The sequence below is a fragment of the Seriola dumerili genome, unplaced genomic scaffold (genome assembly GCF_002260705.1).
Source record: "Seriola dumerili isolate Sdu_G_001 unplaced genomic scaffold, Sdu_1.0 BDQW01000321.1, whole genome shotgun sequence".
In the NCBI taxonomy this organism is placed as follows: domain Eukaryota; kingdom Metazoa; phylum Chordata; class Actinopteri; order Carangiformes; family Carangidae; genus Seriola; species Seriola dumerili.
Window position 1 is genome coordinate 3,433,303 of NW_019174576.1, and position 210,000 is coordinate 3,643,302.

A 210,000-nucleotide genomic window follows, 5' to 3' on the forward strand; every position below is an offset into this window, starting at 1 on the left:
GCCTCGGGAGACGTTTTTTAACGAGGTATCCCTTCCGAAGGGAGCGACTCAAGAACTTAGAAGCCAATGGGGCTGACATATGTTACTCAGCGTGACGAGCCGAGTCCGTAGACACCAATTTGTGGACTTTTGAGAAAATTTTTTGGGAAATTATAAAACACAGAATTTAACCGTGTCCCCCGCGCAGCATATGAGAAACCGCCATGGCGGCCCTTCGGAAGGAGCGACTCAGAGGCTGGCTGACATATGTTACTCAGCGTGACGAGCCGAGTCCGTAGACACCAAACTTGTGGACTTTGGACAAACTTTTCCGTTGTGACATTCACACTAGTCTTAATGGTGTGGACCTCAGCATATGAGAGATGACCCATGGCGGCCCGCCGAGCGCCCCCCCCCCCCCCGGCACAGCATTGCGCCCAGCAAGCAGAGCTAGCCGCCGGCGGCCCAGCGGCGCCGCCGCGCCCCCCCCCGGCATTACCATCAGTTTGTGTTGTTATTTTCTACAAAATAAATGGAGTACTGTGGTACTTCAAATAAACACAATGTGAAGACTTTTTATTACTTTTTTTTGCAAATCAACAGGTGGTGCCAAAGCCAAACGAAGGGCAGCTACAACAAATTATCATTGTAATCTCCACAATAATACTGGTTGTCACCCTGGCCCATATCATTTCCTGTTATAGACTAACCTGGCCCCCCATCTCAGAAAGGAAAGTTGATGTGGCCCCCACTGAAAAAAGTTTGGGGAACCCCTGTGCTGTGGCACCTCAGCATTATGAGAGATGACCCACTGGCGGCCCTTCGGAAGGAGCGACTCAGAAGGCTGGGGCTAACTGACATATGTTACTCAGCGTGACGAGCCGAGTCCGTAGACACCAAAACTTGCTGCGACTGTTGGCAACAAACTTTTCCGTTCACTATGGTCCACACTCAGTCTGAATGTGTCGTGGCACTTTTTCAACACAGTGCCCACCTCATGGAGTTCTTGCCTCCAGATCGATGACACATGGCGTGGCCCTTCGGAAGGGAGCGAACTTCAAGGAAGGCTGGGGCGACAGAAGGGCTGGCGGCTGACATTATGCTTACTCAAGCGTGACGAGCCATAGTCCATCAAGACACCCAATTCGATCCCAATTTGTGGACTGCGAGCAAACTTTTCCGTCTGTGACATTCACACCTCAGTCTTATATCGTGTGGCACTCAGCATATGAGAGATGACCCATAAGCGGTTCCCGCCGCACCGCCCCCCAGCACGCCCCCCAGGCCACAGCATTGCACCCAGCGAAGCAGCGGAGCTCGCGCCGGCGGCCCGCGGTGCCCACCGGCGGGGCCCGCGCCGGCCCAGCGGCGCCCCCCCCCGGCATTACCATCAGTTTGTGTTGTTATTTTCTATAAAATAAATGGAGTATCTGTGGTACTTCAAATAAATACATGTGAAGACTTTTTATTACTTTTTTTTGCAAATCAACAGGTGGTGCCAAAGCCAAACGAAGGGCAGCTACAACAAATTATCATTGTAATCTCCACAATAATACTGGTTCTCACCCTGGCCCATATCATTTCCTGTTATAGACTAACCTCAGCCCCCCATCTCAGAAAGGAAAGTTGATGTGGCCCCCACTGAAAAAAGTTTGGGGACCGCTGCTATAGACCTTGGTAAGTCTGAGGAAAGCAATGCTGGTAAAGAAGAAGACACTTTCCATATTCAAACACTACAGAAGGCAGATAGGTAAATAAGTATTGTGATAAGATTGGAAGAAAATGGCTCTTTCATTCTCGATAAATAACAACCATGCAAAGACAGCAACAGCTCAGTGCTACACATGGAAAGATATGATATTATACACTTAGCATGATATGACCAGTCCAACAAACGATAGGCTATGTAAAACCTATAAATCAAACAATTTTTAAAATTACTATGAGTTGATTTTTTTTGTCAATTGTGGCTTCTTTCAAATTATTCGGATCACATGAGTTTTAGTTTTAAAAAAAATTAAATAATCTTAGTATACATACACTGTGGTGTGCAATTTTGATACGACCACCTGATCAGAAGGAATATCAATGAGCAGGACAGATAGTGGCTTTAAAGTTCTAAAATGCCATGATGTCCTTGTGCGTTACTTGGAGAACTTAAAACCAATGTCTATTAAGTCTGCATCATTATATGGTACCAATTATATGGTTATGTATAAATTTGAGCTTTAGATCTCATAGTTTCTTTATATATTAGCATTAAAGCTGCAATGACTGGTACTTTAAAAAATCTGATAGTACCACTCTTTTAAATGTGAAAATTTGCTGTATTTCTTGATTCTTACATTGTGGTAAAAATAATATTTTTGGGTTTTGGACAACTGGTTGGTCAAAACAAGAAAACTGATAAAGTCAGCTTGAGCTCCAGGGTATTGTCATGGTAATGTTCTACTGTTCAATTAACACAAAACCTAAACAAAACTTTAGTTGTTGTCACTTTACATGTAGAAACATACCTCATGCTTCTCTGTGGTCTGTAGGTAGGCATTTACCTAAATGGAAGAAGCGACCGTCCAGGGTACATGGCCCTCTACCTCCACCTGACCTCAGGCCCCAATGACCACAGCCTCAAGTGGCCATGTCCATGGCAGCAGGCAATCATGGCCTTGATGGATCAACAGTCTGACATCAGACAGCAAATGAACATGCACCGAATGGTCACGACTGACCCCAACAAGATGTCCTCTGATGGTAAGAGATGGGGGGGTTGTAGTGAAACGGGCTTGACTTCTAGCCGTATCAGCTGAGTGTCCCAAAGCCAGTGAGTTGTTGAGTTTGTCAAACAGAGAATTACAGTTCACCTGTTTCTCTCAGGTACTGAGTACTACTGGGACAATCCCAGGAAAGTGGGCTCTAAAGTGACTGAATCTGATGGCAGCTATTATTATCGAGGCCCAGGATCCGGAACAAGTTCCTTCCTCACCCACAGCAGACTGGGGAGCAACAAATTCATCAAAGGAGATGATGCCTTCTTCCTCTTAAGTCTGGAAGGTATGGAAGTCAGTCAGACACTAGTCCATTATACAGGACCAGGATATCACACACAAGCTATTCTTTATATCTAAGTTTCATCCTGTCTCTGAACCATCATGATTGTTGTCTATTTGTCCTCAGATATTTCCAGCCTGCTGGTACCTCAGCCTCTGCCTCACTCAGTCCAGGCTGCTGCCAGTCTAATGAGGGCTGGAGACCACGACACTCCACAGGGAGATGCTAATAACCTAACGGTGATCACAACTGTGGCAGCATCTGTGGGAGCAGTCGTGTTGGTGGTTTCCATGCTGACTGCCGTGAACGCCTGGAGGATGAGGAGAAAACAACACAAGAGCGACAAAGTGGTGATCATACAGGACATGTTTGGATTCATGGAATGAGCGTGAGTTGGAGTATTAAGAGTCAACACAAATTCACATCATTGCAATTTAGGCTAGCAATAATTTACTGTGCTTCATTAGCACCAATGTATCACACCTACCTGTCATGTGCCTTTTTTACAAGTATTTCAGAAGACTGCTACCTGAACCTATCTCATCTTTAATCTGAAGTTGCATGTTAAAAATAAAATTGGAAAAAATGTCTTCAAATCATTAGATTCAATCATCACAACTTTTCTGTTATCAGAGAGCAGGTGATTTATTGTGATCACTTTCAAAGTGATCTCAACCTCAAAAAGCTATAAGGGTATTAAGACATCTGGCTACTTTATAGTTGAAAACTTACTTGTGAAAAACTTACTTGTGAAAGACTCTTGTCACTTGTCATTGGATTTGTGGCAGAGCAGCAACTAAATTTTAAAATGGTATTTGGAAAGCATCATCCCAGTTTGAAGAGCTCTGTTCCCACCACAGCCTAAGACTTCCTGGGCCCCAGACCTTCAGAATAAATGCAGCACATTCAAAAGACATTGCATTTTTAGTGACTTGGAGTACATATTCACTTTTACAGGTAGAATGGGTGCCACATCTGAAACAGTTACAGACAAATTATCCATCATTGGAAACAGCTGGTTAACTAAGACTATTTATCTTTATGGTGACTTGGAGTGAAACCCTTGTCATAAAAATGTAGTCTTCTGCCCAAGGTCCTGAGGAAAAAAACTGGTGAGTGTAGTACCAACAGCAGCCACAGAGAGGCACCATAGTCAATATTATTATTCACTGTGAGTTCATGGTCATTGAACACCTGCACTCTATTCTCCTATTAAATTTAAAGTACAGGTTTTACAGTAGGTCAACAGTCAAGATGAAGTGATGCCTTTTGTCTTGGACCTTCTCATCATAAACATGTTCAATGCTTCATTGACTATTTGATATGATTTTGTTCCCAGGTTCTTCATACTTTTGTAGTTGTTGGATTTAGTTTGTGTGTAATCTTAAGGGTATGTTATTTCTTTTACTTACTTGCCATGCCTCATAATTCATATTGTCATCCAACATAACCCTTAAAACTTTGATGCGAAATAAATTGATTTTGAATAAACCGCAAATCCTCTTGTTGAGATTCAATTTGGTCTGACACCATTTCTATTAGTAGGTTATTATCTACAAGTGTAGTAAAATTAAACTGTTCCCATCACATACAACTTCACATCTTACAAGGCTTAAATGAATAAAATATCTACTTTCCTGTTTAGCATTACATCCATCAGTCACTTACCCCAAAACACGAGACAAACATCAGTTCAAGTCAAGCATCATTTTTAATATTATGAGATACTGAAACATTGTGAGTGCTATGATTCATTCTCAACTGGAAGGCATGGACTAATTCATACAGTTTCACACACGTTGTAAGTGTCTTGTACACAGTGACCTTCTCACATTGTGTTTTTGTCTTTAGGCAGAAGTTTAGAAACAAAAACTAAAAATCAGCCCAGTTTGGCCTGCAGAACATTTCATGAGGCAGGACCACTGACTGAGGATATGTTATCTGGAAATAGAAATTAACACGAACCCTTGACATTTTAGTGTTTCACTGAGAAAAACCAAAACAATTTATCTGATCCAATCATACATCGCACTTCTTCAAATATCCCGCTGTTCTCTGGATCAACATCGAGTGTTAAAATCCAACTTTTACACAACATTCAACAAACTAGTCCTCGATAAAACTGGTTGAAACCAAAAGGAAGACCGAAAAAGGCAAAAATTGTATTAAGGATTGTCTTTTGATATTTTCAAATACTACATTGAAGACCCAACATTTTGAAGGTTGTTGAGATTCAAAATGTCAATAATTGTGCAACTTCTCCCTCCTCATCAAATTGTTTTGTTTTGGTTGTCTGATTGTTCCATTAGGATTTTGGTATTTCTAGGCTCATAGAGCTTGTGCAGCTTTATTCTCAAACCTGATTTGACAACAGTAACAGGTCAGATTTGGTTTTAAATTATATTGAAAAAATGTCGGGAAAAAGTATATTATTTGTTTAGAATTCAGACTCATTTGATGCAAAAATGCCTTAATATTCAGACCTAACAGATATTTAAAGCTGTACTCATCAACATTTTCATATTAACAGCAGATCAAATCACAATGTGTAATATGGAAGTGGTCATTCATAGTGACAAACCCACAAAGAATCATCACCCAACTGCAGTTCATCTCATCTTTATGCAGCTTTTTCAGTTATATTGTTTTTATTTTGGCCTGTGAAATTAATTAACTATTGCAGCTTTAAGTTCTAATTAGAAAGAAAAACAACTTCTATCATTCACATGAAATCACGGTTATTTTTGTACCACTAGGAACACTTCTGTCATCACATTAACTGCGAAGGCAGCTCAAAAATTAACCAACCACAGTCAATTTCAAGGTTTAATCATTGTAGTAGTATTTTTTTAATTATCATTCACCTTTCGTTGACCTATTTCATTAACAAGCTGTCACTCTTGGTGAACTTGCGTTAAAGATTTATGTACCACCGCACTTCAGCTTTTATCTACTGTGCTGTAAAGAATTTCAAGGTAAGCCTGTGTGATGTGTGCTTGTTAATAGGAATGGATACTACAGACACACACAGCATATAAATGACTTGCTGTACTCTTGCATATTAACTAAGTTCTAAACTGACTCTAACTCATACTGTCCTTATGATTTCAGTTTATTTCAGATTGCCTCTTGCAAGCAAACAGGCATACGCTCCTTCAGCTATAACACTATACACACACACACACACACACACACACACACACACAGTTGGAGGAAAAATAGTCCCGACAGTGTTACACATCTGTCTCACACAGACATGTCATGGATTAAGGTAAACAGCTCTTGCAACTTATATATCGCTGTCCCCAAAAATTCTACCCTTCTCTACCTACACGTGCGCACACACACAAACCTTGTCCAAATTACCTAGACACACACTAATGCACAAATGTGCTGAGAGCTTATCAAAGTCAGGCCTAAAGGTCAGGTGCCATAAAATTAAAGCACAACCCTGAATCTGTCAGTGCACAATGGAGCCACGCTGAGCAGCAAAGACAAAAACAACACAGAAATATAATGTCTTAGATGACAGAAAATGGAAGGTAAACTGACTTAAAGGTGCACTTCAGCTAACTGGCAGACCGAAATGGCAGTGAAAAGTAAAGACATAAACATCCCGAAATCATGAAGTACATTTTTTGCTGCATTTGCAGAAAACTGTTTGGATTATTTCCTGTGGGCTGAGATTTCCCTTTGGTGTCCACACAAAAACCAGATTGACCTGAATTTAAACAGATGGGAATACTGGGAAAAAAAACAAATCTTGCCTATTACAGCTTTAACAGCCTGAGAAGTAACAACTGAAGGGTCGTCTGAGTTAGAGCCACAGAGATATGAAGAAAGATGAAAGTATGGAGGACTCAAAGGGAAGGTAGGAGAATGGAGGTATGCAGCAAAACAGAGCAATAAGCTTCATGCATACAAACTCAATCCTTACAGGACAGAGGCCTCTGTCCATCATGCTGACTTGAAGCCAGTGCAGGTCAAGGAAAGGCAGCTTCCACACATTCTCATCTCAATGTAAAGAAAATTTGCTGTCGAATCATCACTCAACGTGGCAGAGCTGAGATCTTAAGGCGTGTTCTTCACCCTGTGTCCTCTTTCTGTATCTGCTGACCAACACTGTGTGCTTATCATCAGGACTGCCCTCTATCACAATACACAAAAATACCACAACATTGGGTGGACCGAATGTCAGTATGTACAAAAGGAATGCCACAAAATTAGGTTCATTTCCATCAACTGGTTTGGAGCGAATTAACAAGGCTGCGTAGTGTCATCAGAGGGTGGTGGTATAGGCTACGTTACGCATGGCTGTAATGTACAGAGTAGAGGAAGTAGAGGTCAAAACAAGTTGTTTGTCAATGCTGAATCAATTAGTGAGCAATCTTATTCATTCATACACACACACACACACACACACACACACATATACATATATGTATATGTATATATATATATATATATATATATATATATATATGCTTTGCCCTTTTCTATGTAAACTAGAAACAGTACAAACCATAGCTCCAGACATAAACACTAACCTAATGTTAACATTAATACACGCCAAAAACACTTAGTGATTCAGAGTCAGTAACATCTTCCAGTCTGTGACACAAGATAACAAATGAACCAATGCATGAATTAATTATAAAGTGACCATGTTGCAGTGCATTTAACAATGGCAGTGAGGCTTTAAACAGTGGATTTAGTGGATGGTCATGTTAATAAAGTCATTAATGACGACGTAATAGTCACATTTGGTTCTGTCCTTGGTCAGTCATCTCCTAACTTTGTCTCTTTGCGTCTGTTTTATGACCTGCTGTGGCTTCACATTCATGCCGCCAAAGTGATTTATGACAACCATAAGCCATTCTTATCATCAATTTACAAGCGGGGAGCTGTTTAATTAAGACTGGAACAAGGCAGTTTAGGTGTGAAAGATAAAAACCCTTAATATGAAAGATAAGACAATTCCATGGGAGTTATTTGTGTCATTTTGTCATTTGTCAATTATTTGTCACTTGTTGCCCGAGCCGCAATTTTGTTGTTCTATGTTGCTGTCCGTCATCTTAGAAATTGTCCTGGAAACTTTTACAAAGATATGGCTCTCTCACTTTAAAGTGAACCCAACATGGGCAATGAGAAGAAGGGTGTCCTAGTGACCAAGTGGTTTACATATGTTTGTCTGAGGGACCAGCAGAATATTTTTATGGAATATCTTGACATTATTAATGATTCATTTTCTGTACCAGGTCCCTGACAAACTATGGGACAAGTGATGGAAAATTCTGGAAGAAAATTTGTTCATCGGTTTTTAGCCTGGTGTTACTATTTGAGGGCCACTGGTTACAGGTGACAACACTGACCATCTTGATTACGTACCACAGGCTGCTAATTTAAAAGTGCTTTATAATCATGTGGTTGGAGTCCGAGTCAAGTTTCAAATCAAGATTTTTTTGGCCAGTGGTCGACTCTAGCAGAAACTTCAGTCTACAAACTACAGTTTGTAGAAAAAGTAGTTTTTTGGAGTTCTTTAGATGAGACAATACTTTTCCTCCGAGTCTAATGTTGTTTGTTTTTTTTTTTTTTGCAGAATTTAGACGGGTCACAGTGTTTTTTAATACTGGAAGGAGCAACATTGTATTTAACAACACTTAGTATATATCAAAACCTAGTATATGTATGGACTATGTATAGTCTATGAGCAAAATTAAGAATGTAGCTGAAAACTGTTGTGGAACCACTGTAACATACTGGCATTATCGCTTTGTATTTGCATTCAGCCTAGTGTCAGCCATTTATCTGTTTCCCTCTCTCCCCTTCCCTGTGCTCACATATACAGTATTTTAAGCAAAATTTCCAATAATGCTGTTCTTAGTTCCAGGTTTTTCTGTTTATTGATTTTCTGCTACTCACTGAGTAGACACAGAGAGAAGTATTCCTCTCGCTCACAGGGCATTATGGGCAATTGTCTATGGTAAGAAGCTAAGGTGGCTAGATTTATCACTGGGTGCTTTTTTTTTTTTTTTTTTTTTTTTTAGCAAAAAGAAAAACTGTCCCTATATCTAGCGACAAATGCACTAAAATGGCAACACTGCAGGCTATAAACACCCCCCTAATAGAAAATCTTTATGCAAATACATTTTGAAAGAGCAATGGCCAATGGGGAAAGTCCAACACTCGGCCGGCCCACCAATAGTGTAACTTTATGACTCAGTCTCGTGGCATTCGGCTGACAAGTGATGTAACTTGATCACTCAACTCTATCAGTCAGTCAGTCAGTCAGTCTGTGACATTCGCATTTATAGGGCTGGCCCCACTGTTGCGGTCCAGCCAATAGAAATAAGTCTAAGACAGAGGAAGATTTGTAAGCTTCAAACATTTTCTTATTATACATGAATATTTAGGTTTTCTCACACTCAAATCACATTACCCATTTAGATGGAGCGGGACTCTATATTTGTGCTCTAAAACATTAGTGCAGTTCTTCACACACCAGACTTTAAAGCAAGATTATGTAACTTTCAGACACATTCTTCCTCTTACACATGAAACATTTAAATTCATAGCAATTCAAGACACTGGAGGTTTTGCTGCTACAGCCTTACTTGGTTTTGTTTAACCAGTAGTTTACGGTAGCTAATGTTGACTAATGTTAGTAACATGTAACATATAACATATTCAGTAATGTCAGTAACATTAATGAATCAATTCGCTGACTTCATGACTCATCTCCACTTATGTGAGTGTTACAATTACTTAGCATTAGCAATTAAATTAGCATTTAGTTAAATAGAAGTATTGCTAACTGCTAAACAGTAATTTAGCATTTAGTGTAGCATTTAGCTAATACCAGCATTAGCATAATACCATCATTTTCACTTGTAGCTGCAGTGACTGCTAGTCAATAAAAGTTGCAAAGTCTGGTTTTAACAAGAATACAGTGAAAAAGTGATTTCTGCTCCATTTTTATCATCCATAACAATCTGGGTTTTGCTAGTGGGCAGCACTACATCTGCCGGAAGAGAAATATTTTCTAAGGCATCTACAACGGCTTCAGCTATGTTAGGTGTTGCACGACCAGTTGTTAGAGTAGCATTTTGGTTAGTTAGCTAGCTAGCTTGTGAATATCATAGGGCACTTGTGTAGAAATCATCTGATGCTTCAGTGTGACAGAGCGGGCTTGATGAGCACTACATGTCCCCTGTTATCACAGTGGACTCAGTGGAACCAAGAGAATGAAAGAATTTCTGGCTCTACAACAAAAAGTACATTCCAATGGAAAAATATCAGGCTTGCCGACCGTCACTGCTTTTCAACATAATCGTGTACTCCATTAGTAAATCTCTGTCACTGCCCTGATATAACCAATATAACAAAAACAACAAAATTATATAATTGTATTGGCTCCAAGACTGCATATTTTATGACATTTCTGTCACATTTTTGATTGAGAAAATACAGAAGCATGAAACAATATTACTTCCTGTATTTTCGGTACTCAAACACCTTGGTGAAATATATTCCTACAGGACAGCAGTGCTACAATGTTGGGCTAGGAGTCTACCTTTCAACTTACTAGAGTTTATGCACAAACTAACTGAGAGCGTTATAGTATCAGGTGAAGCACTGGAAGGTTGTATAACATTGCACTGTATCTGTCTAGAGTAGCTACTGCACTCTCCCTTCACAATCCTTAAAGCCACCATGTGTAGGATTTGAACATTTTGGCATCAGAAAAACACAGAGTGCCATTAGAGTAATTTGATAGATGCTACAAAAAAACGCTACACACAGTGGCCTTGCATAACAGAGCAACAGTTGACTGTATATCTGCATTTTCTATTGTCTCACTGAGACACTGAACAGTGATAACACAGCGTGACACTTTGGCTCTAGGCTGGAATTCAAATTACACTACTCTATGAGGTAAAATTAAACTGTACTTGACTTTAGTTAGTTAGAAGACCACACTTTTCTACCACACTTGGAACTACTGCTCTTTTTGTTCACAGACTCATTTTCCAACTGGGAAAGGATTTGGATTTACATCATATTCATACATTAGTTGTCGCAAACCAGACAAATTCAGCACACTCTTAAAAACTTGTTCATATGCCCTTTCAGTGTTGCAGTCAAAACACAAAACCCAGTGTATGTTCTCTCAGACATCAGTACCTTAACTGATGCTAAAAATATTCTCCAAGTATGGAGACAAAGCATAAGGCTACAGGATAGGGAACAGGGAGCCCTTGGCTTACTCAGATAATGGCAGAAAATGAGTGAAATCCACCAACTGGTGGAAGGGTCACTCAAAACTATTTCTACCAGAAAAAATGCCTGAGGAACCAGAAAAGAATACCTGTATATCCCCTTGTACTACGCCGTTTCCACTCATGCACGTTTCCACTCACGCACGTTTCCACTAATGTTAAACATAACAAATATAAATAGGCAACAATAACATAATTCTTATTATCATAAATTTAACAACAGGATAGAATGCTAGTTTCACCACAGGACATTTTCAGTTGACAGGGATTTTTTTTTTGCTATCAGGATTTTTAAGTTTGAGACATAAAACTCTCAGTCATTACTACTGGGAGATCAATATTATCCCGCTACATGTTTCTAATCACATCCCTGACTCAACTGATGAGATAAAGTGTTAAGATCTAGAGAGTTGCACCTATTTAGATGTAATGTAGAGCACAGATTCTCAAACCCTTACATTGTCGATAAAGGCTTTTGCTCTACTAACCCACACCACAGATTTTTCTTGTCATAATTACACATTCTCTCAGCGTGGTCATTTCCATGAATGAAGTGTGAATTAATGAGTGTAATGGAAGCTAGAGCAGGAACTGCTTTTCCTCAGACCACAGATCTCTGGTCCAGAGTCATTAATTGAAACAGGTGCAGTTCACCTTGAACCACTACATGGATGTGTACTGATAAGAGCAGCGCACAGACTGGAGGCAGCAGAAATAAAGTGATGCTGTACACCCCTCACAGCTGAGTTCAATTTACACCTTGCATGAAAACACAGATTAAAAGTAGAAAACCACATGGCTAACATGCAGAACTTTATGCTACACTCCTTGATAACTGAATCAATTTTAACTGCAGGGTGGCCACTCATAACTCCGTGTGGTCTGGTTATTCTTAAAGAGAGAAAACGACGTCTCCTTTATGGTGCCCTGCGCAGTTGGGTTATTTTCATGCGAACAAAGCAGAGGTGTAAATTGAACTTCAGGACTTCACTGCACAGTTTGATACAGGTAACCTCTTTTATAAGCGCTGAGAGGGTAGAAGGTGGCCACAACAAATTTCCCATCGAAGGTGCGACCTGTCAGCAACCGCTGGGCCTCTTTGGAGTCACTGGAGTTGGCGTACTCTACAAACACCTGGTGGACACACAAAGGACGTGGAGGAATTAGTGGGTGAATGTGGGTGAGTTCAGCGGATGCCCATGCTCTGGTTGCGCTGTGGCTTCGTTGCAGTTCCAGTGTTCACTAAGAGTGTTTCAGAAACAGAACACTTTCAAGCAGTTTGTGCTTCAGCACAAACATTTCATATTGATTTTGAGTTTTCTGCTGATATTTTTCTATTTTACAAGCATACTGAGTATATGTTTGCACATTTGATGATCATTTGTGGCTTGTACTTAGTTTAATGGCTACTACCACACATTGGCTTGAATCTTTATCTCTTTCTTGTATCATCTCAAGAAGCCCTGACAGAGCTTGAAGGCGATGCAGCTCCACCCAGTGCACACGGGGAGTAAGTGAGTACAGAAAAGAACATCTGTAGCAGTGGAATAGAAGGACTTGAACCACTGAAATCAATAAACAGAACTGCACAGAATGAATCGGCTAAAAATCATCTGTATCTCTTACACCTTATTTTCTACTTATTTTATTGCACAATATTGTATTTAAAGTTTGATGTACTACTACTCAATGAAGTCTGCATGTCTGAAACATAACAGAGGCTTTCTATGATGAAATCCAAGCGAAATAAATGGTATTAAGGATTCCCTGTAGCTCCTTGGTTTTTAGTTAGATCTTGGTTGAAAAAACAGTCTCACCTGTCCTTTCCCTGGGTTCTCCTTGGGGATGAGCAGAGAAACCACTGAGCCGTACTTCTGGCACTCCTCTTTCATGTCCTCCAGGATGTCTGGGAAGAACAACAAGACATTTTTACTTACTTTAGACAAACATCCTGTAGAGCAAGCATGTTCCAAAACAAACACCTTCCACAGCTGCTGGATCAAAAATGACTCACTTACTTTAATCTCTATAAACTTGTAAGAAACTTGATATCAATTCAGAAATGAACAAATTTATTCATAATTTAAAGACAGAAAAAAGTGATGTTGTACCTTCATACTCTTCTTCATTGTGCAGATGACTGTCATCAATCAGGTTGAGCAGACGCAGAACAGGAGAGGGCAGCAGAACCAGGTCCTCAATGTGAGGAGCTGGCGCACACACACATACACACACTCATACATAAGTAAATGTGGCACACTGAGAAATACATTAATCTTGGTGGATGTCACAAATATTGACACATACCAAAGGGAATGCTGAAGAATGGGCTCAGCAGGGCAGTTTCAGCTGTGCATCTTTGCTTTGGGTCATTGAGAAGCATGCTACAGGCACAAAATAACCGAGGCTCAGTCAGTAACTGGAGACATTACACAGACCAAACTGTCCTTTGCTTTACACAGCAGGCAAGATTATGTCATTATACAATATAGCTCGTAGTATAGTAGATTGAGTTTACCTTTTGATAAGGTCTCTGAGGTGATAGACAGGGATTGCAGGGCACACCAAACTGTTGCTGGCAAAGATATGGTCAACAATGGCAGCACTGTTATCCTAAAGGAGAGGAAAACAGATTGCAGAATACTATTTTAGTGTTGCAACAAGATTTCTGCATTATTAGACTTTTTTATTGCTGAAAACTTCCAAATCTTGTAAAAGTGATTTTTTATTTTGGTCCCATATGTACTATATGATTTTTGGGGATTCATTTTTATTCCATAGTTTGTGTTTTGTAGATTTTTTATATATAATTACTTTCTTAAGCCTTAAAAAAAATCTTTTAAACACCTAATATTTGAAGTGATTCTTCTTCTTCTCTATTTATTCATTCTATATGAATTTGAACAGAGTTAGATCATGCTCAGGTAACCTCCCATGCTAGAGCACAACTTTCTGCCCACATGTTTATACACTCTGAGGCTTTCTGAGCCCATTAAATCTCATCAATCTACCCTGAGTTGAGCTTTGTCATACCTTCCACTCCTGCGAGCGGACAGTTTCTTTGAGTTTAATTCCTGAGAACATCTCCAACAGGATGATGCCCAGGCTCCACAGGTCCACAGCGGCTGTGCAGCCCGAGTCTCCCTCCACCTCCATCCCGGCCTGAGCAAGACTGTTCTGAAGCTCAGCCTCCGGAGCGCGATACCCGTCTGTCTGGATGTACTTGACATCCTGGAGTAGGCGAGCAAGAGTAGGAGTTAGAAATACAAAACTAAAGTTATCCCAGCTTCTCTTTTACTGGCTTTCAAATTCTCAAGACACACCCACCTGGTTTCCCTCTTTGAAGCTGAGGCCGAAGTCGATGACCTTGAAGCACTCGTCATCAGCGCTCCAGAGGATGTTGCGTGGCTTGAGGTCGGCATGAACATAGCCTTCCTTGTGAAGGAAGGCGAGAGCCTCCAGGATGTCTCTGGCACAGTGCTGAACAAGCCACATGGAGTGGCCCTGCTGAGGTCTGCCAAAAAATATCATACTATGAAGTTACACAAAAAGCTCAAGCTTTCCTAAATATATGAAGACCTTACAGGGACTGTGTCCACTGTTATTCATTATATTATCTTTCCAATAGTTTTGAAACAATTTCTATTCAAGGTCTTGTTTTTGGCATTTGTGAGCACCACATTAATCATGTACCGCACCACGTCCACAGTATCTGAATGCTTTCTGACACTGTAACATTCTGGGATGAATTTCTGGAAACCTGGTCAGTTCACCAACAATCATATACACAGAACTCACTGTCAACAGTTTTCACTGGAACAAGAAACATCCTGTGACAATTTTTATTGCATCAGAAGTGCCACTGGGCAAAAAAAGTTGATTAAATAATTAAAATTTGTTAAGATTACTGAAATGAGCCTCCCACTGTATGATGATTGACTTCTTGGTCTGTTATCAAAGTAAATGGTGTGGCTTTATATGTGATACAGGATATGATGGTGCAGGTTATTTGCAGCACATTTGTTTTACCAGTAGATGGCAATGTGCACAGTTTTGAATGAAGCTTTGAGTAATGAATTTATCACTGATAAAATATGCCAGTGCTTCATTACACCATCACTATTGAGTCATTTTTTGTGCTTTGAGGAGCACAAACAAAGTTCCACTCATCTCCATTGTATTGAGGAGGCAGTAGATGCTATAGTGAAGGATAAAAGGATAACACAGACCTGGGTAAGTAAGTACTGGCCTTTAGAAACCCATATCATCACCTATGTTTCCCCAGATGTATTTATGGGCACAGAGACTCCAGATATATTCCCCTCTTGCCCGTTTGGTTTAGCTGCAGTTCAACACCGAAAGATCTTATCAACCAAAATCAAGACCATGCGTTAAACATGTGCCTGTGCTTCACCTTAGACAGTGAATGCTGATTCAAACAGCACAAACAAGTGTGCAAATGCAACACATTCAGCACTTGTGTACAGAATGTAATACTATTTGTGGAATCTGTACATGGTGGAGCTAGTCTGATGAACTGGCAAACTGCCACAGTCAGGGTCAAATATCAGAAGAAATCACATTACTCACCTACCACCCTGGGTACCACTGCTGCCTCTCACCAACAGCTCAGACACACTGACATCCAAGAGCTCCAGCAGAAGACAGCGGGTCGAAACACCCATACAGCTGTGGTTGGTGAACACCCCGTACAGTGTCACTGAAAGGAGTATAAATCTGTCATTACGAACAGCAAGCCCTGTACTGGTGCATTCCTCTCATGCTGACAAGACAGCAAATATGACCTTCTAATGGACAGTAGCATTCACTCCAGAATAATGGCAGTGACACCTTACTGTAGTTTAGGAGGATCACATGATGCTATGTTCCTGAATGAAGACATATGTTGAACTGTCTACTCAAATATAACCCTATCTTGAAAGACTGACATACAGTGAAATCAGTTATTGCTTCATATGTGATCACATGCAGAATTAAAAAGCAGACCTTAACTATAAATAATTGGTCTTACAGCCTAATATACCACTGATGACAAGCAAGTTCCGGCTAAATTGATAGCTTTTCCAATGGAATTTGGCATTTGCTCCATTAGAACAAGACACCTCAGTGCTAGACTCCATGAAACCATGGACGCTTTATGTCTGTTATCAAAGGACTTTCCTGTTATAGAAAGGTTCATACTAAGTGACGACATTTCATTTTCATGTCAGCATAGCTCATTGTTGGTTTTGATGACTGACTTTAATGTTATGCGCCAGGAGGTTGCCTAAGCACATTCTCTGTCTGTAATGTTTTCACATAGTAAAATAATGTTGTTACCGATGTTTTTATGTCCCTGGATGTCCTCCAGCACGGACCTCTCCTTGTGATACCCGTAATCTCCTCCCTGAGTGTCGGCCTGAAACTCCTTAACAGCGGCGGTGGTGGCTCTGCCTGAGCTGACCCGGTACACCGAGGCCGAGACTCCCTGGCCAAGCCGCGACTGGACGGTCCATATCTCGCCGAAGATCTCGAACAGCACCGGCTTCATGCTCTGGTCTACGCTACCCTGCGACGGCATGATGCCGTCCGGACGCGGTGCCTGTACCTTTGCGCTCGACTCGGAGGAGCCGCAGTGGGCCATTGGGCAACGACAGAAGGGAGACAGGAGACGGGAGGAGAGGAACCAGCTAGTTGACAGGTGGGAGCAGCTGCAGGAGCATTGCGAGCGAACCGGGCTCTATCAGCGCCACATAAAACGACCAGGACGGGCAGCAAACAAACAACAGCAGCAAAGAGATAACCCTGCTACACCCACAACCTTGTTAAAACTAAGCACGTGGTAATATCCGAGCATATTAGACGACTGTTTGCTCGCTGGGGGTGTCCAAATGAGTTCACGCCAGCCAACTGACAAAAAAGTTAGCTAACTTAGCTCTCCTCCAAATGGCTAAACTAGCCACCGAGTTTGAGCGAAAAAACAAACCACTTCCACGACGTGCATTAACATACTTCCCCGTAACGTACTGGATTTCTTACGGCATTTCAACTGAACACAACAACGTGTTCAAATGTATCGGTTTCGGATGTAGTTAAGTTTTACTTGAGTTGTAAACTCAGTTTGTTGATATTAATCTCACTTCTGTTTCTGCTCTCCTCCTTGCACGTTTGCGGTCCATCTTTTCCTGCAGTCTGCCCCCTGCTGGTAGGGAGTGTAGCTGCACTGTTTTGTTTTCCCATGAAATCTTGTTTCCATCAAAACGTGAAAATGTTTTTGCATTTCAGACAATTACATATGAAATGTATGGTTGTCTTGAGTTCTAACCCTGTCTTTTCACTTGTTCTCTTCCACAGGAATGTACGAAAACACAAACTGCGGCACATATAAAATCCATTTATCACTGATAGGTTTGCTTTTTGGAAACATACCTTACACAGAACTCTAATAAACAAGTAAGACATTAAAGATATTAAAGCCTTATTTTGAGTATTTCAAGAGATACTTCTGCATTGCTCCATGGAGGTTTCCTGCCTCTGTCTTATCCATTGAGGCTCCTCCATGTACCTCTTCTCTATGGCCTCTGTGGGAAGCAGCAGAAGACAGACATTTATCATGTTGTGCTCTGACATCATCACCCTCCCCCCCCCCCCGTGCTTTGTGCTGCATAAGATGAACCAGTTACAGTTTTTTGGCCTTGTCATTCTTGTGGAATGACATTCCTGTGGAATGACAAGGAATAACACAAAAATAACACATTATGAACCATATCACAGCATCTTACTACTCTGACGTTAAGGGTGGGTAACAGAAAACACTGAAATATTTATCACAGCCTTATCTCTCCATTGATGTTGCACTCTTTACTGCTCATTTTTGTCTGTTTTTTTTATTTATTTAAGCTTTTAAGTGAAATATATTTCTCAGTATATCTGCCTCATGCTGTGGTAGATTTGGTAAATGCAGTGCATTTATGTATATTTTTTAAACATCTGGAACACAGTGCCTCCATTAAGCTTAACCATCTCCTAAACATTACACCTAAACATACAAGCTCTAACCTTTGATTACAATAATATAAAGGTTTCATCTTAGACTGCAGTAATACAAATATTAAATTTGATATTTGAAATTTATCTCATAGAATTATTTGTGAAAAACTTTATTAGAAGCAAAGGCAACTCCAGATTAGCCTTTAAAAACCAAAGGAGACTTTCTCAGCTGAGGCAGGTGTCTCCTCCTCTTCCTCACCGGAAACACAGGATTCATCATCCCGGAAAGGGAAATGTCAACAAAATGAGGTGGTGTTTTTGAACATTAAGCAGTAGACGACACTCTTGCATACTTGTCCTGCTTGGGAGGACTACAAGAAGAGGTCCTTGTTTGAGGTCTCAGGCTTTAAAATCTTGAAACAGTAAGTTTACGACTCAAACTGAGCACAGAGCCGCTGCCCACTGGCCAAGGTTATGTAATTTCAGAACTGAAGTGAACCGACCATGCAGCTATTCAAATGTCAGGTCCTAAAGCCGATATTCCGTCGTTTATGTTTTGACGCTGGCAAGAGGGTGAGTAAGTCGATAACTTTCACAGTGGTTAGCCCAGACCATTGTATGTGTGAACATAACACGGCCAGGAACATTAAGTGAAGTGGGAGTGTGTGTTTTTTTTTTTCAGAAGAAGCTAAAGCTAGCTAGCTGTTATTTCAACTGGAGCTCTAGCGGTAATTTGTTTTTAACGGGCAGTTTTTTTTTTCTACACGGAGAAACGAGTGATGTCGCAGATTGTAACCTTTGTCTTTATAAACTATAACGTCAGCCATTACTTTTGCATCTGCTGCGTCTTTTGCATCCATTGCCTCACCCCTTTGCGTGATAACGTTAGCTAATGTTTAATATTAATATATCCATTGGCTGGTTTTCACGTCTCGAGCTGTCAGAACTGCTGAGCTCGAGGTCACTGTCGCTGAGGCGTGGTTGTCGCGCGTGACTTTTCAGGAAATCAGCTGACAGACCTGGATTTTGGAAAGATCTGGAAAATATCTTTTTTTTTTCCTGAAGATATTTCAGAAACTATTGGTGCTTCACATAACTTTGGCATTCATTCGTCTCATTTTGTATCTAACTGTCTTCCATCCTGCTAGAGATAAAGACGTGCGTTTATTTTTCTTAAATCTTGTCTGGACACGATGACTTAAAATTTTTTGCAATTTGTCAAAGGCTGTTTTACTTATCGCCTTGATGTGAGCCCGTGGAAACAAAGATTACTGATTTGGTCTTTAGTTCTCATAGTAGGAGTCTGGAGTAATTATTTAATATTTTTTATTTGCCAGCTGCAATAGTATGTGGCTGATATTGTTTTCACCTTGAGTGTGTATGTGTGTCGCAGGAACTACCACAGAGGTGGTTTTGAGGACAGGTATTTAGACGTCTGTCTGTCTGTCTGTTGACAGATATTGTCACTGTGATAGTGTTACGAGTGTGCAAGATACAGTCATGAAACTTTACAGGTGTATAGCTGAGATTAAAATGAAGGCTGAGTTTGAAGATGAATGTTATCCCGCTCGTGAGTACCGAGTACTCATATAGTTATGCAGTAACGACTACTGAGTACTCATGGATTGAACATCAACATGTCAATGGGCCTTGTGGCTAGTGTGAACCCATTACAAGATGTCTAGATTCTTCTTGTTGCCAAATATTATGATTTCTTAATCTCTTAGAGCATCCCAGATAGTGTGCTCTGAGTTTACAGTATTTTTTAATAAAAAGTTAAATCTGGTGACTTCTTCTTTTTGGACAAGACCATGTTTTGTATCTTGACAGGACATTTTCAATGTTTGACCTTTATCTAGCCCTGGTATTGTTTTTTTTTTAAGGTGTTGGTTGTAAATCATACTGTGCATTGTTACACAAGTGAAGCTTATTATAGATTTCTCTGTTACAGTTTGTTGAACAGTGAATATCTCCTGTGTATCTCATGAAATTTTTGCTACTGCAACTTTAAGCACCCAAGGAAACCAAGCAGCTTTCCGTACTGACTGATGCTCTCCTCGTCCTTTTTAAGGTGATCCTGAGAGGCATGAATGACTTTGCAGTTCTCAACACGGGGCGGAAGATGCCCCTGCTTGGACTGGGAACTTGGAAGAGTGAGCCAGGAAAGGTAGAGGCTGCACTTTTATCTTGTTTTTAATAATAATATCTTTGATAAATTGTCCTCTTTTATGTAATTCATTTCCTAATAACAACCAGATAACATCTCTGCCTGTTCAGTTCCACCCTGTCCTTCTTCCAAATGCAGAAATATATCTGTAATGTCACACATTAAGGCTGCACATATCAACAGTTTTATATTAAGAACAGATCAAATTACTTTATGTAATGTGAAATGTATTGTTTGTACAGAATGACACCTCTTCAGTCTAGCTCTATGGTGCAGTTATGGTTTCATGACTCACAGCTTTACTGTTTTGGTTTAGTCAGACAGCTCTCAACATGTAGTCTCCAACGACAGCAGGCAGCTGTCTCCAGCAAAAAGCTCTAAAATCCCACTGTACACCATCCATTCAGCACCAAATAACAAAGGCAGAGAAAGACAAAGTCAGTGACTAACTGGTGAACAAAGTGGAGAATTTAGCAGAGCCAGATATTTCCCTTCAAGAGTTGATGGAGACCAAAACAGAGCTAAAAATAAGTTAATATTGGACCTACCCTTGCCAGGTGGACTGACGAGTTAATGCTAATGTTGCTGACTAACATGTTTACCATATCAACTTATTATACAATATTTTGATGTTGCATGTTATACTGCACCCACATGGCTGAAATATCATTTAATGCCACTGTAGATACACAGGTTTGACAGAGACCTAATTTCATTTGCCAACAAAACTTGAAAAATCTGTCATGTTTTTGTTTCTATGTTTCACCATACTTCCTCCTGTTCAAACACTGAATGTGAAAGATTGATTTACTCAGTGAACATAAGGTGTAGCAAGTTCCACACTGTAGCAGTTGATGGCCATGTCTGTAAATAATGTCTGTGTTTTCATTTTAACTGTTGTGCTATTTGACCTCCATCACAGGTGAAACAAGCAGTCATTTGGTCCTTGGAGGCTGGGTATCGCCACATTGACTGTGCAGCCATTTATGGCAATGAGGTTGAGATTGGAGAAGCCCTACAAGAGACTCTAGGCCCCGGCAAGGTAAAACAGCTTCAAGCAAATTAGAAGGTCAAAATTTCAGTAAAAATGGTCTCCGTTCCATAACACATAATGACAGTAATATGTCCATTGAGGGTGATCGATACCAGATACTGAGATCTCTGTCTTTCAGATTTCAGCTTTTACTTAATTATTTCTATTGTCTGACATATCTGTGCACCAGTCGCTGAGGCGAGAGGACGTGTTCATCACATCCAAGCTGTGGAACACCCGACATCACCCAGAAGACGTGGAGCCGGCCCTGCTGAAGACCCTGAAGGACCTGAAGCTGGAGTACCTGGACCTCTACCTCATCCACTGGCCCTATGCCTTCCAGTGAGCTCAACCCACTCTAAGGTCGAACTTGTTATCTTGAGAAAACCGCTTTTTGTTTTCTCAAGATAACAAGATAATGACAACGTAGTCATGAGAAACCATCTTTGTTATCCTGGGAGAACAAGGTCATTAAGTCATTATTCCAAGATAAAAAGATAATTAACTTCTTATTTTGAGACTTTGGGATTTTAAAAATGATTTTAGAAAGGGAAAAATTGTTAAAGTTTTGACACTACATTCATCTTCATACTATATAGACCTTAAAGTGAAACTTGCAATGGAGCCATATTTTAAGAAAATAAAAGGAAAAGAGAACTTGTTTACTTGTTTTCCACTTCAGCCTGTCCTTGGTTATTCTCTCCATTAAATGTGGCTCCCTCTTTGTATCCACCAGACGCGGAGATGTTACTTTCCCCAGAAAGGAGGATGGCACGTTGCTGTACGACGACATAGACTACAAGCTGACCTGGGCTGCCATGGAGAAGCTGGTGGGGAAGGGTCTCGTCCGATCCATCGGTCTGTCCAACTTCAACAGTCTACAGATAGATGACATCCTGTCTGTTGCCAGCATCAAACCAACTGTCCTACAGGTACAGGGACGTACAGGTATGGGTTAGGTGAGAATTTAGCTTAGTAATGTCTTAAGTCACCCTGGTATCCTTGTATTTTGTTTGGACAGGTAGAGAGCCACCCCTACCTGTCCCAGGTAGAGCTGCTGGCCCACTGTCGGGACCGGGGCCTGGTGATGACGGCCTACAGCCCTCTGGGCTCCCCTGACCGGGCCTGGAAACATCCAGATGAACCCGTTCTGCTTCAGGAGCCTGCGATAGCCTCCCTCGCAGAGAAATATAAAAAGACCCCAGCTCAGATTATTCTGAGGTGATTTCACTGTGCAGTTACTGGCAGGTGTTCTACATTTCTACCAACCAATACACTTTTCCTAACAGAGTGATTTTGAACTTAAAGACATTATATTTTTTTAATTATAAAAAGTCTTCAAATTTAAGCTCTTGAAGCAATTCTTAAATCCAGAGGTTTTCACAAGAAGCCTCCTAACCTCTTTACTAAATATCACGATAGCACTTAAAGTATACGTTTGTGTACATCAGCCAAATACTACCGCTTTTAAAAGGTTTGGTTCTAATTTAGCATTTTTAACATGATACTCTGATCGAGCAAAATAAAATAAAACCACAAACAGGATGAAAACATAACCTCCTTTGCAGAGGTAAAAAATGAGAAAACACAATCAAATACAAAAACAAGCTGCAAATTGAAGGTAATTTACAATCAGTGTCTCCATTACATTATTTGTCAGAAAGTAACGACAGGTTTATTCAATTCTCTATTTACCATATTTAGGGTTTTCTTTTTCTCCTTTTGTTTGTGTAAAAAAGTGAACATTGATGAGTAGGAGGCAATATGCACACCACTTGGTTTATCTCTTTTGTGGTCCAGGGAACCAGTGCAGAGGTGAAAAGTGTCTGTGGGGGCAGACACTTTTCACCTCTGCACTGTTTTCTTACTTCCTTTTAAAAAGATAATATTGACTGATGTAATGTTGCAAGATTTTTTAAACTCTTCACACAAACAAATGACACCTAGTTGCATGCTTTAAAAAAACTGTTTACAGCATTGTCAGGTATACTTGATTCGTAGTAACAGGGCTAAAATATGCAGTGGTAAGGTCAAGCAACTCTCCAGTAAATGTACAATTTTTAAAAAGTTTGTTCTATTTGCAGGTGGCAGACACAGAGAGGAGTGGTAACGATCCCCAAGAGTGTGACAGAGTCACGCATCAAAGAAAACATTCAGGTGACATAAAATCTTTAGTCACAGCCATTCATTTCTGTCATGAAGATTTTTATGGATGGTTTTCTTAATTGAGAATAAGCTGATTTCATTTGCTGTTGTCAGGTGTTTGACTTTACCCTTGAGGCAGAGGAAATAAAAAGCATCACTGCACTCAACAAAGGCTGGCGCTACATTGTACCAATGATTGAAGTAAGTGGGGTCTATTTCAGTTTGTATAGTTTCACTTTTTAGTATTTTTATAATATACAGGAGCCTGTGATTATCGCAGATTAAATATTGATCATCATTATCCACCAAGGTCTGAGTATGATCTTAATTGTATAGAGGTTGTAGTCTGTGATGATCTACATCATCTTTATTAGGCTTTTTATCCTGGTAATTGTTTAATGGAGAAAAATTCAATGTAAAGGATATTTTGGCATAAAATATTACCCCCAGTCTGGCTTTGAAAACCAATTTGTAGAGGTGAACCTAAATTCATTACTGAAGAGCAGAGGAAAATGTTTCAGCTTTGGTTTGGGTGTTACAGGTGGACGGGAAGCGTGTTCCCAGGGATGCAGGACATCCTCACTACCCTTTTAATGACCCCTACTGATGATTCACACTACAGCCCAAATTTGTGCCTTCAACAACCCCATCAACATCACGTTACCCTCCCAACATCACCAGTACATTTTTCTGTATCCTGGCATTGGAATTTGTCTTTAGATCATGTCAAATCCTGCACGTATCATTAGAATATTTCAAGTTACTGTTGGTGGTGAAGACTGGAAAGTCTGGTATGACTGTATACATACTGTATGTGTTATTTTTTAAATAAACATTTTGTTACTTCAGTCGGAAGTGTCTTTATTCGACCAGCTGACTCTTCATGAATGTTGGCCTGTGGAACAATGTGGGGTTTTGCAGTGTAGAAACTTTACTCAAACTATAAATGTACATCAGTCTGGATTTAAATACAGTATTGAAATGCAGATTAAGTTTGTTTTCTAGATTTGAAGTGGACATTTTCAGATTTTTTAAATACTATTTTAACCAATGCATTATAACAGAATGTCAGTCATGAAGGTGTAACATTGTTTATCACGATTTTCTAAGAATGTACAAGTGACAGCAGGGATGCTTTATATTATTTCACTAGCAAAGTGTGGGTGTGTCATTGCCTTTATGTCACACAATGAACCCATTAAAAAAATCTGATACATTCATATGTGACTATATCACATGACTTAAACTGACACAAATTAAAAAACTGAATGTATGATGTGATTTTCTGCATTATAGAGGCTCATGATCTTAGAGTGCACTTTACAGAAGAATCAGTCTCCATGGCATGTACGGTGACTGACTGACAACAAATATAATTCCATAGTAGAAAAATAGTACTTCATTATGTATAAATCTTATTAACTCATACAAGAAGAAATGGCAAATGCACATGGGAGTTCAGTATTCCAGTTCGACTGTGCATACACTGTCACACACAGTGGCAGTCTCTCATCTCCTGCAGCACCTCTTCTAAGGCTTCCTCCATTGTGAGTTTTGGAGGTCTGTGCTTGCGAATGTACTGTGGAAAGAATGATGAACGTGTGTGAGTTAACTACAGCTTTAAGAAAGCCACCTTTTAGTCTTGAATATAATACCTGACTGGTTTCAGTTCAATTTACTACTGTCTCATGACACTGACTGATCTTCCACTACAATGAGAGACCAGCTACAAACCAGTGATGACACAGTTTCCTGTGCTGAGCAAAATTTTTTAGTAAAATCTGTAAATCAGGATTATTCACAACTGAATACTAGAATGTCATTGTGTGCATCCTTAAGTAGCGTGCTTTACCTCCTTGGTGTCCTCCAAGGTGGTGTATCTGTAGTTTGGTGGTTCCAGGCCTTGCACCAGGCAGGAGTGAAGGTGTCGACTGCTCTCGATGAAGCGTCTTGTCATGGCGAGCTGCTGTTTCAGCATATCATTGAGTACAAATACAGCTGGATTGAAGCTGCTGAGAGCTGAGAAAGGGGGCACACAGAACAATAACATTTGTTTTGTACTGTTTTACTGTAACCAAAGTCTTGATGGCATGATATGAAGTCACCCTGCAAGGTTCAATTGCATTTCAACAACAGATGGTGCTACAGCACCATGATAAATGGAAATGGTCATGAGTCTGACTCATGATTTTGCATTATTCTTCTTGAACAAATCCCAGATATTCCTCAAAAAAATCATGGCTTCCATCAACAAATTGGCATTATTGTGTATCTCTACCATGTTTTTACTTTGATGTAGATCTGAACTCAGGTTCAGGTTTAAAACTATTCAACATTTTCAACCATAAATAGAACCAATTTAAAGGATTGTTTGGATCAAAGTAGATTTTCTGAGTGCTTTCAGGATTTCTAAGTGTATTTATGTTGCATCTTATTTTCTGTTTAATCCTCTGTTTAATTGGGTCCTACCTTCTACTGTTTCTGCACTGAGAGTATGAGCAGCCACAGGGGTGGGATTCATGTAGGTCATGCCCAGTGGAGGTTGAAATGAAGCCATACCTGGAGAGAAGAGAGTCACAGAGACAGACGTTGTTAAAGCCTTGGGTCATACTTACTGTATATGATACTTGTAGCACTATTACTATCAATATGTCATTGTCAAACTAATCCTGATAACTTGATGATTAATTTAAAGAAATGTGACCATGGTGGCCTCTACTACATCTTAAATACATCTTACATTTATATAACATATAGCAGACTTACCAGTTGACCATGTGTTTGCCATGGTATCAGGTTGGGTCTGTACTGCTGCCTCTTTTAAAACCTTTCTGGCTAAATCACGCCTATTCGACCTGTGACCTAAAGTCAGGCTGCCGTGTGATAGTGAGGATCTGGAGAGCCTGCTTCTGCTGAATGACTCTGATGTTTGACTGCGATCTAAGGTCCGCGAGGTTGTGTCCGAGAAAGTGCTCGAGTAATCATCTTCTGTCCTCTCACAAGATACGTCTGAATTTGAAGCCTCCTCTCTGATCTCCGACATTACGTCCAATTCATCTCCATCTCCTTGCAGGTGCTCTGAAACCTGGCTCGCACTATAATTTGGCTCTGTCCTGCTCTCACTCTCAAAGTCACTTTGGTAGTCCAGCACATCCTCCTCTTGCTGTTGTTCCTCTTCCTTCTCCTCCTCTCTCAGTCTTGGTGGCTGCTGATGTCTGATCAGGGATCCAGGAATGGGGGCGCTGTGTTTGGCTTCTCTCTGTTTATGCAGCAAAAAGAAAGCAAAAACCTCAGTCCTTCAGAGAATCCACAGAGATCCCCATCAAAAGGAAAATAGCTCAAACTTATTATAATTAATATGAGTCAGATAAGTCAGGTTTATTTATATAGCCCATTAAATCACAAATTTGCTTTTAGGGTCTTTACAGAATATGACAACATCTGTCGTTAGACCCTTGATTAAGATAAGGAAAATGTCTACAATTCAAAAATCAACAACAGTCTTAACAAATGCTTATTGGAGCTCAGGGAAACTAGTGATTTCGATGACAGTTTTCTGTAGGTTCGTCACTCTGACCATTATCTTTCACATTACACATAGTTATTGGAACCATTATTATATACATAAAAATATTCATTATATTCTTTAGTGCAGCTTTAAATTAATCTGGCTATCTTTTTAAGTCTGTCCAGTGCGTAAGTAGAAATTTTGGTCAAAATTCCAAAATTACATGAACAAGAACTAGTTAACAATTTATTTCATTACACTGCTCTGTCATTCCCCACCTCCTTTCTTGGCGTTTCCTCTGTAAATCCAAAGGTAGCAGGGACAAGATCGTCTAATGTCATCACATTTATCTTGAAGTCTGCAATAACATAAGATCACAACTGAATTTTATAAAATAACAGCATATATCCACACAACTGCCATGTGTATGACTACTAGTAATACATATTTGATATAAATTAAAAATAAAAACTGGAAAATGATGATGGCAGCTGTATCAGTGATTGACATAACATGGCTATATGTTTAAAAGTAGTACATGTCCGAATGTATTATAATGCATGCATCATTTATTCCTGAAAACAGGAATTTATGCCTAAACATTAAAAAAGGCTTGTCATAAACTTATAATACCTTGCAAAACAACTTTCTGTTAATACTTTGCAGAGGAAAGATTTATGTACCTTGTCTTCCATCTATGATGCATGAGATAAGAGTGAAGAAAAAAATGATTGATGAACAAAAGAACCATGTTACTTCTCTTGTATGCAAAACAAAATGGGGAGCTTTTTGACATCAGTAAATGATTAAAACAACAATATTGTGACACTGCTATAATTGGTATACACTGATTTTAAGTTCCACTGACTATTCCTTAACTAAGTGTGATCTGTCCTGATGAACCTGACGAACTTCTCTCACCTCCAGAAGAGGCGAAACTCATCTCACTGTGGGGATCTTCGGAGCCAGGCCCCACAGGAAAGAGCTCCTCCAGAGAGAGCACCTCACTGCGGCCTGACATAGAGGAGAGGGAACGCTGTGGACTGCCGGCCCTATGAGGAGAGTTCAGTCTCCTCGGAGGAGAGGGGGAGACACGGGGAGGAGAGGGGGATGGAGAGAGCACAGAGGGGCTGAAGTGGGCCTGAGCCTGGCCAGTGAATCGAAAAGGAGAACTACGGCGAGAGAGAGAGGCAGGGGAGCGAGGTGGTGCTTCGTTGGAGGGTGACGAAGGACAAACAGCAGCTGGAGGAGGTGTGGAGTGAACCTTCTGACTGCTTTTGCTCGATATCTGTAACAGAGGAAAGCATAGCATTGGTGCATAAATACATACACTGTAAACAACTACCATGAAAAATAAAAAAAATATTGAGTTTGTGAGTGCAGATATGCAAAAAAAGAGGAACATGGTTCAGATCACACCTAACCCCCTGGCTGTGTCCCAGTTCCATACTATACACTAACACTGAGTAGATTTTTGAATATGGAGTGTTTTCTCCTGCAACTATGACAAAATTAAATGAAATCTAAAAAGTCGGTGTACATACTAAAATAGGCTTGATTTTTGCCCCACAATCCACTGAACAAAGGCAATTGAGGAGCAATTCACAGTATTAAAATACAATGTACTGTAAATAGTGGATGGTGGTAAAACCCAAAAAACCAAACCAATAAAATTTTTTTAAAAATATTTAAAAATTCTGACTCATAATGCCATCAAAAAGCTGAAGTGACAGACAAGCATCTGCAAATGTATTGTTTCATTTCCTGTTAGTACAAAACAGTAAAGTACACTGATTTCTTGTGTACTGTGAAAATGAACATATAATACATTCTGTTCACAATTAGTATCTAGTATGGAATTGGGATACTTGGGCCTCCATAAATACATTACACTTTGCGTCACCTGAAGCATGATGGGACATGAAGTGCCAAACTCAAAACATTTACATATTTTATTTACACTAGCAACACAACCACTGACATGTGAACTGATTGCATTAACCTAACATACCCTGAAAATAACAATATATAGCGTGCCTATCTAAGACACGTGTTGTCTATGACATAAGACTGTAAATAAAAGGAGTGAAAACTAAACAAAAACAGCTCAGGGTGCAAATTTTATAAGTACCTTGTCCACTGTTCTCTTGGATGAAGGTCTCCCTGGTCTTAACAAGCTGTCGTCTGTTGAATCCCAAGAGTCTCCAAGCAGTTTCCTCATGTCCTCCTCATCACTTTCCAGACTCACGCCACTCATTACTCTCAATGACTTTATCTCCAAATCTGCTGAAGGGACTAAAGTACCAGAAGCTCTGGACCTGGACCTGACACCAACATCTGGGCCTTTTGGAGACCCAGAGGCAGCAGTGTTAGTACTGTCAAAATCTACAGTTGCCTTGTTCTTGAGGAAACGTTTTCCTGTCAGACTCTGGTCACTGTTGGTCTGTGCTGAGACTGGCATAATTGCCTCCAGGGACTTGGAAGCTTCTGGTTGTGGTGAGATTCCCCGTCTGGCCTGCTCCTGGGCCTGATGACGGCTCCGGATACGGCTCTCAATTTGAGCCAGTCTACTCATAGCAGCAGCCTGGGAGCCAAGCCGGGAAGATGACACATATCTGACCAGATGGGGGGAGAGGGACGCATAAAGAGAAAAAAATTTCCACACTGACTATTTGAACAGAAATTATTTTAGCTTGAGAAAATATTCATTATTTCCACTCATAGTCATTAATAATTCTGTTTCTTTTATATCTACAGAACCGTACCCTGGTTCAGGATTATGCTGCATTTGGCTCCTGCTGACAGGTGACTGGCTGCAGTTGGGTGCAGGTGGTGGAGCCTTCTTCAAGAATCTGCTTCCTCCACCTCCCAGAGAGCTCTGAAGTCTGAGGTCCTGCCAGAAGACAACAAGAAGAGCCACTGTGATGCTCTGATGTTCTGAGCGACACAGCATCAGGTAGGCTACAATAATTTCTAAAGTTGTTTACCTTGATAGAACCCCCCTCTCCTCCCAGACTCCTCACAGGAGCAACAGAGAGCACAGAGTCAGCTCCATTCTCAGGAGCTGAACTGGCCGAGGACAGGTCACTCAGATCTGAGTATACAGTCTGGGTATTTGGGGGAGCAGATCTGGTTTTCAGAGACCCACCCACAGCACCCTAAGGAGAAGGAGAGGAGTGACAATACAAGTTTCTGGTTTTAAAGAAACCCTAAGAGTTTGCTCTACTTGCCAATGTTGGAAAACAACATAATTACATTCAATCAAGTAGTGCTTTGATGTACTGTATATGACATTTACTTTCCACTTTGTGCTACATTATATTGTTCTTCTACTGACAGTAGACACTGACAGCCATTAGTAACTTTGTGAATTCAGATTTTACCAACAAAACATATGATCAGCTTATAAAATGTTACAGATTAAGCATATCAATTAAAAAGTAAACAGTTAAAACAACATCTATCTGCTGAAACATTCATATGCAGGGTTTATTCTGGACAGTACTGTTGGTTTTTATACTTAAGTACATTTAGGTGACAATACTTTTGCATTTTTATTGAAGTTTTATTTTGAATACAGGACCTTTAACCGTTTTATGCGATTGATTAAGGACCTCAACAATATGTTTTTGCTACTTTGCAAAACCATCTGAGTACTTCTTCCAGCACTGTTACCTAGTGTTAGTCTAGTGTTAAATGGTACAGTTAATTAATCGTGTTAAAGACTCACTGTATGTGTCCCTTGTGTGGACTCAGCGTCTCCTCTGCTGTTCTTCTTCGCGAAGAGCAGAGCCTGAGCTCGGTCCAGAGCAGAGCTTCGACCTCCTCGTTTCCACATCTTCAAACTGACGCTCTTCCCGAAAGCTGTTTGGCTAAGTGTCAACTAATACATTGTTTAGTTATTTTAACAGGAGCCAGCCAAGTTTGTTAAGTTTTCATCCTTCGTTCATGTTAGCTAGCTAGCGGCTAACTACACATAGTGTACTTGAATAAAAAGTCCGTAATATATTCTTTTGGAGACGCTTCATGACCCTCTATAGTTTAACGTAAAGTGGTGTACCAGCCTCTACCTATATACTTCCTACTTTGTAGATAGCAACTACTCTGGCGTCCCTTGTTTCCATGGAGGAGCTTCCTCCTTCTTCTTCTTCTTCTTATTCTTTCTCTTCTTCTTCTTCTTCTTCCTCCTTTTTTTTTTTTTTTTTAAATTTTGATTGGCGGTTGGCAACCAACTTGCAAGTGCATCAGCGCCACCTACCGGATTGGGGTGCGGAACATTAGATTGGCAAGAAAAAAACGACAAAAAAATAAAGTTAAATTTCTCTATCAATCGTGTTTCTTTGAGATACTTGATTAGATGACTATACATTCCCCCTAACGCATCTCCAAGGAGGTTCTCTATAGAAGAGCCTTCTTCTTCTTCTTCTTGAACATAGATGATATTTATTTTCAGAACAATAAGAAACAGTTATCTATTATTTATCTTTTTATTGGTCATATTCTTATGCCGGCTGTTTATGACACTGACATTACTTTGAAACACTTGCAACATGGGTCCTAGTCAGTTCTGCATATTTGACACCAAATTACACCTCAGGGCAAAGACAAAAATCAGCTGCTTCTCTGTGATAACCATGTTTTACAGCAGTTATTTTAAAGTGCTGTAAAAATAAATCTGAGAATGATATGTTGAGGTGAATATCAGAACTTTTTAGTTTCTTTAGTAATAACCTGCAGCCAGCTGCAGAGACATGCTCAAGTCCAGTTCTTCCTTTCTGTTTTCCATTTTTCCCGTGGTCGCTGACTGTGCCACTGCGTTTAAGTCAAACATTCCTCTGTTTTGAGGCATTCAGAATCGCCTAATGCTGTTTGCATCCTGCAGACTCAGGTGGTTCACAAAATGAGTATCTGAGTCTGCACCTATGTGTAATAACAATGATCTTATTTTATACTGTATGTACTATGCTGTCAACAATGTAAAGGAAAATGTCAGTACTGTTTGCACTTCTCTCAAAGAACTTCAGTCATTCAGGCAGTTCCATTAACATTCGTCACCTTGGCCTTGGCATAGTTCCTGTATTATTCAATGTACTGTATGTTATTATGATATTTTCTTGTGCCCTTGTGTATCCATGTATCAAAGTGCTGCCTCTACAATTACAAACAAAATCCCGCTAAATTTCATTTTAGTATCAGCAAGGACACCGCAGTCATACCCTTAACATATGAATTTGGTTGTTTTAGCTAAAGCTAACCTACAGCTGTAACCTCCAGATCAAAGCCCACAGACCTGAGCTGCTGCTTGAAAAATATAATAAATAAGAGACCTTGGATAACATCTTAAAATTAACATTCATTCATGTCTTAAAGCTTAAAATTTGTACATTCAAGTTTGAAACTTCAGTAAATTGTGAACTTGAAGAATTTGCTTGGAGGAAATTTGGGAATTTGAGGGTGCTACACCAAAACTAGGGAGTGAAGTGTAGCAGGATGCAGGTATGATTTGCATCTTTAAGATATTTTTCTCCTCTGTGACGTACTTGCTTGAAGTGATTAGTAAGTTAGGGTTAAGTGATGTGACATAAATGATCTGATGTCAAGGGAATAAATCTATGTGATTCGTTGGATGTTTTTCTGATTGAACTGACTGAAAACATCCAGCAAACAGAGAATAAATCACCTGCACAGCTCCAACAGCAGCTTTAGTGCTTGGAACTCATAAAAAATGCATTACGTAAGGTAAGAGAAAAATAAAATTCAAAGACATTTCTCAAGATACAGCAAGATAAAAGTAAAGCTAAGCATCAGGGGAAGAGGAAGAGAGAACACACAAACATGTAGTCATAACTTTAGTAACTTTGGAAAATACACATTAAGGCAAGAGGCACTTGAGCTGACAAATATTTTGCTCTAAGTACAAGCTTATGAACAGATACATGAATATTGTTAAAATGAGCTGAGAGGTCATGGCACACATGAGAATTTTTTAGCTACAACATGAGGCTATCAAAACAAACTGTTACAGGACAAGAGCGTCAGACTGACAGCTGAGATGTATCCAGACTGTCACCGCTCTTCATTTTTCACAAAGTACAGAATTGATGTATGCATATGTGACATGGTTTATCTAATTTTTGGTTGAACACAGGGAAATCAACAAGTCAACAACATTAATCCACCTATTATCATGCCAGTGGTTCCTGAACTTTATATGTCCACATTAGATGAAACACAATGACTTTTATAGCTCCATTTCAAAGACAAATGTGACCATAACAAGTTTCTTGATTAAATGCTCTTAAAAGCAGCTGTGTCACATTGTGGCTCCATTCATGGTGTCAGAGACAGCCTGTTGCCAGCATGCGCTGCTCTTGTTTTCTGCTCAATTATCTTTAAATGCAGCTTATTTTAACTGGGTAAGCTTCCTGTCAGCTTCTGTGTAGCATGAAATTCACTTGTGTGTGTTATAAAATGCTAGCCAGTTGACATGAATTAAATACTTGACTGTGCATTCAATTGTTATTGATTCTGTATTTATGTATAGCAAGACTATTTTTTCTTGTTTATGTCACACAAAGAAGACAGCTGGGGCTGATTGGAGCATGATTACTTTGTGCAGGTATCTGGTCATAAACCAAAGTTTTGGGACAAATCTTGAAAAAAATGACCTCATGATGGTGAAAAACAACAATTCACACCCAAAAGGATGTGTACCAAGTCTCATGGCATTTCATCCACTAGTAGACATCTCACTCTAAACCAAATGTGGACCTCATGGTGAAGTCAGAAGGATTCATCCTCTGTGTGATAGTGTCCAGAGGACCCCATTCCTATCCTCAGTAACCACGACGATCAAAGTCTTATAGATAAGGATACAGGGAAAGACATAATTAAGAGAGAACTGCCCAAATCCAGTTCCAGACAAAGATGACCTAGAAGTACAACAAAAGGCAAGACACACGTAACAATAGATAGGTAAGACAGGTGACTATGTTCAGGTTTAGAGTCTTCACACAGACAAGCATTATTTGGAAATGGTACAAAAAATGTGAGATGTAACCATGTGTTGCTGTGAGTTTTATACACCCTGTTAGAAAGGATTTCTTCAGGAACTGGTGTGGCAGTACTCCGGCACTACTTTTCTCCTTGATGCCTTGATGTTTTCAGTAAATACTTCTGCCAAAGACATCTGAATCTGAATCTCCTGGTGAACCCCTTCCTTCCATTCAGAAGAATTTCACACTCTGGAGACCTTGACTGAACAAAGTTTTATAAAAATCTTTCAAAATTGGTAGACTGACAGACTGACAGACTGACAGACGCTGCCATCCCTAGGCTAAAAATATTGGCAAAACAACTCTGAACTATGTTGTAAATATGGCTGCTGTAGAACAGGCTGCATGAAGATGCTCTACTTTAGAAACACTTCCAGTGGGCATCTGAAATGAGATATGATGCAACTGGAGCATGATGGAGCTGCATCCAGTGGAGATCTAGAGTTAGTATCACACTTGGGTTTGGGAGAGACAGATCAAAAGCAGAGAGGGAGATATCTTGACTTTAGTACAGGTCGAGCTCCAAAGACGCTTGAGCCTTCAATTTGCATAATGCATTCAATAGTGAAACACCCACACCTTTCATCTAAGTCCTAAATAATCCTAATTTGTAACATACATTTTCTGTTATTTGTTCTTCATCTAAAACAGTGTAAAAAGTGAGTTTGTGGCCATCAGGCTGTGGGTAAGCTCAATGCCCTCACAAATTTAGACACAGCTCTTCAGGCCACAACGTTTTTTTTCTTTGTTTTTCAGGTTTCTGAGTCTATGATGTCAATCATTACTCATCACTCAATATAGTAAAGTAATTTCTCATTCTAAAAATAACTAATGAAATTTAGTTAAACATAAAATGCAGGAACAGCAAACTCTCAAACAAACTTTTGGGGAATTGCTATGGAAATGGGCTCTAAAAAATGTATCACAACTCAGCCCTTCTCATCTATTCAAACCCGATTCAAACCATTTATTTTAAATGATCTGTATTCAATACTCTATATTTTGGACCTAGCCAACATCATTTTCCAAAGACCCGTTACTGCAGTCTTACCACCATGAAAATATTTGATTGTCAATCACAGTCTTTAAATGTTTTGTTGACTTTCCTTCAAGCTGCCTGTAATAAGGCAACAAAACAGTGGGAGCAATCAAACCAAACTCCAACAGTTTTCAATGAGAGTTTTGTGTTGTTCTGACTCTCTGCAAAAGACACGTTACAAAAGCACATTTAGAAACAAATAGTATACAAGACTCATTAAAGTATAACTTTATAACTTTTCTCAATTAATACATTTGAACTTTGAAACAATGACAGTTCCTCTTAGGATTGGTCCGATGATGTGGAATTCTACATTCAGCCCAACCTGTAGCCTTCTGAAGAAGAAGGATAGTATCGCAGAAAACAGGTAGGCAGCCAGCATAAAGGAATCAAAGTAAAAGTAACTGGTCAAAAAGTCAAATAGTCCCCATGTCTACGCTGGACCCTCAACGTTAATAGACGTCACAGTAGCCATGAAGCAACGCTGGAAAAGGCGGTCAGGATCTGGGGGCTGGTTGTCACAGTCCAGCTTCCCCCTCAGGAAGTGTTTCCTGAAACCTTGAGGACCAGCAGGTGCGCTGGCATGACTCTGCTCTGGTCCCTGTGGACTTGGTGTAGAACCTGTAAGGCAGAAAATCCACTTAGAAACTTGTGAGTAAAGAGCCTGACACACAACAAAGCAAGAACACCATCAGATGTAATGTTTTTTTTTAAAGATGTTATATGCCAGATCTTTTTTTTGAAAGCATGACTTAAACAATCAATCAATAGAAAGGTGTCACTTCTGACACTCCGATGTAGAACTAGACTTCCCCTCAGCTTTACGTAGCATTATAGCATATTTCAGCTTATTGTTTTGGGTTTCAAGCCCCCAGCTTTAATATTTTGGTTCACCCTCACCACTCTCTCCAACATCATGTCCAGACACAGCCACTAGCTGTTTTCAGCCAAAAAGCTCGACATGCCCAGCAACAAAAATCAGACCGACATGGTTAGCATCTAGCTGGTGCACATAGTGGATCATTTAGCTGCAGAAGAGCCAGATATTTCCCTCAGGGGTTGTGGAAACCAAAACAGAACTAACAGAAGTGCACCTCACACCCTGGGCAACTTCTGCAATGGAGAGAGTCCAGAGCATCCAGAGCTGTGCATGGATGTGAGTCCAACTATATCTAGTTGGTACTGCTCCACCTCCCACACCAACTCCTGCTCCTTCCTTGCCAGAGAGGTGACATTACATGTTCCTAGGACCAGTCTATGACACCAGAGATCAGCGTGCCTAGCTTGCCTGCCACCCGAGTCGCACTGCACTTACATGGCAGTCCTGATAGTTTAATAGTTTTGTCATTATTGTCAAAATAAATGAATAGGCACAAAAAAGATGGATCATCAACCATGTGAAGAGTGTTCAATATATGAGCAGTTTTAAGATAAGAAAATAACAAACTCACAAATCAGAGTAAAGTCTAGTAAGGTTCTTTCATTCACAATCTTAGGGTCAGACAGTTTATGTCACACGGTATCTCCTAAATAATTCAGTGTATTTTATTGATGTGTTAACAGAATTAGATGTAGTCAGTACCTGGTGCTCGGAGCGGCAGCCCATTGTCCAGACCTTTGGGTTTGGTGGTGATGAAGAGGTAGCAGAGGACACACACAGTGATGATGAAGGCAAGAAGAACCACAGCTGCTACAGAGAGACCCACCAGAGCTCCAAGACTAGAAGACACAGAACAAAGATGCAGAGGGAGCATCACCTTACTTATCCTCTCAGAATACTATTCAGTAGAAAGGAAATAGAGCAGATGATGCATCTATCTGCATCAGTTTGAAATGTTGGTATTGTTTAAACTTTATAAATGTGTTTCCTTTATTTATTTATTTTTATTTATCTATTTTTTTAAAAAGGAAAATTTAAACTAATTGTAAACCTGAATGTTTTGGTCCATAATGACTATTGGTCTTTTTCTTTTTTTTGAAATTTTTGTAAAAAATCTTGTTGTTCAGTGCAAATTCAGAAATATCCTAGCTTATCATAAAACAGCAATAGCTTTACATCTTGGTTTGTGTATGTGTTTAAAACAACACAATCTGTGGACGAGCGAGACTAGCTGTTTCCCCCTCAGTGGTTCCCATTCATTGATTTATTTGTGCCTGTCACAATATTGACATTGGGTGCTCTCAAGCCTTTTTTTCCACAGCCATGCCCAAAATATCAAGTTAATTAAATATCAGATATCAAGTTTCACCACTTCTGAGTTTGTAAGTACCCCTAGCAACCGCTAACCATGCTAAAAGTAATTCTGGGAGCTATAGAGCCGTACCAAGCCTATGCCCAATTACCATATCAAATCAATATAGTTTGAGTAGTTTAAACATGGATAACAAGTTGTAAGTAAGTTTTTATGCATCCTAAATGCCTGAGACAAAAAAAACTCAAAACAAGAATAACAGAACTGGAACTGAAGAATCCACTAAGATCACAACAATGAGAAAGCAGCAGATATGACAGCAAGCATCCAGCAGAGATGGGAAATCCTCAAGGAAATAGTAATGGTAATACCAAAAACAAAAAACAAAAAAAAGAAAATGGTTTAAAATCAGATTCCCTGATATTTCACTCCTAATTAAAGAGCACCCACACACTTATACTTCCTGTACTCTCAAAGGATGAAATATGCAAGATGTTAAAAATATGTTTACCATCCTTTGTTTCTGGTGTGCTTCAAATCTGCAGCAGCATGAGTGACATGTTCTGCATTCAAACCTGAAGAGTGTGTTTCAGTGGGATTCTTATTACACATAATAACAGAAAAAAAGATGCAAAAACACCAGGCATGAGCTGCCTCAAACATGGAGAAATAGAAACACAACAATCTGGATGACATATAAAGCTACAGGGAAAGTGAGGAAAGTCAAATATTGAAATTCAAAAAAAATAAGGAAGCAAATAAATGGAGGTTGATGCATGTAGAGAAACTGAATTATCATATAAAATATAGGGGAAAGTGATCTTCAATTGCTCCAGGAGCGTTCATGTAGATTCCTGCTCCCTGACATAAACAGTAGATTGTGTGCTTCTCAGGTCATACATATATATTTTCATTTTAACCTTACAGATCCTATTGCTAAAAAGTAGACCTACTGAATGTGATCTCCAGTTTTGAGCTGAACATCTGTCTGTCTGAAATCATGCCTGCTGTTGCACATCGCGCTCTGGAGATTTTATTCAGCATAATGAGAAGTTGCGAGTAGCCTTGACTCTCCACCACACATCTGACACCAATGGTTGGCATTAAAAAAAAAATCTGTGCAACACGTTAATTTCACTGCTTTTATTAGCCCCTCCTTACCTTAACCACCACATGTATCCATATTCGTAGGGGAAAAAGCTGTTGGGGTCATCACAACAGTACTTCAAGTCACTGAACCCGCAGCAGAAAAGTGCCGCGGTGTCATTGTCTGCTCTCGGACACGTGAAGCCCTCCACGTACACGTTTTCTTGGCTGTAGTAACTTTCGCAGTCCGAACCCATATCAGACGCAGACTGTCCGCACACACACAGTCGGTTGAGGTGAGGACATTAAAATCTCATCCCGTCCGTTTCCCATTGCTGCAACTTCTGATACAGGAGCTGCTGGACTGAGACTAATGCACCCCCCACCCATCTCTCTCTCTCTCTCTCTCTCTCTCTCTCTCTCTCTCTTTCTCTCTCTCTCTCACCTGAGATTCAACAAAGATCGAGAAATAATAAAATGAAGCCTGAGGTTCCTAAAACAGCTACGTTTGAAAAACTCCTGAATGTTTCCAAATGTACTGAATTACATAAAATATAAAATAATGTCTGTATGATCTAATGCAGTTTTTCTGATGCATTTGTCGCTTGTTTTCACCTCATAATTGTTCTGTTGAAGAAATCATTTTATGAAATGTGGCATTGCCAATCTTTTCTATTTTACTGCACTCCCAGGGTGTGTTTAGACAGGGTGTTACATGTTCAAATTTCATTATTTAAAGCAGTCATTAGAGGCAGTGAGACTGCACATCTGCATGAACAGATAGGAATCAGTTAACACTAACTTAGCATTCAGATACTTCACTTGTTTTTTCCACCTAAGTAAGATCATGGTGGCATACAAAGTTAATATGTGCTTGATGAAACCATAACAAGGGCTCAGCCTTCTCAATACAGAGATAAGGTAAACACATATGATTAAATAACGATGCACTGATTAAGTGAGCAGTCAGTCATAATGAAATTAATCAGGACTTACTGCAGCAGCAGTGCCTAATATAAGCCCAACTGCTTTAAGTGTCATTAAGGCTTGTTCATCAGGACAAAGTTTTAAGTATGAAATCTGCAAAGAAATGAACCATTATTAATGTATATATAGTGTGCTACGTAATGAGTTTAAATACATGTCATTATCTTATAAAGGTTAAGACGGTCTACAAACAAGGCAAAGAGAGCAACTTCCCTGGGGCCCCAGGCCTCGAGAGCCCCAAAGATACAGGTGAGTCAGCTGCTTTAGTAGTAGATAGTTTCATTTACACCAAAGAAGCACAATAGGTTTTTGAGGAAGAGGTGAGCATGCTAAGCCTAATAACAAGTTGGAAACTCAGTGGTGGTGACGCTGAAGTCATGTGACCGTGGTGTAGTTGGCTGCTGGCGGTTGTATTTAGGTGATGTTCATTTGTGAAAATCTTCCTCCTGAACACAACTTGTAAGTATCATAAACTTTTGTTTGTCACAGAGCTTCTTTTTTTTGCAATAATCAAAAAGCCAATGTAAAAATCCCATTGGCTTTTTGTTGAGGGAACCAGGGTGATGCTAACTTCCTGGTTAGCATACAAAAATAAAATAGTCCCTGCAGCGCTCTCTCATTGCATGATGTAGTGGAACTGTCTCACACAGAGGGCCTGAGTCAAAATCTATTTCTATCACCTTTAATATTGTTGTTTATTGTGTGCTCACATGTTGCATTTTTTCGAAATGGTTTATCAGATTACCACAAACTGTACTTGGTGGTTTCTGATGAAAATATAGTAGGCGCTGTACTTGATTGGAACTTAAGATGTATTACACATATACTCATAGAACTGAAGTTACGTCCAGGTAACTTATAACTCTATTTCGAGTTCTCATGTCCGGTCGCTGCGTCTACATTCATACAGAGCAGTGATTGCTGTGAACAGGAGGTCTGCAGTGTGATGCTTTTGCTAAATGTGTGTTACTGAAGAGGAGAAGACTTATGACAGTCTCTCTTCAACTACCTCCATGTTGTCCTCACTCTCAACAGTCTCCACTGTCATCAGAAAAACACAAGTGAGCAGTCACAGTTCTTGTGTACAGTGCACTGTAATGTAACACGGATTAGTGCAACTCAAGTACATATCACTAAAAGTTGCACAGCAAGGTGCAGAACTTTCTGACTTCATTGGTCTTGAGATTTATCAAGGCCCCTCTCCTTCGATTGCTCAGTTTTGCTGGGCGGTGAGCTCTAGGAAGAGTCCTGGTTGTTCCAAACTTTCTGCGATGTAATAATTATGGAGGCCACTGTACTCTTGTGAACCTTCAATGCAGCAGAAAGTTTTTGTAGCTTTTTCCAGACCCGTGCCTTGACACTCCTGTCTCTGTGCTCTGCAGGCAGGTTTCTTCCACCTCATGGCTTTGTTTTTGCTCTGATATGCACCGTCAGCTGTGACACGTTGTATAGACAGGTGTGTGCCTTTCCAAAGTGCAGTCTCAGATTTTACACAATCAGCTGATATCTGAGACGGCACTGATCTGAGTTTGTGCTCCAGTGTTTAATAACTGAACAACCCAAAGAGGAAGCTGATATTAAAGGTCAACATGTCTAACTCAAATGTAACATCCTAACTGTGACTTGTCAAATACCACATGTCCAAGCTGCGTTTTAGAACAGCATCACCTTCAGTATCACCGACATGACAAAGGTCACGCTATGCAAACAACAGTGCAGGACAGTTTAACAGTGTTGATTTTTCTGTGTGTGGCTTTTACGTTGGACGGACCTAACATTTCCTAACGAGGAAAAGAAAACAGATAGTGAGCGATCTTTCACCAAATAAAATCATTATTATTATTTTTTTATCCGATTACTGTCAAAATTTGACTTTATGATATCTGACATTCTGAGTGAAAATGTCACAAAATGAGTGACTTTTTTTTATCAAAAAGTACTTACATTACACAAAGCACAGGTGTATGTAATAAAATTAATGATCAATTTCACTTGGCTGCTTCAGTTTCAGGATCTAGGTGCAGTACACGCTGTCTCACTGTCACAGTGCCATGGCTTAAATAGAACAGACTAGACTAGACTAGACTAGACTAGAACAGAGGCCTCATTAGTGTTATTAGCGACACATGTGTCATCCTTCCATAGCGGGTCAAAATGTTTTCCATTAATAGGCTGCTGGTGATGTAAAGCTCTGAAAGGAGACATTCGGCATGAAGTCTACTTTTGCCTTTCAAACTTAAAGAACAGTGTGCAAACTTAATTGTATATTTCATTATTAAATTGATTAATTAATTGGAAATTGAACTGAATGAATTAAATGATGAAAGGGAAGGACAGAAACCTGGATACTTCAGCGCACACCTCCAGTACCAGTCTAGTTGTGAAACTACATGTGTTGGCGTAGCCAAATAAATGATGATATAAACAAACAAATCATAGTCTGTTGTTGCTTATTAGCTACTGTTCACTAATATGGTGCTTGCAGAACGGTTGTATACAAGCTATACCACACTTGATGCTGTGATCATATATACAGTATATATATGAATTTATGTTTTTACAAGTGGAGAACTCAAAATTTTTGCATGTAATAAAAAATTACTTTAAAAATTTGTTTTTCTCGACTGCCAAGACGCACTAAATGAAACTTTGATCCTCTTGATCTTCATTATCACTTTCTCAGCACAGAAGTACTCTCTTACAAATGTATTCAAATGTATTAACATGTTTTCCTTGGTTTCACACATTTTTACATCCATTTTCAAAACAGTGAGAATATAATAGAAAGATCCAAAACTCTGTAGGATGGCAGAACTAAAGAAAACATCTATTCACAGCTGAGAGAAATGAATGTGTAATTATGAATCTCTAATGCACCTGTGTGAAACTCCGTGGCACAACTCTTCACTCAGCAATCATTCCTCATTCATCCATGAAAGATGCTACCTTTGTATTGCTATTTGCAAGCATGAACCAAAGGGGCCAAAGACACGGAATGACAGGAAGAGGAGTCTAATCTAGAGGACAAAAGCTGCAAAGTCCTTGACTTTCAAATGAAATATAGGCAACAATTATTTACCTACACCAAGGAGGTTATGGTTTTAATTTTTGTTTGTTTGTCAGCAGGATTATGAGAAGGTACTGTAACAATTTGTAGCATACTTAGTGGAGGGATGGGGGATGGGCCTGGGAAGAATCATTAAATCATTAAATTTTGGTGCAGATCCAAGAATTTCTAAAAATCAATTTCCTTAACACTGCAAGATGGGGCATTTTTGGACAGTTTACTCAATTTCTCAGAAAATAATTCATGGATCTTGAAGCAAAAAACAGACATATTTATGGTTTGGAGCTCTATGAGCTTGTACAATTTGGTGCGGATCCAGATAATAATCTGGCCATTCTAAGCATGACATCAATCATGGCTTGTTCTTTAGAGAGGCTGGACAAAGGGTCCACCCCATTTCTGAGTATTTGCACTATAGCATCTATTGTCACAATTTTTCAGAATGAGAAAGTCACAATGTTACTGTGTATTTCAGCTTTACTGTACTGCCTTGTCGGCAGATCAGGCTGCTGTCGTAGATATGGTTGTGGCAAACAATGCGATCAGGCTGAATGAAATCCAGGCAGCGTACTTGCAGATCAGGGAGCATTTAGAAATATCAACATAGTGAGTTTGGTTCATATTGACTGAGTCCTCAGAGAAGCCATGTCTGAATGATTGAAACAGCTGCAAAGACTTTTTATTCCAAAGAAACTCTTGAATAATTGGAATAATTTACTTTATGAATTTGCTTTTTCCTCAGAGAATAATGGAGCTTGAAGCTGAAGGGAAACATCACATTAATGTGGACGAAGCTGCTTCAAACTCTCTAAAGTGAAGAGACATGAAAGGACCATCACTGTTACAGTTACAGGTCAACTAACATCACCATGTGTGATGCCATCTCCAATGATGTCCCTCCTGGAGGCAATGAATGCCGGTTGCCTGGCAATTGATGCAGAGGACTGCCAGGGATGGATACGCCATGCAGGGAGGTTTTTCCCCTCAGTCCACTGCAAGGGAAAACATCCAAATACAATGGTGATGAGAACCTGAGGCTTAATCATCAGGACCAAATGGACTAAATGAATCTGATGCAGTAGAATAAAACATTTTTGCTCTAGTATTTCTGGTTTAATTCTTCATCGGTTCTTTGGTGCAGAAAGAATGCAGAACAAAAGCTGTACCATACTGAATGTCTGAAGGCATAATCCTAACTGTGGCAGCCCGGGTTCGAGTCCAACCCATGGTTCTTCGCGCCACATCTCTCTCACTGACTTTCCTGTCTCTCTCTCACTCTCTCTCTCACTATTGGAATTAAGGCAACGAATATCTTAATAAGAAAGAAGTGATGAACCCGGCTGGTTGTAATTCAACACTTTTATTATTTTACACTTTTAAAGTCACAATTGGGCAACGAACAACAAGTCCCAGCCAGGTTCATCACTTATTTGTGTCCCCTGGAAACACTTCCGTTGTGTTGTGTGTATCTGCAGTGCATGTGTTGTCAAATTGATGATGTTTCCTGAATTTGCAGCGCGTTTGTGTATTTGCATGTGTTTTCTTAAGGTGCAGTGCGTTGAGCTCTCAGGGCCACCGTAGAATATATTAGTTTGACAACAGGTTGTGTTGCAGTAATACTTTCATTCTTCCATGGGACATTTCAATATCATATGTTGAAGGCAAATCAAGAATTACATCATATGAATGACCTTTGTTAAAACATTCCCAGTGATTTTAATCTCCTCCTCAACCCTTTCAAACTCGGTTTACAATCTGTGCAAGGATACTACTGAGAGTAATGCACAACAAAAATAAATAAATACAATGAAACATACAAATGTTCAATGATGGATTTTTAGTTTTAACAAAATATTTTACAGTGTGTTATTGAAACTTTGTGAAGGTTTCATTTCTTTCACCTTCCTCTTAATAGTCAAGACTTCGATGGACTGTGGCACTCAACCCCAAGTTCTGGTTCTGAAGACATAAATCCTTACAAACAGCTAAGAAATATATATCGTCTGTGCATTCGTTGGGGACTGTTTTCAGCGATGGATTAATCCACATTTGCTCTGCTGAGTCAAAATAAACTACAGTGTGTGTGTGTGTTCATAGTAATGAAGGAGTCTTACTCATGTTTTTGACAAACACAGTAGCTCTGTGGCACAGATTTAACAATATATATCAGGCCTTGGATACACAATTACTTGTTAGTCTGATCAAACAAAGGGTTAAGAAGTTATGAATATAAAATACGACCACTATCCTTCAATGAAAGAGTCCATATAGAGACATATTTTGATTACATGTACGTTAACACCTTCAACAATTTTTTGGCCTTGAATTGTATAAGTCTCAATGCATTCACATGCATTCACGTACATGGCTCCATTAGTGCTCAGCCTTTCACTGATGTCCCTGAACACCAATAGCTGTTCAGTTCCTCACAGAGATGTTTAGGAATTTACTACATTTTAATCCTATTGCACTTGCTCAGACACAGATACTAGACTACCTCCTTGTGAATGTCTTCTAAGTCACAATCACCATTTCCTACCAATTCTTAGCTCCACCGGTTCATTCTTGTCATCCAATCACAACCTGGCACGCTGGCCTTTAACCAATCAGTTGTAAGCTGTCAAACTTTAAAAAGGACTCTCTCTCTCTCTTCTGTCTTTCAGCTGTCCATGACCCACCTCCACCCCTTCACCACCTCAACCATGGATGCCTGACCATCTCCAATCAAACCATCCAATCAGAAGTTTCCCTGTCATGATGACGTTCCCATCCTCAAGCTCCATCCCTCATCACCACCACCACTGTCTAGGCTCCAGGGGAAGTTTCCTCTAATCGGAAGGACCTTAACCCTATGGATCGCTTTCCATAGTGATCCACTTCCTGCCGGACTCTAAGCACCAAAGTCTATTCCTTCTGTTCACGTTAAATTCCATTTCTCTACTAATTCAATGTTAATGTTATGATATGTTGAAAAACATATCAATTAGAATATTTTCAAGGACACTATGAGAGTACTACACAACAAGAACAGGAAATTACTTTGCCTGGAACTTAGGTTCTTTCCGATTACAAACAAGAAGTGAATTGTACCATCTGTTCCATAAACTGAAATGTCATCGTCTTTTCTGAAATGTCATTTTGTTTTTTGAAATGTCATTTTGTTTTTCTGAAATTTTTAAAGATTATATAAGTTTGATGACAAGTTTAATGACATAACACTTCTGTGGTTTTAAATTTGAATCCATTACCTATAATAGTGGAATTTTAAACTGTGGTACTTCTTCTGATTAAAGAATACGTATCCCATAACTGAGGGAACTGAAGTCTGCAGACACCAAATTATTGGCTCACTGGAGGGACGAAGATCATGTGTTACGGCATTTCAACAGTAACGCTGGTCAGCCTGATGGGGGCACCATACCTAAAGGGCAGAATTACAACATCACTGTGCTGACATTGTCAGCATCAGAGGGCATGGGCAGATGATGCAGCTTCACATGGTATTTTGGTTTAAAAGAAATCACCCCTGATAAAAACAACAATAACTCCATCGCACGTTACATTATGATATAACCTAAAGGGTGATACATCTTACTATACGTAAACTCAGAGCCTGCATCATTCACTCATCATTATCAACAGAGGGCAACATGTTTCTTTGCTCTGTCTTTCTTCTGCTTGTACTGCAACAATCAAATTCCACAGGGACCATCAACTGAATCTGACATTGGACACATTGCTGTTGTTTATGTAGCTCATACCATGATGAACTGTGTCTAGATTGAGGAGTTACAGAGCCAAGTTCGGCCAAAGAAAAACTGAAATATTGAAACGTTTCACCTCCAAATCGGAATTAAATTTTCTCTGTTATGTTTTTTTTTTTACTAGTAGAGAGGCCAGACGATTATTGCAGTCAGCCTCGACTCGAATGCATGTGAGACTTTTACAATTCAAGGTCAAAACCTTGTTGTTGAATGTGTAGAACATAGAAAAGCTTTGAATATATTTTGTTCCTCTTTTTCATAAAATTCCTGTGTTGTCCAAAAACTGTTAAAAACATGAGTGAGACTCTTTCATTACCATGAACACACACACACACTGTTTATTTTGACTTACATTCACTGTTCTGTTGCCGTGAACACTCATTAGAGAAAATGTGGATTAATCCATCGCTGAAAATAGTCCCCAACAAATGCACTTTTTCCCCCTGTTTGAGTTACATTTGCTAAAAACCTACTGAGCCCTTCTGTTTTGATTCTTATTTCCAAATGACAATATATATTTCTTACCTGTGTGTAAGGATTTATGTCTTCAGAACCAGAACTTGGGGTTGAATGCAACTGTGTATCAAAGTCTTGAAGTATTGAGACAACGCTGGTGAACGAACCTTCACTTAAGTAAAAGTATTAATAACACACAGTAAAAGTATTTCCTCAAAACAAAAATTCCTCTAATCCTTTACGTTAAAGATATGTTAAAGTATTAACAACAAAATATATGTAAACAATCAAAAGAAAAGAACTCATTATGCAGGAGAATTGCCTCTATTAGAGTTATTGTAGAGTATAACAGTTTAACAGATTATATTTATTCACAGGTTTACTATCTTGGCACCATGGTCCATTAGTGAGCTAAGGTGCAACATAGGTCACATCCTTGTTGGTCAGAGGGGAAGACATTAACTAGAAGCTAATGGTTTTGTTCACGGTGAGTGAATCTCTGTGAGTTAGTTTTTGCCCTTTCTCTCTCCTGTGTTTTCCTGTTGTTCCCTGTCGGTCTCCGCCTCCTTGGTCTGTCACCCACAGCTTAAGTACCCTCGTCTTCTTTCCACTCATCGCCAGATTGTTCAGCCGTCCATGTGGTAGAGTCACTCTCAGCCGTTCAGTATAATTAACTTCTATCATGTAAGATTTATTTTCCTCTTATTTCCTTGTGTGACCTGCTAACATTAACTTCTCTTTATGCTGCAGGAGACCAGCAGCCAGACTCTAACGCCACTTTCTCGACACACCAACCACGCACATCCACCATCAGCCCTTTGCTGGTCTCCCACCTCGCATAACCCACCTCTTCATACTCTTCGTCACTCACCACATCAAACGGCCCTCAACCAGCCTTCACTGCTCCAGCTCACCTGCCCCTGGCTCAGCCCCTACTTTACCAACCCCCCTGCCTCCCCACCTTTTTGCTCATTAAATCATTTATCAAACTGATCTGTTCTGTGTTCCCGTCTCTCTTCTTCTGGCTCCAGAAAATCACTCTTTTTGTGTTGAGTGGCTGTTTGATTTGCTAAAAGGTCAAAACACATTTCACAAAACACAACGTTTGAAAGGACACAACATTTCCACTACCTGTTTTTGCTGTGTACTACTCTAGGCAGTGTTAGAAAGGACTGAAGAGGAGATTGCAATGTGAATATTCTAACAAAGGTCATTCACATGATGTAATTCTCAATATGCTTTCAACATATTATGACATTAAAATGTCCCGTGGAACCATGAAAGCATCAGGACTGAGGCGTATCTTTTTCAATGAAGCCAAAGGCTTAAACAATGTGCCATTTATTGATACTTAACATGGTTTTGGTGTGTGCCAAAAAGGCAAGCAAATATAGCAAGATGATTCTATTAGAGATCACAAACCCTGCTGCACTCTGCGCCTGCACTTTTAACACTTATTTGAGATAAGGTTTTCTTCACTCATTTTATTTTTGTGTGCAGGTCTTTCCATGAACTGCCAGCGAGTTGTAAGACCTGGACTGAGCACCTATGGACTAAACACATTCAGACATTCAGTATGGAACAGCTTTTGTACAGAATTTTATTGTAAAGCAGAAATACTCAAGCAAAAACGTTTTATTGTGCTGCATCAGATTTTCACATTTAAATTCTTCTTTCCGAAATATCCAAAAACCAAAACGAGGAGTTGAAATACTCAGAACTCGTCATTTAGTCCATTTGGTCCCGATGATTAAGCCTCAGGTTCTCATCACCGTTGTATTTGGATGTTTTCCCTTGCAATGGACTGAGGGGAAAAACCTCCCTGCATGGCGTATCCATCCCTGGCAGTCCTCTGCACCAATTGCCAGGCAACCGGCATTCATTGTCTCCAGGAGGGACATCTGGTCATATGGCTGGTGATCATATACCTTCCATCTCCAAGCAGAGAGGAATTCCTCACCTGGGTTCAGAAAAGGAGAATATGCAGGGAGGGATTGTATCATCATATGGCGCTGTGCTGCAAACCATTTATCCACAAGGTGAAAGTGGTGGAAGACAACATTGTCCAAACTGATGACACACACAGTCATGGCAGCCGTCAGCAAGACTCTCTTTTCAGGTGGAACCAGTCTTTCATTCAGTGCATCAAATAATGTGATGGTGTATTGTATGGGCCAATCGTTGGTATTTGACAAAGGACACCATCATTGGAGATGGCATCACACATGGTGATGTTAGCGTCCCTCTGACCTGTAACTGTAACAGTGATGGTCCTTTCATGTCTCTTCACTTTAGAGAGTTTGAAGCAGCTTCGTCCACATTAATGTGATGTTTCCCTTCAGCTTCAAGCTCCATTATTCTCTGAGGAAAAAGCAAATTCATAAAGTAAATTATTCCAAATTATTCAAGAGCCTTGCCTAGTTCACAATGTCAGAGTTTCTTTGGAATAAAAAGTCTTTGCAGCTGTTTCAATCATTCAGACATGGTTTCTTTGAGGACTCAGTCAATATGAACCAAACTCACTGCTGCCTGGATTTCATGCAGTCTGAATGCATTGTTTGCAATAACTATATCTACAATGACAGCCTCCTGCAATATATGTTATTTTGGAATATTTCAATGCATCCTCCCTTTTTTTTCTTTTTAATTCTAGCCTTTTTGGCACCACCTTTCTCTTTTTGCTGCTATACATGTGAACAGTGAACACACACCTTCCCTGGATAATTCCAACACGTCTCTGATAACTCTGTGCGAGGCCAAAGGAGAGTTCATAGCTGTTACTGGGTCATTAGCTGACCAATTACAATTACAGGCACACCGAGGGTCTACCACTTGAGGAGGGACGGCTTATTTATGCAAAGATAGACTTGGATGCGGGCGAGCCCTGGCCCTGAAACGTTAACAGGAAGTCTCCTGACCCTCCCGATTACCACTCCGCAATGCCAGTCTTTGGCCCCTTTGATCCATACTTGCAAATAGCAACACAGAGGTAGCATCTTTTTATAGATGGATGAGGATTGCTGAGTGAAGAGTTGTGTCAAGGAGTTACAGACAGGTGCATCAGAGATTCATAATTACGCACTCATTTCTATCTGCTGTGAATAGATATTTTTCTTTTTGTTTAAAAAAGTTAATCCAATAGAGTTGTGAGATCTGTGTCCACAGTTTTGAAAACGGATTCAAAAAAAGTGTGAAACCAAGAAAAAAGTGTTAACACATTTGGAAGAGAATACTTCTGCTATGCTAAGAAGGTCATGATGAAGACCAGGTGTATCCCACTTTCATTAATCATGTCTTAGCAATCAAGAAAAACTATAACAACATGCCCAGACCGTCATCAGTTGCCTGGCAGCGAAAACGACCAATCACAGCAGTGCAGAGTTTTGAAACCAAAAAGTATGACACATATATTTCCTCACTTGGGATACAACTGATTTTTTAGCCACTCTACCATCTTCATCAGCTGGCCAGTCCATCACTTTGTTCCAGACTGAAATCTTTACAACTACATGGATTTCAATGAAATTTGGTACAGACATCTGTCACCTACAAAGAATGAATCTTATAGGTCCAGGTTATGCTCAATCATAACCACTTTCTTCGATGTGTTGTCTGACCATTTTGGAAATAAAGTGTTTGTAGTATAACGACTGTGGTCAAAGTGAAAAGCTGCCTGTCACAAGCCGCGTTTCCATTGCAGTATTGCACAAAATAGCGGCGATTTTCTTCAGAAAAGTCGACAAACCATAATCTGTGATTCCACTGAGTGATGTTAATCAAATAAAGCTGGGTTTTCTCCTCTCACTATATCATTTCATTTAAACATGGTGACAGATTCCCAGCATCTGCTAATTGTTTGGACAATTGCATCCACTGCAATAGCCGCTGTAGTACATAATTGAAAGTGATGAGGGCTTCTGGTGAACGCAATGATGGAAAGGCAGACCGCTCATACCTGGCATCGGCCACATCAGGGATTTTTGGGAGATAATGGTCTCCAATGTTTTTGGATGTCATGTGACTACTCAAGTCATGTCATTTGATTAAAATGTGGAAAAAGTGGTTTAATTCCCTTTTGCAAAATATTGCTTTGTCGAAAAACCTCCTCATGCAAGCGTATAATTTTTTTGGCAACATTTTAGTTTTTTTGAAATTCATGTGTTTCCATTAGCCTCCTCATTTTGTAGTTCACAATTTGCACAAATTGCCAAATAGCATTTTATTGTTAATGAGAATGAGGAGACATGATTTCACTTAAAAATGAGAAGAACAGAGAACATTCATCAGCTGTTGATGAAAAGTGACAGAAACAGTTCAATAACAAATTAAAAAAGAGAACTAGTGAAACACGTTCAAACCCCAGTTCCTTTCTCACCTTCTAACAGCTGTTCAGTCACAACAGGAAGTGGGTGTGTATGGTGGTTGCACATGGTGGATATCCTACTGGTAGCTTCATTGTCCTTGGTTTCCTCTTGTGCCATCATGTGGTTTACGTTTGTGATCGTGATATCTCAAGTACCACATGTCATTCTTCCAGTTTGAAAATTAGAAATAAATACCATTCTAAGCCTGGTGAGTGGTGTGTTTATCCAATCTGCTGCCAGCAGGTTTTATGTTGAGGTCTGATTGAAGGAGAGACCTGTCAGTCATCTGGTGTTCAGCTTACTTGAAACAACATCTGTCCCAAGCAGATGTTTAAATGAGCCTTAGCGGAGCACAATGAGAATCTGGCTTTGTGAGAGAAAAAAAATGGAAAACAACCTGATTGAGTCCATTTTGTGCCAAAAATTCTGATATTTACTTTTATAATAAGTTAGAATGTGTGTTATTTTAAAGTATTTTAAAGTTTTCTAAGTGAGTCAGTATGGCTGTAAACTTTCTGCAAGTGCTTGCTTGTTCACCTCAGCTCCTTCCATCTCCCTGCATGCTGCTGGAGGGTCTTGCTCTGTGGACTGATTGCCAGCTGCTCCGAGGTGAAGTTGCTAAACTACAACCTCCATACCGCTCCCACCCTGATGACATCAGGGCCCCGTGCTGTTACCACCACTATATTACATAATCACAGACCACACAAGGCAAATATCTGGTTAAAACTATTTTATTTCACATCAATAAATATAAGAAACATATTAAAGCCATTTCAGCAGGTGCATCATATATATGTGCCGTTGGTCCTGGGCGTAAATGGTGCATTTTGGTTGAACTTGAGGCATGTGAGCGACTGCATTTGGGTTTTTAATGAATGAATGCATGTCAGCTTCTGGGAGGTTGTCTAATACTGTGTAATCCCTGCCTGATGAAACCAGATAGAGTGGAAATATTGGCAAAAGAGAGGGATTAGTGACCATGGAGTCTGGCAAAACATGTGATTGCAGCACAAGCACATACTTTACTCACACATACAGTATGTAGCTCTTCCCGCACACACGGACAACACGCCACAGCACTTGGCTTCATTCATGATTCTTCCCCATGTAATGCAAAAGAATGAGAGGAGGGTGTATGTGTGGGCAATTAGCGCGTGTGAGTATGTCTTTGTATCTAAGTTGTATGTTATCTTTGCACTTGACTCCCAGCCATAAAAATACTGCATCACATTTTCTAAGTAAATAAGAAATTAGAATAGGAGATGCTACAGTAAATCAAAACTGATTGTGTCATTTTGCTTTCCATTTTTTCAGTCATTATTTTTTTGTAATCAATAATTCAATTACTACAATATCTTTTTTCCATAGAACTCCTTCAATCCAAGTGTACCTCAAGCCAAATGGGAGCAGTACACTGCTTAAAAGGGGGGAATTAAATTGACAAACTGAATCTGTGTGACCTGACTGCTGCACACATGGTCTCATCCTGAGGACAGACTGTGAAGGACATAGCGACCTGAATCACTCGAGCTTTGGGAAAACAGAAGATTAAAACTCCTCTCTGGGTAAAATAAATAAATAAAATAAAATCTGTGCGGCAGACAAAACAGTCCAGGGCAGGACCTGTGCAAACACACAACGGGAGTGTGTGTTAAAACCAAGAATTGTGGCTCGCAGACCCGACCGTAAACTCCCTTTTAAACAGACAACCCACAAACTACTATAGGCTGCACCGGTCAGCCTGAGGTACGACTCGTCTGTTGACAAAGAGATTAAAGAGTAGTGTGACATTTCAGAAAATATGTTTCTTGCCAAAAGTTAGACGAGAAAAGTTAGAGCTCGGACTTGATTAGCTTAGCTTAGCATAAAAACTAAAAGCAGGGTGAATCCATGACTTCTGACTTTTATATTACATAGACTTGCACCATCCTATTTATCATCTCACTCCTCCTATATCTGTTAGGGTTCTGAGAACCATTCCTGAAATACAAAAAACATCAGTAGGTTGATGGTTGATGGTCTTTCTGTCCAATTTCGAGACACTAGCTCTGCGGACTCATTTAAAAGCAAAATCAAAACACATTTATTCTCATCAGCTTTCAGCCTCACTTAGCCTGCCCTGGCTGCCGCACTGTGGTTGTCCATTTTGCTTTTCGTTTTGTATGCACATGGTTGAGTGCTTGGTCTATACGCTGCACATTTTTGTGTGTGTGTTTTCTCTGTTTCTTTATCCAGGAGTGAATATTTCATCTTATGGCTTGCTAATGCTGATATTTTTTTTTTATGTACAGTCCTTTCACACATATTGTTTTCACAAGGTCTTGTGAGGCCACCATGACCATGACCTTTGACCACTAAAATCATCAAGGAGTCACTGATATATCAGAGCTCATTCCTGTGTGGCTGATTATTGAGCGACTTTCTCCCACTAGTCCAGTCCAGAGAGCCACAGCCATGTGAGAGCATTTTCACTCCTGCTTAAAAAAATACTACAAAAAGTGAATGAGGTTTGGAAAACTCCTGCTTGAATTTAACTAAAGCCAACAGCACCGTATGTATCCCGCCACACGCTAACATCCAAAGGTGAATGACAGCTGTGTCAACACATGGGTGAAATTATTATAGATCGCACGTGATGAGCCAGGACTCCAGTATACAGACAGCTACTGTACATGTGAAAGTCCAGTCAAATGCATTTTCACTAATCCCCTTCCTATTCTCATAAGGCATTTAAATACATACATTACTGAATGAAATCCATCTGAATGGTAAAGCTCTCATGCACGCCTCTCCCCTACCACGCAGCAAAGGAAGGCGATCCTTTAAATACAGATTGTCACTGGACAAAGCTGCAGCGCTTTCTGGATAAACAGTCACACAATTTTGCAAGTGTTTTATATTGGACAACACAACAACTTGTACATGTCAACTCACTGACTGGATGGAGACCATACAGCGGGAACCCCTGTTCTCTCTTTGAATGAGTGCTTTGCTGATGTGCTTTTATTTGATGCAAGTGAATAATACAAAACAGCACATATTATGTGTTGCCAGTTCTATTTACAGAGTTTGAGTTTTACTTTGTTGAAGTAAGATGCTGTTCTTGTATTCACTGATTATCTGTCACTGGACATAAAAATATTTGATTGTCTGTGTTCTCTCTGTCCGATGCAAGTCTAGTCAAGTGTAGTCTTTCTTTCAGATGTCATTTTTAATATGTTTAACCATTTTTTCTCTAGGCATTGAGATAATTTGTTAGGAACTATTAAGAGATCTTCAGCAAAAGCTCGCTGAGAGTGCTCGTGCAGTTAATGGATTTTAAGTTAATTAAATCTGATGAATGTGGAAAGATAATTTGCCTTTTGTCTGTTCTGTCCAATGTGCGTCAGTGACTGTGATCCTATATACATGTTTACATTTTTGCAAGCATTCTGCATTCACAGCTTTACTGCACACTTCACTATAATTTGAGCCAGAACACCTTCATTTGAGATAAGACTGACACATAAGTGAAATTACGGAAGCATCTATACTTTAAGGGTTTGTCATCAATTTAATAAATTTTCCCATGATTTTCGAGCTTGGATTATGTCCACGTTTTTCCACAGTCTGTGGTCCGATTGAAGACGAAGAGGTAAAATGAGAAACAGAAACAGGGAATAAAATTAGTGGAAATGAGTCACTTCCTGTTCACTATAAATAATTTGAAATGAATCTAATTATTTTTGAGTTCACGTATGCTTTTTAATTGAATGGTTTTGTGCTTCCTGAACAACATGTTCCTGAGTGGAAATGGTTGTGAGCCTGTTTTTGTCTTCTTCTGTGTGAAATCAACAACCCATTGTTTCAAAAATGTCTTAAAAATCTGTGCCATACCTGAATCCTGCAACAGTAGTTAGCGGCACTGGAGTTTAGCAAACTATGGTCAGTCTGCTCATTGATTTTGACATTGTGTTTGTAATTTAAACCACAAGCGGCTCTTCAGATTTCCATTCACCTCCAGGAAGGTACTGAACACCCAAATTGCCCCCAGTGATGTACTATTGTGTGTGTGTGTGTGTGTGTGTGTGTGTGTGTGTGTGTGTGTGTGTGTGTGTGTGCTATGTTCAGAAAAAGTGTGTGTGTGAATGGATGAATGTGACCATTAGTGTAAAACGCTTTGAGTGGTCATTAAGTTTAGCCGACTGCTCCATAAATGCAGTCTATTTACCATTTATACTGAATGAATGAGTTTTGGATCTTATGGGCTATAATGAAATAAAACATTTTTTTTTCTTTGAGAAAGTTTTTCTCATTAAGGAAAGGTTAAGCTCCCAAATCACAGCTGTCATCCATAGGATTAGAGTTAATGAACTGGAGCAAATTGTCTGTTTTTGGCTCCAATAATAGCCCAGCAGACCAGTCAGTGCTCCTTTTCTATCCCTTCACATAGTCAGTTACAATTATTTGCCATCTCAGGTCTAACGGCTTATGATTTAAAGGCTAGAATGAAAAGAGCACCGATGTAGTGTGCTATAGTACCGATTGTATGCTCAATGAAAATAATGTCAAAATTTTTGTTTTCTTAAAATCTGCACCTGGCGACTACACTATGGACAGGGATAGATAATTATTATGGCAAATAAGCTATACTTAAGGTATGGTTAGAATCAGGCTAAAGGCAAGAGTCAGAAAAAGGATCCACACACTGTGCTGATAGCTCCCAGCATTTTTTAATAAAGCAATGTTTCGATCTATAGGGATCTTAGTCAGGCAATGTGAAATGTCCCTCAGGCTGAACCAATCAGAGCAGAGCTGGACAACACTGGCTGAGCCTCCCACATGGGGGATGGGGCATGCCTCTATAGAGAGGACACAAACAACTTGAAACATAGGCCAAAGTCTAATAGTAGACGCACATGAAATACAATACATCAAATGTCAAGTTAAATATAAATCATGAGTTAAAGTAAAGGAATGATCATAAAAACTACTATATAGAAAAATGCACATGAAAATAGAAAATAGTCATATGTTCCGTGTCCAATGTCAGTCTTGGGCATGTAACACATTACTATTTTCTATTAAAATTGCTGGTAGCTATTAACACAGTGTGTGTGTCCTTTATTTGACTCCTGCCTTTAGTTTGAACTTCTTGATCAAGCACGTGTGAAAGCCCATTTGCATGTCTGTGCTTTGCACCCTGTTTGTCCATGGTTAGGATCAGCCACCTACTTTGTTAATGATAATCCATCACCCAAACCTCCATACTCCTGCAACATTAAATGCACTCTACTTCCATTGCACTGCATTGAAGGAAAATCCAATATGGATGAGATTCCTGAGGATAATGGGCTGTCAAAACGAACGCACATGGAGAAATGTTAGAAGCTGTCTCCATGTCAACCACGTTAAGTGGAATTGTTATTGTTGGAGACTATAGGTGCAAACTTGCTTTTGATCTGACCTTGGCTAATATATATGTTCTATTATCATTATGTTGAGTAGCTGTTATGTGAAAACCACTATCTTTTATAAAAATCTCAAGCATCCTCTCTTTTCTTGTCATTCTACCATGTTCAAGAGGCCTTTTAGGTTGCTCCACTCTGCTAACCTTTGTCAAATTGTTCATGGATCTTTAATCCAGCCTCAGACCTGTTTAATACAGTAGCGGTCTAACAGGATTGGGGATGTTAACCCCCAGGGACATGGTCGCCAGCTGTTCCATCCCCCTGACAGTGGGTCAGCACTCACAGGGCCGCTGATGGGTGGAGCAGGGTGGGAGGGGATGCCTGGAAAGTGAGAGGATCTTCTTAGCTTGGTGCAGATTGCCGTAGCAAGAGGACAAGAGGGATGCTGAGCCCGAAGGAGCTGTAAAACATCACAGAGGATTGGATATTTCGCAAAACATCCCATCCTGTCCTGGAGTTTTTCTTCGTTCTCTCTCTTTTTTTTTTTTTTAAATCTGTTTTCATCCTCTCACCTGGATTTTAAGGCTCTTGGGTTGGCTACATTTATGGGTTGCTGAGAGGACACGGGACAAGTGACTCACGATGGCCGTGGCTTTGGACGCAGTGTGGGTGAGGGTGAAGAATGTCTGCAAACAGAACGGGCTCCTCATCATGTCGGTGATGGCTGTGGTCATCGGGTGTCTTTTGGGATTCTTCCTGAGGACACGGCGTCTCACAGAGCAGGTCAGTCTGTCTGTTCACGTTCACCCATGTGTGACATCATGCAGGTAGAAGAGGGGGTTTAGGAGAAGGTCTGTTCCTTCAGTGTAAAACTCCAGGTGTTAGAGGCTGAGTGCTTCTCCTCGTCCCGTCTCATTAGAGTCGACCTCTGTGATTTGTGGTCATCATTTCGTGTATACTGTTCATTTTTCAAAAGGACATGACTGCGTATTTTAATTTTGTGTCTTGTTTGGGCCCCTTGTCTCAATTCAGACATCAATGAGTTGTTAGCAGTTCCACCAGAGAGACATTTCCCCTCTAGATTTTTCTCATGCTTTTATTTAAATGGAAAAGTCACAAACATGACAATAAATTGGTGTTGCAGAACTTTGTTTCTGTTGCCCTTTCTCTCTCTTACCTTTTTCTCACAATGCCCCAGATTTATCTTGTGGCCCTTTGTAGGGGGCCTAAACTGTAGGTTGGAAACCACTAGACAAAAGAACGAAACCATCAGACTGTAAATAAAGTAGTTAAAACTAGCTCCACCTTGATCAGCTATGACACTAAAATGCTGCTTACACATTAATGCATCAGTATTAATCTAATGAATTTGGGCAGATTTCCATTAATGTCATGAAAAACTAAATTATAGAATTAAAATGTGCTTAGATAATATATCACAAGATCATATCGACTTTCATTACCAGTAAAGTATGTTATTGTTGCATTGTAATACAGTTCAGACTCTTTTAGAAATTTATTTCAAATTCTAGTGGAGACTCTAAACTTTCCAAAAATAACAAGAATATGAGTCTGACTTTTGGGAAAATGTGTCTAAATGATTCACAAGATATCTGGAATATTTCTATTTGATGGAATTGTACAATCATAGGAAACTGAGGAAATTTTTGTGTTTGTGTAAACATCATATAGCTTCAAAATGTTGAAACCAGCAGATCCAGATTATACAGTATATGACAAGGTCAAACAGTGTGAGGCGAGATTATTTTTCCAGCTTTAAAGCTACACAGGGGAAATAAAGGGGCACGACTGGGGAAAAACTGTAATGGTTTGAATCAGTGTTGAATCACTATGATCTTTCCATCCTTCACTCAGTACTCAATATGATTTTTTCTTCAGCTTCCAGTTTACTTGCATTCACATGTTTTATTATATTCAAATAAAAAACTTCCAAACGTCAAATACTTTTGTTTGCTGGTGGTGTAGCTACACTCAATGAGCTCAGTTCAGACAGATGAGCAAAACTTTTAAACTTAATTTAGTGAGCAGTGTTTTTATACACCAGCTGACCTTTGAACTAAATAGGAATACACAACCTGAAACTGGCTTTGATTGGTGTTTGATGGGTGGTGTGTCTGGTGATGTATTCTATTTACTGATAGTTGTAGAAAACATCAATGCACAAATCCAGGCTGTAAGAACAAACCCCCAAGCTTACAGTAAATACATGTGGCACTGTAACACTTCAAATTCAGGCAGCAAGCAGCTTTGTGCAGGGGGTCCATAAACAAAATGCAGCCTTTTATTTTCCATCACCCCTCTGACTAAAGCTTTGTCATATTCCCAAATAGGCCTAAAAATAGCCTGTGACTCCTTTACTTTCACAATAGAGGATTACAATCCAATCAAGCAAATGCCTTGCCTAATTGTACATCAGATAAGAGTGCCTGTCAGTGGGACGCATTACAAGTCACACAGGAGGAGCAGACCTTTGTGTTATCAGACAATTTATAGACACTCTGGGCTAAGAGCTGAGAGGGGAAGTAGAGGCAATCTGTTTGAGTGTGTGCCTGGCATTAGTAGGGTCACATAATAAAACTTGACTTATTTCTGGGGAGAAATCAGACTGCGCGGAAGCTAAATGTTAAAAGATTAGACCAAATTTAAACGTGGACAAATGACGTGATTCACCCACTCACAGACGCATGTTGAACAGTTTCCACACAAGAGCACGCTGAGTGGAACTGTATGGTTGAATCTATGACATAAATCTGGATTATGGTATTAGAAGGGTCTGCAGAGTCACACCATCAGCTGCAGATTTCCCAGTCAGAGGGACAAAGACTGGGACAAGTAACAACAGATACGATTATTGTTGAATATGGAAAGCCTACATAGAACCCTGCATGTATAAAAACGTCATGAGGGGGGACAGATATATTTAGATATATAATGGTTAAAAATCAGTGTATAATGAGTACAGGACTAGAACTACACAATATAAACGCATGAAGAAAGTGTGTGGTGAACCTTCCACAGTAATATGAACATATATATTTGAAGATCAGAGGTCTGGCTGCTTTTAGCTTCATTGTGTTGCTGCTGTTGCCCAGTAAGACTGAACTGTTTTAAATCTGCAGTAGAGCTCTTGGCTGTTGAGGCACTAATGAAACCCTCGGCTCCTTTAAGAGTGACTGATAGCAGAAACAGTGTTGTCACCCACATACAGACAGGACAGTGACTTCTGCATGTTTGATTTAGAAAGCTATGATATGAAGGCAGATTATAGACATTTAACATGTTACACACTCAGTGGTCCCTTTACTACTTACTGCAATTCATTGGACTTCATTATCTTGAGAGGTGTTTTCTGGGGAGGAATACTAGAGAAACCTCTGGGTACAATAGAGTACAGCAGAGTCAAGCACATTAGTAGTAGAACTACTGTCTTCTATCACACATTACTATACCTGGATTTATTACTGTAATCACTGTTTTCATCACCCTGTCTCATTCATTTTATATAGGTTTGTATGTATAATTTATGTACTTGCGCACATGTGCTTTGAGACATTGTTCTGTTATGCGTTACAGAGAACAAGACAAGTTGTCCCTTTTTAAATTTTGATGACCGTGTCAAGAAAAACTGAAAAATACAGGTGTTGTAAAACTAGATTTTATGGCAGAACAATTCCATTGGATAGAATTAGACTGTTGTGGAAGGGGGGAAACTGATTGTATTATGCATTTCTATTTGTCTGTATGCACAAACAAATGAACTTTGCTGTAAAGTACTTAAGTGTTAGGCTACTGCTTGAAAAGTTTTTACTTTAAAAACTGGAAGCATATTTGCTTATTTCTTTACCTTGGTAGCTGGGGTCCACAGAAAAGACTTTATCGACAACAGACAAACGATTAGAAGAATACATCATCTTCTCAACCCTCCGCTACATCAGATACAGGCAGATTGAAAGCCAAATTGAGTCGCTGTCAGAAAGTGACGAGCTGGGCCGGGGCTAGCTGGTTAGCATGCTTAATTCATTAGAAGAAAACACATGATAGAGACAAGAGTTAACATTAGCATTAGCTGGAGTCAGCTCTTGGTGAGTAAAGGAATGAAGTTTGATGCTGAACTTGCAACATATCTTCTAGAAGTAAACAGCTGTTAATGCTAATTTTAGCTATGTAGCAGTAAAAAAGCTTACAAATAGCTCCTTTAAAACTCTTTAGGCACACATAATACTTTGTGTTACACTTCCATCATTTTGCTGAACTTCTGAGAGACAGATTTATAAGAACAATCACCAAAATCAATATAACAGTAGCCAAAACATACCAAGTTTTAGTCCCTTCTACTAAAAAATGGTGGATCCTACATTTCCCAACCAATGGCTCTTTTTTAGACAAACTTTCATTTATAAATGTGTATTGCTAGTACAGCTGGTGTATTTGCAGTAGCTAAAACTAAATATCATAAGCAGACCTCTGCAACGTACAGTTCTGTTAGAGTACAAAAAGTCCAAACTTGTGTAAGAGAACCCAAATGAAAAGATTTCCATGGAAAACTTAATCTGTTTTGTCCTTCAGCAACAAGAATAGATTTGTTTGTGCTGTTGAGACTCTGTTCCACCCAAACCAAACGTCATTTGAACGTGGGCAGTCTGAAGCGGGCATTAGCAAGCCCATACAACCTCCACTGCAGCTGCTCTAAAAGCACTAATGGTATTTAAGATTGTTTGGGGCTGTTTTTTTTTTCAGATGACATTGTTTTCAAGCTGGGTTGAACTCTCTTCTGTTTACAGTGGGGTTTTCAGTGAGAGAAATGTACCAAACAGCGCTGAAGTTGAGCATTCTTAAGAAATAATACCAGTTATTCATGGTTTTGCTGATGGATTACCAGAACACAATCTAGTTATGTGTAGGTGTTGTTTGCATAATGAACACATACAATACTACCTTGAATCTAAATTCTTATTAGAACTGTAGGAGAACATTTCAGGCTCAAGGTCAGAACACAGATATCAACCGTGTGTATGTGTTTCTGTCACTGCAGCTTATACCTTGATAGGTTGGCTATATAATGACATACTTTTATGCACCAGCTGAACCTAATTTGTCCACCAAAGATCCTGCCATGACCTGTTGAGAAACACACAGTTATCACTTATTGTAAACTGAGCTGTAGGTTTGAAACCAGAGAGAGACCTGCTACACAGACTAATGGTTTAAAGGTCCCACATTGTATTAATTAAGATTTCCATGTCTTTTTTGATTAGAAAGCAAGTCAATGTTCTATGTTAATACTGTGAAAGTATCAAAGCACTCAGTCCACAGAGAAATTCACACAGCCTTTATTCAGAGCCTTAAAACAAGCCTCCAGGACTTCTGTAACTTTGTGATGTCACAACAAAGCAGTCACCACCCTGAGCCCTGCTCACCTGGACCCACTGTCCAGCCTTGCAGGATTTGGTTTCTCTGAGTGTTTACCTGAAACTTGCTATTTTGTTATTCAATTAGTCAGAAAACAGTCAGCCAATCAGAAGAGAGGATCAGAACCTCTCTTCTGATTGGCTGACCGACCTGTTGTCACTAGAGCTCCAGAGAGAAGTTTGAGAGAGGAGATGTAAAACTACACTACACTGAAAAGGTTTTTGCTACTTAAAACCATACATACTATATCTTCTTATGGATATCAACACTTCTACTAAAACACTGTGTAGTGTAAAATATGGGACCTTCAAATTAATTCAGCTACATGTGACCAGCCTCCTCCTGGGTGCATTGGTATTTTACAGTTGAACTAATTCAACTCTGACTTCTGCTCTGCAGCTCTCATGTGTTTTTAGTATAATAGTGCAGTTTTAGTGCAATAACCACATTGTCATTTTTTTCTGTCAAATACACTCATGTTATATTATCTTTACGTGACCTTGGAAGTGTTTGGAAATGTACTTTGATAAACGAATCTTGACTCATGGTCCAATTCTGAGCTTTTGACTGCATGCAGTCATCATTGGGTGGAGTTTACATAATAATGATAATAATAATAACAATAATACTTTATTTGTATGGCACTTTTTAATACAAGTAAGTGCTCCACATGAGTCAAATATAAAAGATCCAAACAAATCAAAATAAAATGTAAACGTTATTCAAAAGACATCACACAATAAAACCTTTTTTATATAAATGTCTCTTAAGAAATTAGATGAAACGGGGAACTGACTCTATGAATCTGATCTCCTCTGGCAAATTGTTCCAAAATTTAGGGGCCCTGTCTCCTTTGGTTTTTAACCTAGACCTTGGAATGGCCAGCAGTTAGGCAGTGCAAGACTGGGACTAGATTAAAATCACAACAGGTCCACTGTCGGTCCAGCCTCAGCAAGAAATTACAGAAATAATTTGACGCATATAATCCTAACAGAACTTTATTCAACTGCTTTTGATCCTATTCTCTTGCTGATCCAGTCCAACAGTGTCAGTAAGTGGAATAGAAATCTTCTATTCACTCAGGAGAAATACATTTCCTAAATTGCTTTCCAGTTTGCTTTCGCACTCCAGCAGCATAAAAACAAAAATGTATCATTTTATCATTACACAGTCTTATCAATAGGAACCAGAAACTGGTGAAAATGAGAGAGAGGAGGAAGGTGTTGAGAGAAAGAGTCAAAACAGCAGGGAGACCTACTGCGACAGGATACTGCAGTTCTTCTGAGCTGTTAACAATGTTAGCAGTGTCTGCAGCCAGAGGAAGGACCTCAGCACCCAGCCTTGAAAATATAACCCTGCAAGAAGACCAAAGAGCATCAACACACTTTCACTCAGTCAAGCTTGCATGGAAGATGCAGCTTTTTATAGGTATTTTAGTGTTGTATATGTGTTGAGATGTGAGATGTGTAGTTACTCAGCTATTGTCTCTAGTGTGCAGTAATTGTAAATCAACATAAGGAGGCATATGATACTTGGCATTGTCTTTCAATTGCCACACATCCACTCCTATCTTTGTGTATTCGTACTGTACATACAGACTCCATAGCCTCACTGATAAATAATTAATCCCCCGACCAGACAATATATCTCTGCCATCAACTATGGTTGGCGCAGTTGTCATGGAGCTGTGAACCATTATTTTGTAAAACTGTTCGAAATAAATTAGAATTGCAAATTATACACTGGAGGATTGCAAGGTTCATGATTGTGGCAGTAGTTGTTTTCTTGTTGGCAAACAGTAATTGAGGTCAAACCATTACTATAGTGAAAGAATATAGCTATGTGATTATTTTGTGGTGTGGAGAGAGCGCAGCTTTCACCTGAAACTATTGTTGGCTGTGCGTGAAAGATGCATTGTCTTGAAATTAATCTCTCTTTGCGTTGCTACATGGAGAGTATGAAGTCTGTCAGACACACAGATTAAATAAGCAGCCGTATCAGCGTTAGTGGTTTGACTTAAGAAAGTGTAACACAGTTTTACCAATGAGAATGACAAAAGAAAGTTTTCAAAGCTGGACTTGGAAAATTAGAGGAAGAATGTGGAAAAAAAAATTGACACATTCTTCCTTTAACAAATGAAAACGATTAATTATGATTATAAAACGCTCACTTCTCACTGCTCAGTTCAATACACTGAGGGATTTTACTGCTACAGCCTCACTTGGTCTGGTATGGCCAGCTTAGGGAAGATTATGTTACCAGACTTTATAATCAGTTCACTGACTCTATGCGTCCTACCTGCTTATGTTAAATGTCATAGCATTCACCGTTATCCCATGATAGTCAATTGTGACCATAATGGCTGCTGTTCAGCAAAAGGGTATATATGGCATGTGCCATTATTTTCATTATTTTATTATGACCATAACTCATAACAGAAAGCTCACTGAATCCATTCAACATGTTAAATCAACAGCTTCTGTATTATACGATTTTATAAAGTGCAAAAAAAAGAAGTGCCACTGTATTTCACTTCAACACAACAATTTTTGTGTTTATATTTTCCAATATTTTTAAAGAACACATACACAGCTTTTATTTGACTGTGTTATAGTGGCCTCAAGTGACATTTACGGAACAATGAAGATAATCAAACCCTTGTGTAACAGTAGCAGTGATGAAGTTAGTGGCCTGACTCAGTAATATCAGTTGTACAGCAATATCTATGTAAATTTTGCTAACATTAGCAAACATTATAAGCTACTGGTCATGCCAGACAGCGTAAGGCTGCAGCAGCAAAACCCCAAGTGTATACTGAATTGAACAAGTTTTAATTACTTACAACTTTTCATTTGTATGAGGAAGAATATTGTAGATTATATTCTGATGTTTTATATTGTTTCACGCTGATAAAACCTGTCAGACTGCATCTATCTTGCTGGTCCTTTGGAAACAGCTGCACTTGCCCCATGCACCACATACAACACTGACACATACACACATACACACACACACACACACACGGGGGCAGATACACACCGACCCATATGCATAAGTGCAAGATGAGCAGAGCAGAAACAAACCTTCTCTGCTGTATGTGTGTGCTGATCCTGCTCTTATACAGCAAACTAAGCTCTCTCTGCTTAATGCCCAACTGAAAAGCTCTTTAGCTGACATTATGCACCAGCCTCGCCCTGCAGCCCCTCAATCCACCCTCCTCCCTGACATCCCTAACCTCACACTTAACTTCCATCAGCGATATACAATACACAACTTTTAAATGTTTATTAATCAGCAGATAGACACTGCAGGTTCTGTCTCAGCCTATTAGTCATAGTTGTTGCCTCTTGCTCATCCTATTTTACTGGAAATAAGTGACTAAGATTTCTCATCGAAGGTTTAGACTTCCTGACTTCGTCCAGGCTTTTACAATGATAACAGGTAAGATGACTGTGAGATCATTATACATTACTACAGTCTTAATGACAACAGCAGCAACAGAAAAACTTCTCCATACAGCTCTGCTGTTAGGTTCACTGAATGTAGGACCACAAGATGCAGACTGCGGACACTGAATCAGATGAGAATAACAAATTTATTGTGGATAGAACCAGAAAGGGGGCTGAGGGTCGATGTGGATCCAGGCTGTGGAGATTCCAGTGGGTGGGTAGCTGAAGCGGAGCTGGTTGACGAGAGGAATGGAGCCAGAAAGCGGGATACGGGAACTAGAGACCGGAGAATACAGGTTAGAGCCAAAATCACAAAACATCTACTAAGTAGTCGGACAGTAGTCAAATGTTTACCACGGGTGGGTAACGGACGATCTGGCAATGAGTGGAAGAATGAGCTGGTCTTTTATCCTGCAGCAGTGTAGGTGGCTTGATTATGAGATGAGGAGCAGGTGAGTGATTGCAATGGTAGTACAGCTGATTCCAGTTGACCTCTGGCACCGCCCCAGCTCCAGACAGAGACACCCACAACAGGAGAAAGGAAAAACATAGGAAAACATGGAAAAAACAGAACACAGGACCGTGACATCTGCGTGCTACACACAGATGTTGCACATGTGTCACAAATGGTAATTGAGTCACAAAAACACTTTAGACTCAAATTGACAAAATTGGAAAAAAGACTTGACATGACTTTAATAATAACTAGTGACTTCCTTTGGACATCAGCGATTACTTGATACTCTACCCAATAAAGGATTAGGTTGTTAAAAAAAAAAGAGCTGTTTAGAGAATCAGTTCTTTATTTTCTTGACGAGAGATGTATTTCACCTGCAATTATCAGATTCAAATATAAAAGCTGAGCTGTGATCAACAAAAAATGGATTGCAACACTGAGAAAATCACAAATGGAAATACAACAACTTCCAACAGCATTCAATAAAGAATGGTTGATTAGGTTTAGCTAAAGTTAGCAAAGGACTATCATTAAGTTGTCTTTAACGTAGATTAGCAATTAGTAATGTTTAATTTAAACTGATGTGAGGCCAGCATGAAATTTAGTCCAACATTGACTCTGTTCCTATAACTCCAAAAGAACTTAGTTCAGCACCTGGACTTGACTTGAGACTTTCATACTTGTAAAATTAATGACTTTGTTACCTGCTGCCACGTAACTGCAGAGGCAAAGCAACAGTGTATAAGACTTTTCTTTTTTTCCTGAAGTATTTCAGGCTCTTGTCTGAATGTATTCCTTCAAATTTGCTTGCTTGGTTAATGGGTAATTCCCTTTTAGTGTTTTCCTCACATCATCCTACAGATTTTCACTGGGATTAAGTTTGGACTTTTGCAGGACACTTTTGAAAGCTATTGAGTCTCTTTAGCTGTTTGTTTTGGGTCATGTTAGGACATCATTTCCCTCTTAGATCCCACAGTTTATCTATGGAGCTACCGTCCACTCTACAGTAGTTGCTCTTCAAGGTTTTGTCTGAATTTGGCTCAGTTTATTGTTCTCCTACTTCCTTCTTCTGGTGGCTGCAGGTGTAACACATACATTAGTGTTTCCATCAACCAGCTCTTTCCCACGGCCTGTCAGTTCCTCACACTTGTTCCATTTGTGGAGTGGAAGTGCAACAGTTTACATGAGTGTGAGCTTGTAATCTGTGCTCACAGTTTCCAGTGATGTTATTGAAATCTATTAAACTTTAATCTATGAACACACACACACACTCACACACACACACACAGACACACACACACAGTCTGCTCTGCTGCTCTGTTCATCATACGGAATAAAATAGATCAATTGTGCCTATTTTAAATGAAAAACATGTAAGTTAAATTAGGTCTAAGGTACATAAAATATCAAAGTAAGTATGGTTATGTATCAATAATAAGTTACTTGGATGATAATTAGGACACTATGGGTATAAACCCTTTTTTGAACACAACAGGAGGGTTAACTTGTTAGCAAACAGTTGCTTAGTTACACATCCAGAGAGTAACATTAACATTCATTTGGAGTTTCTGTTCACCTGGAGACTGTGAGATCAATATCCACTTCGCCTCTAGCTCTGTTTTTGGTCTCTACTAACTCCTGAGGGAAATACATGATTCGGTTGCACTAGGTTGCACTTTTTTTAGTGTTTAACCAAGCTCATGTTCTTTCATTAACTATAACTTTAACTAACTTTAACCAAGTGTTTCCCCTAAGTGGACTTGGGAGGAAAGGAGCTTTTTCAAACTCCTGATCCACAGCCTGCCAGATTTTGACAGAGTGGAGATATGAGGTCTGGCTGCAGGGGATGGAAAATGTACATCTGACAGAAAACAGCTGTCCTCTGCAGCCCGAGATAGAGGTCAGTGTTAAGCCCAGTGGACACTGAGGTAAATACACAAAAAAAAACCTGTGAGATCTGCAGACCTCTGCCAAACTGTCACCCACAACTCCTGGACCTTGTGTATGTAGCACTGGTTGTTTGTATGTGATGTTTTATGGCTGCTCTCCTGGCTTCCAACTCCTCAAGTCTCTGGCAGAGCACACAGTGTATTGAGTAACAGCCTATGACTGGAATAAACCAAAAAGTTTAGTTTTTAATCGCTTGTTATCTTGCTGTGGGAGTGTCTCAGAATCAGTAGGAAGGGATTTCTTGCCTTATCCATCAACTTCTTCTTTCTCCCCTGTCATGCAGTCGTATGTTGATTTTGTGCTGTGCATCCAGATAAAAATGTGCATATTTCCCCCTTAAACCATATGTTCTGCTTAAGGGTCCCATATTGTATAAAGTAAGATTCCCATGTCCTTTCGATTATAAAGCAGGTGTAAGTTCTGAATTAATACAGTGAATGTATCAAAGCACTCAGTCTACAGAGAAATGCACATAGCCTGTATTCAGAAACTGAGCCTTAAAACGAGCCGTCAGGAGTTCTGTAATTTTGTGATGTCACAACAAAGCAGTCACTGCTCTCAGCCATGCCAAAGGCCCACCCACCTGGACTCACCATCCAACCTTGCAGGATTTGGTTTCTCTGGGTGTTTACCTGAAATCTGCTATATTTTTATTCAATCAGTCAGAAAACAGTCAGCCAATCAGAAGAGAGGTCCGGAGCCTCTCTTCTGATTGTGTTTATGTACATGTTAAGTATTTTGCTTATTTGCTTGCATGCATTTGAAGCAGTTCAAATAACTTGGTATTTTCTTAACAATATATTTTGTTAAATCAGGCTTTTTTCAGATTGATATACTAAACTTGTAGCAAATGCTGCATGTTGCAAAATCAAGCATCATAGATGAACAAGGGACAGAAAAGGATGAATGGAGTCTGGATATGCTACTGTCAATAGGACAATCAAAGGAGGCATTTTTATTATTGTAACTCATCAGTCATTTTGAAGGATTAATGCAGGACAGCACTTTCGTTGAGGTCTCTAACACTACATTTTCACGAAATTGATGGGACAGCAATAATGGGACAGTGTTTCATTCCAAAAAACATTTTGGCTCTCTCACCCACACACCTTACATAAAGGAAAGCAGATGGTGGTCTCTGCAAAGCTAAAACATGAAAATTACCTCAGGTGTATATATTACAGTACATCGTTGATTAACGATCAGTCTAATTTCTGAATACAATCAAATACAAGCTTTTCATCTGTAAAACACTGCCAGGTCAGTGGATGTGGGCTAAAAGATGCTATCAATACCTTTTTCCCTACAGGATGTAACCCGATGTGACCCGGAGTCTAACCACTTTCACTCTAAGCCAAACTGTCTCAAAAGAATCACCTGCCCCATAAATATATTCTTTATTTATGTGAATGTGACTATAGCCACTGGACTGTTAGCAAACATAGATTGAAGCACCATCAGTTGCTTAGTTTAGATTTCCCCATGATGCACCTGTTACGTTGTTAATTGTGTTTGATAGCACTAAAGGAGGATTTATACTTCTGACACTTTACAGTTTAAGTTGCCTGGATCTCTCTGGTGTATGAGATGACTTTAACCCACAGGAAGTGATTTTCATGGCCACCTGAGGGCAGTGGAAACAATGTATGAACACAAGCTCAACATATCATCACATTTTGAGTCGATATTACACATGTTTTAGCAGATAGTTTCTCGTTGACACATCCAGCAGCTACGGAGCAACATTATCATTCATTTGGAGTTGTGTCTCTGGCCATCTGAACCTAACCAGCTGCTGAGAGAAATATCTAGAAATATCTCTTACTGCTCCGCTATGTTCACCAGTTACCTTCAAACTGTGTTTGTCTGCTGGTCCTGAGCAGTGATTCACAGTAGGATTTTAAAGGCTTTTCTCTGAAAACAGCTGCCTGATGTGGGCGAAAATGGTGCCGTGAGAGTGGTTATAGTGAATCACAACAGTACAGTTTACGGGCCAGAGTGGTAAAGGTAATGGAGCAAACCTCGTTAGCCATATGTTTCCTGTAGGTGTTGGTGGAGGCTATAACACTGCTAAAAAGAGAGTAGATAGGCTTCTGCAGTAAAAATCCATCAGATATAGAGAAACATGTCTCCAAATAAATGTTATTGCTTATCTGTGTCTAATGGATGTGTAATTAACCAAATGTTTGTTAACACATTCACCATAACAGCTTTAGGAATGTGTTTTTCAGCTTGGTGATACCAGTCTTCTGCTGCCAAGATGTCAAAACAAATCTGTTATTGCAACTTTAAACTCCAATGAGTCAGTTTGCAGTGGAAATGGCTTTGCTAGATCACAAAATACAGCCTGTCTAGTGTTACTGATTATTCTTAATCTTAAACTTTCTTGATGTCGTCCTCAGCTCACAGCTCGGCCCCACCAGCATCAGATACTTAAAGGAGAAATCGTCATAGTCACCATCGCCTTGATGTGTAGTTTAACATTTTAAAGATGTGTACATTAACAATAGACCTTATGTGCGTATAGCTGCCAGCAGGAATCTCTTGTAAGTATAAATCTTGTTACACTTTAAGGATATCAAGACCAAAATGCAAAGGCAGGTAGATGCTGTGAAGATGCTTTTATAAAAGAGAACGTCCAAAACTTACAGACAAGTAAGCAGGAACATAAACATCCAAACAGAGGTAACAAAATAGGAACAAAAATAGATGCTCAAGATAACACAAGGACACTAAACAGGAACAAACCCAGAAAATCCAAACACAGGTATGTCTTGAAAACACAATGATTGGGAGAACAAAGACTAAATACACAAGGGAGGCAGGGATAATAGAACACAGGATCATGAGCAAACAAAGAACCTAAGTAAGACAGCCAACAGACACACAAGGTAAGTAATATCATAATGAAACAGGAAATATAAACAGTCCAAACAAAGAGTCACTGAAAGGGGCAGATATGACAAATCCAACTTCTGACATTTAATGACCACAGCAAAGTCCTGTAACAAAGAAATCAAAAGGAAGGCTCACTTCTTTTATGAAACAGGCAAATAAAAGTTTTTTGTGCTGACAAGGAAAATTAAGAAATTAAAAAACGACAAAATGTTGAAAGATTAATAAAATAGTGTATTAAGTTCTATACCTGAATGAAAGAAGAAGAAAATGAAAAGATACATACATTTTTGTGAGGTGGATATCTAACAAATTCGCAGTCTTTTTATTATGAAATTGTCTCTCTCTGCTTTCATTCTTTCCTTGCTAAGCTGCCGCGGAGAGACTGACAAAAGAGAACATATTATACTTGTAAATTTGGAAGAAACTCGTTTGATTTGTCAAACTCAGACAGCTGCTACATTTCGTATTAGATTTGGCTGAAATTTGGAGTTCATTTTTGCACAGAATGAGGACTGTGGATTTTGTCCCACTCTAAGAATGGGTCTCTTTGTTGCCCAGTATGGTCAGGAGGAACCACTAAAACCTCAGCACACAAACATTTTCAAAATACACGGGCATGTGAGGACTGTTTTAGGACATGTGAACCTACCCTTTAAGCATTGACCCTTTGAATTCACAGAAGAAATTGTCTAACTAATATCTACTTGATATTCAGATGGCACAACCCACACTATTATCAATGCAGAAGTTCATAATGCAGTAGCTATTACTCTCTTTGTCTGAAGGGGGCAACATCAACAAGTGCATTTCCAGGTCTAAGTTGCTGCTGCTGTTAGTTTTCTGTCCTCAAGGTGGCGCATTTCTGAGTGAGTTACAGCAAAGTACTTCATAGCGGCTCCTGTCGCCTAGCAACCTTGAATGCATGTAACGTTATAAGACCCTTGGTTGTAACAGTTGTACTGTTAGCTGTTGAACTGAGCTGAAACCGAATACTTAGATTTAAAAGTGTAATCCTCAGGCTGCCATATTTAGATCTTTGGATACGTTGGGCCATGAAGGAGCCATCTAAGCCTTCGTTGCCCAGGAAACGAAACAGGACAGCCTAGTCACACCACTGTGACACAATCAATCTTCAAAAGCAGCCTTTTGAAGGACAATTTTGACAACATGTTTATTCTTGTAACCATGACGACAAAGATGACCTAACCTTTGAACACAAACCACAATGTATCCCAAGTCATAGATTATTTTTTTTTTACCTAAATCTAACCAAACGACAGAAATGGCTGACCACGTCACTTTAATATCAAAAAGATGAAGGAAAATAGAGATGATTCAAGCTTTGCCATTTTCTTACCAAGTAGGGTAATGTTTTTGTTTTTTTTTGTTGTTTTTTTTTTTTTTGCTCTTGGTGATGTTGCAGTCACCTTGATCATTTCCAGCTCCGGAAGTACTCCAGACATCCTAACAATGGCTTATTCAGGCCAGATATTTTGATAAATAAAGTTCAAGCCGTCTTCCTTAAAATTACCTGTTACCATCTGTTCTTGTTCTCTCTTCCTGGCAGGAGGTGAAGTACTTTCAGTTTCCTGGTGAGCTGCTGATGAGGATGTTGAAGATGCTGATTCTCCCACTCGTCGTGTCCAGGTAATGACAACTATCCCCAGCACTTCATTAAGATATGATGATATATGATATAACCAGTATACAACCCTCACATCTTGAACCCACCTGCCAACTTCTATTCTCACTTTTTGTCACTGGACTGATGAGGAACGCTGCACATAATTGTGTCAGCTTCTAGACATCAGCAGGTTGCTCTCATCATTTAGCTAAGTGCATTTAGACCTGGCACTTTGGTAAGAAAACATTGCCTCTCCTAGTCATATGTATTTTTATTGAAGCAATTTCAGCCATATAGGTGATACAGATAATACATTTCAGTCGCTTCATTTTCTATAACAAAAATAAGAACAAATGGTGGAACAGAGGACAAGAACACAAACATATCCACTCTAACGAACAAGACCCTGTAAGACAAGTGCAAGTGCTGAAATAAAGGGGATGGACATAGTCAGATTCAATGCGAGTTGTTGAGGAGGTTTCTGGGTCCATAAGCAATAAAGTGTTTCTGAGGTTTCCTGAGTGTGTCCAGTGACTCTGAAGTGCCCAGTATAATCAACTTGGGGTCATGATACAGTGTCCTACCCACTACACTGGAAAGGATGTTGAAAATATCCTCCCAATATTTTGTCAATTTTGAACAGCAGAGCAAACTATGTAACAGGGTGCCTTCAGCAGAGCTTACTTCCTGTTTACTTTCTGAATAGTACAACCTATGCAGTACCTTGAATTGTATTAGACAGTGTCTAGCATTGGATGAACAAGTGTGTATATACTGTAGACTATCCTCCCAGATGTCTCCAGAGATCTCCTCACCCAGCTCCTTTTCCCATGCTTGCTTGATATTAACTGTGGGAGGAGAACTTAGGCTTTGAAACTTGTCATGCAAAAACACTATTAACTTTTGGAGCTTGGAAGCAACTTTAGACAATGATCCAATTTGTCTGGTTCTGAGGTGATAAAGTCTGGTAGATGTTGTTTAATATAATTTCTCACTTGTAGGTACATAAAGAATTTAGAATATGGTAAGTTGTGCTTTTACTGCAACCTTTGAAAACTGGCAAAGATATTATTTATATACAGATCACCTACTGAGTGAATACCATTAAGCTTCCATTGCATCAAAGCCCTTGAAGAAGGGAGGAAGGAAGGATTATTGGACAGAGGTATAAAACATTGCCTCTCCAAGAAACTAGATTTTGCTCCCCACTTATCTCTATGAAAAATGTGTTCACTGTCGTTTCAGAATTGACCCTGCCTTGTTTGCTGACGCACAAAATTGTGAGGCTCTTTGATTCCCGGCCAATTAGTACCAGGAAGTTTAAGAGTTATGTTGCCTCAGTATATCTGGGTTCAAATCTAGAAATAACATTAAAGTGTTTCAGGTAATTGAGTATTAAGCATTGTGCACCTTTAGGCCACAAAAAGGAAGTGTATGTGTGTGTGTGTGTGTGTGTGTGTATGTGTGTGTTTTTTACTCACTTTGTATGCCTTATCTTCACAGTATGTTGTATTTGTATCAGGAATAATAAATTACCTTGAGATGATAATAGTATCTTTATCAACCTGCTGAACAATTATTAACACTATTAGGCATCAAAATCAGGCTCTATCAGCCAAGAAATCTTTTTTATCACTTTCCTTAACATTGTGAGATAGGGCCTTTTTTTGACATTTTCATCAGGTTCTCAGGAAATAATATATGAATCATGATGAAAATCTGGCATACTTCCTTTTTTTCTATCATAAGCTAGTGTGTGTGTGTGTGTGTGTGTAGGGTTGTTTTGCACTGGCAGAGGTATGTGCTCTACTGAGTGCATTCTAGTTAAGTTATTAATTAGGCAGCTCATTCACTGTATGCCAAATGAAAAGCAGTTTAATCACGTGAATGAGTTCATTGAGTGAATTCAAGAGAGGGAGAGAGGGGAGAGAGATCCCAGAATGTGGCATCCATTAATATTTCTGATGATTTTAGTACCTCCAGGAGTGAAGTACTGTATTAACTCTATGCAAGTAAAACACATGCATATAAATAAATATTACAAAACCATTAAAGCGATTTCACTGGTAAAATATCTTAATTTTTTTAGTGCATATGCACCTCATTTATCAAAAGTCAGCTTCTGGCAGCAAATACTGTATCAATGGCTGACTCATCTGATGTAATAAGGTCACCAGCAGTCACCAGCCTTCGTCTCTTAATGAAACCCAGGTGCTGCTTAGATTTCAGGATTCTGCTGATAATGAAGAAAGAAACTGGAGCTCATGGATCATCGGTCTCCCTATTGAAGTGCAAATTAACAGTTTTGATGTTGAATAAAAAAAATTAAAAAAAACACATTTTCATTACATTTCATTTTTCACATTCAATAGAGAGTCTTGATGTTCTGCATGCTTCAGTTTTCACCTTTATAATTGACAGGTATGAAGAATTTATTTAATACACATCTAAAAAGAAGAATGGGCACTTACCAAGTTTTATAAATTCTGGTCAGAAGGTATATGAATCATAGGCATGACATTATCACTAATAAAATATGCTCTTAAGCAAGTATGTTAGCAATAAGAATTACATAACAATCCAGGCAATGTCTACACTGAGCTCACATAAGTGGTGACTTTTGATGAACTGATATTGTTCCCACTCTTTCATATGTTGTGTTAGATTCTATCATTCATACAGAACAGATGTTTTGAATGTGTGTGTGTGTGTGTGTGTGTGTGTGTGTGTGTGTGTGTGTGTGTCATTCAAAACAAAAATCTAACAAACACCATTAACTCTGATGTCTCTCCTCATGGTTACTAACACTCTACCTTATCTCTAAAACATTCAGGAAGTGAGAATCAATCATATGAATAACTTAACAGATTAGAAGCAGCAGCAGCAGTTCAGACTTCCCCTCTGAATTCTTTGCCTTTGTAGACCATGTGCAAATATTCAGGATGCACAAAAGAGGCGCTTGAAGAAGCCGACAATAGTCTGACATGTGATTGAACAACAACATTTAATAAAAGAATCACTTTGAACCTTGTTTTAGTTTATTTACAGTGCAAAGAGTGGGAAACAACTAGAGTAAATTGAATAAATGAATAAAAAACAGGCAACAGATAAAACTTATCTTGAGGAAAATGCAAAATAACAAATGAACAGAATTTCTGACAATTTCATAACAACACAGAAAAGAAAAAATCCAATAACAGTAGTTTTGTCTTTGGTGGTGAATATCTGATCTGTGCACATGGGTGTTATGGAAATTATTGGCTTTGAACAGGCCAGTTTGTCCAACCATCATGTTATACCCAGTTCATAGATGTTTTACAAGAAAAACAAGGTTAAATTAATTCACTAAATGTTCAGATACTGACATTTAGTGTTTTACAGCCACAAGGTGAATTACATGAGTATACAATATCCTGGCACACTGCTATCAATGCAGAAGCTCATAATGTAGTAGCTATTACTCTCTTTGCCTGAAGGGGGCGACATCAACAAGTGCATTTCCAGGTCTAAGCTGCTGTTGCAGGTATTTTTCTTTTCTCAAGGTGGCCCATTTCTGAGTGAGTTACAGTGAAGTGCTTCATAACAGCTGCTGTCGCCTAGCAACCTTGACAACATTACACTTGGACTCTTGGTTGTAAAAGTTGCACCATTAACTGTTGAACTGTAGTGAGTGACAGGGAAGTATCTCCCATGTGAGGTTTAACAGTTTAACATGGGAGTTTTTGACCTAACCCTTGAACCCAAACCAGAATGTGTCCTTTAACTCACTATACTTACTTTAACTCAAGCCATGATCTTTTCCTTCAACATAACATAAGTAAGGGTTTTTTGTTTACCTGAACCTAAACAAACCTTAACCATAGTGTTGGCATAGCGTACACTCAACCTGTCACTAAAAGCAGCACAACCTCAATTATGCATAACTTTAAGCCTTAATGAAATTTAAGAGATATAATACAGACCAAAACTGTTTATTTTTGTACCAGGCTGTGAACATTATCATTTCTGCTTTTAAGTTGTGCATTTTTGTATAGAGGTCAATGGGGATTGACTCTTTTGGAACCAGCCTCAATTGCAGGAACTGCAATTTTAGGAGCTTCAGTGTTGGGGGACATGGACAAATAATGTATTTTGTCATTCAGTTTGGAGGACATTGAATTAATCATGAATGCCCAACCAAGGTTTTAACCTTTTTTTTGACCAAGGAAATAGCTCTTGAGAAACAATCTCACCACAGCGTCCATTTGGTAGTTTTTATGGAGGTTTTGATTATATTAAATGATCTTCCTCTGCATGATGTAGTCATGTAAATGTAGTGATCATTCTCCGCCTTGGAAACAGCAGTAAGGAAAACAGTCTCTAAATTCCAGAAGAGTTACAAAATGAACCTTGTTGTGAGACTGAGTGCATGTCCAAGTTCATTTTTGATTATGTTTTTTTCGATAATTTGTGAGGTTGCATTCTTCTCTATAGGTTGGCAATATTGTCCAAACTCTTAGCCTCCTAAAACTCTTGCTAAGTGTATTTGTTTTGTGCCAACAAGTTGATATTTTGGAACTACATGGTTTTCAAAGAACCAATGACATTTGTGTCTAACTAATGTTTCCTCTTCCAGTTTGATGTCAGGACTGGCTGCCCTTGATGCCAAGTGTTCCAGCCGGCTTGGTCTGATCACAGTGTCTTATTACCTGTGGACCACCTTTGTGGCTGTGATAGTGGGGATCATCATGGTCTCCATCATCCACCCAGGTGGTGCAGCCCAGAAAGAGGACTCTGAGGACAGTGGCAAGCCCATCATGAGCTCTGCTGATGCTCTGCTAGACCTCATCCGGTAAGACCACCGTCATATCCGTCTGACATTAGCCTACATGTGTGCACCATCAACAGCTGACTCCTACTTCATGATTCCAACATAATATGTGAACATTTTGCATTTAATTCAATTCAAACAATTCAAAATTCAGAGAGAGACAGTGACTATTGCACATATTGTTGTATTCAAGCACTGTCAGACTGATGACAATAACACTGATACGTATAGATGTAATAATGATGCAATGATAATACTGATAATAATAATGATAATAACAATGATTATGATACAAGGAGAGATGAAGTAGTCGGTGTGTCACTATGGTCACCAGCTGCCACATGAAGCACATGCTGTCGGGTTGTCTAACCTTAAAGGGAATCCCATCAGAAGAAGTCCACATCCACCATGTCAAGTGTTTCTGTTCCATTAATCAGTGACTTCAGCACAGATGTTGTTAGCTGGTCTGCAATGTCACAATGTCACATCAGAGGGAGGATACTTAGCAGAGAACAAACAGGGTATGGGAGGGCAGCAGTGAGCCACCATCCTCAGGAAAACTGCACACTGAAAGCTTTACACAGATTATTTCTGTGCATCAGGGGATTTGTGTTGTCAAGGTTTAAGGGTGATGCATAGAGTTCTGTAAAGACAAGAGGATGAGGTGTAAGGTTTTGAGGTTCTGCTCCATGTTGAATCATTAAGTAGATTTAGTAGATTAGTAGATTTGTCAGCTGCACATTCATGCTGCCCATCTCCTGTTTTACCACATCACGAAGGTGTTCCACTGGATTCAGATCTGGTGACTGCGGAGGTCATTGAAGTTCGCTGAACTCATGTCATGTTAATGAAGCTGGTTTGAGACGGCTGTTTTGTGACATGGTGCATTATCCTTTTGGAAGTAGACATTAGAAGATGGTAAATTGTGGCCATAAAGGGAATCACTGACTTCTGCTGTTGTAGCTCATCTATCTCAAGGTTCTACATTATGCATATATATATATGTATTTCTCTTCTCATCTTATTATTGAATCATATTATTCTTGATACTTTGGAAATAGCTAACTGAAATGAATTGAAAATGAATTGAGGAAGAGAGAGAGCAGCATGTCAGTAATGAGTCCCAATGAGGAATGTGGAGGATCTGAAGGTTTACTTCATCATTATTGTTGCACATCAGCATCACATTATCATAGGTTTGCAGGGGTACTCTAGTAATTTAGTATTGCACTTCCACATAGTTGTGGGACTTTTTGAGAGACAGCAGCAAAAGAGGCCAAGAGGACCAGAATGCAACTTGTTTCATAAAATCCTTGCCGTCTGGTAAATATGCATATTTTTAAAATTCAGTTCGTAACACAAACTCTATGTCTCTATGCTGAGCTGTAGAGTCACACGATTAACATACAACATTTTTGTGGCAATCTCGTTGATTTCAGTCCTGGTTGATTTGGCGACGCTTGTAGTTACTGTTAATTAACTGCTGGTTCCAATTCTGGGTGCAGCAAAACAAACATGTCGTTTTAATAAAGAAGTCAGGAAATAACGGGCCCTCTTTCATCATTCTGTGAGCAACTGTGATCTGATTTTATGCTGCACACGGCTCGAGTCAGTAAACAGCAATGCACAGTGAAACAAGCTGGTTACCTCTCTGAGACGTTAAAGGTGTGCAGACTGTTGCCTGCAGCTTTTCATCCAACAGCTCACTGTAGCTGCTGCTTCATGGTCCATTACTCCCTGAAATATTCCAAATTGATCTGTTTTTAAACATATTTTGGATGAACTATCGTGGTAAGTGCTGAGTTCGATTCAATTCAATTCAACTCAAGAACTCTTATTTGTCACCAGGGAGCAATTTAAAGGGAACATAGAGAAGACATTAAAGCACATACAAAATATGCAAAAAAAAAAAAAAAAGACCACACAACTAGTGGCAAGACAAACTGTATATACATTAAGAAAGACAAAAAGAAACATGACATAATTGGAAAAAGAAAATTCATAACGGTGCAAAACAAAACCAGAAACAGCTTTGGGGACAAATGTTGCCCTTCTCCTCTGTGTCCTACAGCGCCCTGAGGGGAGCCACTCAAATGCAGGAAATATACTGAAATATTTAAAGCATACACACATTGTCATATCTAACACACCCATATGAACAAAGTACAAATGGGTGTACGCACAGCATGTTCCTATGTCAATATTTCTGAAAGTTGTGACATGTAGTCAACAAAAATACAAATACAGCAGCTCCCCACATGCACCAAACCTCTCGACACTACAGGTGGCACAGCAGCAGTGGGTCAGCTTTCTGTTGTGCAAAATAATGTGTTCCTCATATGCTATTCTATTGCTTAACTGCTGTCAGTGCTGTATGTTCCCAATATACTATACTATACTATACCTAATAGACTGTTTGGATTTGCTACAAAACCTGAGACAGGATTAAAAATATTGGTTGTCTTAAGCTTTTCAGTTCCTGTACTGGGGGATGACATCATTGTTGACCACTAAACATTTAATCTTCTTTGACAGGAAATGTTACTCAGATTTTCAGGCCCAGTACTAGTAAACAGAACTGTTAAGGCTAAGCTTGCATTGTGTCTCTGTAAGTATTTGTTTGGTTGTCTAATCCAAACATTTTTATTTGAGGCTCTTGGGGTGAGACTTAGTTCAGGCCATGAATCAGACATTACAGAGCTGTGAAGGCAGACTGAATGCATCAACAGGTAAAGTCAGCATAAACTCTAACAGTGGGACTGGTTCACAAATGCATGTTTGTTTTAAAGGTGTTTACAGGCAGTACTGCCAACTTTGTTGTTGTTACATTTACCAACTTGTCAGACCACTTTAGTGACTTTAGTAACCTGCAGCTGCTTTTGGTTAAAACGTAACTACTTTCTGTAGAAGACAGTCACCAGTATTGCGCGTTAGTTGGGCTTTTCCTCCACAGGCATAACTCACTATGCCTCTCATTCAATCGACCAGCTTGGAAGTGACTGTTCGTTGACATGTACTTTTAATGGGCCACGTTTCAGTCAGTATTTCAAACTTGTTCTGTTGTCTGACAACAGAAACAGAAAAACATGTATTTGAAAACCATCTCATCACCCTTTATGCCATGATGGAGTATTAGGGCCAACATTTGGGGAGAAAAAAATTGTCCTTTTAAAAAGTTATGTTATCATATTTCTGGGAAACCTGTAATATTGCATATTGTAATATTTCCTATGTAGTCTTTTGCACACAAATGGATGGTTTACGCTTTTAAACTATTGTGCCTTATTGGTTTTCTTTGGCTTCATGTTTCATGTGCTTCATACAAGAAACATTTCAAGTGGCTATGATGGCAGGTTTGGAAGATCCTACAGCCTCTGTGAAACATAGGCCAGGTCACCGCAGACAGTCAGCTCATTTTTTACCTCAGCTGATCTGATGAACAGGTTCATGACAGAAACAAAGATGCTCTCTTCAAAGTTGTTTAGGGCCTTCATTGTTGTCTCAGCACGACACCAGTGGAATGAAAGGAGGGTTTGTTGCTGTTGGCACTCTTAAATCTTTCTAGAGGTATTCCTTATGAGTCATGCTCTGTTTCTCTGTTACGGCTGTTGTAAAAGTTTGTATTTGGACCCGAAAGCAAACTCAGACTAAGGCGGGGGAGGGTAAACGGTTTATTCACAAGCGAGTTTCTCTGGGGAAGCTGATGGCTGACTGAGGAGTGCCAGAGCTGAGCGGCTGAGGATGAAAAGCAGGGGTCAAGGCAGTGGGTTTGGCAGTGGTGGTGGTGGTGGTGAAGGCCGAGCCTGGCTGTCGCGGACAGAACAATCTGGCAATGAGTGGATAGTGGTTGGGATTCTTGAACAGTGCTTGATGAGTTGATGGGTAGCAGGTGTGGAATGATGCCAGGAGAGAGAAACCACGCCCACACACACACACACACATACACACACACACACACAGTGAGTGAAAACAAGGAAACACGAGAAAAAACTCCATAGCAGAGCCGTAACATTCTCTTTGTCTTTGGCTTTTCTTCCTTCTGTTGGATCTTAATATGGTCATTGAGTGCATAAACAAAGTCTGTATTGGATTAGAGGCTGAGCTGTTTTTGTTGTCCTGAGGTTTTCAGTCCTAGTTTTATCCAGATTCTTGAACAAGGATACAATTCAGACCATACAAGATAACAAGAAAACATACAAGAAAACAAGGGTTTTGGATTTATTTTTCAAATGTGTTCAACAAGAGTTTGTCTAAATAGAGATTAGAGATCAGAGATACTATTTTCTAGTTGAGAGTCTTATGAAAAGGTTATATTTTGTTATTTTAATGGTCTACTTTTAGGAAATGAATGTATTCGATGCACATTAAGCTTTGATTAAAGGTTCTGTAAATGATTGTCACTGCCACTAGACCACCAGCATCTCAGACCAAAACAAATGCTTCATTGGCCACATCTCCGGCCTCCATTCAGACACAACCCTGCGTTCCCTCCCTTCTCGTTCTTCCTTCTCAGGAAAGTGTTACCAAGCGAAGTGAAAGCGATCACTAGACACACACTAAGAAACACAACAGAATAAAGTTACTGTGTACACGAGAGACAAAAAAACAAACAAACAAACAATCCAGCCACCACCTTTAGCCCATGCTGGCATTGCAACGATATGCCCCACAACAATGCAGCGTTGCAATGCAATCAGCCAGTTAGTGAAAGAGTAAGTTAGCTAACGTTAACGTGTCTACTTTAACCACTCACTGATAAAAACAGATGTGTCACATTATGTAGCCATCAAGTTACTTACACATTAAGGAGAAGAAAACACAGTTCAGAGTCAAGCTGTAGCTCTTCAGCAGCTCGAAAGTCACTCCATCACAGTGAAGCCAGACCAGTATTGGCTCCACACTCAGACTGGGAAAGAAATTCAGCTTTGGACTTATGTGTTGGGACCAGCCACATGAATGATACTGACAGAGCCTGTAAAGACACTGACGGAGTCGGTAAACACTTTTGGATGTTTGGACAATCCACCGGCTAATCGGGATTTGAGCCGGTAGTCCCCATGGTCATTCCACCTGCGCTCTGGTCTCTCCTTTTTAGCCTGTTTTTTTTCAGTGGAGAAAATTCTGGAAGGTCGCTTTAACCTCAACACTGCCTACTGCAGTGTGCCATCTTGTGTGTGGACGGTGCCTGTGTGTTTATAAACGGGGGGGGGGGGTTTAACAGGAGGGACTCCCATGCACCAACATGTACACGTATGTGCGCTAACATGCACGTGCAACCAGACCAGCTACCAAAGCAAAGAAGAGAGAAACTCACAGTGACTTCGTTCTCTGCTCAGGACGCCATGACGCGAGTATATCTTCACAAAGAAAATAGTTGTTTGCTGCTGTATTATTGTTTAAAATCTCATTTACAGAACCTTTAATATATCTGTTAGTATTTTATGCTTTGGTTGTATTTTAGAAACAGGGTATGTAATTGTGTTGATAATTGATAATTAAATTATGGGGTTAATATGGTTTTCCTGGGTGTCACTTGTAAGTGATCTATATTTTATTGTTAAGTTAACACACCTTTGTGTGTGATTAAGTTTGTGCAGCAGTTAATGGTAACTTTAAAAGAGTCTGTTTCAGCCATTATTGTCAGACTTCATCTAGCTTTTCATGTTTTATACTTCCCCCTCTCTCCAAACAGCAGAGCATCTGGTGAGAGTAGTGTAGTGGATGTGTTTTTTAAAATGACTCTTTGGAAAGCAAGCCCATAGTTGTCTGGGGTAAAAGTTAAAGTTTAGATTGGGCAACCGAAGATATTTGGATCTTTTTTATACAAAGTCTATGATTTGGAGAAGGTTAGAGCGAGGTTTTGGTCATGGTTAAACAAATCAGATTTCGCTGACAATAAAACAGTCTTTCAGCTGTTTCTTTCAGTTAACCTCCTTTTTCTTCATTTGTGGGATATCATAAAAATGAGAAAGTGTTGTTCTAAATAACTCTGAGCATGATGTGAGGTCAAGCCTGAAGAATATGTGTTTCCAATTTCTGTATTGCCCAACTTCAGCAGCTGAAATCAAACAGAACAGCAAGCGAAGAAATTATCTCATCATGATTTGGTTCGTGTAGACATGCAGGATACCTGACTGTCACCCGATTGCATTGAGTGAAATAGCAGGAGAGTGATCTAGCCTGTAGCTACAATTGAATATTCTCATTTTATTTTTGTTGTTTTTTTTCCTTTTTCTACCACCTCTCTTGGAGAGAGCTTCAACAGTGAGAGCTGCACTGTTCACTGTCCACTGTCGCAGCCTCCCGCTCTGTGTTATGTTCATAGAACTGGGATGTTTCCTTTGGAACCTGCTGACTATGACTCATGGCCATTTCATTTACACCAAAGCAAGAAACTTTAACACATCCCTTCAGCTTTATAGTGAAGACAGATCTAATTATATGAAAAATGAAGCATTTATATTGTTACGTGTGAGAGACAAATCCCAGTATACTAATATTAACATTTATTAAACTTATTAAAGCATACGGCATCTGATTCTTTGTTTCCTGTCTTGTTTTTCAACATTTTTGACACATAAAGAAAATGTTTCTTTTTGTCTTGCAGCAACATGTTCCCATCTAATCTGGTTCAGGCCACATTTCAGCAGGTAAGACCTTTCACACACCACCTGCAAACACAAAGGCTCTGCAGTTTTTTTTTTTCAACATAAATGTTAGTGATTTTCTGCTTCTGTTTCTATTTCCTGGCAATAGTATCGAACAAGTAGTGAGTACATTGTGAAACCCAAGCCAACAGTGAGTCAGGCACAATCAGAGTCCACCACACGGCGGGCACTCATATACGGTATCCAAGATGATAATGGAACTGACATACAGAACTTCGCCCTTGACCTGACTCCACCCCCTGATGTGCTCATTCGCACTCGGGAGGGAACGAGCGATGGAATGAATGTCCTTGGAATTGTAATTTTTTCAGCAACCATGGGTAAAAACATACATTATTCTGTTATGTACCTTTTGGCCTCAAAGCTCGAACTTATTATTGCAAATCTATTTTTAAAGACTGCACTTTGTGTTTCCACAGGCATTATGTTGGGAAGGATGGGGCGAAATGGCAGCGCCTTGGTGAATTTCTGCCAGAGTCTGAATGAGGCTGTCCTCAGAATTGTTGCCATTGTTATATGGTGAGGATATCTTTTTTAAATTCTATTAACAGGTTGTGCAGCCGATGGATCGAAAACTCATTGCCATAATGTCACAATGGTTTTGTCTATATAAAATCCAGGACTCTGAGCAGATCACGAATATTTATCTAGGTATGCACTCTGAGAAACCACAGCTACAGCTTAACTGTAACAGCAAATATTCTTTGTAAGAATCATGTCTGTGAACATTTAGTATCAGCATATTTGTGACTTGCCAACATATCCTCAATATTTTAAAAGTCCCATATTTTACACTTTTCCACTGTTTTATTTGAAGTGTTGATCCATAAGAAGAAATATTTGTGGTTTTAAGAACCAAAAACTATCTCAATGTAGTTTTGCATCTCCTCTCTCAGGCTTCTCTCTGGAGCTCTAGTAACAACAGGTCGGTGAGCCAATCAGAAGAGAGGAGGTTCATAGCCCCCTTCTGATTGGCTGACTATTTTCTGAGTGATCAAATAAAAATATAGCAGATTTCAGGTCAACACTCAGAGTAACCAAATCCTGCAAGGTTGGATGCTGGGTCCAGGTGGGCAGGACTTAGGGCATGGCTGAGAGCAGTGACTGCTTTGTTGTGACATCACAAAGTTCCAGAAGTCCTGACGGCTCGTTTTAAGGCACAGTTTCTGAATACAGGCTGTGTGCATTTCTCTGTGGACTGAGCGCATTGACACTTTCACAGTATTAACATTTCTATATTCTAGACCTGCTTTATAATAAAACAAGACATGGAAATACAGTATGGCACCTTTAAAATAAAATTGAATCTTGTCACAGTTCCATTTGGTACAAAACTAATTGTTGTTGTAGTTTAGTTGTATTGAATCTTATTTTGTAGGAGACATGGTAACTCTGAGATGAAAAGGGTTTTTTTGTCATGATAATGAACATTTTCCACCAACTTCTTTTGAGAATCGAGTTTATGGTTTGTTTCTACCCCCCACTTGCACAAGCATCTCATGATGATGTTGTTCAAAAATCCATCTCTAGGTCAACAAGTCTGAAGTTGTATAACCTATAAAAGACTTTCACACCTACTGTCACTGACTTTGAACTACTCCTCATCCAGGTACTTTCCATTTGGCATTGTGTTCCTGGTGGCTGGTAAGATCCTGGAGATGAGTGATCCGTCAGCCATGGGGAAGAAGCTGGGTTTCTACGCTGTCACTGTGGTGTTTGGTCTGGTGTTGCATGGCCTGTTCATCCTGCCTGCCATGTACTTTTTCATCACCAAAAAGAGCCCCATCGTTTACATACGGGGAATCCTGCAAGCCCTGCTCATTGCCCTTGCAACTTCCTCCAGGTAAAGTGAACAAACTCACTTAATTTAACTTGATTTTTTATTATATTGATGTGCTATGAGAAGCAAAGAGAAGTGAACGATTTTTATTTTCTCATTTGTGAATCAGATTTTCACGTTTCTGAGTCCTAGTGCCACAGATCCTTTCCTTTTGTATCCGCTCACTGGAACGGGACCATAAAAAGCCTCAAAGGGATGGTGGGAGATCAGAAAACATCTGGAGTGTGTGGGAAGGGACAGGAATTTAAAGGAGCATTCTGTGCATTCGATTCTACTGGCATTCATCCACTGATATGTGTATGTGTGTGGGTTCTGGTCTGCATGTGTGCATGCACATGTGGTTGATAGTTTGGGATATAGCACCTCAATATAAGTAGCAGACATTATGTTCACTGTGGTACGTATCAGACTGGTTTCATTTTTAGCCCATACAGAGATGAGCGAGAACCGGTGGGTGAGCAACAAACTGAAAATCTAAAACCAAAACAGCATGCTTTGGAGAATGCTCCTCAGAAAATGTTTCCATGTTAAGTCAATTCTTGTTTTTGAGGCAGCCTGGAGAAAGTGTGTTTTCAGCTTGTGCTATAATGATGCTGGTGATCACAGTGTTTGGAGGCTAGAGTGAATGCCTGCTGCAGTGACTGGCTATCATCTTACAATCATGTGTGTGCTGGGCTCAGATCAATAAAATGCACCTGTGAATGCTGAATGTCTTGTAAAATTTTGCTGCATTTCATCTTGTTTGGAAGAGTTTCAGCTGTTTCTTTCATCACAACAAACCATGAATGATAAGCATTTGTCTACACACAAGCCCAGGAGAAATTAGGAGATAGTAAAGTAATGCTTTTTTGCCTGACCTTTCACTGTTTTGAGCTCTCTGCCTTGTTCTCTGTCTTCCTCAGCTCTGCCACATTGCCTATTACCTTCAAGTGCCTCTTGGAAAACAACCACATTGACCGCCGTATCATCCGTTTTGTGCTCCCCGTGGGTGCCACCATCAATATGGATGGCACCGCTCTCTATGAGGCTGTGGCAGCGATATTCATCGCACAAGTCAATAATTATGAGCTGGACTTTGGCCAAATCATCACCATCAGGTCAGTGGACTGTGCTTTATACCATCTGTGCTTAAAAGCTCATTAACATGGGAAAGATATCTTTAGGATTTTAAAGCAATGATATCAGCAACATTCAATCCTTTGAGCTGAATAGCAGAAATACATTATGGCACATTTATGTCTGTATTTTTTTTTAAATATCCACTTTACTTTCTTTGTTTTTTCTGATCTGATTAGTTGCAATATATATGTAGGAAGATTTAAGCAAGTGTTCTATGTATTGTTATATGTTATGTTATGTTATATGTAGGCATTTTCACCATTGACTGTTTCAGTTACATCCTCACCTGGATTTATATGTTCATATTTTGGACACTATGTAATACAAGAGTAACTCTGCCACAGGTTTACACAGCCTCCAACCAGGTGCAGAGGACACTGCCCTTCTTCAAATTATCAAAGAAAACTCTGTAAATACACCGAAGGTCATCCAGCTGAACCAGCTGAAATGATTCAGGCCCTCGTGGCACTAAAGTAAACCTTGAACAAAAAAAACAAAAAAAAACAAAACAAGGATTGAACCTCATAGTGGAGAAAGCCTCTGACCAGGCTCAGCAGTGGATAGAGCAAATAGGCCTGAGCAGGGGGACAACTTATGGGACTCCAGCCCCGGAAGTTTTCCCAAAAGCCCCGACCTTATATGTGTCACGACTGAGCAAGGACGTGAACCCAAATGCACGACTCAAGACCCACAAAGTACAAAATAAACAATCTTTTATTGATAAAGTAGCAACACAAAATCACTCGCTCAGAGGAATCCAAAAAGGTAACAAAAGTAGCAACTCAAAATCACTCTCAAAAGGAGGCATAAACTACTAAGCAAAGTACAAACAAAAATCCCTCTTGATAGAGGAAAACAATTGCGTGACGGAAATAACAAGGCCAAAACAAGAACTCAAAAAACCTGACATGACTTGGACTCAAGGCGAGGAATGGCTTGGCTCTCTGTATCCAACAAGACGAACTAGCACAGGACAAAGGGAGACACAGACTCTAAATACACACAAGGTAAGAGGACACAGGTGGAGACAATCAGGGAGGGGCAGGCAATCAGACTGGCGGGAAACACACGGGGGAAAGGAGCAAGTTATCTGAAACGAGAGGGAAGTAAGATTTCAAAATAAATAATAATAATAATAATTTTCTCTCAGTCTCTATGACTGGACTGGCGAATCAAAATATGCTGCAAAGGGATCTGCAAATCCACAAACAAATTCCACAAATGAAAACATAGGCTATCTGTGAATACATTCAATTAATTTACAAATAAATAAAAATCATTTGTGAATATCTTTTTCCTGCAGTATATACTGTTAAGGTGACTGTGTCCAATTCTCATCCCGCTTATTATTATTTGCTCTTTCTGGTTTGTTCCCCTGCTTCTTAACCCTCCCACTCAGTTTTGGATTGAATGCAAGTGTCTCTTGTGGATGTATTATTTTGGCTTACGCATTTAAAGCAAAGTCAGCGCCTTTCGGCCTAATGCCTGTATGTATATTCCCTGCACACTCCGTTTCCTGTTCACCCGATTTCCGAAACTGTCACAGGTATGAGAAGATCTCTGCGTTTTTTTGTTTACTTTTCTTATGCTGATATTTAAATTATTTTGGCAAAGATTCGCCCGGGTCTGGGCGGAGAGATCTGGCTGAAGTGTGGTTCGACTGTTTTTTCTGAGTCCAACAACCCACAACCAGGCCTGAAGCACACCACATAGCAGATTACATAACGTGCTGTTTTACTAACAGGCACGTTTACACAACATGAGTATTCACATAAACAGCATGAAGTCCACAAGCAGCAGCAAAAATCAATAAACTGCGGTGGTAAGTGATGGTAAACTGCAAGTATAAATCTTGATGATATAAACTTAAAAAGGTCATTCTAAAAAAGTCAAAGGTTTCCCACTAAATTACCTCACTAACCCTATAATCTACAGTAGCTGTTTAGTGTTTCCCCTAAAAGATATCATCCAGATTTTGAACTGGATATAAATCTTAAGATTTTTGTGTAAGAAATTACACAAACAAACTCTCAGCATCAGAGCCCTATTCATTGTTATAGAGCAAACTGGGGTGACATTGCACATTTTAAGGTTCTCCCTTTTCTATACTTAAGAGGAGAGTGCCGCATTCATGCTTTCATTCGTCTTTGTAATTTCTCAAGTAACTCTGCTGGTGCTCAAGAAGTGGGTGTGGCCTTCTGGGAGAGAAAACTGACAGCAGAGATTACAGAAATCACACACCAGTGCACAGAAAATAATCTACAATCAGAGAGTAGCATTACAACCTACAAACAATATGTGATAAAGTGCGGATATCTGTCTTTGCAAATTCTGAGAATCCATGGAACGAATCTTAAACTTCATCCACTGTCTCTTCTTCCTGTGTGTATCAGCTATGCACACAAGAAAAACGTTGTTTCATCACACCATTACAGTGACTCTCCAGTGAGGTGGCATAAATACTAATGGAGCACATTCAGCATTTGACCTGCCTTGTGCCACCAAGTACAAATAAAAGAAGAAACTTTCAAAGATTTAACACATGGAAATCTTCTCTGAACCATGTGAACATCAAATAATAAGAACTTCTTTTTATACAGTTTTGTTAGATTTGAATATTAATGGTAACATGCCATGTTTGTTATGTTTTCTCTGATGTGATTTCTTTGAAATAAAGCAAATAATAGCATGTAGTAAGAAAATAGAAAACAATATTATCGTGGCTCATGGCTCATCATTGTTAGAGGAAGGTCATGTCTTCTCAATTAAAGATTGTCTCCATTTTTCCTTAAACATTAATTAAAACATAAAAGTATTGCATCTTTTGTAGTTGTCAACCTCCCCTATGTTTAATAATAATAATAATAATGATAAAGTTGATTTATACAGCCCTTTTCATACAAGAGATGTAGCTTAAAGTACTTCCCAATAAAAAGGACAATGAAATTAGACAACAGACAGTAGATGATAAAATATGTAAACGAAAATAAAACAGAGCATTTTTTTTCTATATGATTCCATATTGCAACTCTAGATGGAAACTATCCGCTTATCCCTGTCTGAAAAGAGCCATGTGGCCTCGATAAACCATCATATCCCAGTCACGCCACTGCTAAACCCCTGACCCCAGCTCGCCCCCCACCCCCCCACCACCATCTCTCACCATCACGCTGTGATGAGGGGGGTGGGATCATCCCATCCTCAACCTCTGGATCTGCACCAGATACCACATGTAGTTCACTCTCCACACGGCGTCAACTGTTCTCAACTCTCTCTCAATTTAGCATCGCAGAAGATGCGTCTAATCAGTATGTAGACACATTATTAGTTTATTCTGCTATGAAGGAGCACTTGCCTGTTTCTTCTTTTGATTTCTTTCCAAGAACCAATTCAAAGACAAAAAGACTTCATTTATATAATCTGAAGCGTATGCGCTCGACTTTCCCTTTCTTATGATCAGTAATTGCTGTAATCTTTCATCAAAACAAGCTACCTGCTGTGTGCTGCTGCCCATGGGGGAAGTAGGTCAGCTCAATAGAAGGTTGACTCAGTCTGTGAGAACTCTAAAGGAGGGCAAAATTATGTTTGAGACTAAGTGAGAATCCCCAGTAAGTGATTTACAGCACTACAAAAGTACAACATGTGGATTATGTTGTTTGATTTCCCCCTTTAAAGCCACTGTGTGTAGGATTTTAGATGTGATGATAAGATCTTTAGATTTCTTTGGTTTTTCTTTGTAGAAAAATTAGACAATTTGTTCAGGCTTTCTGACCATTCATCTCAGTGGTCCCCGCTGCGATACTGCAGGGATTAGAGTGGAACTGTCCTCCCGGTGCTAAAACCTATCGCCACACAAGAGCTTCCTTCAGCTGTATTTATTGAAATCTTGATGCACCAAGGAGGAAATGATGAGCAGCACAAGTGAATCAGAGTTGTGCTACACCGATTCCTGAAGTCCTTTCTAACAGGATGTATATAACTCACAGCATTACATGGTTACATCACACATCTCTTGTACCATTTCCAAATAAGGTTCTATTGGTGACTTAGACCTGAACATAGTCACATGTCTTGTCCTCCCTTTTGCCGTACTTCCAACTCATCCTTGTCTTAGTGGATTCAGGCAGTTCTCTCTTAGTTGTACTTTTCCCTGTATCCTTATCTATAAGACCTCGGTCGTCATAGTTTCGGAGGGTAGAAGAGGACGCTATCAGTCATAAAAGAAGTTAAACAGTAAGCTATTGTCTAACAATATGAGGTCTCTATCACATGTACCCTTGGAGTGATAGTGTGGGCCTACAAAAAAAAGTACAATATCAATACTGGATCATCCAGCTAAACCAGGACTGTGTTCGATGCCACTAAACACCTGGTTAACATTAAGGATATAACCTTACTCACTTACTTAATCCTTTATGGATTGAAGGCCCCCAATGAATTACTTCCATTGTCCTCTATCCTTTGCAACATGTCTTTTACTGCCATTTACTGCTCATGGACTCGCCATTGCAGTCACCGTTGCCTTACGTCAGTGATGGTGTTCTGGCTTTTGGTTTTTCTGTATAATTCCAAGGTTGTGACCTTGTTGGGTCAGAAGATGCCTCATAGATTCTCAGGCATTCATTGTGGAAAGCCTCAATTCTTTTTTATTTCAGCCTTCAGCTTGTATTCAGAACATACAACAACATGGACTATTACACCATGAGCTTTTCCAATGAAAACTATGGTAAAAAGGTAAATGGACTTGCACTTACAGGTATATAGCGCTTTTCTAGTCTTACTGATCGCTCAAAGTGCTTTACAATACTTGCCACATTCCCCCATTCACACACACATTCTGTGCGTCAGGGGCTGGGGATTGAACCACTGACCTTCTAATTAGTGGATGACCTGCTCTCCCTCCTGAGCCACAGCTGCCCCAAAAACTAGTGCTGGGGGCGTTGTATTAAAATGCATCACCAGAGTTTTGGAGATGTTGATGTTTAGACTTGTTTGCTTGGCAAATATATGGTTCACTGTTTAGCTAGCTATGCGTTAATTGCAGGTCTGTGAAGGGAAACAAATTGTCCGATGTGGATGTAATTTTTGGATATTAGGCTGGTTTTTGATTCTACTACAGAGTGTGCCAAAGTTGGAAATTTTCTACACCAAAAGGCGGAAAGTCAAGGAAAGTATTTGCTTAGGCAAATTTCCTGACAAAATGAAAATATCCTAGCAAAAATTTCTAAATTTGTAGCAAAGAAAAAATACCCACAAGAGAGTAAAGAAATGGACAGAGAATTGCAAGTGAAAAAGTACAGATATAATATGTTTGTTTATTTGCCGTGACATCCCATGCAAACCACTCCTCAGTTGTGACAATTCTAATGTTCATATCTATTAATTGACGTTTCTCTCTGATCAAATCCCTACCAGCATCACAGCCACTGCAGCCAGTATTGGTGCAGCAGGGATACCACAAGCCGGACTGGTCACCATGGTGATAGTGCTAACATCCGTCGGGTTGCCAACCGACGACATAACTCTTATAATTGCAGTAGACTGGGCTCTGTAAGTAGCATGTGTGTTCACTTCCGTCTTTTGTGTAACAGATCCAAACTAACACATGAGCCAAGTCACTGATATTCTCTCTCAATTGTGTTTCTCCTCTACAGAGACAGATTCCGCACTATGGTGAATGTCATGGGGGACGCTTTGGCCACAGGCATCATGGCGCACATCTGCAGGAAAGACTTCATGAAAGAGGGAGATGGGGTGAGTTTTAATTCAGGCAAAGCAACAACACTTGCTATGAGACTTGCGCAGTAGTAACAGAATTACACACAAATTTAGTTATGTCATTAAAAGGGCAGTTTAAAGCATAGCAAGAGCTGTTCATGAATGATTGAGCTGTCAAAGATTGCCAGTGTCTGAATGACGTCATATTACTTTTTCAGTTTCTGTAAATTTGCTAAAGACGGCAACAGAGCAGACACTCAGGGAGGATGTTTTTGTGTATGAGTAAGATATACAACATCCAAAGAATATCATATAGAATACTTTAATTACAGTAAAAGAAACTCCACCGCATCTTTTTTAAATTTCATAATATCACCGTCTTCCCCATATACTATCTTAAATTCTCTGTCACCCCCAGGTGCCTTTGATCTGCGAGACCAAACCTGTGACGAACACACCGCCTCTGATGAACTGCCACAACAACAACGGCAACTACCGGCCCCCTTCATCGGGGCTCAAACATGAGCTCGTCCCTCCTGACGTGGCCCGGCTCATGCAGCTGGAGGAGGGCGTGCGGCCACCGTCCGAGAGGAAGAAGCCTCCAATTCCTCCGAGGCACCTGAAGAAGAGCAAAGAACACTGTACCGTTGACATGAATGGCCTTGAGACCAACGTATAGCATCCTCTTCCTGGAGTTTTTTTTTTTTTGTAGTTGCGCTGATCACACCCTCAGAGCAAAGGACTCCAGTACAGGTAGGACGACAGCACGACCAAGCTCATCTTTGTCTCATAGCGTCAAAATGTTTCGGTGACAAAATGCGGTCCTGAAGGCTTTGAGGAAGGCATTTTAACGCAAATCTGTTGGGTTTTTTTTTGTCATAGTAGCTGCGAAATGGTTTCTGGACAAGACTCATGTTGGAATTAAAGACAGCAAAAGGACAACAGTCTAATTCTTTTCATAAAACTTGTCCTCGGTCTGGACCTTCAGGGTGAGCTCACACCTAAACTCCCAGACTCTGAATACAGGTGTGAGGACTTGCTTTTATTAACTGATTTCTATTTGATATCTTCATTTTATATGATTTCGTAATTTTTTTTGTCTGTGTGCAACATGTAAATAAGACAAGTGTTTATTATGTTTTATACTTCTGCAAGCAGCCAGTTGTTTGTGTCATTTAACAGACAAAGTCAGGATTTCCAGTGTCTGGTATGAACTGAATGGTAAGGAGGCAAAGTGAAATGCCCTAATTGCTTAATTTTGCCTTAACAAAGCTGGTGGTGCTAGGCTGGGACAGAGGAGCCGAAGAAGCAGAACAGAAACTTCAGCATCCATGGTCATGTTGTAATTTTAACACGTGGGTAAAATAGAGATTCAAATGGTTTCAAGTATTTGAACAGCCTCAGGAGCACTTGATTTAATTAAACTTTCCTGGTACTTGAATAGCCCAAAAACAAACTTAAACAAACAAACCTTAAACTGGTCATTTAACATAAACCAAGTGGTCCTTGTTTATTTGGTGGAGTCGATTTATTCATTCAGTTATTTACATGTCAAAGTCACAGTCTTTGAGTACAAACTTGTCTCTTGGTGTTTTTCCTTGCTAGGCCACGTCAGCATAACATGTCGGGGTAGTTGTTTCGTGTCAGAACTGGCTCATTACCAACTTAAACTGCTATTTACCTGCTGTACAGACATGAACTGTATCTGGCTAGCAATGAAAGCACCAACCCTGTGTGTGTTGAAGGAGAAGTCACCAGGCAAACCAGTTCTTTCTGTTATTTTCCTCCAAACTTTCCTGTTATTTTCCTCTCGTCTCTGTGTGTTTATGAAGTAGACTCAAAGCTCTGGGATAAGTGCTTTTTTTTTTTTTTGTTCAATTTGAACCACAAGCTCATATTGAAACATCAACTTCTGTTGACATGTCTTCACCCTTCTAATCTCACCCATTTGCATCTTTCCACCGACTTTGTACCTCATCTAAAATTCACTCTGTTCTGTCTGAACACACTTTTACAGTGTGAGAGGACGGCCATTATGATAAGGAGGAGTATTTATAGCATCTGAGTATTGTAATAAGGTAGATTTGAAAAAATCTGAACATATCTTTTAAACCTGAATCTTCATGGTACATTTCACTCTAATCACTAAAAGGTCAAATACTGGGCTTCGTGTATTTTTCCATTTTACTGAGCATTTTGTCACTGAATGCTTCTTGCTGGAGAGACAGTTTGTATTCTGATTTTCAACAGGCTGCCAACATTTTTCTTATAACAGACTGTATTCTGAGATGTTTTTATTTCCACAGTATCTGGATTATGTTATGATATTGGACATCATGGGCTCTATTTTCATGAAAACAGCGGTGGTGTGCAGAGCGCAGTCAAATGCGCCTAGCCCAGTGCACCGAAGCACACTTGGGTACTTTCGTGGCCAGGCGCACCTGCGGCACACTTGGAAACAGGGTGGTATCAGAAAGAAAACATTATAGGTAAACATATTAAATGATAAAACAGTCATGGCCAATCAGATTTTCTACTTTCATTTCCTTTAAACACAGGACTCCCCATTAGTGACACAGTGACCTCAGAGGAAACTTGAAACAAAGTTTCCAAATATGAACACAGCAGTTCAAACATACTGCAGCTGGTGACTCTTTTAAGTTGTATTCACTTTTGAATTCGCTGTGGACATGTGGTCAAGTTTCCAATTCACAATAGGAGATCCATAACCACCTGCAGCTAAATACCATTTTAGTGCCGAATGTACAAGTAGAATTAAAAGTGCGGTCTTGTTTTTTCATGTTGTACTTCTTTTTTTCTGAAATGATTTTTAAAGTTTTAAAGTTGCCCAAATCATTGTTGGGAGTCTGGTACAGAAAAAGTTGTTTGCTTAATTGACATATTGTTATATAAACGTGATCCTGGCAGTGATACACAAATAAATGATGGTTTTTAATTCGGAACCACTATTATAAAATGTAACCCAGACAGTCTCTGTCACGCTGTGTTTGTCGTGGCAGCGACCTGTCTACCTGTAGCCTGTCGTAATAAAAGATGCTCCGGTGATACTTTGGCCAGACTTGTGAAAAATAAAATGAAACATGCGGCCATTGCCCCAGTTACCAAACAGATGAAGGCCCCAGGGGTTGATAAAGGAAACAGACTTTTCAGAGTGAGATAGTAGCAGACAGAGAATTGATAATTGATAAGGGAGACACCAGAAAGGCCTTCAGTGGACTACCTACTAACTGCTGTGGATTACACAGTGCGAGTGGGGGTTATGAGATTTTCAGGGAGGTTTATATGGCTGTGATTTTACTGATAAAGTGATGCTGGATTCTTATCGCCTCAACTTCAAATGCGTTTCTCCTCGCACTGGGGCACATGGCATGACACCGATAAAAAACACCCTCACCTGAGTGTGCCGCAGAAAAATAGCAGTTCATTAGTACACGGACATGAAAACAGACTCCAGTATCTGCAGTATCTACCTGCACATTAGACAGAAATGAGAAATGAGCAGTGACACTGCCCTGTGTGAGAGAACCTGCTGAAGTATCAATCAGATGTTCTGATGAATGCCAGGAAACGCACACGTCTTCTTCAGCCTTTTCAAATAATTTATTGCTGTGTTTGATGACTGTATATGTGACAATACAATACTGCTGTATGTGAAAGTGACACTGTATTCATAGCAATATAGTGAGTGTAATAGGATGAGTATTTTCAATGTCATATAAAAATATGTGCTATCTTTTCTATGAAACAGGAGTGGATTTAAATAGCAGCAGCAGCCTGGACTGAAGCTTCATATATGTTGAAATTGCTTTTATGATTGGAATATTTCATTCACAAGAACACGGTAAAGGAATATCATAAAAATACCAATTCATCCACATTGTAGGTAAATCACTGCCTAAGATTATCACTGGCTGTATCTGAATGATCTGAGAGTAGTGCTGACACAGTACTCGAAATAAGTCAATTGAAAGAAAATTAATATAGATCAATTTGATTACGATTATTACTTTAAATATCATTTACCATCAAAAGTTACAATCCTTAACATTTCATTTCTGGTTGATCTGATGAAAGCTGGTCGTAACAGAAAGTGTGTTTTCATTACACAAGATGAGGAGACATCAGCTTTGGAGCACAACCAATAAAATCATGGACTAATTCATAGTGTCACAATGTTTTAATACAAAAAGCCTGAAGAAGACAGTAAACAATCTCAGTTGTTCTGAACTCTGCAGTGTGTGAAATATCTGCATCGTGTCCAGTGCGTTTAAGCTTCATTTCCTTTAACCACTTGTGCATTGATTCTTAATTTGAAGTCCACCTGAGAAAAGCAGACTCTGCCAGTAACAATAACACGTCTATGTAGAATCAAAATTGAGGAATGCAAATACAGTGAGAGCCTTTTGCTAAAGTATGTGGGCCATAAATCGTATTAAAAACAGTTCCTGATATAATGAACATTTTAAGGATTGTAACTTTAAAGCTTCTCAAATGAGATGTTTTATTTTCTGCTATTTTTTCTACTCTATATCATTATAAATGGAAACGTTGAGATTTTTGGATTGTTGATATGACAAAATCACCTCAAGCCGGGAACACACCCGCCCTGTGGCATGTGCGTGGCAGCTGTGGAATGTCTTGGTTTTCATTTCGACGCCCATGTTAAAGGGTTATAGCGTAGCGGACACACTGCCTGCGTAGGATGCAGGAGATATGCAGCCGGTGTGACAACACACAGGTGCGAGCTGCAGCAGGTCGGCGACGCAGCTGCCACGCACCAGCAATGCAGGCAGTGTGTTCCCGTTGCTCCCGGTGTTGGGCTTTCGACAGAGACAAAGATGAATTGATTAAAAATAAGCGATAGATTACTCGATAATGAAATTGAAATGAAGCCCCTTTAACAGTCGCAGTGTTTCATTCAACAGATTTCAATGGGAGTCAGACTGCTTGTCTGGCCACCCTTAGTGTTAAAAATACAAATTGTTTCACAGTATTTCTAGTACAATCACCTTTTTATGCCAGGGAGACATGGTAGCCATTAACAAAATGACATAAAGCAGACATAAAGACAATCTGTCCTTTTTCACTCTGCTTACATTTTTGGTAATTGATTCAGAGACATTTACATGGGAAAATTCACATTGACTTTTGTGAATGCATTGTTCAGAATAAAGCACAAAACACAGATGATAGACGCTGCATGTCAACAGTCAAAAACAAATATTAAGGCTTCGATATAAAGATATGCAATACTAACCAGCCCATAAAATGGAAACTAAAGTAACTTCATCCGGTATCCTGCACCAGAAATATGTGACTCTGCCACTCAGCACAAAACAATCATGTACCTGGGAAAAGACATTCACAGGTTCAATCCGATGTAGAAGCCCTCTCTGTCCTTTATGCAATCCAGTCCAATGTCAGTTATGTTTCCTGTTCCTCCATCTCGTCTCTTTTAAAGGGGAAGTCGGCGTTTCCTGCTGCAGTGCCAAAGTCCAGCACTTGCAAGTTGGACAGGTGTGCGAAAGAGCTTTCATCCACAGAGTCCACAGACAGGCGGTTAAACCTTTAAAGGGAAGAACGCGAGACAAGTATGTGAAGTGTTTTTTCCATATTTGACAGTGGATCAAAATAGCCATTTGATGACTGTTTTTTGAGAAACTAAAAGCAAAAATCCTTGCAGAGGAGATGGTGACATTTACAAATCAGGAGAAGCATCTGACAGCTTCTCTCCACTTAGGAAGCAGTATAGCAGGAGCCATCTGTTGAGCATATATGCCACACTGAACAGGTGCACACTCACTTCACATCAAAGAACTTCTGAAGATACCTTGAATCAACTGCATCTACTCTTATCTATCAGTGAGAATGCTTGCATATGTTGCCCATGAACTTAAAAAGCTAGACAACATTGCAATTCACATGAACATGCAATTAGAAATAAACACACTCAAACACACACAGTTAAATCCTCCCTCCACTTTCCCAAGTGATGCATTCAAGTGGCTCTAAATTGGCTCAGGCCAAAAGCTCCCAGCTGTATAGGAAATTTTGTGAAAAAGAAATGTGGCAGCAGCTGATATGAACAACATGAAGAGCACAACAGCCTGGAAGGGGTCAAGGCCCGTAAACACGAGCCATAAAGCAGCTACATTGGGGTCAGACAGGAAGCCAAACAGAACAAAAGCCTTGAGAGCGCTTGTTCAAAACCTCTTCACTCTGCTGTCTGAATGCTGCTTTCAGCTGCAGCACATGTGGGTATAAGCCTGCACTATGTGGAATAAACCAAAGTGGAAAATTTGCTGAATGCACACAAGTAAGAGGAGATGGAGAGATTAGATACCACACCACAGTACTCTGCAAAATGAAGCTCAGTCAGACGTCTGTCCAACACACAGTAAATTTAGTGGATTAGTAACAGGCTAAAACCACAAGGTTCACTGTTATGAGTTTAAACTGTGGTGTTAAAAGGGTCTGGAAATGTAAAACTAACCTGAATAGCTTAAATACCTCAGAATCTCAGTTTGTACTCAAAACTCTAAATGACTAGTTTGACATTTTGGAAAATGTGCTTTCCTGTCAAGACTTGGATACGAAGACTGATACCAGTCTCATATCTTTACAGTAAATATAAAGCTACAGCAAGCAGCAGGCATGCTTAGGAAGACACTGAAAATAGAAATAATCTGGCACATAACCCCCGGAAAACCACAAAGTGGCACTTTTACTCTTCACTTTTTGTATGGATTACACAAACAAGATGTAACATGTTACTTGTTGCGCTTTAAAGGTGGTGGTAGGCAGATTTTCTTACTATTGGACAGAACCAGGCTAGCTGTTTCCCCCTTTTTCTTTGTGCTGAACTAAGATAACCAGCTGCTGGCTTAAGCTTCAGATATGCAGTACGTAATCTTATTTCCCAAAATGTCAAACTATTTCTTTAAATTTAAAGTTATGCATTGTGAATTAGATTTTACCTCAGACACTTTACCAAGAGTAAAAAAATACAGAGATCCAAAACACTGTTGTACATCCACCCGACTGTAGCTGTCCTTTGGTGTAGTAAATAACCATAGAGGGTGAAATACAAGCATTTAACGCCTGTTCACTTCTTATAAGGAAAGAAAATCCAGGACTGACTATTAGCATCAACATGAATGAGACTAAGAAAGGGTTTGTGTGTCACTTACCGGAGGAAGATGCCTTTGATGTTCGGAGTGCCTTCAAATGCTGAAGCAGGAACAGTGGAGATGCGATTACTTTGCAGGTAAAGGTACTCCAGAGACTCAGGTAGGTCAGAGGGGATGTGTGACAGCTGGTTGCCAGACAGATCTAATGTCTAAAATTACAAGATAAATATAATGAACAACATTAAACATTTTCACTGATCTATGTGATACATTTTTGTAAAATAACAAGCAATATACAAAATTATGCTTTATACTGTATGTGTAACTAAGAGCCCTTTTGCACTGCAGGAAACAGAGAACCAAACAATGTGTAGTCAGTGTCATAGGTTCTGCTTTTGCTTTGAATTCCTACATTTTGGCTGTACCCAGAACATGACAGACAAATCTTTTCTAGTGAGACTTTTTTGAGTTCAGGGTGTGCCAGGTCTGCACTGTTATAGCCCCAGTTTGTGCCTCTTACATGTTAGCACACAATCGAGAATCGAGGTGACCATCGGTTTCTCTGAAAGATCACTCAAGTTCTGTGTGACAAAGCAGTGCAGGTGGTGGCTGCCTTATAAGTTTTTCTCTCGGGGTTTATCATAGCTGTATGCATTTGCGGCTGAGATCGTTCAGTACTGCAGACGTGTATACTTTACTTGACCGGACTCAGCTCGGCTGCTTCTGATACTTCTCGCACATTCTAAATGCTGCCTAAGATCGCCAAATAAGGCATAAATTACTTCTACTCACTAGCAAAGAATCTTTGTGAATATTTGGTGCCTCTTACACATAAAACTCAGAAGTTCCTAATCTCAAAAATTCGGTAGACGGGATAATCCTCTCCTCTTCAGTGCTGTCTATCTTGATTGGTCAAGCATATTTTTCATCATATCAAAGACAATTATGGCAAGCTTATTGTGAAAAAAATTAAAAGATTAAACACGATTACAGAAAATTACAAGATCAGAGTGTTTGTGATGCAGCAAACTAAAGTACGACAAAGGGGTTTGATGAGACCTGGAGGTTGCTTTGGGCCACCAGCCACAGCAGGTCCTTGGATTCAACCTTGGTGTTGTATCTTATGTTCACAAAAATTTGAAAGAAAGATGTCTATAAACTTTAATAATACCACCACCACTGCTACTACTGTTGTCTGTGCCAGAACCACTTCAGTTGATTAAAATCATTTAGGTCAGTCTCACTTTTGCCCTTTCAATGGTAAACGTCTTAGTTTCTAAAATACAGTGAAAACACATGGTAGAACCTAGAGTCAAAGCCTCATAAAGTTCTTAAATGGTCAGGCTATGAAAATATGTTAGAGGCTGTAAGGTCACGAAATGGACAAGGGCTAAAAAAAAAAAAAAAAAAAAAAAAAGTCCTAGAAGCACTAGTATCTGATCTATGTATCTCCCAGACACTCACTGCGAGTGCACTGAGCTCCATCCAGGCTCCCTGGTAGACTGAGTTCAGTTTCAGCTCGTTGTCACTCAGGATGAGCTTTCGTAGTTTCTCCATGCCTGTAAGCGCACCGTCCGGTATGGAGTTGAGCTGGTTGTTCTTGATTTCGAGGATGTGCAGGCTGCGAGGAAGACCCAGAGGCATGGAGTGAAGGTTGTTCCCCGACATATCCAGTTTTTCCAATATACGCAGCTTCCTGAAGGCCTCGCGGTGCACTTTCGGACTGGTCAGCTTGTTGTAGCTGAGGTTGAGCTCCGTCAGGGTGTACAATAGGATCAGGTCATTACGACCAATCTCGGAAATGGAGTTGTGGAGCAGCATTAGGGTCTTGGCCCGTCGAGGCAAGCCCCTGGGAACCCGCTCCAGCAAATTGTTGTACATGTGTAGAGTATGCAGCTTCTTCAAACCCTAGTGAAAATGCAAATTAGAGATTTAACAGGTGATCTATTTTATGCAGATCAAAATATCAAATGCAAAGCAGCTGAGCATATAATTTCTCCTGTTCTTTCATGTGTCCTTGGAGATGAAAATGCTAAATAGAATCTTCATGCCTTTTACATGAGTCTGCTTTTCTATAAAAGATCTAAAAGAGTATGAAATGAAAAAGAAATGCACCTGAAAAGCAGCTGGGTGGATGGAACGTGAGCGGAGCTTGTTATTGTGCAGGAGCAGGTACTCAAGGTTTCGGACAGAGGTAAGAGCATCTCCAGGGATGCTGCGGATGGCGTTCTTCTCCAGGTGTAGGAGCACTAGACTGCGAGGCAGACCCTTGGGAACAATGCTCAGGTTGTTATTCGACAAATCCAGGCACTCCAGACTGCTCAGCTGGCTACCAGAAGAGGAGGAGAGGAAGTCATGAAATTATTTCTCTGATCCTGGACTATGCTACTTTCTCTTTGCTGCTGCAACACAAGATTTCACACACAAATCTGTGTATAATACAGGCTTTGCACTTGGCAATGCCATTAACATAGAATATGTTAACCACTGGTGGTGTGTGAGTGATGATTTTGTCCACCTGAAAGTCTCGTTGTCCATGCCCTCATTGCTGAGGAGGTTGTTCTGGAGATACAACTCTCTGAGGTTTGACAAGTTGTCAAACGCTCCCGCTGGGATTTTCTCCAACTTGTTACTCTGTAACGACAGCACTGGTCCTTATGCTATCATCATTACCATATTCATGGATGAAAAGAAACAGATGTATGTCCTCTGCCTAAAATCTAACTGCAAACTTAAGCAGAAAGGGCACTGTAGTATCTTAGCAGATCATCCACTCTCAGGGTATTATGTGTTGTTACAGCTGCTGTACCTTGAGATGAAGACGGTAAAGGTTGGAGGGTAGGCTCTTGGGTACAACACGCAGGAAGTTGCTGGACATGGTAAGGATCTCCAGATTGTTAGAAGCATTGAACATGTTATCAGGAAGTCCTGCATCAGTCAGCTTGTTGTTATGAAGATACACAGACCTGGGAGCCATGATCAAAGGATAGTGCTATGAGTAAATGGACATAATTCCAGCAAAAAAGGATAAATTTACACACACATTCATACCTCAGTTTTGGTTTATGGCCAAACGTATATGGGTAGATCCTTACAAGCTGATTAGCAGCAAAATCAGCACTAACCAAAGAGGGTGGTAGGACCTTTGGTGCAGAGGTAAGCTGCAAGCACAAGAAAAGAAGCATTGTCCTGTTATAGTCTGTGGTTTGCATTCTCTCTCCTGCCAAAAGTAAAGTTTTATTTCAACTATTACCACAATCTTTCCCTCAGTTTGAACAAGTATTTTAGCCATGCTAGTGGTGGGTCAATGTTCATCAGTTGGCCACTCATTCAGTGAGACCACCACTTTGGTCAAGAGTGAAGTATCTAGACAAAAACTTCCAAGATATTCATGGTTACAAATGACTTTGGTGATTCTTTGGTGATTACCTGACTTTTCGGCTAATGCCATCATGAGGGTTGACATTTTTGGTTTTATATGAAATGTCTAGAAAGCTACTACCGTGTCTTTTGGATGGATTTACACTAAATTTGGTACAGACATGCATAGTTCCCAGAAAATGTACCCTAAAACTGATTTCCTGATTTTCCTCTAGGGTCACATTATTTGTTCAGAGTGAGATTTGGTTCAGACATTCAGTGTCCCCTAAAGATGAATTATAAACACTTCTAGTGTCACCACGTCAAAATGATGATGTCCAAATACTGTACCTACAAAACTAATGTTCATGGCATCAGCTATACCTTGTGTTTAGTGCCGATTAGCAAATGCTAGTATGCTAACAGGCTGAACTAAGATGGTGATCATGGTAAACATTATTGCTGGGAATCTGAAATTGCCATAACATTGTCATTGTGACCATGTTAGCATGCTAATGTTAGCATTTATCTCAAAGCAGATAACCTCACAGAACAGCTGGTGTAGCTGTAAACTCTTAAGGACTGTGCCATCAGGGCAAGCAAGGCAAGCAGTGCTTGACCAGTTAAAGCTAAAAGTATACATCAATTAGAATGATACTGAAGTGGAAGTGATATCTCTCCTTACATCAGATCTCAGGGCAGCGTTTTAATTTACTGCCCTCTTGTGGCAACTGCATTTTTTTGGATGTTTGCACATGCACAATGAGGATAATCCTCGGATCTTTGACGGGTGTCTAAGTATAGCCAAAGTGTGCTTGACTCAACTTCCACCATTCTGAGATCAGTTATATCATGTATCAAACACATGCGCAGATGTGCGTGGAAACTAAACAAAACTAGAAAATGATTTATCAGTCTTTTCTTCCTAAACACTAAGAGGCAGCAGCAGCAAGTAGACAAGCAAATTACACTGATTTTTAATCTCCGCAAGATCTGTAGTAAGATTGAGAAGTCTGAGACAGCACATTGTTACACAAGTGGTGAAGTATACCTCAGTACATAGGTTGTGTGCATAGCGGGTGAGAAAGAGAGAGCGAGCGAGAGAGAGAGAGAGATGAGGCTGGCTGGCCACCACGCACGCACGCACTGTCAGAGCAAAACACAAAACACTTAACACTGATTTTGAGGGTGAGCAGATGGCGACTACATCCTAGTCTTCTTTTCTGTGACTATAAATACTGTTTGTCTGATCAAACAGGGATGGGTTTTTTTTTTTTTTTAACCTGAATGATGACTCTCTCCACTGTTGTGTTGAACTGTCAGCCAGGTGGTATGCTTATCTTATCAGACAGCAGGTCCAGGTGATGGGATCAAGCAGCTCTGGTGGCCCTTTTTGTTTGTTTTTTCAAACATGCATAATTTCAAACTTCATAACCTCAACCAAGTTGTTCTGGTAGCCTAAATTCAACAAAACCATGGGGATGGCAGATCAGAAAATGTTCAGTGAATAGTTTTTGTGATGGTCATGGATGGGTTTGTTTTGAAACCCAATGATACACTACTTATTTATAACTGAAGATTTGTTGGATTTTTTTCCACCACTTCAAATGTTTGCCTTTGTACAGCTTGTCCGTCCCCTTCAAAGAACTGGGCACTACAGAGCAAAAACGTTGTAGGCAAGCTGTGTACCCCTTCATATATCAGCATAGTTCACCACAACTAGAGCTTTACTGTACAAAATAGCAGAGGGTATAGAAATCCGAGAAGCACTGGTGAGATTAGATGTTCATTTAGAGCTCTCTCCTTTATAATATGGTTTATGGATTAAAGCAGCATGGGTGTCTTTGAGGCTTAGTGAGCACTTAAAAATCCCCTATTCTTCCTGTATGCTGTTTGCCTATTCATCTCAGTGAAGGCACAAATCTCTCCATCTTTTCTCTCTTCCTCTGCGTCCAAAAGGGTCAGTAACATTTTAGCTCTGACCAGCTGGCACAGCCATACTGGAAGTCATTATAAGCATAAGCTCGCATAGTGTATGAGAAGAGACTGCCACCTCTCTTTGCCAGCTGGCACTATATCAGTGTATCAAAATAGAATAGAATAGAATAGAATAGAATAATAAAGAGATGAACATGTAAAAGATGAACTTGCTGTTGCATTATGTAAGCATCAGTGGCGTGCCGTCAGGGCAAGCAAGGCGAACAGTGCTTGACCAGTTAAAGCTGAATATGGACATCATTTAGAACGATACCAAAGTGGAAGCGATCTCTCTCCTTACATCTGATCTCATAACAGCGTTCTGTCCCATAAAGGATCTGATTCTTGTTTACATCCATCATGTAATTTACTGCCCACTTGTGGCAACAGCAGGCTATTGTCTCTGGGAGTTAGCTTGACTACCAGCCGTTGTAGTTTCTATCATTTGCATGACTGTGACCGTGTCCCATTGATAAAGGCTGGGGCTTGTCGAGCAGGAAGGGGAGCTGCATTTTCTTTTTGGAGGTTTGTGCATGCACATTGAGGATAATCCTGGGATCTTTGTGGGCCACTAGCTTTAGCCAAAGCGTGCTGGTCAAGCTGTCCTTGACTTAGCTTCTACTGTTCTGAGATCACTTACGATATTGCATGCATTACACGCATCCGTGTGTGGAAACTAAACTTGTGCATTAAGTGATAAGAGGCAGAAGAGGCAAGTTAAGTTTGAGAAGTTTGAGGGTTAACTTTGGAATACATCTCAATCCTGGACCTACAAAAGTGGGACATTTTGCAAAAGTAACCTGAAATAAAATTCAGAAAGGACAGAGGTATCAGCATCAATTACCAAAACTAACTGAAGAAATATGTTTTGAATCAAAACAACTAGCTAACTGTGTAGCTAGCTAGCCTGCTGTCTTCAGCCAGGAAGGAGCACAGAAAGGTGAACATGTCCAGGCAGAGTGTAGCAAGATGGAGGAGAGAAACTTTCAGCACAGGAAAGACAAGCAGCACAGACAGGACAGGGCTTGAATTTAAGAAAACTTTGCTACTGCTACTGTAGGTATGTTTTGGTCAGGTCCATATTTTTCTCGGTGCTGTACTAAATGGTGGATTTTGGAGGTGGTGTGAGTGTCTGGTTGGGGTGAGGTGGTGGTAGGTGTGGGGGGGGGGCGGGGGGGGCGGGGGGGGTGGTGTTTGTTTGGCACAGCTTTCCTTTCTGTAAATGGTAAGTAGAGAGAACAAACATTTGAAAGTCTGGTAAATGACTCACCTTGTTATTTGCCAAGTATAAATAGGCCAGCTGTTCGAGCATCTCAAAACCTTCATCTTCAAGGCCTGCAAACAGAAAAGCATACTGCATTCCTAATCAATATGTTTAAGCACACATCACCAGCCAAAATATAATTATATGTACACATAGTAGGCAGTTCAAGAAAAACTACACCAATTTTACATATTGTAAATTGGTAGTTTGTAGTGGGACTACTAGGGACTAGGGAAACAGACAGATAGATACTTTATTTATCCCCTAGGGGAAATTCATGATATGTGGAGAGCTAAAGGAAATTCAAACAGGTAAATTTACATACTGTAGGTTACTTAACAGTAAAAGCTCGAAAGGCCCAACACACTTCTTCAGTGAAGGTGGAAATTATGCAACACTTTGTTGATTCGATTTGTTTTATTCACTTCAATGATTCTTAGTCATTATGTGGTTTGTTAATTTTTTTCTAAGCTCTGGGGTAATATTTTGGTAAGTCGACTCTAAACCATGCCTCTTACCCAATGTCAGCTGGGATTGATTGGTATACAATCTCATCATATCATTTTACCTCACATACAATCTATCCTATTACAACAAAATGTTTGAGTCACAATGATATGGGAAGCTACAGTTAGGGCTTTAGCAAACCAGCAGTCACCACAGCTGTCCAGAAATACACAGAGCTGAATCTGTTCATCTTGGCATTCTTGATTAGCCACAGTGACAATGACCAACTGGCATTCAGCCACTAGCAGGAACAATACAGGCTTAATCAGAAGGTTACCATGACACGGGTTTTGCTTGTTATGTGGCTATTCTAGCTATGCTATCTAATATGTGGATATAACTTGTGTCATCTGAACCTCCCAAACTCACAGGGTTTAGCCCTCATACAGCTGTTGTGGACTTGCAATGTTGTTTGCAAGCATTAGCAATTCAGAACTTTGCTTTCTGCCTTTTCAAGTGAAATCATTTTGCAGACACTGGGACTATTACAAGATAACAGTAAATGCTACAATATAGAGTAAAAATAATGCAAGTAGAGTTATAAAATCAATCAGTTACGCAGCAATATCAAACAAAAGTTAACTAGCACTAGCTACTATAAACTACGGGTCTCACCAGATAGTCTGTAACAGCAAAACCTCTGCTTCTATTTCTCAAACTAAAATTATTCCAAATTGATCTTTTGAGGCTCTGACTTGGTACGGTGCAAGGCAGCACAGACCCACAGATGAGCACGACAATCAGAAATCCAACGGTCCTGTTTGTCCCACAAAAAAACAACCTTGTGAACACGTCTTCAATATCCTCATCTGCTCTATGCTAGATTCCTGCTAGGTGTTTACTTGTGTTAAGTGTTTACCATCTGTGGTGAGCCAGTTGTTCTGAAGGTTGAGAGTCTCGAGCTGATGCAGGTGGGAAATGTGCTCCACTGTTATCTCCTCAATTTTGTTGTTCTGGTATCAAGAGACAAAACACAGACAGAAAATACAGGAGTTTTGCACTGATAACTCTATATAACCCTATTTTCTGAGCTGAATTACAAAATATAGATGTGTATTATGTACATGGCTCAATCCCATTTCACCCCTTGCCCCTACCACTTAGCCCTAGCCCTCTGTTTTGTGCGGTCACGTTTAGGCGTAGGGTGTCCTGATTCTTGTTGAGTTGGAGGGGTAGGGTGAAGTGTAAGGGCTAACTGGCCCTTCAAACCAAGATTTTTCAGGGGCACACTTCAAACAGAGTGTTATGAGATATTTCCCCAAATGCTTTGCGAATCACCGGCAAGATTGTTGCGTAACCGATCCAAGCGACCAAGGAAACAAACAAATTAAATTTTCTCCGTTAATAAAGATTTAAAAATTACGACAACCATTGTATTGTCTTAGATTAATGTTGTTTCAATGACTTATGGTCCTCTTCTTCATAAAAGCCACAAAAATGCTGCACTCCAACCCCATTTGATGGCATCCAGCAGCGAGTTTGCTGAACTTTACCGCTTCCATTTCAGTGCAGACTGTCATGGCTGCCTACAGAGCATCACTAACAATAGCCTGGTAATATAGCAGTGTTTTTTCTTTCTTTTTCAAATGATCGATGAAATTGAAGTTGTGAAAGAATCACATTTGTCCGTGATTTTCACATTTTGAGGGCATGTTGAATCTCCGGCAAAAACACGTTGCGTCTGCTCATGTGAAAACCATCGGAGACTACTGATGATGTATCGCGTTCTTAAAGGGGTGTCCCAGAGTAGAGGCATATTTCAACCATTACCCCTTGTAACTCAGTTCCAAGGGGCAGGGGGCAAGTGGTAGGGGTAAAAATTAGAAATGGGATTGGGCCTATGTCTATGTGTGTGTGAAAGACCTGTAGAGAGAGCTGGCGGGTTTTATCAGACAACTCAGGGGGGAACTCGGTGAGGTCAACTCCAGCACAGTCCACTGCCCCCTCTGCTGTACAGCTACACTCTGGCGGACATAGGACCAGATGAGATTTCGTCACCGCTGTTGTGATGTTGGTCTCCTCTCCCTCCTCCTCTTCCACTGGTTCAAGGGGGGCTTGGCAACGCACCAAAACCGAGGCCAAGAGCAGCACACTCAGGGCCCGTAGGATGGAATGCTTGGGAAAGGCCATGTCCACTGCTGAGCTCTCCTGTTGCAAAAGCACACGGACAATAAAGTTAAAAAATCACGTCATGGAGTATTTTTCTCTTGGGAACAGGGGCTTATAAAAGCTGCAATTTACTACTCTTTGGACATTTGAAGCAGTAGCCAGTGAATTTTTTATACTTTGGGACTTTCTTAATTGAGTGTATGCAGTTATAGTGGTGGGTGAGTGAGAAGCACCACTGATGGGCTTTCATATAAAATTGTGCAAGTGGCATCTTTCTGTCAGTCACTGCTCCACAGCTTCTGGTGTGAGAAGGTGCGCGTCCTGCAAGTCAGTCATTCATGACTAACTCAGCCTGTTTTTTTACTACCTGCAAATTGCAGGTATTAACACTGACATATCATCACCTTGTGAACAAGTTCATCAGTGCTGTGGTTGAAAATGACTGACGAGTGATAGTGAACGGAAATAAACTTTTGGGCCTTAAAAACAAAACAATGAGCTGAAAGAGGCTAAAGTACAAGTGAAGTGAGAGGAACTGCAGTTTATGAGTTAGTGATAATTCTCTCTGGGTTCATCTCTATAGGTGACATCCTTTTGATAATGCAATTACAGCTACCTTAAGGTAATGAAATTCGGAATGCGGGAAGCTTTCTACAAATAAGATCATTTGATGAATTTCCTCAAGTTCAAATCTTATACTAGGTATGATTTTATAAAGGCGTCAAGTGTCAAATGTAGTTGTGTAATTTCAATGAACAGATGTCACATCTGCCTCAGTTGATTTTTGATGGCAGAAAAAGTGTAACTGAAACTGTCAGGTCGATATATTGACCAGTAACTACATGGACATGGATTAAGTTTGTTTGTAATTTAAACAGGTGAGCCACCTGTTCACTCACCTGAAGCTATAGTCACACACTCATTCATGAAGATAGAGATAGATCCAACTTAGCGCACAGCTACATTTCAAACTCTGCAAGTTCCTTTTGCTGAACATGATCTAAACCGCAGCAAAGCTAGACAGACGCGTAGAGACACACTAAACCCAATATGTTTAGAGAAGAGCTGACGTAGAACAAACTGTATACTGGTATAAACTATATCTGTATAAGAGATTCAGAGAATTGTCAAAGCTCAAAGCCATGTCAGTAAATCTAGAGAGTAAAATTCAGCTACAAATGTGACCCTTTTTTTTCTCTCAAGTGTGCCAATTTTATGGAAGTGCAATGCTAAAGGACTGGAGTACCCTTTCAAAGAGAGGAAAACACATGTAGCTATCTGCCTACCAGTTTCATTTACACTATGGACAAGGACTGCATCATTTCATTTCAAATCTTTTCAATCTGCCAACCTTAATCTCTCCCTGCGGTGCCATTTCTAACTGGTGTATGGAAAAAAATAGTATCCTTACATCTAAATATGAATTCAACTGATGGAGGATTTGCATCATTTACGCACCAGGCCAACAACAAAAGACAGTCGTCTCTCTGCTCCTTCTCTCTGCTGTGTCTGAAGCTTCAGTCTTCACCAACTGCAAGGGCTAATTTGAAAAAAGAAAATAAGCATCACCCTGGCAGCTTGCTCTGTTTGCTTTCCAAACATTTCACACACATGCCTTCAGAAAAATCAGATCTACAGTTTTAAATTAAATCAAAATAATGTGAATCTAGCCTTCTGCAATCGTCTGAGCAGTGTTTGTATGACGCTAGTCTTTTGCAATGCCCTGAAAAAGCCCTCTAATCATTTCCACCAATGTTGATAGAAATATTCCAAGTGGGCACTCAGGGCAGCTCTCAAGGCAAAAGTCTAAAAGCCATCCATCAGAGGAGCCTTCTCTGCTTGTCGCACAACAGCTACCAGAGGGACTGTGGCAAACACACACACACGCACGCACGCACGCACACACACACACACAAGTGGATGCACACAGCAGCAGAAAATCCACACAGCAGCATGCACACACCCACAGCAAATGAAAAATAAAAGCCTGTGCACTTGCCTGCACTTATTGCACAATGTCAACCCTGGCTAGAATGAAAACATCATAGCATCCAGGGGTCAGAGAGGATTTTACAGCCTTCACTAAGTCAACAACAATCTCGTGTTACCTTATTATTTAAGGGCTTGAAGGGAAAATACACTGAGTATCTTAAAAGTCATCATATTGTTTTCATTTTGTTCTACTCTTTCTCAGCTGAGCAGAGGTTGTGAGGTGGCTATGCTGCACTGTTAAATAGTCCGGATCATCATGCCAGAAATGTCATGCATGGATGAATGACGCCGACACTTTAAGCTCAACTCCATATAACATTGCAGCCATCTGTAAAACATGCAGCAGTAAAGTCTGCAAAAGCAACGTTCTGGTCTACTACTGTACTTTACCCGTTTCCAACGATGTTTGCTGAAATGCACTGAAGTCTGACGTCCAGTCCAAACACAGGCTGTCCCATAGCAGGCGAGGAGTCACACAGCCGCACCAGATACCCTCCAGATGTGAGAGAGAAGTGGGAGTGGGAGAGAAAGTTAGAAGAAAGAAAGGAAAGAGAACAGGCGAGAGTGAAAAGGAAGGGAGTGAGTAAGAGAGACAGCTCTGACCTGACTGGGAGCCAAAAACAAATTCTTTCCTTTTTTTCTCATATTTTTTTCCCAAGTATTGATTTTTTTCCCCCTCAATGTAGCTGGTCTTTCCAGTTTAAATGAAATGAGTTTGAGCTGTGATAGCTTGGTTTGGTAAAATTTCCTCTACATGCAACAAAACTTTTCCAACCTACATGATTCATCTGAGATGATAAACATTCTGCAGACTTGGGACAAGAAACACTTGGATGCACTTAAAGACCACATCCCTTCAAACAGAAAGGGTGGCTGTGTCTTGAATGTTCAAAAATTAAAACAGCTAAAAAACACTCTTGTTCTCCAGAAGATACTGAATCTTAAACATCTGTAGTGCAGATTATTGAGCTATAGAGTTAAAATATGTTCTGAGATACCTTTCATTTGGGGAAGACACATGAGTCATCCTAAACACTCTTATAATAAAGTAAGAAGTGGAAGAGTAGCCTGCCAAAAAGAGGTGTCAGCATGTGATCTAATGTCCTACGTGTTTCTGGATTAGGCCTCTTTTTCAACGAGCCCACCTCCCATTAGGCACAGTGTGTGAACATCTGCTACCATTACGATGCATTAGCACAGTTCACTGAACTTCAGATTTACAGGCGGAAGTGTTTTGGGATGATTCATCACCACAAAATGTATTTCACGTGCATTTGTCTCTTTTAGTTTATTTTACTTTTCTGATTCCTTTCTTATCAGCTTCACATTGATAAATAATTAGCCTTATTTCTCATCTTTACTTCCTCAGCTGTTTTTTGTATGTAAGGCATTCGAATAAAACAGCTTAAAAAAACAGAGGACATGCACACTTCCCTACAGAATCTAAACATATTAACTCCAAGGTACTATAGAGTATTAATAATATTTTTGATGTGTATTTTAACCATCTAAAAATTGTGTGGAAGAAATGTTGTAACTTTACCATTATACTTCAACATTTCGGGAAAGTTAGATGAGAAGATAAATATCCCTCATGTGGCTGTAAAGTACATATGAAGCTACAGTCAGCAGCTGGTTAGCTTAGCTTACCGTTATGACTGGAGGGGAGCAGCTAGCTTGGCCAAAGCTAACAAAGCTTACTTGTTAATTAAGTAGTGTCACACGAGAGGGAGTGATGTTGTACTGAGTATCAGCACGGCTGTGGTTCGGTCATAGGTACAAGGCCGAAGGCCGAAGACAATCAATCAGCTAGCTGCTTTATACAACAGTTCCACGAGCGTCATATTAGTTAAATAAGCAGCAACAGATTATGATTTGTTTGTTTATTTTATCATTTATTCGGCTACGCCAACACAAATAATTCCGCAACTGGACTGTTACTGGACTCTTGCTAAGTAACATCCTGACCTGCACAGTGCACACTAGCTTGCTACCTTGTCCACACGTTACCTCAGGTGTGCGCTGAAGTATCCAGGCTTCTTCCCTTCATCCTCTTCTGACGACCATACACAATTTAATTCAAATGTTATTTCTGGAAATATATTCATCTTTGCAAAGTTTGCTACAATCTAAGATAGATAACGACTGTTGTAATGTAACACTGATTAACGGTTAATAGAACACCTGTGAAGCGGAGTGATACATAGTTAAAAGTCCCAGTGCTGTTGTACTCTATATCAGCGCTCATGGAATGACTCTCGTCCAATCAAATTTCTAGGTCGGAACTAACTTTTGTATAACATGTTATATTTTCTGCTATATCTTTGGCCAGGAGCAGTGACTTCAAGATTCCCTCCTTCTTACTACCTAACAATTCAGAGTGACCGACAGGCTAGCTGTTTCCCCCTGTTTTCTGTCTTTATGCTAAGCTATGCTAACCGCCTGGTGGTTATAGCTTTACGGTAACTGTATGGAAATTAGAGAGGTAAGCAGCGGCTCCTAGCTCTCTGACTCTATTTCTTAGTGCAGTACCCTTTTACTTGCAATATTCTTTTGTGTCCTTTTGTCTATTGTGTGTTTTTGCTGCTTGCACTGATCAGGAATAGCTCTCCAAATTTTGTTATATATTTTTTTTTGTACAATGACAATAAAGGCTTTCTATTCTATTAGTCTTCTCAGCAAGAACACAAATAAGCAATAAGCAGTTCCTAAAATGTTAATCAATTTACTGTATTTCTGTGAAAACAGCATGTAAAATTAGCACCCATGCAAAATGAAAATGGTGTCAGAAACATTTGTTCTCAACTGAAAATTATGGTATACAATTTGATGAATTGTTGATATCATATGCACAAAAACACGGTGGACTAAAAAAAATGTTTAGTTGATGGTAAAATACTTTTAATTAATGGTGAAAATTCATCTATTGCATTTTTGTAACATTTCATTTGTTATATGATATTAGGTGGTAAGAGTTGCTATTCAAGTACAGTGACCAGATTAGTTAGAAAAGTTATATATTAGCAACACTGGGACCCTCTCAGGAGCATGTGAATGCAACATCTCTTCCACAGTCCACTGTATTCAATCAATCCAGGTCATTCCCTTGAGTGACAGTTCCTTCCCACCTGATTTTGTTCTTGGTAATAAATCCCTGTGCTCCTCATGTAAAGACACTGGTAATACTTTATGTGTCCCTTATTTTCCAAGAAACCATCTGGTATTTAACAGCTGATTGTCTGGACATTTCATGAAAAGGGCAATGTAATTTGGCACTTAATGAAGGGAAATGGATTGCCATTGTTGAAAAAAGGTTTCTAAGAATCTGTTTTATATTGACATAATAGAAACCTCTGTAGGTTCCTCCATTAGAGATCGGTATGTGAAAATTGCCTAGAGCCAACAATAGTGAAAAAAAAGTGAGAAATTCATTAAGGTCCCTTCAGGGACATCTACACAATCTGCTTATTCATCAGTTATTTCAGCATTTATGTTGTATGAAATTTAAAACTGAGAAAATATTTTCTTTTCATTAACTGGATCTTCTAGAAGTGGCTTCTAGTATTTTTTTCTAAACTGTAGATCTCCCTCTTTCCTTCCTCTTTGTACTGGAACTGCAGCCACCAACTACAGACAAGAATGAAGACAGTTGGAGTGGGGTGGAGGATACTAGGCCGCTTCCGGTTACAGTGAGTCTGATGGGGTTTTTTTGAGCCTCACTCTCTGATCACGTCTGCTGAGCTGCTGTTTTCAGGCCGACAGAGAGACAGACCTCGGTTCGTGGCCTTGAATTCCTTACTGAAACTGGAGAAAACAAGCTCCGGTCCATGTTCTCGTTACTACTCATCGTATTATTTGGCAGACTGTTTTCCCCTAGAGAGGATCTCTGGTCATTTATAAATGTTTCCACTGTTTCAGTAAAGACGTCTTCAAACAACTTTCTCAAAGCAACGGCCGTTCCAACAGACTCATTTTACAACTCTTGTGAACAGGTTGCAGTTTATGTTTTATCTCATTCTACGGGACACATCACAGAACAGCAGGGATTGTGTCTGCCATTATACAGATCAGTAGGGAACCCTTTATTTTTAGGAGAAAATGAAAATTATTTGGTACCTACACTGTTGCCCCTGCTGTGTTTATGTAATAAATGCACAAACAGACCCTGCATGAAGAGTTTTTGTTTACACTTTCTATCAATTAGAGCTGGGATATCGCCTTTTCTTTTTGTCTACATTCTTATAAACTAATCCATTTAATTTTTACTTGAAGAAACCATTTTCCACTGAGCACAGCTCTTAAAAGGGCAGCTCTCTTGCCTCATGTAAAACCAGAACATGAAACAAGGATTCAAGTCCCACCCAGAGTGTGTTTGTAATGTGAAATGTGTCCAATAAAGCCCCATAGCTGCTGGTCTTAGTCATCGCTAACAAACCGACACTGCAAATCACGCAAGTGTGACATTTATTACAGGATGCAGTAAATAGGTTTGTCTACTATAATGTAATCAAGGAAATTCACTTGTTTGTTGTTGCATCAGAGGAGAGAGATTTTTTTTTTTGTTTGGTAATTATTGCTGCACCAGTTCTTCCTCTGCTTCTTCTAAACAAACCCCTGAGTTTTTTTGGAAACGTACAACACAGCACATCTTACAGCAGGTAATTATTTTCCAGGGTAGTAATAATTGGTGAATAACATGATGAATCACTGCTACATTATATAACAGGGTTGTGGTGACATTAGGGCAAGAAGAAACGCAACTTTATATTATTAGAGAGGCATGCCACTGATTTATTATTCCACAAAGTTGAAAGACTTACAAATTAAAGATTTAAAAAAAGAATGGTCAGAATTGATGCAGCTGTGACCGGTGCAATCAGTTCACTGATTAAAAAGTACAAGTAAACTTCTAACATTTATTTATTTCTTTACTATGAACTTTTAAATTAATCAATTATGCTTTTCACATGGAAATTAGAGCAATTAACATTATTCTTCTTGTTAACCATGTTTTGAATATGAGTTTGAAACAAATAGTCCAACATTTCTAATCAAATATAAAATGTTCCATTGCGAAGTAAAAGGGGAGAAATAAGACATTATTACACTTATGAAATCTCATACTCAAAAAGCAGTCATTAGTGACCAATGAAACAACCCCAGTGTGACTACAGAGTAAGACCCACAAAACTACGAGAGCCAAGCCAAAGCTGCAGTGGAATCTGGGTCAGAGCTAGTTAACAGATTTGTCTTTTAGCCACGCTCCTCCATTTACAAAGGAAAAACTACAGCGTGGCAGTCTGGAACCAGGTCGCTGCCGTGTTGGAAAACAGCAAAGTCCTCCAGAATGGGAACATATGTAGGCTCAGCCAACTTGACAGTGACATCCAAGTGCTGTCGCATCTGAACAGAGGCCCGTTATTGTGGAAGGTCACACTAATACAACCTCAAACAGGCCCCTGAATTGTGTGGGAGGTGCATGTTAATATCTTGTGGAGCCAGGAGTGTGTTCATGTGAATTTAATGTCTACAACTCACACTGAATAAACACTGAACCTTATGTTAGGACATCTGGCCAATATTTCCATTTTAACATCCATAAACTCAACATTACCATCATAAGGAGCCTTCATCTTAAACACACAGGGCCAGCATGTTGTTAAATCCATTTTTATGTGCCAGTTAACAGATAAAATGTTCTGGGCTTTTTGTTTGTCTGCAACGTGATTAGAAACATAAAGTCAACGTCAATTAGTCAAGGGTGTGCGCTAAATACTGTTCCTGCTTAAGAAAAACAAACACAAGTGAAGACCACCCCAATGGACCTTGCAGCACAGACAAATTTATTAAGTAGAAATCTTTTGGAGATTAATACAATAATGATACTGCAGCAGAAAATGACACCCCCCTCCACTGAAACGTTGGGTGGCCACAGTGAAAAACATTTTCTGCGTTGTGGGCTGAAAACTTAAAATCTGAGACAAGGAGGCACTTAGACTGTTGTGTCCATGATTGTGGAAAATGACATCAATCTGCTCTACTCAAAACATTTCCAGACATAATACATTTAAAGATTTCATTAGCAACAGGTATTGGAAATTTATTGAAAAGTGGACATGAACTGAATTAGTATCACAAAGTAGGAGCACCTGTCTCTACCCTAGTGTACTGACAGTATAATCGTGAGAGGGCCTGCAGGCAGGGACTTGATTAGAGAATTAAAAAACAATCTATCTTATTCTCCAGTTAGCTTGGCGGGGCTGCTGACTAATCCCCTGTTCAGTCAGTGAGGTCACTAGTAGGAAAAGTGGTTCAGTCCAGTGATGAGAAGGTTCATAACCCTGTAACATTCATCTGAAACCAGACCTGCTGTTAAATTATTTGTGGTTTATTCTATTCAGTGTTCAGAGGTGTAGTTACAGCTAGCTCCAATGTCTCATCTACAGCTTGGCTTTGCCAGGTTGCAGCTGCAGGTTTTGAAGCTTCATGGCCAGTCCCATGTTTCCTGTGATCTTCAGCTTGCCCTGGAAAAACGCCTGCGGATCAGAAAGGGTGAAAAATGTCATCCAGACAGTTCAGGATCTGAAGTGCGGTTCAGTCTGTGTTGGAGAGAACTACTTGCTGCTGGTTTAAAGAGTTACCATGAGAGATTAACTCAACCCAGGGAAAGTGGGGCAACGGCAACAACCGCTTATAAAACTATCAGAAAACTGCACAGCAGCCAGGCACAGTATATGTAGAATTAGAAAAATGTTTGTGGACTGGAATGAAGAAGGAGAACTGAGAAGATAAATCTGATCAAGAGGTAATAACTCAACCACTCTAAGAGTGCAGAAATTCTTTATGACAAATTGAATAACTGAAATTATTTTTTTGCCTTTGTATGAAAAACATGCAAAAAGAAAACCTGTCCGAATTTCAAAATGATGGGGGCTAAATCAGTGGAAAAACTCTTAACTGTTATTGGAGCATTCATTCCTTAACGACACACACACAGTGCAATGATGGCTTTTCTCTAGTTACAGGTAATCACTGTAAATGGCTGTGGACTGACGGTAGAGATGTGTCATCGCATCACTCTCCTCGTACAGATCTGAGTGGGCCTCATGGTTCACTGCTTTTACCCATTACAATTGAGGGTTTGAAAACATTTCTGCACAAAGCATGAAAACAGAGGATGCCAAGAATTTAAAGATGATAAAGATTTAATTCATGCCTAACTGAAAGATTATCTAAATACCTCAAAAAACAGTATGTTTTGGCATCACTGATGTCAAAACTAAACAAAAGGCTATCACTACTATTAAAACTCACTTAATTGACCATTATCATCAATATTTTTGAATGTCACTATGTCTTATGTTATTCCATATTTTTCTTACTGTCAACATATAGCATGAATATACCACAACTAGCAATGCATCAGTCTGTCTCTCAGAACCAGTTTCTGGCTCTCAGCTGACGACTGCAGTTTTTAACAAATGTTACTCAAACAGTAGGAAATTGTGCATTTGTTTGGGGCCCTTTTCAGTGGATGATTAATACATATTTGGTGCGCTGCTGACTATTTCCAGCAACTGAATGATGTATATGGGATTCAGTCAAAATAAACCACAGTGGCTGTGTTTGTGCAAATGAAGGAGGAACATGTCAGTGCAACAGCGTGACTCATTAACGTGTTTTTAATTGTTGTTGGATGACAATGGAGCTCTATGCCACGCAGGAATATAAGATCTACAGGATATATGGATAGATATACTTGTTAGTTGGACCACTTCATTGTTAATCTTTTCATGGGGTTTGCTGACAACAGAGGCTGAAACATCTGTCCTTCTTTCTTTTGCACACCGATCACATTTTATGTTTCTTATTCAGACATGAAATCCCCCTCATTTAATGGTAAGGTCTCTCTCTTTCCAAGGCTTCATGCAGGAAACTGTTTTTATATTTTCATCGTACACAGCTTTGACTTCATGGCCTCTGGTCTGAGGGAGATACATTAGCACAATCGGCCAATAATGACGCAGCAGAGGGTTTCCTCTTAGTGTCAACCTGACACTAACAAAATATCCTGTTAGTACCACATCCAAACTGGCAAACAAATCTGTTCCATGTTGGCCAAGAGTGCTACATGCATACACTGATGCTATTTACACAACACTAAGTCAAAACCTAGTAGGGTATTTACATTCTGCCTATTGTCAGTTGGTTTCAACCCTTTATCTGTTTGCTTCTCTCCTTCTCTCTGTGCTCACATATACATTATTTTAATACAGCAGCTCTGAACTGCTTAAAATCGAGATTTTATAACCACAATGTCATCTGACAACATCACCATACACATAAGTTAAAAACAACAGCGGTTCTGTCATTTCAGCTGTATATTTAAATTATCTCTCACGCTCATTCAAATCAGCTGCCGAGCGGTAAGCATGGGGAGGTGTGCCTGCAGAGGGAAAGCCTGATGTCGTGCTTTTGGGGCAATACTGGCACACCCTCCTCCCCTACTGGTTCCCGGCACTCACTAACCCTAAGCCTAAACCTAAGCCTAAACCAGGGTATGGCAATTGAGGGGGGGGATCAGCCACCACAGTTTTATAATGAACAGAAAATATTTTTATTTTAACTGACCAGTCTGTCATAGTCGGACTGGCTAAAAACAACACGTGTTCATTTGCATAGAGAGTGGGGAAGTGAGATCCGATCACGTGGTCACTTGAGACACATGTGGAGACGCATTTTAATGCCAAGTGTGAACTGATGTGCGTAGAGCTGTCCACTTGTTATCAGATCACCCGAGACAGATGTTAATACCAAGTCTGGACAGGGCCTCTGAGTCAGAATCATTATCGGTACTACGTGCATAGTACCGCATGAGTTCAATCAAAACACACCATGGCTGAATACTCACAGTCTGTGGGTTCATCTTCCCTGTCATTAAGGCCAACAAATCTGTATCCGACATGGAAATGGTGCAGTCTGCTTTCTTATCTGCAGAAAAGAAATATAAAAACCAAATTTAACTCAAAAACATTGGTTTACTAACATGCAGGTATTTAAGGGTATTAAGATACAAAGAAATGCAAAAGTTACATAAAACCACACACTGATGAAGCAGACAAAGTCTGTGCAGGCATTGAACTTCAAACTGCATTTACACCCATAGTTAAATATTAAAATGATTACACGTCACTATAGGTTTCCACTGTCATATGAGACGAAAGAAAGCCCTGATACGGTTTTCTTGGCACTTGAGTTTTCTTACCTGTGTCATTGTGAACACAGCCTTTGCCATTCTTCACGTCCACAAACCAAGTTGCCTCCTGTCCATTCGGGCCATCCTTCACTTTAAAGGCAAACACTCCCCCAATCTTCTTTACAAACTGCTCCCCCTCCTGTTTAAATATACATAGAGTAAACAGTATCTCTATAACATGTAAATTTTGTTTTCACGACCTATACTTACAAGCTCATGGAGTAGTCACTACATGTCTTAGCTGGGCTGTTATGCTACTCAGAAATGGCATCCTTTCATACTTGAGTAACACTACACATGTATTTTCAGCTCACAGTTAATATCTTTATATGAATACAAAGAGGAGTGTCAGGTTCAGAGATATAAGACTGTGGACAGCCTTCAGCTTTAAACTGAAAATGTACAGATTTTCAGAAGTTTCATGAATTTTTCATCCCTTTTGTTTAGCAGTTTGTAATGAATATGTAAAATGTTGACACAGTTCCCATGTTTTGGGTGATGAATACAAGAGGAACTATGTAGCCACAGTGTCAGTCAATTAGCTGTGGGCTACACCCAAGTACTGCTTTTTTAGCCAAAATTTACATTTTTTTCAAATGTGCACCATGCATGAAAATAAAATGAGATGATGATGATTGTGAGGAATGATCTGGAGTTTTTATGATTTCTAAAGATATTTATGAATCTTTATCCCTCATAAACCATCAGAGATACTGGACAATTTATGATTTCAGATACTCAGGTCTGTAAATTAGAAACTCTAATTCTTAATTCTGATTTCCACATTAACTATGCAAAGAAAAATGTTTTAACTGTTCACAAGTGTACAACATGACAAAATTAAATGTACTGTAATGTACTGTACTGAAGAACAGAACACTAAGATATTAAAGATGATCTGTGGAGTTTTTGGCCACTAGTGAGTCCCTGTTTGGTTTGTATTGTGCATGAGTGCAAAGATACATGCAGGTGACACAATAAACATTTCTGCTGATTGATTTCACTTTGTTCCACTGACCTACAGTTGGCAATTGTGTGCCAAGAAACACTGAAATGTGCCCGGAAAAGGCAGGAAAGAAGAAGACTGCAAGCAGGTAAATATGAATGTTAAGAATAAGGAATACCAAATGTAAACAGTAACTTTGATACCAGAAAAATTGACAAACCACCTTTTAATCTGCAGACTATATAGGTTCTTCATTTTACACTCTTCACTCTTCCTCGAGTTACAGATTACTGTTTTTACATCAGTGTTTATGGAAAACACTGATATTTTGGAATATCGCCCTAAATCTGCCCAAAAAAATTGGTATTTGAATAGAAACAGAAAAATCCACTTTCTTATCAACATTTAATAGATATGGAAAACAAAAGTGGGATAAGGGAGTCTCTCACAAAGCTTCACATGCAAAATTTTAAATCTATTTGTCTGATCAGTTGTCTGATATATTAGACTAAACCATGTCTCTAAATATCCAGTCAGCTCCCCTGTTGCCATTTTCTCATTGCTGACAAATCCCACTCATTACATAGACAGCACTGCTAGCATGCTTGAGATGAATATAGTATGATTGGGGTCACACAAAGGTAACTGCTTAAAAACACTGCCTTTTGGGAAGAAACAATTTGTCTGATTGAGTCAACATAAGCTTCAAATTATTTTTGTGGTATGAAATGAGTTTGGGAACTGATCCAAATGTGCCACCATGAGGCTAAAGGCCCATATAACAGTATGGCACAGGCCTAGAAACACTGTATATGACTGAATAGATTGATCCTAAAAGGAAAGGATGAGCATTATTTATACAGAACCACTGACATGTCTGTCAGTATTTAATCACCTCCTGAAGCTTCTTGTCGATTTCCTGGAACACAGCATGTGCCTTGAACCCCTCCAGTCCATCACTAGCACTGGTATTAATGGCTTGAACCCTTAACATCGTGAAGGCAAAGGCATAGAAATGAGAAAAACATACAAACAAAAGAAAGTGATGAAAACAGCAGAAAAAAAGAGTTGGTTGTCAGAGACATTCAATCTGATATTTATATGTTTTGTATGTCTGTGGGAACATGTTTACTCTTTGGAATGGGTCTCATCACTAGAGCTCAGTGTGTGTTCACCCTTGTCAATTTCATATTGTAACATGTGAATACCACCCTCAAGTCACAAACTCTGATGTCCAACATGACACAGTTATCAGTTCCGCGAAAGGATTAGGTTCATCAAAACTGTGTCTTCGATATTTGTCATCCTCATTGCCTGGTTCACAGTCGGTGTATCTCAACACACACCAATCCAAGATGTCACTATCTTTGTGCACCTGTCAGCAATGGATAACACAAAGTGGCAAAACACAACTGCACTGGTAGTAGTGTATTTGTCAAAGTGCAAAGAATGTTGCATAAAAAGATGATGAATGAAACCAAAATAAAACACAGTTGTAATAAAATAACGGTACAATAAATTATAATTGTTAACAAATACTGTTAATAAACAGTTTTAAGTCTTTATATTGGCTTACAACTGCACTGTAATATGTTATGAACAATTTGTTAAATGCTCATATGACGTTAATATTTGAAAATATTAAACAGAGTAACTTACCAAATCAAGGTTTTGTGGAAACTATTGAAACCAGCTACACAATTAGCTATGTGCTAATCATGTTGGAACCAACAGCGGGCTAGCACGCTAGCTAAAGCCTTGTAGAAATGTATGAAAGAGCTAACGTTAGTGGCTTCAGAAAACGTTAACGTAGCCGTTTGTTGGACATTTATTTCGTAGCTAACTTGTGTAACATTGTGTTAACCGGGACAACGAGGGTGACCTCAGTGAATTATTCAAAAACACATAACTCACAATGTGCAAATTATACTGTATACAATTTAGTATTCTTACCTTTGTATCTGTATTTCAGGCATTTTGCTCTGACGTTAGATGAACAAACAAGTGTCTCAGGATTAAACAACCAATAAACCCACAGATCCAGGTTAGCTCGTACTGTGCCTGCTGTTTGCTAACTACACTTCCTTGTTTTTTTCTCTCACTTTCCCGGATCTTCAGACTTGACATGTCGATGTCAGATAGCCCTAATCAACATAACTTTAAAAATAGTCCAGCTCCCTTACAGTCTTACGCACCAGGTAAACTCTAAGCTTTCAGTCTGAATAGTTTATTTAAAGGACCATAGGGCTACCGTGGTTTTAGCCGATTCACTTCCACATACTTTTAATAGGCTACATAACATACGCGACTAACTATTCTGCAAACCATGCGTCTGTGTTTTAGATTGTTGAATGTATCCCATTGCATTTCTAGACAGCCATTTGTTTCGGTTCATCTCAAATCAAGGAGCAACTCTTCAAAGCTGCTCGGCTTGTTGTAATCCATCACAGTAAACACCAACAGCAGGATGATTTAGACGTAATTGAAGACTTTTCAAACCAATCCTGCACTACAACTGGATTACCACCTAATCATAATGTGAACCTGACAAAAAAAAAATCATGTTTACTGTGATCATTACACAATTCAAGTAATTGTGTAATTCAGTACTGATTTTAAGCAGAAAATGCAAGTATAATTTGTATTGAAGGAACTGGAACTATCAAACACACTGGTCCTTACAGATATCTGAGAAGATCCAAGTCTGTGTACATTTTGGATACTGATTTAATTTCTGTGGTAATTTCAGAGCCATAAATATGAACCTAGCAATTTGTGAAATTACCCATGGCTGTATATGGTAGCCTATATAGCCCCCTTCAAAAAGGTGAAAATGTTAGAGTTTAATGTGTTTTCTGTCTTTATAAGTGTTGTAACATAACATTTGTATTGCTGTCCTGGCTTTTACAGTGTAAATTTTGGACAACCAGGGCTGACCCAGGCATGTCCCATCAAATAAATATTTCATCACAGACAAATAACTGATACAAAAACATATACCTGTAAATTGTTACCATAATATCCCTATAATCACTATAAATGATACAGAAAAAGTCCCATTTCATCAAGGAGTGGGAGAGAATCCACATCTGAAGGTTTTCCTCATCCATGAATGTGATGAGAAGATTGTCATGGTTGTTAAAGAGGATTTTGTCTTTTTTAAGTTAAGTTGTTAAGTCTGGGATACTGTACCTTCAATTTAAGCATGATAGTCACTGAGAAATCAGATGTTGTTGTAGCAAGAGACAAGTGTACATGTCAACATGTGCATAACAGTTTTGTTGTAATGTCAAGGATAATGTAATGTTGAAGGCACACTGTTTGATGGGAATAACTGGTGGATGTCATATAATTACAGCCACACAAGAGACAATTTATGCATGAAGGATTCTGTTATCTACATACTATGCACAGAGGGAAGGTCAGAAAATGACACTACATTTAATGTAGACAGCATGAATGGAGGCAAACATCAGAGAATTTGAACTATCGTCCTCAATGCTTAAAGCAGGAGGATGAGGAGGGTGAGGAGGGTGAGGAGGATGGGGGAGTGCGGAGTAAGGCTGCTTCAGGTAGTAGCGGAGGCTGGTGTGGTGGTGGAGGGATTGAGGCCAAGTACCCAGCTCACAATGGCTTGACCACTCTTTCACCCATCAGAAAAGACAGGCTGCATGCTTGCCAAGTTATAGAAAGCATGGAGATGCTGGCCTGCTACACGATCCAGTGTGGTTCTGTATTTGTAGTGGATGTGAGGAGTGGAGTGGGGGTAGCTTATACAACACTGCTACTAATCAAGAAAATACTGCTCTCTGCTGGCCAGAAGACAACATAACAACACGTTGGAAATGGATGGTTCACATGATGTCTGTGAAGATTTTGAGTCATCCAGGTCATGGTTATCCAAGAGCGGTTTAATCGGGGACAACTGGACTTGATTATAGTTACTTGGTGAGGCTTCTTCAGTTCTGACTGGTGAGAAGACCAGGCATTTAGCCTCTGCAGGGTAGTCGTTATCAAGGCCACAGATCTCACTTGGTACATGTCAGGGTAGTGCCCCTGGCTGTTCTAACAACAGTCGTTGGGAGTTGTTGCAGTCACCTGAGGGCAAGTGTACACCTTATCTTTCAGTTGTAGGTAAACGGCTGAGTCTTGACCTAAGGTGTACCCCCTGTGTTGATGCCTTTGTTTAAGATCCTCAAAAAGCACCGCATCCCGTGCAGTCCAGTGCAGCGAGGAATGCACAGACTTATATACAGGTTTGCTGCTTCTATTTGTTGCCAACAAGAAGACAAGGTGTCACCATGTGTTCTTTGTGTTCTGTATAGAGGCAGGGTCACGTACAGTATTACATGCTGCAGGACTGAGCACGCCTCTCTTAACTCGAGCCCCTGTCTCAGAATGTGCCGGAGTCACGTGACAAGCATTGCCGGTTATACTTCCTGTTGTCAACTCACTTCTTACGCTGCTTCTTTTCGCTTCTTCGTTTGATGTTTGCATTAGGTCAGAAGTGGATGTTTCATGTGAACGGAAAATTAGTCGTTGGTTTAACGCATGCCGCTTGTTGTCAAACTGCTTCAGAAACAAAACAGGTCGGCTAAGGAGATTTGTGGGCTAATGCTAGTTGCTAATATTCGCTAGCTGTAGTATTTACAGTATTTGCATGTAACATCTTATATCCATTAGCTTCAGCTATCTTGTGTGTTTCACGTCGATAAAGCCCCAGCAAGTGTTCACTTTGCTCACAAGTAGTAGCACAATGGCCAGTCTGCTCCTTTCAACACAATGCGTTGCCTCATTGAGAAAATCTGGAAGTCTAATTCATTTGAGGACTGCTGCACTCAGTTTGGATAAGCGAAACTACAGCAGCAAAAAAGCATCTTCGACTGAATATTTACACCAAAGTGTGGTGCCATCGATGCATTACCAGAAGAGTTTACCCAGGTAAGAAGTTAAATGGGGATTTTATCAAGCCCTTTTTTCATAAGAACATTAATATGTGGGTTTAATTCAACAAAACTTTGGTCTAATATGAATCTAAAGTACCTATGAAATGTCAGGAGAGTGTAGCAAGGTGTTCTGAGTTAAAGTAGGTGACCCATTAAGCTTTCAGATGAATGTAGGTGAAAGTGCACAATTGACTTTAGCTCGATGACCACTAGGAGGCGGTGATATGACTCACATCTACAGTATCCAAGAAAACTGAGGACACCCCTGATCAATATCACTCAAATGTTACATTATTCAAAACAGTGTCGTATTATAACAAGTGCATTACTTTTAAGCTATAATAATATAGTGTGATGTAATATTACAATATAATGGTTAATTAAACATAAACAGGTTATATTGACTACATTGAAAATACAGGCCCCAAAGTGCAACCTCAGTGTAACATGATTGATTACACCTGTGATTTTAAGCCTAATTGCATGAACAAGGTAAAAAAATAACATGTGAACACCACAGCCTCATCAGTTTTGGTCTGGGTTGTGTCTAATGCACCAAACAGTTTTCAGTTTTGCTGTATATAGTAACATTTACAGGACTGCTGAAAGGCTGAATTGCTGAATTGATTCATTTGTGAATTGTTTAGACTACCAATACCGAAACTGGAGGATACTATCAGGAGGTATCTAGCTGCCCAGAGGCCTCTGTTGGATGATGACCAGTTCAGGTATGTTTTAGTAAGGAAATCAACCATTTCATTTTATTAATGGACACTGCTAACTTTCTAACTTTATATCTTTTTCTATGTGCCCTTAGAACAACAGAGAAACTTGCACAGGATTTCCAAAGTGGTGTGGGGAAACAGCTGCATGAGGAACTGGTAGCCCAGGATAAAAATAATAAGCACACAAGCTACATCTCAGGTGACTGTCATTCTGACCTGAAATTGAGCATCTCAAATGCATACAATTACTAATGTATCTGTATTACTTTTATTTCATCCACTTTTATTTCAGGACCATGGTTCGATATGTATCTATCTGCACGTGACTCTGTGGTGCTTAACTTCAACCCCTTCATGTCCTTCAATCCTGACCCAAAGACAAAATATAATGATCAGCTTGTAAGGGCAACTAATATGGTGTGTTCAGCAGTGCGCTTTATGAAAACACTGCGAGCTGGATTACTGGAGCCAGAGGTTTTCCATCTAAACCCAGCAAAGAGTGACACAGACGGCTTCAAAAAGCTCATCCGTTGGGTCCCATCCTCTCTGTCTTGGTATGGAGCCTACATGGTGAATGCTTACCCCCTGGACATGTCCCAGTACTTTCGCCTCTTCAACTCAACTAGGATTCCCAAGCGTGGACGAGATGAGCTCTTCACCAATGATAAAGGGAAACATCTCCTAGTCATGAGAAAAGGCAACATGTATGTGTTTGACATTGTAGACAGGGATGGGGATTTAGTCATGCCTGCAGAGATCCATTCTCATTTGAAGTACATTCTGTCTGACCCGACACCAGCGCCTGCCTTTCCACTCGGGGCGCTGACCAGTGAGAACAGGGATGTGTGGGCCGGGCTGAGAGACAAGCTGTTAGCTGCTGGAAATGCAGAAAATTTACAGATTGTTGACAGCGCTCTTTTCTGTCTCTCCCTGGATGATGAGAGCATGCAAGACCATATTCACATTTCCCACAACATGCTGCACGGTGACGGCTGCAACCGGTGGTATGACAAGTCCTTCAGTGTCATTATTGCCAAAGATGGACAGGCAGCCATTAATTTTGAGCACTCCTGGGGCGACGGCGTAGCTGTGCTCCGCTTTCAGAATGAGATCTTCAAAGACACAACGGAGCAGCCCCTGGTACACCCGGATTCTGCTCCCGCTGCTGTGGATTCAGCCTCCGCTGTGCGCAGACTGCAGTTCAAATTGGACAGCGAGCTGGAGAGTGGCATCAACAAAGCAAAGGAGAACTTTGATTCAGCTGTGTCAAAACTCACCATTGATGCCATGGAGTTCAAGAAAGGGGGGAAGGAGCAGTTGAAGAAGAGCAAGTTGAGTCCAGACGCTATAGTCCAACTTGCTTTTCAGATGGGCTACTTGAGGCAGTATGGGGAGACAGTGGCCACATATGAGTCGTGTAGCACTGCAGCTTTCAAGCATGGCCGCACAGAGACAATCCGGCCAGCTACCAAACACACCAAACAATGTTCACACGCCTTTGTTTGCCAGCCAGGACAACACAGTGTGGACCAGCTGCGGGCCATGCTCCATGAATGCTCGAAATATCATGGGCAGCTCACCAAGGAAGCAGCTATGGGTGTGTAGAAGACATTTATACATTTTGTTTACAATACATAATGACATGAGTTATTCATTCTGTCCCAATGATAGAGATTTGAGGCCTCTTCCTTTCATTTCCAGTCCTTGCACTCTAACATATTTCTCCTTCCTGATGGTAATTTTATGACAGTCAATATGCTTTGGTAATTTATTAACAGAAGAGACAGTCCAGGTTAACTGAAGCAGAGCTCAGGATAGATATGGATGCTGTATGAGCCAAACTTAAAAAAAATTATTTGAGACATCAAACACTCTTAACTGTATTAAAATTCCATCTTATATCAGAATTTCAGATTCTTCATTTAATTGATTTGTACCTTTACTTTGGCTGATTCATCACTTTTTGGTTTATAAATAGAAAACTTGGTTTATATAATCAAAGTTGAGCAAAAAACATCCCTATATATCACAGTTTAAAAACTGAAATTTAGCCAAATCCTGTTTTTCTAACTGAGTCCCACACACTTTAAATGAGAAAAGCATAGGCAAAGCAAATACAGAAAATTCTTAATGTAGAATAAGTTGGATCGTTGTAACTTTATATAGAGTGTTCATATAGGATCATGTCACATATTGTTAGAAGCTTAATTGAGAAAATAGGTTGTCAGAGCCTTTTAAAGATGGGCAATACCCATACCAACTTTCAACTATCTGCAGCTTTAAACCTACAATTAGTCGTACCTGCATTCTAAACCCCTTTTTATTCATCGAAAGTTAGGACGTGAGCTCTGTCCCAAATCCATACCTACGAACTTTATACAGTACATAATGGTTAGTATACAATAAAGATATAACATATTATTTTCTCCCTTTTCCAGAGTGAATACAGCACACTCAAAACCTGCTTAGAATTATTATATGCTAAGAAACTGGGACACAACAATGGTGTCAGTATTTTGAGCTGCTGCACTAACCACTACTTTTATTTCTCTCACCAGGCCAAGGTTTTGACCGACATCTCTTTGCCATGCGATACCTGGCCAACTCAAAGGGCCAAGCCCTACACAGCCTGTACACTGACCCCGCTTACGCCGCCATCAACCACAACATCCTCTCCACCAGCACCCTTACCAGTCCAGCTGTGAACCTTGGTGGCTTTGCCCCTGTGGTGCCCGATGGGTTTGGCGTTGGCTATGGTGTCCATGACGACTGGATTGGCTGTAACGTGTCCAGCTACCCGGCTCGCAATGTCCATGAATTCCTGCAGTGTGTCCACAAGTCTTTAGAGGACATTTTCACAGTCCTGGAGGGAAAGCCACTCAGTTAAGAAACAAGTGTGTTTATCAAAGAGTGAAAAAGATCTAGTTTTACAGTACAGTGAAGGTGAGCACAGTCAGCATTCTCAGCTACTGGTTGATTATCATTTCCACACAAAGATGCAGAAAGTGAAACAACTAATATATTATTTATAATCTACAGGAGAATAAAAGGAGAATCACAGTGTGTAGGTTTAATGTTATTCAGAAAATTAATGGTACTGGACACATATAGGTTGGGATGTTAAAGATGTGTTTGAAGAGGCTTGGATATTACTGTAGGTATGTTAGTTATCTTGTCATTACATCAAAATTGATGCAAAATGAAGGAGAAATTATCTAACAAAAAGCTGAAGCTCCTTATCTCAGCCTTAAACTGTGGACACAAGCCCTAAAATCAATAGCTTAAAGAATAACCACATCAAACTTCAAATAATGGGGAAAAAAAGTTAGCTTTCAACTGATTTCATCTACTGGCTTTTCAAGACGTCTTTTTTCTGAAAGTTGTAATTTAAGAGCTAGAAATTCTGATAAAGCGGTGTACTGTAGCATCACGTGACGTGTTAGCTGAGTTTTCCGTTTGAGTTAGTCAAGTAAAAGTGTCAGCCAAGATTCAGAGTGCTGGTCACAAAATTCATGCAGTTACACTTTTCAGATGCAATACAAATTACAGTATGGAGACGAATGCTGTGCCTTGTCAAAATATGTGAATTTCAACCAGAGCAATTACTAATGTCACTGTAATATTTTATTTAAATTGCCATCACTGTTTGTCATTTACAGCCCTACTGATGTGGTTGAATGTATTTTGAAATAAAACTTTAGTTATTGGTGCAACTATTTCATAAATGTTGTTGCAAGAACATTTTCCTATTTAAAAATCACTATTTTAATAAAAATTGTATTTCTACACACGAGTATAGACTATAAAGATGTCATTGAAACCTAAGCCTTAGTGTTTAATTCCAGCAAAGGACACTTGTATTGAACTTTAAACAAGTAGCTTAGGTAAAACAGAAAGATTTCTCACCCTTTATTTAAAATAAAAAACAGTTCCACCAAAAGCAAATGTACAAATGCAATAGTTCAACAACAGAAACATAAGCTAAATCAATTTAAATGAGCAAAATCCACATTTTAGATGGGCTTGATCTTGAAGTGTAGACCGATGAGACTGAAGACGAGACATTTCAGATCTTGCACCAGGTAGTAGAACACGCGAAGACCTTCAGGGTCCCTGAAACACAGTGCAATTTTTAAAATGATGTCATTCTGTCAGAGACAAATGTTCAATGTTCACTTTCTTGGATATACTACTCACTTTGACTGGTTGACATCGATCAAGGAGCCAATTTTGGAAGTTGTGAATGAAATATGCTCATCACCAATGACAATTTCCAGTTCCTGTGAACATAAAGACAAACACAGGCAAGTTACTCTGAAGGCTTCAAAAACATTACTGGTTCAATTCATGCAATTGATTTACTAGAATGCCAGTATTGACATCAAAATCTGTGAACAGCAATGGAAAAGATATTACAAATATATCAAATATTGAAGGGCGAAGTGCTCTGTACATGGTATAAAATTTGTGATCCTATTAAAATGATGAGGACATAATATTGCCAGTATGGAGACCACATTTTTAAAACAAACCATTGCATTATGTGACCATAGCACAAACTTAATTTTACAAAATTTGACAGGTGTGTCAGAATTGGGTGCAACACCAGCAGTGTTCTTATTCAGCACCGGTGTCACTGACATAGAATGGAGTTACAAACCTGTCTGCCAACTCTGTCAGGAGGCGGCCACAATGCATCGTCTTCCTTGGTGATCTCACTGTCATCAATGATCCTCTTCAGCTCCTCCATCACACTTTTGTGTACATATGCCTGGGTTTGCACACAAAAGACAGACGAAGGAAGTTACACTTTATGACATGTAGAGCCGTGTTATAGATTTATAATATAGGTATGATGTGAGAAAAGGTACAATCTCCAATATTGTTATTTTTAATACAAAAGTATGCCCTTAAAGTTCTGCACTGTGTTGTATATGAGAAACAATGAACCCCTGATTGTATGACCATCATTATCAAATTAACCTAAGTTTACATACATGAGTGCATTAACAGTTGAGTCGTTAATCTGGTCAGATCATTACTAATCTCAGTTAAAGATTGACCTTGTGTTGGCAGTGTCATAATATTATGACAATTAAATTTAAAATTTACCACTAATAACAAAGAAACCCACACAACATGGATTGGCAATGATACAGTTTTGGAGTACTATCAACTTGCAATGTTTTTATAATCATAAATTACCTCTTTCCTGATCATGACGTCATTTTTGTAGTTACTGTTGTTTGCATACCTCAGTTTACCTGCAAGAAAAGATTTAAATTGAAACATAAATTTGAAACAACGCATCACTTTCAGCAAAACGCATGAGTTCGCTATCATCCCTAGAGGCCACATGGCGCTTCAAAGCGCATAATACAATACTTGAAAAATTACTGCATTCATAGCAAGTAGATCTTGAGTCTTTAATTCAGTCTGAACATGACCTATTATCATTTATCATACAAAGCAAACCACAGGGAGAATTTTGGCGCTAGCAAGTCGTTTCGAGTCCGCTGCGGCCTACCCACCGCCCGGTGGCTAGCGACGTTAGCTTAGACGTAGGGCAGCTAACACATCTTTACTACCGCCAAAATAAACTTACCGTCGGGTCTGAACTCAAATTCAAGGAACTCATGTCCAAACTTTCCCTTGTGCCCAACGTAATATCTCAAGTAGAAGTCGCTCGTTGACATCTTTACTTTCCAGAAAGTGCTCTTTCTGGGGAAGTCTGCGGAACAAAACTCGGACAAGAGCAATTCAGTGCCTCACCACCGAAATACGCATGCGCACAAGATCATAAGCTATTATAAACTTTAGTGCCCCGATATTTGTCTGTCAGGAATCCATTACTGGTCTGTGGAGGTGCTACTAGTACTACATTTGCTTTATGTTCCCTCTGTAATAGGACATTTAATCCACAATCTATGTTAAATGTAAAGGTTTTCACTTTAACTTGCTTTCCCTTTGATTTATTTGATGTGTCTGATAATCCATAAGTAAAATAAAATAAAAATGATTTATTTTTGTATTCGTAGTCGGTTAGCTCAAATTGCCTTATTAACCTGAGTTAAATGTCGTGTTCCTTGTTATGGAAAGTATGGTTTTATTTACCTCCAAGTGAGATTTATGCTTTGTAAAAAAGTGTTATGTTAGTGTCATAATGGATAAGCAAACATCACATTTACAAAGAAAGTTTTCTTCCGTTTCTACCATAGACTGTGGTTTCTACTCTGCCTGGAAGACAGAGCCCAGGGAATTTTCAATGCAAATTTTCGTCGCCCTTTACTGACGTCATCACCTTCCGCACCGCCGACAGAACTTGTCTACAACACACGTGTGGTTGTTATAAACTTTCACACATGGCGGGCTCGTTTTCCCAGGAGCTCGAGGATTTGTTGAATCCTTTGCCTAAATTTGCGGATCCAGAGGACGACGCAGACGAGGCGACCAAGGCCAGAGTCATCGAAAGGTTCAATGAGGACGACGACGACGACGACGAAGATGGGGTCGGCCTCAGTGCCCTACGGAAGCACAACACATCCCTGCTCTCAGACACGGACAGGCGGTACATGGGGAAAGCAGTCTCTCGTAAACAGCTGCTGATGGACATTGAGGGCTCTGGTGAGGAGGAGGAGGACGGCAGCATAGAGGAGCTAGAAGAAGATGAAGAAGAGGATTCTACGGGAGATGAAGAGGCAGATGATGATGATGATGATGATGATGAAGATGAGGAGTTGGTGGACAGCGATGCAGAGCCAGGTGCTAAACTGGCATCTAAGACAAAGGGTTCTGACATGACCTTTCCTCAGGGAGTGGACTTCCACGAGCTGACAGAGGGCATGGATGACCTGGGTGTGAGTGAGGATGATGATAGTGACGAGGAGACTGAAGGCAGCGATGAAGATGAAGGCTCTGGTGACGATGAGATGGAAGGCAGTGAGGAAGATGAGGAAGATGGCGAAGATGAGGGAACCGTCCGGACATTTTCAAAAGAGAAAATAGACGAGCAGGTTGAGAAAGGGAAAGCTGTAAAGAACCAGCTGGCCCTGTGGGACCAACTGCTTGAGGGACGAATCAAAATCCAGAAAGCTCTGGTGACGGCCAACCAGCTTCCGCAGCCACAGACTTTCCCAGAGTTCAAGAGGAAGGGTGGAGCTGAGCTTGCGGGGGCACTGAAGAACACCCACAAAGCTTTAAAGGCTCTTCAAAGGTCCCTGCTGGAGCTGCACGATCAGCTGCTGTACCAGAACGCAGACACGAGGACCATCGCTCTGGGGAAGACAGGAGCTCAGAGTGAAGACGAGGAGATAAACAGTGATGAGAATGAGGAAGATGAGGCGTCGGTGCAGGAGGGTGGAGCGCCTAAACGAAAACTGGAGATGGCAGAGTACCCAGACTTCATGGCCAAACGCTTTGCTGCTTTCCAGCCCTACCGCGACACCACTCTGCAGAAGTGGCACGACAAAACTAGACTGACCATGGGTAAGAGCAGCAAAGGTTTCGGGGCCTTTGACAGGAACATATTGACTCAGGTGGAACAGGTGCTGATGGACAAAGAGAGGCTAGTGAGGCGCACCCACACTCGACGCTCAGAATACAGAGTCCTGGGGAAGAAAGAGGCCTCTGCTCTCACCTCTGAGACTGTCCCCCAAGAGGACGAGGAGGCGGAGCAACAGCTGAAAGCAAACACACATCTCAAAGATGTGGATGAGGACATATTTGATGATGACGATTTCTACCACCAGCTACTGAGAGAGCTCATTGAGCGCAAGACGAGTGCAGCAGATCCCAATGACCAGGTGGCTACGGGCAGGCAGTGGCTGGCCATCCAGAAATTGCGCAGCAAGATCAAGAAGAAGGTGGATACCAAAGCTAGCAAAGGGCGTAAAGTCAGATTCCACATCCACAGCAAGCTGGCCAATTTTATGGCTCCCATTGACCACAGCTCGATGGGCGACGAGGCGCGCAGTGAACTGTATCGTGGCCTCTTTGGTCAGAACTCCTCATTCAGGGAGTGACGTTAAAGGGGTTCTCATGTGGAGCAGGTGTTATATGGTGGGATATAAACAGCAGTGCCTTCTATACACACACCCAGGGATGATGCCAAGCAGCAGTTTGGATCAGAACAGAGACTGGGCTTCTCTTCGTCAGGAGAGGTTCTTCAGACCAGTGCTCTGACCTAACAGGAATAAAAATGGACTCATACAGTTCTTAATTAATACCTTTATACTGAGGAACATTTTCACAATAATGTTGTTGTTGCCTAATGACCAGTTTGTGATTAAAAAAAAATGTAATATGTACGTAATGCATAGAGTGTTAAGTGACCTAGAAAGAAATCAATAAATGTGTAATTTTTTCTTGTCACTTTCTCTAATGATTCAAGTGTTTACTTCACGTTTCATGGCCTTTTTTTAATACAGTGTATGCTGTGTCCCAACTCCGTACAACACACTCTCTGTATACAGTATACTAATCCTGATACTGTTTTTGCAGTTAATATACAGAAAATCACCCGTTTTACACTAACTGGAAATGATATACTTTCTAAACCTAAAAAATGTTTATGTTCAGTTAATTTTTTTTCAGCTGTTCTTTTTCCTTTTTAAGAATTGCATTCTGGGAGAATAGAGTCCATGAACAGCACATTCAGAAAGTTTTGAAAGTTTTTTATTCTGCATACTGACTCATAACTGTTTTATTTTCTCACTTTTCTAGTGTGAACACACTGCAAACTAGAGAATTAGGATGCAGAATGGATTTGGGAAACAGCTGTAGACAGTACATGCAGTTCAGGGCCATAGCCAGGACTGAGGTCATGAACCCAAACTCCCCCAACAAACCCCTTAACCCTTTTCTTGATATTAGGATTTTCATGTTTAATTAATTGTTAAATTAGATTTTCTGTCTTTGTATTCCCAACATGAACATTTTAAATGTTTTCTCCAAACTGCCAAGGATGAATTTCCTCCAAAATGCAAACACATCGAAAACATAAATAAGAGAATAACTTAAACAGTCAATGGTGGGTCTTTCAAAAATAATGATGGCTTCATTCTCTTCCATGACAATGTGTCAGCAGTCAATTTTGCTATGTCAAAAAGCTTATAACGTATTCACCATGTGTAAGCCCTCATATTCCAGGAAGAATGGCATGACCTCAATGTCCTCAGTGGCCCTGACTGCAACTACATTACCCCACAGTGTTTGTAACCTAGAAGCAAATGAAATTTTTCTGTGTAGCTAGAAAAGAGCACTGAGCAGCATGTGGCACTTTCCTCTCAACGTACAGATTAAAACAGAACAATGAGACTTAACCAAAACAGAGTAACATAAGATTACAACCAGACATGGATATGAATATTTTTTAAATCAAATACAAGAATTTGTCAGTGACGAATATGTTAATCGAAGCAAAGAAAGTGTACCTGAGAACTTTATCATAAGAAATATGAATACAGGAAGAAAACCTGCATTAAACATTTACAGATCACATTTACAGTGGCTGTCTTGTACTTCATGACATTTCACAGCTGAATGCGTCTTCTTGTGAGTGACACTTGCATACATGTGCATCTGAGGATTCAAGTTTAAGGGAATCGAACAAAAATAATACTTTGTGGTAATTCCATAATGACATAATTAACTGTTCTTTATGTTACATCGACGTCTTATTAAGTGAGTTACAATTATGTCAATACCACATTCAGGTAAATAAAAAATAAAAAATGATTAGTCCACAAAGACTGTATGGAAAATTATCTTTGGAGATGATGTCATACATCAGATGATGTGAGGTGGAAATCGGTTGTTTCATTTGCCTAATAACTTATTTAGATTTACACATGACAAAGCAAGTACAGCTCAGGGCCACATGACACAAACAGCAAAAAATCTCAACCCAGAATTACATACACCTTTCTAGAAGTCGAAATATGCTTTATATGGAGTTTTAAAAAAAACGGAAATTTGCATCGATAAAGGGGATCAGTCAGGTCACATGGTGAACCTTTAACTGTAGTGATAGGGTATGGCCCTGCCATTAAACAGCATGTTGCTACAATGCATTTATTGTATGATTAAAGGCTGTCAAGTGTTTAGAAATCTTTTTTAGACGTCATAACTGCTTCTTTTAGTTACTCCGTTTCAGTGCTGTGTTAAAGGCAAGCAGCAGTTTTAGACTAAATTATAAGTGAGCCCCTTTGTATTCATCCTCTTTCAATCTCATACAGTACACAAGCAAAAGAGAAAAATAAAACAACTGCTTTAAACCAGTTCCACAAGGGGAAAAAAAATCCCTTCATCTGATTGATTTGCTCAATCCAAGCAGAATCATATCAAAAGCAGGCCTTTTGATTTCCTGGCAGCTACTCCTGCCTTGTTAGCCACGCTGTGGAGCACATTCAGCACGTGCAGGTGAACCTTCCTTCCTCTCCTCAGGACAGCGCTGTGTTCAGTGTGGCCGACTGCTGGACTCCATGTTTGGTGGATTCTTCGTTGTTCCATAACCGCTAAACCACGCATTCAGCCGTTTGGTCAAACCGCCATTTAGAATATCCTGGATGTGTTGAACTATGAGATTTATAGCAACTGCATTGAGAGACAAACAGATCGTGTGGTCAAGGTTAGTCGGAGGTTTTGTCTCCCGTGTGTTACCATTATATTTCAGCCACAAATTTAAGCATCATTGCAGATTTTTTGAAAGGTAAATAGTCTGCGATCTTGGAAAAACCCAGACGGATAACAAAACGTACACCTGTCCTGAAGATGTTTTCAGATTCCTTAAAGACTTCTAACCATCTGAATGAAAAAATATCCCATCCACTGCATGAGAAAGATTTTTTAACCCTGGTATTTATCTCTCAGGTGCTTAAATCTGTGACTCAAATATAATGGGACTGCACAAGAGGCACAAACTGGGGATAGCTCAGGTTATCTTGCTTCAACATATTTAAAGCAGCTGCAGTGTGGTTTTCTTTTGCAGTTTGTTTTGGTGATGTTCATTTCTCCAGTCAACTGACAAAGCTGTTTTGTTCTTTTTCTTAGTTTTGAGAGCACAATTCCCAGCTCGGAGCTCAACAATAAACACAGCTGTGTCCTCCATGATAACACTGTTGAGGCTAGAGTCTGAAACATTTGGTTTCAATGATATTGTCTCTAATGTAGCGCACATGAAGAATCTCCCCTGCTATAAAAAAAAAAAAAAAAAAGCACAAATACTCACCAATGTTATCAGCTCCTCTTGGTATTATAACATCAGCATATTTCTTCGTCTATATCGTGTCAATAAAAAGGAAAAAGGATTTGACCATGAGTCCATGTTCAGGGACACGACCATGTAAACCTGAGTTGAGTAGTATTACATTAGAATATGCACTCACTGGTAGGCAGAACTCCTCGAACGCAGGCTTGACAAAGGTGATGTACTGTGCTAGAACACCTTCCAAGTCCCGACCACGATCACTTATGTCACGCAGCACTGAAAATGAGCACAGGGAAAAGTGATCTTTAAGAGGAATAGTTAGATGAGAAAAACTGATACCACTTGTGAGTGTGGCAAATATCAAGCTACAGCTAGCAGCTGGTTAGCTTAGCATAAAGACTGGAAACATCTAAACTGGCTCTATCAAAAAGGTAAAACAAAGACAGCCTCCAAAGCTTACCAAATTACACGTTTACACGTATATTTATTTCATGTGTATAAAAAGGGAAGCATAAAAATGACACACTGTGGTTCTATATCAGTTTCCAATCATTATACTAAGCAAACTGGCTGCAGATGACAACTTCATATTTAGTGTACAGTCATGAGAGTGGTATCGATTTTCTTGTCTAATTCTCAGCAAGAAAACAAAGATGTGTATTTTCCAAAATGCCAAATTATTGTTTGCTCTTGTATTTAAAATTGAAGGGAATCATCAAGTCATGCTTGTATGTCTCACCCCTGCGAGATAGCCGAGTGTCTGCATCAGTGTCCACAAACAGTTTCATTTGGAAAAGGTCTCGAATCTGCTGAGAATAGAACATCAGGATCCCTTCAAACAGCACCACATCAGCAGGGTAGACTATCACTGTCTCTTCCTTCCTGTCATACAAAAAGACATTAAATATAAAATCACTTAAAGCGTGCCTATGTAACATTTGCTGAACAACAGCCACTGTAATAACAAGTGACAATGACAAATCAAAAAACCAGAGTCACAAAGAGTAAGAGTCATAAACTCAAGGTGATGCAGCAATATCTGCCTAAAGTTTGCTAACACTGGCTAACATTAGCAGCATTATGCTACTGGTCATACCAGACAAAGAAATTTTTTATTGCAAATGAAATGAACTTTTCCTTTGTAAAAGTAAGAATGTGTCATTTTTTCTTTCAAGAGTTTCATAATCTTGTTTTTAAGCTGCAATGAAAAATGTTAAATGTTTAATTCTTCATTGTTCCAGTGCATTATGTACAAAGAAAGAAATTTTAAAAAAAACAAACACTTGCATATACTTTGCATTACTGATGTCCATATTTCAAAGCTACTGTGGTGTTTCAGATTTTCAAATATGGTTTACCTACATTCCAGGCAACCACTGGTTTCCATTCATTTTCACTATGACATGAAAATCAATTTGTGTAAAATGTAGAGTAAATAATCCACTACTTAATGTTACTTAAGTTTTATTTATTTATTTATTTATTTTTATTATAGTTGATGGGCTGATACACTCCTTTAATCATGTGTCTGTATGGAATTGATAAGACTAATTCACCTGGAATGGGAAACAAAGTCATAAACAGGGATGTGCACCGTTTTTCCCTCCTTAATGTCCCACAGAGTTGTGATTATGAGGTCGTTATCAAATGCATCTATACAGAGAGAAAGAGTACAGTGCAGTTAGAATCAGTCATTTCTCTGGCAGGATGAAATATCATCAGACAGTGGCTGAGCAAACCTCACACAACAAGCCTCAGTCACATACAGATCAACTGCTGGAACCATCTCTGAATAAAAGATGCTAAAGTTTCGTGATTACCCTGCTGTCAGATGACACATGAAGGCATTGGGGTGTGTTAGTGACCAACAACAACATACCTGGGTGGTCGAAGTTGAACTGGCCCTTTAGTGCTTTGGCCTTCTGCTCCGGGGTGAGGACCCTGTAGAAGCTGTCCTGGCTGAGGATTGCCACTTGCCTCTGGTGGTGGTCAATCTCATTCTGCCCCAGCAGCTCCATGATCTTGCTGCACACTGATGACTAGCCACACAGAAATAATAAAACAAAGAGTATGATAAAATACAGCATATGATTTACCACATCCTTTTGTTTTTGAGACGTAAGTGGTGTCATTTACTCAGGTCATTGTGGCCTTGACGCAGAGTTTGAGTTGTTATTCTCAAACAATGTCATTTTAAAAGCTGCAAATTTGGATTCTTTATAATCATATGTGAACCTGGCAGACACAACACAGAGATTACAGTTTACTTCCCTTTTGGATAAGATGTGTGGGAGAACAGGTGGTTCTGTGAGCAGTTACTCCTGGGGGGGAAATGGGGCGTAATGCCAGGAAGTCAAACCCACCAACAACTGTCTGCTGAACCACAGCTTACATTTTATTCATTTAATCACCTATAAAGTCAACCTACTGTCAGCTGCAAAACTATTGTCGGGGGAAAAGGCTAGTCAAATGATAACAAAATGGAAAACTACCCTCCAGATTCACACTGAAAAAATTTCAAAAATGTCACACTTAATCCTGGATTCAAAGCAACTTGACTTGCATCAGACAGGGATGTAAGTCAAACCAAACCCAATTTGTCAAATATAATGAAGGACGAAAAGACTAGATTTTGTATGAGGGTATGTGTGCTGATCATAAACTCTGTTTAAACAAAATATGAAACTAATGCATCACATTTTTTATCTTCAAAAGAGAGAACACTTATTGGCAACCCTTGAAAACTTTTGAAACACTGCACCATAGTGGATACAGAATAGAGGATGATAATGCAGAAATTCAGTCAAACAGACAAGCAGCGACAGGGGATACATCAGTGTCACAAAGAAGAAAAATCCAGTGTGATCAGCAGATCCACCAGAAACAACAATAAAGATAAGGATAATAATAATTTAGAAAAATAAAAAACTCATCTGGCTACCACATCTGGATATATATACATGCATATAAATCCATGTTCTGCAGACACCGTGGCATCTTGACATAACAGCCAGATTTTGCTTGTTTATGCAAAATTGTGCAGTTAATTGAGCTATCAGGGTTTATAAGTGCGTTTAAATTGTGGCCTCTAATTTTCATGAGCTTACAGACAGCAGACCCTGCGCAGCTGATGCAATTAACTCAAATCTCCCTTATCTTTTTCCTCTGATCCTTGCCATCTTTTATATCCCCTCAAGTTAAAAAATGTGACACAACCAAGATATATGGGAGTCCTTCAGGCTGATTTCCATATATTATACTACTTTATTAACAATGTAAGACAAGGCTTTTTTTTTTTTTTACAGTGCACCCTGTTATGGCATGCACTGAGCCGGCCTACGCTATACGCTCACAATTAATCAGTCTGACTGATCCAACAGATGAAAAGGCTCCGATTATTTTCAAGGAAAGAAAAATGCGCGTTAGCTCCAGATTTCCTTGAGCAAATGATATCAACCCCTCTGTGTCGGTTCTCACAGAAAGCAAGCAACGCATGAAACACCTTATTCTATGAAACAAAAGAAATCATGAATTATAATATAAACCTTGCCGCTGGCTGTCCCTCCGGCCACACCAATGAGGAAAGGCTGACGTTGGTTGCTCTCATTTTCGGCTTGGTCACCTGGCTTTGTCTCGCTGTCGCCTGCCATGCTTCATCTGCAGCGCGATGCGGCCCTGTGACACACAGGGGTGCCTGCGCTCCTCCCATTTGATGATGATGTCGATGATGAAGATGATGAAGCTGATGTGGGTGATGATAAAAAAAATGACAATAAAAGTGTTTAGATCAGTTTTGTTGCTTATAATGAAATTATATGTTGTTGATGATGAAATTAGAGTTGGGGTCCAATATTCATACTGACCTATGAGTGTTAACACAGATTGTAGCCTGAGGTTTCATGTTTAAGTATCAAGCACTTTGTAATTTAATTTGAAAATAGACTTTCTTTACCTATAGGCTACATATAGGGATAAGCCAAACTCCATATTTTCAATTATCCTATTTTGATTACTTGTTTGTATTATCAGACATGAAATAATCATGTTCAAACAAATGTCTAATTGTTGGACATTTCATCAGTAACTATGACATCAGCATAAATACTATAAATAGTGTAAATCAATGCATTGATTTATGAGATAATACATAGGCCTACCATGGTCCGTGCATGAAGTATAATTCTTCTGCAGTTGTTCACGTTATATAATGAAAAATGCCAGGTTAAGGGGTATTGACTAATTTCATTGTCCTATTTGTGCTAAGTGTAAATGTATGTTGACGTTTGTGATCTCGTTCATTAGCCGATGCTGCCTGAACACTGTTAACGCTTTGCGTGTGTTATTGTTCCACTGAATGAAGACGTGCAATTCAATTCAGCGCACCAAAGCGTCAGTTTGTTCCGTTATCCAACATGTACAGTGAAAATTGAACAAGAAAGTCGAAAGCCGGAAACAGGAACAGCTCGTCTTCAAAGTAAAGGTTTCTCGTTTGCGCAGCTTGCAATGGTCAATATAAGGAGAGCTAAGCTAAATAAATGAACAAACTTCGTAAATAATGAATACAATTAATAATTGTTATACGGTTTTCCGCTAGCCCACAACTGATCAGGAATACATTTCCAATGAACACTGGAATTACTATATTTGATGACTGTGAAGGCCACAGCATATGAGTCACATCATTTTCATCCTCATAAAACCATTCAGGTCACCAGGGGTGACTGGTGTGCACATTAAACACATGGATCCAAGAGACATTTAACCATTTATTTTGTTCAGGAAATTCAGCAAGGAACTGATTGATGGATGGATGGATGGATGGATGGATGGATGGATGATTTCTTCAGTACAACAAACAAAAGTAAATACCTTGCCATGCATACCACAGAAATAATAAAGAAAGGGTAACTAAAACATCTTACATTCTTAATGCATCCAAAGGTAAAAAAAGGAATCTCTCTCAAACATTCACCAGGATTCTGCTTATCCTGTTAACAAAGAACGTAATTAAATGAAGGATACAACTTTACTACTTCTGGTTCTAAATTACAACAATTTGCCTTATACAATTTTCAATTCAAATAAATTAAGATTCATTAAAGGTAAACATAATATGAAAGAAATTAACAATAAATAATATAAAAGAAAGGACATTGGTTTCCAACCTACTTGTATGGCAGCATGATCGTTAACAAAGGGATCTCGGTTGTATACACCGGGTGCTTTACTGAACTCCCCTATGCAATCTCCTCCCGTCCTCTTACAGGTGAATGTCTTTTTCAGCTGTTTTCAGATAAACAGCTGTAAAAAGCCACTGTCTACTACCTCCCCAGCAGCAAAGCGCAGACAGATACAGTCAATGAACAGCTGCTGAACATAACGGAGCATTTAGCAGCTAAAGACACAGAGATTTCCCTAAGGAGCGGGTGGAGACCAAAGACAGAGCTAAAACAGAGGCAATGCTGGACGAAATCATCATGAGACATCAGGTGAATAATAGTAACAATAAACAATGTAAATTGAAAGTTGCTAGCAATGCTTCCTTGTTCCCTACACCATCACTGTCTTATTACACTCTCTGCTCCATGTCAGACATACAGTCAGATGACTTTTGGACTCCACTGTAGCTGTAACAAATTGTCAATAGTTTAAAACAGAGTCCATATTTCATAGTCCTCAGCCATTATAGTAAATATCAGTATGCTGTTCCAACAGCATCACTTATTTAGAGGGAGATTGTTACTGGAAAATAAATATTAACTGTCTCAAACATTATGAATAATGATTATGCTTGTTTCTAAAAAATCAGTTGCACTGTTGATTCAACTACTTCTTTTTATTAAGCAAACTTACATATGACAGTGAAATTCAGCTTTAACTTCATCCACAACTGTTTTTTGATTTCAAGTAGTTACAGCTGATTTTAAATTTTACACTACAGTATTTAATTAATCAACTTATTAGATTCTTTAATACATGTTTCCATTGTTGTAAATTGTTTAAATTAATGTAGTTTATAATGTATAATAAGGTTATTTATGAAGCTCTTGCTTTAACTTTGTTGATGGTTTTTATAGAGCACAGCTGGCATGAATTTATATAATAGTAACACGTACAGCATTGTATGACTATTTCTATGTTAGCTTAACATAAATACTAGAAATGCTTAAATGTTACTGCCCGACAACACTGACAATTAAGGATCAAAAAACATGCTGATGTTAATTGGTAAATACTTTCACCTGTGGAGGTGGTGACAGTGCTAGAGTTGATCCATCACTTAATCACAGTTTAATATTTGTAAATTCTGTTCTTAAAAGTGTTGCTACCATCACCTGTCAACAACAGCAGAAATGAAGTTGCAGGTAAGAAACTGAACCTGTGAATACTGAAGTCAGAGAATAATAATCAAACTAATCAACAGTTAGTCTGTCATTTCCTAAATGCTAATCATGGAAGCTAATCACAAACACCCATCAGCTGTCAGGATATGTACATGAATGTCTGCTTCAGTTGAGGACTGGTTTGAGTATTAAATGAACAATCTTCTATATAACATATTTTTCTACAAATTTTGTATACGTCACGTTATCTCAACTTGAACTATCACGACGTCTTGATGGACAATGTATTAACTGACATTAACGCTGCGCATTACACTAATGCAGATCAGTTAAACTGGGTCACATGTGGGAGAAACACAAACCAAACGTCGTTAGACTAACGTCGATTAAATTCTGACTTTGACTGAACACCTCCACGGGCTAACCCAGGTAGACACAGGTTACCTGCCCAGCGGGCACAGGTACCGTTAGCATAGCAAGCGCTAAGTTATCAGCTAACGCTAGCACTAGCTGGCTAGCTTGGTTAGCAAGGTGCATCTTCACCTGAACTGTGATATTAACAGGGATGCTAATTTTGGCTAGCAAAAAATAGGCTTAAAACAAAATGTACTTACTGGAAAAAAAATGAACCGCCGACTCTTCCGAGTCTTTTAGAACCGTCTTTTAGAACAACTGAACACAGAACAAGACATTTTCAGGCAAACATGTTGGAGCTAACTTTGATAAACTGAAAACACAATGACAAATCCAATGTCCGACACATCACTCTGGCCTCTATCCGGATTAATAGGCAGGTCCCCCTGTGTGTCAATCACGCGGTAGCCACGCCCTAAAACCAATTTGCTTAAATGTCTATTTTCTTTTAAATAGGGCCATAATTACCATAATGAAAAAATGAACATCATGTTATATTGAAGAAAACTTCAAACTAGCGATTCAGACCATAAACACATAACAAAAATGTTTACTGAGGTAATAAATCAAGTGACAAGTAGGGTCATTTTCCCATAGACTTCAATACAATCGGACTTCTTTTTGCAACTAGTAGAATCGCCCCCCGATGGTCATTCAATAGAATGCAAGTTTAAGGCACTTCCGCATTGGCTTCATTTTCCAGACCCGGCGCATGGATGTTCTTATAATACATCCATGACCCGGAGCCGACGTCCGTTTCTATATATACAGTCTATGGGTTAGAGTCCTGATCCACGCTCCATACCAGTTGGTGGCGGTACTGCGCCACCACCTACAAAAACAAATCCAAGGAAGAAGAAGCTCTTCAGTTTGGTCTTGTGCTTGTGATCAGCTGATGAGGAAGCAGCGGAAGCAGCACACACAGCTGCGGTGAGTTTTACCATTTTTATTGGTTCAGACAAAGTAAATGCGGGCGTTATTAAGTCTATTTAGTTTGTTTCGTAAGTCAGCAACTACTTCCCTACTATGATGTTTAGGTTTTGACGTGATGTATTAGAATTACCACTCAGTTTGTGTCTTTACTCTGCTAGTTTGATGTGAACCATATTGCTCCTGTAGCAGCTGCTCAGATGTTTTTTGTGTCTAATTGCTGAGGTGCTTCATTTGCCTTGTGTCCCTTTAGGTTGACACTATCTAACATTTTGCAGAGATGGGTGGTCTGGGCTTGGGCAAGAGGTGGCTATTTGCTCAGCAGCTGCTCCTGTGGACACTGGCCAACCTCTCAGGTGACTGACTCTTATGGCTATTTTGGCTACACCAGCTTCACTGTAAAAATATATTTCAATGAGTTCATAGCATTGGCATCGTGGTGGTGCTGACCCAGAGGGCTCAGGCAAAAAACACAGAGGTTGTTCCTCAAAAAAGTTGAACCTGGCTGTATTTTGACCTGTTGTTTTTTCATTCAGGAAATGGAACATATGTTCAAGATGTACAGGTTCTAGAAACCTCATGATGATTATGATGATGTTAGATTAAATATAATGTTTAATTTATTATGATCATGTCAATCCATACCACCTTTTGATGCCAATCAACATACTGTTTCTGTGAGCATCTCTGTTTGTCCTCCAGACTCCAGCATGCATTTGCTTGCTCCTGATGCTGTCACACTTGAGGAGGACTCTCTAGCAAACATCACCATTACCTCCAGGTAACCACACAAACACACTCTGGGCAATGCTTTTAGAGAAGTTTCTTTCAGTACGTTAATTGTACAATAATATACTGGGGAAAGTTGTTCTGATTACCTTCCATCAAGACACAATAAGTTATTTGTACAACCCATTTGAGTTGAGTTTTTTTGCAAGATTTTGTTCACCTACAAAATGGTTTTAAACCACTGATAATTGTACCTCACATTCATCAAAAGGTTTGCTAATTCTTACCAGCTGCAACAGCAGGGCTGGTTTTGTTTTTACATTCACCAATGTAGTAATGACTACTGAGTACTGATGGGTCCGAACATCAGCATGTTGACAAGTGTTGCGGCTGATGTTATCCAATCACAAGATGGTCTGTAGTCTGAGTCTAAATCCATTTTAGATTCTAAAACTCACTCCAAGTCAATCCCAAGATAAAATCCACACACTGGCAGCTCTTAATGTAGTTAACGTAGTTTGTAAAAGCAGCCGTCAGGATCAGTGTTGTTCTGACTGAATTTTTGTGTCTTTTTCTAGTTCCCCTGCCAACCAGTCAGTTGTGGTTCAGTTTAATGTCACCTACAGCTCCAAGACAAACTACTCATCTATAATCACACTCCCAGAGGAGGTAACACATGAAATCAAATACTTTCAAACTAGTCTTCTTCTGGGCGAGTCTGGATGCAAGTTTATGTTTATGCATCGTTGAACTTAATATAAAATATCTCCTTCTGCACATCCGTACCCAGAGAATAATTGTAATGATTGAATGAATTTGCAAACAATTTATCCTGATAAGAAATAGTCTGATCTAGCTTATTCCTCTATGCCATAGAGCTCCATTGATGTCCATAAAATATACTTTGAATCTATAATATGAAATCAATGTCACTCAACATTGTGCAAGCGTCAACATCAGCAGACAGGGATCATATGTAGAGGAAGGGGAGGGGGATACATGCGACTGCTGAAACCTCTTGAGTTCATGTTGTTCTTTTTTTTGTTGAGGTGTTGCTGCCAGTGGACGCAACCTCAGTCACTTTCAATCTGACAGCCCATGATGTCGGCCAGGTGACCACATACCTGCTTAGCAACAGCACGGACCTCAACAGGTGGGTATCAGTACAGAAGCAGCATGCACTGACATAAGACTTGAAGTCTAATCTTAAAACAGTGCTGACACTTACACATATGCACATTTGAGGAGACAAAATTCACAGTTGTGTTCTGTGTCAAAAGTAATTCTACAGTTCAGCAGAAGCTAATATGAGGCTTCAGCAGTAAATAAAGTGGATATCCTCCAAAGTTACAGTGATTTTATTACAAAATATATTGTTTGTGTTTCTACTGCCAGTGTTTCCTTGCTGAGACACGGCAGGGGGGCAGTTACACAAAGCACGAATTTGATACTAATGTATCTTTGGAAGATAATCACTTGATTTGTCTAACACACTATCAAAGCCTCATTTTAGCTTTGGGTGAATCTAGGAGTGCATTTTTACACAAAGCAAGAGCTGTGTCTCAAATCAGACACTTGAGTTAGTAAACTTACACTGTGTGCACAGTATACTCACTGGGGTGGTGCGTGAATTTTGACAGGGTAGTGTTTTCTCAAATCAAACACTGCGGTTGAGCGCTTACTGGAAATGACAATCGCAACATTTGACTGCGATTGTCGTCCGCCAAAATTTCCACCGGCTGCTTTCTGCGCGTGACTTAAGGATGAATGTTTTACTCTCCTGCATGTGCCCTGTTTCATGCGGCATAGAAATGCGGCATGATGGTCATTATCCTCTACGTAGCCAAGAAGGTGAGCGTTAAGGGGTGAGAAATGTCCGAGAGTTTCACGCTCAACTTTTTGACGATTTTGAGTGCACTGTTCGGGTAGTGCACTGCATGTCACCATACTTCTCAGTGTGAAAGCACTTATGCACTCAAAATAGCAAGTGAGTATGGAAGCATGTGAACTGACACACAGCAAAACTGCCTCAGGAAGGGATTTCTTCACAGCCAGTATGGACAGGAGGAACAATTACAGAAAGGTGCTTGTCCTTCAATGTACATGTGAGTATTATTTTACTAGCTTGAAAAAATGTGAACGTATCCTTTTAACTTCCCCTCTCTTTCCCCTCTCTAGTTTGTCCGTCAGGATCCGCTTTATGGTCATCCATAGCAACATTGTGGCAGTAATAAGTCAAGTGATTGGCTGGATTTACTTTCTGGCCTGGTCGGTGTCCTTCTATCCACAAGCATGGGAAAACTGGAGGAGGAAAAGGTAGTTTACTGTCTGTCCCAAATGGACTGTTGTTTAAACAGACTTCACCTCAAAGAAGCACAGAATCAGTTGTACAGAAACACACACACACACACACACACACACACACACACACACACACACACACACAGAATCATGCTATGTTATATGTACAGCATTCATTGCTTAGGTTACAGTTATTCCCTGTAATCTTGATCATTATGAAATAATTACGAAACAACATATCTGTAAAATAAAGCACATAAATAGATTATAAAAAAAAATAAATAAAAAAAAGCAGATGGCTGGAGTCACACTGTGATGTTCCAGATACATGATCAGCATCTTCACCCCTCAGGCCACCAGGATGCCCCAACAAAATGTTTTATTTACTTATTGTTTTCTGAAAATGTATTTTCATTCATTTTATGTAATAGGCAGAAGAAAATACACATGGTTCACACTTTTGCCGGGTCACACTGGGCAGATCAGTTGTAGTTATTGTATTGTAGTCATCTGATTGGGTTTCATGGTATTCTGGTGACTCAGTGGCGAGGTGTGGACCTTAGAGACAAGACTTCTTTCACTTCCCCTCTCTCTTTCTCACATGACTGTACATGCAGAAATGGATACACAACTGAGAAAAATAAACTGAGTCCGACAAATAACACCAACATATTTATTTTCAGTGTTGTAGGTCTCAACTTTGACTTCCTGGCTCTCAACCTTACTGGCTTCATCGCTTACAGTGTCTTCAATATAGGGCTGTTCTGGATCCCATATATAAAGGTAACTTCCTCCCTCCTTTTAAAAGGGAACTCCACTGCTCATACACATGAAGATCAGTCTACCAGTTGTGTTAAGTACTGCTGAGCCTGGAGAAACCTTTCAGACATGAACTGCTAAACCACAGGGGGACCACTGTAACCAACAATCTGCAGTCATATACATAACTGTACTGTAGTAGGCGGCTACAGAATGGGAATCTTCTATGAGCCTCACATTACCAGGAGAAATGGACATGAATAAATAATGTTTTATTTGTTCAAGTTCCTGGGATTGTTCCCTTTTAAACTGATAGAAGCTGTGTCTCAGTTCAGGGGGCTGCATCCTTTTTGAAGGCTGCATTTCAAGACTGACTAGGTCACAGTGGCGCAACAAGGTTGTCCCATTTCAAAGGCTCCTTCATGGCTCCTTCCAAATGTGGAAATAAAACAGTGACTCAGGATAAATGGGAAAAGCTCCGTAGACCAGACAGTCTCATTTCAGTTTTGCCTTCGCGGTTGACAGTGGCCATAAAGGCAATGCCTTCATAGACCACGCCCCACAAAGGATGCGGTCCCTGAATTGAAACACAGCTATAGCGGGAGGGCTGAGCACAGCAACAGGAACACATCGGTAAACAGGGAGGCATCTTACTATAAACTTATTATTAAAAAAAGTGAAACTTGAAGTAAAGGCCACATTTGGTGCATGGCTCCTGTCCTTGTTGACAGTGCTGTCTGACGTCATCATTTTGGTAAATGACAGTTACAGTCATGTTTACCTAATCAGATACAATGCCACATTTTTGTCTGATGAATTTCCCTCCCAGGTCACTGCTTTCAGCCTGAATCTCAGGTCAGCGACGACAAACTGTTCAGAAACATTTTGTTGGTATATTTTAATTGATGCAACACAGTGTAGGGTTTGGATCACTCATTTAATAGCCGAACTTAGCCACAGTTGGTTTTGAATGATGCATGTACAGTGTATACAGTACAGTATACAGAGTCCGTCTTCTGTAAAGTTGCTGTGTCCCTGCCCTGCAGGAGGAGTTTCTGAAGAAGAACCCGAATGGAATTAACCCTGTCAACGCCAATGACGTCTTCTTCAGTCTCCATGCTGTCCTGCTCTGTTTGGTGTACATCGGCCAGGCAGCTGTGTATGAGGTGTGTGTCTGTAATGTAGAGATGCTTGTGAAACTTATTGGAGAAAAGTTACATACTGTAGTTGTAAGCAGTTGATTCAGTCATATGTGTGTGATATGATATGTGTGGACGTGCAGACATCACTGACTCCACTGCGTCATCTCTCCTTCAGAGGGGGGGTCAAAAGGTCTCCTGGACGGCCTTTTTTTTGTTGCTGATTGCCTGGGCGTTTGCCTTGGTCAGCTTGTTTCTGGCTGTAGCAAAACAGATCACCTGGCTGGATTACCTCTACTATTTCTCATACATCAAACTAGCAGTCACTCTGATCAAATATGTGCCGCAGGTAAGCTACACTCACACACACAGACACCAAAAAAAGATGGAGACACAGGGAGAATAAAATGCACTGAAACACAGTAGCCATGCAGGAAATACTATCTTTGATAAAATGTTCAGTTTACATTATTTAAGACTGCCGTTGTTTGTTCTGAAAGTATATTGGGAAAACAATACAATAAAACAAAGCAACAGCACAAACTACAGCCTCACTACAGATGAGAGTTGACTCACCTCACCGACATTGTCAAAAACTGAGATTCTAAATTTCATAAAGGTAGGAACTGACACACAACTGTTGAATTGAATTGAATTGAATTGAATTACATTGTACAATTTTCTGTATTTTTCTGCTCACTCTGTGTAGAGAAGATACACTGATTTAAAAACTGCAGTTTCATTGATTCCATGTTTACTGTTAAAACCTATACAACATACGCGAAGAGCGTCTGTTTCAGTGCTGTTCCACAGAATGATTTTGTTGTTGTCATGGGAGGAATTATCACTGACAGATGATGACAGTGTTGCCTGCTTTCTGACTGTGTTTCCAGGCGTACATGAACTACAGACGAAAGAGCACTGAGGGGTGGAGTATTGGGAATGTGTTGTTGGACTTCACCGGTGGAATCCTCAGTATTCTACAGATGATCTTACAGTCTTACAACAATGGTAAGTACTTTAGCTTTATATGAGCCGTGATGTACTTCATCTGGGATTGTTTGTAGCATTTAGGGCAGACAGTTTTCAAATGTAAATGTAACAGCCACATATTTGAATGAGATTAAATAAGGTTTTCCATTTGACAAAATAACAAAATAAACAAAATTGAGTTTCTGTGGTTGGATCACTAATCACCCAAAGATGTCTGCACTTTATTCTTGACTCAAAGGTAAAAAAGTGATTTAGTGCAAAAACCAAGAAGTATGTGAACCTTTTTGGTAGGGTTGCACGATCCTATACGTAGTCAGGTCGTGCTATTGTCACGACGAAATTGTGATCGCTTTAATCATCGCCCTACCCCTTTGGAATGACCTGGTTTTCTGTTTTAATTAGTCACGATGCACCTAAGCTAATAACACACAAACAGTTATAATCTTTCATGTTTTTACCGAACACATCCATTAAATATTCAGAGAGCTGGTGGGAAAAGTCAGTGAAACCCTGGGTTTAATAACTGGTCAAATCTGATTTGGCACCAGTAAACTCAAACAAGCTCTTCCAGCAGCATTTATATTAAGACCTGCTGGTGATAACACACACATATCTTACACAGCAGATGGTTTACTGTATATCTGACTGACAGAGCTGCTTGTTTGCACTGACCGTCATGTGTGTGTCTCTCCTCAGATGAGTGGAGGCTGATATTTGGTGATCCTACTAAGTTCGGGTTGGGTTTGTTCTCTGTGGTGTTTGACATCCTCTTCATGACTCAGCACTACTGCCTCTACAGACGGTCGCAGTACGAAGCTGTGACAGCGCAAGAAGACTGATGCTGACTCAATGCTGTGTGGATAGATTGTCTAAAAACACACACTCACATGGGAGCACATGACCGATTTTCGGTCAACACGAATGAACGAATCTTGATCAAGCAACAGATGATTCAAGTTACTGGAGAGAGGTCATGGTGGTCATGGAGCTCTCCAGAGCAGATTTAAACGTCTGATTTGTATCCAGCAGCTCTGAGCTCAGTGTGCCTTCTTCTAAAACATCTCAGGATCAACACTTTTTTCCTTTTTTTTCTTTTTTTTTTAACCACTGTACAAATATTGAGTTGATAGAATGTATAGAAAGAACAATTGATGAAACACTTTTTTTTATTAAATTCAATATGGCATTTAAGCTTGCAGTAGTGACAGTGTTTGCTAAAGGTCTGATTGTGCTAATTGAGACTCCCAGAAAGAGGACTGAACAGCACTGTAGCACTATCCACTGTTACAACAAACATCAGCAAAGAGCCACACATTTAGCCAAGTGTGGTCATTGTATATTTTATAAGAACAGATGCCTTTCTCAGTACCGACTGTGCAGGTTAGGTGTAAGTTGTTTATTGTACCATCAGCTAGAAGGGCACCAAAGAGGAGGAAGAAATCTGTTGCAATTAATTTCATGTGCTCTTTCTTTCTAAAAGTCCGTCTCCGCCCGTCCAATACATGTGTTAGATTACTGCTCGCTCTGCAGTAAACACCTGATACTGAGAGAAGACTGCAGGCAGGCTCTGTAGAGGGGCACTATTTTTTATTATTATATTTTATTATTTGTGATCCAGCAGTTCCTTTTGTAAGAATCATGTATATACACAGGTGTGCCCTAAGAGTGATTAATGATTAACAATTATCTAGACCTGGAAATTAAAGGGAAAGTGAGGATCACATGGTTGTGATCAGGACCGATTCTGGCATTTTGGTTAACAGTCTATAAATCTAACAACTATTCCAGATGTTACCTCCTGGAAAACAGCTGTCAAATCAGGTAGTTTTATGTCTGTCAGTGACATTGAACAGGTGAAACCACACTTCTGATTTCAGTATTTTGTTGGTGCTGAGGTTACAGAGTGTCTGTGTGTAGTTCCTGTGCAGATCATACTGCCACAGATGCACACTGACACTCTGGAGATTACAACATAAAGAAACAACTAACTTACTTCATTATACAGAGCCATTCAGCTATAAAATGTATCTAAACTGTTCAGTGCATGCCTAAAATGTGTACTGTAAGTTATATAATAAAGAAAAAAAATAGATTTAAATGAGTATTGGATCATAAAACACGGTCAGGACCTGTAAGTCTCACCTAACACCTGCACCCCAGTACAGAGAGACCTTGAGTCAAAGAAACTCCTGCAAAAAATGATCAGAAACTTGACAATGTTAGAATCACACAGGGATTTTAAGAAACTAATGTTGTTTTACAGTGAAAAGACCAGTCTCCTCAGGGGCGCCAAGATGTCCAGAAACATCACAGTATGATCAGTGTCTTCCAGACACCACCAGCTGAGCTCTGGTTATTACACTTCAACACAGCTGTGTGACAAAACACTCAACTCAAAGGTCCACCATGAGTTTTTTGGAGGAGAAAATAACCAAACTAACAGTGAGATGTCGTTAAAACACATTCCTGCTTTTTTGCTTTGTTACATTTAAGACTTTTTAAATACCAAATAAAATAAAGTTTAAAGGTATACATAGGTTTATATATCCATACCTATATATGTAATGGAAAAAATAACCTAGATATTCAATTTAAACATAAAACTTTATTCAGAAATGGTTCAGTAGCACTATCATTCTATGTAGAAACCTTAAATTACAGTGGGTTAATAATGTCTCATGTTGAATTTCTACGTCAAAACAAGATGCTGTTGTTTTTGATTTCATTTCGAAAGGTGCTTCGCAGGTTTTGATTTAGAAGTCCCCCCAAAAAGAGACGTAACAAGCAGATTAGTTGTAGGATACAAGATCCCCCAATGCAGACTTTCTGGTCTTCTGTTTTCTATGACTCAGGATTGGAAAAAAAAAGCATGAAGGCTATCAGATTGTAATAACAATAAAATGAAAGAAATATATAAAAGTATATCCTGCATCTTCTGGAAAGGTTCAAAATGAATATTAATTATTCCTGTTATTTTGATGGGCTAAGCAAAGAGACAATCTGCATTATTTAAATATATATATATATATTCTTTTGTAGTGTTATAATTACTGCCTCGCTTTGTTTCTTCTTTGTTTTACATGTCTATATCTTTTATAATTGTTATTATTTTCAATTAAATAAAAATTAAAAAAAACTTTCGTCTTAACTGTGCTCACCTTTAAGGAGACGGAAAAAATAGAGGAAGCTGTTCTAGCTTGTCAGCTGTGTTGTCTATCGCATTTGTACACCACATCAAAAGTGGGAGGACACGAGGAAAACACCAGAAATATAGTAGATGACTTTGTACAGTTCCCAGACCTGTGTACCCTCTGGTTTGTTGTGTTTTAGATAATGTTGCAAATGTATTTATCATAGTAGATGAGTCTATTTACACATTTTATATTATGTTCTTGTGGTTAACCGGTGAACCAGGTGTTCCTCAGAAAAATCTTGCTCCTGTCCAGAATCTGAGCTGCACCCTGCAGCGCTGGAATGATCTTATCTCTAGACAGAAACACAGCCATTATCACGCTTCCTCCAAACGTGAACAGCCAGGGGGAAAAAATGACCGATGCCCTGGTCTCTGGTTCTGGTACCGCTCTGGTTGTGAAAGGCTGAGCAACCCGCTTCCACTGAGTAAGGATAGCGTGTCGGGCTCCCGCCCATTGACCAGGGCCAGTGAGACGATACTGATACGGAGTGCAGGGACCAAAGACGACCTTCACCCATAGCACAGGATCTCTCAGAAGTAGTATCAGGAAGTTCGGCCGAACTCCTACCTGTAATTGGAAGTCTAACATGATTGTGTCTTTTGTATATACACATGGTAACACAGTTTTATACAAAGCTGAACTGAACTGACCTGCTTGGCCATGAAATCCAGGTATGGGATGTAATCTACCTGGAGAGCAGCCTGTCGTGGGCAGGGATAGCTGAGAAAACAAAGGAAAGGAGGATTCCTTCATATGTCATTATCAACAATACACATTTTGAGTTGAACGTCAGCTTTCCACAGGAAGGACATTAATAATCTGTCTGATCCATCTAAGGGATATCATTGTGAAGATGATTTCTACCTGTTCATGTTTCTCTTTCTCTCAGACTCAATGACTTCCAGCATTTTCTTCTTAGATGGAAGATGACTCAAACCTTCAAGGTAAACAGCACAGACTGACACATGTTGCTCATCAATCCTGTGTGTGTGTGTGTGTGTGTGTATAAAGCTTCGAGTGTTTACCTGTAAAGACCTTAACAGCCCACCGTGCCTGCATTTCTACAATGGGCATGATTGGTCCTTTTGTTTGGAAAAGTCCCATGATGGCCAGTGTGGGGCGTTGTAGAGACGGAGGAAACAGCCTCCTGAAATTAAAAAAAAAAAAAGAAGTAAAGTCATCCTTTAAAATTATAATTTTCTATCACAATAATAAATGAAAATCCTTACACAATTAAGATCCAAATAAGGTCCTCATTCATGAGTGACTGTAACAAAGAAACGTATCTTACAATCTGACATTTCAGACGTATCATTACAACCTAGTTCAATGAATAATCATTTTTGGTCATCATACATTTAACTTTGCTTTTACTAAAAACTTTATAAAAATGTCCATAAATGAATGTCATTTTGTGTAAAAAATCAAAGCATATGGCATTTAAATAAAACTATTAATTATTATATTTTGTATACAAGCTGTCCATGGTAAAGCATAATAAAGCATAAAAAAGTACATAAAAAGTACATAATAAAAGTTATCAGTTTACTTACTTGTACAGTGTCATCTCTCCATGAGGCCCCTCAGACAGAGCTGGAGGCAGGAATGAGAAGTTTCCTTTATAACCTGTGCAGAAGACCACAGCATCAATGTTCTCCTCCACTGTGCCATCTTCAAACACAACTCCTGAATCCACAAACCCTTTCAGGTTGGGCTTCATGACTAGCGCCCCCTGAAGGATTCGACCAGGAAGATCATCATTGATCAGAGGCCTTCGGTCCAAAAGTCTGGGAAAGTGATGAGATGATAAATATTATATTATTTTGTTTCATATATTATCTCACATTGAAAATTGCTCTGTTGTATTAGCTCATTCTCATGTCTAGAAGAATATGTAGTTGTTACTGTGACTTACTTACGTTGGCATTAAAGGTACAATGTATATCTAAACCAAAGGGTTAGATTTTTGAAGGTGTGTGACAGGACACCTGGGATCATGAGGCAGAGAGGAATCAACAACGTCCAGGTAAAGAAAATGTGTCACCTATGTCTGGGCTTCAGGCCGTACAGTCTGTGGTCATATTTGTGGTTCAGTGCTCTCTCTGTTGCCCAGTTGACCAGAGCTTTGGGGAGAAGCATCATGAGGATGTTGTTGAGCCTGGTGATAGCTGTCATGTCCAGGGGGAGACCATTGGTAGACATCCTGCCAACTACCCAGGCCCCCTGTCGTGTGCTGAGAAATGTCTATCAGAGAGAATAAGAAGATGGTGTGAGTACATGGGGCATATATCCTTGTCAGTGTAACATTTTTAGGTCTATACAGAAAAAATGAGACAGATAGAAATAATGTATGATATTTAATATCAGCAACCTCTTCCTATACAATTAAAAGACAATGCTGATGAATGTTGTACGCTATCGTGCAATATAATTGTAAAATAAAAACCTCACAATATACGAAAGAATACGTGTACATATCATCTGTCTCAAGTCCACTGGTCACTGTTGTCCTGTAGAATTGGAGACAAAGCTTTTCAACTCTTTCTCTATCCTACCTTCTCTGCAGATCTACTAATCTCCACAGCAATATCTCCCCCAGAATTGCCAATGCCAACCACCACCACCCTCTTTCCTCTGCAGGCATCTGCATCTTTATATTCCCAGCTGTGAAAACACCTGCCAGAAAACATCTCATATCCTGGGGAGATACAGATGTTGCAACCGCAAAGGAAAACAAGACGCAAAATAAATCAACCCACTTCAATCCTCCATCAAATTCTGTAAAACTTGTATGGCAGTGTACAGTGTGTTGAACAAAACTGTTTTAGAAGCGATATCTATTTGTTTACTGACCTGGAAATTCTGACAGTGGTAAGGCCGGCTGGGTGTAGTGACCTGAACACACCAGAACTGCATCAAAGATGTGTCTCTCTTCCTCTCCATCCCTGTTTATGGTCACTACGTCCCACTGACCGGACAGAGAGAAATCTGGTCTTTGTGTAACACTCCTCACTGTGGTCTGAATCATGAATGTGCACAATGAAGCAAATTAATATCTTAGACTTTACATGATATTATGTAGATAATTTTGAGTGAGACTTTTGGCATGGTAACACAGGACTAACCTGGAAGTTAATGTATCTGAGTAAGTGAAAGTGCTCAGCATAGAGTGTGAAGTACTGCAGGAGCTGAGAGTTGTGCATATAGTTTGGAAAGTAAGCTGGCATGGGAAAATCACTGAAACACATCATCTCTTTTGAGGTGTTGACCACCAAGGAGCGATAGATGCTGGATCGCTCTGCCTCAGGTGACTCCTGTGGACACAAAGAAAAACAAGACAGTGCCGATGAGAGCATCACTGTGATAAGGACGTTTTGCTGTTAATTATTGTTGAACACAAGCTACACAATCTTTGTTCATATATCGTGAATGGAGACTAAACATCAAGATTAATATGTGGGATGCTCTTAGAGCTGCACTCACCTTAAATCTCCACAGGCCGCCAATGTCATCGCTGCTTTCAAAGCAGACAGGCTCCAGGCCCTCATCCACACAGATCTTGACACAGGCCAGACCCGAACTGCCTGCTCCAATCACCGCCACACGTCCAACCATTACTGAACACTTGTGAAGGGAAGGACATAATGTATCAGAAAGAGCCTGCAGCCAAGCTAACAGCTCTGTGAGGCAATCCTGCTTTCAGCTAAATGCCAATATTAGCATGCTAACATGATAAAAGTAACAATCCTAACATGCAGATGTACTGTATTTAACAGGTTTATCATATTATTTTAGTCTGCTATATGCTTATATTTTACTAGTTAGTGTTTGGTGCCAACCTATCCAATAGTTTTTGAGATACAGGCAGGGAGGACCCAAGCGCAGAGACTAAGGCAGGTGGGTGCAGTGGGAACCGCCAGCTCAAATCCTGTCCGGCTGGTGGACTGTCAAAACATCCATATTGTTTTTACTGGCTCTGTCAGTGTCTTTACCGGCTCCATCAGTGTCAAATGCGACTGGTCCCAGCACTTAAGTTCAAGGCTGAATTTCTTTCCCAGTCCAACTATGGAGCCAGTACTATTTTATCTGTCTTGAGATGGAGAGCCCTACGAGCTGCTAGCTGTAGTGGCTTGATTTGTTGGCTCTCATGTAGGCTAACTTTATTAATTTGAGCTTCTTGTGTTTTTATTGGCCACTTTCACTGAGTGTCTTAACACCTTGCTGATTGAGCATGTGAAGAAAGTGTGTGGTGGGGGTTCAAGGCCACACAGAAGTCAGAGGTGTGGCCAACGAAGCAGCTTTGGTCTGAGACGCTGGTGGTCTAGTGTGACGTCTAGTGGCAGTGACAATCGTTTACAGAACTTTTAAAACAGTAGTTCTCAAACTTTTTCATATGAAGGACCCCAAAACTGAAACAAATTCAGCTTATCAAATGGTGACCACACCATTTGATAAGCCTTTGTCCTAGGGTCCCCCATCTGGTAATATTTTTGCTTTTATATGTTTTATAACAGAAAGTGTTTGAAACCCGTGACCAAAATAATCATAGGCCTACATTCTGTCATTGTGTTACATAGGGATGGAATGATAGTGAAAATAAATAACTCTAAGTCAGTGACTCCTTTACAAAGGAGCTACACAAGAGTATAACTGTACTTAACAGCCTCTTGTGAGGAGCATTGCGATATGTATAGAAGTTCAGAATAACACCAGAAACAGACAGCAGCATCTAAGTGGTATACCACCTAATAGAAGGACGAGACACATTAAATGGGTGAATGTCTCTTCCCCTCTACCCCTCAGTACCAAGTAAAACAGAATGATTTTCAGCTGTGTGTTTGTAACTTCTTAAGCACTACAGTGTCAAGTATCTCACAGCATTAACTATTTTAAAACTCATAGGAATGTTGTTCAAATTTTGAGGAAGTAAATCCTTTAACGGTCTACGTGTCGGACTCATTTTTGGCACAGGAACAATCAGCAGCACATCACTGGCACAAAACTTGGTCTCATCATTGTTGAACAACACTACTGGTACTGTTGAAGTCTAAGTACATGTTAGCTGCTCTCACCTTCTCCAGCAAGCTGACTGCAAGTCCTGTGCAGCTGTGACCAAATGTTAAACAGTCTGTAAACTCACATGAACTGAGCTGTTGCTTATCATTTCATCAGTTAAACAGTACTGTGTGGAGGGACTTTGACCCTGTCTGGTGGAGTGGAAATGTCTTCATATATTCTGAATGCTGTGTTGTGCAGAACATGTGACACTGAAGGGAAGTGAACAAGTCCACCCAGTGCAGGAGTGGACTAAACCATTTACACCACGGGGGTAGGGAATTTAGCTCTGATATTGTTTTAGATACAGAAAATGGTCAGTCAAACTATTTATGCTGCCAACAGTAACAGTTGACTGTGCCAAAACTGTCAATTTTGAAATAACAGGTAAAAAAACCCAATGCTTTAATTCCGGGATTTGTGAGGGCCCCCCTCCCTGTGTTGGGGCCCTGGTAACTTAGTTACACGCCCCTACCTGCCCTTCTGCTCCTGAGGAATAGATGCTGGGTAAAACAGGCCGCCTAGTGGCCAGAAGACTTATATACTTACATATCATGACACATCTTTTTGAATGCATTATATTATAGTTATTGTATTTCATTTTCTACCACACAACAATTTTGTTTTTCAGGACTCCTGTGATTGAGGGACGCTTTGCCACGTATATAACTGAATTTTCTGCAGTTTGTTTCAGGTAGAGCTCAATAACTCTTTCATTGCACATATTGTATGAGTATGACCCATTTAATGTTTGAACATATCCTGAAAACAAGCTAATCTTCTGTAAGGTATTTCATGGAACTTTATTTCAAAGTATCAAGTTGGAAACATTGTTACTACTACAATCTGTTACAGTAAAATGAGTCAGAGCATGACATCACAAGGTACCAAATATGGCAATAAGTGACAAATATCTGGTCAAATAAATAAATTGTCCTGTCTTGTTTTTAGGGGCAGGTACATGCGGTCAAACTGGGTGAAGATTGCCTTGCGGGCTCCTAGCGCACTTTAATGTAGCATTCCATTTCTCTCCAGATGATGAGTGAAAATGGCACTTAGAGCTCCATCCATCTATCCATCCATCCATTCATCCATCCATCCATCCATCCATACATCCATCCACACCATCCAAATTACTTCCTCCAGCTCCTGATCATCCCGAGGTGTTCCCAGGCCAGATAGGAAATGTTACTCCTCCTTGCATGTTCAGTCTCTGCCCTATGCATAGATTACCTCCACAGGGAGGCATCCAGCCCAAACCAACTCTACCAGCTCCTGTCAGCACAAAGGAGGGGCAGTTCTATTTTGAGCTTCTTCCAGAGGTTTCAACCTGTCATCCAGTCACTTATGTGCAGCGTGCACTGGAGTTGACAATATGTTTTCAGTTGGTGATGTTTGAGCTACGTTTATTTGCACAGATGTGGAAAGAGTACAGTCCATCAGACAGGTCAGTGCAGTCAAAGAAAACATGCATGAGAGGATCTAAGGGCGCACGTAAGGGAGGAGTGAGATAATGGCTCAGAAAAAAGGACAGAAGAATAACATGGACAGAGAGGGGTAGACTTTTCCCAGCATAATGGAAATTTCCACTACTGTGTCTGTCAGAGAAATGTGATGTTCAGTACAGTAGGTTTACTATTTTAATAATACATACAGAAAATAACACAGTGTTTAATTTTTGTTGGATTGCCATTATTAAGGAGAGCATGATTTAACAGTTTAACTATAATACTATAAATAAATGAATTTAAAATCTTTCACATTATTTCCCCTTTCCTTAAAGAACCCCTGACTTGACTCCAAACAGCAAAACAGGGATCATCCTATAAATGAGTGAATCGGGAAAATATTTTTTACTGATCTGTGCAAATCTATCAGTTTTCACCAAAGGAGTCTAAATTATTATTATTTCAATTAGGTTTAAAATTTCAGTATATATTCTCTCTCTGAAATTGCAGTGCTCGCTCAGTCCACTGATTGCTCAGCATGGAAAAGTTCATGGAAAATTTTCAGATCTCCCAGTGGCCAATAAGCGCTTTCATCAGCTCAAAGTAAGGGCATGTTGTTAAAGCAACACTTCCTTTAACAGGTTGTTAGGGATGATCTTTGTCTTACAGGAGGTTCCATGTTGAGGATCAGAAGGGCTCATTTTTTGTTTGTCACTAATTTTTATCACTAGCCAGCTCACTGAGACAGTGACGACATTGTACTAATATAGAAATGACTGCTGCCTGCTGTATGTAGTAAGTCTTTGGAAAAGAAAAATCCAAGGAAGTCTTAGTATAAAAAAATGGCTGACACCAACACATTTTGGCTAAAAGGTTTCCAATAATAGAATAATATGCATACTAGTGACCATTAATGAAACAAAAAAGACCAAGTTATTTGGAGGATTCATTGTAAATACAGCTACAGGTGCTGGTCAATAAATTAGAATATCATCAAAAAGTTGATTTATTTCAGTAATTCCATTCAAAAAGTGAAACTTGTATATTATATTCATTCATTACACACAGACTGATATATTTCAAGTGTTTATTTCTTTTAATTTTGATGATTTTAACTGACAACTAATGAAAACCCCAAATTCAGTATCTCAGAAAATTAGAATATTGTGAAAAGGTTCAATATTGAAGACACCAGGTGCCACACTCTAATCAGCTAATTAACTCAAAACACCTGCAAAGGCCTTTAAATGGTCTCTCAGTCTAGTTCTGTAGGCTACACAATCATGGGGAAGACTGCTGACTTGACAGTTGTCCAAAAGATGACCATTGACGCCTTGCACAAGGAGGGCAAGACACAAAAGGTCATTGCTAAAGAGGCTGGCTGTTCACAGAGCTCTGTGTCCAAGCACATTAATAGAGAGGCGAAGGGAAGGAAAAGATGTGGTAGAAAAAAGTGTACAAGCAATAGGGATAACCGCACCCTGGAGAGGATTGTGAAACAAAACCCATTCAAAAATGTGGGGGAGATTCACAAAGAGTGGACTGCAGCTGGAGTCAGTGCTTCAAGAACCACCACGCACAGACGTATGCAAGACATGGGTTTCAGCTGTCGCATTCCTTGTGTCAAGCCACTCTTGAACAAGAGACAGCGTCAGAAGTGTCTCGCCTGGGCTAAAGACAAAAAGGACTGGACTGCTGCTGAGTGGTCCAAAGTTATGTTCTCTGATGAATATGAAATTTTGCATTTCCTTTGGAAATCAAGGTCCCAGAGTCTGGAGGAAGAGAGGAGAGGCACAGAATCCACGTTGCTTGAGGTCCAGTGTAAAGTTTCCACAGTCAGTGATGGTTTGGGGAGCCATGTTGTCTGCTGGTGTTAGTCCACTGTGTTTTCTGAGGTCCAAGGTCAACGCAGCCGTCTACCAGGAAGTTTTAGAGCACTTCATGCTTCCTGCTGCTGACCAACTTTATGGAGATGCAGATTTCATTTTCCAACAGGACTTGGCACCTGCACAAAGTGCCAAAGCTACCAGTACCTGGTTTAAGGACCATGGTATCCCTGTTCTTAATTGGCCAGCAAACTTGCCTGACCTTAACCCCATAGAAAATCTATGGGGTATTGTGAAGAGGAAGATGTGATACGCCAGACCCAACAATGCAGAAGAGCTGAAGGCCACTATCAGAGCAACCTGGGCTCTCATAACACCTGAGCAGTGCCACAGACTGATCGACTGATCGCCACGCCGCATTGCTGCAGTAATTCAGGCAAAAGGAGCCCCGACTAAGTATTGAGTGCTGTACATGCTCATACTTTTCATGTTCATACTTTTCAGTTGGCCAACATTTCTAAAAATCCTTTTTTTTGTATTGGTCTTAAGTAATATTCTAATTTTCTGAGATACTGAATTTGGGATTTTCATTAGATGTCAGTTATAATCATCAAAATGAAAAGAAATAAACATTTGAAATATATCAGTCTGTGTGTAATGAATGAATATAATATACAAGTTTCACTTTTTGAATGGAATTACTGAAATAAATCAACTTTTTGATGATATTCTAATTTATTGACCAACACCTGTAGCTGTATTTACAATGAATCCTCCAAATAACTTGGTCTTTTTTGTTTCATTAATGGTCACTAGTATGCATATTATTCTATTATTGGAAACCTTTTAGCCAAAATGTGTTGGTGTCAGCCATTTTTTTTATACTAAGACTTCCTTGGATTTTTCTTTTCCAAAGACTCTAGGTATTCAATTTCAATGTTGACATTCCAATAAAGCTGGACACAAGGAGAAACTCAGATGAGATAATGGTTTATTCACACCGGAAAAATATTCTATATTCATGGTGACTTAAAGTTAAATAGGACATGAATACGCCTGGTTAGCTTAGTTGTTAACTATCCAGTAAATCTCAACAGACACAGAACATAGAAATGACAAAATAATAAGAGACACATTTAGCTACTACCCCTAGTGCAGGGGGAACGTACTGTAAGAATGTGGAGGTCAGGAACGTTTGTGGGCGAACAAAAGTGTGTGACTGTGACACTGAAAACCCTGTTTTGCATTTTTCTCATACATCGGGTGATTGTTTATTTTTTTCAGTATTTAGCTATAACTGAGATACTGAAGTTTAAACATTTAAATAAATTAACCAAAGCAAACAATAATAACTCTTGCATAAATCAGCAGCTCAGACAGTCATTAGCCATAATCACAACCCAAACAGCAGCATACTGAACTATATTTTCTCAGGGGATCTAGAAACAATAGATATGGTATTTGGTGTGTGTGTGTGTGTGTGTGTGTGTGTATGTGTGTGTGTGTGTGTGTGTGTGTGTGTGCGTATGTTTCAGAGGTTTTTGTTCACATGTAGCATGTTCAGACTGTTTGTGGATGGAGCTTGGACAGCAGGGTGGAGATGGTGGTTGGGTTGTGCACATGGACGTAGTAGGCAGCAGCTCCTCCGGCCATGAGGGTCAGGCTCAGCTTAATCAGGCGGCCAGTATTTGAGGGCTCTTGCTCCACCAGCTGGAAGAGATGGAACAATACGTTTGCATTTGTATACTGTACTTCATGTTAAAATGATGTGGGGTGTACATATATTTAACATTACACACAAGACTTATAGAGTGTAGAAGAAACAACATTCATTTCAGACCTGTCTGGTTTTTAGGGGCTGGTACATGCGGTCAAACTGGGTGAAGATTGCCCTGCGAGCTCCTTCCCATTTCCCTGGTCCCATCAAGCGGTACTGGTAGGCCGTGACAGGTCCCCACAAAACCCTCTTAAACAGTGCGTAGTCTGTGAAGAAGAGCCAGGGGAGACTTGGGCGCACTCCAACCTCCCCAGCTATGTCATCCATGTAGGAAACAAAGTCCACCTGCAGGGGTGTCAGCTTTGACACGATGTAGCTGTGCAGAGGATAAACCAGAAATTAATGACTCAGTATAGTATGAGTTCAGTATGAATATAAAATGTAGCATTATTCGTCTTTACTCAGGCGTGTTTGCTATCCATGAATAAAATAATTCAATTCAGGACAGAAAAAAGGGACAATATTGGTTGCAAAATTTATGAGGCAACGAATATTGGGAGGTTTACTTTTTGTCAATGTCCTTGGTGTCCTTTTCAACAGCCTTGATCATGGCCTTGTTTGAGGGCAGCTTTTTATGTCCTGAGGAGCAAAACACAAAAGACAGATAGGGGTGAACAGACTGACATGTGCTTGGGAAGTATCTACTCCAGACTAATGGCAGGTGATGAACCGGATATGCAGCCAGTCTCACCTTTGAAAACACGTGCGACCCAGCGGGCCTGCATTTCAGCCTGAGGCATGATGGCTCCAAGAGCATGGATGAAACCCACAACAGCCAGAGTTGGATGCTCCAAGTTGGGGGGGAATACGTGCTTATACATACCCACACGGTGCCCAGACTTGTACAGAGCACTGCTTGGCAGGAAGGGGAAATCGTAGTTGTATCCTGTGGCAAATACAATTGTATCCACCTGTAACAAGGAGGAGAAAAGTTAGTGATAAGCTCAAATTGTGCTTGAAGTGAACAAAGGTTCATGTGGGTATCCTAGAAGACACAATTCTCTGACCTTTTCCACAACACTGCCATCATCAAAGACCACGGTGGAGCCGCGGATCTCCTTCACATTTGGTTTGACAATGACTGACCCACACAGAATCTTTAAAGGCAGGTCGTCGTTGATCACTGGGATCTGACTGAAGAGCCTGATGAGGCAGCGGAAGAAGGTAGATCAGAGGACAAAGGGAGAGATATTCTGATGTCAGGGACAGATGCAGAGTAACTCATACTCCTGCACACATGTGAAAATAGTCAGATTTTATGCAGAGCAGTAACCTGTGTGGTCCTGACAGCACCTACCTGTGTGTGGGTTTGAGGGCGTACATGGTGTGGTCATACATGGCATTGAGTTTCTTCTCACCAAACCAGTTGAGGAAGTTGATCGGCAGCAGCTGGAACAAGATGTGGACAAAGCGTGTGTTGTACTTCATGTCCACTGGCAGGCCGTTGTCAGAAACCTGACGGATAACCCAAGCACCGCGACGAGTGCTCACATACACCTGCGGAACGAGAAGACAAGACAGGACACAACTTGTGTTAATAATCGTGAATCAACGTGTCGTATGAAAAGAAGACAAAAGCAATCAAGAATTACTTCCTCACCTGATCTGCCACTCGGCTGGCCTCCACAGCGATGTCACCACCTGAGTTACCGATGCCAATGACCACCACTCTCTTCCCGTACATGTCTTCAGGCCCCTTGTAGTCCCAGCTGTGGAAGTATTTTCCCTCAAACGTCTCAATTCCTGCAACACAGCACAATTACATTTTCACAAAGTGTGTTACAAGAAGTGAAAAATGATGTGATCCTGCAATAATGTTAAGATTTCAGCATATAATGTAAAAATCTCCCTTTTGTGAGCCTGGTGAGATTTTTGTAAAACGGGGAAGTCTTTACCAGGGAAGTCTTTGAGTGGCAGGTTAGGATAGGTGTAGTGACCGGCGCAGCAGATAACTGCATCAAAGACATGCCGCTCCTCCTGTCCATCTCTGGTCTCAGTCACCACTTCCCACTGACCAGTGCGAGCAAAGTCTGATCTCTGTCTGACGCTCTTCACTGAGGTCTGAGATATACAATTGAGAAGTGATTGAGTGAGTATTAATCTATGGACATAACTAGAAGTGAAACATACGGAATTCCTTTCTGTTCATGTTGATTTTGTTACCTGGAAGCGAATGTGTTCCAGCAGTTTAAAGTGTTCTGCATACATCCTGAAGTATTTCAGGATTTTAGAGTGGTGCATGTAGTTGGGGTAATCAGCAGGGATGGGGAAGTCACTGTAGCACATCATCTCCTTGGAAATGTTGATCGTGAGGGAACGATAGATACTGGCTCTGTTTGGCTCAGACACTTCCTGCAGGGAAGAGGAGGGATAATGATTGGTAAGTTTGACAGCAACTTAATCATGGTCATCCAGTTTTAGATGAAACGACTGGGGCATCGGGGCATGAACACAAAACGGTTGTCAGCTTTTGTTCTTTCTAAATTGGTGACTTGCCTTGAACTTCCACAGTCCGCCCATGTCATCACTGCTTTCGAAGCAGGTTGGCACCATGCCCTCATCCAGACAAGCCTTCATGGCGGTCAGGCCACTGGGGCCGGCCCCGATCACTGCTACTCTTTGCACCATGATGGAACTGCAACAGGAGAAGGATAAAAAAGTGAATTTTACTGATTACATTTAAGTGCATAGTTTCATATGTGCAACTCTCAATCCTGCCCAGCTCAATAATATGACAATGTGCATTCTACTATTTAAAACATATACATGTTGAGTGCAGGCATTGTCTTGCTGTACCTAAAGGCATGTTAATATGTGCTGGAATTTGCACTATATTCAAATCTTGTGCCAAAAAATAAAAGTAAAAAACTTCCTGATCATGCTTCAGTGATAAGAGCTGAGTCTCATTCTCAACTCATTCAAAATTAGACTTTAAACTAGAACAAGGAAGTAGATCAGATATCTTACCATCCTTGCATTGGGCTATAGAATTGCTTTGAAGATTTTACTGATTACATTCAGTATAAAGCCACCAATGGTTTAGCCATTGTTTATGTTATTGAACTCTTATCCCTCGACTAATCTTCCCCTAATCTCAGGTTCTGTCATAAAACGTTCTCAATTCCTAGAAGTAAAAAGAAGAGCAAAGGTGATATTCTTTGAGAGCACTGAAACTTTAGAATCACCGAGTGGATGCAATTTTCTCCAAAGTTATGCATTTAAAAAAAAAAAAAAAACTGCTATAAACAAACTTAATCAATTATAATAACTGTATTTCATCTTCCTTCTTTTCATTCACATTCATGTTGCAGTTTAATAATATGCACAAAAATAAAATATTGCAGATTCACTATACAATGGCATTAAAACTAAAAACACCCTCTGCGGTTACTTATGCCAGCACTACAATTCATTTTCTGTCTTACCTTGATCCTTGCGGGTTGGTCTTGTGTGCCTGTCAAGTGGGACGAGCATCCACAGATCACAGACTTTTATACTGAAACAGTGACTGAAGATGTGCATCATTTTTTCTACTCTTGCCCAAAAAAGGTGATTTAGGCTGTGTTTACCGAAATCCAATGGGTTTGACTTTGACTAAAGTTCAATTGGCTTTTTCTGAGTTAAATCATGTGGGTGGAATTTAATGAGTAACATTTCTGTTATACATGACGTGGGACAGGTTTGCATTTGTTCCCCATTTAATTAAAAATCACAACTACAATCAAATCATTCAGCAAGAACCCCTCAAAGAATATTGAACAGCACATTCAAATCCACTGAACATAACACAGTGTAATCACATGTCCATAAAGGCATATGTATATACATTAACATTTTATATTATATAGCAGGCAAAACTGAGTGCACTACAATGGAGCCGACTTCATGTTTGACAATGTGCAAGAGCAGATGTTGCTGAAGATCTATTAGAGCTGAATAAATAAATCAGTGCATTTTTCTTATTGGTGGTATCAACAGGCGACAGGAAGAATGTGCAAAATCTATTCCCAACACATAAAATATATTCATTGCGATAAACATTTTGTCTTATATTTAAGATTCTTCTCAATATCAACATGTAAAACATAAATCAACTGTAAAAAATCTTTTGGTCACAATGTTCACCGTCCAGCATATTTTTGAGATTTGCCACAGAAGTGTAGTGAAATAAAAAAAAAAAAAAAGGGTGGAAAGCTGACACCTCACTCGTTGGTCGTCTCATCGCTCGCACTGGGAAGATCATTGGTCAGTTATTGCAAAAAGAGGGCACAGCATGTAAGAGGTCAATGAAACGGTCTACGATGGGGCACAAGTGTGTGTCAGGGAACAGCCTGTTATATTACGCTGGTTCATACCAGATATCTGGATCTGGTTTGGACCAACTGGCAGAGGACACGTGAAGTGGCTCACAGTCAAAATCTTTCAGGAAGTGAAGTACAAGATTTGTAAAAACCACACACACACACACACACACACACACACACACACACACACACACACACACACACACACACACACACACACACACACACACACACACACAAGACATTCTTTCTGTCAAAGAAATTGTAAATAGCTGAAATACATTTACAAAGAAACCGAATATTGGCATATCTGACCAAAACCCCCATTATTAGACAAATTAACACAGATCAGCACACTTGGAAATCAGGATGCACCTGCAGATGGACAAGTCCTACTTTCTGGCAGTGCTAAGAAGTGTGGGTGTGTGTGTGTGTGTGTGTGTCAAGTGTGCAATGGCAATGCATGGCATTCAATTCCCAGTCAGTGCGCAGATGTAGTGTAATCATTAAACATGCTGCTTCGTATGTGCACCTCAACACACCCCCTTGAACAGACCAAGTGACATCAACGCTGGAAAGGATACCCCCCCACCCCCCACCCCGGCCTACATATGTGGCTAAACATTAAGACCTGCTCAGTGGGTCAAAGTATCCCTTGCAACAGTTCAACACTGGAACGCTGATCCATTTACAGATTATTGCCTTTTTGAATCTTCAACTGAGAATTAATAGTTAATTGAGAACATTATGGAAGCACATGACAAAGGATTGAAATCTATCCAACCATTACTCCACATAGACACTGACCATGTGATATTACTTTACGTACATTATTTCCATAAAGCTGTCTTGATTATGTTGAATAAAATAGGGCTCAGATTTTTTTTTTTTCTGTGGCCATTCTTGTCGTGTAGTGGGTTACAAAACTTTTCACTACGTTCTGATCCTGATCACTGCTCCATGAACCTTGGCGGCACACCAGGTCATGACATAACAAATTAAAATAGTTGTGACATCCACCCTCATCCATGCTTGATGCAAACATGACACTGACGGGAGATGACGTCCAGAGTTACACATTCTCAGATTTTTTTTTTTTTTTTTTCCCCAAATGTCAATTAATGAATAAACATAGTCCATCCTAGTCTGAGAGATGAGAATCATTGCAATGTCAGTGTCTTTGAGGATGGTTTCACAGTGCACAATGTTTAGCACAGTTGTTTTATGAACAAAATTTCAGGTGATAGAGAAGGTCACATTAGTGGATCCATAGTGGATTACTTTAACATGCCACTTAAACCGTCTAACAAATGTTTTTAATTACTGTCTCTCCACTGATTGCATTCAATGATCATTACCACTGACAAGCCAGTTTGTTTAATATAAAGAAAGAACCATAACGTTATTTTAGCATTTTCTCGGACTGAGATTTAGTGAAGAGAGGTGATGAATGTAATGTGTTATCCTCAGTCAGAGCCAGTGATCAAGTTTGAACTTGCGGTGTAATTGAATACACTTCAGGTATTTAGACATGCTTCCCTTTTTCTGAGCTGTAGGTACACCTCAGCTGCAACGTGTTCCATACCTCACACTCAGAGGTGAGAGGTGTTCAGATGAGAGGCACAAAATTTCATCCAAAGTCAAGTTCATGTGACTTTCATGAAATCAGAGCAAGACCTTGATTGAAAACTGAATTAACAGGCTCACAGCTTGTTTCCAAATGTTCGTATGTATAATGCAGTGATGGACTCGGTTTTGTCCTGAGAAAGAGAACAATTCTATGACAATGTGGTGAATCAGTCATAAGCTAATTAACTCATAACGGTCATTTTGTTGGCAGACCACAGGCCACTATCCTTTTCATAAAACCACAGCTGATGGTCTTTCACTCGATGCGTCCTTTAACTTCAAACAGCAGGTGAACATGACTAAAAACACCTGCCCTATGTATCATAAATTTACAGTCTCCCACCATTTTTTCCTCAGTAAAGCAGCAAATCTGTGGCTCCTTCACCACCAGTCGAGCCAAACTGTGGTCATTTCTCTTCGGTTCAGCAGGTTATGTTTGGTGAATGGATGGCTCATTACTTTACAATGAAGATGTAAAGACGCTACCTCAAGTCCATCCAATATACAGCCTTCCTCCCTTAAATAGACAAATGTGTTGTACAGTGTGTCAGTGCTTTACTAAGACTTCAGACGCAAAACACTATTTGAAATGGTCACTGCCTAGAGAAGAGGACTTCCACACACTTCTTCTGAATTGTTTTGGAAAATGAATATATTTCTATCCTTAGACCATCCTTCATTTTTTAATAAATAAAGGGTTTAACAAGTTGTGTTTTAGTGTTGAAATACTAAAGCAGGTACAAATAACAGGTATGATATGGCAGCAGTGTAGTCCATGGTAGCACTCTGTAAGGGATTTATGTGCATGACCTGATATTAATAATGTGTAATCCATCAAAACTGATTAGTAATTAGTCATACGTGATATATTTTGGTTGATTATTAATGTGACAGTGATAATGTCAAGAAAATAATAACTGACATAAATGGGTGAAATGAATGTTTATGAGGGTTTGGGTGTGGTGGCTGGAGGTGAACAGAAGCATGAACTGCAGAATGGGGAAATCATTGGAAACTGACCTCAATTTAAATATGGCGATAACAGGAGGGGCCTACCAACAGTGTGCATACCTGTGCACAGACAAGGATGTGTGTGATAGAGATCTCTTCTCTAGTCAAAGAACCATCGACCGTCTCTTATATATCAGTGTAAAAGAGAAAAGCTGTGCAAGCGCTCATATTTCCTCCTTCTTCAGTCCTTAATGTTAAGCTAACTGTCCCAGCAGCCCTTGCAGGGTTTGAGGTGAGAGCCACAGCATCTCCACCAGGTTGTACTGCCAATACCCCATCCAGAACCCAAACATCACATCAGTCACGTTGTGCCTGCCCAGCAGCACTCGGCTCAGCCCGACCAGGCCGGCCCACAGCAGGACGAGGACCCTCAGCGGGGCCGCAAGCACGAGGTGAGCCAGCAGGAACCGCCCGCACATGGCGGCACGGGTGGCATGGCCGGAAGGAAAGGAGTAGCGGTCCACAGAAAAGGTGGCGAACATGTCCATACGGTTATGTGCGGGCCGACGCCGGCGCACCACTGCCTTAACAATGGCAACCAGGACCAGATCCAACAGCAAGCCTGGAGGAAAGGAGGAGATGAGGAGGGAGGTGTGTTACCATCTAATATATGAACAGTAATGCAATCACACTAACACAAAGGACATTGGCAAAATGATACGAGGCATTAAGAGATATAAGGAGGGGGTATAATGTAACAGCAACAGTGGTTATCATTGTATCCTTGGTACAGATTTGTGTCACAACTATAAAAACATAGATGACTTTGAAAGAAAAAATGAGGAATGTTTCACTGGATTGATATAGAAAAGAAATCTGAACGAGGCTTCACAGGAAATTTTTGGTACCTGCTCTACCACCTGAGCCGTGACCCCCCCCTTAAAGCCATATACACGCATGTATGGGATTTAAAAGCTCTTTGCTTTGACACCATCTGGTGGTAGTATCAAGGCTGACACTGTGGTAGATGGTAGTCCATGCCATTTCTCATGCATTTCCAGTGGGAAATGTTAATGGGCCTTTTGCACAAAGTAGATTTGGGTGATTTGCCAGTTTTATAAAGTTAATTCACCATGGTGTTGAGTTATCCAATTTCACACTGATCATCTTGAAAAGCCCTTTCTCACTATAGTCAAAAACAGGCATAATTAATAACACTAATAATGGTTACACTCCATTTAGGCGCCTCAGTTCAAGGGACCTGGCATGAGGCATTCACAGCCTTTTCGATTTTAAAATATATGCATGTGAAACTTGCCTTTTTCAAATACTGTACTTGTTGTTTACACCACAATGCAGCAACAAAGATTCAGTCAGTATGATGAAACTGAAAGAAATCTCCTTAAAACAGCAGCACTGATGAAAGGAGCCAATGACGCTGCAAAACAAACACTATCTAAAACTACTTTCGTGCGAGAGATTAAGTAGTCAAGACAGTAGAGGCTGGCATGTTGACAAAATTGACAATTTTTTCCATGAATAACAAGATTTTACAATAGATACATGTGAGCAAGACAGAACAACATATATGATATCTGGAGGGACAACTGCAGTCATATTTAAAAGGGGGAGTATAATGGGACTTTTTATGCTGTGCGACTGCATTGAGCATATGATAAGGTTTGTTTTTTATCAGTTGTTTTATGTTCTCCAGGACTGCAGTACTGAAATATTAATGCAACAGTCAGGTGGCAGTGAGCCAATCGCTGCTGGGAGTCCAATGAAAGATTTTCACCTAAATTAATATGCAACAGTAGATTTTTATTCATTATTGATAAGCACTCTATGGTCAAATAAGTGCTGTTGTTCAAAACTGTGGTTTATACTGTATGCTGATTTATACATTGCCTTTTTAATCTGATTTCCTTTTTCCAGACACCAAAGTTTGACTTTCACGATGCTTACCTGGTTTGCACACTTTAATACCTCTTAAACCAATCCATTATAATGCAGAGGACCAGAGGCTCTACTTACTGTACTGTACCTTCACTGTACTCTTGGAGCCAAGCCTGACTGAAAACAGGAAGGTCCTCCCAAGGGAAGCTCCATTGCTACAAGGGCAATCAACCATCTAATGCCTCATTAAATGCAACCTATATTCCACACATCTTATCAGTCATACAAAAACAGCTGAGGTGGACTGTATCATACAGTACAATTTGATAACAGAGGCAACGTATTGCTTTGTCAGTTTCAGTTTCTGTCAGCAAAGCCTCATATTTGAGAAGGTGAATCTGGTGACTGTTTAATAAATTGCTTTGAACATTTATCCGTTCTAATAATTGTTTTCAATTCATTTTCTGTCAAATTACTAATTACTATAGTTTCAGGCCTAATAAATACAGTCACACACTCCAACAAACTACACAATAGAGTGGCTGGACGTGTTCTTCACAGCTTCTCTAACCTGAGCAACATGCACCTAAAGAGACAGACTTGCATCTACCTCCCTCGTAATCACTCACCTGTGACTTCTGAGTATGTGTCACTGTCATTATCCCACACCAGGGCAAAAACTCAAAATTAGGCAGAACCAATAACAAAGTCCATTGTGGGTTCATATTACTGAGCAAAACAACAAGACCAAGACCAACCAAGATGGAGATATACAAACAACACAAAATTAACACATGTCACACAACTGCTCTTTGGCACACCCTGTTTCATTTGAGTTGGGAACATCCGAACAAAGATAAAATGGAAAATGTTTGGGGACTAAAGGCATGGTGTGCTGGAGAACAGCTGAATAACACAAGACCTCAGATGCTGCTGCATTCTATATTTCACACAATCCAATCTGCACATTAAGGCCCAGTTGCATTGAATCAGAAGCATTCATCGGTTGGCAATGCTGACATGTAGGCTGACTGACACAACTGGAATGAGATATATTGGAGGAAGCCTGGAGAAAACATTCAATAGTTGTTAAAAAAAAAATGGGGAGCGGGAAACTGCAAACGGAGTTGGAGCAAGGCCAGAATGGACAACAAATGACATCAACAGGTGAGCGGCTACCTGCACTGATGGAGGAAAGGTAAAATGGGTCAGAAAATGAACGGAGATGATCATGGGAGGTGGGATCAGTTCTTCTATGGCTGAGATGAGTTCTGACAGCAGAGCCGCGCATGGCAAATCAGGACAAGGTAGGAAAAGGGAGGCTGCGACACAGATACTGCATCTCAGCCCAACTCAGAGGTACCAAGAGACATGTCTGCAAAGACGCCGAGTAAAGCTTTCTGTCACTGTGTTTAAATTCTCTGTGGGAGGGAGACACGGGGAAACAACACATGGAGGAACAATTAGCAGAGTTGTTGTTTTACCCATTAAAAGGTTGAGCATGACTTCTTGTCCTGCAGCACTGTCACTCTTGTACATACAGTAGGCGGTGCCAGCCAGCCAGGGGATGCCATGTCCCGATATCTCTATCAGTTTCATTAACGGGCGCACACTTCCCCAGGACGAGTCCTCGCAGGCACACACCCCCAGCCGCTTGGACAGCCACAGGTCGATGGCGAGCAGGGAGCTGAGTGCTACGCGGATGAAGGACGGGTTGAGCCGTATACCGTCCTCTTCTGGCAGCCCCTGACCGCTTCCCGAGCCCGTGGAGGAACTGGAGCCCCGGCGCCGAGTGGGGCTCTCCGAGGCTCGAAGCCGGGCTGTGGTCGGGTCGGAGCCCTGCCGCTGGAGGAGGTGCGGCGGTGAGGACCGGTTCAGCGGCTTCGTCAGTGACATGAACTCGTAACGGCCGTTAGAGCTGCCGAGCACCGGACTTCCTCCGCTGCGACCGGGGTTTTTAGCTTTGGGAGAAGGCATTTTATCCGTCAGTCTAGATTCACTGTGATGTAGTTACACCGCAGTGGTAAATTTTCTGCAGTGCTGTGTCGGTTGTCACTCCTTTAGCTCATCTGTTGTACGTCTCACAATTCATATCACGTCTACGAACACCGAGCTGAATCGCCATCTTTGTTGTTCTAATCGCAAAGCAACCTGGGAAATTGTGTTTTACTAGAAATGTACACGTGACGATTTTCCTCTTGGCTATCACTCCATGTATGAAAGATTCCGCACCAACCTAACCCTAGACTGTGTATAAACGGCATTGCAAAGAGACACAAAACATAATTTATTGTTGCTTCATTTTGTGTCTCTTTGTAGTCAAGGTGCACCTCTTTGTTGTTGCTTGGTGACTTTCTAATAAGAAATGTTTATTGTCTCTTCATACAGAGGCTCTGCTCCAGGGGCCTGTTCTATAATCCATCTGAAGGGGACAGAGTATCTGTGTATGACTCAAAATAAACTATAATACACATGTTGATAATAACCAGTGTTGGGGAGTAGTGACAACATCATCATGGATAAACCTGAATCTCAGCCTGAGGAAGAGTTAAGGAGTTATTGTATACAAAACCAAAGCTTACATTCCTTGTTCTTTCCCATTAATAGTGGGATATTTTAGGTTTGTGGTTTATGTTATGACCTGTCATGACTTTTTATGAAAAAGTAGGCACTTTTTGCAATAAACTGGCATGTGACCTTTTTAACGAGGAGGTGGCTGAACAGAAGCGCTGGGTTTTCAGCTACTGTTAAATATTTACTGTTTCTGGCTGTACACTACTTTTCATGATGCAATGTGGGATAGGCTACTATGAGTCCACTATATAGGGTATAATAATTCTAACTATACAATTTGACAGCACTACAAAATGGCAAATTTACTATATAGTGGACTATATAGGGAGGAGTGAGTGCTTTCATGCACAGCTCTGTTCTCCTGCTGCTCTCTGCCCAGCAGTCATGTGACCCCACTTGGAGAAGTATGCATCATTATTTAAGTAAAAATAAAAAAAAAATGCCCAAAGTAACAGATTAAGTAACCTAAATCAAATTAAGAAGTTAATGAATAGCTACATGCATCGCATTGCTAATGAAGAACGAGATCACAAACGTCAACATACATTTGCACTTAGCACAAGTAGAACGTGAACAACTGCAGAATAATTATACTGACCGTAAAGATCACTTTCACTTCTTCAATTTCTAGTAAATAAATCCGAGTTTCATGTTGAACTTTAAACTGCCTATAATTCTGGCTGTAAAACCGGTAAAAACCAAAAAACTTAAGAAATTTGTTCTTTTCAGAGACACTGTGGACAAGATTGTTGATGTTTTTTTCATGTTTAAAATGTCATAAATGTAATTATTAGTTTCTATAAATGTAGACCTATGTATTTACATGCATTTGTTTGTACATATAATAGTGCCTTTTAAAAATAAATATCTGCAACTATGTTTGTTTAATAAAGTTGCTAAAAGATTTATTTTGTATCGTTTCGTATCTTTTCTCTGGTTGGTCGATGAGCTACGTGACGGAAGTTGGTCCCTCCCTATCCGGGTCCATTCATGTGTTGATGATCACTGATCACCCCTGGACAGACAGGCGAGCTGTCCGTCTTCTTTCCTCTTGTATCTGAGCAGCAGAGAAGCGACCATGCCTGGACTTCTGCTTGGAGACGAGTTCCCCAACTTCGAGGCCGACACCACCATCGGCAGGATCAAGTTCCACGACTTCCTGGGCAGCTCGTAAGTGCGCAGGCTCCACGTGCAGGCATTGTATTGTTACTGATTTGTTTCATTCTGAGTCTCGGGAAAACGCTTGAAACTGTGCAATGTTGTATTTGAGCCGCGTTAGGAGGTTGTGTTCAGGCCTGTTGTCAGACCGAGGAGCTGGCACTTCCCTGATCACAGTAAGGATTCATTTTGAACTCAAAAGCCAAGACGTGATCTTGAGCTCAATCTGCCTACAGAGGTATTTAGCCGTGACAATGGGGGACACCTGCTGGCTGTTACACAAGCATGACTCTGTTGGATTAGGTAAGGATAATGACTTACAGAATTGGAAAGTTTGACCAAACTTATGACTAGTACTATAAATGTGTTATATTATCCTTAGTATTATAACACACATACGTCTACAATTGTACTTCTTCAAGCTATAGAAAACTTTTATTTGTGTTTTTCGATTAGCTAAGACAACATGGACCTGTTTTAGCTGCAGAAAGCTTTTTTTTTGTTATCACTTTGTCTATGTGTAATTCAGTGTGAAACAACCGATGGAGTGTTTTTGTTTTGGCAGGCCAGTTCATTAGTGAGGTGTAAGCACAGTCAGAACAAGGCCTGCATTGTGTGTGAACTTGAAACTGTGCCTCACTGCACGCATCTGCTCTGATGTGAGACCCTGTTAGCCTCGGCCTCTTTTTTTTTATCAGAGAGAAAGTGAGTGAAAAAGTGCCTGGTTTGGACAATGTGTACTTTGTTGTATTATTTTCCAAAAACTTTCATATTTATTAATTATTAAATTAAATTAAATTAAATTAAATAATGTTTGGTTTTTAAATGTGACCCTGCTGACAAAACATTTGAAGATGTCAAGCTTTGACATTTTTCACATTTTACTGACATTTTTTAGACCAAATATATTTTATGTTTATTGAAAAAAATACTTGATTGATTAATCAGTAATGGATATAATTGTTAGTTGCAGCCTTACTACCACCATTTCAGTTCAAAAATACTCTTTGAGGATTTTTTCCCTTTATTTCCTTGTCCTGACAATGAGTCAGCAGATATGGTGTTATAACATGGGACTGGCCCTAGTTTCCAAACAGACATACTCTAGCATGCTGAAACTTGACTGCTTAAATTTTGAATAAACAAATATTAAATTATTCATTCCTCAGTGGGAATAGATGTTGGCCTGTGAGAGGCGACCATCTGTTGAAACGGTGTCCTAGTTTTCTATCTTTTCATAGTGCTACAACCAAACAATCCCTGCGAAGCAAAAGGAGCACTTTCTACAGCCACTGTTGAAGCCTACCAGTGGTGCTCATTTAATGTGTAAAACCAGATATTTGGTCACATTGCATCACTTAGAATCACTGGTCTCAGAAGCCAATGTGGACTACGTGTGGACTATGGACAAAAACAAAAACATATTTCTTGTAATACTTAAAACGACACCAGCTCCCAGCATTCCAGCCTGTTCCACTTGAGCAAATGCTTGATCGAGTCCCAGTCTAATCAGGGCTTCTGGTCACCCCATAATCAGGTGATCACAAAGCCTGTTAGGAGTAGCTTTTCTGTTGCTTCTATCCCCATGTGACGCTACATTGCAACACACTGAAGAGAATCATATGAGGAAGAACATTTGTGTGTTTTGAGGCTAATCATCCAGTAAAATTGCAACAACAAAAAAGTGTCGCACGCTCAGTGCTGTTTTTGCAGGAAGACTCATGTCTGTGTTTCCCTTCCCCTCCCTCTCCTTGTGAAACACACTGTCCATCCACAGTGCAACACAGCTGGATTTTAAGTCTTGCAGATTATTCACAGACTCCCGTTGCTGCAATATGTGGCTGGAATTTCCTCTAAGGAGACAAAATGTTCTCCATCTTCTCTTTTTTTTCCTTTTTTTTTTTTTTTAGCCATTTCCTCCTGTTGTCTCAACTCCCACTTCTTCAACTCCCAAGTCTTTTTGACTCTTTAAATCCTACTAACCTAAACTAATGAGAAATATGTGTGTGTCAATTCATAAATGCAGAAAACAGAAAACTTCGAACAAATGCAAACATTAAATACCTCAAATGAGCTATGTAAAGTGCATTAAAGGCACAGAGAAGTAGAAGCTTGGGAAGTTTTGTCTTTTGTTTTGTCTTTGTCTTGACCTTTCGTCTACCTCATATTGTGTGTGGTTACTTAAACTTGTGTCTCGAAGGACATAACATGGCCAGTCCATAAAAATCTAAGCTTTGTTCAAGGTCAATCAAGAGGAATACATGAGTGTAGCTGGATGACAATATCCTTATTTGCTATTTTCCTAATGCAGTTTTCCACAATGAAGTTTCTGAGCCAGAAAATGATGAGTGGAAAAAGATAGCTTATTGTTGCGTGGATCTTTTCTTCTGCAGGTGGGGTGTCCTGTTCTCCCACCCAAGAGATTTCACTCCTGTCTGCACCACTGAGTTGGCCTGCGCCGCTAAGATCAGTGATGAGTTCAAGAAACGAGGTGTGAAGATGATTGCTCTGTCCATTGACAGTGTTGAAGATCACCGCAACTGGAGCAAGGTTGGACACACACACACGCACATGCACACAGACATACACACACATACATACTCTGTACCGCTACCTCTGTTTAATTGTGGTGTGTCGGAGGTCAAAGGAGAACTTTGTTGAACAGGTTAGGTTACGGTGGTTGGAGTGACACTTAATTATGGTAATGAACACTCATATACTGTACTTATATTACATAACATTGACATTTAAAGCTTGCAGGTGTTTTACTATCCAGAAACATTGACAACAGTGGTTATTATCCTCTAACTGCACCTGTTAATCTCTTGTGGACAGGGTCCTTGTTTTACGTACATGCTTGCTTTCCTGTTAATCTGAATTGATTTACAGTAAATGCGGCTGCTGCTGCTGTGATGTGCTTCACCCTGTCAGTGTTTTGGAAAAAGGAACAATAGTGAACTTTTAAAACCTGATTTTGATGGCGGGTGAATGAAATCAGCCCACCAGCAAATCAAAACAATCCAGTAACACCGGTGACGACAGTTTGCACAGCTATCCACTACTGTGTTAGTTGTGCTGATAAACTTCAAGCAAAAATGCTCCTCAGACCCAAATCAGTTCGACTGTTCAGTGTAGTGTACATTAAATATCACCAATCCCTCAATTTAACTTTCATTTGATTAATATAACCACAACATTTTATTAGATTTAATATTTCCAAAATTAAATGATGTTATATTGAAATATTATTTAAATTGCATTTAATAGTTTTATTAAATATAATAAAAATTTAATTAAAAAACGTTTTTAGTTTAATTTAATTTCATGAAATTAGATTTTTTTTTTAAATTTTAGTTTAATTTATAATTTCTTTTACTTCAATTTAATTCAAATTTCATTTGAATTAAATTAAATTCCATTTTTAAATTTTCATTTCATTTATAGTTTATTTATTTTTTAATCATGCAGTCTATTTAGCCTAATCTAGTTTTGTTTATATTCAGGCTGTTATGTATTGATGAATATTTTATTTCACATTCAGTGACACAGACCACTCAGCTGTCAGTCAATCATGTAGACAGAGTGAGTAAGTGAATTCAGACAGAGGATCCATAGCAACAGGGTCAGCCCTTCCTCTTACTTTAGTTCAGGAGTTCTCTCGGTTCCTCTGTGAAAGTGGCTCTCAGCTACTTTCTGAACAGGTCTTAAGAGGAAACTCTTATTTAGAAACTTGTAGCTAAATGGTGCTGTCTTACTCCTGATGATAGGATAAGACACTTTGCCAATACACAATCTGATGTTTATAACCCTGCAGATTTATGGATTTAAACTCTGTCAGGATCATTTTAAAACTTGGCTCTCGCTTGCCTCCAAATCCATTTCCCCTCGAAACAGAGGGGATTCACTGTGATTGTCTTTTAACTGCTACATTACAACAACGCCTGCTCAGAAAGCCCAGTGATTGGTCCGAGTTCACTGGACAACTGTCACTTAGATGAACTGGTTTTGAACATTAGTGCCACCTGCCTCCCTGCCAATAACATAGAAATGTACATGCTTTCTGTTTTCTCTCACTTTCCTCCCAGATTATTTTTAATATCTGTGAGGTGGCAGAACAGTCATAGTGTCTGAGCATGTAGGTTATGGCCCTCGTGGTGACTGTACTGTTACACTGTAACACTGTTACTGTTTATGGCTCATGAAAGAGTTAAGGATTCAAACCTCATCAAACCTGTGGTGCCAGGCTGGAGAGAATAATTAACTGACATAACCACCAAGCAAAGGTGTAAAAGATGAAATTATATGTCTCTTCTCTTTGTGTAGGATGTGATGGCATTTAACAATGAGGCTGACAGCACCCTGCCCTTCCCCATCATCGCTGATGACAAGAGAGAGCTGGCCGTCCAGCTGGGCATGCTGGACCCTGATGAGAGAGACAAGGATGGACTCCCCCTCACTGCTCGCTGTGTAAGAAACCTGTCCTCCAGTCCTCCTTTCCTCCCTTCCATCAGTGTAAAAACAAAGGCCAAAAGACAAGATGATATCGAACTTACTCTCCTGTGAAAGGCTTAAATAAACTGACTCAGCCTTCTTTGTAGCTTTCCATTTTTGTAAATAAACTGGATTTGATGACATGCTGTACTAAAAAATATATTAATTCACTTGGTTAGTGAAACTTTATCTTTTATTTTATTTTTTTGTGGACATATTTATTACTAGAGTAAAAAAAGAAGTATATCCTGGATGTTATGTAAAACCTTTGTGATCTCACTTCAGGTCTTTGTGATCGGCCCCGACAAGAAGCTGAAGCTGTCCATCCTCTACCCCGCCACCACAGGGAGGAACTTTGATGAACTGCTCAGAGTTATCGACTCTCTGCAGCTCACCGCACAGAAGAAGGTTGCCACACCGGTCGACTGGAAGGTACATCGTTCAACTTTTATATTCATATCAGTCAACAGCCTGGGTGATAATAGAAAACCATAATGGATTCATAGTCCTCTTTGCCAGTTACGTTAACTGTGCGCTCATCAAGCACAAACATTATTTGAGCTCTTATTAAGAACTACACTAAGAAAGACTTTTTTTTTTCCACTTGCTATTTTCAATCGTTTTATGGTGGCTGACTAATTGTTGGCCTGGTGAAGTGAAGTGAACTGTGTCCTTGCTCCAGCTTCTCATTTAACAGGCAGATATGAGAGTCTTCTAACCCTCAGCTAGAAAGCAAATATGAGCATCACCCAAAATGTAAAAGTACTCCTTAAAATTTCTGCTGTTACTCTAGCCCTTCATTTCCTCTTTTCTCTTCTCTTCTCTGCCTGTCTCTCTCCTTCAAACATTTTAGCATTGTTGGATAAAATGAAAACGGTTGAAGTCAACACTGACTATCTCCAATTTAAATGTGCTCAGATACACTATAGTATAGACGCAGTCAAGTTTCAACATGACAGTTGCAGACTCCCACATCCCTCTGCGGAACTGGTTGCCTCTATGAAACAATTAAAAAAAAAAATAAAATAAAAACGTACCTTATGTTGCATTCATTTAGCAGATACTTCTGTGCATAGCAACTGCCAACAAGTGCATCCAATCTCCATAGGAGTTAAATAGAAAATTATAAGGGCATCGCTTCCAGACAAACAGTTAAAGTATGTAGGTGACCTCATTTTGAGTGGGAACACTGAAGAAAATGACTGAAAGCCACATGACGCAGGAGCCACATGAGACCGCAGCGTGAGTATCAGCATGTGAAGGCTAGACGCTAAAACCAGACTCCTGTCTCTTTCAGCCTGGCGACAAAGTCATGGTCATTCCCACACTCTCTGAGGCGGAAGCTGCTGCTCTCTTCCCCAACGGTGTGACAACCAAAGAGGTACCGTCTGGGAAGAAATACTTGCGCTACACCCAGCTCTGAAGACACACTAAGGACTTCATCCTGTTCTACTTTACTGCGCTTTGACCCAGAAGTCCTTTGATAATTCACGTTAGAGAACTGACCAGAATCATAGATTGCACTTTCCAGGTTTGGTGACGAGTGTTTTCAGTCATGCCGCGTGCACAGCAACAAACCAGGGATAATTATAGTGTCAATGTACAGTGCCTTTATCCCCCATCAATAAACACCCTCTTAACACATGTTCTTTGAGCTTTTTCACACTGATTCCACTTTGGGACAACAGAGTTTTTAGGAGGTTTAGTAACAGTTGCCTCTGCAATGACTTGATGTGCCACTAGGTGTCCCTCTGTAACCTAAAATAAAAACACCACCATGCTGCAGTACCACCATGTATCAATAGGCGGCAGTATATGCATAATGATTGATGCAGCGATACTGACAGCCACAAGGCTGAAAGCACCAACCTGCCCTCAACAATTGCAGTGACGGGGAGTGGTACCACATGAACCTAAATGACTAGTTTATTTACCTTTTCTGTGAATTAAATAGCAGGCTGGCCACATTAAATTGATATCTACTTTCTGCCATATTGTTAGATTTCTCAGTCTAAACAGAAAGCTCTTAAACTTTCCCCTTCTACTTTTCTACTTTTCATTTTGCCAACTCAGCATTACAGGCTAATGCCCTGGCTGCCTAAATGTTTTTAATGTACCATGGATTAAAGCTTTTAAACTGATAGCCCTGTTTGTTCTATGATCAGTGTCAAGGCTTTTTAAATTCCAGTATAAAGATGAAACGGAGGCTGATGAGCAGTGGTCCTTTTACTCAAGTACTGTACATAAGTACAATTTTAAGGTACTTATGTTTTATTTGACTATATCCATATTGATTTTACTTTATACTTCTACTACTTCTCACTACTTTTCTGAGGTGAATATTGTACTTTTTACACTACATTTAATCAACAGCTATACTTACAGGTATAGTTATTTTGAATTGTAAACTTATTAGAATAAAGCAGTGTCTAGTTGTGGCTCCTGGTCACGTATCTGATGTTTTTAGCAGTTCCTCCAAAGCGACGTTTACCGTCTAAGCTCCTCATTTCACTTCAATAACTGTTTGAGGCCCACATGGTTAAAAGGATCCATCATCACTAAAAAAGCAAAGATCAGAGAAAGGTCAGAGAATTTTGTGTAGTCGTACTTTTTTTTTTTTCTTTCTTTCCTCTCCCGTTAATCATCTCACAACCTCTCAGATTTATCCTGTGGCCCTATGGAAAGGGCCCAATCCCTTGGTAGGGAAGCACTGGGCATAACTAGCTAACTAACTAATGTCTAATAATGTCATATATGATTATATATCAGTCACAGGGAACATTGATTTTGTACTTAAGTACATTTTGCTTATAATACTAATGTACTTTTTTACTAAAGTGTAAATTTGAATGCAGAACTTTCACTTGTAGTTGAGTATTTTTAACATTGTTGTATTGGTAGTAAAGTAAAGGACCTGAGTACTTTGTTCACCAGTGAAGTTTTTTTATTCTGAGGGCGTTAGTGAGTTTAAATAATGCATTAGGGTTTAATTGAACAAACAGCACAGGCTATAACACAGATTTCATAATGTCAAGCCTGCATTTTTGAGAATAAATTTATCTTTACGTGTATATAGATTTACCTTTTTTTTAAATCTACAAAGCATCACAACACCTGTGTATTTCAGAGACGGATGAAAGCCTGAACTAATGTTCATTATGAGAGCAAGATGAGTTGATTAACTCATCTCAGCAGGTTGACCTCGACTGTAGACGTGACACTGAAGCCAGGCGTGAGGTTTAGGTTTCCCCTTTGAGTTATTCAACCCTCAAAACTGCGTGGCTGAGAATCGTATGAGTTACTTTAAGTAGTGTGAAGGTGAACACTGATCTCACGCACACATGCATACACACACACTCTGGCCTTTGCATTCACTGTGTGGCTGAGGAATGCTGAGGTCAAAGAGAAGAGAAGGGATTTCATTTGGAGGGAGGCATAGTGTGTGCAGGGCCAGATAAAATATCTCTGGGCCCTCCTCCTTCTCGCTCCTGTCATACACACAATGTGAACTGGAATGTTCTTCTTCTTTTCTTTTTAATCAGTTGCTCACTTAACAGTATCAGCCCATAAAAGTAATAAAAGTCACTCCACACGATGGCAGAGTCTCTTTCTGTGTAGAGATTGGATCAAATTTGCTCATTGTGCAGCAGAAAAAAAAACAGTATTCACCTTGACAAAAATGCTGGATTGTCAAATGTGTGATGAAAGTACACGTATTCATCAGGCAACCCTTGCCCTCTACCTCCTCCGTCTGTTCTCCCTTTCCCTTCTCTGGTGGCTGTTTTGTCCCCAGGAGTCATCCAAACTATCACCCACAGAGACGCACCGTACTGATCAAATGCATTTCTCAAATTCCAGACGACAATAGCCCGTGCCAGAGCATGAGAAGCGCTTTGGGTGTCAGACACTGGCTTAATTGCCCAGTACTAACCCACCCCCAACCCCACCCCCACCCCTTTCTCCCCCACCCTCCCTCACTTCTTGGCTACCGAGCCAACTCACCCCACCTTGCCTCAGCAACACTAGCACATGTAATACAACACCAGTCAGGGCCACGTCTCACAGGGCAAAACACAAACACAATACCAGCTGCTGGTCTCTCTCTCTCTCTCCCTCCCTCTCTCTCTCTTTCTCTTTCTCTCTCTCTCTCTCTCTCTTCTTCTCTCTCTCTCTCTCTCTCTCTCTCTCTCTCTCTCTCTCTCTCTCTCTCTCTCTTTTTCTCTTTCTCTTTATGGTGAATACACACACATTTTACTGCTGATCAAAGCACAGCTCTGAGAGGAGTGGCCTTGTCTTATCTCAGAGAAGATGTTTTCCTCCCAGACGGACCAGGCTCCAGTTTTCCTAAGAAACAATAACTGGGAAAGGATACACGGCAGCTAAACAAGCTCTATGTCTGCCGCTGCTACAGTAACATTCATCTTACTGTCAGGATTCAGAGACTTAAAGGAATAGTTTGATATTTGGGGAAATACAGTAGAGCGTAAAAGTCTGGGAGCACTTATCCAGTGGGAAAGTGTTTTCAGACTGTGTGCTTTCTTGCAAAGAGTTGGACGTGTAGATTGATACCAATCTCATACATGTACGTTCAATATGAAGCTACGGCCAGCAGCTGCTTAGCTGAGCATAAAGAATGTAAATATGGGGAAACAAACAAGCCTAGCTCTGTCAGAAGGAAAAGAAATCTCACCAACACCTCTAAAGTGCACCAATTAACATGTTATATGTTGCTTGTTTAATTTGACACTTTGTGGTTTGGCACAGGAACCATGGTGACGACAAAACCCAGGAAGTCCCCGTGCCCAGCCAAGAAGTAGTCTAGCACATAACCTGCTGTGAAAGCGAAAATGCTTATTTTTACACTTATGTTTTGTACAGATTAAGCAAATAAGATATAAACTGCTAATGACTGAGCTTTCGAGGTTCTAGTAAATTTCGTGATGTTTAGACAGAGCCAGGCTAGCTGTTTCCCCCTCATTCCAGTGTTTGTGCTGAGCTAAACTAACGGGCTGAGTAGCTGTATATTTAACACACACACATATGAGAGTGGTATCAATCTCATCAAATAAGCATATTTCCTAAAATGCCAAATTATCCCTTTAAAAAGGTGTTCATAGAGAGGTAACAGCATGAAAACACCAGCTCGCTGTGGAAGAGGTCATTATTCCCATGCAGCGTGGCAGGCATTGACTTCCTCACCTGAAGCTGCCCGTGACCTGCAGGTTAACAAGCCAGAGACCAGAGGAGCTACACAACAACCTACATGCGCATGTACCCGTGCAGATGCCGAGCTATGGCTTGATGCTTTCCAGACGCGCTCTGTCTCTCTCCCTCCTACATTGCCTGGCACTCTCGCCTGCCCCCCTTCTCCACATCTCCCACACACTTGAGCACACAAATGCACACTGGCACCTCCCCCATCTCACCTAACCCCGCTTATCAAAATTTTTTGCTTCTTCAACTTCCCTTTCCCATGCAGAGAAAAAACAGTCAAGTCTATTTGTTTCTCCTGCATTCATGGTGCTGTTTAATCTTCCTTATGAGCGGTTCTAAAAACCTGTAGGCATTTTTGTGTACCAACTTACCAAGTCTGTCTGACAGAAGATAAAGTTACTGATAGATAGTAAGACAGATGAACAGATTGAAGGTCAGACAGACACATGTGTGTTGACCTTAGGATTTGGCTGAACTTTAAGGAGCATTAACCGCCTCACAGTCGACACTCACCCTTGAGCTTTCCTCACTCCAACTCAAGCCTTTCAACAGACACACACACACACACACACGCCTGCACACACAGAGGTGAAGACATTATGATAAAAGTGATGAAAGTGTATGATCCGAGTGCCTAGATAAATGCCATTGTTTTGATGGCACATCGTAAATACAGCATCCAGACAGGCTATTACTGCAGAGCAGGTTAGAGTCAGTTAGTGCTCTGTATGAGCAGGGTGATAGATGAGAAGGTAAAAGTGCAATCACTCTCTTTGCTTATCTTTATCTCTCTCTATCAATATCGCTGTCTTTTTTTGTGCTTTTTGCTCCCCCCATTCTGTCTATTAGAGACACATTGATCACCAGCCACTGGCATATCACCTGAGTAATGGCTAAGGGTGTCTGGGCTTTAAAACAAGCCCAGTACAGCGCCAAGAGCTTTATCACAGCGACAAGGCAAATGGGTGCTCGCATAATAAAGTGCACCTCTCTCTTTCTCTATCTGTGTGTGTGTGTGTGTGTGTGTGCACGCACGCATGCACGCACGCACGCACGCACGCACAATCATAACACAAGGGTCTTTGCCATTAAGAGGAGACATCAAACACAACCCAATAGGAATCACAGACCACCAGCCAGGCCACAAAATGCAGCACTACTACATCCATTTAAGACATTAATAATGTTTTCAGCATGTGTGCATGTGTGTTCAAAGTTCCTTAAAACACACTCCCAGTGCACTCTGTAGTTTTACTTCATCTGCCACAGTAAAGCTTTACTCTACTGTAGATTTAAAAGAATAGTTTGACATTTTGGGAAATATACTTATTTGCTTTCTTGCTGGGAGTTATGTTAGACCATTGATGCCACTTTTACCTCCATTAAATACGCAGTCAGTTATCTTGGCTGGAAACACCTAGCCTTCCTCACTAAATCCCATTAATGTTAAATAAATGCTTGTTTGTTTTGAGTGGATTAAACAAATGAGATATAACTCTGATAATTTTAATAATAAAATTAAATCATTACTAAGTTTTAGAGGTGCTGGTACGCAGATTTTTTACCTTTGGAGAGAGATAGGCTAGCTGTGTCTTTGCTGTAGTCTTTGTGCTAAGCTAAGCTAACCCTCTCCTGGCTGTAGCTTCATATTTAGCATACAGACATGAGACTTGTATCAGTCTTTTTTATCTAACTCCCAGCAAGTAAGCAAATAAGGACTACGAACTATAAACAATTTCTTTAAGGTTAGAAAAATCATGCATGATTTTCTACCCATTTCCCCAAAATAGCCGTAGTAGTATCTCTGGAAACTGCAGGATCTCCACTATGTAGCATTTAGAATAAATTTTTGTTGGTTTGAACCAGGCTTAGCTCCACATCATGAGTTTGAACCAGTTATGAGATTTACAAGGTTAACGTTTAAGCATTAAAATATAAGAAAAGTCTACTACAATTACCATTTTGGTTCTGTTTCTGAAAAATATTTTTCTGGTGAATACAAATTCAAGAACCAGTCACAGTAATAAAAGCCATCTTGACCTGGTAAAAAAAAACTGACCATTAACAGAATCTGATTCAATTACTCCTCATGCTGTTATCACCACACAGAAACCTGACTTGGACTTTACAGGAAGAGAAGTGGACGGGCAAAAAAACTGAACAAAGTAAAGCAGAGAGGAAAAAGATAGAGACCTCACAATTCCAAAACCTTGTTGCTGTTTTTTATCCTCTGTATTCTTTTCCATTGGTTTATTTTTCTTTCAGCAGAGGGCAGTCAGTGCGAGAGGGCAGAGGGAAGGTGGTTGTGAAACACTATCGCCGGGAGGGGGGGGGGCACATTTGTGTGCGTGAACTTGAGTGCGTGGCAGTTTGTGCCTTTGTGTGTGTTCAGTGTGATGTGGTGGAGAGAGTGGAGGAGGAGAAGGAGGAGGGGGCAAAGAATGGGTGGAGGTGAGGCACCAGAAGAAATTGAAAAAGAGAGAGCAAGAAGAATGAGGGACGTTTGAAGAAAAAGAAAAAAAAAAAAAGAGGTGACATGTCGTTGCCATAGCAACTGTTTAGGGTTTGGATGATTTTCCCTAACCATAATGGGCTAGTTTGGAGCATAATGAAACCAGTCTGGCTTTCCTGGCTCTCACACTGCGGGTCATGTGCACACACACACACACACACACACACATATACACACACACACACACACACAGAGAGAGAGCTGAGAGAGTAACACATGTTTTGCTTTAGTACTTGTTTATGTTCATCCAACAGTGGGAGAGCAGAGCCATGGTTAACTATCAATTAAAGCGATGATCATAAAACAAGCACTTGTAAATAAACACTGCCAAGCTAACGTAGAGAGAGAGGCAGGAAAAGACAAAAAGAACAGTTTAATATTACTGCGATAACACAAATATACCTGCCTATTGCTGAGTAATGTTGCTTTAATAAGGGGAACATCTGAATGCTAGAAGATATAAAACTATTAACTTCTCAAAATCCCACCTTAAAAACACTGTCCATGTCTTTGCTACACGCAGTTTGACATCGTGGAAGACAGGCGTATATTCCTTTCTCATGTTATAATGTAGCTTGCGGGCTTCACCCCACCAGGAACCAGTGAGTTTTCTGGGTAACTGCTTTCAATAAGTGCGCTTATAAAACTTTGTGTGTTAATGGGGCTTTAAGCCAGCATATGCTACACATGGAGCGTAATAAGTCTCTGTGTGTGTGTTAAAGAAGTTTGGAGGTGTGTGTCAGAGTGTGTGTACGTGCGTTAATGTCTCCTCTGTCTGAGTATAATGAGCTCCCCTGGGCCCCCCTCACCTTCCACCCCTCCTTCCATGCCTCCATCGCTGCCTCCCTCCTCCTCCTTTCCCCTAAACTTGGCCCTATTAACCCCTCACTTCCCCCCTCCCATGTTTATTTGAGTAGGGAATGGTGGTGAGGAAAGGTGAGTCGACTGCCTGTACACATGTTTATTTATACATAGGTAGGTCTGAGGATTTGAGGAGGGGGAAATGGGGTGGGGGGGTGGGGGGGGTGAAAATGAGTTTGTGAGTTGTGATTCATGTTTTGGTGCTAACAAATGGCCAAGTTTGTCTGCTGGGAAGAAAAAGACAGTGAGACAACAGCTTAGATGTTGGGTCAGTGACTTCACACCTTGGACTGACCCAGTGGCCATGATGCTGAGGTCCACTTCACTGTTAACACGCTCAGAAGTCACATTAGACTGTTGAGGCTGCTCATCTCCTCTAGCCTCACCCAAACCTTTATGCAGTCATGAGTCAGGAGCTGCCCTTTACTGATGTGTGTATGGGTGTGGGTGTAGCCCACCTGAGGGTGCAGCCCACCTGAGGGTGCAGCTGAACGCAAACTTTGTCACATGACCAAACAGTTGTCAGAAAAACGCACTCTGTACACTAGCGTACACATGTTCCCCACAAAAAGTTCATCATTCTCACTGCTGCTCAGTATTTCACTTCACATTTAACTACCATTTGATTAATATTCACATATAAAAATTATTTAATGCTCCTGGCATGATTCTGACATGAGAACAGAAAGTACTAAGGCCCCTTTATCAGATCTGCAAGAGATTTAATGCCACGCTGATAATTTTTCATGTCGTGAAGGAACACTTTGACATTTTGAGAAATACACCTTTTTGCTTTCTTGCCATGAGTTAGATGATCAGTTTCACCCTCAAGTCTGTACAGTAAATGGGAAACTTAGCTTAGCATAAAAATGGAAACAGTCCAGGACATAACACCTCTAAAATGGTGTAGGTAGATGGATATGGTTACCTTTAACCAGAGCCAAGCTAGCTGTTTTTCCCTGCTTCTAGTCTTTATGCTAGGCTAAGCTAACTGGCTACTGGCTTTAGTTTCTTATTGAGCTTACAAACGTGAGAGTGGTATCAATCTTCTTATCCAACTTCCAGTCCTTTCAGAATGTCAAGAAAACAACGGCTTTAATACATAAGCACTGATGAACAATATTTTCCATCCATCCACAGAGGTGGGCCGATACCTTTTCTTCAGGGTAGCAGATGTGAGAGTCACCTCACTTTGTGGCATCTTGAGCTTATCTGTGACTCCGAATAACAAACTGAAAGTCAAATATTTGCTGTTTGGTCTTGGATTATGGACAATCCTACCTAATGCGGAGGCAGTCGGTGCAAGAATGTAGCTAAAATATGGCTCTGTTTGAGTATGCCTGGATATTTATAGCACTCTCAAAGGCTGGGGGCAGTTGCGGTATAGTGTTTGTATTGGGGTGTTTAGGACAGTATCGTTGCACGGATAAAGTGATTTGACCTGAAGCTCAGTCCAAGACATTCTTTGGCTGTCTGTGTTAAATAGAGTATCATCAGTCCTGCTAAATGTCACAGATGTCTCACTGGCTTACGTATGTTTTTTAGATGAAGAAATGTGATTTAACACAAACCTCTGTGATTCAAGTTTTTCCTGCTCACATGACCCCTGGCCCCATGGCCCCTCTTTACTAATTTGGACACTTAAGATACAGAGACTGTCTTTACATGTGTAGAGTAGGAAGTGTAGTGGGTCGCATCAGGTAGCCTTGGCTCTATGACAATTTTTTTTGGTGCGGATTTTTTTTTAACCTGCTTAACTTGGGCCTAGTTCATGGTAGAGCCAGGAGGGGGGGGGGCTTTGGGTCAGGCCTCAGAATAGGAGTGTGAACTCAGTAGGGGTTTCCCCTCTGCCTTACTCTCTCTCTGTCTGATCTGTTATCACCTGCACCCAATGCTCTATCCCTCCTCCCCCCGCTGCTAGTTGGTGGGTGCCATTTAGGCTTCTTATAGCAGGATTAGTGCCATGCTTCCACCTCAGTGCACCTGATTTCAGGCAGCCTTGTTGCTGTGGGGTTTGACGCAAAAACAGGAGAGGAATATCTTCTAGACTATTTCTCCTTCTCTCTTTTGAAAAACAATGCTGCCAATGGATTAGTGTGCAAAGGGCAAGCTATTTTGGAAGTGACAATCCTCTTAAATCGTAGTAGTAGTCCTCTGCCCTGCCTGCCATGATAAATACCGATACTGATCATACTGATAGCGAAAGAGGGAGAGTAGAGAAGCAGAGGGGGGAAAGAGAAAGACATAAGACAACAAATAGAAAGAGAAAAACGAGTTGAGTCATCCAGCTTATCAAATACATCCCCCTGAAAATGTACTTTGCAGACAAATAGGGACACAGAGGGACAGACAGACGGAGAGAGACAGCAAAGCGAAGACAGGGCGACGCCAGTGGGAAATAGAACGAGGTGGATGGAGGTGAAAGGCAGACAGAAAAATCACAGGTCTTTTCAAGTGTTGCCCAGCGTTGGTCAAGTCTCAGAGCTGCTGCCAGGGTGCAGTACTCAGTGCCACTCCAGCACAGTGAGCCTTTGTAACTGTAGTTCTCAGTGGAGCTGAGGGCCAATCCAGCTGGCCCGTACCCTGCCAGGTTTTCTCATGCCGGGGCACTGACAATCAGGCACGGTGGGGTATAGTGGATACTGGGGAATTTTAAGCGTGTTTCTTATTTTAACTCTCCAAAATAGCAACAAAAATCTACTTGATACCATTTACAGAACACACTGGGCAAAAGCTACGTATCAGTGCTCCAGCATTTTAACAGCAAACAGAGCCCTGTTTTTTAGAGGTCTATAGAGGTCTTTGTTTTATTGCATTCATTGTGGTTACTACTCTGCTGGGAGCTCTAAATACAGGAGAAACAATACTTATACTGTACCACATTGAATAGTGTTATATACCAATACTACCACACTGTGTTGAAAGCCTCATGTTTGGCAGCTCAAAGTGCTTAATATTTGAACACTTATGGAAAGTAACAAATCCCTCATTACTGCAGTTGAAAAGCTTGTTTTATGCACTTGCTTTTTTCTGTTATTCTACATACACCCGATGGGATTTTTATTGTCAAACTACTTCAAGCCTTTTAACTATTGCATTTTAAAGTACTTTCAGTCATGAGCATAATCCATTCAAAGTGGCTATACCCAATATTTATTAACAAAGGGTTTGCTCATATTGATGATACAGAATTACCATCCGATTTAATTCCCTTTTTAGCGCCTTTCAGCTCATTGTTTTGGTTCGCAGTTTGATCCCACCCCTCTCAGAACCAAACAGCAGACAAAGACAGTGACTACCTAATGCAGCAGAGGTAAAAAAAAAAATAAAAAAAAAAAGAGATAATACTGGAGTTACATTCATCAGGTGGACACCACCACGCCTCCAAATGATTACTAATGTTGCTCTGCGTAGATTAGATGTGTAAATAGGCTTGCTAGCAAGTTAGCCATGTCAACGTAAACTGTGTTTTCAGTGTGTTTCCACAGTTTAAAACTTGGCAATTTTTTTGAAAAAGGTTATGTGTCACATAAAGATGGTGACAACTTTGGACAGCTGAAATTTAGACGGATTAGTTGGAAGGTGGTGCAGAGATTAGCGCTGCCGCCTCGCAACAATAAGATCCTGTTTTCGAATCCATCCGCCCGGTTTGGCTTCAACCAGGTGCTCTGGTTTCCTTCCAGTGTAAATACATGCAGGTTAGGAGAGAGTGAATGGTTTTCTAGTTATAAGCGTCACCTCTGTTAGACTGATGATCTGTCCAGGTCTGACCTCTCTGCCAACGAGACCTGGTTTGGTTCCAACCACCTGCATCGTGGGTAAAGATAATGGAGGGAAGAAGAGTGAGTACTGCTACAATCTGGATACCACATTGGGCCTCTCAGTGCAGCCTCTCTCACTCCTACTTGGAAAAAAATTAAGCACATGTGCTGCATGATGGGGTTTTGCTAAATTCTTGCCCTGTGTGGAAGCATCTGCACTCATTATGTTTCCTCTCTCATTTATTTGGGTTTTTCCTTTAATTTGTCACCCACCTGCAGCTCATGTCTGACTAGATGAAACTAAAAACTTCAAGTCTGAGATGACCCCAGCTTCCCCATCAATAACAACATTCATCATACAGTAATATGCAGCCTCTGTCTGTTTTGTCAGAGTTAAGAGGTGAATATAAATCACAGCTTAAAAGTAGGGAGGCAACGGAGGGGGTGGGGTGGGGGGTTAACTACAACCTTGCAGCTCCTCCTCCTCACCCCCCTCTCCTTCTGCACAGATGCACAGATAAGAGCAGACAATCCACTTCTTTCAACGCAGACAGGGAGGAGAGGGGTTTGACTGATGAGCATGCTTACAGGCACACACACATACACACATACACACACATGTCGAGAGGTTTGTGACAGGCACATCTCTATGAGTGTGTTATCATCTCTCTTTATGAGTCTCTGACAGGAAGTAAGCCTGTACTTTAAATTGCACGTCTCTGTGTCCCCAGTCCTGTCTGCTGAACAAAATAGCTGCTTCTTCTGACAAACAAAGGCTTTTGCATTTTATGGTCAAAGGAACAAGTTATTGCAAGTAAACGTGCACACGCACACACACAAATACACTGAAGCTTGTCCTCGCCGATGAGATGTTTGTGATGGAGGAGTGTGTATAAAACAAGCAGACAGCTGAAAGGGCACTTTGCCACTTGGCACACAGCCATTTTCCATTTAACGTCCCCTCCTTTCTCCTCCATTTCACCCTGCGTGCACCAACTTGGCTATGGTTTATTTCCACCTTGATTCTTTCTTACTTTGGAATACACTTTTAGATTACACCATATCAGTTCATCGCAAAGGAGTGGGTTCGTGCATAGAGGTACCCTTATGTTAGTGTGTGGCCAGATTTTCTAAGACTAAGAAAGCTTCTCTGTTTTGGTGATCAGATCATCATCAGAGGAGAGGGGAGGAGGAATGAGGACAGATGTGGAGGGAGAACGAGCAGTGGGAAAGATTACCAGGACAGCTGCAGGCGGAGCAGCTACTCTTACAATAGTTTGGCAGGAGTTCAGATTTCAGCTTTGTACCACCCTTCTTTTCAGCTCCTCTCCTTCCACTCTGTTGCACTTTTCTCTGCCTGCGTATGTCTGCATGACTGCTGTCAAATCGAGTATTTTTTTATCCATCTTTTCTCATCCAGTTGAATTCATGCCTTTCTTTCTCCTTCTCCCTCCTACATATCCCTTCTTTGCCATTTGCCAAAACCACAACACACATTTAAAGCCGGCCTGCAGTCAGTTTTTGAAGGTCAGGTTTGATGTGGCAGCGAGTGGGAGGGGGGGAGGGTGGGAAGAGAGGGGGAACTGTTTAAGCTGGCCATAATCCACAAACCCTCCACCACACAGCATAGTGATGAAAGAGAGAGAGAGAGTTGGAGTGGGGCTGCATGGTGAGTTGAGACTCTATTATCATGATGTAAACATGAGCACAGGCCCCGCAGATGTGGTTACCTGACACAGAGATAAACGATCAGTCACCCCCGTTGCCAGTGTACGTTTCGCTTTGAACTCCAAACACATCACATTTCACAGACCTTGAGAACAGTTTCAAGAGTGTATCTGAGATTACACTCTCTCTGATAATGCATTACAAGACTTTATCTACTTGCTTCACCTTTTTCCCACAGTTGACACGTTTAAAAGGTTTTAGGTTTCTCATGCAGTTTGGTGCCAAGGTAAAACAACAAAAAGTGTATTCCGAATACAAGGTGAATTTTAGATGCAGTGCAATTGCATGCAAAGTGAATAGTCAAATTTCTTTCAATAAGTCTAGATGTGTATCTAATTTTAACTGAATTTCCATAAAATTAGTTGAAGAGATATGATTTGCTGCATGTTTTCATCCACTACTACTATGTGAATAATATTAGTTGGTTAATCAAGATAAACAGCTGGTGGTGCTAATTCTGCAGTCGGGTGCCATTAGACAATTGCAGAGGAAGAGGATGCAACGAGATGATGTAATTAAAAGAGCTCCAGTCAAACCTCAAATAATGGAAAACCGTGTAAAATGCTTGTTTCATGTATTAATCTGAGGAACGTTAGCATCTCCTCATAGCTGAATTCACATCTGCTGATTTCAGAGTTCAGTGGGTTTGGTGCTTATGTTGCTTGCTAGCTTATAGCTAACATTTGCACAGCTGCCACATCAGCTATTTGGAGCAAGCTAACACAGTATGCGTGAAAGATTTAGTGGTCAAATTTGTGCAAAAGTCAGGTGAAAATTTGTTTTGCTTGCTGTCTGAACAAACCTTTATGCTGTGATTGAAACGGATTGAGAGTCTTCCTGTAAAAATGACGACCCACAGTTACGTTTTATTGTTAGGGGACCTCTAGAGGCAATACTAATCATGACAGGAGCAAAAGAGGAAGTCAGGTGATGTTACACATAGAGCCACAAAGTCCATGTTAGGAAGTTGGTTGAGTCGAGACCGTGTTTGCTTTCGGTGTGTAACCAACAGTCAGTGTTGTTTCTTTTATCCACAACCTTAACCGTGTGCTTACTATCAGTTGAGGATGCAGGTCTTCTTTACTTATTTGAACCCAAACCACAATCTTTTCCTAAACCTAACCAGGTACTATTTGTGCCTTAACATAACCAAGCGAGACTGTTGCATATCCTGAACAGCATGTTCATTATTGTTACCATGACAATGAAGGTCCAGTACTCTTGCTGCTGGTACAATTGTGAGGGTTTCCTACCCTCTGGTACGACCCACACGAGTGGGGTTCATGGTCCTTTAAGTTGGAAGACTTGTTGAAATGATTTTCTATGCATGATTTTTTAAAGTTCAGTTTGAGTATTTGTTTCTTTTCTAAACAAATATTTTCTGTTTTTGTTTTACTTTGATTGTCATAATTTTTCACATCACATTTTTTATTTCACTCTGGACTTTTTTTTTATTATTATCATCATTATTAACAATAATTTATTGATTGATTGATTTACTTATTAGTTGTTGGATTAATTTATATAAATTAATGATTTATCAACCTGACAACAGCAAAAAATGACTTACTTCAAAATCGCAGCCTGTTCTCTCTGTGTGTGCGGATCCGTCTGTCCACAAAGGAGTCTCACAAAGGACGAGAAACCTCCATTCAGACACACACACACACACACACACACACACACACACACACACACACACACACACACACACACACACACACACACACACACACACCAATTCCCCCAGTGGAAACATGATCCCCTTCATATTTCCAGTTCAAACGCTGAGAGAAATGCTTGAGAAATGCAATTTGGTAGAGAAGCCTGGCAACTCAAACAACAACGGCAGCAAAACCTAATGAACTTTGTGGGAAAAGATGAAAAGAAATTAGTTGCATGGCAGATATAATGTATGTGTGTGAGTCTGAATGAAGACAGGTTCCCAGAGTGTGGTTTTACTTAGAAGGAACTGAGCTTCTTCGACTATTTAAGGAAGAAAAAAGTGCACACATCATTTTCAGTCGTACTGAAATTGTGTGTATACAGTATGTGTGTGTGCGCAGACATGCATGTGCTTATCTTAAAAATGCAGTAATCTTTGTTGTTAGTATCAAGCATCCTGATTTGTTAAGCTTTTATCATTGATTATAATGGCCAAGTAATGGGGTTCATGTGAAGAGAACCACTATACTGAACCATTTACCTTGTTGGTGAAAGCTAAACTGTGATTCATCCCACTCGACAGAGAGACATGTAACCACTGCACAGGTTTCTGGTTCACAGCTTTGTAGCATATCCATCAGGCTGGAGAGAGACACGACTGAAATCAGCAGTGTTTGTTTTCATTTCAGATGGACACATTTCACTGTATGCCTTAAATAGTCCGAGAAATATAACAAAGAAAAGACAAAAAGGGGGTAGGACAAGGGAGCAGCCCCAACCCTGCATCCCAGCTAATCTCTTTTCAAGGCATAGGATCTTTGTGCTTTTTAATATTCCAAATGTAGAATAAAGTCCAGGACATTATTCATGTTTATTCCTCTCCATCAGCTGAATGGCAGGTAGGCAGGCACTCTCTTTCACTGGAGCGGTGCGAGCTTGCCAAGCTATAAAAGCAGCTATAAAAATCACCTCCAGAACCAGCTCAGATGCCGACCATATGGCCGCGAGTTTAACAAGGACAAACTGCACCTCCTCACAGCTGCCTGCTCTCTCGGGTTCAATCCTTCCCTGCCTCAGATTTTTTTTTTTCCTTCTTTAATCCTCTTCCCATGTAGTATCTGAGATCATTGTCCCCTTTTCTGACGAGACAGCGCATCCAATTACTGATATTCTGTAATTTTGTCTGACTATGTGATGGAGTATTCCACCTCCTGCTACAGCACTGATTACACCGACCAGCATTTTCTGTGGCAACAACTAAACAAATAAATAAATTGCTCTAGTGAATTGAAAAAACAATTAAAACAAATAAAAACCAACAAGTGCTCATCTTTCCTCACCAGATTAGTCATTTGTCAACAATGAAGATTTCAGTCCACAAGTCACCTCGTGCCGGCAATCCCCTGGGCCCCTTTTCTTTTTAGCCAGGCTTCAGGTCTGCCGCCCTGTCATTAGCTCTGAGCTTTAATTAACAGACACACCTGTCACCGTGCTGCACACAGACACAGCAGGTCGTTCTGGGGACGCTGGGGAATTCCCGCTAAAACTGTGTCACAGACTACGGTGCCAACGGGTAGTTGTTGATGTGCTCCAAAAGCTGTTGAGAAGATTTCTCCCACAGGTGTTGCGGTCGAGGAGTCGTCTCACCTGCATGCATGTGTGTGTTTGTGCGTGAAGTGCAGAGCCCTGGATGAGTGCGTGGGTGGAGAGCAATGCTAATGGGGACATCAATGGGATTGTGTGAGCACAAAGAGAGGGGCAGCGGGTTTGTTGGTCATCTGCCATGCTAACAAGCAGAGTTAAAAGCCCAGAGTGACAGCCCTATTAGAGACTAATGGAGGCTGAGACAGCTGAGCCCCTGACAGACACACACACACACACACACACACACACACACACACACACACGCACACGCACACACACACACACACACACACACACACAGACACAGACACACGCACAATAAAAGACCACCACACCCAAGAACAGCCAAGTGACTCCCCCTTGAGCTCCATCGCCTGTCTTTACCTCTTTACCTTCATCCCTCCTGTCCTCCATCTCTGTAGTTAAAGATTTTTATGGGTGAGGGAGTGGCACATGGATGGGCCGATTGGATGGGCTCTCTTGCTATCAGCCATCCCTGGAGGTAACAAAAGGTCAAGGACTCTCATTTTTCATCTCAGCCAATTACCCTCCCATTCCAACCTGGCTTCCCTCTGTCTCTCCATCTCGCCCTCTTACCCCGCTGCACTCCACCCAGTCCTCTAATCACATCCATTCTGCACCACATGAACGCACACACACACACACACACACACACACACACACACACACACACACACACACACACAGTCACTCCTCATACACATGCACACAAACAGACCCACACTGTCCTTCAAATGATCGTCTGAATTAGGATGACAAAATGAAATTGTTCAATAGAATAAAAGTCAAGCCTGATTTAAAAAAAAAAAAAAAAAAAAAAAAAAAATCCACTCCAATTAACATTCCTCTTTCTCCAGATATCCTCCCAATAGTTGGCATCATCTCTGAGTGTTCGCAGACTAGTAGACGGCACTGGTTCCCTGCTGTATTCAGTACCGGGAAGATGTCTGAATGTCTGGGACTATGGTGTGGTTGTGTGTTTGGGTGACCCAGGGGTACAGTCCAGATCAAGTCCCGAGGGGAGAGGCTTGGGCAAGGCCTGACCTTCTAGTGCGCTGTGGTATGCTAAATATGTAGCAGGAAACAAGCTGAACATCTATCTGTCTACATAAAAAGGGGGACTGTTTGCCTGCAGGCCAGGATATGAAGGGACACTGCAGAGGATAGAGAGCTGGACGGCTGCTGTAGCTGTCAAATGTGTGTGTGTTAGAGAGAGCTGCGGGGGGGGGGAGTTGCAGAGGCGTGGGTGATGTTGGCGATTACTTCTAAGAGGGACTACAATTAACCCTTAGCTTCTCTGTGACCCTCTCATTCCCATACTTAACCCCTACAGAGGTCAGAGGGCAACAGGCTCTAAGTGGCCTGTGGGTCTCTAACAGGGCAATTCGCAAATTAATCTGTAACAGTGAGAAGAAAACAGAAGCCCACAGAGGAGAATAAACATAGCTGCACCGGCAAAAATTGTCTCATGTTGTGCCGCTGTTAGCATTCATAGTTGGTAAATGAATGTGCCGGCTTTTGCTGTTGTACTAAGATACCTGTTACACAGCATGTTGCACAGTCAGGGTATATCGCTTTTTAATGAAGAGTTTTGGGTTCGTTCACCTATATTTATACATGTGGACCTCTTCAACAAGATTACGGTTACTAGTTAGTTACTAGCCACTGAACTGCCAGTTGAAGAGTAAACAAGACAAGCAGTAAACGCAAAGCACAACTGTTTTGAAGGTATTTTGGTCATTAACCAAAATTATTGGACAAATTAAAATGTTTTCCTGATGATGATGTGCTTTGCTGATGCTGAAGTTACTGGGAAATGTTCATAAAATGTTGCACAAAAGACACACTTTTCCATTTCTTGTAATGGCTGCAGCTATAAAAAAAAGTGAATGTTTCACTCATTACATCTCTGATATCCAGTGGCCTGCTGCAGCTTCAATAAAGTGCTGATATAGCAGAGATAGCGTGGAAGAAAATATTTTATCTAATAAGCTAAGCTACTTGAGGGAATAGGGGATATTAGGGCTCAAGTGGTAAAGAGCTTCATGGAGATGGGTTTTGAGAAATGTAGTTATAAAGCACGAAATTAGGTTTCTGCAGACTCTTGTGTTGTTACTGATATTGGTCGGTGATGAGTCTAGAAAGGTGCTAAAAAGTTCAGTTGAGGTGTTTAAAACTGGAGTGTTAAACATGTTCATGTAGAGATTTATAAGAGTCAGAAAGAGTGCACAAATAACACTCAATAATAATGAGTCAAAAGGTAGGGGGGAGACCTTTTCCTCCTCCCCCACAATAACTGCCTAAATTTCCACCAAATGACACAGAATGTCAGCCAGGATCAGGGATTTACTGTGACTCATTAACTGAGCTTACACCGAGTTTAATACAACCTCCTCCTCCACTGTGATTCCAGGGCAATGAGTGTACCTGTGCCCCCAGGAGGGAATCACGGTTTGGGTATGCCCTCCATGGAGACCCCCCCGGCTTTCAGCGCAGAACACTGGAGCCGGGCTGCCTGTAGCGGCTCCCCAGAGAGATCGAGGGTGGGGTGGGGGGTATGGAGAGTTTTAGAGTTTGAGGCGTGGGGTGGTGCTGTGGGGATGATTTGTCGAGCAGCTATGCAGCAGTCGGCAGGTTTTGATCCAGTGCGGATACATCTGCATAATGCATTTCACTCAATTAGTCATACAGCGTTGTTTATTTCACATGACAGAGACATACACAATACAATCCAAAGCATACAACTGGAGTGTTGTTGGACTCTTTACAGTGTCTAGGGTCTTAAATTCGGTCTACTCATGCATTGTCTTGACATAAAAGCTTTGACAGTTGAACACAGAGAGAACAATAGTCAAAGAGTCTGAAGAAAGAGAAATTTCTACAGTGTTTGAAAGAACCTGTCAACATTTATTCTGAAATGACAAGAAAGACAGAAAATGAGAGAAAGACAACAAAAACACAGCTGGTAGTGTGAGATGAGAGGAAAAAGTCTCAGGTTTGAGTTGTGAAAACATACTCTCGGTCTACTTTGAATACCCCAGTCCCCTCTTTTGAGGGGAACTACGGTCACTTATTCCTTCAGTACATTTGCACTGACACTCTTTTGTTTGAGCTAATGTAACAGTAAATGTTATATGGAGCAAGCTTAAATGTAGTTACACTTTTACACTCAAATAAATTCAGTTGGGTTCATTGGTTCTGACTTTACTTATTTATGCTGGAGTTTACATACAGAATAAATCAATGGGCGGATGAATTGTTTTTGGTTTGTGAAACAGTTAGACCCACACACACTTCCAGTAAACAGATACCTCTGACAGTGATTCACTTGTACTTCACAGCAGCACCTGGTTCAGACCAGATCTCCTCCTTGATGGGTATTTCTTACAGTCATATATTTTACCAATATTTTCAGGAGAATTTTTTTGAACTCCACGGTTCTCCAATCCCCATGATTCAGTTTCTTTTTTTTTTTTTTTTTTTTTTTTAAATTTTAATGATTTCCAGTGCAGGACATAAATATCTCTCTAAAGATTTACTGACTGCCTCTGCCAGCCTCCAGTCAGCTTGAGCATGCTGCTGCCCCGAAATAAGTTTAAAAACACAGAATCACCAACCAAAGCGTCTCACATGAAGGCTCCAACAGGAGCACCAACCCAGGGATGAGACACATGGATCCATTTTAACAGTCCCTACGACAACCAACAGCTCGCTCTTTTCACTCTTTTCGGTTAAAGCTTTTACAAAACGGCTTAGCAACACAAATAAATTTATATTGCTTAAACCTTTGTCAATACTGACAGTACAATTAATGCAGATTTATCTGCAATAAAATGGTGACTCCCTACCTTTGAAGCGGTCGTTAAGTCAGATTGTTGTCTATTCCTCAATTATTTATATTCCTTTAGTCTAGTAAGGCTCCACCGATTAAAAGGATTGAAAGGATTTTTTTATATAAAAGTATTTCAAGTTCTGAATATTGTCAAGTGGAAAAAAGAGACAAATCTGATTGGATGACTCTAGTTTTCATGGTTTTAGGACAGTAACCCTTTCATCTCTGAAGCAAAGCTGGTAGAAAATGAGGCTGAAATTAGAAGTAGAAGAGAAACTGTGTTGGAGGAAAATAATTATTAAATAAAATAAATCAAAGATAACATTTGAAATGGTGATATTTTTGGCCTTCTCTGAAGGCCTCAAAGGCCCTGAGGGTTCCCCACTGTTCATTTCCTAGATTGTTATTCCTTGGTTTTTGATTTTTGCTGGCGTTGAAAGGCTGCTGACAGAAACAAACTCACTGCTGTCCGCAGAGCAGAGAGGATTGGAAATCCTTACACACTTTGTTCTTGTAGAGGTAACTGTGTTGGTTTATAAAATGAAAACATACGGCATGAATTCTGCTAGGACCTATTGGTCCCCACATTACATGAATGTTATGATGGTTAGATAAGTTTTTTTTATAAAAAGAGATAAAGAAAGGGCCTGGTAGAGGACAGGAATTGTTGCTCTTTTCTTCTGCCCGAACGTGAGGAGTGTGATTACAGAGACGATGCTCAGCTTGGCAGGATCAGCGAGTCCACAGCAGATTATTGTTTGAATTACACGAGTATAAGAACAGTCTTTATCTCAGCAGGTCTGTCATTTGCCTGACGTGCAATTCTGCTGGTGGGTCATTAAGTTGTACACAACCACATGCACATGTTTGCACATGCGCACCGGCGGATGTGTACATGTGCAGGATGAAACCACACATGCACATGTAGCGTCTGTCTTTATCTCTCAATTGAAGGCAATATATTAGTATTTCTTGAATTAGTAACTTACAGTCAAACTGAAATTTGAATTCTCCTCACTTTTTGTGTCAGGAAATATAAACTATTGTGATACTACTGCTATTTTTCTGTCTTTCAAAAAAGGATAAACCTTTTTGGACATATTTTGCAACTAAAATTTTGACCAAATAAATATAGAAGTCAAACCATCTGCCACATGCATACAAAATACCAACCAAAATCACCACACAGTAACCCACCGCAGATCCTGCTGTCAGAACTGAAGGAAAGTAATATAACAGATTCATCTTTGCTCATTAAAGTGCCCCCCTCTCCTTCCAACTGACTCTCTTTCATCCCGCTCTTGGAGCACCATGGCTGAGGTCCAGTTTCATGAGCTTAAATTGAATCAGGAAAATCAACTTCGTCTTCATCCTCATCTTTAATGAAAGAGGTGGAGGGATTTCCAAGGTGCTGCTCTGCCCTGTTTTCTTTAGAAAGGTCTCACTGTTCTGGGAAGGAAGCCTAGAGAAGTGGATTAGCTAAAACCCAAAGGAAGGAAGATATGCTGGACCACATCATACTACACACACACACACACACACACTCACATAGTGTAGAAACAAACCTAAACGCCAGGACACAGAGGTGTTATAAGAGCTCTTAGGACGTTATTCCCTTCCAGCTTAGAATCAAACGGGACCAGAGAGGAGAGCGAAGGAGGAAAATCTAAAACACATTTTCACCCTTCGCCCTGACATGTGGAACCTGTACGGGGAGTGTTTTCTTTTCATCTGGCTCTGATAGGGCTGAGGGGTTTCTACAGTGTCCCCTCTGCCCTCTCCTCCCATGAGACCTGTGCTGACCTAATTATCAACCAGGACACCGGCTCGCTGAGAACAACAGCACCTTCACAGCTTCATGCTAAGGCTCCATATCCTCCGCTAGCTAAAGTACAGCACCATGTCACCACCTTGCTAAGTGACCCGGTATCCTATTGTGCTCTGCTGGATCTGCAGACTGAACTCATGGTCATTCATAGGAAGCTGCAACTTCCAGTAAGGTTATTTCCTCACATGAGGGTGAAATAACTTTGTGTTTTAATTAACTGGAATATCTTAGAGACAACTGGGTTCAGCAGTGCATATGGATCAGGACAGCTGTCTTTTTTTTTTTTTTTTTTTGCAGGTCAAAAGCCATTCAGGATTCATATTCATATTTCTGCACCAGTAAATGTTATTGTTACTAATGGGAACTAGAAATTTGTGAGATCGCGGCTAGAACAGAGTGTGTGACAAAATGAGAGAGATTAAGAGCGTGTTAACACTGAAGAAGTGATGCAAAGCAGCCTCAGGCTTGAAAAAGAGGATGTGTGGGCGTGATAAAGAACACCAACCTCCAACCCGCCCAAGTGTGCCGCGTACCATCAACCTCAACTCTGTTATCAACTGACATTGCTTGCTCGAACACTACAAACACTTTGAAATGAGGGTTTTCCTTTTACCCCTGCAGTTTCAGAATCCCCCCCCCCCCCCCCCACCCCACAGCTGGGAAGGTGACGAGCAGCAGCCTGCCTACACACTGCGTGGGGTCTATGTTTGTGCTCTGCTTTGCATCTATGACGCTCTGTTCAGTTGTACCTCAGCAACGGGATCCCCTCTCCCACACTGCTTGAACCTTTCAGAGAGACGTTAATGCTCCACATAATGACATTCAAATATAGGCAGTTGTCTCACTAAAAGTTAGAAGGTTTGATAAGTCTTATATGAGCACTGTCGAAGAATAGTAGACAATAGCGCATGTATAAAATTTGTGTTTCGTGTTCAGTGTTTCTGTTTGCTGTGAAAGGAGAAATATTCACACCAAAGTACAGACCCTTTAGGTGACAATTTCAGTTTATCACAGATTTAACTGCTGAGATTTGGGAATATAGTGAAATTGCAAATAAGATGGGACAACAAACATAAGCCATCAGATGATCATGTAGCCATGCTTCCTGCATGAGGAAGTATTGGTTGGCTGGTTGGTGAGTCCACCACAAGAGTCCAGACAGAAATATCTCAACAACTACTGGATGCATTGCTATTTTATTTATGCAGACATCTATGGTCCTCAGAGGATGAATCCTTATGACTTTGATGATCCCCAGATTTTTTTGTCTTTAGCGCCATCACAGGGATGAAATGTATAATTCTGAGTGAAATGTCTCAACAACTACTGGATAAGATTTCATGACTCCCTTCATGTTCCCCGCAGGTTGAACTGAAACAACTTTAGTGTAACTTTAAACCTCCATCTTGCACCATCATCAAATCAAAATATCAAATATATTCATCTCCATTACTTTGGTTTATGACCAAACACCAAACACCACAACAAAACTAATGACAAGCAACGTTACAACGTTAACATGCTAAACTAGGAAGGTGCAGATGGTAAACATCACCAGGTTAGCATGGTCATTATAAGAACATTAGTTGATGTTGACTGTTAGCTTACTGGCTAGTGTAGCTCAAAGCAACAAACAGCAAGCAGCGCTGCAAGAGTGGCTCTAGACTTTTTGTCTTGTTAAACAAATCCCCAGATTAGATTTAGATTAGACGCTTATTTGGAAGCGAAAACACATAAATGGTAAAATTATTACCTGTTGTAAATATGTGTCACAGTTTACAGAACAAGTTCTGTTCAACTTTGACTCTGCCATTCTTAGTTACATTTTCCACTTTTACTTTTACCTTCAACTAAATTGTTTGAGATCATTTGGTTAAACTGTTGTGGCTTAATTCTCAGATGTCAACAATTAATTTGGTGAGTAGCCTGTTTATCTCATGTTGCAGAAATGAAGAAAGCTGTCAATTCACTTAGTTTCACTTCTGCATAAATGGTAGATTATACACACATTTGAATTTGTTAGTGTGTCCACGTGGTTACGAGTGAGACATCGTGGGGTTCTCCTTCTTATGGATTCTCATCAGGGAGGCCATAAAGATCAGCTAACCACAGCATGTCTTTGCCATAGAGCTCAACTGACTCATGAGCAGTGACAGACTCACCACAGTGTAGGCGGGAGAAAACCACAGGGGAGGTGACAGCGATGCAGAGGGTGGGCTACAAACTAACCATGAAGTAGCTGGGAATCCCTCTCAGCCTGATCAGAAGAGGCCTGGTGAGTTAGCGGGGATACAGATGGGTGAGTCTCAGCAGATGTAGCTGCACAGCTGAGATTCAGAGCTTTCACAGCTGCTGCAGAGGTGGACAGAAAGTGTAGACCTAAAGGTCAAAGGTTTCTCCACATGTTCACACTTTCTCAATAGTGAACTACAGCAAAAATCCCAGGTAAGACAGTTAGTGGAAATTTTTTTAAAATGATTCTTACTGGGAAAAAACAATCGCTGTAATTTCTGTAATTTCAGCTAAACTAGTAACCATAAACACCCTGAGAAGTTTTAATATAACAAGTGTTTGAATCAGTGGGTGATTACATGCCTAATACTTAAACATGCAACTGGGAAATTATGTGTACAACTAAACTTTTTGTACATCATCACGTTTCTTGATGATCAATTTGACCTTGAAGTAGATAAAAACAAACACTTTGTAAACAAAAGCCACTGAGGGCGTGGCTGACTTTTCACCCCTTTTACTTACAGGAAAACTCACTCAACTCAAACGTCTTGGTGGCATTGTGGTAAATGACCAGCCATTTTGACTGTTTGTCTTCTGGGAAAAGAAAGCCCTTCCCCTACTGAATGCGTGGGCCCTAATTTACGACACTCACTTTAGTTCCGAAGCAGTACATAATATGATTTGGAAATGACATGACGCTGCGATTGCTTGTGCTAACTCAGAATGAAAAAAAAGATTCAAACAGAAGCTACAATTAGAATATTTGAGTAATCTTGATATTGCACATATACCAAAACATATACAGTCCACTTTCTCATTCAGTGGGAATTAAATTTAAATTTATATTTTAATTATATTTTTAGGTACATGTAATTTTAGGCAGAGTAGGGTGGTGGGGGTTTTTGCATGTGTGCAGCGTGAGTGGTGGTAGGCAGGTTAGTGGTGTTGTATGTCTCAGTGTTATGACCTGGGGGTACCAATGAACCGCTGAAATGAGGTGACATGAGTTAAAGGCAGCGTGGGGTGAACCTCATATTCCAGAGGTGAGAGGCCTTATTGGAGCAGCAGTGTGGGTGCTAATGTGTTTGGGTAAGAAAGAGACCTGGACTGGGCGCTGGGCAGTTATCTGAAACCTGCCTTCTGAAAACAGAGCTCCCTGCTGACATGTGAAACCTGAAGTAATTTAGTCACAATCACATGAACACATGCACAGACAGAAAAAAAAGAGAGTAAGCAACCAAGTTGTTAAAATTTCCACAATTTGCACATACCTCCTCCAGTTAGTATTCTTTATGTGTGTTGTTGCACAGTGTGCGCATTTGGACCAAACTCCTTCCTGATAAAGCTTGCACAGACGTCTGGGTTTTTCGCCGTTCCAATGGAAAATCCTGAAGTCGGTACCACAGGCGCTCTTTCTTCCTGGCCTCAGAGCTCCTCCCAGCTGCGCTCCACCTGACGGGTTTTCCTCCTCCTCAGACGGACCACGCCAACAGCCAGACTGGAGCACAAACATACTGTCGGCACAAGAGTAAAGGTTGGCAGGTGTATAGAGAGACAGCAGCGTGGTGGGAAAGTGAAGAGCGAACAGGTTCGTTTGGGGCTGACTTGAATTGTATCAGAGAGCGGGAGGGGGGGGGCGAGACAGGTAGGGAGAAAGAGGGAAAGAAATGAACCTGCTTGCTGTTGTGGGTACGAGGGGAAAAGAGAGAGCGAGAGAGGGAAACCCAGACACAAACATAAACACTGGCTAGCACTTCAATGATTCCTCTCTCTGGCTCCCTGCTTCACCCTCCGCCCCTCCCCTCACAAAGCCAAACATAAACAAATATAACATGGAAAGCATCAGACAGGCCTCATACATCTCAGAGAAACTACAGTCTCAAGTGAATGAGAAATGGGAAAATCGTCATGGTGAATTTTCTCGTTTCCATTCTATAAAAAGACCAATTGGATTTGACCGTCAGACTGTCACGGCCTCTCCCCCAACATCCAAATCACATCAGCTGTAAACTCAAGTGGCCACCGAGAAATGTCAACCTGTCAGACGTCTGTCTGTCCCTCTAAAGTCATAAACCTGAAATAGAAAAGAGAAAACAGCCTCATATGTCACTCCATACTAGATTGAAAAAAAGGATCTCCGGGGGTCATCTTTTGATGACCAGAGCATGAAGGAGGAGTGTCACTGACACACACCAGGCACAGACAACTGACAATAACCATGTCTTACCCCACATACACACACTTAAACTGTTCAAAAATAATGTTAACACACAAACACAAACACACACACACTTGTGTGCTTGGCTCTCTCTTTCGAAGACACAATGTCACAGATTACTGCGGCTCCCTGGTCTGGCTGGTAATGACATCATGCCTGGGTCTGCTCCCAGAGATCCCTGCTGCTGGCACACAGCCAGCCCTACATCTGCAAAGAGCTCTATATACACTCTCACACACATACAAACACACACATGCATACAAACCACAATGTTAAGACCCAAAGTGAAGATGCTCGGCTTGTTCCAGCCACAGAAAACCACTGCCAGCTCTCACACTGGTGAGAAACTACAACCTTTGTTGTTCTATCAGTTCACCTTTAGAGCTATAGTTTAGTGCTCCTTGTCTTCTTTGTATTGTCGTACCAACACTTACACTTACAAGGCCTGAGACAAAGGGCTCACTCACCACTCTCACTTAAACTTAGCCACAGCCTTGTAACAAGCAGCAAGGTGACTAAATTGTGCAACCTGAAATGGAAGGGCCATCATTTTTCTTTTTTTGTTTTGCATCCAAGCATCACTTTGTCTTTACTTGTCTCCAAGGGTGATGAAAT

At 40.2% G+C, this 210,000-nt stretch overlaps 17 protein-coding genes across 19 annotated transcripts in view; 7 read left to right on the forward strand and 10 right to left on the reverse strand.

Annotated features, from left to right (window-relative positions):
• LOC111231912 (meprin A subunit beta-like) overlaps positions 1–3,413 on the forward strand; it is a 20,734-nt gene extending 17,321 nt beyond the window's left edge. Inside the window, 3 exon segments of the mRNA XM_022759183.1 lie at positions 2,520–2,730; positions 2,854–3,030; positions 3,154–3,413. Coding sequence (XP_022614904.1) covers positions 2,520–2,730; positions 2,854–3,030; positions 3,154–3,413 — 648 coding nt within the window.
• A 1,306-nt stretch (positions 3,414–4,719) lies between these two features.
• Positions 4,720–17,462, reverse strand: uhmk1 (U2AF homology motif kinase 1). The gene is made up of 9 exons (XM_022759329.1): positions 16,647–17,462; positions 15,897–16,026; positions 14,634–14,820; positions 14,340–14,537; positions 13,825–13,919; positions 13,614–13,690; positions 13,418–13,516; positions 13,124–13,212; positions 4,720–12,440 (listed from the first exon to the last, which is right to left on the reverse strand). Exons 1-9 carry the CDS (start codon positions 16,948–16,950, stop codon positions 12,294–12,296), a joined length of 1,326 nt encoding a protein of 441 aa, XP_022615050.1. The 5' UTR covers positions 16,951–17,462; the 3' UTR covers positions 4,720–12,293.
• Positions 17,463–18,563: 1,101 nt separating this feature from the next.
• akr1a1 (aldo-keto reductase family 1 member A1) lies at positions 18,564–24,489 on the forward strand. Of its 2 annotated transcripts, none has more exons than XM_022759331.1 (9): positions 18,564–18,718; positions 20,368–20,463; positions 21,386–21,505; positions 21,687–21,838; positions 22,233–22,428; positions 22,518–22,717; positions 23,581–23,653; positions 23,756–23,842; positions 24,183–24,489. In XM_022759331.1, exons 2-9 carry the CDS (start codon positions 20,383–20,385, stop codon positions 24,246–24,248), a joined length of 975 nt encoding a protein of 324 aa, XP_022615052.1. In that variant the 5' UTR covers positions 18,564–18,718; positions 20,368–20,382; the 3' UTR covers positions 24,249–24,489. The 2 variants fall into 2 exon arrangements, with proteins under 2 accessions (XP_022615052.1, XP_022615051.1); XM_022759330.1 differs by lacking the exon at positions 18,564–18,718 and adding an exon at positions 18,747–18,869.
• A 96-nt stretch (positions 24,490–24,585) lies between these two features.
• On the reverse strand, positions 24,586–31,276 carry cunh19orf44 (chromosome unknown C19orf44 homolog). Of its 2 annotated transcripts, XM_022759327.1 has the most exons (11): positions 30,880–31,276; positions 30,137–30,307; positions 29,915–30,042; positions 29,281–29,764; positions 28,071–28,437; positions 27,833–27,844; positions 27,428–27,507; positions 26,408–26,900; positions 26,111–26,200; positions 25,494–25,660; positions 24,586–25,220 (listed from the first exon to the last, which is right to left on the reverse strand). In XM_022759327.1, the coding sequence occupies exons 1-11, from the start codon at positions 30,985–30,987 to the stop codon at positions 25,131–25,133; spliced, it is 2,190 nt and encodes a 729-aa protein (XP_022615048.1). In that variant the 5' UTR covers positions 30,988–31,276; the 3' UTR covers positions 24,586–25,130. The 2 variants fall into 2 exon arrangements, with proteins under 2 accessions (XP_022615048.1, XP_022615049.1); XM_022759328.1 differs by lacking the exon at positions 27,833–27,844.
• Positions 31,277–35,554: 4,278 nt separating this feature from the next.
• On the reverse strand, positions 35,555–38,869 carry LOC111232030 (membrane protein FAM159A-like). Its single transcript, XM_022759366.1, has 3 exons — positions 38,597–38,869; positions 36,826–36,962; positions 35,555–35,864 (listed from the first exon to the last, which is right to left on the reverse strand). The coding sequence occupies exons 1-3, from the start codon at positions 38,776–38,778 to the stop codon at positions 35,677–35,679; spliced, it is 507 nt and encodes a 168-aa protein (XP_022615087.1). The 5' UTR covers positions 38,779–38,869; the 3' UTR covers positions 35,555–35,676.
• Positions 38,870–57,194: 18,325 nt separating this feature from the next.
• LOC111231980 (excitatory amino acid transporter 5-like) lies at positions 57,195–93,194 on the forward strand. The gene is made up of 11 exons (XM_022759294.1): positions 57,195–57,335; positions 72,304–72,383; positions 76,976–77,191; positions 83,778–83,820; positions 83,927–84,158; positions 84,258–84,357; positions 85,448–85,681; positions 86,581–86,775; positions 92,213–92,347; positions 92,452–92,551; positions 92,934–93,194. The coding sequence occupies exons 1-11, from the start codon at positions 57,195–57,197 to the stop codon at positions 93,192–93,194; spliced, it is 1,737 nt and encodes a 578-aa protein (XP_022615015.1).
• Positions 93,195–96,105: 2,911 nt separating this feature from the next.
• podn (podocan) lies at positions 96,106–111,432 on the reverse strand. Its single transcript, XM_022759256.1, has 11 exons — positions 111,266–111,432; positions 108,638–108,922; positions 107,634–107,727; positions 106,274–106,338; positions 102,718–102,827; positions 102,476–102,632; positions 102,185–102,300; positions 101,782–101,995; positions 101,131–101,574; positions 99,727–99,875; positions 96,106–98,102 (listed from the first exon to the last, which is right to left on the reverse strand). The coding sequence occupies exons 2-11, from the start codon at positions 108,902–108,904 to the stop codon at positions 97,961–97,963; spliced, it is 1,758 nt and encodes a 585-aa protein (XP_022614977.1). The 5' UTR covers positions 108,905–108,922; positions 111,266–111,432; the 3' UTR covers positions 96,106–97,960.
• Positions 111,433–116,697: 5,265 nt separating this feature from the next.
• On the reverse strand, positions 116,698–123,177 carry LOC111231890 (non-specific lipid-transfer protein-like). The gene is made up of 5 exons (XM_022759158.1): positions 123,031–123,177; positions 121,973–122,063; positions 120,141–120,270; positions 119,787–119,866; positions 116,698–117,411 (listed from the first exon to the last, which is right to left on the reverse strand). Exons 1-5 carry the CDS (start codon positions 123,051–123,053, stop codon positions 117,316–117,318), a joined length of 420 nt encoding a protein of 139 aa, XP_022614879.1. The 5' UTR covers positions 123,054–123,177; the 3' UTR covers positions 116,698–117,315.
• A 2,313-nt stretch (positions 123,178–125,490) lies between these two features.
• cpt2 (carnitine palmitoyltransferase 2) lies at positions 125,491–130,473 on the forward strand. Its single transcript, XM_022759270.1, has 5 exons — positions 125,491–126,018; positions 126,671–126,751; positions 126,841–126,947; positions 127,041–128,345; positions 129,307–130,473. The coding sequence occupies exons 1-5, from the start codon at positions 125,834–125,836 to the stop codon at positions 129,633–129,635; spliced, it is 2,007 nt and encodes a 668-aa protein (XP_022614991.1). The 5' UTR covers positions 125,491–125,833; the 3' UTR covers positions 129,636–130,473.
• A 160-nt stretch (positions 130,474–130,633) lies between these two features.
• magoh (mago homolog, exon junction complex core component) lies at positions 130,634–132,528 on the reverse strand. The gene is made up of 5 exons (XM_022759271.1): positions 132,354–132,528; positions 131,954–132,012; positions 131,409–131,519; positions 130,946–131,028; positions 130,634–130,861 (listed from the first exon to the last, which is right to left on the reverse strand). Exons 1-5 carry the CDS (start codon positions 132,442–132,444, stop codon positions 130,762–130,764), a joined length of 444 nt encoding a protein of 147 aa, XP_022614992.1. The 5' UTR covers positions 132,445–132,528; the 3' UTR covers positions 130,634–130,761.
• A 514-nt stretch (positions 132,529–133,042) lies between these two features.
• Positions 133,043–135,118, forward strand: aatf (apoptosis antagonizing transcription factor). Its single transcript, XM_022759346.1, has one exon. It carries the CDS (start codon positions 133,111–133,113, stop codon positions 134,767–134,769), a length of 1,659 nt encoding a protein of 552 aa, XP_022615067.1. The 5' UTR covers positions 133,043–133,110; the 3' UTR covers positions 134,770–135,118.
• Positions 135,119–135,403: 285 nt separating this feature from the next.
• LOC111232017 (uridine-cytidine kinase 2-A-like) lies at positions 135,404–141,610 on the reverse strand. Its single transcript, XM_022759347.1, has 7 exons — positions 141,500–141,610; positions 139,834–139,993; positions 139,511–139,607; positions 138,694–138,836; positions 138,133–138,230; positions 137,976–138,024; positions 135,404–137,341 (listed from the first exon to the last, which is right to left on the reverse strand). Exons 1-7 carry the CDS (start codon positions 141,602–141,604, stop codon positions 137,205–137,207), a joined length of 789 nt encoding a protein of 262 aa, XP_022615068.1. The 5' UTR covers positions 141,605–141,610; the 3' UTR covers positions 135,404–137,204.
• A 4,001-nt stretch (positions 141,611–145,611) lies between these two features.
• ctns (cystinosin, lysosomal cystine transporter) lies at positions 145,612–152,659 on the forward strand. The gene is made up of 11 exons (XM_022759254.1): positions 145,612–145,642; positions 145,921–145,998; positions 146,345–146,423; positions 146,950–147,040; positions 147,421–147,524; positions 148,550–148,687; positions 149,356–149,455; positions 150,478–150,597; positions 150,749–150,919; positions 151,464–151,581; positions 152,260–152,659. Exons 2-11 carry the CDS (start codon positions 145,923–145,925, stop codon positions 152,400–152,402), a joined length of 1,140 nt encoding a protein of 379 aa, XP_022614975.1. The 5' UTR covers positions 145,612–145,642; positions 145,921–145,922; the 3' UTR covers positions 152,403–152,659.
• On the reverse strand, positions 152,652–159,910 carry LOC111231954 (dimethylaniline monooxygenase [N-oxide-forming] 5-like). The gene is made up of 11 exons (XM_022759251.1): positions 159,830–159,910; positions 158,241–158,381; positions 157,883–158,071; positions 157,611–157,776; positions 157,313–157,455; positions 156,802–157,001; positions 156,311–156,544; positions 155,783–155,904; positions 155,622–155,694; positions 155,408–155,477; positions 152,652–155,324 (listed from the first exon to the last, which is right to left on the reverse strand). The coding sequence occupies exons 2-11, from the start codon at positions 158,370–158,372 to the stop codon at positions 154,962–154,964; spliced, it is 1,692 nt and encodes a 563-aa protein (XP_022614972.1). The 5' UTR covers positions 158,373–158,381; positions 159,830–159,910; the 3' UTR covers positions 152,652–154,961.
• Positions 159,911–164,067: 4,157 nt separating this feature from the next.
• LOC111231955 (dimethylaniline monooxygenase [N-oxide-forming] 5-like) lies at positions 164,068–168,331 on the reverse strand. The gene is made up of 11 exons (XM_022759253.1): positions 168,289–168,331; positions 167,360–167,498; positions 167,027–167,215; positions 166,759–166,924; positions 166,464–166,606; positions 166,161–166,360; positions 165,871–166,006; positions 165,555–165,774; positions 165,370–165,442; positions 164,927–165,179; positions 164,068–164,796 (listed from the first exon to the last, which is right to left on the reverse strand). Exons 2-11 carry the CDS (start codon positions 167,489–167,491, stop codon positions 164,647–164,649), a joined length of 1,662 nt encoding a protein of 553 aa, XP_022614974.1. The 5' UTR covers positions 167,492–167,498; positions 168,289–168,331; the 3' UTR covers positions 164,068–164,646.
• A 2,199-nt stretch (positions 168,332–170,530) lies between these two features.
• plpp6 (phospholipid phosphatase 6) lies at positions 170,531–176,951 on the reverse strand. Its single transcript, XM_022759255.1, has 2 exons — positions 175,128–176,951; positions 170,531–172,369 (listed from the first exon to the last, which is right to left on the reverse strand). The coding sequence occupies exons 1-2, from the start codon at positions 175,618–175,620 to the stop codon at positions 172,002–172,004; spliced, it is 861 nt and encodes a 286-aa protein (XP_022614976.1). The 5' UTR covers positions 175,621–176,951; the 3' UTR covers positions 170,531–172,001.
• Positions 176,952–177,196: 245 nt separating this feature from the next.
• Positions 177,197–184,009, forward strand: LOC111231988 (peroxiredoxin-6-like). Its single transcript, XM_022759303.1, has 5 exons — positions 177,197–177,387; positions 179,769–179,925; positions 181,699–181,842; positions 182,152–182,298; positions 183,164–184,009. Exons 1-5 carry the CDS (start codon positions 177,296–177,298, stop codon positions 183,287–183,289), a joined length of 666 nt encoding a protein of 221 aa, XP_022615024.1. The 5' UTR covers positions 177,197–177,295; the 3' UTR covers positions 183,290–184,009.
• The last annotated feature ends 25,991 nt before the right edge of the window (positions 184,010–210,000 follow it).

Bases quoted from the DNA above. Each gene is read 5' to 3' on its own strand.
- magoh (XM_022759271.1), bottom strand. From the start codon at position 132,444: ATGTCAACGAGCGACTTCTACTTGAGATATTACGTTGGGCACAAGGGA. The intron at 132,013-132,353 runs GTAAGTTTATTT...CTTTTCTTGCAG, and splicing joins ATTTGAGTTCAGACCCGACG to GTAAACTGAGGTATGCAAAC. The intron at 130,862-130,945 runs GTGAGTAGTATA...ACTGTGTTTCAG, and splicing joins ATCGATGTCAACCAGTCAAA to GGACCCTGAAGGTCTTCGCG.
- aatf (XM_022759346.1), top strand. From the start codon at position 133,111: ATGGCGGGCTCGTTTTCCCAGGAGCTCGAGGATTTGTTGAATCCTTTG.
- LOC111231980 (XM_022759294.1), top strand. From the start codon at position 57,195: ATGGCCGTGGCTTTGGACGCAGTGTGGGTGAGGGTGAAGAATGTCTGC. The intron at 83,821-83,926 runs GTAAGACCTTTC...TCCTGGCAATAG, and splicing joins TTCAGGCCACATTTCAGCAG to TATCGAACAAGTAGTGAGTA. The intron at 86,776-92,212 runs GTCAGTGGACTG...AATCCCTACCAG, and splicing joins GGCCAAATCATCACCATCAG to CATCACAGCCACTGCAGCCA.
- LOC111232030 (XM_022759366.1), bottom strand. From the start codon at position 38,778: ATGGGTTCGGACTGCGAAAGTTACTACAGCCAAGAAAACGTGTACGTG. The intron at 36,963-38,596 runs GTAAGGAGGGGC...TGTGTCTTCTAG, and splicing joins GGATACATGTGGTGGTTAAG to TCTTGGAGCTCTGGTGGGTC. The intron at 35,865-36,825 runs GTACTGACTACA...TCTGCCTTACAG, and splicing joins GCTGCCGCTCCGAGCACCAG to GTTCTACACCAAGTCCACAG.
- ctns (XM_022759254.1), top strand. From the start codon at position 145,923: ATGGGTGGTCTGGGCTTGGGCAAGAGGTGGCTATTTGCTCAGCAGCTG. The intron at 148,688-149,355 runs GTAGTTTACTGT...ATTTATTTTCAG, and splicing joins GAAAACTGGAGGAGGAAAAG to TGTTGTAGGTCTCAACTTTG. The intron at 150,920-151,463 runs GTAAGCTACACT...CTGTGTTTCCAG, and splicing joins TGATCAAATATGTGCCGCAG to GCGTACATGAACTACAGACG.
- LOC111231890 (XM_022759158.1), bottom strand. From the start codon at position 123,053: ATGCCTGAAATACAGATACAAAG. The intron at 122,064-123,030 runs GTAAGAATACTA...CACGATGTTAAG, and splicing joins CCTGAAATACAGATACAAAG to GGTTCAAGCCATTAATACCA. The intron at 117,412-119,786 runs GTGAGTATTCAG...TCTGATCCGCAG, and splicing joins GGAAGATGAACCCACAGACT to GCGTTTTTCCAGGGCAAGCT.
- podn (XM_022759256.1), bottom strand. From the start codon at position 108,904: ATGGCCTTTCCCAAGCATTCCATCCTACGGGCCCTGAGTGTGCTGCTC. The intron at 106,339-107,633 runs GTAAACACTTAA...TTCTGTTTGCAG, and splicing joins CAACTGGCTCACCACAGATG to GCCTTGAAGATGAAGGTTTT. The intron at 98,103-99,726 runs GTAAGTGACACA...TTCCCTTTAAAG, and splicing joins ATCAAAGGCATCTTCCTCCG to GTTTAACCGCCTGTCTGTGG.
- akr1a1 (XM_022759330.1), top strand. From the start codon at position 18,801: ATGCAGCTATTCAAATGTCAGGTCCTAAAGCCGATATTCCGTCGTTTA. The intron at 20,464-21,385 runs GTAGAGGCTGCA...CCTCCATCACAG, and splicing joins GGAAGAGTGAGCCAGGAAAG to GTGAAACAAGCAGTCATTTG. The intron at 22,718-23,580 runs GTGATTTCACTG...TTCTATTTGCAG, and splicing joins CCAGCTCAGATTATTCTGAG to GTGGCAGACACAGAGAGGAG.
- cunh19orf44 (XM_022759327.1), bottom strand. From the start codon at position 30,987: ATGTGGAAACGAGGAGGTCGAAGCTCTGCTCTGGACCGAGCTCAGGCT. The intron at 29,765-29,914 runs GTACGGTTCTGT...CCATCTGGTCAG, and splicing joins CAGCATAATCCTGAACCAGG to ATATGTGTCATCTTCCCGGC. The intron at 25,661-26,110 runs GTAGGACCCAAT...CCCCTTTCTCAG, and splicing joins CAGTGCAGAAACAGTAGAAG to CTCTCAGCAGCTTCAATCCA.
- LOC111232017 (XM_022759347.1), bottom strand. From the start codon at position 141,604: ATGGCAGGCGACAGCGAGACAAAGCCAGGTGACCAAGCCGAAAATGAG. The intron at 139,608-139,833 runs GTATGTTGTTGT...CTCTCTGTATAG, and splicing joins GTTCAACTTCGACCACCCAG to ATGCATTTGATAACGACCTC. The intron at 138,837-139,510 runs GTGAATTAGTCT...TTTGTATGACAG, and splicing joins GACTTTGTTTCCCATTCCAG to GAAGGAAGAGACAGTGATAG.
- LOC111231988 (XM_022759303.1), top strand. From the start codon at position 177,296: ATGCCTGGACTTCTGCTTGGAGACGAGTTCCCCAACTTCGAGGCCGAC. The intron at 177,388-179,768 runs GTAAGTGCGCAG...TTTCTTCTGCAG, and splicing joins CACGACTTCCTGGGCAGCTC to GTGGGGTGTCCTGTTCTCCC. The intron at 181,843-182,151 runs GTAAGAAACCTG...ATCTCACTTCAG, and splicing joins TCCCCCTCACTGCTCGCTGT to GTCTTTGTGATCGGCCCCGA.
- LOC111231955 (XM_022759253.1), bottom strand. From the start codon at position 167,491: ATGGTGCAAAGAGTAGCAGTGATCGGGGCCGGCCCCAGTGGCCTGACC. The intron at 166,607-166,758 runs GTAAAGACTTCC...GCTGTGTTGCAG, and splicing joins GCCACTCAAAGACTTCCCTG to GAATTGAGACGTTTGAGGGA. The intron at 166,007-166,160 runs GTAGGTGCTGTC...CTGCCTCATCAG, and splicing joins GCCCTCAAACCCACACACAG to GCTCTTCAGTCAGATCCCAG.
- LOC111231954 (XM_022759251.1), bottom strand. From the start codon at position 158,372: ATGGTTGGACGTGTGGCGGTGATTGGAGCAGGCAGTTCGGGTCTGGCC. The intron at 158,072-158,240 runs GTGAGTGCAGCT...TTGTGTCCACAG, and splicing joins GCGGCCTGTGGAGATTTAAG to GAGTCACCTGAGGCAGAGCG. The intron at 157,456-157,610 runs GTCAGTAAACAA...GTATCTCCCCAG, and splicing joins ACCACTGTCAGAATTTCCAG to GATATGAGATGTTTTCTGGC.
- uhmk1 (XM_022759329.1), bottom strand. From the start codon at position 16,950: ATGGCCCACTGCGGCTCCTCCGAGTCGAGCGCAAAGGTACAGGCACCG. The intron at 13,920-14,339 runs GTATGACAAAGC...CCTCTCCTTTAG, and splicing joins TCCGCTCGCAGGAGTGGAAG to GATAACAGTGCTGCCATTGT. The intron at 13,213-13,417 runs GTACAACATCAC...TGTTCTTCCCAG, and splicing joins CAATGAAGAAGAGTATGAAG to ACATCCTGGAGGACATGAAA.
- plpp6 (XM_022759255.1), bottom strand. From the start codon at position 175,620: ATGCCTTCTCCCAAAGCTAAAAACCCCGGTCGCAGCGGAGGAAGTCCG. The intron at 172,370-175,127 runs GTAAAACAACAA...CCTTTCCTCCAG, and splicing joins CATGCTCAACCTTTTAATGG to GCTTGCTGTTGGATCTGGTC.
- cpt2 (XM_022759270.1), top strand. From the start codon at position 125,834: ATGGCCAGTCTGCTCCTTTCAACACAATGCGTTGCCTCATTGAGAAAA. The intron at 126,019-126,670 runs GTAAGAAGTTAA...TGAATTGTTTAG, and splicing joins TACCAGAAGAGTTTACCCAG to ACTACCAATACCGAAACTGG. The intron at 126,948-127,040 runs GTGACTGTCATT...CTTTTATTTCAG, and splicing joins GCACACAAGCTACATCTCAG to GACCATGGTTCGATATGTAT.